The sequence below is a fragment of the Melanotaenia boesemani genome, chromosome 9 (assembly GCF_017639745.1).
Source record: "Melanotaenia boesemani isolate fMelBoe1 chromosome 9, fMelBoe1.pri, whole genome shotgun sequence".
NCBI classification, from domain to species: Eukaryota; Metazoa; Chordata; class Actinopteri; order Atheriniformes; family Melanotaeniidae; genus Melanotaenia; species Melanotaenia boesemani.
The window spans coordinates 5,100,298-5,336,064 of NC_055690.1; the positions used below are offsets into that span (position 1 = coordinate 5,100,298).

The 235,767-nt window shown below is 38.2% G+C and overlaps 7 protein-coding genes and 3 long non-coding RNA genes across 20 annotated transcripts; 7 read left to right on the top strand and 3 right to left on the bottom strand.

Annotated features, from left to right (window-relative positions):
* Positions 1-29,047: 29,047 nt before the first annotated feature.
* LOC121645464 lies at positions 29,048-31,723 on the top strand. The gene is made up of 8 exons (XM_041993943.1): positions 29,048-29,159; positions 29,268-29,473; positions 29,551-29,647; positions 29,736-29,898; positions 30,078-30,181; positions 30,263-30,407; positions 30,513-30,639; positions 31,073-31,723. Exons 1-8 carry the CDS (start codon positions 29,056-29,058, stop codon positions 31,417-31,419), a joined length of 1,293 nt encoding a protein of 430 aa, XP_041849877.1. The 5' UTR covers positions 29,048-29,055; the 3' UTR covers positions 31,420-31,723.
* Positions 31,724-32,676: 953 nt separating this feature from the next.
* Positions 32,677-33,580, bottom strand: LOC121645478. The gene is made up of 2 exons (XR_006011437.1): positions 33,476-33,580; positions 32,677-32,962 (listed from the first exon to the last, which is right to left on the bottom strand). It is a non-coding gene; the product is annotated as an uncharacterized LOC121645478 (long non-coding RNA).
* Positions 33,581-34,268: 688 nt separating this feature from the next.
* LOC121646082 lies at positions 34,269-37,952 on the bottom strand. The gene is made up of 5 exons (XM_041994962.1): positions 37,872-37,952; positions 36,525-37,186; positions 35,302-35,347; positions 34,925-35,016; positions 34,269-34,293 (listed from the first exon to the last, which is right to left on the bottom strand). Exons 1-5 carry the CDS (start codon positions 37,881-37,883, stop codon positions 34,269-34,271), a joined length of 837 nt encoding a protein of 278 aa, XP_041850896.1. The 5' UTR covers positions 37,884-37,952.
* Positions 37,953-42,448: 4,496 nt separating this feature from the next.
* On the top strand, positions 42,449-44,835 carry LOC121645480. Its single transcript, XR_006011439.1, has 2 exons — positions 42,449-42,501; positions 44,776-44,835. It is a non-coding gene; the product is annotated as an uncharacterized LOC121645480 (long non-coding RNA).
* A 3,154-nt stretch (positions 44,836-47,989) lies between these two features.
* Positions 47,990-49,480, top strand: LOC121645479. The gene is made up of 3 exons (XR_006011438.1): positions 47,990-48,031; positions 48,462-48,585; positions 48,680-49,480. It is a non-coding gene; the product is annotated as an uncharacterized LOC121645479 (long non-coding RNA).
* Positions 49,481-49,756: 276 nt separating this feature from the next.
* Positions 49,757-58,270, top strand: LOC121645455 (von Willebrand factor A domain-containing protein 5A-like). Of its 2 annotated transcripts, none has more exons than XM_041993917.1 (20): positions 49,757-49,879; positions 50,016-50,097; positions 50,497-50,699; positions 50,787-51,009; positions 51,871-52,037; positions 52,130-52,244; positions 52,737-52,909; positions 52,993-53,081; positions 53,169-53,313; positions 53,593-53,672; positions 53,770-53,884; positions 53,978-54,136; positions 54,470-54,618; positions 54,780-55,000; positions 55,188-55,262; positions 56,808-56,837; positions 57,050-57,109; positions 57,261-57,397; positions 57,536-57,659; positions 57,754-58,270. In XM_041993917.1, the coding sequence occupies exons 2-20, from the start codon at positions 50,058-50,060 to the stop codon at positions 57,831-57,833; spliced, it is 2,385 nt and encodes a 794-aa protein (XP_041849851.1). In that variant the 5' UTR covers positions 49,757-49,879; positions 50,016-50,057; the 3' UTR covers positions 57,834-58,270. The 2 variants fall into 2 exon arrangements, with proteins under 2 accessions (XP_041849851.1, XP_041849850.1); XM_041993916.1 differs by having other exon boundaries at positions 50,057-50,097; positions 50,787-51,027.
* Positions 58,271-69,711: 11,441 nt separating this feature from the next.
* Positions 69,712-175,342, top strand: rap1gap2a (RAP1 GTPase activating protein 2a). 8 transcript variants are annotated; one of them, XM_041993928.1, is made up of 24 exons: positions 69,712-69,757; positions 86,774-86,809; positions 145,490-145,574; positions 156,333-156,368; positions 157,935-157,967; positions 158,623-158,655; positions 158,889-159,110; positions 159,216-159,319; positions 161,683-161,761; positions 163,054-163,107; positions 163,822-163,905; positions 164,016-164,116; positions 164,571-164,700; positions 164,864-165,019; positions 165,212-165,283; positions 167,237-167,323; positions 167,440-167,580; positions 168,631-168,780; positions 169,099-169,211; positions 169,331-169,429; positions 169,574-169,694; positions 170,947-171,049; positions 171,171-171,244; positions 171,422-175,342. In XM_041993928.1, the coding sequence occupies exons 1-24, from the start codon at positions 69,717-69,719 to the stop codon at positions 171,428-171,430; spliced, it is 2,163 nt and encodes a 720-aa protein (XP_041849862.1). In that variant the 5' UTR covers positions 69,712-69,716; the 3' UTR covers positions 171,431-175,342. The 8 variants fall into 8 exon arrangements, with proteins under 8 accessions (XP_041849862.1, XP_041849861.1, XP_041849858.1 ...); XM_041993927.1 differs by lacking the exon at positions 69,712-69,757 and adding an exon at positions 82,152-82,461; XM_041993924.1 differs by lacking the exons at positions 69,712-69,757; positions 86,774-86,809 and adding an exon at positions 128,417-129,067.
* Positions 175,330-178,219, bottom strand: si:dkey-52l18.4 (uncharacterized protein LOC560708 homolog). 2 transcript variants are annotated; one of them, XM_041993949.1, is made up of 5 exons: positions 177,957-178,219; positions 176,407-176,685; positions 176,061-176,303; positions 175,924-175,952; positions 175,330-175,830 (listed from the first exon to the last, which is right to left on the bottom strand). In XM_041993949.1, exons 1-5 carry the CDS (start codon positions 178,006-178,008, stop codon positions 175,732-175,734), a joined length of 702 nt encoding a protein of 233 aa, XP_041849883.1. In that variant the 5' UTR covers positions 178,009-178,219; the 3' UTR covers positions 175,330-175,731. The 2 variants fall into 2 exon arrangements, with proteins under 2 accessions (XP_041849883.1, XP_041849882.1); XM_041993948.1 differs by having other exon boundaries at positions 176,407-176,751.
* Positions 178,220-185,050: 6,831 nt separating this feature from the next.
* blmh (bleomycin hydrolase) lies at positions 185,051-204,849 on the top strand. The gene is made up of 12 exons (XM_041993945.1): positions 185,051-185,177; positions 187,189-187,386; positions 188,238-188,347; positions 189,936-190,077; positions 190,285-190,373; positions 190,467-190,559; positions 197,600-197,755; positions 197,851-198,009; positions 198,100-198,167; positions 198,694-198,811; positions 199,025-199,091; positions 204,548-204,849. Exons 1-12 carry the CDS (start codon positions 185,168-185,170, stop codon positions 204,694-204,696), a joined length of 1,359 nt encoding a protein of 452 aa, XP_041849879.1. The 5' UTR covers positions 185,051-185,167; the 3' UTR covers positions 204,697-204,849.
* A 12,705-nt stretch (positions 204,850-217,554) lies between these two features.
* Positions 217,555-228,777, top strand: slc6a4a (solute carrier family 6 member 4a). 2 transcript variants are annotated; one of them, XM_041993934.1, is made up of 15 exons: positions 217,555-217,719; positions 218,162-218,178; positions 219,319-220,228; positions 221,143-221,277; positions 221,674-221,896; positions 222,810-222,948; positions 223,822-223,956; positions 224,104-224,207; positions 224,287-224,414; positions 224,566-224,678; positions 225,321-225,452; positions 225,705-225,804; positions 225,921-226,021; positions 226,121-226,288; positions 227,170-228,777. In XM_041993934.1, the coding sequence occupies exons 3-15, from the start codon at positions 219,772-219,774 to the stop codon at positions 227,242-227,244; spliced, it is 2,010 nt and encodes a 669-aa protein (XP_041849868.1). In that variant the 5' UTR covers positions 217,555-217,719; positions 218,162-218,178; positions 219,319-219,771; the 3' UTR covers positions 227,245-228,777. The 2 variants fall into 2 exon arrangements, with proteins under 2 accessions (XP_041849868.1, XP_041849867.1); XM_041993933.1 differs by lacking the exon at positions 218,162-218,178.
* Positions 228,778-235,767: the final 6,990 nt, after the last annotated feature.

A 235,767-nucleotide genomic window follows, 5' to 3' on the forward strand; every position in this document is an offset into this window, starting at 1 on the left:
TCCCAAACAGCTCTGTCTAAACTGTACAGCCGCTCTGTGGCCAGGAAAGCCACCATGATCACAGAGGACCCCTCCACCCACTTTACACCTCCTTTCAGCTGCTACCATCAGGGAGACGTTACAAAGAAAAACATCTACAAAAATCCTTCATTCCCTCTGCCATAACTATTCTGAATAATGTTAAATAGGCACAACTCATATGTTGCTCTTTCTTCACTTATCTTACCATTCTGTTGGTAATCTATCTATCTATCTATCTATCTATCTATCTATCTATCTATCTTAGATTGAGGTTGTACATTCTTCATGGTTGTAATGTGTGTGATATTGGTCATTGTCTGCACATTTTTTTCTGTCTTGTGTCTAATTGTGATTGCTTTATGTCTCTTTGTGGTTTCTTTGTGGCTCAGTTTTAGTAACTTTTCATCTCTGCTTCTTTTGTGCTACATTTTGGTTATGTGTGTCTCTTTACAGTCACGATGCATCGGCCATTATCGTTTCACATGGGTCTTGATGTCATATGCCTTGCTGAATCTGTTCTTTGATTTGATTAGATCTTTATGGTAATTAAACATGCTATGTGTATTATGTTTGTCTTCTTCTGGAACATATAGTTTTACATTTTTGGGAGAACACCACAGACCCTCTGACTTGTTAGTCTGAATTTATTCCCATGCATGTGGCATGTTAAATGATCTGTCTATACATGTGTCTGCTATTCTGAATTTATCAGTTTAAGCACATTATATTCTTATGACACTTTGACTTGTATGAATAAATACATCAACTCCTAACAACATCAGAATCCTATATTAATCCCGGAGGAAATTGTGTGCACAGTCACTCCATACCAAATAAAGAAAAGATAAGATATAGATAAAAAAAAATCACAATTAAAATAATCCATAAAATTCCAAATTAGTTACAATATCTATATAAACAGATACAGGATAAATCCTGCCAATGATTAATATGTACAGTATTATCAATATGATAAACAGTAAACATGTAAATGTACTGCAAAGTGTAAATGTATAACAGTGGATGTTGTTGCTCTATGGAGGAGTTTTACAGTTTGAAGGTAAGAAGGATTTCCTGTGTCTGTCACGGTTCAGCAGATTGGACCCACAAAATGTCAGAAACCTCAGGACCGGATGAATAAGATTTTATTGTACATAAGAAGGTGTCTCAGGGTTGTTGAATCTGGCAGTTGGCTCGTCTGTGGACGTGGGAGAAGAAAGGAGAGAACTGAGTAACTGTAGGGCAATGTTTCAGGTATATTACTGACGTAGCAGCAGGAGTGAAGTGATCCAGATCTAGAATCTCCACCGGGAGGCTGCGAGCACAGCTGAACCGGAGGCACTGAAAGATGGACTGAAGGGTTAATTGTGTCAGGTTAATATGATTCAGGCAGAGAACTCCAAGAGGTCCGGAATATCTTCCCAATCCTCCAAGAGGGAAGTAAACAGGGTCCAGAATTCAATTCCAAGCCTTTAAAACAATCCGAAAGTCAAAGTTCCAGAGAGCCGCACAGAAATTGAGCTACAGAATTTTGAGATCTGATGTAAACAGTTGAAAACCACTGGTGCCAGGTCCGAGTAAATTAGTTGCTCATCTTCCTCATTCTGGCTCATAGAGAGCTGTTCCCTGCCTGCCTCACGTTTCTCTAGAGGGAGCCACACTCTGGGCTGGGCCTCCCTCTGTTCTTCAGTATTTGCCCTAATGATTAAAATGGTTTCATAGGGATGAAATGTTATTAGGACTTCTATGTCTTTTCATTATTATCTAGTAAATTTTCTCAGATGGTTATAAGCTGAAATTATTCATTCCAAAATGAACTCAGAAAACTCAGAAATAACTTGAATCTGACAAAAGTAATTCTAAGAAATTTAACCGATGAAAGTCAGACATTGCTTTTCAACCATGCTTCAAATGAATTATTTTAAAAAATAAACTCATGAAACAGGCCTGGACAAAAATGATGGTATCCTTAACTTAATATTTTGTTGCATGACCTTTTGAGGAAATCACTGCAATCAAACAATTCCTGTAACTGTTAGTGAGACTTCTGCACCTCTCAGCAGGTATTTTGATCCACTCCTCATAAGCAAACTGCTCCAGTTGTTTCAGGTTTGAAGGGAGCCTTTTCCAGACGACATGTTTCAGCTCCTTCAAAAGATGCTCAATAGGATTTAGTTCAGGGCTCATAGAAGCCACTTTAGAATAGTCCATGTTTTCCTCTTAGCCATTCTTGGTGTTTTTAGCTGTGTTTTGGGTCATTGTTCTGTTGCAAGACCCATGACCTGCGACTAAAAACAAGCTTTCTGACACTGGCCAGCACATTTCTCTCTAGAATCCCTTGATAGTCTTGAGATTTCATTGTACCTGCACAGATTCAAGACACCCTGTACCAGATGCAGCAAAGCAGCTCCAGAACATAACAGAGCCTCCTTCATGTTCCACAGGGACGGTGTTCTTTCTTCATATGCTTCATTTTTCCATCTGTAAACATAGAGCTGATGTGCCTTGGCAAAAAGTTCCATTTTTGTCTCATCTGTCCATAGGACATTCTCCCAGAAGCTTTGTGGCTTGTCAACATGTAGTTTGGCTTTTTTATGATTTGTTTTCAACAATGGTGTCCTCCTTGGTCGTCTCCCATTAAGTCCACTTTGGTTCAAACAATGACGGATGGTGCGATCTGACACTGATGTTCCTTGAGCTTGAAGTTCACCTTTAATCTCTTTAGAAGTTTTTCTGGGCTCTTTTGTTACCGTTCGTATTATCCATCTCTTTGATTTGTCATCAGTTTTCCTCCTGCGGCCACGTCCAGGGAGGTTGGCTACAGTCCCGTGGATCTTAAATTTCTGAATAATATGTGCAACTGTAGCCACAGGAACATCAAGCTGCTTAGAGATGGTCTTATAGCCTTTACCTTTAACATGCTTGTCTATAATTTTCTTTCTAATCTCCTGAGACAACTCTTTCCTTTGCTTCCTCTGGTCCATGTTGAGTGTGGTACGCACCATGTCACCAAACAGCACAGTGACTACCTGTAGCCTATATATAGGCCCACTGACTGATTACAAGATTGTAGACACCTGTGATGCTAATTAGTGGACACATTTTCATTTATTATTATTTTTGTCAGAATCAAGTTTTTTTTGTGAACATTGCGAGTTTTTCTTTCATTAACCGAAGGGTACCAAAAATTTTGTCCATTTCTATATATATATATATATATATATACACATAATTATTATTATTTTTTTTTTTTTTTTTTTTGCATTAACGGTGGTTCTGTCTACTTCCTGGGTCCGTTCCCTTTCCTGCATCATGACAAGACGATAACACTGATTATGAAGTGAATTTACTTTATCATGCATGTTCAGAAATGTTGAAACTAAGACAGTTTATAGTCTTATAGTGTAGGTGATGTGCTTAGTAAATGATTTTGAGGCTTTAAAATGCAATTTTGTTTTGCTTACAAGTAGATGAAGATGTCGGGTGGTCAGGTCGCCACATCTGATTGACACATGACAAAGAATCTGACTTTATAAGTGTCTTTGGGCTTTGGAGGGGTCACATCAGACATATCTTTGTTTTGTTTTTGCTTGGACATGTAAAGATTCTAAAGATTGATAGAGTAGTAGGAGAAGAGATAAGAAAAGTTGTTTTTTTTAATCTTGGTTACAATATATATATATATATATATATATATATATATATATTAAACCAAGGAAGCATACCATAAAAGAGAGGTGTGAAGTTAATATGGGTGGGTTCAGATTAGCATTTTCATAGATCCATGTTCACTAAATTATGACAAAAGTGTAGTAATATCCAAGCCATTTTCAGGCATTAACATATTGTTTTTGTTCTTGTTTAGTTGGTTTGCTTACTTTCTTTTCTATGACAGGAAAAGCACAATGTTCTGTTTGAGGAGCACATAAATTCTTACGGGATCAATAGTTTTTGGAGACACTAAGATTAAAACTGATAAACTCATCCAGTCAAGGGTTTTTTTTTTTACTGAGGACATCCATTCATCCATTGTCTTATCTAGGAAAGCAACCAATGGACACCAAGACAGCTGAACTTGGCGCATCCACTGTTAGTCTACACTGAAACCAGCCTTGGTGAGTTGTGTTTCAGATGCATAAAATATCAGTAGGCAGAGGTTGGTGTTGGACATTTGGATTATTTGATCTGTTTTGATATTCCATCCTCCAAATCAAGAATCCTTTTGATTTTAAACCAAATCTTTGATTTGTTAAGATGTCTCAAGATGGCTGCTGCTGGGTGCCACTGAGAGCCTGGGCCTAAGTTCATCCATCTAAAACCAGAACAATCTTGTGAAATATCTTTTCCATTTAAACTTTTTTGGATTACTGACTTAGTATTTTTTACTATGGTGTGATTATTGTTTGTCAAAACACCTGGATATTTGATACAGAGGATATCAACATCTACAGGCCTAATTGATTATTGTTCTGGGCCAGACTTCATCTTCTGCTAAAAAACTGCAAACAAAACCCAAAGATGCCACCAAAGAACACAAGATACGAAGAAGATCTACTGACATCTTCTCAAGTGAAGGATATGCTGGATCAACAAGCAACTTTATATAAGGAACTACTGCAACAACAGGAGAGTGCATACAAAGGTTTTGTGCAAATGTTGATGGATTCTTTCAACAAAAGACTAGATGGAATTATTAGAGAGGTATGTGACCTTAAATCTAGTCTTGAATATACACAGAAAGATGTCGAAGATGTAAAATCACTATCTCACAATATGTCAACTCAATGGGATAAGATTAAAAGTGATGTCTCTGCTTTTGGCTCCACTTTCAACAATCTTACTGGCAAAATTGACCACATTGAGAATCAGTCACGGCGTAATAATTTGATTTTTGATGGAGTACCAGAGTCTACACAAGAGAAATGGTCCGAATCTGAGGACAAGGTCCGAAAAATCATCTCAGACCAACTCAAACTGGATCCTAAGCACATTGAACTGGAGCGGGCTCACCGCTCAGGAAAGCCACCAGGGCATGGAGGACACCCCAGACCAATAGTGGTAAAGTTTTTCAGATACAAGGATCGTCAGGCTGTGATGGAAAATGCTAAGAAACTTAAAGGTTCAAATATCTTTATAAATGAAGATTTCTCGGAAATGGTTCGTCAGAAACGCAAAGATCTGATTCCAGCAATGAAGGAAGCAAGACAAAGAGGGGACATTGCCTATCTAAGATATGACAAACTTATCACTTATCCCCCAACAAAACCCCCACAGGTCTGAAAATCATGTTTTATGAATAAGTAAAAAGCTATTGCAGTTACACTGTTTACAGATTTTGTTTTATAACATGACTAATCATAAAAACTGTTCAAAATGTCAGAAGCTAACTGTTAATTGCTCTATATGTAAAGGTGATTTTCATCCCAAATGTGTAAAAGATTGGGACAAAACATCAGATGCTTCCACATCATGGTTTTGTGAAAAGTGTGGGTCAATGTTACCATTTTTTGCACTAGATAATGATGAATTTCAAGTTTTTCTATCTAATAATCATGAGAATTTCACAGTAAATGATACTCTGTTATTCAACCCATTTGAGCTCAACAGAGATGAAGTTACTCATGGATTAGAAATTGACCCTGATATAAATTTTTTTTCAAACTCAAATAATGGTAATTCTTGCAAATATTATAATGAAGCTCAATTTAATCAGCTTATTCAATCTTTTTCAAATATTGATCAAACATTTTCAGTTTTACATTTAAATATTCGTAGTCTTGTTAAAAATTATGATCAATTGTTATATTTCTTATCATCCTTAAATCATGAGTTTTCTATAATAGCCCTTAGTGAAACCTGGCTGACTGAACAATCTAAAGATCTTGGACTATATGAATTACCATCTTATGTATCTATTCATTTTGTCAGACAGTCAAGGTCTGGAGGAGGAGTATCAATTTTTGTTCATAAAAACTTGGATTATAGTGTTCGCCATGATCTTGTTATGGAATCAAATGAATCAGAAATCGAACATGTTTTTATAGAAATATTGTCTAATAAAAAGACTAAAAATATCATTATAGGTTGTATTTATAGACCTCCAAATACTAATATTGCAAGCTTTAACAATTTGCTTTCAGATACATTGGAACATATAAATAAAGAAGGTAAAACTTGCCATATTCTTGGAGACTTTAATATAAATCTATTTAATAAGGAAAGCCATTCTGCTACGGATGATTTTTTAAGTCATTTGCATGAAAATTACTTTTTCCCAGTAATTACCAAACCTACAAGAGTCACAGAAAGTACTGTAACATTGATCGATAATATCTTATACAATAGTTTAAATAGTGAAACACAGTCAGGGGTTTTATTTAATGACATATCTGACCACTTCCCAATATTTCAAATAGTTCCATTAGATAATATTAATCAACCCAATAAAAAGTCTGTCACCAAGTACAGAAATTTTAATTCTTCAAATAAACTAAAATTCAAACAAATGTTGGAGCAGATTTCTTTTGAAAGGGTTTTTGGAGAAAGTGATGCTAATATAGCTTATCAGATACTCATGGAACTCCTTAATCAGGTTTTTACTAAGAGTTTTCCAATAATTATTAGTCCTAGTGGTTCATCCAGAAAACATAATAATCCTTGGTTTTCCAGTGGACTGAAAATGTCATCTAAAATAAAAAATAAGCTCTACAGGAAGTATTTATCCTCACCTTCCCCTTTAAATTTAGCTAAATATAAATCTTATAGAAATAAATACACTCATCTTCTTAGGGTGGCAAAGAAAAACTACTTTACTGAGTATTTTTCAAATTCTGTTAAAAATATTAAAGCCACATGGAAAAAAATAAATCAGCTTCTTCAGAGAAAAAAAGCATCACCAAGTTATCCATCAACTTTTTCAGATGGAAACAATACTTTCTGTGACCCTTATGATATTGCATGTAAGTTTAATGACTTCTTCTCAAATGTTGGTCCCTCTCTTGCCAAAAAAATTGACAGTTCGAACCTCAATCCATTAGATTATTTAAAAGGTTCATTTACATCATTTAGTCATTTTGTTCCGCCTGATTTGAATGAAGTAAAGGAAATTCTATTAACTTTAAAAATGTCTGCTCCTGGACACGATGAGATCAGCGCTTCTCTTATTAAAGAAGTTGCTTCAACAGTCATTGAACCATTAACTTTTATTTTTTCATTGTCCATGAAATCCGGAATAGTGCCATCAGATCTAAAGACAGCTAAAGTCTTACCATTATATAAAAGCGGGGATCAAACCAACTTTTCAAATTATCGTCCAATTTCAATATTACCATGTTTCTCAAAAATCTTAGAAAAACTAGTATACAAAAGAATGAATCAACACCTAATAAAAAATCAAATTTTATACAATTATCAATATGGTTTTCGCAAAAATCATTCTGCTTATATGGCACTTATTGAATTAACTGATAGAATACATACTGCCTTAAATAAGAATGAATTTGCCATAGGGGTATTTTTAGATCTTTCTAAAGCATTTGATACAGTAAATCATGATATTCTACTTTTAAAACTTCATAAATATGGTTTTAAAGATACTGTATACAAATGGCTTAGAAACTATTTATCAAATAGAAATCAGTATGTTTTTATCGATGATTATAAATCAAGAATGAATTTGATCAAATATGGAGTTCCACAAGGTTCAATATTGGGACCGTTGTTATTTATTATTTATATAAATGATTTTGCTGCCGTATCTAGTTCTGCATTTCCATTGCTTTTTGCAGATGATACTAATCTTTAATCTCAAACAGAAATATGGTTACTCTAATTAATCAATTAAATCACAATCTACGTAATTATTCAAACTGGTTTAAAGCAAATAAATTATCATTAAATATAAAAAAATCGAGTTTTATTTTATTTGCTGGAAATAAAACATATAGTGATCGAATTAAAATTGAAATGGATAATGAGGAAATAGTGCAAGTTCCATCAGCATGTTTTTTGGGTGTCTGGATTGATGAGAAACTTAGTTGGAAAGATCAAATTGGACATGTCTGCAAAAAGATAACTAAATCAGTTGGAATTTTAAGCATAATAAGACATTATGTTCATACTTCATGTCTTGTAACATTATACTATAGTTTAATTTATCCCTATCTTACTTATTGTAATATTGTTTGGGGAGCAACATTTACAACTCACTTAAACAGAATATTTTTCTTACAGAAAAAGTTTTTACGGATAGCTACTTTTTCCAAATCTGATACACCAAGTGCACCTTTGTTCAATAAATTACGAATCTTGAATATTTTTGATATAAACACACTTCTTACTTGTACATTTGTGTTCAGAACTCAATATGATTCCAATTGGCCTTCTTATATTAAAAGTTATTTTCAAAGCAACACTCAAATTCATAATTATCCTACTAGACAAGCTACAAATTTACACCTTCCTTTATATAAAACCTTGCGTGATCAATTCTCAATTAGATTCCATGGTGCTAAACTTTGGAATATTAATATTGATCTTGTGGAACCCTTTGTATCACTGACTATGTATAAAAGCAGACTAAAAAATAAGCTGATGGCGAGATATTAATGTTTTAAAATGTGAACTGTGAAGATTATTATGTTCTACATTGATGCTGTTTTATATTTATACACATGATTGTACTAATAATATGAATTGACTGGGCGTGGTTTTTTTTATAAGCCCATTTGGGCTTCCACCACTTCCATGCACATGAATTTGTACGTTTGACTTGTATTTTTGTATTCTTTTATTATACAGTCTTTTATTATGTGCTAAATAAATAAATAAAATAAAATAAAAAAAAATAAAATAAAAAAAAAATAAATAAATAAAATAAATAAAATCAGCATTGTTGTTACCAAAGTTTTACATCCCTGCTTCGGTGGAAAAGTTAATAACACTTAATTTAATTTCTTGAGTTAACAATTATACTATTACTGAAAAAAGAAGAAGAAGATGAAGAAAGTGACACTATCCAATGTATCACTACTACTAAGACCATAAGAGAGCAGTGGCTTTAACAGCTTTCATGATGAGCTTGCAGTGATGCACAAAGTTTGACAAATAGGATTACAGTGCACCCTGGTGGGGAAAATAGGCTTTTTTTTAATCAGTCTAATCAGCAGATGTTTAGTTGCAGTTGAGAAAATTCCTCTCGGTTTTTGAGCTAAGACATTTAGAATGATGTTATGTCTGCATAACTAATTATTGCATTGTATTTATGTATTTATAAATTTACTTTCAAGCTTTAAGTTAAAAATAGGTTCAGTGTCAGTGGCAAAATGACATAATGCATTTCAATAAGTCTAAGAAAAAAGAAGAAAAACACAGAGGAAAAACTTATTTAAATTATAGGGGTTTAAATTAGTATCTTTGATTACATGTAGAGATGTAAGACTCTTACTGCAGTGAAGATATTTAAGCTGCTCTGAACAATTTAAAAAATGGAAAATTCAGCATGTGAAGATTCAGATTTTTGGGCTCAGGTTAGAATCTTTTTGTTTTTATAATGAGTGGTGCACTTAATGGTCAGAAGTTAGTTTGGATGTTAAGATACTGCATATACTCAATAAGTCTGCTGTGGAGAGTCCAATTTCCATTGTAACTATTTGTTGGGGCAGCAGCATCACAGATAGTTATTCAAACACACTTGAACAAGCTGGAGAGCTGGCTCTGTGCTGTGGTCCTACAACCCATAGAGCTGACTGCGAGAAAGTTGCACACACTGCTGAACATAATGGACAACACTTGATATAATCTGCATAACACCAGAATGTTTTTAGCCAAAGGTTTCTTCAGCAGCAATAAGGACAAGCATATTAACTTTATTTGTTAATTGTCCTCTTATGTATCCTAATTAAAATCTTTGTCATTGTATGGGAATAACAAAATTTTCTTCCCAAGATTACCAAATTAGTATTTCGTTTTAATGTATGAATGAATTTACATATGATCATTAATAAAACACGTTACTGGAGCAGCTTTTAATATTTCTGCTCCTCCGAGAGTAATTTGTATTAGGCAAACATCAAGATGAGAGGCTATATATTGCTTTATATAATGCAAACGTTATCAGCTGACACCAAACTTTTATTGCAAATGTACAAAATAAATAACAAAAACAGGGCACTTTGTACATTTCAATATATAACTCAAAATTATTAACCAAGATAGCGTGCGTCTGTCACCAACCCAAACGTGTTGCCATGACGTCAAAAGAAGTCATGGCAACACATTCGATCAAAAGAAACGTTTACTCCTTTGTGACGTGTCCCGTGTTTTCTATAAATACTTTCGGGACTTTACAATTTCATTCAAAATGCTCAGCTTATTCAGAATAGACTTAAAGAAACACATAAAAACATTCCATCTAGCGACCAAGTCAACGCCGAAGTTTGACTACGTGGGACAAGAGTACCACTTCCACTGCACAGGGCAAAGTCACTTTCCTGAGGTCCGTTTGTTCGTTGCTGGCCTCACCACAAAAATTCTGGAAAGTTGTGGTTATTTCACAAAACCAGTGGAAGAAGAGCAACTGGTATTGGCGCACAAAATCATAATAGGAACGCTAACTGAAATCGATGAAACGTACGAAGCAGACGTGAGAAAGTTCCAGTATGTTTACGAAGGTATCGTAAAAATTCTAAAAAAAAGGTATGGCAACCTGGAAAATTTTAAATTCTACTTGCTTGAAAATGACCGAGTGCAACGGGAATTAGTCAACCTCATGATTTTACATTTCACAGCCAAGGCATATTCAGACATAGACTATGGAGACATGGAGGAATCAGTATGGGCCTGCCTCAGTTTTTTTACACTCAGTTCGGCAATAATTGTGACTAAAATAATTTTTGTGCTGTTTGGTGGCTTTATAGCCCTCTATATGCTCTTGGTGGGCATGCTGTAATTAACGTTGTGCAAATCATGACAACAAATTAAAAAACACAACAAATTAAAAAACACAACAACAAATTAAAAACAACAAATTAAAAACACAGCAACAAATTAAAAACAACAAATTAAAAACAACACATTAAAAGCACAGCAACAAATTAAAAACAACAAATTAAAAACAACACATTAAAAGCACAGCAACAAATTAAAAACAACAAATTAAAAACACAGCAACAAATTAAAAACAACAAATTAAAAACAACACATTAAAAGCACAGCAACAAATTAAAAACAACAAATTAAAAACAACACATTAAAAGCACAGCAACGAATTAAAAACAACAAATTAAAAACACAGCAACAAATTAAAAACAACAAATTAAAAACACAGCAACAAATTAAAAACAACAAATTAAAAACACAGCAACAAATTAAAAAACCCAACAAATTAAACAACACATTAAAAGCACAGCAACAAATTAAAAACAACAAATTAAAAACAGCAACAAATTAAAAACAACAAATTAAAAACACAGCAACAAATTAAAAAACCCAACAAATTAAAAACAGCAACAAATTAAAAACAACAAATTAAAAACACAGCAACAAATTAAAAAACCCAACAAATTAAACAACACATTAAAAGCACAGCAACAAATTGAAAACAACAAATTAAAAACAGCAACAAATTAAAAACAACAAATTAAAAACACAGCAACAAATTAAACAAAACATTAAAAGCACAGCAACAAATTAAAAACAACAAATTAAAAACAGCAACAAATAAAAAAAACACAACAAATTAAAAACAACACATTAAAAGCACAGCAACAAATTAAAAACAACAAATTAAAAACAACAAATTAAAACCACAGCAACAAATTAAAGAACCCAACAAATTAAAAAACACAACAACAAATTGAAAACAACAAATTAAAAGCACAGCAACAAATTAAAACACACAACAACAAATTAAAAACAACAAATTAAAAACACAGCAACAAATTAAAAAACACAACAAATTAAAAACAACACATTAAAAGCACAGCAACAAATTAAAAAACACAACAACAAATTAAAAACAACAAATTAAAAGCACAACAACAAATTAAAAAACACAACAACAAATTAAAAACAACAAATTAAAAGCACAGCAACAAATTAAAAAACACAACAAATTAAAAAACATAACAAATTAAAAACACATTAAAAGCACAGCAACAAATTAAAAAACACAACAACAAATTAAAAACAACAAATTAAAAGCACAACAACAAATTAAAAAACACAACAACAAATTAAAAACAACAAATTAAAAGCACAGCAACAAATTAAAAAACACAACAAATTAAAAAACAACAAATTACAAACACAGCAACAAATTAAAAAACACAACAAATTAAAAAACAACAAATTAAAAACACAGCAACAAATTAAAAAACATGACAAATTAAAAACAACACATTAAAAACACAGCAACAAATTAAAAAACACAACAAATTAAAAAACAACACATTAAAAACACAGCAACAAATTAAAAAACACAACAAATTAAAAAACAACAAATTAAAAACAACAAATTAAAAACACAGCAACAAATTAAAAAACAACAAATTAAAAACACAGCAACAAATTAAAAAACACAAATTAAAAACAACAAATTAAAAACACAGGAATAAATTAAAAAACACAACAAATTAAAAACAACAAATTAAAAACACAGCAACAAATTAAAAAACACAACAAATTAAAAAACAACAAATTAAAAACACAGCAACAAATTAAAAAACACAACAAATTAAAAAACACAACAACAAATTAAAAACAACAAATTAAAAGCACAGCAACAAATTAAAAAACCCAACAAATTAAAAACACCACCTTAAAAACACAGCAACAAATTAAAAAACCCAACAAATTAAACAACACATTAAAAGCACAGCAACAAATTAAAAAACACAACAACAAATTAAAAACACAGCAGGAAATTAAAAAACCCAACAAATTAAAAAAACAACAACAAATAAAAAAAACAAATTAAAAACAACAACAAATAAAAAACACGAATTAAAAAAACACAACAAATATAAAAACATGACAAATTAAAAACAAATTAAAAAACACAACAAATATAAAAACATGACAAATTAAAAACAACAAATTAAAAAACACAACAAATATAAAAACATGACAAATTAAAACCACAGCAACAAATTAAAAAACACAACAAAGTAAAAACAACAAGTTAAAAAACACAACAAATATAAAAACATGACAAATTAAAAACAAATTAAAAAACACAACAAATATAAAAACATGACAAATTAAAAACACCAAATTAAAAAACACAACAAATTAAAAATCATGACAAATTAAAAACAACAAATTAAAAAACACAACAAAGTAAAAACAACAATTAAAAAAACACAACAAATATAAAAACATGACAAATTAAAAACAAATTAAAAAACACAACAAATATAAAAACATGACAAATTAAAAACACCAAATTAAAAAACACAACAAATTAAAAATCATGACAAATTAAAAACAACAAATTAAAAAACACAACAAAGTAAAAACAACAAGTTAAAAAACACAACAAATATAAAAACATGACAAATTAAAAACAAATTAAAAAACACAACAAATATAAAAACATGACAAATTAAAAACACCAAATTAAAAAACACAACAAATTAAAAATCATGACAAATTAAAAACAACAAATTAAAAAAACACAACAATTTCAAAACACAACAAGTTAAAAAACATAATTAAAAAAACACAACAACAAATTAAAAAAACACAACAACTTAAAGGAAAACACAATAATAAATAAAAAATACTACGACAACTTAAAAGATATCAGCAGAGAAAGCTAAGCTAGGTTTGAGAAACTACTTGTTTAGTGGTGAATGTTTTGCTTCCAGCTTTAGCAATAAACACAACACAGTCCTATAAATAACTTGAATCTGACAAAAGTAATAATAAATAAAAATTCTATGGGAGGGGGCCATAGGGGTGTGGTGAAGTGTGAAGTTCCCCGCCAGAGAGGTGACATTCCACGTCTCTAGAGCTAGCTTCAACAGCCGAAGATCAGACCGCCAGGGTCCCCGCCTCTCGGGCAGCTGCCCAGCTCACACTTCACCACACCCCTATGGCCCCTCCTACAGGTGGTGAGCCCACGGGAGGGGTGTCCATGTCACCCTTTCAGGCTGAGCCCGACTGAGCCCCGTGGGCAAAGGCCCAGCCTCCAAGCGCTCACCTCCCGGCCCGACCTCTAGGCCTGGCTCCAGAGGGGGGCCCCGGTGACCCACGTCCAGGCAGGGGAAACCTGGGTCCATGATTTATCGTCATCATAGGGGTGATGTCTACAATATATTTTCATAGTACACAACGATATATGCTTTTCTTTGTCCTCTAAGGAATGGGGCTGGGACTATTGTTCTTGCAAATGAAAGTACAGGTAATAAACTATTTCATTTTTTTAAAGTATATAAGAGCTTCTTAACTGCCTTCACTTTGCTGTTAGATTATGATTCACCATTTGCCAATTACAATATTATCAGTGCATTTAATCCCATCCTCAAGTTCCATCCTATAATACAAACTTTTTCCATCAATATACTGTACATAAGCAGATAAATATAAACTTTTTTTATTTAGTAATTGTAAAGATGCAAAGAAAATGAAGTTGTAGACTTGTAGATTTGCGCTCAGCAATGATAGGAATATGAACTTTATATTATTCCTTTTAATTAGCTATTTTGATAAGAGTTCATTAATCATATCAATTCTCCTTTCATTTAGATTACATTTTTACATTGATTATAAGTACATTACATTTATTAAACATTATACATTTTACATTAAATTTCCCTTCAACCCCTTCAGTATTTTTGGCTGATATTGAAAGAAATATTTAATGATCAAATATAATTTTCATTTATCCTTATTTCGGTATTTTCTGGTTTTAGATTGGATAAAAAACAGAAACGATCCGGGCACTAGTGAACGTATTAATGTCGAGAGCTCCTGTTATAGGTGTGTTGTGTCTCGTGTAATTATTCCAGGGGGTTGGAAAAACTAATGACTCTTTTACATTTAAGTCTTTAACTCTTGACAACTCTTGACACAAATCAGATGTTCTATAAAGCTGGAACTACATGTTTATGCATTTATGTTTGATTGCATCTATACTGCTATATGTTTCACTCCGCAGAAACTACACCAACCTGTTTGAACCCATTGTGATTGATGATGATGACATTGAACATCCTGCTCTTGACAAAAAGAAAGATCTGCCTCCAGAAGAACTTGTGTTAGTAATTTAGGCATTTGTTTCAAATTAACCAGCATCTGGTTCTGTACATGATTTCATTATGCAAAGTGTGAGCAATCAGTATAGAAATATACAGTATACACAGTTTAATATTAATTTCCCTTTTTTTCTAGCAACATAAATGTGCAGGCACATGAAATCATTGCCATTAGGCACTGGCAATTGACCACAAGAAAGTCAGTAGGTTCAATATATCATGGTTGGATGTATAGGATGGAGCTGTTCGAGGATCAGCGCAGCACATACTCTGGCAACAACATGTTCATCAAGTTTAATGATGATCCTGGCAGCTTTGAAGCAGGGTTGGACACAGGTGGCCCAAGGCGTGAATTCCTTACACTTCTTATGAGCCACTTGAGAATCGCCCAATCTTTGATGCACCTCCAGAAAAGCTGTTATATTGTATATAATTCAAGAGGTCTGCCTTTTCCCTCTAAGAGAAGTGATTGTACTATTAAAATTAAAATTTTAATAAACATCTGGTTTTATATATTTTTTTCTCATTAGGGGATCTAAGTAGCAATTAACCATGATAATTCTGTGCTCTATAACAGCTGCCATGGAAGCTGAGTATTTTTTAGCAGGGGAGATGACTGCTGTATCCATTGTACATGGGGGACCAGCACCACATTTCCTCTCCAAGAACCTGGTCAACCACATGCTAGGGAATCCGAGTTTCAGCACCACTGTAGAAGATGTGAAAGATGAGGAGATAGGAAAAGTTCTGCATCAGGTAGGAAATGGCCTTGGCTCAGGGACTGGATTTGCATAGGGGGCTCCTAGAGAATATTTTAGATTCAAATCCAGATTACAGTTCCGTGGTTTATTTTATGTTTTGATAGGGCAGATTTCCACATCTTTAAACATTGTTTACTGTTGTTGAAATGTTTTTTTTTTTTTTCTAAGAACTTTGAGCGCAAATATGATCCCGTAAACACCCATGAAAAGTTGTGAAATTTGGCACACACATCAAGGCCGGCAAAAATTTTGATAATCTAAGGTCCGCATAGACTTTGATGCAAAAATGGCTCAACAGCGCCACCTAGACAAAAAAAAAAAAAACAAAAAAAATCCAAAACCAATGGGTCCCTGAACATCTACTTACGTATGAAAACAAAATTCGTCACACATGTGTAACACCTCAAGACAAGCAATAAAATCAATCAAACACCTGTTGCCATGGCATGCCCGCAGTGGCATGCCCGCCCATCTTGGAGTTTTGACACCCATTTTTTTGCCATTTTGACACTTATTCGCATTGTATTTGATGAACTAGTCTGAGGGATTCGTAGCGAGTGGACTCCAAACTCGGTGGAAGCTTCCTGACCGAGTTGGGGACCAAATGCTATTGAATCTTTCTAATAGGACCAAGCATATTACTGTGGCACCGACGGAAACAAGCGTTTTTTTGCCATGAACACGGTTTGCTCATGTCTCAATAGAAATACATGGGATCTACACCAAAGTTGAGTGTATTCATACCTGTTAGGACCTTACACTTACAACACCTGTTTAAATCAAAATTAAAAAGATTAAATGCTAAACCTTAATGTATCTATCCTTACCAGATTCAAAGATGGACTGCCGAGTCTTGCAGTTTTTTTGCAGCACTGCAGCATCATTCCATGTGTTCTGGTCCCAGTCTTATGAGCTTCTCATGACCAACAGCCCTGACTGCTTCAGATATGGAGAACATGTTCAAAACGCAGATCATCAGCCCCAGAAGGAAGCAACACAGGTGGGAGAAGGAGGGGAAAAACACTTGTCTTTTGGGCAGAAGGTTTGTATATACAGGTTTTTGTTTTTGTGTTCATAAATTGTAGTTTTTAGTTTTAATGAAAGGAAAGCAGATATAAGGAAATAATATATCATTAATAGGAGTCAAAAAAATGCACTATAATATATTGACCACCTTATTCAGAGAAAGTAGATGGGCTGTGTCCCTTGAAGATTTGTTGATGTTTGCCACAGGCCTGGCAGCACTTCTACCAGCAGGCAATAAATAAACAAATGTTAACACAAATGCTACACACTGTTTACAAAGTTTTATTCAGAATGTCAAGTGTAAAGTTTTTCCTAATAGTTTAGATTGTACAAAAGGTTCTGTGTTAATGTTTTATCCATACCTGTCACTGTATGTACTGATGAATATGATCAATATCTCTTGTTAATTTGGCAACAGGGACAGGAATTGATCACTTTTTTTCCAACCGGTTTATCTTCACAATATCAAACAGGCTAGGATCCAAAAACCAGAAACCAGAATCTCTATCTCGTCAGTTTGCACCTGAAAACTCTACACCTCCTGACTGCATTCTGCCTTCATCTGTGTTGTAGCAGCTGTCTCCTTTTGAGTGCTCTCTAGGGTACTAGCCACCACTGTTTCCGGCCCAGGATAAAGAGGTTTCGGTACCATCTGTCCAGCTGCACATCCGCCGTTGCCGTCAGGTTTGGGGGAAGGCTCTTGCACCTCTCCTTCGCTCTGGAGAATGCAGTCGGCACCTGGCTGATCATCACTCTAGTCCTCTCGTCCCTCCGTCCAGGCCCCCTCCTCCTGCCTGGCATGTGGCTTGCCATCCTGCCTACTCTGTCCGGCATCTGCTGGATGTACGGCGATGTGGCCGTGGTTTCCAGTTTCTGGTGGCTGGGAGGGTTATGGCCCAGAGGAGCGTGCCTGGGTCCCACACTTCTTCATCCTGGATGCGTCATTGGTCCGGGATTTTTGTCGACGTCACTTGGAGAAGTTTAGGTTGCCCAGTGGCTCCCGTTGAGTGGGGGTACTGTTGTGGTTCCTGCTCTGGTGTGTGGCAATGGCGGGTGTGCCTGTTTCCCTGGCAACTGGATCTTCACCTGCATCTGATTCTGCAATCAAGCTGCGTGTATGTAAGACCAGCTCAGCCTTCCAGTCATCACCAGATTGTTGATTACCCAGTGAGATCCAGATCTGCCCACAAGTCTGCCTGCTTGCCTGCCTGCCTGCCTGCCTGACTATCAACGACCCTCCACATCCTTGACATAACTCTCTCTTTATGGAAAAACAAATAAACCTATCACTCTTTTTCCCAGATCTGTGTCCGTGCCTGGATCCTTGCTTCTCACCCCGTACACACAACAGAGTTCCTGTGTTTACTTCAGGTCTGGGATTGGGAAAACTGGAAAAAAAGCAACATTCAGAGACGGGGTATTTGCTGCACATGTAAAGGGAGAGGCATTACATAAATGCATTGATGGCTTGAAGCAATATGATGTGAGGAGAAAAATCAAATGCATCTGTAAGTGGGTACCTTACACTCAAAATCCACAGTAAGCAAGTACAGAACACAATCATACAGATATTGAAAGCTGTAGCTGAGTGTCTTTTATTAACGGTAACCCACAATTATTTCACAAAGGGGTCATAGGGAGACAAAAAGGAATATGACAACTGTGGAAACTTCTTGGCTATATTGGATGTGATTGGTAACCATGACCCCATCACACCAAAAAAGAAAGTGACAGGGGCCTTGCAATGCAAAAATACACAATGTCACTAAATTCATGGTAACTCTCCTCCATCATAAAGGAGGGTCAAGGAAGCACGAGGGTTTTCCATAATGGCAGATGAAGCCAAAAGGCACATAAAAGAAGGAACAGATCTCTTTTGTGCTGAGGTACTAGTTAAGGAGGAGCTGTAAAAGAAAAGCTTCATCCACTTTGAATCTGCAGATTTAGCCTTGATGCAGCAGGATTGACAGAAAAAAATTATCCAAATACTTGACAAGATAATGGACTACGACTACAGAAGTAATCATATGACATTGCTTCTGTCATGAGCAGCAGGCATTTTGCCTTTCAAGCTCGTATTAAGGAGGAGGCAAAGCAGGACTTTTATGTCCATTGACAATGCTCATAGTCTTAATCTTGTTCTTGTTGACACAGTTAAAGGAGTCCCACAAGCTGACCATGTGGCTTGAGACACACAGAAAGTACATGGTAAATGGTCTGTACTTGATATAGTGCTCTTACCCAAAGCGCTTTACATTTACGTCACATTCACCCATTCACACACACATTCACACGCTGATGCTGGAAGCTGCCATGCAAGGTGCTCAACCACGACCCATCAGGAGCAATTAGGGGTTCGGTGCCTTGCTCAGGGACACCTCGACTTGAGCTCTCCGGGCCGGGATCAAACAGCAATCCTTGGGCTACAGGACAACCACTCTACCCAATTAGCCATGCCGCCCCATGGAGCACCCAGAGAGCTTCAAGGGCTGAGTGAGACAAGGTGGCCATGTCGGTACACGGCTTGCCGAACTGTACTTGATAGACTGCCTGCTATTATATGTTTCTTTGCAGATGAAAACAGCGGAGATAGAAGTGTTGATGTACAAGGTCTGTTTACTCAAATTGACCTGCAGTTCATTGGCCTTTCAGTGACATGCACAAAGGTTTTTGGTTATGCAACATGGCTCTCTGACATTCTACAGTCTCCCTCTCTTGATTTATGTTCAGCAGTGGATGAAGCCCTTGTGCAATGCTAGTCAAAGAAAGGTTACAGGATGAGTCCCTACTTTGAAGGACTCTGAAAAAAGTCTTGGACATTGTTAAAAAAATCCAATATGGAGACAGATCCCACTCCGTCATGTCCTAACAGTAGGTGAGCGTTCTGATCAGACCAGGGACACTTTCTGTACCATCATATTCTACCCTGTGCTTGATAACATTCTCAGGCGAGCTAAGAGGCAAATTCTCAAAACCAATCTGTGACATATGATTGGAATTCAAGCCTTAAACCTTCAAATGCTACATTTTGCCAAGAAGAGAGCTTTATGATTAATTATGCTTTGCTTCATAAATGCAACATAGCAAAGACCCTTACAAACATGAGGTGCACCAAATGAAAAAGAGTAACTAGAGAGGAAAGTAGCATCTGGCATGCAGAAGACCCCTAACATAGTCAAGCTCACTAAAACCATTGAATCTTCTGAAGAAGTATTCCACAATCTGCTTCTAGTTGTGCAAAATTGCCCATTGGCCGTATCTGTTGAGTAATGATCCTGTAGAATGCAGCTTTTCCACACTCAGGCTGGTTAAGACATACTGAGATCTACACAAGTTTTGTAAAATCCTTTTAAATACAGCTGTTGTGAAGTAAAAATAGGCTCTGATACATTAAATGGGGACTCTGGTACCTTTGAACTGATACTCTAAAAGACATTAGTGAATCGCTAACAGTTTGACAAAATATGAATACCTTGCTCTTCCCTTTTGTGGGGAATGTATCTAGGGCATACAAGCTAAAAAAGCTAAGTTACACCATTTAAGATGAGAGATGTTTATTGGTTTATGGGGGGTATTTTTCTATCTTTAATCAAGAGCGTAATTGTTTGCTTTGAGAGCAAGATGTCTGGTTTTTCACGCTCAAATATCATCTTGCTCTCTCTCAAACCTGCTCTCACACTCAGAAAGTCCCTCTTGCTTCAAATCTATTGTTCGTCCTTTCAGAACTCTGCGCTCAGCACTTTGGTCTCTTTCCCTCACACTCAGACACTTTCTCTGCGCACTCAAAACTTCTGCTCTTGGATAATTTTTTTCCTCTCTCTTGGGTTGCAGAAAAGAGCTGTCTGTCAAAACCCCCTCCAGCCAATAGAAATAACGAGCTAATTCGAGCAAATACTGTCCTCACCTTCTTCAGGGAGTGCGCTTGTTTTACTTGACACAGTGGACTCACACTCTTAGTCCACATTTTATATTGAGCATAAACGTTTTTAGTAGTGACTAATTATCATTTTATGTTTTTAATATAACAGTGTCTCATTAACAAACAATAAGTTGTTTCTGATAGTTTTCTACGTTGTGCAGTGTAATAATAATGACTTAGCAAAGAAACACTCTAACATGTTACGTTTCTGTCAGAGGGGGCGGGGATATTTTCAAACTCAACATATCCCCGACCGCAAAGGCTCATGGGATGATGCAGATTCAGCTGAAATTTAACGCTTTTTTTTATTTGCTGTGCTATAAATTTGAGTTTTCATGTTTCAATTCATGTGTCATGTTAACAAGCAGACAAGTTATAAACTATTTCTGCCCTCTTTGAATTTTAACTTTGGCACCATGAATGCAAAGGACAGTACAGAAAAAGAAACCACCACCAGAATGTAGTTTCAGTCACAGTTTAATAATAAAATAGTAAGTTTTAACTAATAACATATGCTATTTTTAAAGTTCAAGGACTGAACAGCATATGCAGCTCAAATTAGAGTCCCTCTAGAGAGAGAGGCGCCACCCGAAACTCAAAACGCTTGCCGATCACGTGGTCCATGTAGCCTCCAAAAAGTTCCAGGAAGTGCTTGGCGGCCAATACAAAATAATAAGAAAACTACGATAATCGGTAAATAATGATCAATGAAGACTTTGCTTTGCAATATTTTTCAGAGATGGGATTTATGGCTCTTTGAAGGGAGCCGGATCTTGAGGAGCCGTTCCTTTCAAAGAACCATTCAAAAGACTGGCTCGTTCTCACAATATATTAGAGAATTTCACAATATATAAGAATGACAAACAATCAAAATATGTACCTATTTAAAATCTACTATACAAGATTAAAAAATTATAGAAAAAACATAGATAAAAAAGGAGAAACCTGAGCAGTCTGTGTAAATTCTAGTTAATGTTTTGGATAGAACTCACAGTATTTGTTTCCAAACAAAACTCTCTGTCCATGGATGCTTCACATGAATGGAGCGTGTTGGACATCAGACTTCTATGTCTGATGTTTCTTACATTTTACTCAACTGTACAATTTCTTATTTACTTATTTATTCATTTATTTATTCATTCAGTCATTTTTAGCTGGAAGGTGGCGGATTGGGCTTGGTGTGTGTGTGTATATGTGTGTGCGTGTGACTGTGTGAAAGATTTCATTGTTTTTATTCTTGTTTTTAATCATGTAAAGAACTTTGTGTTGCCTATGGCATGGAAAGCGCTTTATAAATAAAGTTAGATATGATTTGATTTGATGAAAGCAGTGTCAAAAATTTGTATATAAAAAGAATGGTTCACAAATGAACGGCTCACAGCTTGAACCGGTTTCCCATCGTTCATTCTAAAAGAGTCGTTCAAAAGAATCGATTCGTTCATGAACGTCACACATCTCTAATATTTTTATAGTTGTGTTCATTGATATGAATCATGTTAAGTTAACTAAACCTGTATGACATCAACAGCAATGTAAATCGTAATATTTTCTGTTTTTTTTAACTTTATCTTTCAGACTGAGGCATACCAACAGGTGACGACAATGATTTACCAAGTGACTACACAATAAATCTAGGCTCACAGCATAATGATAACTGTTGTCTTACAGGAAATCTATATCCCAATAAATAAAATTTAGATCCCCAATTCATTCAAATAAATGGGTTATCTATTCTTACTTATTAGTATCTACTTGTGTGAATTGCTTTTAAATCTTAAGACTTATTTTGACTGAGGCAGACTGATAACTAAGTCTGGACTCACAATATAATGTGTTCTTACAGAAAATCCATGGCAAATAAATAAAATTTTGATTTCAATTCATGGAAAATACATGGCTTTCTATCACTATTTGTTAACTATCCCAAGACTTACTCCCTACAGATACATAATAAATCAGACAAACACCCTTTGTTTTCCAAATGCATTTAATACCTAAAAGAATTCCTTTACAATAGCATAAAACTCGACTAGATCCGCATGTCTAGCCATTTCTTTCTCTGCTATCCTTGAATACAGTCTTCACCATGGTATGCTGTGCTGCATGGGGATGCTCCAATCGCTCAGAGAAATGGCGTGCGTATGTATGGCTTCCCAAAGACAGGGACAGAAGGAAAATATGGATGGCCAAAGTCAGCAGGATACATTTGACCACCATCATGGGCACTGTTAAAAACAAAAAATATGTGAGGTAATCAATTAAAACAAGGCATTTACACATTTTCAAATACCATATCATTGGAAGTTAATATTTTTAAATTAAACACCGAGAACACATCACAGAGAGATTTATATGGTTGAGGTTGCAGAATGTAGAAAAAAAGACAGGAAACTAACACTTAAAAGTGGCCAAACAGGAAGGTGAAGAAGAACAGTATCCCGTTAACGTCAGGCAACCCAGAAACAGCTGAAAGTTCTCAGGACAAAGCTGCACAGAGGGAAGAGTGTTATACTTCCCTTAAGCATCTCTCTGCTTCTCTGCTCTCATCCTGCACACTGAGTGCTGAGTGCTATGCGTTTATTCGATTCCAAAAGCAGCGCGCTCGAAAACCGCACGCGCGCATTAACAAACAATGCACGCGCACGGGGATCACCGCGCGCGAGTACGTGATAAGAGCGAATGAAATTAGTACACGCGAGTTAAAAACACACGTCGCGAGGAGGCATTTCTGCATTGCGAGGGAATAACACAGTATTTGCAAGCAGAGAATCACCCTTCGTGAGAGCTCATCAATCCACTGCGTTCACATATGTTGGACCAATGTCCTCGCAGCAGCCAACCCGCTCGCTCTCAGTTCTGTCACTGCACGCTCGGCTTAAACAGTCCCTCCCTCATTCCGACTGCTGGAGTTTTGAGACTCCGGGGCGGAGACTTTGGGCTGAAGTGTCTTATCCTCTGATTGGTCAGTTTTCGGGTCTCTTTCCACTCCTTTTCTTCGCGGAGTTTGGCCAGAATCAAGATGTCGGAGAAAACAGAGGTAATTTAAGAAAGAATCTCTAGTGTTGTCAGCAGGGCCGGTTCTAGGAATGCATACATGAGGGGGCAGGCATAAATTTGAAGGGGGCATTATGAGTACATACTTCAGCATTTTCTTGTTGTTGTTTTTTAAGTGTTTCTTTAACGGAACTGTGATGTTTAGTGGAGTCCAACTCAAAGAAATGGATTGCACTTTGTCCAGGCCTCTACTCTAAGAGCCTGTCCAGCCTTGGGTGTCCCACCTGAAACCAAAGCTCCTGCTGGTATAGCTCTTAGAGTCACTGAGGCACGCAAACCCCCTGACCACAATAAGGTGGCAATCCTCAGGGGGGAACAGAAAATATCAATAACAAAAATGAAGTAAGAAAAAAGAAAAAGAATGATCCATTATCAAAGCTTTAACAACCAACAAAATAACAATTGCCTACTCATGGACAGCCATTAGATGTCTAAGCATTTTTGAATAAATTTTGAAACTAATAACAATAAACTCAACTATCTGTGTGTTTGTTTCTGTCTGTATATAGACCATAATGATTAAAGAATCATAACTATCAAGCACAACAATAACAGAGCAAAAATTAAACCCCCTACCAAAATAAGGCAGTGAACCTTCAGGGGGAAATAATGATAATAATAACTATGAAAATGAGTAAAAAACTAAATGATCCCTTCATCAAATATTTAAAAACCAACAATGCATACATGAAGCTCTGAGCTGAACTGCTGAAAGCAGCGGGAATGTAGAGTGAAACTTTCTGTTATTTTTTCTTCAAACTAGCATGCTGAACTAAAGGCTGGGCGGAGCTTGAGGGGTCTCATATGCGCAGCTCGTTTCCCTCAGTCTAGTACCGAGGAGGCAGTCACATCTATGGCCCGTGCGTGATTGATCACTGCTCCTACTAACAGGCGTAGACACGTTTAAATAGAACAGAAACAAACCCCAGTTGACAGAATAGATGCAATAAATACGTCTGTTATTATAAGTATTTATTCAGTATCGCTACAACACATTTAACAGAGCTTTACTCTATAAGTTTTACCGCTGGAGCTCAGCAGCCGCTCTCTCTACGAGGGGGAGAAATATGACACCGCAAGATCAGGCTGTATGTCAACTCATTTGCATACTAAACACTGATTGGTTGTTTTCTGTGGTGGTGGGAAGGACTTGTTGAAGACAGTACAATGGATCCTGTGAAGCTCCGACACACAGAGTTCAGTACAGAGGGGAGAGAGCGTTTGGAGAGATTTGCCCATTTCGGCGCATTTGATTGAGGGGGCAGAATGTTTGTTTGAGGGGGCACTGCCCCCTCTTGCCCCTGCGTAAAGCCGGCCTTGGTTGTCAGCACATACAAATAACGAATTACAAAAATGTTTATGTAACTGTTATATTGTGGAAACAATTGTGGCACTTACAACCTTAAAGATGTGGTAAAAAAAAAAGCTTAAGTTAAGGTCAGCGCTTAGCTAGCAAGTGCCATAGCTTTTTATCCATTAGCATTACCGTGGTATGTCAAGTGTTGGGTCTTGTGGATCTGTTATAGTTTTTGCTTTGTTTGATTTCTTAAAATAATTGTCTGGTAACAAACTAAACACTAATGTTAATTTTGTCATGTTGACCCGCTATGATAGGGAGAGTTGCAGGACGCAGCGCGGCGGGTGGTGTCCCTGCTGCAGAATGCCTTATCTGATCCATCAAACTAGAGACAGTGAGGACTGTTGTTGTCATTGTTAATTTGCCTACAAGCAGTAATTTAAAAAAGCAGGTTTACAACACGACATGTTATGTATTTATTATGCAAATCTAGCCTTTGTGAGAGTTTTTTGGGTGTGTGTGTGTGTGTGTGTTTGAATAAGGAGACTCAAACCAGGGACAGACTGGAGGACAAGGATCTCAACAGCAGAATGGTTAGCACAGTAGAACAAAACATGGCAAGGTTTGTTACATTAGAGCATAATCATTTCATGGACCTGTTTTCACTCATCTTGTGATCATATCTGGAATTTTAGTATAATCATGTGTGATATTGTCTGTCTTTTTCACAGACTGTAACACGTTTTAATCTCTGATTTTTATTCTTCTGCAGATCCCTTTCCAGGACTGTTTGGGAAAAGAAATTATGGAAAAAAGAGACCACATACTAGTGTCATTGATTTCAAAAGGAGGCTGAAACCCTGTCAAGTGTTTTCCCATACAGTTTTATCTCGTCAACAAATATATGGAGAAAACCCCAAAGATTTCTGGATGAGTTGACCCTTCTACAGGCAGGGATGGGTCGAAGAACCATCAAGTGTCACTGAGGATGCTGACCATTCATGGGTAAATATAAAGAAAATTATTGTGCAAATCAAAATAAAACAATACTCTTGTCACTGTAAACCAACTTTAAGTAATTTTATTTGCTAAAGTAATTTAGGAATTGACATTCTCCAAAATATTTTAAACAAAAGGCTTGTATTATATTACTCATATACAGTTGTCCAGAAACTTGAGGATACCTACTCAAAAATGGCCACTTTGAAAGGAGCATGGATGCTGTACAAGGCTGTTGGTAACACATGGAAATTTTTATCTTTTTTCACAGATTTAAGTTTAATACACAGAGTTAAGATTTTTTCAAATCAGCAGTTTATATCTAAAAGAAATGGACAATATAACTTCTTGTTTTTTGTAGGTGGCTCTGGACAAAGAAATTTGTGCGTGGTTGTGCCTCCTGAAGCAGAGGGCTATACCGAGCTTACCTCAGTACAGTTGCACGTGGAAAGTCAACACTTGTACCATAGTACCTGTCCAAGGAACTCTTGACACCTCACCTCTTTCCTTAATGTGTGTCCCAATGGAGTTTGAAAAAAATGCCCAAAGCAACATGTCATAACCTGTTTCTGTAAATATGCCAATCCAGTTACTGGCCTGCACATTGGCTTGTTGTGAGGCTCAGGATTTCTCAAATGACATGGAGGATCAGGCATAGGAAGACTTATCTTTAGTTAGGAGGATTGATTTATAACATGTGTTTGTTGTCGTGTGAGTGTTTTTGTTTGCCTCTGTTTCAGACTGGAGATGTACAGGAGTTGACAGATAACAGGCCGGCCTTCGTATGTTTTCCTGGAAAAAACCTCTAGACCTACTCCTAGAAGTGATATTGTCAATGACAGTAAGTCTTTTTCAGCAGTGCAACTGTAGTTAAACACACAAGCTCCCAAATGAGAATATGATAATTAATATTCACTATTGTTAATCTGTAATACATTGACATAATTTTTCCATCGGTACAGGACTCATGATCTTCCTTCATGTGCCAAGGTTCCTCTGAGCAAAGTAAGCCCAAAACTGTAAAGTAAAAGCTTTCAGCATGTTCCCTTTTATTGTGTAGTTTTTATTTAATTATCTCAAATGGAAATTGTTTGACAAGATGGCACCAGCAGTGTGCACAGCTCGCGCATCTCTCAGGTTTCCTGTCAGGTTTCCTTGTCCTTCTGCTTTATTTTTGGTACTCTCAGTTAGTGATGCTTTATACTGCTCCTGCTCGTTTTGGGTTTTTTTAAGATTGGCCAGTCTCTTCTTAACATCCAAGTGGCTTGCTAAATGGCTTCCACCGTTCAGGTTGGAGATTGGTACAGCTGGGTACTCCCCTCCCCTGTACTGCTGGGTACAGCTTACCTGTATCATGGCTCCTGCGTCATTCCCCACAGGAAGCGTATCAGGAAACGGGGAAAGTGGGGTGGTGTGTGTAGGGAGGCTCAGGGCCTGCTTCTGCTCCACCAGTGGTGGTTTCTTGGATTTTTCTCCGGATCCTGCCCCCTCTTGTTTGATCAGCTGAGTTTGGCTTATGAGGATCGGGCCTGTTGCTCTCGATCCACTACCTGCTTCGTGCCGGCCCCTTGCCTATGGCAGCTCCTCTTCCTCACTGCCACCCAAGTTCGCAAGCGACAGAGTGGATTTCTCCAACCTTCGTCCTCTGAGGATATGGTGGATTTACGGGTTAACAGCAGGATCTTGGTCTGCATCTGGCTCTTGTCAATGCCAGATCGCTGGCAAACCAATCTTTCCTGCTCAAAGACTTCTTTGAATCCCAGAAGTGGAAATTTTATGTTTATAACAGAGACTTGGCTTCATGATGGTGAGTCTGTTGCCTTTCTGAACTTCTTCCACCCCACTGCTGTATTCTCCAGCTCTCCCACAGTCCCCATTCCCATATGCTAGACTTCTGCTGAGCCTTCTCTGCTGTTGCTTCCTAAGCTGTGGAACAACTTCACATTAGAGCTGCTCAGTCTGTCGTTGGTTTTTAAGTCTTTTACTCAAAACCTACTTCTTTGCGCTGGCATTTGATCAAAACTGAGCTTGACATTTGCATGTTTTATTTGATTTTAGTTTTATTCTAGCTTTTATTCGAGTTTTGTTGTTTGTTTTTTTGTTTTTATTTTCCATTGGTTTTTATTGTTTTATTGTGTAGTGTTTTATTTTTCAACTGTGGAGTGTTTGTTCTGTTTGTTCAGCACTTTGGGCAACTTCTGTTGCGAAAATGTGCTATACTAAATAAACTTGAACTGTGACAGTATATATTTAATTATGATAAAGAAACAAATAACAAAATTCAATTTTAAGACTGGCAGTATTAGTTTGTACTTAAATCTTGGACTTATAAAAATAGACTCACATTGCTATTGAAATAAAGTCACAATTTTGAAGTCTCGCTGTGCAAAGATTAGTGACAGTACTTTTCTAAATATGATTTTTTTTTTTTTTTTTACCCTGGGCAAAATTTTGTTCCACAACATCATTAACTGAATATAATTCTGACAGTACCACAAAAACTAGCCAAACAAATAGATTAATTTTGGGGTATATGTTTTAGGAAACAGGTGTCCATCTGTGAGCACGTGTTTCCAAGTGACATGTTGGAAATCCATGCAAGCGTCTGTGGTGAAAGGTAGTATCTGTTTTCCTGTTAAAAAAAAAAAAAAGAAAAAAAAATTGTTAGAGCCAAGCTTTCAAGCATTTTAGTGTTGTCTTGCTGTGCAATTTATCTAAAGCATGTGTAATTGCAGAGCTTGTGATGAATGGACAATGGATGGCAAAAGAAGTTATGTAACAGAGATGGATCCAAAACAATTCAAGATGCACCAAGAGATGAAAAGGTACTTTATGACGATGCTTTTTCTATCAAAGCTTGTGCATTCCAGAGATATTGGTATACAGCCTTCACAAAATTAACTTTTTTTTTCTCTTTGCTGTGTTACCATAAGCATTGCTGATGTAGTAAAAAGCCTGAATGAAAGAGTGGATGAAACAAACATCTTTAACATATGCGTTACAAGGGATCAAATAGTAGAAAGGGGCATGAAACAATGGCAGCGTCAGAAGAAATCTTCTCCCCTTCACCCCCTCAGAGTTTCTTTCATTGGAGAGAATGGCATTGATAGTGGAGCTCTGAGGAAGGAATTTTTAACTGGTATGTTTTTTTCTTTTGTTGTTGTTTTTTTAATAGCACAACTATGTAAGTATCTTATTTTTCCCTGTTTCAAAAAGAAATGATGGCAGGAATAGAGGAGCGCTTCTTTGAAGGGGGACAGTGTGGCAAAAACCCCAAATATTCAATGAGTGACATGGATAAAAACAACTTCAAGTAGGTTTTCTTTTCTTCTTTTTTTGTACTTTTTAATCTAATTTTAATTTTCAATATTAATTTAATGGCATATTTCTGTGTAATTTAGGACGATTGGAGAGGTATTTGCAGTCAGTATCACACAGGGTGGACCACCACCAAATTTCTTGATGCAGTGGTGCTACAACTACATGTCTATTGGAGAAGTAGATCAGGAAGGAATAACTGAAAAGGATGTCACTGATCCTGAACTTCAGGAACTCATCAAAGAGGTAGTAAATAGAATTGGGTTGATTTCTTTATTCTTGTTTCATTGCATTCTGCAAACTGTTTGAGGAGACTTCAGTAACAACATAAAAAAGGATTAAAACCTTCCTTGTAACTCAAATGCTAAACAGATCTTTTTGTATAGTAGCTTTGACTTCAGCTGATTAAGTTTTTGGTTTGCAAGATTCAAGCAGCAGATCAAACAACACTAAAGACCTACACTAGCAGAATTTTGTCATGTGGATACACAGGACCAGTAACCATCCAAAGAAAGGAAGACATCATGTGGTAAAACATATTCGTAGTGTAGGCACTATGATATATACAGTATTGTTCATAAAGCTTATATATTTTTCTTTTTTGTTACAGCTCAGTAATCCTACATGCCACAGTGAGGTTGCTGCCTATGCTTCAGCAGATCTGCTCGGGTATGAAACTATATGGTCTCCTAAACCTGGTCCAGCAAGAAAGTGAAATTTGCAGGCAGCTGTTTGTTCCAGGATCTTTTGGCAAGGTGAAGTGTGTATATATAGTTACCACTTTCAGTCAGCATAAAAATATTAAAGCAACACTACATAAATGTAAACTTGCATGGCTCTCGTTTTTTTGCAAACTAAAGGTGGATGCTGACTTTCTTGTAAAGTCACTGTCACCTGTATTCAGCGAGAACGGGACAATGAGGCGTCAGAGAGAGTCGAGAATCATTGATTTTCTTCAGGACTTTGTACAGGACATGGAAGATGAAGGTGAGTAATTTCCAACAATAAATATCACTACCATACATAATCTCTCTGAGGAAAACGTTTGTAGACACTTTGGCTTAATAACTTGCATCTAATTGAAAAATGTCTTAATGCAACATACAACAGTTAAGAGGCACCTTTGCAATACATAGAAGGAAACAAACATTTCTGTTTGTCCTTTTAAAAGTTGTGGGGATGGATGTGTGAATGTTCAAAGTAATTTTAATGCTTGAAGGATACATTTTCCCTATCACTAATGCAATCACACTACTTACTTTTTGTCCATTAACAACAAGCAATTGTTTTCATAATTTTTCCCCTGGGATTAGTGGTACATTTATTTTTGGGTTTTAAGTGTTTCCTGGATAAGTGACAATCAGTATGGAAATTAACTTTTAAACATTTTTAAATACTGTTTCTGTGACACTTTTTTCAGAAGAGGAAACAAATGACAGAGACAAGAATCCTGAAGAGAAGAATGATGATCCAGAGAGAGCAGAGCATGCCCACAGCATGCAAATTAATGTTGGCAAGTTCTGCCAGTGGCTGACTGGACAGCGTCATATCCCACTAAGTCACACAGAACGGGACAATTTTAAAATAATAATGGAATTTGACCATGACTGCCAGGTGCGTTACGGCACACATAGCATCTGCTACCCTACAGTCAACGCTTGTTCCTGCTCAATCAATTTCCCAGTTGCACACTTAAATACATACACAGAATTCAGAGCTGTGATTACACAGGCAATTGTCCACGGCAATGAATTTGGGCTTCATTAAGAGGGAAATCCTCCAGCATATTACCACAGTTCAGGTTTTAGGCTGACCACTTGACTGGTCCACCAAAGAAGCTAAGAAGTGTTAAAAAAATGTTGAGTACAAGTTTGTTATACTGTAATTTTTTATAGTGGTGAGTGCTTCTATACATTGTCAATGCTACTTTTTCTGCTACTTTGAAAATATACATTGTTGTAAACATGTTAAGGATGGTTTTATTTTTTCCACTGAAGTGTGGGTACTAAATAAAGAGTAAAAAATTAAAGGTTTTCACATGACTTTATTCTATTCTAGTCATTTAGCAGATGCTTTTATCCAAAGCGACTTACATCTCAGAGTAAGAACACAAGCAAGAATTCAAACAAGATGGGACATCAAGTGGTAGTCGGACTGCTGTGAGTCGAGTTGGACCCAGGTGATGTCATGTAGTGCTAAAGGCAGTGCATATATATATATATATATATATATATATATATATATATATATATATATTTGTTATATACAAGATCACGATTTCATCAACTATCAACTTGGGTATAAGTGCAGCAGCTTCTTCAGTACTTGGTTGAGCCAAAGAGCTGGACAAACCTTTCTAACTCATTCTGAGTAGAAGAGTTAAGCTAAGAGCAGAAATGCTCTTTGAGAGGGAGTGTAGCTCTGGATTAAGGAGTGAAGGTAGACCGGAGCCGTTTGGGTGATTGTTTTGTAAGCCAGAAGCAGAGCTTTGAATCTGATGTGCTGCAACTGGAAGCCAGTGGAGAGCGATTAGCAGCGGAGTGACATGAGCTCTTTTGGGCTGGTTGAAGACCAGACGTGCTGCTGCATTCTGGATCATCTGCAGAGGTTTAACTGAACATGCAGGCAGGCCAGCCAGTAAGGAGTTGCAGTAGCCAATGTGTGAAATGACCAGAGCCTGGACCAGGAGCTGGGCCGTGTGTTCAGTCAGGTAGGGTCTGATCCTCCTGATGTTGTAGAGAGCAAATCGGCAAGACCGAGCAACTGAGGCAACATGAAACTTGAAACAACACCACATATCATGGAGTAATTTTATTTTCAGGAAAGATTAAGCTGCTGAGAATATACAGCAAGTTAACAGAAACAATTTAAGTAATTGGGATAACTGTAAAAAGACAACAGGGAAGGGTGTTAGGTTTTACAGAGACAGTCAGAAACACAACTGCAAAACTAAGGATCTGTTTGAATTCTAGTATGCTGAAGGTATGAAGATGCATGTGGAATATTGCCATGTATGAGCAACCAGTTTTGTGCTGTCCTACTTGAAAATGGGTCATCTTGAAAATGTGATTACATCAACAGTGAAGAGGCCCTAAGGCTGCGAGCGCAGTCGTCTCACATGCTCATGGCAGAAAACATAGAGCTGTTCATCAGTAATATTTAGATCGGTAGGATCTACTAAAGTCTGGAGTTCACCCATCTCGTCTTCTGTAAGAGGGCACTCATATTCAGGCACTACAATGCCCGTTTCTGCGTCAAAGCCATCATAGTCGACAGCAGCCTCCCAGTCAATGTCTGGTTCTTGTAGGTCCTGTAAATGTATATACAAAACAAAAACATACCCTTAGTTATATTCAAGAGTTTCTTCCACATTACAATAGTATTATCACTTAAAAAATTGATCTTTGATCATGCAAAACAAATTTCACACTTGGACTTTCATATTGATATTAGAACACATCTATCCAAGTGTTTAACCCTTGCTGACTGGTTTGGTCTAGCTGACAGTACACACCCTTACAAAGGATGTGTACTGGCTGCCCCATTCCATTTTATTTGTCCTGTGATGTTGTCATGACTTTGTTTATGACAGTGTGTCCTCACTACTGTCAAATTTATATTTTCTGATCCTGTGATCAGATGTTGGAGAGAAACATCTGTCTTAAATAATTACCTGGCAGCACAGACTAACGGACTCAAGTGACATCTTATGAAAATGACAGCTTTGTAGACAGCTAGGATTCTCTCATCTCTTGACCTGCCAAGCTTGTTATTTATTTATGGAAATTATATTTTTGTGGAAATCAACAAAAAATTAACATACTTCAAGGTTTTCAAGGTGGGCATTGGTATGAAGCATCTGGGCAATATCCCAGATCTGCACTGGACTCCGATTTCCCTCAGTACGGATTGGATGGTGGTTCCAGCCCTCCACAAATATTTGTAAATCTCGTTTGAGTCTTGGAAGAATTGTATAATGCACACAGAAAATGTCCTTTGTGCAAGAGATGTCCAGCAGGCCTTCCTCTTCAAGAGTGTGTAAGAGGTTGTAGTACTTTGATGTCACTGACATCCACACATCACGCCATAACCGTTCTATCCTAGAGGGTTAGAGAACAGAACAAATACAGTAAAAAAAATAATTAAAAGACAGGACCGTACCTAAACATATAACTTTTATAATGGCATTATGATTTTCTAACACCTTTTACCATGTAAGGTCAACATGTCACTACCTAGTTTGTTATTTAAAGCAGCTGTTACACCTTTAGGTTTACATAAATGAATGATAAAGAAGTGCATAGAAAAGTCTATTTTTTTTTCAGTCCATATGAGGAATAGAAAGTTTGACAGCTGAAGATTTATTTAGTGTAAAAAAACAAACAAACAAATATACACAAAAGGACAACATGAGTGCTGGCATTTTTACAACTCCAACTGCTGTCCAATAAATTTAAATAACATGAATGCAAAAAAATTGATGTGAATTTCAAGTAATGCATTGTCCATGGAGAACGGTATAAATATACCTTTGGTTATGCACACTTTTACCAGAGATGAAGCTTCCTCTGTCAGTACCGCGAGCACTAAACATGAACCGGGCGATGTCCACGTTCTCAACGCCCCTGGTCTGCTCTTACCCTGGAAACACAATATTACAGTGAAAGTGGAGCATTATTACATGTTTATTTTTTGGTTATGACTGGTTAAAACTTCATACTGGGTAAAAGGTTGTATACGGAAAACAAAAACCTGAAAAAAAAAATTTATTTTATAAAGCTTTATTAATCCCAAGATGAGAAATTTTTTCTCTGCATTTAAACCATCCCATTGCTGACTGGTTTGGTATAACTGACAGTACACACCCTTAAAAAAGGATGTACACTGGCTGCCCCATTCCATTTTATTTTTCCTGTGATGTTTTTAAGACTTTGTTTATGACGGTGTGTCAACAGATGCCATTTAGCTTTTGTAGCTAATTCTGGCATATGTACTGTGAAGCTTTTATGTTGATCACTATGCATTTTCCTAAATAAATACATTAAAAATATAAAATAAAAATCCTAATTGCTAGGAGCAGTAGGCTGCTAGATTCCAGAGTCCAGGGAGTAGTTGGGGGCAAAGGGCCTTCCTCAGGGACCAACACTGGTTTACCTTAGTTGCCAGCACAAGGACTTGAACCCAGGTTCTCCAGGCCCAAGCCCGCCTAGTGGTTACAGACCAGTCCTTTTTAGAAAAGAAAAAGAAGAAAAAAAGAAGAATAATAATCTACCTTGAGGGTAAACCATGTTGCCTAGTTGCCTCTAGAAAGAACTGAAATGCTGTTGAAGCACGGTTGTTTGTGGCTGCATTCAGGTACAAAACCTAAAAAAAAAAAAAAAATCAATTCAAAGGAATTCAATTAAAATGCATCAAAACCATTTCGACCAAGAAAATGTTGGGCAAATGTATACAATGCAGTTTGGAGTTATGTGTTATAGATTTGATAAAAAAAAAAAAAGTATAGAATGATGTAATCCATTATAAAGTCAAAATTTAAATTGTAATAAAAAGAATTTTTTTCTTACTGACCACAGAGTTTTAATAAAATTATAAAGGCAGAACAATACTGCCCATTTAGAACATTTGTTTTTAATAAAGATCAAATACCTTTCTGGAGAAGCCATCCACTCCTCCAAATATCACAATGTTGTACCTATGAAGCCAATAAATATGAAATGTTAGCATGAGGAAATAAATGGCAGTTATTTCTGATCATAGGTAATTAAGTCATGACTTGGGGGGATGTGTGTGTCATTTTAAGTTTCAAGCCTAGAGTAACACATACAGACGTAGACAAAATTGTTGGTTCCCTTCGGTTAATGAAAGAAAAACTCACAATGGTGACAGAAATAACTTGAATCTGACTAAATTAATAAATAAAAATTCTATGAAATTTAACCAATGAAAGTCAGATGTTGCTTTTCAACCATGTTTCAAAAGAATAACTTTTAAACTCATGAAACAGGCCTGGACAACAATGATGGTACCCTTAACTTAATATTTTGTTGTACAACTTTTTGAGGGAATCACTGCAATCCAACGATTCCTGTAACTGTTAGTGAGACTTCTGAACCTCTCAGCAGGTATTTTAGCCCACTCCTCATAAGCAAACTGCTCCAGTTGTCTCAGGTTTGAAGGAAGCCTTTTCCAGACGCCATGTTTCAACTCTTATGTATGAGGCATGTAGCTGTTGAAACATGGTTGAAAAGCAATGTCTGATTTTCATTGAATAAATTTCATAGAATTTTTATTTATTACTATTATGTCAGGTTCAAGTTATTTCTGTGTCCATTGTGAGTTTTTCTTTCATTAACCGAAGGGAACTGACAATTTTGTCCACGCGTGTATTGCATAATTTTCAAGACAAACTTTGATTTTTAAACAATAAAAATAAAACATCAAATTTGCTAGTAATTTAAAGATGAAAGATTAACCTCATCTGGCAGTGTGTCATGGTTTTAGTATTTTTTATAAACCACAAAATAAAGATTTGGTAATCAGTTTTAAACTGTCCAGAATACTGTTGAATAAATAAAGCTGTTTTAAAACAAATCCTTTCATCTAAAGGATTGTGAACATAAGGATTCAATATTTTGTATTAAGAACTGAATCCCTAAAATTATTTAATTTCTCTTTTATTCGAAATACAATGAAACACAGCTCTCCAAATATCTACAAGAAATGCAGTAACTATGTTTTGTAAGAAATATATCTTGTTGAAGAACAAAAACAAACAGGAAATAAATTATATCAACATGCTCCCCATTGAAAAACCATACATTCAAGGTGGAGAAAATTAATTTTCAGTTAAATGTTACTTCAGTACAAACCTGATCAACTTGTGGTTTGTGTCTACATGTACCAGAGATAAGGGCCCTGGTACAGAGTATTCTCTGCGTACAACACAGCCAAGACTTGACAGCCTGGACATAACACCAATGGAGTCAACCTTATGCATGGAGGCTGCGACTCTTCTCCACTGAACCCTGTGCCCCATAGACTCAAGTCTTCCTCTGACCATCCTGTAGCCAGCATTTGGTAAATCATTCTTGATGGAGGCAACCAAACTGTCAAGTTCATCATCCGTGAGGGAACTATACATATCTTTGACGGACATCTCATATTCTTGCATTCTTCTGAAGATTGTGCTTCTGGAAACACCCATGAGCCTGGCTATGCATGGCACAGGTAGTCGAGCATGTAGCATTTCTGCTAGGCGCTGTTCTTCAACAAAGAGTTTTGGTCGCCCGGTGGTGCCGTGGACTTCAAATGTGACAAATGAAGCTGGACATTCCAGCTTTTTCTTCACAAGGTCAAACAGCTCTTGCAAAGCCTCTGTGATGACAGCAGGTATCTGTACATAATTGGATAGAGTGTCCAGGATGTACAGCTCCTGGCGACATAAAAACTCCAGGTAATCAAGATTCAGTGGTGTTGTGCTGAATCCACTTTGTATTTTATGCAGAAGCCGTTGAAGCAGATGACATCTCAGCTATTGACAAAAGAAAGCATAGTTGAAGATATGTATTATGATGCACATATCAAACATGATATTTTTTTAGGTATAACAGCTGAATGTTTTAAATGCATTGGAAAAAAACATGCAATTAGATATAATGTGAATACTTATTCATTCTGCAAAACTAAAGCCAGGTGCTGTTTATCTGGTAAATAAAGCATGTCAAGCTACAGTTCTTTTTATTACTTTTTATTTCCCACTGGGGATTCTTTGTATTTAAATCGGCTGTTTAAACAAAATCCCTCTCCATATAAAATCTGCTAAAAAATCTGCCTTTTAAAATTATATTATCGATTTAGCATCTTACTGAAAAACTAAAATAACAATAATAATAATAATAATAATCTAACACTTTATTGTAGGATTTTTGCATTACACTTGTTTTTTTTTTTTGTTGTTGTTTTTGTTTGTTTTGTTTTTTTACCAATAACTAGTAGCAGTTTAATTTAGGTGATTAAAATTTATCACATTAGACTGAGTTTTTGTTGAGGGGCAGCTAGCTAGATTTACCAAGTGGCAATAAAGTCAAGTCTGAGTGATATACATGCATACAGTTCCAACTATGTTTGGCTGCCTCTTGGAGAGGGCTTTTACAGCGGTAAAGCATCAAAGACAGTAACTTGAAACTTTTAAATATGGTCTCTAGAAGTGTACTTACTTGGTCTGCCATAAGTTTTTGCGATTAATGAGCATTCAAAGTGCAGTCTTCTTCAATATCTTTTGTTTGTTTTCCTTCCACTGTATTTGTATCGTGCTCCTGCCACGGCGGACGAAGTCCCCGGAAGCACTAGCTTGGCTGGGCAATGTGTGAGCATTTAAACTGACCAATCAGAGGATAAGACACTTCAGCCAAAGTCTCCGCCCCCGGAGTCTCAAAACTCCAGCAGTCGAGTGAGGGAGGGACTGTTAAGCCGAGCGTGCAGTGACAGAACTGGAGAGCGAGCGGGTTGCTGCTGCCATAGATATATATAGAACGCTAGATGCCTTATGGCGGAGTCTTAAACGGCATCACAGGTCGGCCATCTTACCACAGGTTCGCTTCCTGGCAGAATCTGTTGAACCTGAGGTAAACCAAGGTAAGGTCAGTGATATGCTGAAACATTATTATTCTTATCTCGATGAAATTTTGACGGATTTACAAATGGTTGGATTTATTAGAAACAGTATTAACGTGGTTATAATCCTGGATGCTTGGACATGTTGAAATCGCAGATTTTCTCTTCAGAAAACGGTTTAGTCAACGTTGTGTATGGCTAGGCTGCTAGCTAGCACCTAGTAATTTTACGTCGAAGTCAGAGGCAGAATTGGTGTTTCTTTTCAATATAACTAAAGTTGCACATGATTTTCAATTTGGGTTTGGTTTGTTTAAAACATCTTCCATTCTTATTTCTACAGGAAATTTGTTTTTCAAAGAGAACATGCCGGACTTTTGTGCAGCTTATGGCTGCGCTAATCATCGTAGTCTTGACACAAGAAAACGAGGCATTAGCGCAATGTGGATGTTGGGTCTTCGGACACCGAGTTTCAGCTCCTAATTAAATATTTTCTAAACAATGTGTTTCAGACTGGTTTTCTATGATTTCATATATGTAAATGTAAATTATACTGTACATTGAGGACATTTGATAATGCTGAAGGTTACCGTTTTACTGTTTATACCAATATTAGTGGTATTAACCCTTTCAAGCATGAATTATAAGAAACAGTGCCACATGTTTTTTGCATACAGTATTTTACTTCCAGAGACACATACAGTGATGCTTTTTTATTTCTTGGTCATATTTTACCTTATTTTTTAAATGTATTTTGACAGTTTATTCAAAATTATTAATTAGATAAGCTTTTCATATTTATATTATCTGGCTATTCTATAAAAATATGGCTATCATTTTTATTTTCCTGTTTATCACTAAAGAAAGTTTGGTTATTACAATGTATGAATTTACATATATAAATATTCATTCTAGAGTAAGTGACAGTGTATTGCATGACTCACTGATGTCCCCTGAAGTGGCAAAATTACAAATATCCACCCAAGAATATACTAGAAAACAGCTGTCAAATAGGTGTCCACCGTAGTGGATGCTACGCATGAAAGGGGTAAATTTATATTGTGTATTCTGTGATTATGGTACATTATGAGCATGCATTATATTGAGAGGCGGATGAAGTATTGTCAGAGGTGGGTAAAATGTTCAGTTAAGTTTATCCCCTACATGTATGGTCTCAAGGCCTCAATTATTCAAGTATGCAGTGTCTACAGTATATACATCTGTGTACAGGGTGGGGATTTCAACATAGAGCCTTTCTTATAGCCTATTTGTAATAGGAAATATTAATCTACCTGTTTCATAACATTATTTTTAGGACATAATCATTAATAACAATTGAGTATAATTATTACATCCACCCATGTTTATAACAAACCAAACCGTTTGAAAATCTGTTGAAATTTGATCAAGTTATGGTCCTCTGAAAAGTACTTTTACACTACCAACAGCGTTATGGGTGAGAGAGCTACCTGTGGTAAGATGGCCGCCAGGCACGGACGTTCGACTTTGTTGGCTGGCAACGCGGACGAGGCATCTAGCGTTCTATATATATCTATGGCTGCTGCGAGGACATTGGTCCACATATGTGAACGCAGTGGATTGATGAGCTCTCACGAGGGTGATTCTCTGCTTGCAAATACTGTGTTATTCCCTCGCAATGCAGAAATGCCTCCTCGCGACGTGTGTTTTAACTCGCGGGTACTAATTTACTCGCTCTTATCACGTACTCGCGCGCGGTGATCCCCGTGCGCGTGCATTGTTTTTATGCGCGCGTGCGGTTTTCAAGCGCGCTGCTTTTGGAATCGAATAAACGCCATAGAGTGCTTTCTAGTGCAGCAAATGCACTCAACTACAATCAGCCACTTATTTTGTATTTGTATATTTTGTTAAGTTCTTAAGGTTAACATGTTTGTTACATTTAACAGCTTAGGTTTTATAGTTGCAAAGATTGTAAACATATATACTAAGAGTATTGTGCTATCTAATACTGTGTATTCATCTTCATATCTTTGTCCATAATTCCACAGCCTTATAAATACATTAAAATTAAATAAAAATGTAACTACAATCGCTCTCCCTACACATTAACCTCGCTATCAACGGCGTTGGATCAATTTATATTGACGAACAGAATTTACATTCATCAGCCTGTGGCATCTGTTGCTATCAGTGTGCTAGCATAAACTTTTATCGGTTTATAATCTCTAAATATATTAATCTAGACGGGGACAATCCGTCAACATATTTATTTACTCCTGTCAAGTTGATTTCGATGCACAACTGATATGGAAATATGACTATTAAAACATCTTACCTTGAAGAAGTGTAGCTCCGACAATCTGCTCAATTGAAATACATTGACCGTCGCTTAGCTTTTGCTAACTTCCGGGAACTTTTGAGGGGCTCCATACGCCGCCATTGCTGTGAAAAAACTGAACCATTGCAGTGAACGGAGATGGCGCCACTCTCTCTCTAGAGGCACTCTAGATCTAATGTAAGAAAAGTCAGATAAAACTACTAGGGGCTTTGAAGAAATTTAGGTAAGTGAAGTAATGAGTGCCAAATTCTAATGGTTGGTCATGTTGACATAACCTGACATGTTTCAGCATTTGTAAAATCTAGAATGGTTTAAGGCAACGGGTTTTCACAAAAATTTCTTGTAAACTCAACTAATCCAGGATTAGAGTGCAAGTAAGTGAATTTCTTATTTTTTTTATTTAATCAATTTAATCTGGTAGGCTAGATATTATTGGCAGCCCTGCAGACCGCCAGTTGCTAAACAATGCTTTATCTGCTTTGACTCCATGAAAGTCAAAGCTTACTAGAAATTTTGGTGGAAACCTGTTGCCTTAAACCATTCTAGTTTTTACTAATGCTGAAACATATCAAGTTGTATCAACATGACCAACCATTAGAATTTAACACCCATTAGTTCACTTATCTAAATCCCTTTAAAGCCTCTAGTACTTTTAACTGAATTCTCTTATATTAGATTTACGCATGCTGTTCAGTATTTTCACTGACCTTTGACACACATAGAACAATGTGGAGATGTGGCGTTCATGAACGAATCGATTCTTTTGAACGATTGTTTTAAATGAACGATGGGAACCGATTCACAGCTGTGAGCAGTTCATTTGTGAACCATTCTTTTTATATACAAATTTTTGACACTGCCTTCATCAAATAAAATCAAACTTTATTTATAAAACACTTTTCATGCCATAGGCAACACAAAGTTCTTTACATGATTAAAAACATAAGAATAAAAACACTCAATGAAATCTTTCACACAGTCACACACACACAGGTATACACACACACACCAACCCCCCCCCCCAGCTCAATCAGGATGAGAAGCGTTCTATCCTGGAATCCCCTTGGAAACATGGACTCTTTTGGAAGGAATTGTGGAACAGGATGCCGGAGTGGGACCCTGAAGCGGTGGAGAAGACATGGGCACAGGATGAGGAGCAATTTTTCATTTCTTTTATATCAAATATTAATATTGTGTTAATCTAACTTTTTGACACCAAAACACCTTGGAAGAAAGTCTGTTTTGTACACATCTTTACAAGCATTCCTCTAATAAAACTATTTTTTGTTGGAGTTTTTTCTTGTTGACAAGAGTGTGGTCTCAAAACTGGTATGTCTTCTTGTCTTTAATTTTATACGTCATGTATCCACATAGTGTTCATGCGTTGAATTTAATTTCACTTATGATAATGTCATGCTACTTCATGTTGTTTGGTACGCTGTAGGATAAGTTCCCTATTCATTTCACATTTTTAGCTTTCATTTCTGTTTTTAACATAACTAATTAAGTCAATTTTTTATTTTAAACTGTTTTTATGAAATGCATTTATAACTTATATTTATGTGTTTGCAATATAAGATTGTAAAAGAGGGCTGCACGGTGGTGTGGTAGTTAGTACTCTCACCTCATAGCAAGAAGGCTCCTTTTTGGGACCTGTCTATGTGGAGTTTGTATGTTCTCCCCGTGCATGCGTGGGTTCTCTCCGGGTACTCCGGCTTCCTCCTACAATCCAAAAACATGCAAGTTAGGTTGAAATTTGCAGCAAATGTATTTTTCCTTTCTCATCATGTTTCCATTATATCGCTCGTATTGATACGTTTCAAATTAGATCTTTTATTGACACTAGAACACCTTGGAAGAAGGTCTCTCTTGTACACATCTTCCCAAGATTTCCTCCAAAATTCCAGTTTTTGATGGAGGTTTTCTTAGTTGACAAGAGGGTGGTGTCAAAACTGTTAAGTTTCCTTTTTCATTTCTTTTATTTCAAATATTAATATTGTGTTAATCTAACTTTTCTAGACACTTTGTTTTCAATACCAGATCTTACTATTCCCTTCATATCAGTGTTACCGCGCAGAGCTATTGCCAGTGGCTCTATTGTTAAGGCGAATAAAAGGGGTGACAGGGGGCAGCCCTGTCTAGTACCACGTTGTAGGTGAAAGAATTTGGAGATGTTATTATTTGTCCGGACAGCCGCCATGGGTGACAACTAGAGAATTTCAATCCATTGTATAAATTTTTGTCCAAAACCAAAGCGACTCAAAGTGTTGAAAAGGTAATCTCACTCCACCCAATCAAAGGCTTTTTCTGCATCAAAAGCTATTATTACCTCTGTTGCCTCGGATGAAGTGGGACCACAAAGGACATTGAAAAGCCTGCGTATATTTGAGGACAGCTGTCTGTTCCTAATGAATCCCGTCTGATCATCAGAGATCAGTATGGGTAGCGCAGTTTCAAGTCGCTTAGCAATCATCTTAGATAGTATTTTGCTATCCACATTTAGTAGCGAAATAGGTCGATAGGAACCACACTGCAATGGGTTCTTCTCCTTTTTAAGGATAAGAGAAATAGTGGTCTGACGCATTGTTGGAGGTAACGTGCTAGAAACAAAGGATTTGTGGTATACAGAAAGTAATACAGGGGTTAACTCAGTAGTGAATGTTTTAAAGAATTCACTCTGGAACCCATCAGGGCCAGGGCTTTTAACATTTTGCATAGATTTGACAGCAGATTGAAGTTCTAACTCTGTAAACGGCTCTTCTAGGTCGGCTGCCATTTGCTCACTAACAGAAGAAATGTTTAACTTATCAAAAAAAGACTCAAATAATCTTTCAGTGACTCTGATGTATATAGTGTGGAATAAAACTTATGAAAAATCTGGTTAATTTGAGAATGATTTATGCACTTATTATGAGATTCATCTATTATTTCAGGAATACACTGAGCTGCGTTTTTCTGACGTAATTGCTGTGCAAGAATTCTCCCTGTCTTTTCACCATGCTCATAGGTTTTATGGCGGGTTTTATTAATGAGATTGACAGTGTGTTTGGTTGAAAGAAGGTTAAATTCAGTCTGAAGCATCATTCATTGTTTTAATAGATCCGGTGAGGGGGTCCTGGCCAACAGTCTATCTATATTTAATATATCATCTGTCAGTTTCCTGAGGCGTTCATGTTGAATTCTGTTTTTTTGGGCGCAGTATGAAATAATTTGTCCCCTTAAATATGCTTTCAGCAACTCCCATATTGTTGAGAATGGCATTCCCGGTGTCTTATTATGTTCTAAGAATGTAAATATTTCAGATGAGATAAATTCAACAAAGCCACTGAATATTCAAACGCCATGGATGATAAGCAACTTGTGAAACAGGCATCTGTAACACCAGGGACAGTGGAGCATGGCCAGAAAATACTATTGCGTTATAGTCACATTGGGTAACAAGAGGGATAAGATTTTTATCAATAAAAAAGTAATCTATTCTGGAGTACGTTTTATGGACCTGTGAGAAAAATGAATACGATCTAGAAGTGGGATTTAGAAAGCGCCAAACATCTGATACGCCATACGCATGAAGAAACAACTCAACAGTCTGGGCAGCCTTAGACAAAGGCATAGTGTTGGATGAACTACGGTCCAGAGCGGAAAAACAGCAATTAAAATCCCCTGCCAGTATAAGTGAATGTGTGTCCATAGCTGGCAAACGAGAAAAGAAATTGGTATAAAATGCCTGGTCATCCCAATTAGGTGCATATACGTTTGCTAAAATGACTGGGGTTTCATATAATCTTCCCGTAACAATGATAAACCTGCCTAAGGAGTCTGCCTCCATTTTAGACATCGTGAATGGGACATTTTTGTTGACTAGGCTAGCTGTTCCCCTCGACTTGCTGTTAAAATTGGAGTGATATGACTGGCCCACCCAGCCCCCTCTCAGTCTGAAATGATCAAGTGTGTGCAAATGCGTTCCATTAAGAAAAGCGATACCCACGTTGAGCTGGTTAAGGTGTGCAAGCACCTTTTTCCTTTTTACAGGGTGATTTAAAGATTTAATGTTCCAGCTCACCAAATTTATCTGGCAACCTGCAGCTCCCTTAAGTGTATGAGCTGTATTCATCAATCTCTATCTTAAAATAAATTCTCCAACATACAAATCGACTCTCTCAAACAAAACAAAATTCCAGTTTTTGATGGAGGTTTTCTTAGTTGACAAGAGGGTGGTGTCAAAACTGTTAAGTTTCCTTTTTCATTTCTTTTATTTCAAATATTAATATTGTGTTAATCTACCTTTTTGACACCAAAACACCTTGGAAGAAAGTCTGTTTTGTACACATCTTTACAAGCATTCCTCTAATAAAACTATTTTTTGTTGGAGTTTTTTCTTGTTGACAAGAGTGTGGTCTCAAAACTGGTATGTCTTCTTAGTCTTTAATTTTATACGTCATGTATCCACATAGTGTTCATGCGTTGAATTTAATTATCACTTATGATAATGTCATGCTACTTCATGTTGTTTGGTACGCTGTAGGATAAGTTCCCTATTCCCGAGTCATTATTATTAGTTCTGAAGTTAACACTAACGTTGTATTATAACGTTTTAACATAAATTCTTCCAATGCCATTATTTTTAATGGCATTTTATTGGTCAGCTTCCATTGCACTGAAGTCCTGTAATATTCTAATTTAATTATAGGCCATGGTAGGGAGACACTGTGTGCACAATTATTAGGCAAGTTGTATTTATGAGCCTTTTAATGGTCAGTCTCTGTGATGGCCTGCTGTGCGTCTCACCAGCTTCTCTTTAAAATTAAGTTATATTTTGATATTTTTGTCTTAATTCTCATTTAATATATTCTTTTACTTTGTCAGGGATGCCAATTGTCTGTAAAAATTTCAATGTCTTTATGAAAACAGAGTACATCTACATTTACCACTTTTAATATATTTTTTGAGTAATTTGATTTAACTAAAATTACTTGAATATCAGTTGCAGTGTAATAAAATAAATGGCAATGGCAACAAAATGAAAATGTCTGAATATCAATAGATATAATATCAACCTTGCAGCCCCAGAAACCAGCATTTTATTTTTTAATGTCCTGTACTAATGTCTTTGTGCTTATTTTTATGTATTTTACTTTTCAGGACGAATACGGTCTTCAGCTGGTAAGTGGAACCGTATACCATATGGGATTTGTTTTCTATCCTTTCAGTAAATAAAAGCGAAGTTAAAGTCAACATATAAAAGTGTTTTAAATATGAGAGTTGATATAAGCCAGAATATAACACTTCAATAGCAGCAGTGATTTGTGAGTAAGGAAAGGTAACGTCTTACCAGTCAAGCCCATCGAACATCGCCTCCTGTTAAAAGTTCAGAGTGGCCTTGAAGTAAGATCAGTGTTTACCACTACATTACCCATAATTAACATTTAATAATCACAAAACACTCATACCAAACACCTGAGTGGATTTTACTTGTAATCTTGATTTTTAACCTGACTTTTTGTTTGGTTTTTATTCTGAATGCCTCTTATACGGTGGCCCAGAGGTGTCACAGCAAATAAAAGCCGCAACACAACAAAATAAGTCACAACACTACAACATAAACCGCAACACAACACAATAAACCACAACACTACAAAATAAACCGCAACACAACACAATTAGGCACAACACTACAAAATAAACCGCAACACAACACAATAAGGCACAACACTACAAAATAAACCGCAACACAACACAATAAGGCACAACACTACAAAATAAACCGCAACACAACACAATAAGGCACAACACTACAAAATAAACCGCAACACAACACAATAAGGCACAACACTACAAAATAAACCGCAACACAACACAATAAGCCACAACGGAAGTTGTCTTTTTTTTTTTTTTTTTTTTTAAGATTTTACGACCGGAAGTTAGCTACACCAAGTTTCAGTCCAAACAGATGGGAAGTTGGAGATTTTAGGAAGCAGTCGGAGAAGTAAGTAAAATACTGTTTGTTAATAACGTTTATTAATTTCGGCATGCACCTTTATGAATGCTTTTAACTTTTTATGTGTAGATTAAGATCAGTCTGCATAAATACATATTTCTCTCTCTCTCTCTTTTTGGTGTGTTTTTGTTTTAAATATTTTTTTCACGTTAACGTGCTTTATAAATAGACAAACACCAAACGGAAAGGCCTTACTTATCTTAAGAGGGAGAGAAACAGAGGTTTAAGTTACTAACAATTACATTTAATAAAGCACTGTCTTGCAGCTTTGCTTTGTCGCAACGGACTGTACCTCGTCCGTGTGCATACATCGAACATGCAATGACTCTTAATCTACACATAAAAAGTTAAAAGCATTCATAAAGGTGCATGCCGAAATTAATAAACGTTATTAACAAACAGTATTTTACTTACTTCTCCGGCTGCCTCCTAAAATCTCCAACTTCCCATCTGTTTGTACTGAAACTTGGTGTAGCTAACTTCCGGTGGTAAAATCTTAAAAAAAAAAAAAAAAAGACAACTTCCGTTGTGGCTTATTGTGTTGTGTTGCGGTTTATTTTGTAGTGTTGTGCCTAATTGTGTTGTGTTGCGGTTTATTTTGTAGTGTTGTGACTTATTTTGTTGTGTTGCGGCTTTTATTTGTAGTGTTGTGACTTATTTTGTTGTGTTGCGGCTTTTATTTGCTGTGACACCTCTGGGCCACCGTACTCTTAATGCCCAGCTTATCACAAGATCAAATGCAAGGTTGCATCACTGAAACATAAGTGAAGCACCAGATGAGACGGAAGCAAACATCTGTGCTTTCTATACCTGCAGTAAATAGAATAGAATCAACTCAGCAGTGGAGCAAACTTGCATGTGGTCAATGCAACACTTTTAAACAGATTCATTACTTTCTTTTTGGAAAATAGTATAATACTGGAGTAGATTTTCATGTTTTAGAGCGCCAAACCCACACGATGCATCCTGAGACCGGTTTGACTGAACCCAATAACCTAGATGTCATTTTTCTTTTTACTTTTTTCATAATTTTTAAATTCAGTATTTTCATGTCACATTTTTATTATTTTCTTGTTTGTAAATGTGCATTTTAATAATATATAAACAATCACCAGGAAATAGTAGAGCATTTCTCTCTGTCTGTATGTCTCAATGTGCTTTTAAGTCTGTCAAAGACTTTCCATCATTTCTGATTTTCTCATGTTCCAACATCGTTCTAGCTTTTGGGTTTAAGATCAAAGCTTAAGTTAACATCAGCAGTTAACATTACAGCCTCTGACATGTTTGTCTAAAAAGCAAGCAAGCGAAATAAAGATGGCGTCCTGCAGTGTGCACCGTTTGTTACTGACAATTTGTTCTAACCAAATTATAACATGTCTTTCATTTTTATGCTTTTCTTAATGCTTAAGGGACAAGGTTCCTTGGTAAGGCAGGAAAAGCATCTGGAAAGGGTAGGTTAAGATATGAATAACAGAATACACACATTTTTATAACTTTCACTTACATCTTTATACAAACACACTTCTATAGGGTTTGCCTCATTCTGATATTTCACAGAATTTATTTATTTCAGTGTTATACAGTAAATTCAGTCCAAACGATGCCTATGGACCAGTACGTGGAAACTATGAATTCAATAGGCATTTGTAGTAAATAGATCATTTAATTTTTATTTGAGTTTTACCATCAAACACTAGTTTGCTTAATCATACATACTAAAACTCCTGAAAGCTCTCACTGATCTGAACCAAAGTTTGATTTTATACAAGAACCACAGAGAGATGGAGAAAGTAAGATCAGAACCATTTTACTCTGAGGTGTTCTGTTGTATTTTTATTTTCTTGTTTTGTGTTTCTTTGTTTGTTTGTTTTTTTTTATTAGGTTAACAAGGAGGTGTGGGCCACCATTTTGGCTCTGATCTGGCTTCATGGTTTCAAGATGGATGCTAAGGAAGAGTGGGAGCTTCTGACCATGAAGGCTGCATCATGGCTCCGTGCTCAGAATGGTAATATATACAATAAATAAAGATGTTTGTCTTTACATGCTGGTTAAAATGAGCTGTTTTGTTTGCTTCATTTTATTTTATTTTTTGTTTTTAGCAGCATGTGGGACAGAATGTGTGAAAGCTGGAATTCTGCTGCTGGGATGCAGCGTGCAGAAATCTGCTCTGGGGATCTGAGGTCTTCACTGAGTGGCATCACTTTCAGAATCATTACACAGAACATTTACTCCATTGTACAACTTTCTGAATGCATATTACTCTTTATAAACTCCCCATTTATAATGAGCCTTGCTATGTTATTGAGCACCTACCCAGAACAGGTCTAACAACTCAAATAAAATCTTTTGTTTGATGTCTTTGTTTATTTTCAGTGATTTGGAAAAGCTGGTCCTTGCGTTTTTCTTCATTAGACTTGATTACTGTGACAGTGTATTTATTGGTCTGCCAAAAATATCTATCAGGCAGCTGTGACTAATTCAGTATACTGCTGTCTAAAATAGATAAATAAAAAAAATAGACTGGAATACCAGAATCTAATTCCAGTCCTGATGTCTCTTCTCTGGTTTCTTGTCTATGAAAAAGTTGATGTTGGTTAATAAAGCTTTGAAAGATCTAGAGCCCAAATAAAGCTGCTTTCACCAAACTAAGGTATTTTCATGTACTTGCACCATAAACTCAGTAAATAAATACAACACACTTGACTGATAAGTTTTAAAGCCTTGTGTGTGGGATTTCACTGTGACCTTCAGAAACTCCAGGATACACACGGATGTTCTTTGACCCTGTCCTGACTGGTCAGAGCTCTTTTGCATAGAGGACCTGTTGAACATTACTCATAATATGTAAAAGTTAAATCCAAAGTATCCTGTAGCTTAAAGCTTTTCATGTTGAAATATTCATTATTCAGGGATATGGTGGGTGCAATGATAAGAATAAACAATATTTTTAAAATTAAAAAAAAAAAAAAAAAAAAAAGAAACGTCAGGATATTTTTTAGGAGATGTATGGAACAAGCACACACTGGTGAACTCTACTACTGAAATAGTATTTTGTATTAAAATAAAGCGGTAAAGCAGTTCATCCGAGAATACAAACAAGAGAAAACAAAAGAAGCTCCGCCTCCACCGGCGCTGTTGTGCCTCAAAACGAGCGCTCCTGAGAGGCGTGACTGCGAGTGTGTTTCCCATCAGTGACGGAACAACAGATGACTGTTACCGGTGTTTGCTGCACAGCCTTATTTCCTAACGACACAGCGGAGAGGACGGAGCCCTGAACGCACCAGGACTTTAAATCAGAGGTGGGCGTTTGTGTATTTGCTGACGTAGCGTAACTAAGTTTATAATGTTAAATAGATGAGAATGCTTTAAGTTAGAATATCTATCTGTCAATGAAAACAAACGTTATTTTTAAAACATTTTTTTTTATTGCTACAGCACAAACTCTTCATCTATTCTATCTACTGTGGCACAGATAGGATGGAAAACTGTGGTCTGCTTACACCTGAAAGAGAACAAGGTACAGAGCTGACATCCTCATCACCCCCACTGTTGCTCTCATCCAATCCAAACGAAGCAATTCTTTTCTTGCATGACGTTGCACTGTTTTCAATGTAAAATTAAATCATATATATGTTATTTTTTTTCATGTGTAATAATTAGTGTAATAAGGGTATGTTTACTTAGGTTATACTTAGAAATAGTTAAAAACTCTGTACAATTATGGCTGCTGTAATACATGATGAGTCTTAGTCCAAACACATGCATGGACAATAGTTTTGTTTTTTTACATAAAAACTTCTTCTGAGGTATCTTGAACTCATATTTGTTTATAAGGACTTCTATTTATAATAGAAAAACATAGAAAGGAGCTTTTTGAACACTTAACTGGGTATAAAACATCAACTGTTCCTCTCAGTTCCTCTAAAGAGCATCGAGGTGGAGCTGCAGGTGAGGGACCATGTAGCTACAGTGGTTTCCACTCTGAACTATGAGAACAAGGAGGACAAACCAGTAGAAGCTGTTTTTGTCTTCCCTCTGCCTGGAGATGCAGCTGTGTGTCATTCCAGTGCAAAGGTTGGACAGACACATATTGTAGCTGAAGTGAAGGAGAAACAGCAGGTGAGTCGAACAGAAAGATTTAGCGACTATAAAGGAGCTGAAACACAGTGAAGTTAATGTTACTGACATGTTTCATGTGTTTTGCAGGCTCGAGAGGAGTATGATGATGCTTTGAGCTCTGGTCTACAGACCTTCCTGTTGGAGGAGAGTGATCAGAGTCCAGATATATTCTCTCTGAGTGTGGGCAGACTTCCTCCAGGAGAGAGCGCCTCCATCAGGCTGGAGTATGTCACTGAGCTAACTGTGCAGGCTGATGATGGGCTGAGGTTCTGTCTGCCTGCTGTCCTCAATCCTCGTTACCAACCTCAGGGTAGGAGAACCAGCAAAGGTGTTACAACTCAGTGCTTAATAACCAAACTCATACAACGGTTTCTAAGATACTGTTGAACATCTTTTACCAAAGGCAACATAATTTTTTAGGTGAAGGTCAGAGACAGTATATATTAACATTTTTAGCAGACAAAAGACTCATGTGGAGCCGATTATGATGGGCTGAGGTTCTGTCTGCCTGCTGTGCTCAGTCCTCGCTACCAACCTCGGGTGTAGAAGAACCAGTTAATACGAAGTATGGGAAAGTCTGAAATCCACTATTGCAACACAGATGGGCTAACACACACAAAAAGCATGCAGCTATTGCCACATCCAAAAAAAGACAGTCACTAAAAGAAATAGACTATTGAGATCAAGTTTCAGCTTGACTCTCCTGTAGAAACACTGATCTCTTCTCATCGCATTGTGTTTGTCATATACACTCTAAGATGATTACCTTAAACATTTATAAGAAGTCTATGATGGATGACTTTCAGTGGTTAGTTTTATACAAACTTTCCTGCGGTTGTGAATGAAAGGAGAAAGAACTAACAATATTTTGGGATTTCTTTATTTTGCTAACATTTATGACTCATGCAATGTTGGGCTTGTTTTGTATTTAACTAAAATGATGCATTTCCTGTTGCTGCTGATTGTGCCTTTTAAGCCTCATAGCATGCTGTGAAATGTATAGATTAAAATGTTAAATTCAAAAGATAAAAAGTTACAATAGAAATTTTATTTTTTTATCAGTCTTGTATCACCCTGATTATCATCTATTCTAGACATTATAACAGCTGAAGTGACCCCAGTGTGAAAAGATTCAGTGATGTCAGTTTCCCTAATCTGATGTTGTTTACAGGTAGTGAAGACGTCAGTGTCCAGATGACCTCAGTTCCAGCCTCTCTGGTTCCCTACAGTCTGTCCTTTTCTGCCAGAGTCTCCTCTCCTCGTCCAGTCTCTAAAGTAGAGTCCAGCTGTTCCCTGGAGCCTCTTCAGTACCTCAACACTGCTCAGACACAGGCCGTGGTAGGTAGAGTGGTGACGTGTCTGCTGTGTGTGGTTGTTACATAGAAGATAAATAACTTTATTAACTGTGTATTTGTGCTTTTGAACTTCAGGTTAAGTTGGCTGCAGGACATAAATTTAACAGAGACATTGAACTTCTAATTTATTACAAAGATGCCCACCAGCCCACTGCTGTGGTGGAGGCAGGACAGGCCTCTGCAGAGCCTGGTGAGTGCAAGTTAGTCAAAAGATCAGTTTTCTGTCAAATTCTGTGTATATTGACCTATTATGAGCCTCTTCAGCCTCATCATCTAACTGACTGTAGTTGTGTTAAAGAGGAAATTATCATTTTAAACACATTTGAACACGTAAATCAGATCATCTTTGAGACAATGATAAGACCAAACAAAACATTTTTAACTTTGTTGTTATTTTATCATTCAGATAATTAAAAAGTAACATGGTATCATTATGTACATCTCTATATTTATCTCTTTAAAACATATTGTATCTGAATAATTGTGCATAAAAGAGTGGTCCAAAGTTTCAGCTGTCAGTCAGAGACCAGTGGATAACTATGCAAAAATGTAGTTTTTCTGTTAAAAGAAGCCGAGGTTTACATTAGGCAATATATAATGCTTTTTTTTCTTCTTCTTCTTAAACACCCTACATCTCTTAGATTGAATAGCAAATATTTTCTTGCTTTTTCCTGTGAGCCAGGTACTCTGATGGGTGATCCAGTGGTGATGGTTAGTTTGTACCCTGAGCTCCCCCAGCCTGTGATGTCTTCATTCACCTCATGTGGAGAGTTTGTGTTTCTACTGGACCGATCGGAAAGTATGAAACATCCTATAGGTGACAGCAGTAAACAGAGTCGCATCAGCTGTGCCAGGGTAATCAGTTTTAGTAAAATACTTTATTTTATCTCCCATGGTGTCCAAATCAAATAACATTTTTTTATCGATCTTCCCTCAAGGATACGCTGCTCCTCCTGCTGAAGAGCTTAACCATGGACTGCTATTTCAACATTTACAGCTTTGGAGACACTTATGAGCATATTTTCCCGTAAGCTGGTGTATGCATATCTGTTCACTTGTCCATGCTAAAATCATCTGCATGCAATGACGAGTTCTTTTTTCTTTTTACTGACAGTGAGAGTTTAAAGTACAGCCAGAAGACCATGAAACATGCTCTGAAAAAAGTTGCACAGATGGATGCTAATCTGGGAGGAACAGAGATACTGGAGCCACTCCAACATATTTACAGACAACGCTACATTCCCAAACAGCCTCGTCAAGTAATATCGGAAGTTTCAGTACATCAGGATAAATATAATGCCGCCTCATGTTTAGTGTACATTGTGCTTAGTGTCTGTTTTAATTATTTACTCAAGTATAAACTGTATATGGCTGAACAATAGCTAAACTTTATCAGAAAAGCTAAAAATCAGTTTGCCCACACGTATGTCACAATTGTGCAGAAACTCCCACAACATACTAAGTGGGATAGGCTCAGTTGATTGATTTCAGTTCGTTCTTTAGTTCATACTGTTAAATGAATCTGTTTTTATCCCTAGCTGTTTGTCTTCACTGATGCTGAGGTGTGGAACACTAAAGAAATTCTAGATCTGGTGAAGAAAAACTCAGACTCACACAGGTGAGGCCGCAGTAACACAAAACACAGCTGGAATGCACATGTAGCTCTTTCAGGTGTCTCTTATGAAGGTAAGAAAAACGGCCATGCTGTGTTGCAGGTGTTTCTCTTTTGGGATTGGTCAAGGAGCCAGCTCAGCCCTCATTAGTGGGATGGCCCTGGAGGGAGGCGGTCATGCTCAGTTCATCACAGGGACTGACAGGATGCAGCCAAAAGTAAGATGTTATAGTTAGAAATGTACATTTTTTTTAATGAAAAAAATTAAAGAACAAGCTTGTTTACTTTTGATCATTTGTTTTCTCCATCAGGTGATGCAGTCACTGAAATTAGCTTTACAGCCTGCTGTGGAAGACATATCGGTCACATGGGCGTTACCAAAGGGAGTGTCAGCCAGTGTCCTCTCTCCACCAATCAAAGGGTTTTTCCAAGGACATCGGTCATTGATTTATGCCCAGCTCACTGGACAAGTAGGAGCTTCTGAGTCTTTATTTTTCATTTATTAAATTGTCCAAAGACATGCATGTTAGGTTAACTGATTACTCTAAATTCTCCCTAGGAGTGTGTGCGAGTGTGAATGGTTGTTTGTCCCCTATGTGTTGGCCCTGCGATGGACTGGTGACCTGTCCAGGGTGTACCTGCCTCTCACCTGTTAATGCTGGGATAGGCTCCAGTTACCTGCGACCCTTAATGGACCAAGCGGTTCAGAGAATGAATGAATGAATATTAAATTGAGTGACTGGCTTTATAATAGCTTTTTAGTCTAACACACAAAACCAAACATGGTTCGTCTGCTTCATCAGGGTTCAGAGGCAGAAGAGGGATATGTGATGGTGAAGTACAGCATTGCGGGTCATCCCTGTCAGGAAAAACAGCTCTTCAGTCTCCAGCCTGCCAGGAACTCTGGGCCAGAAACAGATTCGTATCAGCCAGAGGAGGTGCCGTGCTCTGGGTACTGAATTTATAATTGAAGATGTTGTTTTTATGGCAATATTCTGTGATAAATGATTTGTTAGAAAAAGAAAAAAAAAGATTAAAAATAGTTAACATTTGTATCTGTGGCTAATATGACAGGCTAGTCACAGGTGCTTTGCATCTCGCTTCTGTCTGCAGATTAACCATCCACAGGTTGGCTGCACGCACTCTGATTCGCTCCCTGGAGTTGGAGGACAGGGAAGACAAAGCAGAGCCTGATGAAGAAGTAAAAAAGAAAGTGGTGGAGCTCAGTGTCCAATCAGGAGTGAGCAGTGCCTTAACCGCCTTCATCGCTGTCAACCAAAGCAGCGGTGAGGTGATACATGGACCGCTGGTCCGCAGAGACCTTCTAAACGCCAGTAAGCGCTCGACAGAAATGCGGCTGAATTTGTTCTTTTTTTATCCTTTTTGCTTTTAATGACTACTTTAACACGGAGGAATGTTTCAAATGTTTCTACGTGTGTTAACTTACATATTTTAATGATAGAAATTGAGAGTTTATGTTTACTGGCTATAATGCTAATGCTATGGATTTAATGTTTTCAGGTTTATGTGAAGACCTTTTGCTTCGTGGTTCGCTGTTTGATTACTGTCTCAAAGACTCATACAGTAACAACAGCTGTACGTATATTTTTACCTTTTCTTTACTTTCTTTTTCTGTTCATTATTCATAATGTGCTTTCAGCATAAACACTTCACAAAACAGTTTATTTCTTAGGTAAATGTGAAGCAGAAAAATTGACAGGTTGCTTCAAAGAGCAGTGGTCACGAAGCTGTTTAGATCAGCAATATATCAGCAAAACACCTCCACCTCATCACACCTCATGGATTCATCAGAGCAAATTATGGATTCCACTTAATGTTTTTCTGGGCACAATAATTTAACTGTCAAAGCCTGATTCTCATTTAGATATGTCTGCCAGCTGAACTCTGTGAGGTTTTCTCATAATCAGAGGTGCTGTTAATTTGCTATCTAGCTAGTAATGCTAACTCTGGGATGGTCCAATCACATCAGGGCATTTGATGTTCTGTGCTGTTCAGATTAATTTGTGCTGTTGAAGATGACTAAGAAAATACCAAGAGATGATGATAAGGCAGCTTTGGAATAAAGAGAAAAACAGGTAAAATTGAAGAAAAAAGTGTAAATATATTAAAAAACTTTTGCATGAGTGTTCAAACTTTTAGTAAGATATGTAAAATCTTTTTTAAAATGACAAAACCAAGTGTCCATGAGGAAGAGGCTGGTGGAGAGAGCAGCAGCAGCAGATGTGATGTGATGTGAGATGGTCAAAGTGTACATTTTCATCCATCCATCAACTGAATCCATCGGTGGAAATGAGGAGTCGTAAACGACAAGATCAGCATTCAACAAACTTCTTATTTCCCAAACTCAGAGATATTGCTGTGTGTGGAATCTCTTGCATTCGCATTTAGATTTTCATTTCCACCACAGAGCCTGATTCATGGAGGGATGTTAGATGTCTGTCCATTAAAGTATTCCCAGATAGACATATAGTTAGATAGTCACTTTTAAATCAAAGAAGTTGATTATTATTTGTGCTGTCTATCTCTAAGCGCTTGAATTGAAGGCATCTGGACTGGGGAAAAAAAAGAAGTCCAGTTGCCTTTGATTAGGATCAATATGACCTGGATGATTATTGTATTATTTTTTTTCTGTCTTTACAGGTTGACTAATAGCCATGCTCTGGCTGATTTTGGCTGTGTGTATGTTGTATATATATATATTTTTTTTTTTTTCATAATGCTGCTTTATCATAAATACAGCAGCAAAGCAGCAGTTCAGCTCAGCTTTATCTGTGTGACTCTTTTCAAGCATTCAAGCAAACCCAAAGTTCACAGCAGAATAAAATATTTACAGATGTAAACCTCAGCTTCTTTGAACAAAACAGCTTCGTTCTTTAGGAAATATGGATGTCTGCTGGCTGTAAGTCTAGGCAGGATTAATTTTTCTTTTTCCCCTCCTTTTGGTAGAAACTGCATTCTTGTAGGACCTGACTTTGGCCTGCAGGGTGCGCTGTAGGATTAGCAGAGCAAACTACGGCACTGCTTGATTTGTTTCAACAAGTCTTCTCTAAAATGTTTAAATGCATATTTGAAGTTAAATCAGTGCCGATTATTATTATTTTTTTATTGGGTTCTCTTCAGGGACATCTGTAAAGAAGAAACTAATATCAGGTAAACTGATTTTCATTCTCGATTAATATAAAATTATCAAATCTAATTTCCTCACATATACTTTTATTTCTGCTTTGAGAGCAGTCTCCTCAAATGCTGTAGTGATCTGTTTTTTCAGTTTACTTTCAAGTACCTCACCATAGATAAATTTAATCAAAAGTAAAGTGTGAGATAATAATTATTTGCTAAAATTATATTTTATTCCTGTACAGCTTTCAGAAAAACTGGCTTTAGCTTTAAAAAACGTCAGACCAACTCACCTCAGAGCAAAGGTAAGCTAACAAGAGTTCAGCTGAACATAACCCACTGCATGCATCTCACTGCTGGGCTCTTCTTACTTTTAATTTCAATTTTCACCTACTTTTGGATATTTTGTGTTTAAAGGTTTGATTTTCATTAAAAACATCTTTGTTTTTGATGCAGACACTGGCTTTGCGAAGGAGCCACTGCTGCAGCTTGTTTCCCTGCAGGAGGCCTCTGGCTGCTGGAGGCTTGATCCAGATCTGGCCGCTGCTCTGGGGAAAACCAAAGTAGAGGTGGAAAAAAACAAGCCTGAATCGGTATGTTGTTGTCACATAGATATAGAAGTGTTAGATTATACAATTAGCAGAATTTGTTTAATCTAATTGTGTATTAACAAGGACAATATTATCTAGATCTCCATTCAGCTTCTACATGTATTTATTTTGATGAATTAGGCCACCAAGGAAGTGTGGGCCACCCTTCTGGCTCTAATCTGGCTTCATGGTTTTAAGGTGAATACAAAGGAGGAATGGGAGCTTCTGGCTTTGAAGGCTGTGTCATGGCTCCGTGTTCAGAGAGGTAATAAGAAATAAATGCTGTAGCCATGTGTACTGCTCCTTGTCTTTACTCAGTCTTGTTTGATGTGTGTTTTGTGTGTGCTTCCTTTCTCCAGGAGCATGCATGAGCGAGTGTGTAGAAGCTGGAAATGCATTGCTGGGTTGTTGTGTGCAGAAAGATGCTCTTGGATTCTAGGGTTCTCACTGAAGTGACCTCTGCTTCACGATTTGTGCATAGATGCTTTACCCCACTTTTGTATTACACTTCACCATCACTTCTATACTTCATCCATAAACTTCTCCTGTTTTTTAAATATTGCTTTATATTTATAACATATTTATTCAAATTTTAACCTGAATAAATATTTCATATGACTATATCAACATTTCATGTCTCTCCTCTGTTAACAAACCTAAAACTGAATGTAAGATTAGTAGTTAAATGAACTTTTTCACTGAAGTGCGGCTTTGTGGTTGTCACATGTCCTGCGAGCTTTTTGTGTAAAGATTGACTGCACTGATAAGCAGGCAACTTGTTCTTTTTTTAACTTATCTTTCTTTTAATCATTTTAATGTAATTTATTATTTTATTGTGATTATGTGTTGATGCCTTTTACTATTTCTAAATATCTGTAATGCCTTTGTTTTATGTAAAGCACTTTGAATAGTTCTGTACATGAAATGTGCTATACAAATAAACTGCCTTGCCTAACGTTGTCAAATGGATGTGATTTGAAAGCAGCCTGTTATAGTAGAGCATTAAACACTAAAAAGAATGAAAAGATAATGGTAAACAAATGCAATTTATTAGATTGCTGAATAAAAAGAAATAATTTAATACTGGAAACCTTTAGTTGGCCTTCATGTTACGTACCAGGATTACGCTTAAATTAATTTCTTAAATGTTAAAACTGCTGGTCAATAATTCAGTGGTTCATTATGGTACAAATGAACCATTGCTACATTTATAAAGTGTAGAATAACAATGTCCAATTGATTAAAGAATAAACGTTTGAAATAGATTACTCATAGTTCAACTTTTAATCTTTAGTGAGATAAACACTACCAAGCAAAAATTTTAACTTACCCATTAGATTTATGTCTTTTCAAAACTTTTGCCTTGTCGTGTATGTCCTAACATGTGTTTGCATAAAAAAATAAAATGTTGATCCACACTTTCAAGTTTCAGGCTCTCTGACGGATGATACAGTGGTGATGATGAGCCTTTATACTGAGTTCCTCCAGTCTGTAATGTCCTGTGGAGTTTGTTTTCTAAATGCATTGATCAGGAAGTTTGGATTCATAAAGAAACAGACGACATTCTGTTTAATTTTGTTTCTGTTTCTGGAGTAGACCATGGCCATTAACAGAAACAGTTGCAGCTGTATTTGGCATAACATTCTACCACGCATTTATTTGAGCCAGTTGGTAGATGTCACACCATTGCCAACAACACTTACTGCCTGGTGGTAACGGTGTGTGCCAGAGAAAAATCTCACAACATGTAGACATGCATTTGAGATGCTGCATGAAGCAACACCAACTTCTAAAACTCAGCAGTCACTAAATGCCAGAACACTAAATTAAAAGTCACTGAGATTGCTGAGGTCGATCAGCTGTGTAAATCTGAAAAAGGATGATATGGAGAGCTCTTTTGTGCTTAGGAACCTAAATCAATCCGGTAATAAGGTGTTATTTCTCTGATTTAATGCCCTGGATATCAATCCACAGCCATCTGCCCGCAGAGTTGAGGAAAAGGCAAGTTTAGTGTTTCCAAGCAGTCATGGAAAACTGAGGCCTTAATGCCTGTTGATCTAAAAATGTTAAAAGAATCAGTGCATTTTCCTTTTTCTTTTTTTTAATAATTTGACCTAATTTCCACAATATTAGAAATGATTTGGGATTTGCTGTTGGTGCATAATGTAAGCTCAGCATGTGTGGTGATTCAGTATGTGGCGACATTAACATCTGGGACTGGAAAGTGCCAAAGTCTACAGTTCCTTTCAAAAGGCTGTTTGAGGGAAGGTCCAATACCTAATAAACTGCTTTAAATCTGATCCTTACAATGCCCAGTTTCACATCAGAGATAGAAACAGTTAGCTTGTTTACAGGTCTTTTGGTCTCTTGAAGAAATCTTCCCCATTATGACAGAGTTCAGTTTTATATGATTTATAATTTATTTGCAAACTCAGACTACTTTAGTTATGTGTCACTTTGGATGGGGCCTCTTGGATCTACATACACTACAGGTCATAAGTTTGGGAAGACTTACTCACTGGATTTAATGCAAAAGTGTTCCCAACCAGTAAAATTTGTCAAATTTCTGCAACCTCTTTGCCCTGTAATATGATTTGCTGCTGGCTGATAAACTTTATCACTACTTGCCTGACCTTTGTCCTACATTTCAATTTTTCCCCACTTCATTTAATAATGATGGACAAATTATTGGGCATAAGAAACTTTGAACTCTCTCTCCTGACACTTTAATATGGTTTTTATAAGCTATAATGCAGTAATGCATTGGCTAAACACTGGCTGCTTAACAACAAAAGAAGCAAAACAAGCCTAAATAACTGCTAAATGCTAAAATAATTCACCCCCAAGTGGTGAGGGTTGTCTAGGTCTTTGTGTAGCTATTAACAGTGTTAGAATAAATCACATGGTATTAGTTTACAGCACACTGGTTTTAAAATAGTATGTCACTGTTAAAAAATAAAGCCAAGGACTAAGAAAAATGTTTATGCACCCTTGACATTAATAAATCAAAGGATCTGCGTATGGTTTTCACTGAGGCACATCCACCGTATGTCACCTCTAAGAAAATCCATGATAGAAATAATCGAAATACTGAAGGTGAGGTTGCAACAGTACTTACACAAACCCATGGGTGATGTAACACTGACTATATTTATCTTTTATATACAATTGATAGAGTTCTTGCATTAGTTAATGTTGAAATAACTGTTTTGCAGAGAAATACTTCATTTTTTCAGCCAGACAATGTCTGTATGCCGCCATGGCAACAAAAGAGTTCATCCAGGTATTTAAAGCCCAGTCATCCAATGAAAATGTTTGTCTCATTTTGAAACTAAATATACACATGCTTTACAAGGACAGTAGATATCCTGTTTATTAAGCAAAACTGGGAAACATTTCAACGCTGAAGTAGCTGGTGTCCTCAGTTCCTAAACATGTAGTGTTTTTAACAAAAGGAGAGGTTAGAGAATGACACTATCACTACACGTCTCGTTCAACACTGCTTGTACATTTTTTTTTGGCATCCTTTAAGTGTATTTAGAATTTTTATGCTATACATTTTATGCTATCAAATTCTAAATAACGTAAAACCAATCTGTTACCCATTTGCTCCAACTTTACCACGTATTACTGCAGCTTTAGCTGCTCTGACTCTGATTCTGATGAGATGGTGATAGAGACCACGCAGAAGATGACACCACAAAGGAGTGTTGAAGAAAGGGGTGGGGCTCAGCATCCAGTTAGGACTGAGCAGCGCTTTCATTGCCCTCACTGCTGTCAACAAAGCTGATGGCAAAGCCATTCAAGGTCCTCTTCTAAACAAGAAAGTTCCAGCACTCAGTCAACATATTTAGCATTATGCAACATGATTGTATAATGCCACCCACAAAAAGAAAGGCACGCATACAGTACGTGATCAGTAAATAAAGTAAAAAACAACAAAACTATTTTCAGCTGTAAGCTGGTGTGAGAAGCAGGGAAGTTCTTTAACTTTTCTAATTTTTAAAGGACAATGGTGTGTGGTTATTGTGCAGGAGGAGGTTAGGTTGTGTACACTCCCCAGTACTGGTAATAAAGTATGTATGACTGACTGATCAATGTAAGTTCTCATGGGGTTCAGCACTGTATGTCTTCTTTTCCTCTTAATAAATAATTTTTTTTTTTTTTTTTTTTTATGGTTGAATTATTGACTACAAGGTTTTCTGGTCCTGATGCTGCAAAACATGCCCAAATCACCATCTAAACATACAAATGTAGATTCAAAGGCAATATTTATTTTTCTGGGCTGTATATGTAAAGAAAAAAAATAAAAAGAAAACACACAAACACACACTCTCACTTACTTTCACAGTCTAATGCCTAAAAACCCAACTAATTTGCCTGATTTAGCACAATCACATAATGATCTGATCTGGAGGCTGTTCAGCGCAATCACTCCTCTCCATGTCTCACCGTCATTGCCCAGCGGTGAAGTCCTCCAGCAGAATGAGGGAGTCCCCAGAAGGAGTGCTCTCCAACACTGATGAGCACCATGTTCAAGAATACAAGTGTCCACGTGTGCACTTGGCACCAGTGCACTCAAGGCTGCAGTCCAATAATCAACTTTATAGTAGTATTGGCAGATTTGTGACCGCATGTCTTGGACACTCGGGTGAAGAGAGGGACAGAGCTGTCAACTAATGACAGCCTTGTGGTGGGTGGGCTCAGATGGTCGGGGAGGATGCCAGTCATGATGCCAGCCTGTGAGGGTCTGACTGAGTACCCTGTCACAAGGAGCTTCAACTCCTACCTCCAGCAGAGCTACTACAATGTCCTGAGTGAGGCGGAGGACAGAGTCCAAGTAGATCATGTTCCATGCCTATTATCAAGGGGGCTAACTGGAGCTGTGGCCATAAGGTCATTAGTATAGTTGCGACGGTAATCCCCAAACTCAGTGGTGGACACCAGCAGTGAGGGATGCTATCAAGCTGAAGACGGAGTCCTATCAGCCTTATTGGCCTGTGGGATTCTGGAAGCAGCTGAAAAGTATCGTCTGACTAAGCAGATCGCAGCTTCGGCAGTCACTGAGGCAAAAACTCCGGCATGGGAGGAACGCAGACATTGCAGGGACATCAGGGAGACTACCTTTAGAATGGCAGCCTGAGGTGGTGGTCCTCTGCTTCAAAAGTGGGGACTGAAGAGTGTGCTCCAACTACAGGGGGATCACACTGCTCAGACTCCCCGGTAGTATTCAGTGTATTTAGGAGTCCTGGAGAGGAGGGTCAGTTGGATAGTCGAACTTCTGATTGAGGAGGAGCAGTGTAGTTTTCGTCTCCACTGCGTAATGGTGGACCAGCTCTACACTCTCTTAGAGGTCTTGGAGGGGGCATGGGAGTTTTCCCAACCAGTCTACATATGCTTCATGGACTTGAAGAAGGTGTTTGACCGTGTCCCCCAGGGACTCCCAAGGGTGGTGCTCCAGGTGTATGGGGTACCAGGGTCATCCGGTTGCTGAATGACCAGTGCTAGAACTTGGTTTCCAGTAAGTTGGATTCATTTCCACTGAGGGCTGGACTTCACTAAGGCTGACCTTTGTCACCAATCCTGTTCATAACTTTTATGGACAAAATTTCCAGGTACAGCCAAGGTGCTGAGGGGATCCGGTTTGGTGGCCTCAGGATTGCATCTCTGCTTCTTGCAGATGATGTGGTTCTGTTGGCTTCATCGGGCCGTGATCTTACTCACTGGAATGATTTGCACCCGAGTGTGAAACAGTAGGGATGAAAATCAGAAAAGCAGAAAAGGCGCATCAAACTTATAGATTTATTCCCAAGAAGACCTGAGGCTGCCACCGCTGTCAAAGTGTTCTTGTAGATTCTCATTCATTCAGGTTAAGAGTAATCCTTAAATAAACTGTGTGAATAAAGGAAACTAGACTTCTTTTTCTTGGTCCAGATCAGAACTGAAGAAGCCTTTTAAATGAAAGACGAAACATTTTAAGAACAAAGAAAAAGAACAAAGAGAAATAAGTCCGGTTGTCTTTGTCTGCCAAATATGAAAGGAATAAATGGTCCATATACATCTGTAAAATTAATATTTAAAAATCTATTTTTATCATAAAGACTGCAAAAACATGTTTTAACTTTTTTCAGTGAATAATAATGTGTAGATTGGATGAAAAAAAAACCCAAAACATTGCTTTGGTGTTAAGATGAGACTGATAAAGGCACAATGCAGAAAACTTGAAAGTGTTTCAAAACCGTCTGCATGCAAATTTTAAGGTCATAATATTCTTTACTGTTAAAAGTCAGATGTTACTTTTGGATAAAAGGCTGTGGCCAAATAACCACCAAATGTTGCCAAAATTAAATGTAAATGCAGTAAATGATGTACAGAGCCTTAGTTTTATTTTAGAGGGCTTACATTCTTTTTTAAAAATTAATATTAGTAGGAAGAAGTGATGCAACAGTGGTGGACATGCCTCTGTCCCACTTTTATAACAACAACAACAAAAATATTGAATTTTGGCTGAACATTGTATTTCTGCCCCACTTCACTTCCCTTTCTCTGCATTTGGCAAGAATATTATGCTTTCTTTTGTGGTTCCGTGACCTTTAATGTTAATATGCTCTTTCATGCAGCAGACCTTTGTCCTGTCCTGCCATGACACATGCTCCCGCCATCTACATGACTCTGACCAGGGCGTTAACCTGTTTAGATGGTACACTGTAGATGTGAAAGAGGTCTAATTGGGATTCAAAACGCATACTGTCAAAGAAATAGATGATACCCTGATTAGTGTTGTTTTCTGGGATGAAAAAATGTTTACTTTTATTTATTATTTTTTTATATTATTAAAACACTCCTAGTGATAGGAATAAGCAAACACTGATCTGTGTCTTTGAAATTCTTTGTTTGTAAAAAGCTCAAATCCTTGTTGGAAATGCCAGGACTTGCATTGCTGTTTTAAAGCCAAGTTTTTTCCTGTTTTATACCAGACAAAATAACAGTTTTAGTATACAGTATTCTAAAGGAACATGATGAAGGACAAACATGTTAAACGTGCATGTGTTAAAATTAGATATTTTAGAACAGACATAAAGTCTGATTCTCTCTTGAGTATTTAACACAATGGTGCTTTTTGCAATTGACCAATGTCCAATAAAACTGTAAGAAAAACATGTTTCTCAAATTCTTGTCCTAGCAGATGGTACAGTTCTGCTGATGAAATATGCTGACTGCGTCTTAATCCCTTTTTACTTCTTGTTTTTCAGTGAACGGTGGAAGTCATCAGATGGGCAGCGGCCGCAGTCTGCTCAGCTTGGCGGACGCAACCGAGCCTCCTGAAGTCGGCTTTTGCCAACAGAAAGTCATCGCAGCAGAATCTACAGCAGTAAACAACACAGTACAACACAATACAGACAGAATACTTTAGCCTAAATACAAATTAGATTGTTCTAAGTTTTATTGCTTCATTCTAAAATCATGTCATATTTTATACATTATTTTATAATTGTACAAAAATATCAAATAAACTAATAAATTAAATGTGAGATCAACACATTTTTTAAAAAATAATAAGCAGACTCATGTAATGGCGTGTAATCATGGAAGCAGAAAGATCTTGATTGATTGAGGATGATTTTATTGATACCAATGCTATTATTGATACAATGCTTTATGGAGTCCCTTATTAAGCATTGGCCTAGTTTTCCTTGAGGGAATAAAATATACTTCATTAGATTTTCTGCATTACTACAGGTGCTTACTGTCTGAAATCCCAAGCTGAACAAACATTGGCTTCAGTGTTTTTAGACTCCATGTAGATAATATAATAAAAACTAGACTGATTTAATAGAATATCAACACACAACTTGACAATTCTAAATGATGCTTGCCCACCCTTAAAAAACAATACATATAAAAAACGTATATCGCTCTTAAATTCCCTGCATGTGCAGCACATTTTTAAGTGTCCAGCTGTAAAGACTCTGTATCTCAAGGTGAAAAACCAACAACACAATGCATCTATGCAGCATTGCTCTTTAAGGGATGTAAATGGCCATGTTGTCAACATTTGTGGTGTTTTTGTCATCTTTTTTGAAGCAATATCATAATTTTTTGCGTTGATTTTTCCTGCATGAGAAAATGGACAAATGCATCCAGTGTGACAGATTTAATTTAGGGTTTTAAACTCAGCTGCTGTGGAGCTTCAGAGCCCTGTCTTCATGTTGTTTACAAGCCAGCCCTTGAAGAAAATATTGCTATATCAGTAGGTCCAAAGGTGAACAATTCCAATACTTTGTAAAATATTAGATTGGTGATGGGAACACTTATGATGTGTGTCTGTCACAAAAACATTATTTGTTTTGTAAAGTCAGGACAAGAAAAGATGCACTTCTCAAAACAAAAAAAAAAAGAAAAAAAGATGCTGTTCTTTCATTTAAAGCACATCAGCCATTAGTCACCAGCATATATATCTGTTATACATTACCTGTGGTACATGATATATATTTATATCTAGTCATTAAGTCGAGGAAATTTCATGACTGACTGAAAAGGTTCCTGCATATAATTGGACACATAGGCTCTTGCAGTCACCATCAACTCATCCTGACCCACACTCTGACACGTCACTTGTTAGTGAGACAGATTTAGGTCCATGGAGGGATTTATTACTATGGCAGACGGCATGCAACACTGTTACCCGCTGTCACAAAGCAACGCCTGCCAAGACTCCTCTAGTTTAGCTTTTACAAAGTCTTCTCTTATGTTCACAAGCAATAGATGATTTTGATTTCAGTCATCCTTTCACACAATGCTGGCATTCATATCTGTGACTGACATAAAACAGAAAACTGTCAATCGCCTTGCGGCTTTTGGTGTGTTAACTTCCTTCTGTTTGCATGAAATTTTTAGTGTTGGTTGCAGGTCATTACAGCTAATCTTATCAGAACCTCCAACCAGGACTTTCTAAACTGGTTTCCAAGGCAACACCAACCACCAGGACCAATTAGAGCTGACAAAGAAAGGATACCCAGGCATTAAACTGCCTGGAGATCAGAAGAAAACAAGAGGCATCCTCAAAATAGATAAAAAAGAGCGATGAAGAAAGTGTGTATTGATCTGTGGGCGACGGTGGATGTGTGGGTGGGGCACAGGGACAACATCTCTGCATAAGCATGCACCTGTGGGCTTACTCATGTCTTCTTCAGTCTATTCATTAGAGAGGAAAGATTTAATTAAACCTGCAATCCCCACCCTCCACACCCCCACACTGCCCGCCTTCTGCTCTCAGTTGGGTTTGGGTTTGTCCGCGTGTGTCGTTAGAGCTGCAGGCAGAAAGCCAGATCAATAAGAATTAGTTTGAAGAGGCTGATGTTTCATTCTGTTGAAAACCATGAGTGGAAAACTCTGGCCTCTGAGCTTCACATCAGTCACATGCCTTACTGTGTGTATGCGTTTGTATGTGCATGTCGAGTTGGTAGCTTTTGTACTTCAGGGGGATCTGCCGTATTGAATATCTGATACCCATTATCCCATGGTGTGAGGTTGTTGTTTGTCTGATATCAGAATCACTGACCTTTAGTATAATCCCTTTTAGCTTACTCCTCCGGGGTGAGAGTAGGTTTTATTCAACTTAACCGTTTCTAACAAAACAATCTTATATTCAATGAAAAACTAGAAAAAATGTTTTGATGACTATTTTATCATGTAAAATTTTAGGTATTTTTTTAGGTTAACATTCTTACTTTGCATTGATTATTTGCCAAAGCATCTTAATTTGAATGCCAGGAAATAAAACACACCAGCAGTCAAAAGGTTTTCCTGTTAGATTTAATGGGTTAGCATGTCCAAACATTTGACAGGTACTCTAAATTGACATATTTTTTAAGTTTCACCAGTAATATAAAGGTGGAGGACAAATCAAAATACAGTGTTGAATCCGAGGACGATGCAGCTTTAGGTTTTTAACTTAGAAAAACTAACCAAGACTATCAGGCTCAGACAGGTTGAGTGCAGAGTGCAGAGCTACATGCTGAACTGGGGAAAAACAGCTGTTTTTATTTAGAAGAAGATTCTGATTTCAGATTTCCGAACTCAAAGTCGAGGAACTGACAAACACTGGACCGATGACAAACGGACAGGATGATCTGGCACACAAGCAACTTAAATAGCTGGGAGGGAAGCGAGACAATCGGACGCAGATGAGGACAATTAGGCAGGGAGGAAATCACAGAGATGGGAATCTAAACGGGAAGTAGGGATGACAGGCAATTTAAAATAAACCACAGCCTTATAAAGACTAAAAGTTACTGGATACTGACACTACATAATAAAATGGTGTTGGTGTGTTGGTAACAAAAACAAGGTTAGAACAAAAAGGGGAAAAAAATCACAGTGAAATTAAAGTTACGGACCCTGGTGATATTGAAATATGATATATTAATGAATTGCTAGTAGGTAGAAAAGATTAATAACTCTCTGCCATGTGTTAGTTAAGCATATGATTTTAAGGCTATAGTATGCATGTAATATAAATTATTCATTTAATTAGATTTTTTTTTAATGTTGGGAAGAATTATATAAAGACATAACTGAGCTCTCATGGCTCTTAAATGGTTATTTATTTATTATCACTCTGAGGTTTTATTGTAGTCTAATTTAGCAATTAATGGTTTGTGTTTTTTGTGAGAATTATTTTTATTCAGTGCTTTCATAAAGCCTTATGTTTATGCTTTTGCTGTGTCACAAAAACAAGTTATTGTTTAACATTTAAATACAGATCTATAGCAAACTAATCAAATAAATTAGCTTTTTCCCAACATGTTTGCTTTTTAAATTACTCAACTTTCTGTCGCTTTTTGCATCTAGCTCAGGAGTGTCCAGCTCTGGTCCTCGAGGGCCCCAGTCCAGCAGGTTTTAGATGTCTCCCTGATCATGCTCATTTGTGAATGACACATAACTTTTAAATAGGTAAATAAAGTGTGGAAGAGTAGATTTCTAACTTGAAGTCTGGTCTCTCAGGTGTCTCTGGTGTTGAAAGTTGTGTATGTTGCTGTTCTCCATGCTGGCCATTCTCACCCTTCTTCACTCATTTTGAAGGTAAAGAGCACCCCCGCAGCATTATTTTTGAACACAATTGCTTTTTTTTAGTGGCTCTAAGAAATTAAAGTCAGAAATTTTGATTTATTCAATCAGAATTTATTCTTTCAATATTGCACTCAGGTTTTTGGATAAATGCAGATTAGTTCAACTGCACCCACCATCCACAAGCAAACAGTGTTTGGGTAATAAAACTTTTATTACACTTTTATTAACTTTTACTGGCTAGTGGAAAAAATACTGAGACTTTGGTTTGTGATTTCAGATTATGTGCTGTCATCTATTAGGTTTAATATCACAAATATGCTCAGATCTTTCCCTTGTTTATGTTGCAATAGCAAACCTAGCTAAGATAGCGCTGGTGCTTACCCTGCTAAAAAGGTTTTTACATTGGAGAATTCCTAACACCCTCTACACAACACTGTAAAGCAACAACATAGTGTGTTCAGTCAGAGGCCTCTTCAAGTATGCAGCAAGACATAAAGGTACAGATCCTTCCTGCTAGCAGCCGTTTTAATCTTTTTTTAATTCATGCTTGCTGCTTGCACATAAATGTGAAGAAAGATGAAATACATATTTGCTTGTGGATAACACATTCTTAAAGCCTAGTTTAAAGCTGGAGGTTTTATAAGGGTTTTTTCTCATGACTACAGCTTACAACTTTTGCAAATCTATTTAGATTTTTTACTTGTTAGTGGCAAGTAAAATCAAGGTATATGTGCTAAAGATTATGTGGTGTTGGTGATGCTGCCACTAATAACGAGTCAAACGCTTGCCTCGGCTCAGGTCATGGTGTTTTAACTTTTTTAGTGCCCTGACCTTTCCTTCCCTCTTCACCCTCATTAATTTCCTTTATGTAGCAACTCTCTACTTTGCTCTCTACACGTGTCCTTATTTGCCTCTACCAAAAACCAAACCCTACCAACATCTTTCTTTTGTAGCCTGACTTTCTCATGCATTTCTCTATATCTGGTCTTTAAAAGCTTTGAAGGAGTTTAGGTGTATCCTTCTCCATGGTAACACTGCCTCCCATTCTTACACACACACACATTTTCTCACTGCTTCTCATCTCATAATTCTGCTCTTCTCTTCAGTGCTGTACCCTCCCCCTATATGTGCTGCCGCTCCCCTTACCCTCTCTCTTTCTCAGCCTCTTACACATATACACAAAACACTCGCGCTCTGTCCCTCTAACTGCTCGTCTGCTGCTGATGCTGCACCATTCACTGACTGCGAGATGTTCACCCCAGCTTCTAAAGGATCTGCAGGGGAGTCAAGGTAAGGCTTTCACACTTGTTCCCTCTGGAGCAGAAACACAGCAGAGATGTTACAGCTGCTGCTGTTGGCTGCTGACAACAGCTAACTGGAAAGCCAAGTGACTGATGGGAAGCATGCATGTGTGTATTTGAAGATTTGTGTGACAACTCTCCCAGTTGTAGTGGACAGCTTTTGTCAGTTGGAGGTTATCTGTGACATGTTTTATCGGCATACTCTCAGAGTAGTGAAATTCTTCTTCCAGTTTTTTTTCTTGCGTCTTCTGTTTTTTTTTTTTTTAACTTAAGAGTAAAATTTACTGCCTGGTTGATTATTTCTGTGTTGTGTGTAGAGGAAGCATGTGTATGCATAAGCATGTATGTATGCATTCTGGCAAAGAGCCTTTCGAAGCCTGGTGTCATGCAAATTTTCATGCCTGTTGTGCTGCAACAGTGCTGCAATGTCTTATTATGGTGCTACATCCCTTGATGGTTTATGACACCATGCTGTGTTAATCTCTATGAAGGTGTGTGTTGAAGGATTGTGAGTGGGGGCACGAAGTTACAGCTTTGGTTATATGTGAGTGGGTGGATTGGAGCAGTGTTTCTTCATGTGTGTGTGTGTGTGTGTGTGTCTCTGTGTGTGTGTTTATTATTTTTTGTTTTAATAAATCAATCCCAAGCAATACATCAATGCCAATAGAGAAAATCCCAAATCAGGCAAAAGACACAATAACATTCAAACACTGGAGCCAGAATGTTTGTTGTTATACTAAAAATATGTTATAAAAATATGTACAATGTCACCGTTTTAAGATGATACACAAATTTTCCAGCTGTAGTGTGTGCTCATTCATGGTAATGTGCAGCAGAGGGTGGGTGTGTTTTTGTGTGCAGGCTAAAGTCCCCCTGAAGGAAACATAATCCCTCCCATATGTAGTGGCAAGGGAGAAACTCATAAAGATGCTGTTTGAGTCACAAATATGTTTATCCTGAAGAAAATAGCTGCTAGTCTCATAATGTCAGACATTGAACATCTTTCAAGACATCTGCTGAAAGAAGAGCTAATTGTATTCATTAGGGCTGATGGTATTTTTATTTATCATTTTGTTGTCTTTTCACCTCTTTTATTTGTGTTCTCAACCAACAAATGAAAATAATAAACCTTGACTGAAAATCTCAGCGAAGTATTACAATAACATGCTCGTCTTGTTAACATATCTGTGTCATTCTAAATTAAGGATGTCTTGAGCTAAGGTTGGGAGTCTGTAACTGTAAGCATTCTGGTCTGTGATTGCTGACTTTTGGAGTTTTAATTTAGCTTTTAAAGCATCTGAAACGCCACATCATCCAAAAAGGTAGAAAAAGACTCTTGACACAGCATTTTAGACTGAAAGGACCGACAAATGACTGTTTTGCGGACCTGTGTGGACATCTCATCCTGTCGGCAGCAGCGTGTACTATCTGCTGCTGATTCCTGCTCAAAATAGACGTTGGCTAATCTGTGCCGTGCAGGTCGAGTGAATTCAGGATTTGTGGCATCTAAATATGTAAGCATGTAAACAGATTTAAGAATGCAAGTAATGTCCAAACATTCACTCTTGTGGTGACTTTTTGTGCCAATGTTTTGGGAAAACAAGGTGTTTTTGTTTTATTTGATTACTTTGAACGGTCACTCTTGTCTTCTTTCCTCTGCTTGTCATTATCCAACTTCCACTTCTCAGTTCCCTCACCTTGCCACCTTCTTATCTCCCTCTTGCACCTGTGTGTTTATTTGCCATTAAAGCTCAATTCTCTGAATGTGCTGTTCTCATCCTTCATGTAGATCACTTTCCAACCATTTTTTTCTTCCCTCCATTGTCTGTCTCCATAATTTTCCATCTTCATCAACCTTTATTATAGAATCTGAGCCTAGAAGAGTTTCCATCCCTATTCTCTCATCAACTTTTGTGATGAAATCAATGCAAACTCTGGTACAGTGACAAATGAGTCACCAGCTGCAGAGGGGATTTGTTTTAAATCGCTGCGGCATGTTTGTATTTGTGTGTTTCCATTAAGCAGAAAATGAAGTGCTGTGAGGAAATTGCCCTGTTCTCGGGGTACACCTGATTAAACTATTTTACCTCGGGCTGTGTGTTTACGCTTCCCCCGCTGTGGGTGATTCTCATAGAGTGTTTATGGGAGTTTGTGTGTGTTGCTCTCTATAGCTCACCAGAGCTGCAGTGAAGGGGAAGTGTGTAAATTAGCTGGATGTTTGACTCTGATCAATGTTGCCTGTGCAGCTTGTGTATGTGTGTGTGTAAAAGCCACAGCTTGTTCATTTTATGTACGAAAATGCACACATCAGCATGAGTGACTGCATTCTTGGGCACTTTTGTGCATGACTTTATACTTTACTGTGGTTGTCTATCACTGTGTTTATGAATATGTACTTTCATCTGTCTGTGTGTGTGTCTGTGTGTGTGTGTGAGTGGGTGATCTGAGAGAGTGGGTGTATGGGTGGGCTCGCTGTCACTTTCATTAAAATCCACCAACAGAGAGAAGAGCTATAGGTGGAAAAATAGAAAAATAAAAATAGAACGTAAGCAAAGGTTTAGAGAACAGAAACTGAGGATTATGAAAGAGGACAAGATATGAGTTTAGGAGGAAATGAAAGCAGCACATGAAAACAATGCATATAAAAATACTGTTGTGCACTTTTCTTTGAGTTCAAAAGATTAATAGTTTCTATTCTTGGGGTTAACAGAGTTCCTGATGAAGCACTCGTTTATTACATGATGATAGCTTTGTCTTGTTGAACATAGTAATCCATCTGTGCTCATAGGTTGATTCTCTTTGAAATTTTAGTACAGCGCTCTTTTATTAGTCACAGCTATCTTAGTCATGGTTGCAGATGTAACACGCAAACCTTTAAGCCATTTACCTCATTAAAAATGTTTAATGTCTGAAAAAATTTTGTTTGTCCACATCTTAAAATTACTTTTCAGATATCTAGTTTGCCACAAATCAGAGGTCTATATTTTCTGCCTCTTCCCCGACTTACCCAAAATAAATAGTAGAGTATCTTCACAACTACAAGTCCTGTATGCGAAGTCTTGGTCTTTTAAAACAAAGCTAAGACACATGAGACTACAATAAAAGTGTCAAGGATCAAGAAAGAAGTTAATGTGTCAGGGTAAATTCAACTGTTACACAGTAAAAAAAAAAACAAGAGGGAAAATCACCTTTCAATCCCAGAATAGCAGTTTAATTATTTCTATTATTAGAGAAGTAATATCTGATGTTTAACTGTGTAAAAATAGATGCTAAAAATGTCATCTGAGCAGTTTAAACATATTTTAACACAGGTTTGTAAACACCAAATTTGGACACTTGGCACTTTATTTGCCATTTAGCCTCAGGAACTAAACTGGAAAACTAGTTATATTAAACTGATTTATCACTATGTTATTTTATTATGTGCACACAAACCTTTTTGACTCATTTTGATAATGGACACCTCAATTGAGATAAAATGTATTATTATTATTTTTATTCATATAATTACATTTAGAACATTTTCAAATTAAACACGCATTTATCTAATCTCATAAAGGTATTTATTTAATTATTGGCTAGAAATCCTGCAGAAATACTCTATGACAAGGTTTGGAATAAAATATAAAGTTGTAACAGTAGTATAACAACATTTTGGATAAAAATTAATTAGAGGATTTCTTTATTTCTGAGCAACCAGTACACTTACTGTGTATGCCAACCTGTCTTAAAATATTAGCATTACATCCCTCATTTGTGAAAATAATGTGACATGAAATGCCAAGATACTTATGGAAATATTGTGCTGTAGGGATTCAGTCATCGGGTTTCTCCCTCTGTGCTGCTTTTGTGCATCCCTGTCACTGCTATAATTGATGGTGATGGATGTTGATGAGACAGGAGCCATTAAATCTGAGCATCAGCTCTGTCTCTATTTCAGCATCCCTCCTGGAAAACCTCACATGAATGAGTAACCTATTAGAAACACAGAAGGGAGTGGAGGGGGAAATAAATGAAGGAAAAGAGAAAGGTCTCCACGTCTTTATGGGCAGATGTCACCCTCTGGGAATCCATCTAATGGTTTAAGGCCTTATTACATGGTGGCAAGAGAGTCGAAAGACTGGAGAGGCAGTTAGGAGGAAACCCAAGTAATAAAGACGGCAACATCACATCTCTCCTGCAGTCTCATGGCCCGAAATGATAAAATGTTATTGAGGAAGAGATCAGTAGCTAAGACAAAATTTGATTCAAAGGAAATAGAGAGTTGAGACGGTAGAAAAGCGGGGTTGATGACAAACCAAGGACATTCATTTCACATAAAGTATTTAAGGAAGATTAAAATCAGGTAAATAAAACCTCATTTAAAGAACACATCACATATTGCACGTTTCATTATTTATGTACCAACATATAAACCAAAACGCAAAAGCACTGTGTGACAAACTACTACAGCGAATGGTTCACTATCCTGCTAAACACCAGCAACAATATTTAGACGTCATGGCTGTTGGATAATATTATCAGTCTTTCACAAAAAGAAATTTTGGTCCCCTCTTTGTTCTTTTACAATACTGCTTCAGTTCCAGACGGCTCTTTTAAGAATAGAATAGAATAGAATAGAATAGAATAGAATAGAACTTTAATGTCATTGCAACAAAAAGTGCAACAAAATTACTAAGTCCTCCAGTCAGTGCAAAACAGAATAATAAATAGAATTAAATAAAATAATTGCAACATAAACAAAACAAAATACAACGTGCTACAATCAACACGTTCAGATAATATAAGATAAAATAAGTAAGTAATAGCTGCCAGAGTTTAATGTATAATTTAAAATATATAACAGACAACATAAAACATAATTTATAACATATAACATATAAAATATGATATATAATATAGTATATAATATAGATATTGCAACGCCCTGTTATTTTAATTAAGGCACAGGTGTTTAGTGCAATAAAAAGGACATAAAACCTGAGGTAGCTTACTAATTCAAAAACATGAGCTGGAATTGCAAGTACTCTTTGTTCAGAGTTCTTACTGCTGTCGGGTAAAAACTGTCCCTGAACCGGTTTGTCCTTGCAGTGATTGATCTGTACCGCCTGCCTGATGGTAACAGATCAAACATGTGGTGACCGGGGTAAGAGGAGTCCTGGAGAAGTCTGCCGGCTTTCCAGAGGCAGTGGGAACGGTGCAGTTCTTCCATTGTGAGGAGAGGGCAGCCCATGATTTTATGGGCCATGTTTTTAACCCTTTGCAGTGATGTCCTCTGAGCCACCGTGCAGCTGGGGTTACACACACACATGCAGTACACCAAGATGCTCTCTCTCCGTAGTGCACCTGTAGAAGGACACCAGCAGCCTCTGGGTGATGTTATTCTTCCTGAGCATCCTCATTAAGTGCAGTCTCTGCTGAGCCTTCTTCAGTAGCTCGGGAGGGCGGGGGGGGTTCACAGTCCAGGTCCGGTCCTCCTCGATATGGACTCCCAAAAAGTGGAAGTCCTCCACACAGTCCCTGCTGATGAATAGTGGTGGAATGTCTGTTTTTTTTACCCCTAAGTCAATGATTAGCTCCTTGGTCTTTGATGTGTTAATAATCAGGTTGTTCTCTCTGCATCATCCAGTCGGCTGCTCCACCTGAAGCAAACCATTTCCGGTCCCACCACAGCATTTCAGTCAGGTCACAGGCTGAACCGTGACTGGATCATTGTAGTGTCTTGATCGTCTTATTCTTCGCTGCTGTGTTTGGGATCATTGCCCTGTTGCATATCACCCCTTTAGTAGAGTAGTAGAGTCTAAGATGTAGCTCTTGGTTCTTCATAATTAATCTGAGCAGAAAAAGATCTGACTTGGACTTTGTATTTGTTCCTGTGAAAATTTGTAATTGTCTTGAATATTTCCCACTTGTGACTAATATTACTCCCTGTACAAATAGTTTGGAAACAACCTCAGACAAGGCGCAACAATTCCTTCTCTAAGATGATTGTTGCTGATGTCTTTCCTCCTTTCCACTTGGATGGTCCAGACAACAAAGTGCCAAAACATTTACTTCTATAGAGGGTCATGATTTTATTTATTATTTATTATTAGAAACTTAAATTCTAGCCTGTTGTTGAGAACAAATAAATCACATTAAATACAGAATGTTTGCACAGATGCAGTGTACAGTAGAGATTTGTTTGATTCTTTTATAGAAATGAATTAGTAAATCACTGAGAAACACATCAAACATAACTTTGTATTAAGGTGGACTAATTATACTGTAATTTTAAAATATTTCAATTTCACATTACTAATCTTTAATAAAACAAAAATGGGATTTTAGTAGTTGAGTGAACTGAACCTTTTGTCTGGATCATTTTACAGGATTAATGTGGATTTAAGGGATTAATATCACAAATTATCTTGCAAGTTGGTGATTATACGTATAACAAACTTACTGTAGATGGTATAATCCAATTCAACACAAGCAGCTTGCAATGCTTTTTACTTTTACGGAGTTCAAAATATGTAAAATTTGTTCACTGCACATTTGCATACAATCTGGCACCTGAAGGGCTGTGATAACAGCATCAAATCAATGTGTTTTTCTGAAGCTGTATTTTAGCTATAGCTATATTTTTTTGGCTCATATTTTTCACACTTTTCTCTGCCACCTACATACACACACCCGTGCAAGTACAAAAATACAATCCCCCCTTTCTTATTTCACCTCCTGACACTTCGGTGCTTTCCAAAGTCAAAGACGTTTCATTTGCAACGCATCAACAGAGATGCACTGGGCAACAAGCATTTACATGTGCTAAAATATTGTTGTGACATCTGACAGTGATCACATCATTTTCTGAACAAATAAAACCGTGGCCCATTAAGCAGAATGCACCCAACGCTGACAAGACATCATGAAACTACAAAACAAAACTGCAATTACATGACAGTTTGTTGTGCTTTTCCAAGTGTATGAAAATCAAACCTCATTTGCTTCTAGCAAAGATGCTCATAACAGAGCAGGGCTGGCTTCAGTATTTACTTCTAACAGCCTGACGACAATGCAGCTGCTTCAAGAGATGACACCTTGACCCAATGACACCTTCCAAATAGTTGATGTTAGATTATATCACCCAACCCACTTACCGTCATTTGTGGTAACAGGAAATGTAGTGATGGTTTTGGTGTGATCACATGTTTCACATTTGCATTGATCAATCACATTTTTAACACTATGGTACATCTGTACTCATGTAGAACACATATGTAAGCAAACAGTTATAAAATGACTCTGTTACTGTTTGTTTTAAATCTGATTGCAAATAGTCCAATAAAGAGCCAAAGAACTGCTGTCTAACTCACTATGCAAGTGCCCCCCACAATTACCTCATCTCAAGTGTAACATGATGTACACCCTGAACAGGTCGCAAGTCGCAGGGCCCAATTAAAAATATTACCTGATATTCATCTACATTAAGAACTTTAGAATAATGCTAAGTTGATTTGTTTAAATGTTTTTCTAAATTTCCTATTTTTGAAACGCTTTGACACACAAGATATGTCACTTTTCGAGGTCTGCAGTGTTTTTTTCTTCCCTTTTAACTTTCATGATTTCTTTTAGACTGACTTAAATGAACACTGTCATCTCTAAACCACTAGAGGGAGAGTCTGGCCCACACTCAGCTGAGCTGGAAAGGTGTAGATACACACACCTGTGTATTTGCATGTGCATGCACAGAAAGTATGTCAGTGGAGCATTATGGGCTCAATATAAGGTCATAAAGATTTTGCAGCTATAAATGAATGTTTGCGAATAATTTCAGAGTTTGTCTTTGTAAATCAAGTTTTGTCATCTTGCAAAGAAAAAAAAAAAATCTGCCTGAAAAATTCAAGTTTGCAAATGTGCAGAAAAGGATTTGCATGGTTGTAATAAAGATTTGTATTTTGTGGAAAAAAAATAGAAGTTCTTTTGCAAACATCCTGTCCACAGATGCGAAGCACAACACTGGTTGCAAGACTCTGAAGTTGCGAATTTTTGTCTTTTTATTTCTATCTGATTGGATGGTGACTAATGAAACTGTCCAATCAGAGAGCAGATAGCTTCCTGTCCTTCCACTCTTAAAAGGAAGTAGATCAATTTTAAGGATCAATAGCTATAAATGGTACAGACAACGCTTGGTGTCTACAGAGAAACATAGAATTGGACAGAAAAATACCATTTATATAAGAACTAGAGAGAAATTGTGTGAATATATGAAGTTTATGTGGCTGAAGCCAGCTAGCAGCACAACTTAACAGCACAACAAATTAATACCGACATGGTTAATATACAACCTGTTGGCAGCATGACATTGTGTTCATGCTGCAAACATGTAAAGTCAGGCTCCGTGCAGCAAACATTACAGGAGAAACATTGTTTTACGCTTTCAAAGAAAGAGACAAAAAAAGTCCATGTTACGCATATTTATATTACTTTAGCTCGTTTTGATTCATTTTCCATGATTCCTCTCTTTTTACAACTGGTGCTGCTGCTCAAACGTAGATGAGGAAGGAAAGAGAAGAACAACCCAATCAAAATGGTTTGAGGGCCGAGTCAGATATAAAACCCTGCCCAATATCCAACACCGCCCCTTTCTGTGTTCTGCAGCCAGTAGTGATGTGCGATACCACTGATTTTCTTTCCAATCTAATGCCAAGTAAAATACAAGCCAGTATCGGCGATCCAATACAGGTATTTTGTACAGAAACGTGATGTTTTTGAAAAATCACTTTCATAGGGAAAGGAAGTGGTAGTTACACTTTCACAGAATACATTTTTAATCAGACTGAAATTATCAGTAAAATGCATAAATAAATATATGCAAGCCACAATATTTGCATATGTTTGTCAACACCTACATATTAAAATATTTAGTTAACAGTCAGTCTAATATTTAATCCAATTAAATATTTTCTTTTGAAAAACCCCACGATGACTATTTTACTGAATACTTTAATGACATCCAGCCTCTGCAGCATCCTTACCAACTGAATCTGGGCCTGTTGAATTGATGTAAGCTGATCTCAGGGACACACGTCACTCCAAGCTGAACTTTCTGATCTGATCTGAAATATTTATTGCAGCATTTTTTTATTTCATAACCATATTTAATACTCTACATAACAAAACAGGATGCAAAAATCTTTAGAATGAGGGGAATGCTTGTTGTTGAACATCAACACAAAAACCTAAACCTAGAAAAGAAGAAAATCGCTTTCTCAAAATTTAGCATCAGTGCTCCACAGCTCCACATTTTCCTCCTCTGAATAGTGGTTACTACCTGCCTGCAGCATCAAAAGACTTCAAGAGTGACGTGCCTCGCCCGTGCAGCACCTGTCCCTCTATTCGCCTCCTCTTCCTCATCCTAATTTAATTATATGCTGTGTTATGGTTGACTTTCAGATGTTTAAGGAGGTTTGTGGTGTTGCTCCAACGTCTCTATGTATTCCCACACACATCATACACGCGTAGTTTGCATGTGATGCTATGAACTGAGTGAGAGATGCGCTGCTGCGCCATTTCACAGATGACTTTCATGCTTATCACGAGGAAAACGCCAAATCTGGAGCTTATCGAAGTTTTCAAAGCTTAGATTTTTCTGCCATTATGTCTTCAAGTTTCTGTGACCTGCTCTATTTCCATGACTGTGGTGGTTCATGATTTCTTCTCTGGCAAACTGAATAGAGAATGGTAGCATATTAAAACTGCTTTAAAAGACAGAACAAAAGCTATTTAGCAAGAGCTTGAATGGAAAGTGATAGGTATGTTAAAGTAATACAAACTGGTGAGGAACCACCAGATATAGTTAATGTGTAAGAATCATATAATCAGTCATTCTGCATGATGATCTACTTAATCTATCTGATCTTAGCTTGCTGAGGCCTGGGGGCAGAACTCCAGTTTGCATAATGGAATAACTAGCATGCAAGAGAGGCACTGGCCTATGTTAGCTAAAAACAAACCCTGGCTTGCACGTCTCCTGGGCATCCTACTCTCTAATTGTTGCTTGCCAAAAGCCTTTTGCCGCGTTTACTGTTTCATTCATTTTCTACCTGTCCCTCAACATGATTGTAAAGAGATTTAAATAAGGAAAATATACTTTCAAGGCAATATTTGACCTTCCTGTTATGTTGGATCCCATTTGCATTTCTATGTACAAAGATGTTAGCTAGCTATTGCTAAAAGCAATAAAGTAAAGGACGTGAAGTTGACGTCAGGTCATGTTGTATTTTGGGAAGTTGAGTTTATTTATGTGATGCGTTGTGAGAATCTCACTTGCATCGCGGCTGTCTTGCACTTGCAGGGACTCTGAAAACCTTCAGGTTTTTATGTCTCTACAATCATGTCTTAGTTACTTTCTGCTCAAGATGAAACAATCATGGAAAATAAAATAAAATGAAGTCTTTATTAACAAAATGGTGACTGATACCAAACCATAAGCTGAGCACACAGCTGAATGGGTTTGAAAGTGCTACAATTGGTTTACTTTACTCATTGCAGGAATCAGTTAATTAATCACTTAACTGACAGTGTGCGGCTTCTCTCTCTGTTTAATCCCTCTTCTTCCATCTCTATCTCTCTGCTTTGCCATCAAATCTGACAACCAACTCAGCCAAAGTTAACCAGGTACCAAGAGTTCAAGGTGCAGGCAATCAGCATTCCTCACAAGATGGGTCTCACCTCCCAAAATGTAATCTTGACACACACTCACATTCTCCATTCAGGAGTCAGGATCATTATATCACCTCAGCTGTAGCCACACAGATTGTTAACCAGCTTTGTGGAATGGTTTAGATGCCTCTGAGTTGGTGCACCTGTTTGAGTTAGTATCTTGTCTTTACTTGTCTGAGCTGAGTTTGGGCAACTAGATATTGTAATTTTCCACTGCCATAGCCAAATCAAACAAACAAAAATGGTCAAAATACATATATTTTTATCATAAAATCTCATGAACATCAACAACAGCGTTGAGGCTCTTACTCATTAAGTATGAGCGAAATGCATGCATGCATTCCACCTTCATCGACCAGCTTAACCTTCCTCTGCTGCTCCTGCTTAATGATTAGAATACAAACCATGATGGCCTCTTCCTAACGTTGCAGAATTTTATATAGCTCACTAAGAGAAAAGAAAAAGTCAAACCAAACTATTTTGTTTTAATATCTGAAGGCTACAGGACTAGAAATAGATAGCAGCACATGCCTCTGACGTTTGGGGACAAAAAATAAATAAACTCTTTTGAAGGCTCGAAGCTGAGACACTGTTTCCACTAATGCAAACACTCAGCCACACACTCTAACACACACACACACAAATGTTTCCTTCTAATAAAATTTGAATTTAGATTTCAGTTCAACTCATTTTAAATCAAATTACCAGAAAAGCTGACACCATGTAGTATTACTCCAGCAGACTGGGTATATATTAAAAGTAAAATATGTGTCTGCTTGTGCATTCTGCTTGAAGGCTGCGGAGGTGACAGTATAATCACAGGGTACAGGGGTACATATCATTATAACAGTTTAATGTAATTATCAAAAAATATGGTTTAGATTTAAATGGATCAATCTCCCAGTATCAAACAACTAGATCTGAAAGCATGTCCCAAAAGATTTGCAGGATCAACGCTGTCTTTATCCATTTCACTTTTGCCAGTGTCATACACTGAAAGTGTTAATGTTCTCTGAAAGTGAGACCTGTCAACTCTGGGGTGAAGAGGAAGGGTGTGAGGAAGGACACTCCCTCTGGCCACAGTGTGGGAGGTTTCTGTGTATATGCTGCAGTCTGACTACACGGCTGTTCATCTCCATCTTTTGCCCTAAATAGAATATTATACTTACACCAGTCTATGTTCCTGCTGATCAGCTAATATGTTTTCCATTCAATACAGACTCTTACAAATTAAACTGGATGGTGCAACTTTCATCTGAGGTTACACAATTCACATCAAAATACAATATCAGGGCTGTTTCTGAAACATAAGCCAGCAGTTGATTTGATTGTAAGCGTATTAACATATTACCTCATGCTTTTAGGATCTTTATGAGTGAGTGTGAACGCAGAGTCACTCATTAACCCTGAACCACAGTGGGGGAAGTGTTAACGTTTCCTGATTGAATGCAGGAGAGCAAACCACAAGTGTGTTGTTGTGATGATGGAGATGATTAAAAAGTTCTGCCTGTGGGTGTTTGTCTGATTGTGTGGGAAACAAACCCTCAGAGTCAGATGGGAGACTGTGGCCCCTCCTCACCTTACTCCTCCCCCTTGCTGACATGTGTGTACCTGTATGTCTGTGTCAGGCGTGTGTTTCTGTGTGTTTAACAGCCTGTGGAAACCAAAGAGCAAGCAGTGTTTCAGGAAAGTAGTTGACTGGTCAAATGGTCAAGTGGAAAACAACAGCTCTGGAGAGGCAGGTGGAAGAAAAGAAGTGAGAGGAGGAGAGAAGGCAAACAGGACGAGAACTCAGAGGGAGGGAGGCAGGGAGATTGGGTCAGATAGAGACAAAGTGCAAGTGCACAAAGAATAGAGAGGGGGTGAGACTGACAGCAGAGCAAACATTCCCCAACGGAGGGAGGCTGAGAGCAAAAAAGACTGCTGAGAAGGTCAGACTGACAAAATGCTGAGGAGGAAGCGAAGTGTTTCATTTGGTGGATTTGGATGGTACGTTGATTTTACATTAGATGCTAATGTGTGACTTAGAGATTTCGTTTTGCATGTGCATACTCATGACTGCTATGGCTAAAGTTTTGCAGTAAATTTTAAATGGTGCATTTAGTTTTATAGCCTGCTACAATGTACATTTGCTGGTGTATAACGTTATGGGTGGTGCACAAATGTAAACTGTTTCATGAAAAGGAAGGATGGGTGGAGGGCTCAGACTTCTTCTCTGTGTCACACCTTTAACACTTTGTCCTGTTGTTTGTTACCCATGTGGGTGCTTGTGTGTAACTGTACAGTTTCACCCTGTGCTGTCTCCACTGAGGGAAGGATTACAATCAACAGGCTGCTTTGTCTCTGCCTGCTGTGTGTTGTTGCTGCAGCTCTTACTGGTCATGTTTTTTTTTTTGCTCTACTGGCAGAGATGTGTTCCCATCATACAGCACCTCAGAAGCTGCCAGGGAGCCCATTTAGCGCTTAATGCGCTGACATACTCGGATGGAGTGTTTTTGTGCAGGCTCCCTTGTTGGTAGTTATTCTAACACTGACGAACCTCTTCAGAGCACTTAACCTTCCCCAGCTGGGCCAAAGCAGCATATCCTTCCTGATAGGCTGCAATAACCTGCAACAGGCAGAGCTGAGGAGCATCACGTTACATGTCAGAGGGCAGATTAGTGACGATTGTCTATCAAAGTGATAAAAACAAAAGGCTTGAAATCTGACTTTTCCCTCTGCCAAGTGCCACCCCAGGAGCGGAAAGACAATTGAATACAAACAAATAATCAATATAAAGTGACATTTGCTGGGGTAAAACTCAGATGTACAAATGCAAGTGAAAGCAACAAGTAATGTCCCTCTATCTCTAGTTCAACACAAACACTTATTTTAATTCAACCTTCATTTTACCAGATAAAACATAAAAACAGATTCTTATTTACAATTTTGGTCAATAATGCGGAAGAAAGGTTGAAAAATCTTGTGATTTTATCAGTGTATTATATGAGTTAATGCAACAGTGATTAAAGCCATGCATCGTAGGATCATAATAAGTAAACAATTGATAATAGGAAGAAATATCATTGACTATTTGCTTTTACAAATGTTGCTTTACTTTGTTCTTAGATAACCACTTGATTTATAGTAATCAGTTTATTATTACTCAAAATCTAGACCCTTTTTAGAAAAAGTCTCATTCACTTGAGTCACCTTTTTCCCCGCTTGGAGCAAAGACCTCTACAGCTTTAGCCATTAATACAGTCCAAGAGAGAATTAAACCTAGAAGCAGAAAAGAAAATATGTAGTTTGTAGAATAAAGTGTATATTAAACATTCATGGCAAACTGTTCTTTATTGGAACAATCATTGCAAAAAAATTAACACACACAAGTGATATTTCTTTGTCTAAAATATGCTAGAGATTCAGGCAGAAGGTGGGCGGTTAATATCTTTACTAGCCTAGAAATAACTTCTATGAGAGCACAAACAACAGCTTCCTTACAATACATGAAAAAGATCATGTAATATGTGCTGGTGCACGATCAGATACGATTGTGGCAGTTTAATGTCACTGCAGAGGAGCAGAAAATGAAATGTGAGGAACCAATTCAGCAAGAGTTGTAGCTAAATTAACTGTTGTACAAGCTGTACACAAGTGTGCAGTTGTTTTCCTGACATTTTAATGTGTGGTAGCAATTTGGTCTTTAACATTTGTGTCTTTGTGCCGTCTTTGCATCTGTTGGTGTCTTGTAATCATTGTCTGTGATGTCTTTCAGTAATGCTAGATTCAAATTATATTTAAAGCATTTGGGTTTTTTCTGGTGCTTAAAAATAGCCTCCATTGTGTGTTTCTGTGCTAATGTGGTTCATCTGCTACATGGGTATGTGCCTCTCTATAAAACTGTTCTACATGGCTCAATCTCCAAATTAATGAGATTAAAGACTAAATGTCAGAACACCTTCCCTAGAGAGGGAACATAAGTACTGAAAATAAACCCTCTTTCAGTTCTAAACTTCTACATATTAGGATATAATTGAAAATCATCTTGTCCTTACCAGGTCTTAAGATTAAATACAATCTCAGAGGTAGAGCAAGACATGACACCATGTCAGTCTAACATTGCTTCAGTTCATTGAGATTTGAAATAATTTCTTGATGCACAGCTCTCTGAAAGTCTCCCCACAGCATTTAAATCAATGTTTTTCAGCCATTCTGTTGTAGATTTGCTGCAGTGTGTTGGATCATTGTCCTGTTGTGGCAAACATGTAGATGTCACATTTGACTCTTAAGAACTTTAACATCCAGAGGATTTTAGTGATTACTAGATACCTAAATCCGGTGGCAGCAAAACAACAATACACCACATCTCAACCCTGCATGCCAGCTGGTTTGAGGTGTTTGTACTGATTTTCATCAAACATGGTGCTGTTTGGACAAAACATTTTAACTCTGACCACATTTGTCCAAAGAACACTGGTTCTTATTGAAAATTAAAAAATAAAGTTACCCTTATTGTCTTTTCCTATTATCTTTTCCTTGACCTAATTGGAAAACATATTAGGTAAAGTGGCTAAAAGAAGCATTAAACAACAAAATGCTGCTGTCAGGGTTTTAACAAAGAGGAGAGAACACATCACGCCAGTCTTGAAATGTTTACACTGGCTTCCAGTTCACAACAAAATAGATTTTAAAGTGCTGGTACTACTAAATGGTATCACTAAATGACCTGGATCCAGAATATTTGCAAAACATGTAAACAGAGTACAATCTAAGTCGGACAAAGATCTGTTGTTTTAGGTCAACTGGAACAACTCCACTGTAAAATGGAGAAGCATCATTTAGCTGTTATGCTCCAAAAAACTGGAACAAACCTCTAATAGGGGTTAGGTCAGCCCCAAGTATAGAATTTTTATTCCAGATTAAAAACAAATTTCCTTTCCTGCTTCTTTCCCTGTGCCATTTCATGCACAGTGAATCCAGTAAGTCTCGAATTTTAAATTAGTTTTTAATACCGTATTGTAATCTGTTTTTCATTTTTCTTAAAATGTTTCTTTTATTTATGTTAAGCACATAAGAAGCTTTCTCCTCACAGCTTGTCTGACAAGTTGGAGCTCCTGCTGCTTGTGCAGTTTCTCAGAGGTTTGCATGATCTGACCTTGGGGTGAACTTGCTGTGATGTCCACACCTGGAAAGGTTGGAAGCTGTCTTCAGTGTTTTCCACCTGTGATGATCTTTCTCACTGTAGAATTATAGGCTTGACATTGTTTAGAAATGTCCTTTTAAGCCATCTCAGATTGATGGACAACAGTTAACTCACGCCTGAATGCTCCAGACCTGCAAGCTGCCAAAATGTCTGCTTTTATAGAGGTGCACACTTGCTGATGATCAGTTAGTCAGGAGCATTTGATTACCGATACTTGCTCTTTGACTTTTTATGGAAGCACGAGTCTACTTTATGCGTTTGGTCTTAGTTTTAGTATTATTAATAATGAAATGATTGAACAAGTCATGAAATGTTGTATTTACCCAATTTTATGTCTTTGCAGAGATCAGATCATTTTCTAGTTGTGTCAAGATATGTTAAAATGAAAACTGAACTGAAAGAGGGTGTGCTTTCTTTCTGCACACAAATACCAGAAAAACCATATTCGACCTGCAACACGTCTTTGAACAGCAACTGAACCGCAAAGTTGTGACAAACAAGCGCTCTGATTGTCCATGTTTACAGTATGAACACTGTGTAATGATGCATGAATATAGAAACATATAAACAAAGACCTCTCCAAACCAGTCTGAGCAAATTGCGGAGAACCAAACCTTGTTAAATGATGGCGGCTGGCATGAAGCACGCTCTACTCTCTGCCACTGCTTTATGCTGACACTCATCTGACCTGTGCATTAGCTGTGCCTCAGGCTTAGCTGCACCTTTGGAAATTAGTGCATTTATTTTTGGCCTTTGTGACCTGCTTAGCAAGGTTGTGGCATGATATCCGTAACTCATGCAAATTTATATGGCACCTTGTGCATTACACACGGGATCCATATCAAATAGGTTGAGATTTACTGTCGATAATAAACCATCACATGACCGTGTTTTAAAAATACCGGAGCACCATTGGGACTCAGATGGAGATTAAGTCATATATCTCACTCCTGACCTCTTGGTTTAAGTGCACGTTTCCCACTGTTTATGTCCTCATTACTGTGAAATAGAAGCACTTACAGAAAATAATTTAATTGCTGCTTTGAAAAAAAATCAATAATCTTTCTCTTTGTGTTTATGTGTGTATGTCTGTTTGTTCTCCTGCTTCCTCTAAAGGATTGACAAGTCTACTCTGTCTGCACTGAAAGCCCGGTAAGCTCCCTTTCATATCCTCCTTTCGAAATATATTTGCATAAGACTTGTTTGTAGGTAATCTTCAAGTGTTTGTCAGTCATGTAAAGTGTGTGTAAATAGGCTTGTGGAGAATATTTCTGGAAAGCACTGATGTGTAACTGCTCACTAAAGAAAGCTAAAATTTTAGCCACACTGTATTTACTTTCAATCTCTACACTGTACGTTATCTTCAGTTTCATAATCATTGTGACTAAAACCTCATCAGTCTATTCATTGCTGAACTATGGATCATCACCTTGAGCAGCACACAAATACTCAGAGTAAACGCTCACAGTGAAAGATGAACTAAATTATTTTCCCTCTGAAGTTTTGATGGAAAACTAAGTACCATCAGGTACAAGTAATACTGCAGGTACAGTGTAAACAGGGGTGAACATGATTTTTTTTTTTTTTGGCCAAAGCAATACTTCCTGATTCTGAGTCAGTTGATCACAGGTAAAGATCGTAGTTTCACCATGAATGTGACTTATGAGTTATGACAATGCCGAAACTCCATCCATCCATCCATCCATCCATCCATCCATCCATCCATCCATCCATCCATCCATCCATCCATTGACTATACCTGCTTATTGGTCTCTGTCAGATCTCTTTTCCAAAAACTACAGTAATGATAAATAAACTAAATAAAAACAAATCATATAGGCTCTTTGTTTGTCCACATGTTCAAACTATAGCAGTGTCATAATGATAATACAGGCTAAACCATTTTTTTTATCACAATGTGATGTAAACTTGTTATCTTATATGGATTATTTGAGCCTAACCATGTATTTTTTGTTCCTAGCCATAACCAACTGAGGCTGACAGCATAGAAAAAAGTCAATAGTTGTTGGATAATATTGTGTCAGATTCAATTTCAGGTCTGTTGCATGACAGTCCACAGCGTAACATCACAAACAAAGTCTTCCTACTTCTGAACATTTAATCACATTTGTCACATTTTTATTTAATGCAAAACATTGTAATGTTATCTGTAATAAAAAAGGACTGTGACTTTGTAAATGTATCAATTTTACCATTTTGAATTATACTCGATGGTTTGATGTGATACAGAACATGGTTTTGAAAGGCAGACAAAGACTTATAACAATTTATAACCCAGGAAGTGCATTAATTTGACATGTTGGAGTCTTTATTGTGATTCTGTTTTATGTTGTGTGGGAGTGTTGGAAGTAACACTGCAACGTGGACGAGGGTCAAGATAGATAACCTGTTCTTTGAATGTAAATTGCTTCTAAATTCATGACATTGCAAGTCTTATTCATATGGTTCTACCATAGCTGTAATATTGGGATGAACATTATGTTGTTATCTTTACTACTTTCTACTTTAAAGAACCCTATTATTCATGTATTATTTTTCTTTCACATATTTAATTAAGTATGACCTTTTTTCTTTGTCTGGATGAATAATTTGAAATTTCCTTGTGAATTTTCCTTCTTTAATAAGAAACACTGAATGCTCTGACCTTGCAAAATCCCCCTGCTGGCGCTTGTTTGGATATTTCATTTTCCACTTTGACCAGTTGTTAAAGCTTACATCTAAAGGTTGATGCTGTGATGAATAATGTTGTGCATTGTTTCCAAGTGCCCACAACCAGATTCAGTGTAAGAAGGTGACTCTCTGAAAGTCAGCCCCTCAGCCAGAAGCTCTTTGCTGGTTCAAACCATGCCGAGGTTAACTTAGGATGCTGTCAGTTTGTTTGCTTTCTCCTGATCCATCCATGTGCATCCTGCATTGGTGTTGTAACAGGATCACCCACATCGGTGGAGTTCAACCACAGGGTTAGAGAAAGTCTTGTTCAACTTGACAATATTGTATAACAACATGCTTTCCTTCAGCTGGGACCAATCACTGTTGCAGCAAAACTACTTGATTCAGATGCTTTATTTATGTTTGACTTACTGGGCTGATGGCATTATTCACTCTCAGACTGGATGTTTCATTTTTGGTGAGCAAGAAATAGACTGTTTCAACAAATTACATTGGTTTTGATTTGTGCAGCTGTATTTGTGTGATTAATGCTGCATTGGCATGGAGAGTACAAGTGATCATTTCCATTGTTGTACAGTTTCTTCTTGGGAAGCTCTTTAGGGTTATTATGTATGCACAGCTTCCCTTTGTTAAAACAAACTGCTGGCAAGCCTCGCTGAAGGAGGTTGCCGTAGTGATGAGTGGTTAGGGTTTTGCACAAATTTGTGTGTATTTATGTACATATATTTATATATAAGCCTTTCTGTTGCCACTTTCAGACTAATTAGTTAAAAGACATGTACAGTTTATACAAACAAAGTAAAATATTTTCATTTCTCTTAAAATCTTTGATGACTGTCGTCATGTCTTACCTAGAAAATTAGTCTTATGAGGAAAGAAGCTGACGTGCTTCCAGACAGTAATGCACGCCCATTAAACATTAACTGTGTACCTTTTTAGTACAAATCTTTCCATTTATTTTAGTTTTTGAGCCTTTCTTAAGGAGCATTTTGGACTGTGGACCAATCTGTCTCAACTTCTATCATGAGATTATTGATTCTTTTAGAGCAGCTTCTTTTCATTTAAAGAATATTGCTGAAAATCTTCAGTCTCAAAATGACACTGAAATACTTATTATGCTTTTATATAATCATAGCTAGATAACTGCATTGCAATTTTAGCTTTTTGTCCAAAAACCTCATCCTTCAGTTGATCCGGAAGTCTGCAGCCAGGGGACTGAGAAGCAAAGTTTGATCATATTTTTTTAGTTTGAACCTCCCTACACTGGCTCCCTGAAAAATTTAGAGTTGAATATTAAATCGACCAGAATGGGAGGCAGAGCCTTTAGTTTTCCAGCTGCTGGTTTGGATGCTGGCATTAAGATGAGCTTCATAGTTTTTCATTTGTACCATATGCCATCTTAAACTATTCTTCATCAATAACACGTACACTTAGGAAATCCCACAAGTGTTCTCTTCACTGTGATACCAAAAGTATTCAAATAGACCTTGTGTGCGCAGGGATGTAATTATTCCACAATTTTAATGCGATTTTTGAGCAAAGGCCTAAAAAATAGGCACAGATCTAAAAGAGTTGAAACTTAACTGTTTGACATTGATTGTTGTTTTGTGCTCTCTGGTACTCTGATGCCAGACTTTTAACCTTTTGTTTATTTAAAATTTTGCTTCTATCTCTGTTATTATTTATCATTGGCAACTTACATTGATTGTTGTCAGTTTTTAATCTCTGTTGCTTTTAATTTTTTGTTTTGTACTGTAATTGCTTTGGTTCACTTTTATGTGTCTAATAAAGTACTTTAAAGATAAAGCTGAGTTGAGGAAGGAGATTCAAGTTGTAAGTATGGCTAAATGAAGCAAGTTGTTTTTGTTAAACATTGACAGTTGTATTTAACTTAAATCATAGATGATGTGATTCCACACCATGCTGCTCTACATTTTAACTTCAGTGAGCTGTATGTTAGTTGATATTGTGTTAAAATCAAGATATTTTCTAGGTTTTCTTTTGAATAATAACACTATATGAAGTTATTCATTTTCAAGATTCAAGAGAGTGTCAAATGTTTTGCATTGAGTACACAGATGTGCTACTTAACACTTTGTCTGCTTGTGTTTCTATTGGTGAAAGTCACTGGTCAAAGTTAAGCTCTTTAATAAAACAGAACATGCTTTAATATAAGAAACTATTAAAGTGCTGCATGGAGGATGTGCCACATTAAACAACGCTGCACCTGTCAGGTTTGTAGCTTTGTTTTAGACATAACGCTTCAGGATAAACATGAAAAAGCTGCTTAGTGTGTCACACCAAAAGTAAGACCTCTCAGTTTTCTGGGATGTTCTCAAACATAAAAAGCAAACAAACGGGCGCCGAGTGTCTCCCCGGGTTCCTGGCCAGGTGTCATCAGAGCCTTTGCTTTGGAGTGGCTCTGAATATGAATGAGCGAGTCGTGACTCCTGCTGAAACTGCTGCTCTGCAGGGACACCGAACAGCACAGATTTGTGTGTGCATGAGGTCCAGATGTTCAATTTGGGTATTAAAAGAGTGTAGCAGCAAGGAGAACAAAGAAAGAAGAAATGGAGGAAATAAAGGAAGAAAATGAGGAGGAAAAAGAAAGAAAAGACAAGAAAAGGAAATAAGTAAAAAAGACCACAGGCTGAAAGGTGCAAAGGATGACATATTATTAATTTATGTGATGGTAAACTTGATTATACTTTTGATGAGAGTAAATCAAATGCTAATGACTAACATTTTAATAATTTAGAACACATTTTTTAAATTGACCCTCATTTCTTTCCAAATGAAAGAGAAAGAGAATTGAATCTGCTGTTTTTTGCTTAACTTCTAATGAAAAAAATGTTCAAGGAGGATTACCCAGGAGCATATAAAGCCACACTGGAGGAAGGGAGGAGGGGGGTGAAAGACGAAAATTAGGGCTAGTTGATGGGAAGGCCAAAGGAACAAAAACATCAGATGAATTGCTCACTTCAAAGTTTGTCGTCAGGACTCTGTTTTGTCCTCCACCTTCCTCTTCCGTCCTGGATGTCCTCCGCTGCTGGTGTGCTTTCTATTCCTCTCTTGCTCCAACTACGTCCTCCATCCTTCCACAGCTGTCTCCTCTCTCTTCTGTCATTAATCCCTCTGCTCTCCCCGCCTTCACCGCATGCACTACACCTCATTAATAACTGCATAATCAAAGTTGTGTGTCCATGTCATCTTAGTGTGTGTGTGTGTGTGTGTGTGTGTGTGTGTGTTAGAGCAAACACATGCATCTGTTTAGTCTTGAAGTGGAGGTGAGGATGAATATTAAAAGTGGATGAACAGGGAAAACAGAGGAGAAAGGGAACAGAGGGGGGCACAGTTGCACCAGATCAGCTTCTTAATATTGTGTGACGATGCCGCGCAAACTGTGGTGAGTAACAACTGTCTGCTTATCTTGTCTGCGTGTTATTCATTATTACATTTCAAATAATACTGATTTCTTTTGTATCCGGTCCTACTAAAAAAAAAGAAGATATTAGTAGAACTGGAGATGATGAGTCTTAAAAGGAGATTTATGCTTTGATCCCTGTGTGTATGTGTGTATTTAAGGCTTGGACTGAATGCTAGAATATTTTATGACTTTGTTGGGCATTAATTTCATTGCAACATTTGTGAGTTTTGAGGTCTAATTTGCATTGATGATCATCCAATTTAGAAAGAGATGCGTTCATACTTTTTTGTTTAAATACCTTGTAAAATGAGGTAACAGAGCATGGAATGAGAGGGGGCACACCAAATCTATACTGATTCAAAGTGGGTGAAGTCGTTTGAAGCGAGGGATAAAACACCAGTCTTCAGGATATTTGATACTCCAGTCATGAGCTTTTCATCACCGAGCTGATCAGATGATTGGTTTTGTCTGTGTGAGGTGCATGCACAAATACAAGAGTGTCAGGCTGACAAATTAATCACTCTGCTTCTATAAGGAAAACTGCTGCATGTCTGTGTCACAGTCTAATACTATAAGAGCTGCATGTTTTTAATCATCATGCATCATGTCCTTTTAGATTCTCAGGCTTAACTACAAAATATTTTCACTGGCTATTTTCTGATCATCCAGCAGCCTGCGTGGCTGCTTTGTCCTGCTTTTGTTAACATGTGTGCGGATGAGGGAGATTCTGCAGCCAGTGACGGCTAATAAGACACTGACACTTGCCATTTATTATTTCCACCCTCCTCAGACCCCTCTCCTCTTCTTCTCACCTTGTCCTTTCTCTGCTCAGTTCAAAAAGAGCAGCTGCTCACATCTAAGAGCGTCTCCCACTCAGACACCACATTCACAGGCCTGTAATGGGGATGCACAGGCACCTGTGCTTGCAACCCATTTTACTGCTGTTTTAAAACTAGGTCACTGAATTTTGCAAATATAAAAGTGGATGAAGTTAAATTATTGTCTGCCTGAGCTAGATAGAAGTGCATGCTGACCATTAAGACAAGGGAGGAATTGGGGTTATACTAAGACAGGCTCAGGAGAAATTATATTCAAAATAAAGTCAGGAACTAGGCCTTTTTAGAAGAGCAAAAAAGTACCTTCTTTCCTTTTTTTTTCTTTTTAAAGTGCCCTCCACAGGTTTGATTTTGAGGCCAGGTGTAAATGTTATCTGTCTGCCAGCATCATGGAAAAGAGCAAATGGGCTGCTGCTATTTCTGGAGCCTGGCATTTACTCTATCTCCTTGTGCACCTACTATATTGCAGGCAACTATGCTCAGTAGTGACCACCAAACAAACATGGGTCTGAATGTTTGCTGGTATCAAATTTACTTTAAGTGATGGCTTATTAAAGCTCAAGGTAGAGCTTTGCTCTACAGCACAGGGAGAAGAAGCTGTGATTACTCAGACAGAAGCTGTATAATGAGCTGTCAGCTTTATTGTGTTCTGCTTATTGGAAGTGGCTGTTCATGTACGCAGTCACACCCAGTTGCCTAACCTAATATCAGCCTACAGCCATCTGCACAGATAAAGCAGAGGAGCAGGCAGCAATGAGGGGCAGAAATACATCTAATACACAACTGCCCAGGGTGAATATGACTCTCAGCCAGGGTTAATTCTGGGAACGGTTAGTTGAATGTGACCACACACATTCAGTTGATTAGACTTGTTGAGAAAGTGCAACCTTAAGGCTTTCCTTTGAGTTTATGTTTCTGCTGCTGAGTGTGAGAAAATGGTACAGAAACCATGACCACAAGGTTGTGGACTCATTGTAGAAGCACGTGGGAAGTGGCTGAACTCCACCCATCCTCTGCAGCTCAAGGGAGGATGTCACACTTCCTTTCCTCTAACACTTCCAGCCTCAGTAAACTCATAAGACACTAGATAATAACTATTCCTTTACAGCAAGTAGCATTCTATACTCAGCCTCCACTAAAAGACATTGTAAAATTATAAGTTTAAGCTGATTACAGCACCACACCCAGCTACTAGTGTAAATTAATAAAAAAAAAAAAAAACGTTTTTGTAACTAAAATCCTGGTTTCTTGTTTTGCATGTATCTATAGCCTTCTCATGTAAAAACGAGCCCACGTGCGAGCAACAAGTCTTCTTCACTCTTGTACTAGTCATACCTGCTTTAAACCACAAGGGGGAGCAAAGTGCACATGTTTCACACTAACAAGTCCCAGACTAATAAAAAATCAGTGCACTGCAATAGCAGCAGCTCACCTGAAGCTACATGCTCACTAGAGGGAGCAATTTGTCTATAATTGCCTATGCTGAATCAGCGTCCAGAGCAGTACCACCTGTTCACATGTAACCTGTTGACGATGACCACATAACTGGGATTTACTGTGAATGCAGTTTTCACTACACTTAACATTATTTAATGAAACCAATAGAAGAGATGAAAACTGAGACAATGATATCTTACTTAACAGACAAGCAAACATTTCATTTGTAGAATTATTTTTAGAACATTCTCCCTGTTTATTTTTATTAAATCTATTCCATCCCAGCAAAATTGAATAAGGCATCTCTGCAGGGCAGCATCATCCCTCATGATTTCATCGGATGTTCAGTTCCTTATACCCTGCAGGCCTACGTCTACACTATAGGTCTTCTCTGCAAAACAACATCACTGTGTGTTCTAGGCCATACAGTAGACTGCAGACTACAGGGAGCCATGGCTGTTGCCATAGCAGCAAGAACTGATGATCACCTAAGGGATGGTCATCCAGTATGGTTCATTACCATGGTGACTGCCCCGGTTGTCTCACCTTGTGGCCAGATTTCAGTGCCAGAGCATCAAAACATAAACCAGTGGAAGGAGAATTTGATTCACATTAACAACCACAATATTTCATCACAATGGTTTCAGTGCATGTGTGTGTGTGTGTGGGTGTGTGTGTGTTCATCAAGGAACATGTGTGGGGTAAATGGGGGACAGCACTGCTAACAGTGTTCACATGCAGGGAAGTCTGATTCAAAAAGATGCTTAGAGGCTTGCAGATAGGGAGAGGAGAGACAGCTCTATTAGAGGATGGTCATGTGATTCATGCTGGCTGATGACCAAGTGGGGACAAGAGTCTCTGCTCAGACCAAGGTTAAATCTGATTTAATTGTTGGGGTGTATCAGAACAGAGGAGACTTTACTGGAGTAATACAGCAGGAGGGAAGACACAAGATAAAAGCTCTTTCTCTCTGTCTCTCTCTGTTAGTTCTAGCCCTTTCAATTGTTTTACATTTTAAAAAAAAACTTGAACAGGAGACTCTTTTGGAAATTAAGTTGTAGTAGAAGCAAAATCATCCGTTTGACAAAATATGGTAATTGCTGGAATTTGATGGCACCAAGACAGAAAGCAGGGGTCGTACTGTAAGCTGCTTTCAAAAAGGTGTACAGGCAAACATTTCAGGTCGTACAACTACAGACCAATTTTTCTCAAACCTGGCAACAACGGGCAAGATGTGTGTAAACAGCTGCTGCCTGGATGTGAAAATTATAAGAAAAGTGAGAGTGGGACAAATTAATAACATTGGTCCTGCATTAAATTAGAGTTTGGTGGTTGGTTGTTGTGTTGTTTGGATTATCTAACTAGACATGTGTCAGAACTTGCAGACAACAAACCAAAAACACTTCTATGTCAAGTCATGTCAACTTTATTTATAAGCATGTTTTTTTTTTAAAAAAAACATGTTGACCAAGGTGTTGTACAACTGATGGACTAGAAATATAAATTTGAAGTATGAGAAATACAAGACAATTTTCTTTTAATAAAATAATCTAATAATTAAAACTTGTGTGGATGACTTTTATATGTGAATTACTTTCTGTGTGAGGTTTGGGTTGTTGGCGTGACTAAGCTAACATTGTGATGTGTCACCATGAGCTCTGAGTTTGTTTATTTAATTTTTTATTCTACAAACCATATTCCTTTTTTAGGTAAATGCAGACACTTGCTGAGGCCATTTGTGCTCTCAATCAGAGGTCTAAAAACACAATTATGAGGCTCCTGAACCATATTTACTGCAAAGCAGTGAGAAAGGCCATGACACAAGGCATTTGACTGCATTAGCAACTGACCTGATCCAATATTTTCAAATGTGGAAATCATCACAGCAGTCTGTCCTTTCAGCTGATCCAATCTAACACCACTTTAAACTAAAAGAATGAGGTGTAAGAAAAGCTCTGCAAAGCTGCTACAGAAGGGTTTTCCAGTTACCTTCCTGATGATAATACACTGTTAATAAAGGAAAATATATTTCTAGCAGAAAAAAAATGTGTATCATCACTCTTATCGTGACGAAAAAGCATACACACATCATGTCTGTGTTTCACCCCCCTTAGACAATAAAACATATTGCATGTAGTGTTACTGTAAGTGTTCTCGTTAAAGCAACAGTCTTGTTACTCTAAAGTCCCCCAGACAACCAGCTGCCTCTCTGCTTCTGACAAATATTTACTTCTTCCCATTTCCCTGATTCTACACACACACACTGAGGCGTGCACAGAGTAACTGATAAGCGCACCATCTGCCCTGAGTGCTGGCTGTTAAGGGCTTATAAAACAGACCCTCACCTATTTAGAGGGAGAGGGCTTCATGTGCATGACAAATTGTGGAGGATGAGCAAACAGCATGCAAACACACACACACACACACACACACACACACACTTACTTCTGCGTACACAAATAGAGTCGCACGTAAACACTACCACCTACATGCATGTTCATATTAAAGGCGAGGGGGAGTAGGATGTAAAACCGGAGGTGAGAGGATCAGAGGATGTACCTGCTTTGTGTTTTTGGACACTACTTTTCCTAGGATGTTTGGAGCGAGGCAGATGAATAACATTTCAATTTCATTAAGAAAACTTGTTCTAAGTTGTTTCTTCAATCTCAGCTCAGGAGAAAATTGCAGGAACACCGATGGATTCCAGTCACACATTTGAGCTATCTTCTAGAAATTTGAGTTTTGATAAGATTTAAATTAATTTCTAACAAAAATAAGAGTTAAAATAATTAAAGTGTGATGGCAACACTTTTGTGCTCTTCTGATTTTGCTATAATATCATATGTGCTTTTTTCTACAACCATAAATAGAAAATCGGATTTTGTGACAGATCCAGGCTAGCAATACAAAACACCAGATATTCATGGTTGTCAAAATACACCCAAACTTGTCTTTAAAGTGTAGTAGTTGAAATTTAGTAGCTATTACAAACATTGGCACATGAGTCAACTTTCATTGGGCTGAATGGTGGCATTCCTGCTGACATCTCTCTGACGTTCTGCTAATGTTTTATTCCAATGTCTTGTGATGGATAATTACTAGTTGTTGTCAAAGTTCTACAAAAGCTTTTGGCTGCTAATGGACTGAAATAGTCTGTGGGATGATTTTTTAAGAATTGTAAAAAGCAGCCATTAAGGGTTTCTTGAATCTGATGAGGTCATGTTTTCAGTGATCAGTCAGGTGCTGGAGGCAGGAGGCTGCTCTGTAGACGCTGCTCCTTCTTTGTGATAATCTTCTTCAGTACAAATTCCCCAAGTTTTTCTTTGTTTGATGCCTTATTGTAGCTCCTCATTAGTCTGTCCATCTGTAAGTAATTCATGTGTTTTTGCCTGAAATTAACTTGTTGTTACCTAACCCTGGTCACCTGGTCAGCTCCTGGCTATTAGTCCTGCATTTGTGTCCTTCATTAAGAATTGTGAAACTACAAAGTTATGCAATGCTGTATTAGAATAGAATAGAATAGAAATACTTTATTAATCCCTTTGGAGAGTCCTCAGGGAAATTTGGGTACCAGCAGCAATACAACACCAACAGTAAAGCAGGACAAGCACAAGACACAACATATACAGGTACAAAACAAAATAGAGGCAAATAGAATGCAATAAATATAACAATAATAACAATAAGATAAGTTAAATAAAACAATATAAACAAGCATTGCACACAGTAGAGGTGGTACAGATTCCCAGTTCACTATTGCACGTATAAGTTATTACAACTGTTTGTATGGGTTATTGTGCATGTGTTGTATCAGGCGGACTGCACACCTCCTTCTCCCCCCTCCTTCTCCCCCTCCTGCCTAATGCAGAGTTGTACAGTTTGATGGCTCGGGGGACAAAGGAGTCTCTGAGCCGGTTGGTCCTACTCTTGGGGAGGAGCAGCCTGTTACTGGTCAGGCTTCTCTGTGCACTGATGACAGTGTGCAGAGGGTGACTGGCATCATTCACAATAGCCAGTAGTTTTTTTAGTGTTCTCCTCTCTGCCACTGTCACCAGGGAGTCCAGCTTCATGCCAACCACAGAGCCCGCCCGCCTGATGAGTTAGATTAGTGTCCCTTCAGACAACCCTTTCATACACTTTACCCCTTTATGCTTGTTTTTATCTGGATTAATATTGCATTTGTTATCCCTCTCAGTGAGTTTGACCATCAAGAGCACATAAAGTTAGATGTAATCATCAGATGCTATCAACATGGTCACTTCTTGTGAATTTAATTTATGCTATATAAATACAGATGGTGTATTTCTTCTGGAACTCATCAGTTCTCCAGTACTTATCATGGCTGAACAGTTGGTACAGCTTTAAGTATCGATCCTCATCCCAACTTGGGTTTATTTACCTGTCAAGGACCGTTACTCCTTTTGTCTCTTTTTTCCTTGTTTCACTTCCACCTTCTTTTTGGTTTAATTTAGGCTTTAAAAACCACCCAGTCTTGGCCCGAAGTTCACAAGTGTGTTACAGCATCACCCTAGCTAATGAATCTTGTCTTTAATTTTTAAGACCTGCAAAAGAGTTCCTTGTGTTCTCTCTTCTCCATGATGTGAAGTTCCTGCAATCTCTGTGTCTGTGGGAGTCTCTGGCAAAACGAAGTAGGTCTGGTAGTGTTGCCGTTGGAAACCAACTTAGGAGGATGTTTAAAGTCAAGCTCCGTGGTAGCTTCTGTTGCTAATTTGTACACAGACATTTGACATAAGCTAGCAGCAGATTAGAGACTTCCTTTACATCAGAGAGGGCAGAAAATAAAAAAGGGGCTGAGTGAAGAGATGTTGGTACCCCTTTGTTGGTCTTAAGGAGTGAAAGGGAGACAGAATAAAGCAGGAAAATGACAGTAAATACAGAGTGAGGAGAAAGTTTCTTTCTGTCACTGCTGTCTACTTCATGAAGCATAGATACTCTTCATATTTGAAAAGATGATGAGAACCCTGATGGGAGAGAAAAATAAAAAGTAGGGATATGAAAAGTACATGGTCTCTATTTTGAGATGAATGAGAAAAACAGCAGTAAGAAAATAGTAAGAAGATGACATAGGGGAGCAGGGGTTGTGAAGGATGTTTCTATACATCATCCCCCTCATGCAAAGTGTGACCTCTGTGGATGAAAGTGCTTATAAGAGAGTGAGTGTGTCAGTGCCTCCACTGTGACCTGGTCGTTGTCAAGCATCTATAGATCTTGACAGATGACCCAGCACTGATGTCCAAACTGTGATTCAAAAGCCTTTTAAAGCTCTTTATCAAATTGTTTTTCTCTCACTGCCACTCTCAATGTTTAAATTGCTTTTCTTATATCAGAACACCGTTTCCTGTTTAGCCCTGTTTATATGCATACACACATGAATGCGCTCACACAGACATTCACTTTCCCTCTCAGTGCATCCATTTTGTACATACATCACAGGCAAGGAACAAAGCCTCGTCTCGCTCTGACAGAGCTTATCTCAAACCCAATTTTCTTTCAAAAGAATAATTCATCTCCATATGAGCAACGGGCAGATCCCGCCTCAGTGTGTCCTTGCCAGTTGGGTCCCATACAGTGTCGCTAACAGCTAAAATGGTAATGGCTCATGTTGATGGATCCTTGCATTTTACCCCCACTACACTAGAAAATGAAATTATATACTACTACAGATAGAAATCCAAATCTGTAGTGAGCTATACATATAAGAACATCTGAGGATTTTCTGGAGTGTTGGATTTTGAGATGTTAGCAATACATCCTTAGAAGTGTGTGGGTTGATGGTCTTAGTGGATTGGGTTTACTTTCCATAAATACTATCAGATCCAGTCAGATTAGTATCTAGGGAGTCCAGATGAACGCTTCAGACTTTTTTTTTATCCCTTCCAGATAAATATTGCACTGGGTAGAGTTATGCAATTTCACCTGTCGGAGGTTTTTAAAGCTGTTTAGCTCTTGACATATCTGAATAAATACTAATACAGAGTGAGTTCTGGACAAACAAGCCAATCTCAAAGACGTTTTAATGGACACAGCTACACACAGGACTGAAAACTCAAGCTTGAATCCCAGCCACTGATGTTTTAAAGTTAATTTGAAATGTCACTTTTTGATGGTGGTACATTTACTACTTTAAAAAGTACATGTTTAGGTTTAGTTTTTATGTATTGTGATAACCTATAGTTGAAAACAGGGGTGTGGGCTGGGACAAAAGAAAAAAACCTGTCCCTGGCATTTTGTCCCAGACCAGCCCATGTGCTGTCATGCACACAACAAATCTACGGGCTCTCTTGAATGTAAATATCAACCGTGCAACTCCTTAAAACTACTAAAACCAGGCAGTGAGTTAGCAGGAATCAGTATCAGTGTCATTTGTTAATGAAATAAAAATCCATAGTCCAGCACATTGATGGATATTAGAGCAGCATTTGTCCTACTTTGCATTTGAGGAAAAGAAAACAGAAAGAACGGAAATATGTAATATGGATCAGATGAAAACTGTTCCTGAACAAAGTGTAAAAACAGTGTCTCAGTTTCTGCTGCTGCTCTTCTCTACTGGAGACATTATTTCAACCAAAAGACTGAATGGCTGCAAATGTTCTTTTTTTTGTAACCTAAGGATTCAGTCAGGTTTAGAATTATTGGATTCTCTGATAAAGAGACAAAAAACTTCATCAGTGTAACATATGGAAATAACAACAACAACAAAAAAAACAAAAAACAAAAAAAAACAAAAAAACAAAACAGATAAACAAATAATCATAAAAAGTGTTTTATTTCTGTATAATGTGTTTAGAGCTCTCTCTAAACACATTTTGACCCACAAATATGCGACTATCAGCCAGCAAACAATAACAAGTAAGCTAATGAATAAAATCAGAAAGTTACTACTCACTGTTAATGTTAATTAATAAATAATTTTCTCACTTTTAAAGGATGATTTAGTTTAGGAAGACATAAACTGCTGTTCTAACTAGTAAACACAACCAGTTAACCACTGAACACAACCAGTTAACCAGCTGTTCTCCTGCTGGAAACTCTGACATCATCAACTCATTTCATAAATTTAACAAGATAAACTAACATGGTGATAAAACGGCTGTTTTATTGACGTGTTATCATCACTTTGTAAACAGCATGTCACCGCTAGCTGGTATGGATCAGACTTACTGGGTTTACTGGGTCTCTTTACTCAAAACAGAACCTCAGTGATATTAAAACAGTGCAGCCTACCACAACTTCTGCCATCATCATCATCATCCACAGCAGCTGGTGAAGGTCCTGCTGTGGCAAACATGTCAATCATCTTTAGACATTTGGCGGCATCTTGAAAAAACAGATCAGTTTCTCTGCGCCTCCTCTGACAGGTAGCTGGATCCACTGGTACAGAACCAAGAGGGTTTAATGTATGTCATTGGTTCCGCCTGGTGTCAGTTCAGAAAAGAGCCAATGGGGTTGCAGATCAACGTGTTTCATGAGCAGGTGGTCAGGAAAGAAAGTTCTGTGCTGACTATTTGGATGATGAAATACTCAGGCACGGGTACCACAGCAAAAGGGGGTGGTGTTAAAACATTATTAAACTGTTCTAAGTTGGACCACCAATCTACAAGGAAAAGCCAGGTATGCCAGTCCATATCTGGTTGAAAACAAGAAAACAGGACCCCAAAGCTAGGTGAGCAGAACAGCAACAAAATATGGCCAAATGACACAGAACAGAGAAGGATCTGTCAATGAACAAAGGAAACCAAGGACTATTTACTATTATTGACGGAGGTGGGGGAAAATGACTAAAAGATCAAATGTGACAACCAGAAACCCGGTGTAACAAAGGAACAGCTTACAAAACAGGGAGTTACATCATCAGAGCCTACAGTACATTAAAACTGGAATACAGTAATGATAATAACAAACTTTAATAACCTGGAGGAGTGTCAACAAAACTCAGATAACAAGACACAGTGAAATGCTGAACCCAGAAAGGATAAGTCCATCTTAAACAAGACTTTTATAATGCAAAAGAAAATATTAGTCCAACCAAAATTATACCAGATAACTATTTTAACTGTTGGATTAATGAAAAAGTGCTGTGGTTTAAAGTTGAATTACCATACACAGTATTTACCTTTGGTGGGGCTCAGACTAACAGACAGTTCCTGTCCTGGGCTTTGACCTGGAATTAACCAGAAAGTTTATCACAGCATGACGCAGCTGGACATCACACTGATTTACCATTACCTTGCCAAGCAGTTGATCAAATTTCTGTTCACCAGCTGTTTTTGTTCCATGACGTTATAAAAAAAAAAAAAATGCCAAGTGCACGAAGCCAGTTACTTTCCTTTGGCAGCATACTGCACCTTTATAGAGAATTAAAAAGTCAAAATATGAAAATCAAGAAAAATATTCTATTCGCTCAACAGAAGTTACAACAGTTTATAAAGCAGAGCTGCCATGGAAACATACCGTAGGCTTTCAGTCTGTTGTATTAAGGGGCTCCAGGGCCACCTGTTCAATTTTAAAATCTTTACAATTTCTGTTCTGGAACATGAGGCGATGCCTGTAATTATGGTGCAATTTTGTGCCAAAAGACCCAGATTTCTGGGACAGCAAAGCGTACTATTAAGAGGTCAAAAGATAAACAGACTTATCAAGCCATTCTGAATCTAAGTCTGCAGACAGGATGGCCCAATTAAAAGAGCTGGTTACCTCACAGAGAAGTCAGAGGTGTGGCTCCTGTCACAGCTTAATGTCACCGCTTCTCCTTTATACTTTAGTCCCTGAGTATGAGTAAATATCTCAATTCTCAGTATGGGGCCACCATCTTGATTACTGGTTAGACAATGTCTGAGACTGTCACCTAAAACAAGTCAGTTGTTAGTATTTATTTGTGCATTTATAGTGAAACAGACTTGCATTGGGCTGATCTGAAAGCTGACAACTGCTTCTCAGTGTTAGGATATTGCAGATGATGCATAGTACATGTGTGGAATAAACTACCAAAGAGTGAAATTTCTTTTCTTCTTCATGGCCCATAAAAATCCAAAGGTGTGTATTTAAACATGCATGTGTGAGTTTCTCTACAAACGTTGGGGCAAGCAGCTGTCAGCCAGCATCAGTCAGCCAAGCACACTGAGAAAGCGGGAAATTGATTTACCTCTGTGATGTTACGCGTGACATTATAGTCCCAGAGGAAACACAGAGGGAAAACAGGAGGATGAAAGAGTAAGAGGAAGGTTGACTGAAATGAAAAGAAAAGAAAAATTTAAAACTGGAAATGAAGATTTCTTGTTGTGTCACGTGAAGAAGAATTTACTAAATAGATCTGAACAGAAGCAGATGCCTGGCAGGAATCTGTTAACAGCCACTTCAGCAGTTTTTAAACAACTTTATGTGCGTATGAGAGACATAACATTTTCCAAAGTTAACTGACTGACACTTAACAGAGAGAAGCTATGCTGTCACGCTGGAAATTGGCCCAAGCATGTTAAAATAAGTGATGACATTTCTGTCGCAGTTAAACGAAGCTTAGAGTTAAAAGCTGGTCAAAGCTGGCGAGCTCGAACTGGCTGTGATCGGACAGCATAATCAGCTCTTACAAAAGGAATAAATATATATCTTATTTTCAATTGCCCTTCATCACTCACATCCTGTTTCCCCAAATTTGCCTGTTTTCTCACGTTCATTTTTTCTTTTAGCTCTTAATGTTTTATTTTTATTTTTTTTACAGCACGTGCTGGATTTCCTTTCCCTGAAGTGAGACACACAACTCATCACAAAACTGCACATTTATTTTCAATAGTGAAAAAAGGATGAGTGTTAAAAGGGAAGAGATGATTTATTGAGATCATAAACAGTTGATTTCCTCGGCATAAACATGAGATTCATAGGTGTGCTTTGGACTTAATGAGCTGGAAGGACTTGTTGTCATGCACTTGCCCCTAGCCAAACGAGTTCTTATCCAGAACTGGCACCAACAGTTTCTAATAGCTGGGAAAACACATCCTCTTAGCCTCGTGTGAGGCTGGTGACCTGTGCGTGGTGTATTCTCCCTCTCCCCAGACGCATGCTGGGACTGGCTTCAGGCTCTGCCAGCCAAAAATGAAAGTGGTCAAGAAAACATATCCTTTCCATCGTCCCTGCAATATAGGCTCATTCCATTAACATTCCATTTTCATAGCAGAGATGGGTGACTGCACTGAAGAATTTAAGGGCCCATTCACTATGCTTTTACATTTGTTTTTCTCTTTTTAATTAAAGAATAACAAATAGATGAAAATATATCTTTTAACAAAATATTCTATATTCATTGAGCAACGAGTGAACTCTAATGTTTTGTGAGCACAGCACTCAGATTATACGATAAAAGTTGAAATAACACTTAAAATCAACATGAGTCTTTCAAAACACTGAACAATTGCCAAATAGATTTTATTGTACCTGCACAGATTCAAGACACCCTGTACCAGATGCAGCAAAGCAGCCCAGAACATAACAGAACCTCCTTCATGTTCCACAGTAGGGACGGTGTTCTTTCTTCATATGCTTCATTTTTCCATCTGTAAACATAGAGCTGATGTGTCTTGGCAAAATTTCCATTTTTGTTTCATCTGTCCATAGGACATTCTCCCAGAAGCTTTGTGGCTTGTCCACATGTAGTTTGGCTTTTTTATGATTTGTTTTCAACAATGGTGTCCTCCTTGGTCGTCTCCCATTAAGTCCACTTTGATTCAAACAATGACGGATGGTGAGATCTGACACTGATGTTCCTTGAGGCTGAAGTTCACTTTTAATCTCTTTAGAAGTTTTTCTGGGCTCTTTTGTTACCATTCGTATTATCCATCTCTTTGATTTGTCATCAGTTTTCCTCCTGCGACCACGTCCAGGGAGGTTGGCTACAGTCCCATGGATCTTAAATTTCTGAATAATATGTGCAACTGTAGTCACAGGAACATCAAGCTGCTTGGAGATGGTCTTATAGCCTTTACCTTTAACATGCTTGTCTATAATTGTCTTTCTAATCTCCTGAGACAACTCTTTCCTTTGCTTCCTCTGGTCCATGTTGAGTGTGGTACACACCATGTCACCAAACAGCACAGTGACTACCTGTAGCCTATATATAGGCCCACTGACTGGTTACAAGATTGTACACACCTGTGATGCTAATTAGTGGACACACCTTGGATTAACACGTCCCTTTGGTCACATTATTTTCAGTCTTTTCTAGGGGTACCATCATTTTTGTCCAGGCCTCTTTCATGAGTTTATTTTTTAAATAATTCTGTTGAAGCATGGTTGAAAAGCAATGTTTGACTTTCATTGGTTAAATTTCATAGAATTTTCATTTATTATTACTTTTGTCAGATTCATGTTATTTCTGTGACCATTGTGAGTTTTTCTTTCATTAACCGAAGGGTACCAACAATTTTGTCCACGTCTGTAATATTTTAGCTAATCCTTGACCTACTCAAGATGGATTTAAAAAAAAACATCCCCAACCACCAGAAATTTGTTTTATGAAAAACAACAATTTTCTGCGTGTTCTCTGTTTTCATAGGAAATGTTACTACTCTTAGTTTTGTGGAAAATTTTGTGTTATTTTCTTCGAAAAACAACCGTCACATTAAATAATCAAGCTAGTTAAAATCCCAAAATATGTGAATGTTATGTAGTTTTGAGCAGGACAGAAGTTATTTAAATGGGTTTTGCAGAAGAAAAAATCTAATATGTTAAAGATTCACAGCAGTTTTCTGGATGTGGAACCTTTTGTCCTCCATGATTACAGAGGGTAGTAAATTAAGCTGAGTTAATCCAGACTGACTTCAGTTTACAGCCCATACTTCTGCAAACAGGTTCATTAACACAGGCTGTTTGTTCTTACCATTAGATATAGCCCATTGTTTGTTTTGTTTTTTTAAGTTGTATTTTACAAAAGGTTCATGAAAATGCCAAACTGTTTACCAAAAGACATGACACATGTAGGTCAGAGAGGGAAAAGCCTACTGAGAATAAACTCATGAGTGATCAGGTGAACGCGCAGCTGTTTCTGCCTCCACAGAATAAACAAGACCACAACCTGTACACATAAATGACCATCACAATGTAGACAGCTAAAAAATAATCCTGAAAAACTCTTTCAACAAGTTCTCTTTATGTTTTTTTTCTGAGTTTTTTTCTTTTCTGTGAAATCACCAATACTGTGCAGAAAGTCACTTTGCAGCTAAATGGGATCAGACACATTTCAGAAGGTGCTCTGAAGTCTATGAGGAGGTCACCGGGTTTGTAAATGAACAAATCCCACCGCTGAAAAGGCTGATTTAAGACTAAAGTAGGGTCTTTTCTGGTTACATTACATTCTTTTGCTGTCCTTTTTTTTACTTCTACTGTTACTATCTGATTTATTTTATTCAGCAAAAATACCATTTTATTATAATAATCACAACTCTTACAACATTTACTCCATAATAAAACTTCTGGGGTGCTTGGGTGACTACTCCACCAAAGACTCCAAATGTGCTTTCCCACAGAGCTGGCAGTGTATCACTTATTTTTGAAACTGAACTATAGGTTTTAACCCATTAAAGCCCAACACATGAAAAAATGGTAAGAAAAGTAATTTTTTCTTTAATATGAGGTCTTTATTTGGCCCTTTAACAAAATGTAACAAAAAATTTACATTTTTTTTGGGTGGGATATCTAACATTTATTACTATGTGATATATTAAAAATATTAAAATGTGGTTTTCTGCTTCTGGGTATCTATTAGGGGACAGAAGACAAGTATCAGATTGTGTTCAACATGGTTTTGAGCAAAGTTTGTACCATAAATTAAAGCAAAATGTCTCAGAAACTGTATGTGACAAATATGTCACGTTGGGCTCTTATGGGTTAATAAGAGCTTTCACAAACGATCCCTGGTGTTACTTTTGTTACCAACAGTCTCTGTTGTGCAGATGCTGGCTGAGTTGTCTGTGTCACGGCCTATCTCCAGACCAGGCACCAGTAGTACTGCTGATGGATCATCCATCAGAAACCTCATTGGACTATCTGGGGAAAGAGCAGTTTGTTATAGCTGTCTGGGCTGCTGTAGCACAGTATGGATGTGTCCCAGCTTGAATGAGGTGTTACTAATGTTATGGGGACAGATAGCAAGGCTGTGATAAAAATAGATCAATCTACACACTTGTAGCTTCCATAAAATGATTGCATTTGCTGCTTTGCTGTGATCAGATCAGTTTTGTTTTTATTTTTTCAACTCTGCTTGTGGTCCAGTAAAATATGCAAATCTACCACATGGAATCACTGCAACAGAACATTGCTGAAAGGTGTATAAAATCTTATATGTGTAGTCCACTCAATATATTAGACTGGATATGTTGTCTCTCCAAAATTACTGTAAAAGCTAGAAAAAAAAAAAAAAAAATCAACATCCTGGAAGTGGTAGTTTTGCAAAGATATTTAAGAATGTCCAAAGTCCTCTGAGGTCACAGATACATAACTGTATGTGTCATCTAGCCTTTGAAAAAAACCTTCTTCTCCTCTCCATCTTTGTTCTGGTATGAATCTCACAGAACCCTCTAGTCCTGCTTCTCATTCATCTCACACACACAAAGACAGTTTTATCATTGTCTCCTCTTTAGTTTATTGCCTCTATATCCTACAGCCAGGGACACGAAGAACTCTACTTCCTAAGTTCATGTACAGTATGTGATGGAAGTCACCTTTATTGACACCAAGCTTTTTCCTCATCGAGTGCAATATGCTCAGTGTCAATATCACTGAAGGCCATCAAAGCTCCTGGAGATGAAGTAACTGTCAACAAGCAAGCTCTGTCAAAGTTGTGCTGTGCAGAAATCATTTCCACTATCTGCAGCTGTCAACACTGGTCCTGCAGTGCATTGCTCAATGCCTGTGTGTGTTTCACCAGTTTGCTGCACATGAATTTAAAATGGAGAAGAAATTAAAGCCAAATTATTGCCACAGTACAAATGAGAGTCATCAATTTTAGGTTCAGCAGTATGAATGAGTCATAGCACTTAAGCACATTCAGGCTCAAATTAAAGTAGTAACGGAACAATTTTGTACAAATTACCTTTGCTGCAGTCTATTTCCCAATGAAATAACACAGCTGTGATCAATCTCATTATCAGCTAAGGGAAGCTTTTACTGTTATTACTCCAGACATCAGGTGGCGTTTCAGAGTCACTGTTTTTTTGGCTGAATCTGCCACAAAGTGGAATTCTGAGCTTGGGTTGCACTTTGATGTTTTATAACTCAGTCAAGAGTAAAAACTCTTCATTTCTTTTCCTAATTTTGAATTTTCAGCTATCATTTTATTAAAATATGGACAATTTGCTTTGATCTTGTATTTCCAAATATCCTAAATGTTACAGTGTTGGAAACAGTAGCTCTTTTCTAAATTCTAAGCATTTTTTAAGATTGAAAGGAAGCTGCAGTGAGACTGACATGACCCCCCATTTGTGCCATTAATTGGAAGATTAAGTGTGTAATTAGATGTTTGATGTACAAGCCAACATGTCTTCTTTTCTTGATTTAGTTTATGTCTTAGATCCTCTATTTCAAGCTTCCCTGCCAGTCAGATTCTCTGTATTTTTTTTAGTTTATACTTCTTTCCATATCAATGCATATAAAATTCCTATGTCAGGGAATTAATCAGTGTTGTGTCCATATGTAACAACTAATATAGGTTAGAAACTATTTTAAATTATATCTTTTTGCACTTTGGTTCCCATTTCTTTAGTTGGATCTGAACTAATGGATATAGATGCATATGGATACAAAGATAGTCTGACAGAACATTATTTTACACAAACAGTGTGATTTTATAAACTGCTATCAGCTAACAAGCATGGCGTGATTACATTTGATTAAACCTGACAACTAGAGGACAAAATTGAAAACATATCTAAAGCATATATTTCATAGTCTTAATGCTTAAGACACTATTTCATGTCTATCAAACTGTTTTCTTTGGCATTTTTTAGTAAAAGCAGGAGCAAATTATGTCTTTCAGGCTTTTTTTCATAGTGCCTAATTATACTAGTTAAATTGGTTCTGTGTTTTCTGTGTCAAGTTGTCTGTCGTGTTTAGATACTTAACAGGCCGGTTTTATGCTTGAGTGTTTTACAGGTCAGTGTTAAAGTGGCTTAGCAAACAAAATAAAAATATTCCATACATACCTTCTACAATTTTCTGAAAACAGCACAAGGACTGGAATGATATTTGAAAGGCAGAAAATGTTAATAGAAAGACTTTGAAAAGAGTGTTTTAAGTAGTAGTAGTAGTAGAATTTCTTTATTGCGGACTCGTGGTCCATAGTAAAAAGAAACACCAAATAGACAGACAAATAACAATGTACAACATGGGCATAAAAATACCAATAAAAGGTTCCTCGATCAGAGAAATAGCGGATGGCACTGTATTTAATATTTGTTAACAATAGAATCATCATATTTTCTGATGCATTCAAATGACACATAAATTTAAACATTAGATTCCTTAGAATCGCTTGTAGTGTGTTCACTCTGTGATTCACAAACAGTTCACTAGCACTCGTCCATCTGGAGGTTTTTAACAGAAGCCTCAGGGCATCATTTTAGGCAACTTTCAGTATTTGTAGGTTAGATTTTTTAAAGTTCACCCACAGATGGGCTGTGTATAGTGGGGTACAGTCTGCTCTAAACAAGACTTTTGTTTATTTTTGATGGACCAGATTGGGTTTTAAGATTTTCTTGGGCTTGTACATTCACCCCTGTGTCTGTTTTTTGTGGGTTCAGGCAAATGAGACACAGATTTGTGCTAAGTTTTAATAGTCATATGTTCTGCCTGTCATTCTTTCAGGCCAGGCCTGAGTGTGTGTGTGTGTGTGTGTTTATTGACCGTCACACATTCTGTCCCTCTCCTCCTTCTTTCTGCCACTCTTCTCCTCCTTCTCCATCTGTCGCCTCTTAACAAACACATGGTATCTTGTACAGTCTGACTCAGCAAGGCCCCCCCACCCCCTGGCTGTGTGGGCTGCATGTATAGTCACAAAGACACATGCTTGCTCTCCGCCATCTCTCAGGCATTGTTCTGTTGGAGATCATAAGAGGAAATGCAGGGACCTTATTGCAGTTCTGCAAATAAAATGAAGACATGAATCATGGGGCACATTATTTAGAAGAAAGGCAAGCAAAGGAAGACAATCCAAAGTGGCAAACCTTAATAATGATATATTAGAGAGCAGACTGTGGTTCATTCACATGAGACTGATAGCAGGTTCATCCTGTGTGCCCTGAAACTGTGCCAGAGTATTAATATTGTCCAGTGAGACGTAAAGAGAGAAAACAAAGGAACAGAAGCTAGACCTGAAATAGAAAGCAGGAGAGAAGGTTGATGGAAAATAGCAAACTATCATAAATAAAGTTGGATGTGGGCAGAAAAGAAAATTTATCTGTCACATCTGCTGATGGACAGACACACAACCGAATGGTTTTACACAGTTAATATTTCAGGTTTAACACAGTTTAGAGAGGATTCAACACCAATCTCACAATCTAAAGGGCTCTAAAGAAAAGAATTTACCATTTTAAGTAAAAACATAAAAGGTGATTGTGCACAACAAAATGCAGATGATCTAAACCTAAAGTACAATGAAACAAGAAACTCAAAACATTAGTAATGCTATAATTTGCTTAAAGCTGATGTATAAGACAAGTACATAAAGTTTTTTTACAGTATAATTGATAATCTTCAGATTTATTTTCATTTTGGCTTTATATATAAAGTATTTATGCTTCTTTTTTGGCTTATAAATTGTGTATCCTGTAATATGCATCACATGTTAAGTGGTATTCTTAACTTTGGCTATTGAAGCTTTTCATTCATCCAAAACTTTGAGTGAAACCAGTGCAATCTGACCAGGAAACATGCAATAGAATTTTTTATTTATTTATTTATTTTTCACCACAATGTACATTTGTCCAAAACTGTTCCAGTTTGAGCATCAGTGGTTGTAAACTGCAAGATGGGAAATCATATGTAGACTGTTGTTTTTGGTCAAGCAAAAACCAAACCATGTACAATATGTCCAACCCTAATCAGTCACAGATGCTACAGCTGACTTGATTTGATGCAATGAAGGAAAAGAGAAAACTAAGTAGAGTAAAATTAAAAAGAAAAACAATCAAACAAAAAAAGGTCTGAAATTTGGGACATTTTAAAGCTCAAAAGTGAAATTATTGAAAATAACTAAACAACTACAAATGACACACATTGTTTATAGCTAAGGCTTGGTGGTTTAGCAACTTCTTAAATTTATATCAGTGTTTTTTAATTGAGATGAAAAATCCCACAATTCTATATCATATAAATAAATAAATAAATAAATAAATATCCTCAATCAATCAGTAGAATAACCACCAAAGTAATCGATTCCAAAAATAATTGAGAATTTAAGCCCATCAGCATTTAAGATCTTCCACTTTATGACCTTTTTGAACTTTTAGAGTGACAACATCCGTTAATACTCACACACAGATATGCTTACACACCCACATGCCAGATCCTGTTTGTGAACCAGTAATTACATTAGTTGCAGTACTGTGGGGCAGCGTGTAGATGTGCATGTGCTGTAACACAGTCATCACGCTGTGTCATGTACTCTAGTTCATATCACCATGGTCATTTTACATCCGAACAGCATTAGGCTGATGTCATGTGTACTGGAATCATGCTGTGCATGTGTGCACTGAGGGTCTGGTTTAGAGCTGTAAAGTAACAGCTGATTCCTGAGAAAGTTGGAGACAGAAACTGAGGAATGAGAAAACAAAGAGTACATTATACACATTTTAATTATTTTTGCCTCTATTTCTTAATAAAATGTGAACATCTTTGCCTCTTTTGGAATTCAGTTGAATACTTTAATCTGTATTTTATTCTTGTCACTCTTATCAGTTCTTATTGTTTATAAGTTTATTTAATCTTGTTTTTACTTTTTAACTCCAGTGTTTTCCTCCTGGGGATCCTCCGGTAGCTCTATCTGCCCCGTCTGCGGGGTTGTTGCCATGGTGACTGCCCTTGACTGGGTGGCTCGGAGGTCCTGCACTGCAGCCCTGTGGCTGTGGTGTGGACCCCGACCTGCCCTAACCTGGGTGGTTCATGTGGTGGCACCCTCTGTGGTCATGAGTGGGCTGGATCCAGTGTGACTGGATCTCCAAGATATTGTTTCCTCACAGCAGCGTCAAGCCAGACATTTTCATTCTATTATTATTTTTATACTTATTTTCAGTTCAGAGTAACTAGGGATGGGAGTTCATGTTCGTATAGAATGGGGTATGGGCGGGTGGGGGAGTGCAGTTTGTATGTGCAGTTTGTATGTGTGTGCGATTGTGTGTGAACTACTATAAGGTGTGCTTTAATTGTTTGTTACATTCTTTGGTGAGTGAAGGCTTTTAAATGTTGTTTTAAATATGCATAATTTGTTTTATTATGTAAAGCACTTTGTGTTGCTTTGTGCATGAAAAGTGCTCTATAAATAAATTCGATTTGATTTGATTTAGAAAAAAATCTTTATTTAACCCAGAGGGAAATTACAATGCTGTAGTATAGTTTTGTATTTGTTTTTTCTCTGACAAGACACTGAACCCCATGTTGCCTCCTGACGTGTCTATCGAGGTTTGAATGTGTGAAGGAGAAAAGCACTTAGTATATAACCATAGCAGTGCTGTATGTGAATGAGTGAATGTGACATTTATGTTTAAGTGCTTTAAATGGTCAACACATGACTAGAAAAATGCTATTAAATTACAGTCCATTCACATAAATGCTGTGTTGTCAAAACTTACACCCAAGACAAATTACGTGACTAGAATTTTAAAAAATAAAATTAGGTAAGGGTAATTTAGGTATATGCCCACCCTAACCCCAATCCCTAACACCACCACCATTATCCTGTTGTACAATACCAATACACTAACCTTAAAGAAAAGTCAGTGTTGCGAAATGCTTAATCTAGACTTAACTTCTGTTATGTCATTTATGACATTTATGCCTCTTAGTTAAGTTTGAGCATTATCTAATTTTACTTTCTTTTTCCTTTTGGTATGCTGTAGATTCAAATGTATATTAGTCACCTTCTATCTATTTGAATAACCAACGGTCTCTGAGCACTGATTGGTCAAATATTGTTGTAGCAATAAGGTATTGTAGACTTGTGGTTCCCAACCTTTTTTCCTTGAGGACCCCCTTCATTCAAATATTCAAAAGCTATGGACCCCCTACCCCACCCCGCACTGAAACTGTGCTTGGTTTTATGCCTTCAAAAGTGAGATTCTCACCATAAATAAGGTATTCTAGCTGAGTCACTTCCTTCAATAGAGCCAAAGTTAAATTAACAGCATAGGGACAATGTGTGGACATTGATTATAATTGCTCTGAACGTTGAAAGCCTCGGGGACCCTCTGTCTGCTTTAGGGGACCCCCTTGGGGATTCTGGACCCCAGGTTGGGTACCACGGTTGTAGATCACAGACTCCCAGCTCATTTCTTGCCTCTCATCTGTAACTCAATCATCCAATTTGACTTGTTATGTGAAGATATGACTGGTTATGACCTGGGGGTCTTGTTACTGTTTGCATCAGCAACATTGAGGTGAACTTATTTACACTGTATTTGTGAAAGGAAGCAGGCCCCCAGTGCATTGATTCCCTCTGCACAGCATGCATTCTGTATTGTACATTGTATTATCTTTTAAAACATTTGCACCAATCTGCTTTCCACAATCAAGTCCAGAGCAGTCCTCACCACAGAGCCAGCCTTCGTTATTGTGTGTTGTTTTGTTCAGTCACTGGCGTTAATGATGTTGCCTCAACAAATGATCACACTCTCCACCACAGGCTGATAGGAGATGTGGAACATCTTGCTGCAAATATTGGAGAAAGATTTTTATATTCTTTCATCCATGAATGTAGGGTTTCATTTCTTCCATGTCTACATCAAGAACATTTCTCAAAGCTAATCTTGGACTTGTAGGTGCTTTAATATATTCATTTTACAAGTGTAACTATCATAACATGCTTCATGTTTTCCAAAAACACAAGCAGCAAAAACTTAAAAAAGAGGGAAAGAAAGATTTTTATATAACGTGACAAGCCCCCTTCATTCCCCCGCTCTAATACCTGGGTCAGCTATAGATGGGAGAGACAAAGCAAAGCCAGGTATTAGATTTCATAACAATAAGCAAAATATAATCCTTGATTGATTTTTCAGGTTGTCTGGCAGCTTTTTTCTAAAGCAGTCATTCATTTAGCCTTTTAAGAACCATGACATTTAAAAAAGTAATTCACCCAGCAATGTCAGAAAAATACAAAACAAACTCCTCACTTTGAACTCAATGTGTTAAAGGAAATCATTCAAAAGCACCATTATTTTATAGGCTTACATGTCAAGTTTATATTATTGATGTGAATTATAGTTTTGAAGATTTAGACCATTTTAAAATTTTCTGTGCTGTAGGCAAATACCCTGTTTCATTTACTGCACAGTGTTTAAAAATATGTCAGTATTCTTACTCTGTTGTGCTGTGCAGTTAAACAACAGCACTGAGGTTGAGTTGAATATGTTGCTCTCAAATTAAAATGCATTTTTCATCCTTTCTTAGCAATTTTAACTTTGCATGATTCACCACAGAGCTTCCCATGTCACTTAACATGATTTACACTTATGGTCACATGTTTGTCTCTATCAGTGTGTCTATGTAATTCTATATATAACTCACTCTGTTCCCCTACATGAAAAGAAGAGTAAACTTATATTAAAGTAATAATTCATAACCTTTTATGGTTTGTTTTGCTGCTCTGACACTGATATGGCATAACAGTGATTCATGAAGCTGTTACATTCAAACACAGCTGTCAAGCAGGTCTGGGAAAATCCTTTATCACACAGCTGATGAGTCATTTTATGTTGCCTACTAAGGAAATGGTTATTTCGCCTGAGCAGCTCCTACCAGACACGTAGGAGCGCCACCCAGAGACACTCTAATTGTGTTAGAACCAAGACTAAAGAAACTGCTCAAGTGAGCCAAGACAAGCAAGTTTGTTTTTGTCCTTTTTGATTACTTGTGGACTTGTAATCAAATGTGCAGATTAGTGTTGTACAAAAAAAAACAACATAGTCTGAACGTTGTAGGAAAAGAAATCATTTTTTAATTCTTTGTTTGTGTGCATCCGTATCTGTTCTTCCTGAAGTTGTAAAATCTTTAAAACCAGTCGCAAAAATCTATTCAGAATTTGTCTCTTATAGTTAAAACTGGACACTGTAATTATTAGTGATAGTTAGCAGGGTAATAATAAATGCAGATTAGTCCAAAATGTGCATAATTGTGTAACAGTAACCAGGACTTGTTTTGGGAGTAACAAGCAATTAATGAGTAATATAACCCAGTATTTCCCGTTTTAGATACTGGGTTACATTACAGCCCTTTACTGTTATCTTCAGCCTGAAATTAACTGCTCATTAACATCCTTGATGACAACCAGTCGAGAAGGTCATTTTATTTGAATCAGGTGTGTTGAAGCAGGCAAAACATCTTAAACATACAGGGCTAGAGGAACATTGATAATGAGTAACTGATCTCTCTGCAAAAATGAACTCTGTGCACTAACATTACTCATTATCACTCAGCTGCTTGAGGCCAGCATTGCAGAAGTTAAGTCTCCCCTGAATTAAGTTTGCTCATCAGGTTATTTTCTGCCTCTAAATCCAGCATTTCCTCAGGAGCAGAGCACCACTTTTCACATACCTATCTGCGTTAAACCAGTCATGGCTTTAAAGCAGCAACCTACTGCACTCACTGTCGGTGAGTGAGTGAGTGTGGGCAGCTGTTTGAGAGAAAAATATTGCTTCACACTGGTAAATTACAGCCCTCTACTGTTATTAATTAACTCACATTAACTGTTCATTTGCAAGTGATTGTAAGAGATTGTCTGCAATTATTCTAAAATAAAGGAAGACAAAGTACAATAAATGTACAGTAAACTGCAGCAGCTCATTATAGTAAAGCTGTCATTTCAGATGTGAGTTGTATAATTTTATAGCAAATTTTTTTGTGACATATTTAAGTTCTGAGGAATTTGAAATTATTATTAATCTTTATTTAACCAGGAAATGATCCATTGAGATTAAAAAATCTCTTTTAGGATGTCCTGGCTGTCCAAGATGACTCAACAGTACAGACAAAATGCAGAGTACAAACAAATGTAAGACATTGAACAGTTATGCAACAAAATCACCAATATTTACAAACACTTCAAGCATAAAATCTGAAGACATTGTGATTAGTTATCGAATAGAAAAAGGATCCAACACAACTACACGATACAAGTACAGCTAGAAATCTTTTGTTTAAAACTTAAAATAGGGATGAGACCAGGGCCTGAAAAAGGAAATAATAGACACAGACAACTTTTCCTAACAAGATTAGCTAATTGTTGCCATGTTATAGTGTTTGTTGAGAATTTAGAAAAGAAATGAAAATATCAACATATTTTTTAATATGAGTTATTTCAACTCATCTCTTCGATGTTAACGTTCCTTTAAACATACAGCATATAACACTTAACACCACTGCTGCTAATTTTAGCTGAATGAGCAACTTCAAGAGGCCACTGCTGACCTGACTGCACTCACACATTTGTTTTAAGTGTTAAATTACATGTAAGCAAAAAGAGGAACTCTAGGATTACATTAATTATTGGACGTTTTTATGAATTTATGTTAACTTCAAGCAGCTTCAGAAAACCATGAACACAGCTACATCCACACTTTTACTGTTGAGTGTTGTTGTTTATGTACAACTATTCTTTTGTAGATGTGCACTTACTGGGCAGCTTATTGATTACACCAATTCAGTACCCGGCTGGACTCCAGCAGGAAATATTTCTCAGAGATTTCGCTCCATATTGACATGGACCAAATGATGAGAATCTTCCATTCTGCAACACCCCAAAGCTGCTCTATTAGATTAAGATCTGGTGACTGTGGAGAACAGAAATCCAACATGAATCAAACCAAAACCTTGAAACCATGATCATTTTTGCCTCAGTTTACCATTTTTAGCTGAGGAGTAGCAGCATGCGTGGTCTTCTGCTGCTGTAGCCAAAATGCTCAGGACATGATGTGCGTTCAGAGATGGATTTCTAGATACCGTGGTTGTAACCAGTGGTTACTCAAGTTACTGTTGCCTTTTTATCATCTCAAAGCAGTCAGCCCATTCTTCACTGACCTTTGACAAGGAATTCTGTTCCAGACACCTGCTGCTCACTTGATATTTTCTCTTTTCACTGGATATTTTCTCTTTTTCATATCATTTCATTTTTTTCTTTTTCATATCATGCACGCTGGAGATGGTTGTGCATAAAAATCCCAGTAGATCAGCAGCTTCTAACACACTGAGAGCAGGCCGCCTGGCACCAACAACCATGTTACATTCAAACTCTCTTTCTTCCCCATTCAGATGCTTGTTTGAAAGTTAAGCAAGTAGCCTTGATCGTGTCTACATGCCTAAAAGTACTGAGTTGCTACCATGTGATTGTCTGATTAAATATTTGTGTTAAGAAGCAATTAAACCTAACAAAGTACCCAGTAATTGTAGCACTTAATGCATGAATATTTAGCAGTATTTTAGTCAGGCTGTTTATTGTTCTTTAGAAAATGAGTCTAGTGTATAGTGGAAGCCTGTAATGTACAGAGCAGGAAAGCACATAGAGAGCACAGATAAAGACGGGGTGAGAAATGATGTGACACTAAGAGGCAAATAGGTGTGGATGAGAGGCATTGACTCTAAACGGATGGAGCCAATCAGTTCCAGATAACTGATTATCTAAACAGAACATTATCTGTGATGAAATATTCAGCTGTAATGATTACATTTTGATTACTTACTGCCAATATCTAATGACTACATGAATTAAAGAAGATTTTTTTTTTCATTCTGCATCCAAACAGTGCTACTAGGAGCTCCATTAAATTTTTCTTTTTCTTTTCTGAAAATACATGTCCTACCATTCAGAATTTTTTTTTTGTTGTTGTTGTTTTTCTTCTTGTTCTTCTTGTTTTGTTTTTTTTAGAAGTCATCTGTGTGGTTACTGTATTCCCAACACAACAGTTGTTGGGTGTTTTTGCAGTCTGTTATTGGCTGTGCAGTCCTGTAGATAAGAAGAATTTGGAGAGTGAGAGTGGGGGTGGGGATGGAGGAAATTGTGAAGAGAGGAAAAAAAGAGAGGTTAATGGAAAATTACAACGATGACAGAATGTGAGAGACAAGTCATATGGTGACAGATAGGGACAAGAGCCCCATGAAGAGATGAAGTGTTGTTATAAAGATGAAGAAGACAAAGAGGAAAAAGAAATGTGAGAACCAACATAAATAGAGATTTAATGTTTTACCCAATCTTTGTACATAATGTCCTTTCAGTTAAAATCCAGACTTTTACAACACTAAATCAAAAATAAACACACAATTTTAGCTTTTTTTTTTTTAGTGCATGCTACACCTTGTAGCATCATGTTTGATGAACTGATGGAATGAAAACATCTGCCCTGTGTACTAGTGCATATGTTCACTGATTTGCTACTTACTTGAGAGTAGATAATTATTCTATATATTTTGCTATTTTTCCCTCAGTTATAATATGAGCCTGAGAACATGTCTTAGATACAAGGCTTTTCATGCCACAAAATAATCACATTTGCTTCTTTGTTGGAAATAAAGTCACATTTTTCTGTTTTGACTTCCATCTACACTATACTGGTCTGTTGTTCTATACACAGACATCAGCACAGACAACATGTCATTCCAGGCTTCATTCCTATTGGTTGATTAGGAAACGTAGGCCATAGCAACAATATTGTTGCAGGATGCCATCCATCCATCCATCCATCCATCCATCTTCTTTAACTCATCTAAGTTTGGGTTGAAGGGATGTATAAGCAAGGATGCCCAGACTTCTCTTTCCCCAGCCACTTTGGCTCAGTACTCGGAGGAATGCAATGTTTGATTTTTTTGTTGTTGTTTTCTTTTTTCCCTTCCTGCATGACTAAGGAACATGAACATAGCAGGAACAGCCCCCTGTTTAAATATACTGTGACTTTTTGTTATTTAAACCTACATGCCAAGAAGAAAAAACACAAACTGGTGGATGCCCACTATTCTTCTCCTTTGTTTCTGTTGCGTTCTTTGTTTTAATTTAAGAAGGGTATTGCACCACTAAGACATCCCGCTATTATGTTGCCAACACATCTGTCACTATTCAGCTTATACCATGTCTACCGGGTAAGGGTACATGTTGGATGTGGAAACAGAGCAGAGGTCAGGGTTAATAGGGTCTTCTCCTTGTGGGAAGTTGCCTGTTCACCTCACCAGGGAGGCATCCAAGGGGTATGCGCCAACTCATCTGGCTTTTCCAAATGCAAAGAATTAGTGGCTGTACTCTGAGACCCTCCTTGGTGACCAAGCTTCTCACCCTCTCCCTAAGAGAGGAAACTCTCTTTGGCTGCTTGCAATCTTAGTCTTTTAATCACTAACTACACCTCGAGACCATATATGAGGGTAATAGCATAGGCCCTTTCCAGGACCCCATTGAGAACTGGAACCACAGGAGGAGCATCCCTTTCCAGGATCCCTTCGAAAATGGAACCAGAGGCAAAGAAGAAGCGTCATGCTCATGGCACCCCTCTCAAAGACTAGAGGCAAAGCAGGAGCGTCCCTTTCTGGGACCCCCTCCAGAGCAAGAACCAAAGGCAGAAGAACATCCCTTTCCAAAACCACTTAAAAGACAGGAGCCAGATCAGGGTTGAGACGCAGATTGTGCTGGAGAGGACCTGGGTACCGGTGTGAGACACTGAAGTGCCTAAGGGTTTCAAGTTTCAAATTGTTTATTTGTCACGTGCTGCAAGGCAGTGAAATGCAGGCATACATGTATCAGAAGCTGTGCACATCCATTTACCACTAGTAAAAAAAAAAACAAAAAACAAAAAAACATCTTAAACTAAAAAGACTAAAAAAAAAAATATAAGCGACAGTGCAGCGAATATATATTTATATATATATATATATATATATATATATATATATATAAATTATATATATATACACACACACACACATACACACAATATTTACAACATAAACAGAAGTGCAAAATATACCTTGGTAAAGTCACATGAGTACATGACTGTTTTCCAGCAGAAGATAAGACACTGTACCAGTGTCACTACAGAGCAGGTTTCACAGCCCTCATGGCCTGAGGGAAGAAGCTCCTCTTGAGTCTCTGTGTTCGCCTTAATGAGCCTTAGGCGCCGGTCAGAGCACAGCCACTCAAACAGACCGTTAGGATAATGAGGGTCTCTCTTGATCCTGTTCACTCTGGCTGTTATCCTCCAGTGTAGAACATCCTTTTGTTTTTTTCATTGAAACTCTGAACTTCCTTAGTTGTCTGAGGTGAAAAAGGTGCTGCCTCGCCTTCTTCCCCTGGCTGTCTATGTGAAGAGTCCAGGATAGATCATCGGTGATGTGCACACCCAGGTACTTGAAGCTGCACACCCTCTCCACCAGAGTTCCTCTGCTGTCTCCTCCCATAGTCAATAATTATCTCCTCAGTGTTGTCTACATTTAGAGGGAGATTGTTAGCATGGCACCACTCTGCCAGTTTCTCCACCTCCTCTGTATACGCCCGCTCATCATTCTCGTTGATGCAACCAACCACCACAGTGTTATCCACGAACTTCACTATGATGTTGGAACTGTCCATGGCCACAGTCATGAGTGTACAGGGAGAAGAGCAGAGGGTTGATGATGCTGCCCCGTGGAGATCCAGTGTTAAGGGTTTGGGGACTGGAGATGTGCCTGCACACCCACACCACCTGAGTTCTGTTTAACAGGAAGTCCAGGATCCAGGTACACAGGGTAGAGTTCAGCCTCAGGATGAGCAGCTTGGAGTGGAGCGTGGTGGGGACTATAGTGTTGAAAGCAGAACGAAAGTCAATGAACAGCATCCTTACATAGTCACCTGTACACTTCCAGGGGGGTGATCCGTGGATCCATTTGGCTTGTAAGCGAACTGAAGTGGGTCCAGAGATTAAGGGAGGGAGGCACAGATGTGAGGTACCTGGCCATGGGACGCTGCCGTATTGGAGAGGACCTGGGCGCCGCCATTGGACTCTGGACTGCTGGAGAAAACACAGGAGGGCGACTGTTGCTCAGGAGACGCCGTGTGGGGACATAGCCTTCTGACTTGATTCCTCCTGCAGCACTTGCGTGGTTGCAGAAGAATTGACTGATGCTTCGTTTGCATAGAACTGGATGTTAGGTGTCAAACCCCACTTCCTTGATAACCACAACACCAGAACCCTCAGATAAAGGAGAGCTGGGCAGTGTGGAAATGGAAGAGCCAGGCAGGATGTTATTGAGCTGGAGGTTGGTGGACCTGGAACTTGAGGTTTGGACGCTGACTTCTGGGAAATGCATGTACTTGGGGCTGGTTGACTGGCAGGCTTCAAATAGGGTATTACCCCAAACCTCAAACCAAAATAATAGAATCAAACTAAACTGAAACAGTTAACGCAATGATGACATGGCAGAGAATAAAAGAAGCCAATGGGTATTTAAACACTGAGAAGCAGAATTAACTAAAGGAGGAGCAGGTGGAGCTATTAGCAAAGCAATACCAGGTCTGTACTGAACAGGAAGTAAAGAGAACAGATTATATGTGGCTCTACAAAATAAGACAAGAAACCAAAACACAAGACTCAGCACAGCAGTGTTTCACATCCTTTTTCTCTACACAAATGTAAAGGAGCAATGGAAAGCAATGGGAAGGTTGGTTTCCTTTGCTATTTTTAATTTGCATTTAAAAGAGGGAATAAGACATGATGAATAGAAATTATAAGGTTTGAAGAAAATCTTCCCCAAAACAAATGTATTTACTCTTTTAAGGTGATTTTGAATCTTTACTCAAAAAACAAGCAGGGTAAGTCTCCTCTTGCTAACTACTCACATTGAGCCACCCAGATATATCTGTTGCAGTGTCCATCATATAACATGATCTCACTAAAAATAACCTTACCAAAATGAAACCAGCAGCAAGAAAATCAGGGAACGATTTTTTTTTCTCATCATGTAAGTACTAACAGAACAAAGAAAATCACATTAAATAAACCTGTCACAGACACACAACAAGAAAATAAATCACGTCAATATTTGACACTTCAGAGGCTCATTGCAAAGCATTATATGCTGTTCAGACAGCCCTAAGTGTAGCATTTAAATGTATTGCACACAGACTTGCTTCAAAAAAGGAACTGAAAGTCACTGCAATCAATTTCAACTTGCTCTCTCTCTCTCTCTCTCTCTCTCTCTCTCTCTCGCTCTTCTCTCTCGCTCTCTCTCTCTCTCTCTCTCTCTCTCTCTCTCTCTCTCTCTCTATATATATATATATATATATATATATATATATATATATCCAGAGGATCTGTGTGCCGTGATGAAAGATGGCATTTCTTTGTATTTTCTCTGAGGGATGATTGATTAATTTCTATGACAACTTGGCATTTCAGGGTTAATCTTGTATTTATGGCATGTTTGTCATCTCAGTTAAAACTGTGCCACTGACAGAAACTGTATGGTGGAGCTGAATTTGTGAAGATACACATCTGCAGTTTGACATCTGCAACAGAGCACACACACACATATGATACAGACTGCAAGTGGGGATTTTATGTGTGTGTGTGTGTGTGTGTGTGTGTGTGTGTGTGTGTGTGTGTGTGTGTGTGTGTGTGTGGGTGGTTGGGGATTACTCTGCGCCCCCTGTGAAGGTCAATTTTTTATTTTCCTCAGCAGGCCTGTATCTTGGTCAAGCACTTTGTTTTCCAGTGTGTGTATGTGTGCATTAGTGTGTGTGGTCATGCAGGTGAATAAAAAGCAAACCTTTAAAGAGGGGTGATATTGGTAGACTGGCATCTGCTTATTTGCAAGACACTTTAGGAGCTGTGAAGTGACAGGAAAGGCTGCTTGGCACAAGTAAGTGACACATGTGTTTGCAACAAGAAGACAGAGATATAGAGTGAGGGTGAGAGAAAGAGAGAAAGTTCATATCTGTGAATGCAGATATTGTCTGCAACACAGAACGTTCAAGCACCATATGTTTTCGAATTTTGTTTTGAAACTGCCGTGCTGTTCTGGTTCAAGCTGTGCAGTGGCTTTAATTTCAATGATGCAAAACAACAAAAATGAAAGTTTACCTTGTTTTCAGGTTATCCAAAATAACAAATGGATACAACTGTTGCTCTGGGTTGTATCTAGAGCTTAAATACCCTTGGGGGTTGTTTTAAAAGGCACTGTTCAGTCAAGACTCCCAGTAACTCATATTAACAAATATGTTTCATCATCTGCTGGAAAGATTTTCACACTGGCACCATTTGGTTTGCTTTAACTGTATCCTGGCCCGCTTCCAAGAATAGTGTGGCTTCGTTGGAGTAGTGTGAACACTCATTTGCACTCTGGCGAAGACCAAAGAAGTAAACTGGTATTGGTTCATTTGCAAGTGAACCCTACAGCAGGTCCCTTACTGTGTGAAAGCAAGTGGACCATTCAATGATCCAAAGAGAGCTAGTGATGTAGAATGTGTTGTAGAGGAACATGCTGCAAAGCTTGCTGCCTCCCCTGCTGCTCATACTGGACAGCTTCTAGTAAAAACCGCATTAGGTTTGAACACCAAATAAAAAAAAAAAAAAATACAAGATTGCATAAATTTGGTTTACTTGCTGTGAACGAGCTGTTTTCAGTCTTGGTCAATCAGTGAGCCAAGTTTTTTGTCTTCCAGTGTTTTGTTCTTCATGGTCAGTGGTGGTTTTGGGAAATTTCACCCTTAGTAATCAGTTGTAACAGCATGACGTTGTACAGGTGATTTGGTTCGCTTGAGTAAAATGCAGTGTGAAAACAAGTCAAACCAAAGAAAAGCGTGATATTTCTTTGCATTCTTCATCCAATCGAACTGAGTCCGATGGACTATCCTTGTGTGAATGTGCCCCAACTTTCATCTGATTGTTGAGTACTTTGTAGGTTCATGCAACACAAAAAAAACAACAACTGTGACACCTGTCTGTGTGTGTTTATTCTTATGGCATTAAAAGGACAAAATTATAATCCCCATAATTTAAAGTGTTTCTGAGATCTGTTTAACTATGAGAGTTAAGTTGTTTATGGTTAGGTTTGGGTAAGGTTTTCAGTTGTGATTGTAGGGCTAAGATAAGAAGCTAGAGAACGCATTGTGTCAATAGCATGTCCCTCTAAAGATACTAAGAAAAATTGTGTGTGTGTGAGAAGGAGAGAGTGAGAGAGAAAGAGGGGGGGTTGAAAGAGTGTTTGTGTATTTAGAACTGACTCGATACAGGTGTGTCATCACTCTTCATCCCAATGACGCACAATAGGACCCTGGTGGAATGGCATGTTTGTGTTAGTAGATATAAGCTACATGTATGTGCTTCATGTGTTTGTAACAGTCTGTCCCCAGAGGCTGTTTGATAGTCCAGTTGGCTGTGAGCTTATTTGTTTGGCACAACAACGTTCTTGGGAAAATATTCAGGTGGCTTCAAGCGTGGCAGTTTGCTGATTGTATCAATCAAAAAGTCCCACATGGCAGTTTTTGAAAGCAAGTTCCAGAAAAGATTATTATTATCCATAATCCACGAGGTCTTGTTTTTTTGTATGTCAAGAAGACAGAGCCTTTGGGCTTCTTCAGGCAGATCCTCTGGCAGCTGTGTGGTTGCTATGGTGCCTATCATACACAGAAAAAGCTATATATGAGGACAGAGAGCTGGCTTCCACTTAATTGCTGTGTTTATTGCTGCTGTTTTCTCAGCTTAATCTATTCCCTGGCTGCTGTCAGACAATTACCGAAGCATCTCATCAACTCAGATGTCTTTGTTCCTTGTCTGGAATGATGCACTTTTGTAATTATGTTCTGTACAATGAGCCTGAGACACTATTTTAGTTAGAGAACAACATTCACCTTTTTATTATTATGTCCATGCACTCTCACCCAGACAAGCTGCACCAGATGTGCAGTATGAATCACCATGCTTTTCTGCTGCCTCAGCCTTTCATGTAGCTTGTGTAGTTTTATGTTTGTGTCCTTGTCTGTCTGCAAACTTCTTTCAATGCTGCAACGTGACCTCTGATTCTGCACAAGCTCTTTGTTGCTGTCTGAAAATGTTTCATTGGACAATGTTTCATATTCCAGCCAAACAGGAAAATCAATTCAACATGAACTCATTAGAAAATGGGAAAGTCAATGCAAAAGAAGCCTGATGGTAAAGCTGATTAATGAGGCACATAAAAGGCAACAAATCAGAGCATCATTACAGTGATCATCTAATCAATAGCACTGAGGCCCTATATTGCATATGACATGTGGAAGATATTCACATTTCAAACAATATTTGTTCTGTTTTTAATTTTGTTTATTATGTTTTTCTATATTAACGAATACGAATACAAGATCATAATTAATCTTTCTTTATTCTTTAGATCATCATTCATATCCAGATAGTTCATCATTATGTAAAGTGTTGCATCGTCATGGTTAATGCTGCACAGAAACAAATATGTAAAGTATAAATATATCACCCCTCCCCACTAGTTCAAGTACACATGAGCTGGTGGAAAATGACAAATATATTAATTTCATGCATGTTAATTTCCCACTTTACAAAGTTATGTGTTTAAAATATTTACAGTTCTTTGAAATTTTTTTAACCCATGCTCCATTTCCTCTTATATTGTCAGGAAAACACTGTTTACAGAGTATGTGTAGACAGCTCTGGTTTATCTTTTGCATTGGGTAGTTTTGTTTAACACTTGAGTGGTTCATAGATCAGTGATGAGTGGCATAAAAGGAAAAAGGTCCTTGATGTACAAATGTACAAGGACTGAATTGATAATCAGGGAAAAATCAACAAAAGACCCTTGGAAAGTCTGGAAAATTATTTTTCAGGATTATTTTAAAATGACAAGAAACTGAATAAATGGAACTGGACACGAAAGACAGTTAACTTTATTATGCTGCAGATTTTGAAATTGCAGCATAACAACATAGTGAACTAGTAAAATATAATGGCCTTCTCATGCAGGGACTCCCAGATTTACTTTCATCAAATAGATTGTGTAATCTGGCTAAAAATTCTCCTCAAATTAAAGCAATAAAACCAGAATGAACATTGGTCCAATTTTCCAGCAATAGCAATGGGCTCAAAGCTTGCTGTATCGTGCTGAACAAATTTGCTCTGCCAAGGGGAGGCCTATGGGTAAAGCTTCTCTTGATAATCTTATTTATTTATTTACTTTTAATCACAGAATCCTTGTGATCTTGCTGGACCTGACCGAAGGGGACAGAAAAAGATGGAAAATAGCAAAATAAAGCAAAAGGGAAAGAAGAAAGAAGACAAAAAACATCACAGACAGAAGGAAATGACCCTTCAATCCACATCATCACCAGACAACAAACTGTTACACCTGTACATGAACACACCAGAAAATTTCCTACAACTTTTACAAAAAAACAGAGCTGCTAGTCATTAAGAGTTTTTAAATAATAACCAAATCAAAAAGTCATATCATGAAAGTAGCACAACAATAACCAGATACAAACTCACTGGAAAAAAAAAAATTATCTCTTAATATATAAACCCACTGGGCAACTCAGTGACTGTGTCAGAATGCAGAGCATGAGGAATAAGGAGTGATCAGTGATGAGGAGTGGTGAGTGAGGTCATACAAATGAGACCACGCCTCTACCGGGGTCAGAGTCAGACCAGGGCAGCCCAGAGACCCGGGCCCCCAGCAGCAGCCCCGGAGCACTAACTCCCCCCCCCCCCCCCCCCCCCCCCCCCCCCAACCCCCAAAGGCAGAGGGACTGCACCTTGCCCGGGAGAACCAGGCCCCCCACAGACAATCACCTGGCTTAGGCCAGCACACACCCCAATGTTCCAGCCGCTCACCCCGGGAACCAGGGCACCATCGACCCTCTCCCCCCACCCTCCACCTACTCCAATCTCCACCCCATATAGCCCCACACTCACACCCTCCCCTGTGCACACAAGCACTCACTATCACACGTCACGTCACGTCACGTCACGTCACGTCACGTCACGTCACGTCACACATAACCCACCCACCATGCCCCGTGGGGGACACCCCAGGCGGACCAGAGGAAGGCTAGCCCCGAGCCCCAAGTTTTGGTGTCTAAGTGCAATTGAAATTGAGAGGTGAGCTGCCATGGCGTGCACACCTCCCAAATCCCTACGTGTGTGTGTGTGTGTGTGTGTGTGTGTATGTGTGTGACAGAGAGAGTGGGAAAGAAGAGGGGTCTGGGGATGTATGTTCAGAGGGAAGCGAACTTCGCTCTGGATGTTGAGCCTCTAGTGGCATTAGGCACCCCTCTCCACGGAAGGTCTCCCAGGGCAAGACAGGCCAGGAGAGTCCGCCCCCCACGACCGGGCCATACAGGGACCGCAGCCAATGAGCCTCCACTGAGCCCAGAAGGTTGCAGCTATGAATTCACTCACTCACCCACAACCGGTGGGTTAGTTGGCTCAACAAAGAACAACAGGTGGCCACAGATGACGAGAGAACACTTAAGATCATTATATTCTGAGAGGATGATGTTTTCTCTCTGTTTGCTGAAGTGAAACAACAAGAAAAGGAAATGGTTTCAGGCTGGAGTTGGAGAGTAACACTAGCATAACCGTGGATATTTAGTAGAGGAATACAAGGCAAGCAGACAGCTTATTAATGGAATGAGTAAAAATAGAGATAAACTGGAGAACAGATGTAGCCAATAGAATAATAGGAGTCACATAGCAACAAAAACAATGTGATATTTGTGTGTGTGTGTAAAATTAAAATATTTTTCCTTTAATTTTGTTTGAGGCTAAATTACATTTCTGATTTCCTTGGCAACATCACAGCAGGCTGATAAGCTTGTTTGAATTAAGATTTCACACCATGGGATGTGTGTAACAGTGTGTACATGTGTGTAATTAAGGGTGGGGGATAGTAGGCTTGTGTCCAGGACTGATATCATGAATATCATAGATTGAACAAGGTCAGAAAGATTAATGTGTAATTATTAACAAAAGTAGAAACAAGGACAGGCAGAGCTGGGAGGAACCATTCTAAATAGGAGGAGCAGGAGGAGGTACCTTATTCTCTCCAGCCTATTAGATGAAGGAAGGAGGGGCTCAGATGTCAGGAAGGAGGGAGCAGAGCGGCAGCAGACACAGAGGGAGAAGAAGCACAGCATGTTAGGAGGAGGGAGAGGTGAGAAGGTAGAGGTAGGCAGACACAGAGATGCAGTGCTACAGTGAGAGTGTCCGCGAGGCTGCAGCTCTTCATCCTCTCATCAAGGACCATGATGTGCTTGGGAGCTGTGCTGTGCATATTCACCGCAGGAGCAGGGAATGCAGATAGGAGTTCACCTTGAGCCGGAGTCCAGCAGTGGCTCACTGGACCTTTTTTGGACTACAAATAACGCATACTGGTCCTGCAGGTAGAGGCAACTGAGATTTAATTAGATCCGACAATCTGAGTCTGTAACTTTTGGATTGTTGCTGACTTCCACTAGGAGGTCTGAATTGAAAAAGCTGTATATTTTGGCAGAGAACTGTCTGTTGTCTTCAAATCTAAACAGTGATATCCATCACTCACGCTGGAATCCCGCAAAGCCAAGCAGGTCCTGCAGCCCAGGAACCCTGGAGCCAGCTTGACCTTAGACCGACTGTCGCCTGAACCCCTCTTGGCACCAGCAGAAGCATCCAGCATGCCTCAGACCAGAGGACGGTACCACAACAAAAAAGCTGGCATCCGGGCTGCTGTCATCCTGATCGGACTCCTGCACAAGTCTCGCAAAGCCAAGGAAAAGGAGAAGGAGAGGGAGAGAGAGAGAGAGGAGAGCGAAGGGTGGGTAAAGTTTGTGCCAATGTGTTGATGAGAGACAAGCAGACACTCTGCAGTGCAGTGTGGAGCCTGGATTGTGAAGAAAACTTTACTAGCTTGTAACATCTTTGTTATTCAAGAAACCAGGAGCACTTTGAGTTTTTAATGGTTCAGTGACTTTGCATCTGCAGCTTTATTTTAGGTCAGTTTCATTAGAGGGAGCTTGTGTGAGTGTGTTTTGAGTGAGTGTGTCCACACTCTCTTTGACCACACTTGTGTGTATCTGGGTCAGTAGAAATGACACACAGGGAACAGAGAGAAACGCATTGAGGACTTGCAGTGAATAGAGGTGAGTCCTGAGTGCTTTTCAAGAGCCGACGAGAGAGATTGAGAGAATGAAAGAAATAAAGCTGCAGTGCAGAGAAAGTGGAACATGCCGGAAAAAAAAATATGTTTTTCAATCTTACTTCTTTCTTTGAGTCTCTATGTCCAGGCTTTAAGAGTTTAAGCTATACAAGCATTAGTGGGCACTTGTTGATGCCTGTGGTGCTAAAGTTACTGCTTATCCATTTAGCACAAGGACAGCATGAGCGCACATTTGCAGGCTGAGTTTAGTAGCAAAATGTAGTACAGAGAGAATATCCTAACATTTAACTGTTAAGGTCTGTATATGTGAATGCTTGCTGATCACATTTTTCTGATGAAAAGAAAACCAAACCTACATGATGACTTTTGATACTTGATACTTGGTACATTGATGTTATGCTTCCACAGAAACTGCCACTCCAAGCGTCAATGCAAAGGGACTTTCCTGATGTGTTGTAGCCAGATCGTCTTACCTTTAATACTACTGTAGACTGCGCAGCCAATGAAACCCCTGAGAATATCCCACCTGGTAACAAACAGTGCATGAGGCTGGCTTGATCTAAACTGCCAACACCTCCCCTCACCCTCCTCCTCCTCTTCATCCTCATCTGTAGACCTGTTTGTCAGAGCTAACATTAGCAGCTATGCATGTACAGCAAAACTGGATCCTAAGGAGGCGGCTGCTGGCTGAGTATTCAGTGTTGTCATGGTGCAGGACATACAGTGTCTGAGTTAAGTCTTCGTGTGTGTGTGTGTGTGTGTGTGTGTGTGTGTGTGTGTGTGTGTGTGTGTGTGTGTGTGTGTGTGTGTGTGTGTGTGTGTGTGTGTGTGTGTGTGTGTGTGCTTTGAACATTGCAGCTCTCAATGCACTTTGCCACTTTGTTTTAATAGCTGCAACCAAAATAGACTTCTGTGTGTGTGTAATTTGGTTTAGATGGTGTAAAATGAACTCCTGCAGGCAAAAGTGGATCATCATCCATGCAAATCAGGGGACTGACCCAGACATGTTAGGGTTGATGAAAGCTGCAGGTTTACATGGCAATTCTATTAATTTTTGCTGGAGTATGAAGACCTTTTACATTTTACAATCCAATGTCAGCGTGTCTTTGAACTACGGTCAGGTTTTTTTTTTTTTTAAGATTAGAATAAGAGGCTAGTTTCTTTTTAAGCTCTAGGCAAGATGAACTTGAAAGCAACAGGGCACATACACAGTGATTGTGAAGACAGCAAAGTCAGTGAAGGGCCAACTTCACATGGATTAATGCAGGCATGCCTGTAGGCTGTGGTTGGCTATGTATGCAACAATGCTGCATTGTTCCTCAAAATCCACAAAAACACACACACACAAACAAATTCAGCATGATTTTGAATCTATGTTTTCTTGCCTCTTGAAACAGCTAGTGAACAGTCATGTTTGGCTCAATTGTCCAGAGTACTGCCATTACAACGTTCTACTGCTGTCAATGGGATTACTGTGGCTGGGTCATGAGATGATCCAGACACAATCAGGAATAATTCCGAGGAGTCTTTTTTCAAAGTGCTGGTTATTAAATGCTTGAATGCATCCTTTCAGACATCATGTTTCTTTCCACTACTGACTGTTATCAGAGCAGTCTTTCAGGTGAAGTTGCATACAATGCTTGAAAAGAGGGATTTTTTGAGTTGTTTTGCTACTAGACTTTTTGCCTGATAAAGACTGTAAATTTGCTCTACATTAAGTTGAACATCATTAAGTTTGTTATTTTTATTCAGAAGTTCATACTACCCTCTCTGCATTAATGTCGTTAAACAGTTAATTTATCTCCAGCTGCAGACATCTTTAGTCTGCCTTTGTGTATACCCCATGGTGTGTGTTGCTACATGAGTTTTCTTTTCTATTTTTCTAAATCTGGGTCTTATAGAAGCACATGTGTGGTTATGGTAGCTATGCATGTTATTTTTTCTGGTGTGATTCCTTTGTGTATGTATTTGTGCATGACTGAAAATGAGTATCTTCTTTCCTTAATTTGTAATCACAGCATTCGGTTTCTTATTTACACACAACATTGTCCTCTCTATGATAAAAAGCTTTTAAATATAATTGAAAATATAGCATTTTGCAAAATAGCTGGAGGGACAATACATGTCTAGTATAGTGTCAGAATTGCATGCGTTTAAATTTCTATTGAGAAAAATATGTTCAGTTACTGAAATCATAAATCAACATATTCAACTTCTTACAAACCGCAGCTTGTTCAAGAACATTTTGCCTCCGTTTTGGACACAAAAGTATCCCTTTAATGTCAATTTCCACAACCCGGGGATGAATATGGGTCGGGCCATCGAAGCCATCTGCAGCATCTTGGGTGGGCCTATTGTGGCTGGACCCACTCTTTAGTTTTTATTTTCAATTATTAACATAAATGTAATATCTAAATAATAATAAAGAACTGTATGGCTGGATCGGCAGAAAGGCAGACACAGATGCAGGCGTAAATGTGCAAAACGGTTTTAATCCGGCTTCTCCAGAGTAGTAGCAACAAGACCTACAAAGATCTGAGGAGTACTAGAGGCTTAAGTGTGACTCATTAGGCTGATGAGGAGAAGAGACAGGTGAAGTCTGATGTGATGAGAACAGAGGAATCCTGGGTGATGTAGTCGTAGGACCAGTGATCAGTAGGCTGGTGAAGATGAGCGTACTGGTGGAGGAGGAACAGGCATGACAAGAACACAAAATATGTTTTCTTTATCAAAAAACATTCAGCTCATTAGGTTTTCTGCGGCAGCTCTGTCCAACCTTAGCAGGCCATTTTAAATGGGCCAGTAACTTTTGAATCTGCTAAGCACATCACAGTTCAGAGGTCACCACCAGAAAAAGCATCAGCACCATCAAATCAGTATGCCAGTAGTTAATCCTAATGAGGATTCAGTTCGTGATGAGGGCAAACAAGAAAAGACAATACAATGCCTTTCGAAAGTATTCAGCCCCTGTGGCACTTTTTTTCTTATATTTGTGCAATACAATGTCTCAAGCAGCCCTTTCTTACCTGATTTGTTATTGTGCCATCTTCTTTCTGTTTTGTGATGATTGAATCTAATGGTGCTCTATGGGATTTTGAAGTTTCAGATATTTTTTAAGGCCTGGCCCTGATTTAACTTCTCTACAAGTTTGCTCTTGATCTGTTTGGAGAACTCCTTGGTGTCATTTGCTTGGTGATGCCTCTTATTATTATTGTGGCAGACTCTCTGTGGCTTTTTAGAAGAGGTGCTGCGATCATTAGGGCTCATTCACTTACCATTCTTATGGACAAATTTGTCAGTGAGTCCTACTTAAGAACTTTTACATAGATTGTGGCACCCATGAAAATCTTTTATCCTGAATTTTTTCTTAGCTGAAAAAAAATCACTCAGAATTACTCAGTTTCTCTCAAGAAACATCCCTCCATAAATGACCAAGTCACCTGCGACTCCCAGAACCACCTGCTGAATATGGTTTTTAACAATTAAAATTTACCATAACAGTGTCTTTTTATTAAAACTGATGATTAGTTTTACTAGGAGATGCCCTGACCTGCTAGTTGATAACACCGCTGACCAACCTTCAAGAGGTTTTATTTCATCAGATGAACCAGTCCATGCTTCATCAGCGCATCACATCTTAAAACGAAGCTGGATGTGTTTGGACACAGCAGGTGTCTACAGTGTACCACTCCCTTAGTCACTGCAACATCAGGATGTGCATCCTGACACGCTCATGGGGCCAGACTGTAGGCTTGCTGTCAAAGTTCATTTTCAGGCTTTTACCACTGGAAAGTAGGGCCAGCTGTCACATCTTTTTCACTCACAGAGGAAATGTTATTCACCAGTCTAAGAGGAAAAATCAAACAGTTTTTTTGAACATGTTAATGAATCTGGGTTTTTGTAAAAAACAAAACTTTTTAGTATGACTTCAGAACAAATTTAAGAAGATTCATGAAGATATTGGTGAACCACATCCATTATTTTTTTTGTTTGTTTTTGTTTTTCTTCCCTTTAAAATTCTTCTAAAATATCCATTTAAATTACAAGTTTTAAACACAAAAATAAAACCAAGGGGTGTGGAAATAATTTGCTAGCCACCTTCTGCTGCTGGCTTCTACAATTCCTCCATTAGAAACAGCCAAATAGGTCATTTCCTCGTACCCTAACAGTGACCTACAGGTGGGTGGAAGAAAGTATAATGAAATAAGAGACATCATTCTCTAGTGTTCTGTGTAAGAAGTCTTAAATCACCAAAATGAGGTTAAAAAAGGGTGAATAGTAATGTGCAGTACTTTTGATCATTAGTGTGCTCAGGTTTGATTTAGATAATAACTTCACTCAGTCAAGGTTGTAAATCAAAAGCTCTTGATTAGGGTTAATAGATGATCATAGTCAGGGCTACAACATGCCTTCCTCTTGACAATTCATATGCAGTAGCTCTCAAACAGCTAGTAATATCTCATTCTCCAAAGGTAAATATACAGTGTTCCAGTCTACAAACACTCCAAGGTGTTGTATTTGGGAGGAGGACATTCTTAAACAAACATGACAATTATATCAATATTCTCACTTAATTCTCAATAAGAGTAAGTAGCAAATAATACTACTGTAGTTTCTGAAAAGTCAAACTTTTACTTTAATATAGAAAATATTCATCTTCAGGTTGAAATATCTTAATATAATATACAGCCTAGCCCTGAATAAAATATATACTTCTTTAATAAAGCAGACATGTAATTGACTGTGTGCTTTATTTGCTAAGTTATCAACCCACACAGACAGAACAGATTCCTGTGCTGTGGTGGAGGACATAGTGTCAGGCTGTGGAAAGTCCTTCACCCTGCTAAATCTAAGAAAGCGAAGGACATGAGTATTGATTTCAGAAAGTTTTTCCCTGTTGATATGCTTGCTTATTAAGGGTGAGGAAATGAAGCTTGTGAAACAACAATATTTGGACTCTGTTTTAGACAAAATGCTTTTTTAACTTAAAAAAAATCAATAAAGGTTCTCAAGGAGTGCAGATGTCTCACCTCAGTTTACTGCTGGCTGACATATAAACTATGTTTGTATTAATGTTTCAAACAGTGAGTAAACTATAATCAAAAGTTATATCTGTGTCTCATACACATTTCATGAAATACTATAGGGGTTGTTTGAGGTGCCAGATAGCAGAAACGTGGGACACAAACTGAGCTTCATCTTCGATAGAAGAGTTTGGCATGCTTTTGAAAAGTTGTTTTCAACAGACAAGGACCATGACGCACTGAAACACATTTACTTTGGCTCATGAAGTTGGTGTAACTATATCTGGGAGGGGTCTTGTGGCTGTTGAAATATTTGGGATTGAACAACTGACAGAAATAATTACACTTACTGCTGGTCACAGCTAAAAACCATTAGGGATAACAAGCCTGGCTTTCTCTGGCATGTACTCAGCCACTGCAGCCTGGGGGTTAGCTGTCCAGACAGACACAGCCATGTCATAGTGTGAAGCAAATCTACTTTTCTTTCGCTAGACTTTTCAGGTACTTAGTTTACTAAGCTTTGCCACCCTTAGAACCTGTTTACACCCTTTAAACTTGCAGGTTAGCAACTCCAGTGACTTAAAGTGCTATAGAGCAAGAACTTGATTTTTGAACAAAAGAGAAACTAGAATTTGTTCTAAAAGTGCTTTGCATAGTTTGATAAACATAAAGAAAAACAAAGCTTGACAGTGATGCATTAGCATTAGCAGCTATGCAAGGTCAAGTTTAATAAGAAGACATTTGTATGTACAGAAGAACTGGTCAGGTAAAAAATAAGTAAGCTAGTTAGCTTGACATGCTAACAATTTTACAGCATAGTAAAGGGCAGACTATAGCCACAATTTCCTTACTAACTTTTTTAGTGTTTGAGTTGTAGCTTTAGAAATGGTTATTGATTATTAGTGAGCTGTTGAAGAAAAAAGTATATTTTACTCCTAAAAAGCTTTTTATTTTTTTTAGTATAAAAGTGTAAAACTTATGCAAATAAACCTTTGATAATGTTTTTTTTTCACATTAGCCAATGGCAAGCAATGCAATATATAAGCAAAAAACTTTATTAGACAGATGAGCTGTGGTTGATACTTTAAAAAAAACCTTCTTGTATTTGCTTTTCTTGTCCACTTTACACAGTTTTTCCTTTGACTGTTCACTCCTCCCTCCACTTATGGCCAAACCCTACTCCTCCTGCCTTTTAACACAACCGCTTTTATTCACTCACTCATGTTTTTCCATTCCTCTTTCTCCCCCTAATTTTTCCTGTCTAGTTACTCAATCTTTTTGAATTTCTTCTTGTTTCTCTTGAGCATTCTCTCCTCCCTATAATTACAATTTTAGAAAGTGCAAATATGTCATTATACATACTATTTGTTAGAAATGTGTGCATGGATGATACACAGCCTTGTCTTGGAGTCTAATGGATGAGATGCTATTGTCTCTAACAAGTGCCCAGAGACCCACCCAAGACAGGCCTATTTACCCAGCTCTGCACAAGGGATTGAGGGTGCTATTTTTAGTTGGCAGAGATTCATTTATTCTTTCTCCCCACACCTCTCTGTAGCATTCTCTCTTCCACCAGTCTGTCTGTCGACCATTGTTTCTGTTCCTCTTGCTGTCTGTCTTCATACATCTTTTTTTCTTCACAGCCTTTCTGCTGCGGTGTAGTTATCAAGTAGCCTGGTGTGGTGAAGCTAGTTGAGAAGAGAGATATTCATTGTCATCTGACAGATGCTTGACTCTATTTTTTTTCCTTTTGACTAAAGTCAGTGAGACCGAGTGAGTTTGAGCAATGATAAAGAGGCAGGGGAGGCCAGAAATACGAATAGGATTAGGCCGGATTTATGGCATTTCCACTGATAAGACAAGAAATTGATGATGATAGGCAGCTATGATTATTTACACTGCAATGCACCACTATGACTGGTAGTGTACATTGGGTTAAGATTGGAAAACACAGTACTGTAAGTGTAATCAGAGAAGAATTATTTAGCCTCACCAATTTTATCTCCACCCACCTCAAGCTTTAAATCACACTGTATTTGCTATACCTTGAAGCTGAAAGTGAAAACCTTTTGCTCTTGCTTTAATCTTGCTTTAAACAACAATCATTAGAAATTCTATAGCTCACTTAAGACAAATTCGAGCTAGCAATGATCTTTGTTTAATGTTTTGTATCCTGACTAGGATTTCTGACTTATTGGCATTTGTTTCTTTTTTTTTCTGGTCAAAAGCTTAAAATTCTGATTTGAGATTTGTCATTGGATGTGACACTATGCCAGAACATGCCTTTATAAGAACAAACTTGTAACTGGTTCAGTTAGGCCATTTTTTTGTTAACACTTCATAACGTTAGCCTCTATAAACCTAAACAAAACACAAAGAAATAAACAGCGAACAAAGCCTAGAGTTCATGGAGCCAGTATAGGCTGGATAAAAGAGTGATCACTACCAGTTTTCCATGGCTGATCTGCAGATGATGGAAATGTAAATGTTTTAGAATAGAAGTCTGGCATTTTTTACGTATAAAGTGTGGTGAGTGGAAGTCGGAGCTCAGTTTGTTGTTTGTGTGCTAGAGTTAGCTCGTTGATAGGGTGAAGTGGAGTAAACTGTGTTAACTTATAACTTATATCTCATTTTAAGTCTGTGTAACACAAATATAAATATGTTTTCTATGTTTCTCATGCAGCAGAAAAAGTGGTCAACCACTCGGGCAAATTTAAATGATTAACAAAGACAAATGTAAAATGCACTCACTAGCTTTCATATCCTTCTAAGCAGACTAACTTCATATGTCAATGCTCTTAAATCAAACTTTCTTAAACTAAATAACAAATGTTATTAATCATATTTGCAAATGACCAAGAAATGAAATAGTCATTGAGGCATATTTCTTGGGAATTTCAGAACACCCAGAACACAGTGAAACCAGAAAATAACTGAAAAGAGTATGGACACCTTTTTATCTTTTGAACTCAGATGGACTGACATTTCTGTCAGCGAGGAGGACGTTACATTTTGTCATTTAAATTGAGCTGACCTTCAGGTGTTTACTACATGAGGAGGCTGTATGTTAATGCATCCACTAATTATAGCCACCTATCTACGGCAGTCAAAGTCAAATTGCCTGCATGAAGCAAAATCCGAGGTAAAATTCCAAAGGTGATTTAGCTGGTGGCCTTCATCCATGTCTCCTTACTGTTAGGTGGTAAATACTTGTATGTGTCTGTCAACGGTTTCTTGGCATCATTTGTGCTACAAGACAGCGAACAACATTGACATTTCAAAGGTAAGACAAAAGCTGCAGAATGTAGCCTTTCACTAGGATGTAGAGTATTTTCCTCCTAAATCTGATATCAAGACAGTGTGTGTTCATGTGTCAGAGAGGCTTCTTATTTAGCCTGTTCATCATAAAAGCCAGTTAAGTCAACAATTTTGGATAAACACAAGAGTTAAAGGTAAGGGGTCAACCTTTGGGATTTCATCCAGTACAAGTAATCTGGTTTTCCACACAGCTCGTGAAATGAAATATTTATAGTTTTCATGTGTGGGCCTGTGAGTGCTTCAGACGATGAGACTTTCAACCATGTCTAGTCAGTTTAGTGCTTGGCATAATTACAGGAATGATTAAAAGGGAAGAGGAGATGAAAACAGAAACTGTGAAGAAGATCTAGCATTGCTAGCAACTTGGCTCCATAAAGGCTCTGTATTTCGTTGTGTGGGTGGTATACACCGAAGGGCAGGGCGCTGCATGTTCTCAAAGATCAGATTGGAATTATTTTATCGTCTTTTCTGCGGAGTTGTTGTAACTTCAGGGTCCCACTTCCTTTTTTAGTCCTCTACTCTGTGATCTGTTCTTTTACTTGTGCATATTGTGGACCACATTTTGCAGGAAATAATTTAGAAATATCTGAACTTTCATATATATATAAATATATATATATATATATATATATATATATATATATATATATGGGTTATAGATATATACATATACCATATGTACCATACATTTAAAATGAATAGAGGCTATTTTGCACATTAATTAATAAATATTGTTTATGTATTTTTGTCCGCCAGGGCTCAAAAGCTTTTAGCTTAGTTCTCTGCTTGTTGACATGGGTTTCAGAACATTATATGAACAACTGAGGGTGATAATGACTGTGTTTATTCAGAGGTGTGTTGATTGGTTCCTGTGTATCTCTACCTGCAGCTTAAAACCCTTGTACTGAACACACACACAAAAACACACAAACAGAAACTCCATTTACTCTGCTTTATCAGCACAACAGCTCAATGAAAAGGCTATTTAAATCCTCCACACTCTGACGCCAGCTGTGCAGATGACCAACCTGTATTTTCTTTACCAAATTTGTAAACCTCTTCACCAGAGGCATGCAGCTCTTCATCAGCCCCTGCCTAACTGTCTGTCTTTCCCTTTCACTGATAATGAGTGTTTCAGGTTGGTTGGACCATCTAATCTCCTGCCCGCTGTCACCTCTATTCATATCACAGTAAGAGAAAAGGCCTGATGTTCTCACAGGAAACAGCTGGTGACTTTGGTCTGCAGTGGCCTTCTAATTATTGCTCCCTTGACCTTTCTTGGCTATTGTTGCATATCTAGAAAGCTTGTGTTTTTCTGTTGGACAGATACTTGTAGTCATTTTTTTTTTTTTTACTTTACATGTGGATTGGACCTTGTTTAAAAGCCTGATATAAAGTAGAGAACATAAGAGGAAGTGGAGGCAGACAAAGTGGTTGTAATTCAGTCAGGTGCTTAAAGGGTGTTATAGATTAATTGAGCGCGCTGTACTATGTATTTTTGACTGCTTTCATGACTGCAAATGTAAATTTAAAGCAACATTCATTAAATGCTTGTTATACCTTAAAGGAGGTGAGTTTCTATCCTTCGAACTGGATTTACTGTGGTTATATTAAGCAACAGGCATTACATTTCCGCCTCCTGTAACATCAGCCTCTTTGAGTGCTTACCAGAGCTGTAACTGTCAAGTCTAATATGTGATATTGGACTGGATTGTTTATCTTTATTATCAGTCTGCCCTTCACAGCAGATTTTCTTACTGTATGTCCCCTGCCCTCTACTCTCCTCACATCTGCATGACCCTCGCCTTTCTCCTTTTGTCTGTCTCCAATTACTCATGTTTTAAATCCATTAGTGAAACCATTAGTTGTGTAATTGGCCAATCAGCTTGACGATCTGACTCCTTATCAAGTTTCATAACAAATATAAAGATCAGCTGAAAATAAGGCTGTGCAATAAGCACCTTTTAACAGAGACCAGCAATTCACTCTCTCCCCAATCCTTCTGTCTCTGTGTGCTCATCTTTATTTTCTATCATCTTTCCATCATTCTGATTTCCTTTTTTTATTACCTTATCTGCTCTTTCTGTGATTGGTCAGTCATGTGTGAAGATCTTATTCCCTTTTTTTCTCTTTTTTCTCACACTCTTTCCCTACTATGTATTCCAGCTTATTCCTGTCCAAATGTGAAGCATGTGATCAGTCCATAAGCAGAAATACATATCTATCCAGCTTCCTCACAAACAAACACACATATATCATCATAAAATAAACAGGATGAGTGTGTAGATGTAATGACTATTAAATCAGCGTATTAGCGCCACCTCAATACACAACTATAAAATGCTGAATAGATTTAGTCTTCACTGTGATTTAAATGTTTGGCATCGTCTGTCATGTTTTTTTTTCTCTCTGCAAGTTTAAAACCTCTTAATCTTAGCAATAGTTGGAGTTCATACTTTATTTTCAGTCGCAAAATAAAATGAATCTGAAACAAGCGAATCAGAGGATTGATTCTTCTTTCAGAAGTGACCTCCCTGTTCAGCGACAGCTGCAATACGGTCCTCACAACCAGTATTCACTTTGTATTAAAGTAATGTCATTCTGTGGCAGCCGCTGCAGTTTGGCTCGCCGGGAATTTCCTGCTGCACGTTGTCTGTGCCAGCTTAAGGCGAGAGAACTGAATTTGACAGGGACTTGTGATTTTCTGTCACAGTTTAGGTACTCATTTCCACAAAGCCAGAAACAAAAGCATGAACAAACAAGAACTGATGAGATATTTAATTAAAATTTAATCTTATCAGAGCCTTTACAAGCAAGCAAACAGTCTAGGAGCCTTTTAGTTTTGTTTTATGTCCATGTGTGTACTTTGGCTTTTATTTGGCCAAAAGTTGTTTTTTTGCATGATTTTTATTAGATTCTTTATCTCATTAAGTCCTGGTGGTTTTAAATGGCTGTGAAGTAAATCTAATTTGTGTTCAGGGCAAATGAATATGGTTCAGGGCTAGACAGTTAATGCACAAGTGATGTTTAGAAAAGAAAAGAGTCCTTGTTGATACAAAACTGACAATCAAGATTAATTGCTCCACTTCAGTCAATAATTTAGTTGGGCTCCTGGAAGATACATACCCAGCAGTTCTTTAAAACCCCAACAGGTCATTCAACAACATCAAGCTTTTTTTGAGGAATTATTACGTTTTGGAGACTCTCCTTTAAGATATCCATCAAGAATGTTTTTAATTTAAGTCACGCACTGAAATAGATAAAAAAAAAAAGACAGAAAGTCTGTTTTTTTCTTTCTGCAAGTCATTCAGAGATCATCATTTTGTAATAATTAGTTTAAAGAAAATGCTACAAGATATGAAATCTTCCTTTGTTTGGTTTGATGCTTTGACATCACAGTCTGATCCTGACTATTCATATTCCAGTTCTCATCCTAAACACCTACTAAGAATTGCCACACTGCAAACTCTTGTTTCAGGTTTTCCCTTTGACTCATTTTCTCCATAACCTGTTCTTTCTAAATTTCTTCTGTACTTCCTTCCTCCAACTTTTCCAGTACATGCTCTCCCTTCCTTCTTCCCTTTCTACCTAGGAGGGAGTCAGATGTAATTCTTTTTCAGACTTGTGACACACAGTGGAGCATACAGTATTTAGTACAGCTTAATCCAAATGCATCTTATTATCCTTGATCTTCCATGTTGCAATGTAACGGGTATTGCTGTTGCCCCCTTTCTGGTCAAGTTGCAGGGCTCATCTACCCATCCAAATGACCCCCAATAGTTCCTTTGAAGGGGTGGGTGATCACGTGATCCCTATGAGAAGAGGAGAATCTTACTCTTACAAAATGAAGAGGTTGTTGAGGGGGTAAAAGGAGGCAGGTGAAAAGAAGGGGGTGTATGTCTGGCTTGTGATAACGCATGAAGTCGGGGATGTGTCTGACATGTCATCAGTATGTCATGTTGCTGTGGCAATCCATATTGGCCTAACAAGCACACTGTGTTTCTTAAAGACAAAACTGCTTGATGTATGTGTGTTTGTCAGAGAGAGGGGAGAGGCTGCACACTGTTGAGCACAGTTTTCTCTCTTTTAGCTCACCAACTGGTAAAAAATGCTCATGTGCATCTCATGAAGGGGAAAACTATGCAGCAGGTACCTTTAAGCAACACTTTGTGAATGTATTTCAGACTTGTGCTGAGTTGACAGCAATACATAAATGTTCCTAAACAGTTCCACAATGGTAATAGTCATGGAAAAGTTAAATTTTAAAGAAAAAAGTGAATGTGTGGGGCTTTAGTGTTAGTCGTATGGCTAATGGAGAGCAGTACTGTCCTTAGCCTGCTCTTTCACACTGGCACAAAATTCCCACTAAAACAAAAAGCATCTCTTTGTGCAGATGTGTCAAAGTGCATAAAACAGAAAACTGCATGTCATCCTTGTGCACATACCAGGCAGCTGTGGAGAAGCACAGCAGGGGCAGCCCCAGGGACAGCTGTCTGAACAACCTTTTCCTTTTCACAGATTAGTTGTAGAAAACCACTGCTGTCACCTGTAGTCTGAAGTTCTCTTCAAAGAGAAGGGACAATGAGCAATGTCCACCTAAAACCTTTTTTTCTGTCTTGTCAACTCTCTCAATTTGTCTTTTTTTTAAATAATATTTATTCAAACCCTGCCCAGCTTTGTCTATACTGTTAGGTAGCACACAGCCTTACATACACAGAGAGCACAGTGGTGCATTGCCTGTTGGAACAGGACAGTTTGGAGTCTTTTACAGCTTTGAGGAATGAAAAAGGTTGAACTGGACTAGTCCTGAAATAGCTAATAGAGCTCTTTCTATGTTTCTTTATCTTTGATTGGGTGTCTGTGAGCCTCATAAAACCTGAGAAAACAACTGTCATCCTCAAGATACTTTCAAGAAAGAAGTAGGAGTCAATTGTTGCTTTGTACTACTTGTAGCCACTTGACATGGGCAATAAAGAGCAAGCAGCATTTATGTCTCCAGCTAATGAAAGGAAAGTGGAGGCACATTAATTTCACATTTAAGCACTGTATTTAAACTTACATTTGTCCTTCCATTCACTGAATCTGAAGTGTTCAGTTACAGCTTTCCACTTAAGACGAGTCACTCCTCAACAGCAGATGGGACATAAATTTGATGTGTCCTGTCTAATGCAGCAGCAAAATGCTGGATTTGTTTTGGGGCATTTGAAAATCTGATATCTTTTCCATTTTTGGTTTTCATGTGGGGATTCAGCTCAATCTTCTGCTAACAGATTCATAAATTATACAGCAACAGATCTACTCATAACCACAAATCAATACATGACATGGTCCTTTCACAAATGGCCATTAAATTGTATTTAGCATTTTCAGAGGCTATATTGAAAAGTTTCACATTATTTCTGAAGGTAGAACTACAACAAAAGGCTTGCATGCATGTTATGGCTGACAACTAGGTTACATGGAGTGTAAGCCACAGATGTCTTGGTAGATGAAGAGAGAAACTTGGGTTTTAAGTGCACTCCAAAACGCAGGGCTAGAATGGGTTTAGCTTTTTTTGTTTTTAATTATTAAACCTTCTTGATCTTATCTTAAGTATAAGAGGTTCTTCTTTACAAAGCATCAAAGCTGGGGTTGTTACTTCAAACAGGATTTTATCGGGATAGCTAATCCTCTCGCTGTCTCTTAGTAACAGCTCCACCTTTATCATCTGGGATCATTAATGTGCGTTCATGCTTCATGAGTAGGCTATGATACAGAGAAGTGTAACAAGGAGAACAATCTTCAAGCCCTTAATGACCTCTTAAAGTCTCCCTTTCAGATCCTGGAACTCCTGTGAGTATATAAAAACAGCAGAGCCACTTAACTACATATTTCCAACTGCCTCACTGTAAACCTTCAATTAGAAGTACATTAAATGTTCAAACAAACTTGTACTGTTTAGTAACTTAATGGGGCGACTAGATAAAGGGTACTAAAAAGCATAAATCTGTGAACAAATTCAGCATTTTCTTGATGTCAGATACAAAGAGTAAAGTCTCAAGTTGAAAACAAAGTTTTAATAGAACAGGCTGAATTAGTACACAAACTATTAGCTGCCTTTCTTTTAAATACAGCTAACTTTTTCTATAGGTTGAATTTTATATTAGCAGCTGTTTTATTAACTTTTATTAAGCTGTTAGCTTCAACATAGCTAGCTAAACAAGACGCTATGTAAAGGTATCTTAACAGGTTTAACTTGGTTTGTTTAGAATCAACAGATTCAGACTTTTTTCAAGAATTAACGCTTGTACATACGTCACAACAACAGAGAAATTGGTCCTTTTCTAAAGGTGGCGAGAAACAGAACAAGGTTTGTTCTGGCCAGGACATTTTACACTTCTCAAGAAATCTCACCAGTGGCACCTCCCCGGGTAGAGGGTTGGGCAGGGTGGTGTCTGTGCTTTATATGCCTGACATGATGTGGTGTATTTTCATACTTCCTTATTGTCTCTGCCAGCTGTTGCTCAAAACTACACATTTAATCTTATTGAATGTTTCTCATGAGCACAAAAGAGGAAATTACAACTTTGTCCTTCCTGATTTTCCACATTAACCACACCCATTTCAAATTTATGATTAATAACACATGAGAAAAAATTTCTGCCCAGATTATGTGTCAAGAACAAACTGGAATAACCCCAAACCAGGCCTAAAAGAAATAAAAAGTTATTCTTTTCACACCGCCTGGGAAAGAGAACAGAGTTCTGTTCTTACGGAGTATGTACAGACATTTATACAGGACATAGTTAAATCAAAACGCATGCTTTGTGACGTGCAAGGAATTTTTATAAACTTGAAACATGTGATGGTTTTGAAGTGTTGTTTTTATTTTATTTCGATTCATCCTTTGTTTAGGTTTGGACAATAAAACTACTTTGTTATGTTTAGGAATCCAAATTATGGGACTAAGGCTGACAAAAATCATGATTTGGGATAAATTCTTTATGTGCCCTTCTGCCTTTTGTGGGTTGTACAGGTTGCACAATCACACAATATTTCGCATAGGTTAAAAATAGGGGAAATGAACTTCCAAAACCGGGTGGTGCACAGATACAATAACTGATGTTAGCCACTGCTCCCCGGATTTAGTGTGCCTACCAGACACTTCTACCTTCCTCATGACTTCACTATTGTGTTGGTTACTGAAGTATGCATTCCACCAGATGCTAATGCTAACTCTGCATTTGAACAAATGGACATGACAGCAAAAATTATCTTCATAGGAATTTTCGCATTACTGTGTGTGATTTTAACCATGCCAATTTAAAGACAGTACTCCCGAAATCTGGGCAACCTGTTAAATGTCTCAATGTCTTCAGCCTACTCTGACATCAGTAATGGCTACATAGCAGTAACAAACACATTGGTTTACAATTTTATTGTTTGAAATTGTGCACAATGACAATAAATCTTATAATAATAATAAAACACTATTTTCTGTTTAGTTTGGCAATTCAACATGGAGGCTTTAGAAGGCTGACTTGATATTAAAGCTGACTTCAAGTGGATATTTAAGAAACTGCATTTTTGTACTTCAGCGTTGAGCTAATTTTCAACCAGTGGAGGTTGCAGCTAATTAAACTGCACTGCATGCAGAAATAAGGATGTTCGACCCCATGGACACTTGATCATGAACATGCATAAATAAAATGTATTTATTCCTCTTTTTTTTTCTTCTTCTTTTTTTTCTTCTCATCAGGAAGCAGGAGCTGCTGAACATCTCCAACGTCCCTCTAGGAGAATGTCCCCCCTCACCACCCCGCACTGCCCCACCCAGCATGAAGGTATGACACACATGTCCTCTGAAATGTAAAAGCAGTTGTTCAGACTGCATTATTACTTTGGTTTCTATCATTTTCTATTCAAGGACATAAAGGTAATAAAAACTGAACTTAGTCCATCTTCTATTCTAGGAAGGTTCTCATATTATTATTGTATTATATCTAAATTTATCTAATTTTTTGCTTTTAAAGAAAGTAAATACTGACGTCAGTGTGTAAACCAAGCCTGCTCCTCCAGGCGTGAAATGTGGTAATCCCTTCTTTATATGTGTGCTTGACATTAAAACAAGGATTATCCGTGAGGCAATGAAAGTGAGAGGCTGAGATGTGAAGCTCATGCAATAAGTTGAGGCTCTCTGCATCACTGCCATCTTTTAAATCTTTGAATCTTGTCTTTCATTTTACATAGAAGTGAAAATAGCAAAAGGATGTTTTTTTTCAGTCTGCAGTTCCTTTTATATGTTTACATTCTCCGCGTACCTCTTACTCAAACAGCTACTCTTTTTCTGCTTTTGTTTCCTTCTTTGCTTTTGTGCAGACACATAATCTTTGCTCTGGTTGCCTTGACTTGCACATGAAATTCAGTGTGCAAGGTTTTAAATTGGTCATGCTTGTTTTAATTCCTGTTAACATCCACTTGTATTTACAGCTCTATGTGTTGTGCCATGAAAAAAGAAATGCAATGGGATATTTTTGGCAAGTAGACCAAATCAGCAGAACATGGCTTGAGGTGTCACGCTCAGACTGATAGTATCCCAATCACAAACTGTCAATCAAACTGTGAAGTCAAAGGGTAGCAAAAGAAAAAAAATGAGAAAAAAGAAAAGCAGAGATGAAGAGTGTGTCACACTGATTCATTTTATGATATATCATCCTACACATATCGAGAAAGCTTTTTTTTTTTTCATTGTAAGATATTGTTAGATGTGATGTTTTCCAGACATTCATTACCCACACTACACATCTCTTGTTATACAGCTTGAAAATGTACTTTATTTAATTTGTTTTCCTCCAGTATGATAAAAGACAGGATACATTTTGAAGAAGGAGATAATCAGCAGGGTGATACACAGGAAATAGAGGATTGCTCTGGCAAGGAGGGAGCCACTTTTTGTGGTGTAGTGACCTTGAAGCGAGCCACTATTCCTAAATCTGTTGAAAACACACACAAAAAAAGATAGCTTAGAGACAAGGAGTGAGATCGGATTGGCTGAGAATGTGGTCTGACAGAGAAAAGACCATAATATATGAAGGAATATGAAATAGTTGAGAAAAATATACTTTCAAGTCAGCAAACGTTTATTTAAATATTTATGTGTGGCTGATTTCTGGTAATTATCAAATGGCAACCTGCAATTCTGCTGTGAGCTCGAGTGGTCTAATGGCAAGGGAGTCCCCATCAATGTCACACAAGAGTGGAAGTTTCATGTATAAATTAAATCTAGGCATTTTCTGAAAAACAAATATTTGCCTTCCTTCTCAGACAAGCTAATGAAATAAATTTTACTAGTGCTATCAATGGTGTAGTATTATCCCTGTTCCAGCAGAAAGGGTGTCAGTACTACAGTGCATTACTGTCACCATTTCCTGTTTAGAAAGAATTTAAGTTAGAAGACCTGAGGCCTGTTCTACGAAGCAGAATTAACATACCTGGGATGTCTCTTTGTTACCTAAGTTAATTTACCCAGTCATTTGCAATGCTGATAAGGAAGAAGCTGGATATCAACTTGGTAATTTAACCCAGGTTTTTCTCAATCAGTGTGCGCTCGCATAAAAGTGGTGGTGTTTGCAGCATCTGACCAGTTGCAAACATGGAAAGACCCTGCAGAGCAGCCTACTTTACCATGGAAAAGCAGATCATTATTCTTCAATAATATGAAGAATTCAAACACATCATCCAGGCCAAAAGCATCACTGTTGCCACAGCAACGGCCAGGAAGGAATGCTGGCAGAAAATTGCCGACTGTTTTAATGAGTACATTTGTGAGATTATACAATATTAATTCATGGGCCAATAGAAACGGACAGCACTCTGATCACTCAATCTCACTTTATTACATCCCAGATGTTTCAGTCTGAGCGCTTCCTCAGTTCCTTCCTTTCCTTTATATTTTCCATTCAGTTCTTTAGAGGCTCAGCACCCCGGCATGAGGGTGGTTTGTGTGTGAATATTGATTTCTCACTATGACGGCACAAATAGTTGTGTGTTCCAAAATTTCATGGTTCTGCAGTTCTGCCATGTGTGACCATTATTATCAACCTCATTATTTCAGATGCAACCCTAGTGCAGCTAAACAGACTTGGAAAAAAGTCAAAAACAAGGGAAAAGTGACAAGGCTTTATTTCTTCATCAAAAAGATTGCATCTCTCCCTAAAACTCTTTATCTCAGAGCGCTGATCTCACGAATCCACACACCAAGGTCAACAGGACGTTCTAGGAATGGGCAGCCATTTTCCAAGAGAACTGATGGGTCAGAAGGTGGTGCTTTTGTACTTGTTTATCCCTTATCCAGAACATAACCTGCTCAGGTTAGCCATTCAGCATAAGTTACCATGGCAAAATACCCTAGTCCAACATGAACCAGCATGCAGTACAGAAAACCCTGAAGTTACCTCAATATGAGAAAATCTTACTTCTTAGTACAGGTCTCTGAAGTCTGTACAATGAAGCTACTTCAGCATATTCAGCTTATCTTCTGGCTATCTAGAAACATGAATCATTATATCCCTTTTACTGTTGTAACATACCTACATTTTATATTTGATTTCATTGTCAATGCTCCAAAAACTGTTCAAACTCACATTTCCTTTTTCAAATAGGAACATGCTAACATTTTGCATTAAGTGTCACAATTGTGAAAATGCACATATTATGTGTTCAGCTATGCCTGTAAGAAGGTAGGAAGGGGTTGATAGTGTAACTACTTTGTAGATTAGCAGGAGAGGGGAAAAAAGTCTAAGACCCATCAGTAAAATATTGGCAACGACTTTTTAATTTTTGACTTTGCTATCATTTGGTCAGGAGTAGGCATTTTATAAGTGTTGTCTCAAGGCAGGACGACTTTCCTGTGTGGAGTTTGCATGTTCTTCCAAAGCCTGAACGTGTTTTTTCCAGGTGCTACAGTTTCCTGCCACAGTTTAAAGACATTTGTGTTAATTTGTGATTTAAAAATTGAATGAGACCATGCATGGTTGTCTGTCTCCTTGTAATGGTACTGAGATGGACTGTAGGCTCATCCAGGGCATAACCTTATGTCAGCAGGGCCAAACTCCAGTAGTAGATAAAGCAGGTATAGACTGGATCAGTTTACTTTAACAAATAACTTTGTAATGTAAATGTATTCCTGCACTACTATTGCATTCCAATGTTTGGCAATGAACATATTTAGAATTAAATTTTTAGATAAGTCCTCAAAGTTTTTAAACTTTCTGTAAAATTTTAATCATTCTGTAATTTTGTACCTCATGATGAGGCAGACTGTAAAATGCTGAGTCAACAGTCTTGAAAGATATTGGGCCTTCTCCATAAAGGAGGGACAACTAAAGGCCTATTTATGCTTGACGCAGAAGACTGAGAAGCAGACAGACGGACAATTTCATCCGTCTTCTGCGTCGGTTACGCGTATAATTTGGTCCCTTTTCATGGAGTTTAGCCATCCATTGGAGCAATACCACTGGAGTGTGGATGAAAACCTTTTAAAAGTTAAAAATACTATAACATGTTGTAAATCAGAGAACAGCTGGAGCTGCTAGTTGAAGTACAACACTTTAACTGTAGGTCTGTTAAATTTTGGGCAAGGACTTGTTCTATTTATTTTTCTACTATTTTGAATTGAAATGCAATTAAATGCATTTTTCCAGACATTACTAGAGCATGAGTGTACAATATCAGTGTTTGTGTCTATTATTTGATTCAGTCGTCCACTAAAATCCATTTAAATAAAGAAAATGTTACTTTTTGAGGCAAATTTTTTAAGCAATTAATCAAGATTAATTATTACAATGCCTGTAAATAACTGTTTTTTTTTTTTAACCCACCCCTAGTATTAATTTAGCTTCTGAATCTCAGGAACCATGTTGGTACGGATGACCAACGTCTGACAGCTGCTTGAGGTGGCAGGAGACAGGTAGAAACTCAAGTTTTTTTTTTTATTATGATGAACCTGCCAGCAAGGAGGTTCATTTCATGGAGTCAGTTACCATGGTAACAGACTTGAGGTAAGATTTACCTCACTTTCTAGAATAGAAAACCAAGAGTTTCCCTCATCTCAAGGTAAACATACTCAGAGGTTCAACATAACTGGCTTACTGGAACAGGGCCAAAGTAGCTGAGACAGCAAAACAAAACTATTCTGGCTTGGCTTCTGTAATCTACCTACTGTGTGTTTGAATGTGACAAACAACATTTCAGTTAGTCGCCAGACTTGATTGTCCTGTTTTAGCTCTATGTATTGAGGCAGAAAGCATTTAAAAGTGAGTGAGGATAGGATTAAGACAAAAGGTGCACAAGATGTGTTAGCTGCTGCTGCTGCATTGGTAAGTGTGTGCTAATGCTTTTATAACATTTAATTATAATATTGTAGATCACAGTGTGCAGCTTAATGTGTAAATTAACCTGAATGTACTTTCAACAGGTAAATCTACTTTTTATATCTACCTCTAAAGAGTTGAGCAAATTACACTCAGAGCTTTGCTTTTGGTTTATGATTATTTGGACTGTGTTGGTTTGTAAACACAACATTATGATAATGCTGCTAATATGTGTAAAATTTATGGAAAGTCCACACAGCTAAATTCATAAACTGTACAGCTTATATGATACATCAGGCGCAGCAATGCAGGTAAAATAACTATAAAGAAAAAAGAAACAGTAGTTGCTGTGATTGATTTGTCGTCCCCTAAAACTTTCCACCTTTTTATGTACTATTTATAGCAGATTTACTCCCACGTGTGAAACAGTTTACAGTAATATTTCATAACCATGACCAAGCTGAAACGGTGCAAAAACACTGGAAAGACTTTTGTGTATTAAAGCACTAAGGTCATAGCTGTCGACTTCAGTTTATGTCATCATCCTGCCATCACACCGTTGATCCAGGGAGTGAGCTTCCTGAGCATTGGCATGTCGTTTTCTAAACAGAGGTAGCATGTGCTCTACTAGAAATGCCATGCAAGTGGATATAATGATGTTTGAGTTTTTACTAATGGTAAATACAAGAGAAAGAAAGTTGAAAGAGAATTTGAAGGAGGGGAAAAAAACTTCATCTTTCTTAGTCTCCATTGATCCCCTCTTGGTAATCTTTGAATTTCTGTCTGATAAAGCTAGATTCTGTGACATTCCATTAATCCTCTAGATAACATGTTGCGATATGGAGATTGCGGTCCCAGTCTGTTGCTTTTCACCATTTCTGTCAATTTGTGGCCAATTATGTTCATGACTTAACATGAATATCTGTGAATTCATGCTGCCAATGGAGCTTGTCAGTCATTCATCATGCAGGGGGGCTGCCTATTTAATCTGCTTGTGGCCCGTGGGAGCCTCTTTGTGGGTTGCCATGGGAGATAAGAGATGCAGATGTTGCTGGGCTGAAGAGAGAGATAGAGAAAGAAAAGACACAGAAGAGAACACAGGACGAATTAGCAGGATGGGACACTGAGATAAGAGAGAACAGAATCGCAAGGACAAGACACGACATGTTCAAGTGCTGTTTGATAGACTGACAGTGAAACAAACACAGAAAGAGCTTTCTTGACCTTTCTCGTGTCTGGACACCAGGGTGATATAGCTGAAGATAGAACACAATATCTGGACTAGAGGCTCTCCTTAAAACATACACTGGATGAGGTGCACTGGTGGGTCCATCTAGCAATGGTCAGTCTGGAGCATTGCTGGTTGGCCGCTTCCACCAGAACAAAAAAGAGGAGCTGAAGAGCTCAGGGGTTACAAATGAAAGCTGTCTGATGGTGACACAACTGAATTTATAAAGCTACCAGATATTTCCCACACTAAAAAATGAATTCTTAGTTGAACATAATAAAATTATAAGAATTTTTTTTCACCAAAATCAAATAGTTAGAAATAATTTTGCCTAGGCTAGGCTGACCTAGTGTATTTGGGTTATTAAACACATTATACCATGTTTAAATTCAATTCACCCATATGGGAGTCGGATGCCTTGCCGTCTGAGCTACATCACATAATGACTGTAGGACATTTTAGTGGGTGTCATCTCCATCTGATGAGGACTGTTTAAACACAGGCGAAGTTGAAGTAGCTGATTAGTTTTCTTGTACATGAAGATTAACATCCTGTGCCTTACCACCAGAAACGTAGAACATCCTCTACTGAAAAAAAAAAAACAAAAGATCCCATGTAAAAGTAAAGATTGTACAGGTTTATACATTAAGTTTTTTTTCCCTGTTATTTCACATTATTTTTTGGCATCCCAGCTTGTTAGTTTCTTTACTTTTTTCCCCCCTTTTTTAAATATACAGTTTGTACAGTCTTTGTTTCTCTCTTTTCCAAACTTGACACCAGCTGGAGGGTAAACAGGTAATTAAATTGCATTTCTGATGGATACATTTCACTTTGTTTTGTTGAATCAGCATAATTATTTAATGTTATTGTACTTTTAAAAAGTAGCTATAACTACCCTATTACAGTACCTCATACTTTTGTAACACAAGTTTAAATTGCACAAAAAATTAAGTCACATCCTTGGTTAATATGTTATATTTATTCTTATAGATCTACTTAGACTGAGCAAGGCCCGATCACCCATGCTACAAAGCTTGGTTCTGGGAACTTGGAGGGTGTTTGTGGTTGTAGAACGGAGGGTTCGTAAGGAGGGGTGAGGAGTTCCTGTAGGTAAAGTGGGGCATGTCCATGAATGCACTGGTAGGTGAGGAGGAAGTCTTAGTATTCTATTCTGAGTGGGATGGGGAGCCAGTGAAGAGTTGTCATGATGGGGGTGATATGATCTTGCTTGCACATCTTCATCAGGATCCTGGCATCGCTGTTCTGGATGTATTGCAGTCTCTGCATGCTCTTGCCAGGGATCCCGAAGCGGAGTGCATTACAGTAATCTAGCCTGGAGGAGACAAAGGCATGGATGAGCTTCTCTGCATCTGCCAGGGTGAGTTTGGATGGAGTTTGGCGATGTTCTTGAGGTGGAAGAATGAGGTCTTACAGAGGTGTTTGATGTGGGTGTCAAAAGTAAGGTGAGGGTCCATTTATAACATCCAAGTTAGAGGCAGATGTGGAAAGGGAGATGTTTTGGCCAGAGAAGGTGATGCTGGTGATGGTGGAGGAGCGGAGCTGGTGTGCAGTGCCAAAAAGAATGGCTTTTGTTTTCAAACTGTTCAGCTGGAGGAAATTTAGCTTCATCCATGCCTCTATCTCCTCCAGTCAAGTGGTCAGTGTGGATGTTAGCAGGGGAGCAGAGGAGGTGGGGGTTGTTTTGAGATAGAGCTGTGTGTCATCAGCATAACAGTGAACGGATATCCTATGTCTGCAGATGATATTGCCAAGGGGGAGCATGTAGATGGTGAAAAGGGTGGGTCGACATTATTAGTAAGAGATTTTGAATTTCCCAGAGGAACATGCTCTGTTCTATTTGTGAGATATGATTTGAACCAGTCAAGGACATTTTCATAGAGACCAATAGTGTGTTGCAGACGGTGGAGGAGGATGTTGTGGTCGACTGTATCAAATGCAGCTGTTGGGTCCAGGAGGATGAGTAGGGATGGGGAGCCATTATCCACTGCCATCAAGAGGTCATTTGTGACCCTGACTGTTTCTGTGCTATGGCCAGGGCGGAAGCCAGACTGAATCTTTTCAAACGCGTTTTTGTGTTTGAGGTGAGCAAGAAGCAGTGCTGCAACCATTTTTTCCAGAACTTTTGACAGAAATGGAAGATTAGAGATTTGCCTGTAGTTGGAAAGAACTTCTGGATCCAGGGTGGGTTTTTTCAGTAGAGGCCTGATGACTGTTTGCTTTTCTGAGTCCAAGAGGACAAAGAGGACTGAAATAGCTGCAAATAGGCAGTTAAATAAAATAAGTAGATGTCCATTTACTATTTACCATTTAGCTGCAAATAGGCTGTTTTAAAAATCGTTAAAAACTTAAATTACAATTACAAGCTAACTACAAGTGTGATGAAATCACCCCTTTATGAAATCCCTTTGCCTTCCTGCCACAAATAACCAAATCCGTTCTGATAACGACCATACTCATTGAATTTGTTGTAAGAAACCTGACTGCTGAGAGAACAGCAGGATACTATCTCAACAACAAATAGTAAGGTTATGATATGATATTTAGTAGAATGCTAGTATCCAGATGGATTTTGCTTGAAATGTTCATCAGCTTCTGATATTTCCAATGAAGGTTAAAATGAAAACAGAAATCATGTAATGATCACTGGGTAGTCAATATGCTGCTCTGCGAACTATCGCTGTAGTTTTACAAGATTCTCTATTTTCAACATTGTTCTTGCAAATATGTAAATGAAACTACAATAAAAGGACTGTGACCTTGCATGACTGATGCAAAATATCATAAAATTCCTGTAACTGTGAATAACCATGAATGATTCTCTTTTTTTTTTTTTTCTTTCTTTTAAGAGAATGTTGTTTTATTTCACTCATAATTTATTTATGAAGCAAGGAGTCAGACCGAGGTCAGTTTCATGTTGGTTTGTGCAGAAATTCATTGGAGCATTCAATTCAAATTCATATTGCTTATAAGTGATGCAAGTGGGGTTCAATTGTGTTGTATTTTGTTGTGTTTTTTAAGGTTTGCAGTTAAAGTGTTACATTTAATAAACAAGTTGAAGAACACTGACATTCAGTCAGTGTGTATGTGTGGATACAACTGTGGCTGGTTCTGTCATTTACTGTCTATTGTAAGGACTGGAAATAATATACATCACATTTAAGCAAAAGAATTAATCAATTGGTTTTACAAAAACAATAAAATATACCAAGAAAACTTTACTGGATGTGATGTCAGTTCTAGCATAACTCACTTTCTACTTTCATAACTGTCGAGCTACTTTTAAAACTTTTTCTTTCCCTTTTTTTTTTTTTTTGCTGCTTTTATATACTTTTTTTTTCTTTGTCCATCACTGATTAAAGCCATTTCATCAATAGTTCTCTTGCTCAGGAGAACATAAAGGCATTCCTGCTGCTTCTTGCTGTACTACAAAGGAAATCCTGACAATGTCCACTGACAATAAGGCAGTAATAAACAAGGCTGCAAAAGTCAACACACTAGACTGCCATGGAAAAATAGAACCTATTTAAACTTGAACAAGGCCTTCTAAAAAATTATAAGATAAGGAAAATTTGATCCATCTGGTATCCACAACAAAAATAGACGAGATTTGGTCTGTACTGAAAATCCATCCTACTCTCTAGTCTGAGCCTAAAGATTTAATAAAACTTTAAAATTATATTCATTAAAATACATCACTTTTTATTGCTCACAGACTGAATGACCTCTAGTCTTATTTGCATTGTGAGCAGAGAGACAAGCACAAGACTCCTTGTTGGTTTAGCTGTCGGCTGTGGACTCTGCAGGTCTGGCTGCAGCACCATATCAGCTAACAGCACCTTTAGAGGGTTAATATTAACTCTTTGATAAGAGATGCATTTGTAAGTGTGTGCCTGTGTGTGTGTGTGTGTGTGTGTGTGTGTATGTGTGTGTGTGTGTGTGTGTGTGTGTGTGTGTGTGTGTGTGTGTTAGCAATAGAAATGAAATGAAATGAAATGAAAAATTAGGAGTGGTGATGATAGATTTACATGATGTATATATATATATATATATATATATATATATATATAGAGAGAGAGAGAGAGAGAGAGAGAGAGAGAGAGAGAGAGAGATTTTTACCTCCACCAAAGATGTCATGTATTTTGTCTGTCTGTCTGCCTGTTAGCAACATAACTTGAAAAGTTATGGACAGATTTTGATATCATTTTTAGGAAATCTCAGAAATAGAATAAGGAAAAATTGATTAGATTTTGACTTTCAATACATGAATTTTTTAAATGGTTCTTTACTATAAAGAGATAAGGATAATTTTGCTTCTAACTGAAAAATAATGGCCCCAATCATCGGCAAAAAAGATAAATACAATAGCTTGGCAGAGGTCTGTGCCCCCTGAGTGTTTTTAGTTTATTAAAGCATTAAAGTATGAGTTCAGTAATTACATTGCAATCAACTGAATTTACGTGATTCACAATGTCACTGCATTCGTAACCTACAGTCTGCACACACACACAACCTTTACATTTCATAAGTGCTACATAATCTGACCATGTGTAGGCCACAGTTAGCTTGTGTGGCAAGGTGGAAGACTTGGGGGACAAAAACGTGCAAACGCACTGGCGCATGCTTGGTTTATGCGAGCGTGTGCTTTTGGGTGTGTTGCTGTCTGAGGAAGTGGCTCCTTATCAGTGTGTGCATGTGGGACTGATGCCCTACCCTGCCCTCTTGACACAGTAAAGCAGGAGAGCTGCACACAGAGATCTGCTGCTGTTGTCAGGACCCATGTTATCAGCGTAAGACCTTTAAAGTCAGACATTTTGGGTTTTTTTATTGAGTGTTGAAACACCCGCAGGAGATGTAAATGAGGGCCAGCCTAAGGGCGATGAGTAAGCTTATTTATTGTGTTTGGTGTCAGTAAATCTTAGTGCGTAGATGCTCAGAGATTAGCAATGTGTATTCTATTTGTAATCAATTTCTGTCTGTTTCAGTCTGCAGAGTTCTTCGATATGCTGGAAAGGATGCAGGTAGGAAATACTTATTTTCTTTCCTTTAAAAGTATTTATGTCTGCTGTAGTGCTTGTCCTCCTTGTTTACCATCCCCTTCCTTCTTCCTCCTTCTCCTCTTTGACTAACACTACTGAACAAGGTATCTTTTCACTGTTGACATGAGACGTGTTGTTTCTTTGTCTCTCTTAATTTTTTTTTTTTTTTACCCGGTACCACTGTCGGACAGAGTGAGACTTGAGTATATGCCATCCTGCTGGGTTCAGAGTGTTTTTCCTACTGGATAATGCAGGCTCTGAGGGGAAAAGTAAAAAAGCTCTGGAAAGATCTAGACAGACTATTTTCTCCTTCTCTGCAAGGAATACATTGATTTTCTATTTCCTCAGAGCACAGTCTGTCTCTCCCAGTGTGCGACCACTTTGTGCCACCAACGGGCCCCTCAGGGCACAGGCTTTGAGGACAGATGGGAGTATGAAAAGGAGGGAAGGAGAATGGCGGAAAGAAAGATACAGAGCATGTTTTGCAGGTTTACTGTTACTGTATGTTTGCAAAAATTCATTAGATGCAAAGGCAAAGAATAAATCAGGGAAACATTTCTTTTTGCAAAAAGCCATGAATGCAGCACATTAGTTTAGCTCATACACACCCTATAAACACAAACACTTACAACAAGCCTGCTGATGTTTTCTGTTTTTAATTGGCAACATATCCTGCAAAAAGATAAGTGTACTCTAATTACAGCCACTCAATTAAATGGCTGCTAAATAAAATAATAAAATTCACAAACTTAAAAAACATTTTCCTATTCAAGCATAATTTTCATCAGCTGTGCCGACATTATAACGCTAACACTGTGTATAAATTAAACCCAGATGTGTGTGGTAATTCATTTCAAACAAAATAAAGTCATAGCTTAATAAATCTGGCTTGACAGCTTAATTTTCCCATAGCAGTTTAGGATTTCAAGTACTTTTACGTGGAAAATTCAGACAAGACATTTAAGCTGAACAAAAACAACTGATAGGGAAAAAGAAGGAGTATTTTGAATAAAAATGAATCCTATAAATGTTCTCAATTGCAACATAACAGATGCTGGGCCTCGGAATCATGGTTTGGCTAAATAAAGTTAATAGAACAAAAAATAGTAATCAATAAAGTGAAGTTTGCAGGACCTGCAGGACACTGGCTGAAGAGGTTCAGAGTTGGCATCAACTGATTTAGATATTCAACATTTATCATTGGTGCAAATAGATCATTTTCAGCACTTCTGACAGAGCAACATTTCAGCCTTCATGTGAGTGCTGCTGTGCCTCAACAGCCGATGATAAACTGAGAAAAGCTTCCCTCAGTGTGTGGAGTTCTGATTCATAGAGGGTGACTAAGTGTTTGTATTACCTGTGTGTATGTATGCGTGTGAGTGTATGCAGGAGAGTGTATGTATGACTCATTCAGTTGTCATCTGGTTACAGAGAATGTAAGCTCTGAAAATGAGAATACTATGTTTCGAGAAACTTCACAAATGCACAAAACATCCCTTCTGACCCTTGTGCTTCTCCCTCCTCATGCTGCAAACGGACACTAATAAGGTCCCTAGACCTGAAGAGACCAAAAAATGGAAGGTGTGGCTGAATGCACACTTGTTCATATCTTCTCTGTGAATCTCATTAGTTGGTGTTGTTATTATCTTCACCCATCTGCATTCTGCTCTTCGTCATGGCTTCACCATGCCCCCTGCTTTGCTCTGTGATTGTTCTTCTCCCACCTGTCTTGCTTATGAGGCACTTCTGAGTTTTCTGTTAGCGTTTTCCAAATTTTGCCAAGGCTTTTTGAAATGTAAAATCACTAACCTCTTGATCTGATTGATTATAAGTTGAACGAGCCCCAGCTGTCAATTGATCCTCTCTGGCCTGCCAGCATCCTGACTCCTACCACTTCAGAATATAAATGACCGGCTGTCCGTAGTGCAGACAGGCCTCGGCAGTATTTAGGGGTCACATATTGGAGCTGCAGATTGCCCAAGGGCACGTAAGCACTACCGAATCAAAATAACTCTGACATCATCAAGTGGTGACACACCTTCAGTGATGTTTGCCAGTGACAGTGCATTTCAGGCTATTGCATCATTGCCTGACAGTCTATTTGGCATAATGAATTGCATTACCTTTCACGTGTGTTTGTGACTTTGCTTGCAACTTTTTATCATTGTGGGTAAAGTCAAAGGAGTTCAAAAGCTAAAATTTCCTTTATTAGAAATATGTGTTTTCTGTTTTACAGGACGACTATATCCCCTACCCACGGATAGAAGACGTGAGTCATTTCTCATACATTTACACCCTTTTGATGTGCAGCATTCAGCTAAAAGTGTTCCTGACAATAGAGACAGAATTTTAAGGCATTCTTCTTTTAAGAAATACCTTCCTAGGATTGCATGATATGAAGCTGCAGTGCAGATGAACTTTGCCTGTCAGAGTTGTTTTGAATCTGTTACATTTTGGCCTTTATCTTGTCACTTTATTCTTATCCAAACCCTTATGTAAAAGATCCTGGAGAAAGGTGGTCCGTATCCCCAGGTAATCCTGCCCCAGTTTGGTGGCTACTGGATTGAGGATGCTGAGGCATTCGTTGGAACCCCTTCCTCATCAGAGTCCAGTTTCTGTGAGGAAGAGGATGGAGGTGAGGGCATGAGCCCCGGTGGGGTGCATAGCTACCGCCTGGAGTGTAACAGCACAGCGCGAGCCTACCGCAAACACTTCCTAGGAAAGGTTAGTAAGTGTGTGTGTGTGTGCTAATGTCACACTGACTGTGTATTCAGCAAATCTGTTATTGTCTTTGACCTAAAATGTTTCCCTGTACTTTCATTCTCCCAGGAGCACATGAACTACTACTGCACTGGCAGCAGCATAGGCAACCTCATCATGTCTCTGAAACACGAGGAGGCTGAGGGCCAGGAGTTCCTACGCATCATGCTCAGGTGCAAAGACACAAATGCAATGTCACAAATTTTTTTTACTGCACTGACACATTAGGGATCTTTACATGTATGTCAATGTTCCTGCCATCTTATATAGTTTTATTACTTCATCTTGTCTGGATCTGTCAAAGTATGGTTGTGCCATAAAAATCCTGAAAACCGATAACTGATGTCAGCCTTAAAAAAACATTTTTAATAAAGCCTAGTAAGGCTAATAGCAATGTTATTGGTAAATCAGTTGAATGAACCTTTGGGGTCAAGGATTGGTCTTTGTTTCAAGAAGAGGAGTTATGGTAGGATGGAGTAAGAGATTTTGTCTGCAGTAATGAGGGCATTGCACAAGTTGACTGGTTGGGTGTCATAAAGAGAGCAGAGTCGATAGGCAAAGCTTTCAATTTACTGGTCCATCCTTGTTTCATCTCTTACCCATCAGTCATGATAGCTGGGTAAAGAAAATTATCCAAATATCATATATGGATAATTAAAAAGTGTTTATTTTCAGAAGAGTGGCTGGGGTCAGCCTTAGACTTGGTACACACTTAAGGATTTTCGGGCTGTTTTTGTCCCGACTTTGCCTCTTCTCGACAAAGAATGGCAAACACCTGATTATCATGAGTCTTATAGGATTTCCTTGTACACTTATCATTTGGTCTGAGGTGTGTTACAAGCAGATTTGTCCCGATAATCCGCTCCAAAACAGGTCGTAACCGACAATCGTAAATGTTGAACATGTTCAACATTTACGACTCGATATCTTCATGTGTGTGAGGAAAGCTAACGACTCATGAATTTTGACAGTGTGGATGGTGGCATGGGCCAGTATGTAGCCAAGCTGTGAGCTGGCTGGGGAACAAGGAAGGATATAAAGTCTGTGTTCACGCCGTCTATAGTCTGTTATTTTTTCAGTTCTGGCTTTTTCTATTAACAATAGTCCCAAGACCACCATCATTCCCTCGTCCTATTATACTCTTCCATGCTGTGTGTGGTGTGTTTTCTGGTTGTTGCTATGTTTCTTCTTCTTCGTTTTTTTGCCGGTTGTTGCTATGGTTCTTCTTCTACGTTTTTTTTTTTTTTTTTGCTGGTTGTTGCTATGGTTCTTCTTCTACGTTTTTTTTTTTTTTTTGCTGGTTGTTGCTATGGTTCTTCTTCTTCGTTTTTTTGCCGGTTGTTGCTATGGTTCTTCTTCTACGTTTTTTTTAGATGACGTTTGGTCACGTGAGATGTCTGGCTCAGAGGACTAGATTGTAGATCACTTACAGGACAGCACTGTTATGTGTGTTGTTCTGTGATTAGATTATTGGAGCACAGCACACACAGTACAATCAAAACTTTTTAATGCCTGATTTTTTTATCTTCACGTGTGAGGTCTCGACCAGATAAAAATCTCATAAGATTAAAAAAATCTCTATGTGTGTACCAGGCCTTAGAGAGGGTGATTAGATTGAGCATCTGGGTGGAAGCTCAGAGTAGAGCTGCTGCTCCCAAAAATCTAAGGGAATTATCTGAGGTGGTTCAAGCACCTGATTCATGCCCCCTGGTTGCCTCCCTTTTAGAGGTTTTTGTGGCACATCCAGGTGTAAGAAGCCCATGGAGCAGACCTAAAACATGGTAGACGGATTATATATATATATATATATATATATATATATATATATATATATATATATATATATATATACCCTCTGGCTTGAGACATCTTAGGTTTCCTGTAGAGCAGGTGGATATTGTTGCTGTGGAGACAGAAGTCTGAGTTTTCCTTCAGAACATGTTGCCTTTTTGACCTGACCTAAGAAAAGATATGGATGGATGGAGATATATTCACTAAACTTCATGTCAGTTTATCTAAATGTTGCTAAGGTTTACAATAACTGCACAGTGCCCCTCATTAAAACAGCTTTGGCTCTTTCTTCTCCCCTTCTTCTCTCTTATGTGGCAGGTGTTTGTAATCTATGTCACATTTAGTTCTAATTAATTTTGTGACTGTGTGGAAGCCAGCTTTTCTTGCCATCATCACAGTTGGTGACATTTTCATTAACAGCAGAGAAAAAACAATAACATAATGCTCTGTTTTTGCTTTGCCTCTGTTTGGCTGTAGCCAAGTGATTGCTAATACTTTCTGCACAACTGACAGAGATAATGCTGCTAATATCACTACTAATGTTAACATTTGATGTAAATAATATCAATGCATCTGTTTTTGTTTGTGTTGAAAGACAATTTCACCCAATGTTTTTCCTTGATTCACTTAAATAGAGGACTGCACATAAATAAAGTCCAATCTAAAACACAAAGTTAAGAAATCAAGACCAAATTGCTGAGTCTTACAAGCATTGCTTTTTGTGTTTTGTTTGTTCAACTTGCAGATCAAAGACCAAAACAGTTCATGACAGAATCTCTTTAGCTGGGCTCAACCAGCTGCCCAGTGTACCTCAAATTGCAAAGGTGAGTGTGAGTTTTTGAAATCCCTTAACTGGACATTTTGCAAAATCAAAACGTGCTGTAATTTTAGCTGTAAAAGCTTAATTTGATACATTGACTCCTCTTTTCAGCTAAAAGAGGGCGGATATATCTTTTAGCTGCTTACTCATCCTGTCAAACAGCAGCACTTAACTCTTCCTGCACATACTGATAAAAAATACCCAGGAAAAAAAAAGACAGTATCATATTCAGTCAGTAGAGTCAATGTGACAGAACAAACACTGAAGATATGCTAATAGTCAGGAAAACTCAATATTCACTTCCTGTTATATTTCTTTTGCTTTGTACATTAGAAATAAGTGAAGCCACATTTCATGAAGCTTCCTGGGGTGACTGACATATTTCCAATCATCACTAATAGACAAAAGTGCTCATGCTTCCCAGAGGAAGTACTTAAAAGTCTATTGAGAATGGTAATCAAACAAAGAGGCTTTCACACACTGAAAGCTAGTTGGGTACTCACATCAGGTAAAATGTCCCCTATGATTCTTATATTTTTTATAAAGAATATACTTAATTAAGATAAAGTTCTTTTTAATTATATTGTATCAAACAATACTCTTTTTTTAAATATGTATTTTAAATTCATTAAACTTTGTGCTTCTGACTTGTTTTGGTGGCACACTGACATTTATCATGCACATTCCTGGAGCTATCATTGTCCTGCAGTATTCTGAGTTTTTCCAGCCTGGAAAAACGTGACAGCTGCATTTTGTTTTATGGCATGGCAATACAGCAACTAAATATCAACATTATAGCTTTTTTGAACCTGCACCATGGCTGGCCATGTATGGATTATTTTGAATGAATCTGTCATGCATTTTTCTAAATATAAAGATTCATCTATTTGCCAGTAATAATCCTCACAGGTGTTAAAATCAGCTGTTAATTGATAGATAGGGCAGTCAGGACAGTCTCTAATAGACTTTAAACATGAGTCACTGTGACTCTCTACAACTACAACCCAGAATGCTTCCACTGTCATATTATGAGTGCAGGGAGGTTTCTACCTCTGTTTGGCCTTCCATCATGAATTATTCATCAGCATTTGCAGTCTGTACAGATTTATGGAAGTCTGGATATTATGTTAGTTTTAAAAAGAGAAATACTGTGAATTTTAGAAAGTAAGACATATAATTGGAGGTTCACTTTATTGATTGTAAACTCTCTGTAAAAGTACTTTTACTACTTACTATTTCCTTTCAGTAGCGAATGGAGGGATTTTCAGTCAAATCTTGTGACTCCTTTTCTTCCAGCTTCTATGCGATGATGCCACGGGGCTGAAGTTCAACCCAGTCCTGTACCCTCGGGTGAGTTTATCCTCTACTCTTTAACCCTCATCATAATAAAGTCGACCTCAACTCTTTTAACCTTCTCAACTCTTTTAAGTTGGCTTCTCTTCTCCTATCCTTGCCTCAGCAGAGAGACAGGGGGCACAATGTTGTCAAAAGACTAAGGCCTGAGTCAGTGATATTTATTAGCTTCTTAGATTACTTTTTATAATTGTGCATACCCAGTATTATTGCAAGATAAACCTGCAGCCAATTTGTTATTTCCTGTTATTATTTTAGCCAGCATCCCCCACCTGTCCTCACACTTCATTAATTTTTTGATTTCCTCTGAGTCTTAACCAGAAAAATATCACGGCGCTTTTGACATTTTGCCTGTCATAAGCTCCCTACATCCCTAGCGTCTGCCCTGTTCAGTGAGCTCATTATTCGAGAAAAAAGCGAGGGTATAATAACTTCCTAAACTGGGTGTGATGGATCTGCTCCTCCTCTTGTGTGTCTGCGCCTCAGGAAAGGAAAAAAGCAAGAGAAAGTGACAGATCCGCGGCCATCGCCGGGGGGCCATGGCAGTTTGTTGCATGTTGGCCTTTTGCAATATGGCTCTATTAAACTTGCCCTGGAGACATTTTGAAGAAGAGAAAAACTTGCTCTTATTAATAGCTACAGCAAGTGTACAAGTTCAGTAATAATCATAGTGAAAGCTACTGTAAATCTACTGTTTGTGTTTACATACAGGGATCCCACTTGATAGTGGGCTATGACGAGCATGAGGTGAACAACACATTCAAATTTGGAGTCATCTACCAGAAGTTTGGACAAGTAAGCAACTTTGTTGTGTGCTTGTGGTCGCCACACACCCACCATCGTGTTTTTATACATGAATTCACCTTCTAAGTCTTTTTCTTTCCTTCTGTCTGTTTTCTTCTCAGACATCTGAGGAAGAGCTATTTGGGAACAATGAGGAGACGCCTGCTTTCAAGGAGTTTCTCAGTATCTTAGGAGACAACATTGAACTTCAGGATTTTAAAGGGTAAAATTGGCGGGGGAAGTCCAGGGGGAAATGAGGCAGAAATCATTAATACGTAAATAAATAGAGGGGAAAAAGCAGCAGAAAGATAAAAAAGAAAGATGCACTAGGTTCACAGCAGTGGAGGGAAATAGCAGGGTTTAATTACTGTAACCTTGGAGCTATTTGTCCTGCTGTTTTGGACTCAGCATGCAACTGGGATAAACTGCTTAGTAAAACAGATCTGAGGAAAGAAAGTGCCACATGGGCATGTAATCGGAGCTTTGAAAACGCTTTTTTATTGTCATGCTGGCCTTTAGTATACTGTTACCCCTTGCCACTTTATCTTTTAAGGAAGTTAAATTGAAACCAGGCAAAATGCACTTCTTTCTTTGTTTAGGGCTAAACCTAACTAAACATAATCTTTTGATTTAATACTGGAGAAATACATTCACAATGTACTTTAAAAATGTCACAGGTTCCGTGGTGGGTTGGATGTATCTCATGGACAGACGGGGTCTGAGTCTGTCTACACTGTCTTCAGACAGAGAGAGATTATGTTCCATGTGTCAACTAAGCTTCCCTTCACTGAGGGCGACGTTCAGCAGGTACCAAGATATAATACTGCTTTAATAATATTTTTGGTGTGAAGTGTCTATAAACCGTCCAGGAATCAAACAAAGCCTTTTGCGGGATTTTGTGGCTTTTGTGTTCTCTGACCTTTTCAAAAATGAAACATCTAATGCCTAACTAATAATCTTTTCTCCTTAGCTCCAAAGGAAAAGGCACATAGGAAATGATATTGTGGCTGCAGTGTTCCAGGAAGAGCCCACACCGTTTGTTCCGGACATGATCGCCTCCAACTTCCTGCATGCTTATGTGCTGGTGCAGGCTGAGAACCCTTGTACAGAGTACACAACCTACAAGGTAGAAACCGATCTTTGTGTTGACGTAATGCCTCAGCACTATGTGCGCTAGTAAGCTATACACTGTTAATAATTTCCATGTAAATGACAAATCATATATATTCTCCATATATCTACCCAGACTTTGTTTCACACTCCCAACTTAACTCTGATCTTTTAACTGTATTTGGCTGTTATTTGTGTATGTCAACAGGTGTCTGTTACAGCAAGGGAAGACGTCCCTTCTTTTGGGCCACCTCTCCCAAACCCAGCAGTCTTCAAAAAGGTGAGGAACATGTCAGTATGTAACTCCAGTATGATTCGCACCATCTCTGTTCCGGTCATCTCTGTGTCTGCGTAGTGCTCCGCCTCCTTCTCTCGCCACCTCCCTCTCCTGTTGCGAATAATGACAACTGTCGGTGATCAGCTGATCAGCTTTTCTGTTGCTAGTACCGTCTGCCTTGTTGGGTTTGTTTATTGTTCAGCTGAGAGGGAGGAAACTAGCGGTTCATGGTTTACTCGGCACATTTTTATTGAATGTTTTTGGACACTCTAGCAAAAATAGGTAGCAATTATCAGTCTCATGTCAATCAGACCCATGTCACTGTAACATGAAGCTGAAGAATGACAATTATTTATAACAGCAGCCTATTTCAGTAAGATTTTTTTTATTTAATATTACTTTTCAGTATTAATGAGGTTTGTTAGTGACACAGCTGTAAAATCTACTAGTCATCAGACAGCCATGCACACACCTATGAAGATAGATCAGGTTCAGATGTCTAGGGAGAGTAAAACAGCAGAAGGAAGCAAGGAGACCTCTTCTCTAAATCATTGGTGCTTTGCAGATGTTGGAGACACAGGTCTATGGAGAGAAAATTACACACAAATTAGTTTACACACTTTACAACTGGTGTATTACATACACACAATATTATTGAGTCAATTTTCTTTCCATACAGGTCTGATTATTTAGGTGCCATTAATGTGGTGAGCGAAATTATGAATAGGCTCTGAAATACTAATCATAATACTAATACTAATCAATACAGAATATCAAACTATAGAAACTAAACTCTGATATTCTGTATGTCAAGTTTAATTTCTATAGTGATGTCCCATGAAAAGATCTACGAAAATATTTGCAAAAATGTGAAGGGTGTACTCACTTCTGTGAGATACTGTATATTTCAGAAAAACTAATGTGGTCTTTTATAACATATCTTGGTAGGACAATTAGTTATATTCTTGTATATTTAAAAAAGAGAAAATAGACATAGCAAACACAGTAAAGAGTCAAATTTCCATCATGTTAAAATGTTGTAACTACTTAAATAATTATTGTAAGACTATTTTTGTCACTGCTAGGAAAGTCAAAGCAGGCCTTTTGTTCAGTCCAGTACCGGAACAGACATTTAAGGTGTTGCATGCTAGAGTTTTGCAAAAGGTAGCAAACACTTCACACCATTTTCACTGCCAAATGCATCATGATCTACCTCCTCGGGCATTTATCACTGTTATAAAACACTTGTCTGTAAGATCTTGCATAGCTCTTCTCCTCCTCAGAGGAATTTGCTTTAACACCTATAAGGTGGACTGTTTTTGGACTCTCAGCTTCTTCAGTGAGCATCACTCAGCGAGCCAACACTTACAAAAGATGTGACACGGTTCATTTGAATTCATTTTAAATCGTTGTTAAAATACCATCAGATATGCAAACACCTCTCTGTTTTTTGCTTTATATATATTTTTGTATGTTTTCTAAAGCATGCTCTCTTGTGAGTACAGCTGCATCTTAACGAATATTATTTCACCAGTTCAGGAAAATTAACTAGCCAACTGGATTAAATGGAATATTTAAATTAATGTTTATTATTGTGCACCATCATTCCTTCACAACAGCAACTCGTTGCACATATAAGATCTCATAGACCAAACTTAGCTGGAGTGAGTTACTTTATTTTAGATCCTCACTAAATGGAAACAGCATTAAACAAAAACGTTAAATGACTACAAGGCACATTAACATCCTTAGATAAATAAATACAAAAAGAGAGAGCTTGAGACAGATGGGAATTTAAATCATTGATATTCCTGATTAGACACAGCATGATGCAACACTGTAATCTATAAGATGCTGATAAAGGTCACCTTTCCTCTTTAATGACCCTCTTCACCGTCCTTTCTAACTCATTATCGAACCCCCTCTCCTTTTGTCTGTCTCCCTCTCCCCTTCCAGGGTCCTGAGTTTCGTGACTTCCTGCTGACAAAGCTGATCAATGCTGAAAACGCCTGCTACAAATCTGACAAATTCGCCAAACTGGAGGTGACACACGCTACACTCAAACACTACAGCAGGTCTTCAAACACTTTTCAGTTTCCTCCAATAATCATTTTCCTGATGCTTCCTTAAATGGGTTTTGTGTGGACGCTCACGTGCAGGGGCGCACGCGAGCAGCGCTGCTGGACAACCTCCACGATGAGCTGCACCGGCAGAGTCAGGCCGCTCTGGGTCTGGGCCAGGTTGGGGAGGAGGACAAGCTGGAGAACGGTGGACACGGTGGTCTGCTGGAATCATTCAAGGTGAACATAAACCCACACAAATCTAAAGATTTTTTGCTCAGCTCTGTGACATTTATTTAATCACTACCATTATAACACAGGGTTAGGTAAATGTCATGTGTCTGTAAAATGACTTGAGATGTTAAACCATTGTTATCACGACTGCTGCTGCTTTTCTCTGTGCTCTGAGATGTAGACCTCTGACTACATCACAGTAGGTGTGCAGGTATCTGTGTTTATACCAGTGTGTGAACATGATTTCAAAACCCTGCAGTGCTCATACTCTGTGTCATTTTCTCTTCCCCTCTCTTTGGCCTTTTCTCTTTTATCACTTATTGTGCCTACACACTCTTTTTTCAGTTAATTGATTTTAAAAGGACCACTTCAATGTGTATTTTCATCTGTATGTGTGTGAGATGATGAAATGTGTTATTAATTAGACAACTTTGGTCTTTGCAGGCATTATGGACAGCTGCTTTGCACTTTCTGCAGTCAGCCCTGGGGGGCGCTGTTCTCATTGCTGTCATAGCAGTTGCTGTGTATTACCTTTCTGTATTACTGTGACTGAATGAGAAGACTACCGTGCAATAATAATAATAAAGGTTGTTTTGTGAAATCTGTTTGTGTTTATACTTTTCCAAAAGAAAAAAAAAGATAATACAAACCTTTTAATTAAAAAAAAAAATAATCAGAATTGTATTGCATTGAATATTAAGTGAAGAAATTATGAACTTTGACCCTTGCTTATTATCAGTTTACTCAACCATATAAATAAGTTGTGTAACACATTTTACACGACAAAGTCGCCGTCATGTTTTTCTTGTTTCCAGGAGAACTGCGCCCTCTGGGGGTCGCTTTGTGCAGTAACATCTTCTAATTAATTTATGAAAAAACACCTTAAAACTTTTTTTTTAATCTTATAAAAAACTAATCTTTATTTATTTTTTATTTTATTTAATTTATTTATTATTTATTCTATTTTATTTGCTTTTTAGAGCTTTCACCCTTTGCAGCCCTCTATTTGCTCTCCTCTCTGTTCCACTCATTGTTTGCCCTGTCTTCCTACTTCAGAGAGCCATGCGTGTGAGGAGCCACTCTATGGAGACCGTGGTGGGGTCTCACCGTCACCGGAGCCCTGGGGTTGGAGGTGGAGTCCCAGCCAGCCTCAGTGGTGGAGGACTTCCTCAGAGCACCAGTGAATGCACAAAGAGCACCTTTACTGTGAGTAAAACATTGAGGAGGAGTTGCCCTTGAATCAGCAAACAACTGAATTAATACTTTGCTTAATAGCTTCATTGTGAGTCATACTCAGACACTGCCGTTTCTACCAGAGTTTAGCAACCTTTTTTGCAGTTTCCATGGAGTTCAGAAGAAACTAATAAAGATGAGTTTTTGACTTTATTTAGGAAAACTGTAATATTGATTCTTGTTAACTTAGTCATGAATTTTCAATGAATGAAAATTACTTTTTTAGTGTGCAACTTATTTATAGCAAGGCTTTAAATTCCTGTAAAAAAAAAGCATAACTGTTATCTTCAGCCTCCCGGTCTGTCAGCCAAGTCTCCTCTGAAGAGCCCTGTGAAAAGGCGCTCAGGTCTCTTCCCTCGCCTCCACTCCAGCACAGAAACCCCATCAGACAAACACACGCGCAGGTCAGTGCAGGCTGTTTTTAAATCTCACTTTTTCTAAAATGGTACCTAATTATTGCTTGTTACGCTACATGCTTCTGCAACTTAAATGATGTTTTTATTTTAATGTCTCTTTTCTGCAGCGACCAAAAGCCAGCAGAGATCTGTCCACTTTCCCAGGAAGTCAGATCAGAGACATCATCCAATCCCAGCTCACCTGAGATCTGCCCCAATAAAGAGAGGTGAGCTGGGATTTATGACATTTTGTCATAAGAAAGGTTAATTTAAATAATGTTGTTTGGAGAGTAAGCATAAATATGTAGTCAAAAGCTAATGTAAATTTCTGCCTCTTTTTGTGTTTGTTTCTCTACGTTTTTCATCAACAGGCCTTTCATCAAGCTGAAGGAGTGCAGCAGCAGCAGGCCCAACATCTCTCGTTCTTCATCCAGCACCAGCAGCTTCAGCAGCACCACAGGAGAAACAGAAGCCCTGGAGGAACTGGAGACAGTCAGTATAAAATTAATTTACTTTGAATAAAGCTAGCAGTACTCAGCTAGCTTCATCTCCAGTAGAGTCAACAAAGGAAATTGAGGGAAAAATTAAAGCAGGACTTTATAGTTTAAAAACAAAGCTATACATGTTTTTCAATCTTTCCCTCTTGTGAACATAACACATTTAATGGAAGATAACAGAAGGCAGAAAATTGTTCTAACTATTGGTTGAGTGTAAGGACATGCATTAGTGAGCAGACACAGTCAGAATGAGCAGGAGTTAGCCAAACTGAGAAAATAATTGTGTGCAGGGGTCTAATCTGGAGCCCTCTGCTACTACAGGAAAAGTGGCTTTTATCATAAACTGCTTTTAGACTGTAAGAAGTTTAAGAAAGACACAAGCCTTACAGCAACAGTGTCATAATCAGCCCTCCTTTTTGCTTTTAAAGATCCATTTTGGGATCAGATAAACGAGACAGTTTTGACTACAACGGTTATACAAAAAAGTAACTGAATGAATGTAACAACAAATCTGTAAGATAAAACTTGGCAACTGCAATGGAGGGAGCCCAGATGGCTGCTTCACTGCTGTTTGTTGTATCAGCATTGATAGCAAATTGACCTTTTTGGTGGCGATGTTTCAGAGAGCAGCAGTCTGATTGGTTGCCAGTTGTTAAATATAAAGCATATTGGTTTAGAGTTGAAAACCAGTCATAAAAGTACCTAATCCTGGATTAGTTGTTCAAACCACCCCCGAAGAACTGCTGGGAAGAGCCATGGAAAAGGTCTTACAGAACTTTAATCCACTAAATCTGTGATGATTAAAAAAAGTAGGGGATAAAACCAGAATCAACATAAAAGTTAAGGCGCTCTGAACTGAGTCTAGTTTTGGTTCTGGTCTCAAATGCTGGTATATTTCCGTGACATCTGCTTGTTTTCAATGTCTAATGAGTAAACTTTAAAGGAAGATTTCAGCATTGCATGAACTATGCATATTGTTTTCCTGTGAACTGTTAAAGTAATGTGTCTAGTCTTCTCAAGTTCTCATGCTTATTTAACTAATCGGCATTTGGTTATAGTTTCATTTAAAAAAAATTCCCAGCATTTTTTAAATATTTACACTGACAATCATTTAAATAACTACAATGAGTTTTTTTTTTTTTTTTTTAAAGGACTGTAGCACATCCGTTTTAGTGAGCCTTTCACTTTCTCCCCTCTTGTACTTCTTCATATTAACTTCACTTTTCCCTGCCCTTTCCACCCTCCAGGCCGGTCATCCATCTGTAGCTTCTTCCTCTGCCTTCAGCCCTGCTCTCAGCATTGACAGCCAGGGATCTGGTACACCCATCATCATGTGCCGCAGTCCAACAGGTAACAAACAATCTGCGGAGCGTGCAGAGCTCTCTGTTAGTTGAACGGCATCCCAGGGATGGCAGTTGGTTTCCTAATGGGCACCCTCTCCATTTCTGGTTCCTTCCTCTGTATTGTGCAGATGGGAAAAGTAAGACATCACCCAGGTCAAACTTGAAGTTTCGTTTTGACAAAATGAGCCACTCATCCACAACTGTAAGTTTTAAATTTGTCTCTCATTTTTAAAGTTGAACCGAACTATTGCAGCATAGAGTGTTGACAGAAAACTCCTTGGTCTGTTTTTGATCCTCGACCTTTCTTAAAGACATTATTATCTGTGTGTCAGTACTCCTCTAGTACTCTCCTCTAACTGTTTTCTCTTCTCTCTTACAGTCTGAGTAGTTATGTGGAACTGGAAAAAAAACTGACTTGCACAATGAAGAGGCGAGACGAACGAAGGAAACTTAAAAAAAATCACAACAACAAAAACACAGCTACTTTCTATAACCACGAGCAAAGGATAATCCGGCAACCAGCTATACACCAGAGACCCCCCCACACATACTATAAACCTACTGACAAATACTGTGAGTGTAACATGAGGGGAAGCAACCGACATCTTCACTTTCTTTTCAACTGACTTAGCTGCTGAAATGACTAAAAACTTGCTGCATCATAATTGTTGATTGTTCCCTGCGTGGCTGTAATACTGTGTAGGCCGAGCTAGACTCCGCCTCTGCTTTTTCTTAAACATCCTCTTTCTTAGAGACACAAGTTTATGGCTGAACTGTTAGTCGACTGTTTAGTACTCAGTGGAAATAATTACAGACAACAGGATGTTCCTTTTTACCCTTGTCTTTGAATGGTACATTTGGTAAAAGTTTCTCTTTTACCTAAAAAAAAACAAGGCAGAGACAAAGACAAATTAAAAACATGCACAGAACTTAATGTCCAATAGACACAATGGCAAAGCCTTGAAGGTGTCAACACTGGATGTCTTTTTTTCTCGACTGTGGGATACAAACTTGTTCTTTGTGTAAATTATTGCTTTTCTAGAGGACAATTATGATTTTGGAGATGCTTTTGTAACCATGCTAGCTGCTGCATTGTGTCCACAGCACTATAAAGTTGACATGCCTCCTCCTAGCACATCATTTCTGCATCTGTAGGGGTAACCTCAAAGCCCTGGTTAGTAAAAATTAGTACACTGGGGAACAGTTGGAGACAGCTGCCAACACATTTTGCCACTAGCTTATTTTAGCCAAAGCTGCGCCTTACAATCTATCAAAAGCCCTTTTCTCCGTCTGTGTGTTCTGTCTCTATGTGCCTCTCACTATGTGAGAGGATGAGAATTTTTCGGGATCTGGTTACAGCACAGTTGTGGGTAGCTGAACAACACCCACATTTGCTGAAAATAGACGTTGCACTTAGTGAAAACATTTCACCTCCTTGAACCTCCCATTGAAGCTTGCTATCTTAGTGTAACAGTGTGTTTGTCTGGTGGTGCTTTTGAAAAGGAAAGTCTCTTCAGGTTTTTTTTTTTTTAGTTTCCCAGCAGGGGAGCTGAGGAAGATGACTTGAAAAAAGATGCTTCAGGTTGCAGTGAACCTTTGAACCTCCTTTTACTAAAACACTTGAATGCAAATGATTTTTTTTTCCAAATGTTTAGCTTTCTGCCTTATTAGTCTTTTCAAAGTCAAAAATTGCAAAGCCAGTTACTCACAAGCACAAAGGGCCATCTCTCCTCTTTAATTTTCAATTATTCGGCATTATTAGCCCAGTACAGCACAAACTGGGATTAATCAGCAAAGACTTCAAATAAATTTTATGATTTATTTTGTGGTATAATGTGAAGTACTAATGAGCAGTAATACTTGAGATTCAGTTGACCATTTTTAAAAAAAAACTGGGTGGGTTAAATCCCATTCATGATCGGAAACTCGAGGTTCAGGGTAAAAGTGGACACGTGTTCAGCTGTATCTGGAACGGAAAACTTCAGATTCTTGACACTCTGCTGCTAGGAGTGTTTTCTTTCTGTGTTGGGAAGCTCTGCTCTTTCCAGATCAAAGCACTGTGAGAGTAATGGGAAGTTTCTAATCCCATTCACTGCTGAGCACAAGCTGGTCTTCATCCCGAGCCCAGCTGGTTTCCAACTATGAATGGGGATTTCACACACCTGGATAATGAGGTTTTAACCTAGTAAGAGATATGAATCAGTCACTGAACGGTTAGGAGTGAATAAACTGAGCTGCAATGTCACTTAATGTTGTTAGTGGCATGAGTTCAGAAGAAGCAGCAGTCACAGAGGAAAACAACACCTGTGGTGGACATCTACTAGGTGAAAATACAAAGAGACATACAGTAATATCTGGACATATGGTGGTCAGTCATATGTTTGTTCTAAGCAAAAACATCTAGTGGTTCTTTTGCTAGAAGAGATGAAATTTGTAAAGCATTTTACATTTAGGTAAATTTATAAGTCTTCATTTAAACATGCAAAAACCACATAAAGCTACCACTTAATTTAAACCTTTTTGCATATCAGTGAAAGTAGGCTATCTGTTTTTTATGCTTCCGTTCAACTTTTTTCCACATGCAAATAACAAATGACAATACAAATCCAGCTGCTATCGTATGTGCAGTAGACTGCAGTCAGAGCACCATCAATTCACTGAATAACAAATTAATCCTGACGGAGAGCTAAACTAACTTTACTCAGAGCAGGACCATAGAAGAGGCCATTTTCACTTTAAAAACAACTCAAAGAGAGTCTGATTAAATTATCACTGTGGTTTATGGAATCATCATTGCTTTTGCACCACTCAGTTCTTTTAACTTTGTACTATTTTCTCAGTCAATCAACATCCACATTGCTCTTTGCCATTGCATGCAATTGGTGGCATATTATACTGTATCCTGCCAGTCTAATCACACACATGACAACTGTGAGACCATGAAGATGGATGAAAAGCTCGGAACACACACGCACTGTTGAGAAAATAAAGTAATAACTGTATGATGCAAAAGTGAAATTACAGAAAGAATCTGGTGTGACATTTTTGAAGTTTGAGTTGTTTTAGATAGTAAAAATTCAACCTTTGGCAGCTTCCCTTTGAGTACCCCTTTGCTTAGTTCCTCTATCAGAAATCCTCTCCGCTTCTCCAAACTAAGCACGCTGTTATCTACTGCAGGTAATACACTGAGACCAAAAATCTCCTTGCTTTTAATTACTCATGCACATCATTATCATGGCTGACTCGTGAGTTTTGTGTTTGTGCACATCCTCAAATATTATTTGTTTGCAAGCTGTTATATGTGAGTGACCAGTAAGGGCAGTGTAGGGACCAATCTGACTGGCTGTAAAGTAAAAGGGTCGACAGCATTAAAAATGAAAAAATGATGGAAAGTTGGAAATACACAACAGTTTGCTTGTTTTAGGGGCCTTACATATCATCTGTAATCACCCTAATCTCAAAATTAACCAAATACTAAGTTCCTCTATTGTCACCATGTTTGTCATTATGTTGACGTTCTATAAATTCAACAACTAAATCGAGTTCTCTAACATGCCCCCTAGTGGAATCCTCTAGTAACAAATGAAGTAAACAGTTATGCTCAAGGCTGAAAAAACAAGTATATTCTCAGCCTAACTGCTCAAAAGTACTTCATCCAACGCCACTGGACAGAAAAAACACTGATTAGTAAAAGAATCCCTTTAAATGCATAGACGAGTTTCCAGTGTGACCAAACAACCAAACCTAGGGGCCTTTGGAGGATTGTCTGTGTACTCTCACTGTGCTGTTATTGATGTTGACTTAGTAGTATAAAGATTTACAGGCTCAGTTTGCCCAAGTTTCAACTTTCATTTATCTTTTAAGCTATTCTAAAATAAGCTACTTCAGTAGTACCTTTCTCATATGCCTGAATAAAAAAATGCATGTGCTGACAATTACACAAAATGCTCAGATGGTGTGGACCAGTGATTACCTCGAGTAAGGGAAGCAGGGACAGAAATCTTCTGAACAAAAGCAGGATGTTCAGATGTGGTGTAGTTTGTAGCAGGTATCCTCATAAACCCCTTCAGCCTCTTTTCTCTGACATGCTTAATTTATTAAATGAGTTTTTTTCTTTTTCTTTTTTTTTTTTTGCATTGATGTCATGTACAAAATGTCACTGCAGAGTACGCTAATTGAAGTAAATGATTAAAGGAAATATATTAATTTAAGAGATGTCTGAACATGTATATGTATATTTGGTTCTGTAATGTGCCATTGAAAATTTATTCTAAAATAAAATGTTGTATTTTTTGTGTCATTTGTGTTTTTTCTTGAATGTTTTTCACACAATACAGTCTTCTTTAACTATCTACACTTTAATACACATAACTACATTAGGAAAACTGATATGGCAAAAAGCAAGTTTGTTGGATTTTTTCAAGACTGGCATGTTTTTCATCACAAATAAGTGGTAACATCAGGAAAGTTAACTCATAGAAGAATTACCTCCTTGGTATTTGCTCCCCTTAAAATGCAAGTTAATTCAGAAGCTTAAGCAAGTGTCAAAGATGTGGTCCTGCAAGTCAGACAACATCAGGCATTTTCCAAAGGCATCTATGATTTCGTAGAAATCCACAAAAAAAGCAGTTGATATGGTATTTGATCCTCTCCGGAGAGGTCCTCGTGTTCATTATGTTTGTTTTGCAGTCAAGAAAATTTGAGTGATGAGTAGACAGTAGCCTGACCAGATTCTCTCAGGGCTTCACGCTGCCCCAGGGCTTCCTGGGAAATGTCTGCATACACCACCTATAACATTGTGGAGGAAAAAGAAGGTTAATAAAACATTTATGAGTTCACACAAATTCCATATTCCAGTGATAGAATAGAACATCCACCCACCTCAGTTTTCTTCTGGGATTTTGAAAAAGCTATAAAATATAAACATAGTAAATACACTTAAAAGTTAATATCTGACACCACAGTATCTTGTAATCAAAACCACATTACTGATTATTAAAAGGAAGAAAAAGAAGCACCTTTTTGAGTGGGAATGCTTCGTTTTTGTGGTACCGGACATCGAGGTGGAGGTTGTGGAGGGTTCGGAGCCATGTGTGGCTGGTTTCTCTGTACAGCTGTGTATGTGACCTGTATCCTTGGATGTGACTGAGGCTTGATCCGTGAACTCAGGCAGCGAGCCAACCCCAGAATGACAGGAAGACAAAGGGAAGCACCAGCATAGACCAAAACCCTGTGCAAGTACTGTCTCTGGGAGGGGACAGCTGTATGATGGGAAAGATAAAAGAAGAACACACACAAATGGCATTGGATAGGACATACATGATGATGTAAATTTGGTCAGCATGTGTGACAGTCTTCATATACCTTTTGTGATATTCACTTGCATCCAATGTCCCACTCCAGTGCTACCATCACTCCAATTAACTTTGCATCTATAACTGCCTTCATCCGATTGGTCGACATGCAGAAATTTAAACTTCAGTTGAGTTTCATTGCCGCTGATTGTCACGCTGGTCAAATGGTGCCTTGCACTCTCTTCAACAATGGTGATCTCTGATTGATTTGTTGTATTTTCCCATGTCCAATTTTCTTTCCAGGTGCCTTCACAATGCACGACCACACAGGACAGAGACAAGCTGCTTCCTGCAGGCACGTAAAATGTCTCACGTCTTGCCAAAACAGACTTCACACATTCTCCAGCACAGAGACCTTAGATAGGGAAGTTTATTTTGGTCATTACAGCACACAAAATAACTGTACATGTTTTTAGATGGTAAAATGGTGACTATCCCAGTAACATTAGGGTCACATTACAGACAGTTACATAAAAATACTCTATGGTTTAACATAGAGCATCATTTTAAAAAACTATTGTTTTTTTGTTTTGTTTTGTTTTGTTTTTTTCAGTTTCTCTGAGCATTGCGCAGTTTGTTGTTTTGGTGAATCTCCTGGGACATGCACTCCTGTGCAACTTCATTTTTTATGTTTTCCACTTGGGAAAAAAGCTATTGCTTCAGTAAGATCAGTGCTTATGTCTTTTTTTCAAGCATCGTGTTGACACACTCTTTACAGGTATAGTGTGCAAACTTTGCTGACATCTGTTGCTTCTTCTAAGATAATAAAAACATAATTATTTTTGTGAATACCAAGAGAAACACATTTTTTACTGATATATTAAAATGTAACTTTTATTGTTACATAATGCACCTTTAATGCTGCTGAGCAACAAACCATGAAATAACTTCTGCTTTTAGTGGTGGTTACACTTGCTGCTGCTTTATTTGGTCAGACTTATCCTCATAATTTTTACAGAAGAAGTAAGGGGGTGTTTAGTTTTTCCACACACTGCATCTGGATTTTCACTTTTCCTTTTGTAAATAAATACTGGCAAAGTACCAGTAAATACTGGTAAAGACCCAGATGAATTGGACTTGCCCTGATAACTAAACCCTTAGAATTGAAAGAGGGTGAAACTAATAAAACTATTATACAACTAATAAGACTTTATTAAAACTGTTGTAGACATCAAGCAAAATTTCAACAAGAAAAAATCCTAGACCCACAGAAGACCATATAATCTGGAAACTAAAGAGGAGATCCTAATCTCGAAACACAATTAAGCAAACAAGGAGTAGTCAAACTATAAAACAATCATTTTAAAAACAGAGCTCATACAACACAATCATATAGCAATTACCACAGCTTATTTGTGGAAAAATAGTCCATATTAATTGAAGGAAAACTCTAATACCAATAAGTTTAATCATGCAGACTTAGAGGGTTTGTTCATTTAAGATTGTTCTACACGTTTAAACTTAATCTGTTTGTTGTTGGTTTACCATGAAAGAATAAGACATTTCTCTACTTCATAACAAAAACATTGACAAGATGTCAGATTTGAATGTGTTACTCACCAGCACAAATAATGCAGACACAACTGATCGTAGAGAGGAAGAAGTTATACATGTCTGGTCGACGTGGTGCTAATGGCTCATCTAAGGCTGGTTATACTTCCCCTATTCTGATTGAGCCTGCATGTTTTGGCTCACTGAAATAAGGCTGTTTTTCCTTTGTTGGAAAACACCTCTGATTGCTGTAATAGCAGTCCTCCCATCAAGAAGTCCTTTCTCTCACTTTCTTTTCCTATTTTCTGTGACCAAGCCAGGCTTTTGCTTTCCTGCCCTATACCAAACGGAAGTAAGGGAAGGAAGTGACCCACTCATCTGACCTCCCCCACCCCCACCATGCTTTTCCTAGCACATACATCTACATTAGAAGGCTCACATGCTAAATTACAGGAAAGCAGTGACATATTCTTTTCAACAGGAAAGGGCCGATTTTCACAAACAATCTTGTTCAGAAAGCAAAGACCACTAACATTAAATTATCTTTTTGTGTGCATAAAATGATGTCATACTTTACTCTAACACTTTTGAAGAGTATTTATGAATATAATCATTTTTATTTATGCTTGTCAGTGTCATGCTCTTGTTATAATTTTCAATTTAATTTTTTATTTATGTTATTAATTAACTCCAGACATGTCAAAATCATTCTACAAAACATGATACATGCCAAACAAACAAAAAACTATCTTTAACATTAATGTGAAACCATATATAAATTAGGGCTGGGCACGTTAACGCGTTGATTGTGGTTAATTTTTTAAATCGTGCATCGTTTTGTTTTTGTTTGTTTTTTTGCTTTGATGACAGAAACATGGCGTCCATGTCTCTCTTCCCTGCTGCAGCGGTGATGATGTAATCAGGAGAGAGCAGGTTTATTAACATGAAGAGACGTTTTCTGTCTAGTACTTAAGAAAGAAGAACTGAAATTTCCCTTTGTCTGTCTAAACCCATGCAGACGGCAGAACATCGTTATTTTTGGATGGGAAACTGCTTCCAAAAGACAATGACAAACTTTTTTATTTATTTATTTAGTTTTTAAATAAATGCAGTTTTAATTTAGGTAAGACAGCAAATTGTTTTCTGACTTTTACAAACATAAAGCATAAATCGGGCCTTCTTCTGCTTCTGGTTCGGTGAATCTTGGCCATCGTGAGAAACTTCCAGCTGTGGAATCTGAGAGATGAGAGCTTTCAGTAGAGGAGTCGTTGGTTCATGTTCATGAGGAGACATCATCTGTGTTTACATGTTTTTTGGACTTTGTTTGCCTGGTCTTTAATTATTGTTTTCTTAACTGTTTGTTGGTGATAGAAATGGTTTTGCTGAGCCCTTAGCTGAGATTCTGGACTTTCTGTGGATACCACACATGTTTACAGTTACATCTACAGACCTGACGCTACACCCGGAAACAAGATGTTAACCCCTTAACTCCCGATAGTGGAGGTTGCAGGTGCAGAGGTGAAGCTAAACAGTCAAGCTAAGAATGAAAGGTTGGAGAATTTATAGGACAGAAATCTGGATAATAAAGCACTAAAGGTGCATGGATGGAAGTTATTGTGCATATTGTGAATATTTCCCTCTCCTCACCATCAACACACCTCCTCACTCGATGCAGTCATTAGCTCTCATGGTTTCTCCTACCACTGCTATGCAGATGACACTCAGCTTTTCCTTTCTTTCCACCTGACAACACAACCGTCTCAATGCGAATATCAGCATGTTGCTGATATCTCCGCATGGATGAAGGATCGCCACCTTCAGCTAAATCTGTCCAAGACTGAGCTCATTGTTTTTCCAGCCAATCCTTCCTTATCGCCACAGATAAGCGTTCAGCTTGACTATCACACTTGTACCTACATCTTCTACCAGGAATCTTGGTGTGATGGTAGACAACCAGCTGACCTTTAAGGACCATGTTGCCTCGGTTGCTCGATCTTGCTGATTTGCTCTCTTCAAAATCAGGAGGATCAGACCCTACCTGACTGAACACACAGCACAGCTCCTGGTCCAGGCTCTGGTCAATTCACGCATTGACTACTGCAACTCCTTACTGGCTGGCCTGCCTGCATGCTCAGTTAAACCTCTACAGATGATCCAGAACGCAGCAGCACATCTGGTCTTCAACCAGCCCAAAAGAGCTCATGTCACTCTGCTGCTAATCGCTCTCCACTGGCTTCCAGTTGCAGCACACATCAAATTCAAAGCTCTGCTTCTGGTTTACAAAACAATAAGCCAAACAACTCCGGTCTACCTTCACTCCTTAAACTCCAAAGCTACACACTCCTCGACATTCACGCTCTGGCAGCAAAAAACACCTAGTGCTCCCACCACAACGTAGCTCAAAATCAGTAGCTAGACTCTTCTCCTCTGTTGTCCTTTGGTGGTGGAACGATCTACCAAACTCCATCCAATTGGCAGAGTCCTTATCCACTTTTAAAAGCAAGCTAAAGACTCAGTTGTTTAAGGAGCATTTCCACACTTAACTCTTTACTTAACAAAATTAGTTAGAAAGATTTGTCCTGCTCTCTGGCTCAACCAAGTCCTGAATAAGCTGTGTGAACTTGTGCTGTTGATATTGATATTGTATGATGAAATTGTGATCTTGTATGTAAACAAAATGACTTACAAAAACAATAAAAACTAAAAAAAAGGAAAAAAAAAATATGTGCACTGCCTCTAGAACTACATGACAGCACCTGGGTCCAAATGGACTCACAGCAGTCTGACTACCACTTCATTATGACGTCCCATCTTGTTTGAATTCTTGCTTGTGTTGTTCTTACTCTCAAATGTAAGTCGCTTTGGATAAAAGCATCTGCTAAATGACTGTAGACTAGTAGAATAGATTATATAAAACAGAAATAATTTCATTATAATTACCATTTGTATACATCGCGAGAGTGAAAAGTAACTAAAGGGATTGAATCGTGTTGATAACTGTGTTTGAAAAAAAAAAAAAACAAAGATTATGAATTAGAAAGAAATGGTCTCAAGGCTACAGCTGCTGAGATGTATGCTTGCTTGAGGTTAACTTCTCAGCTGTAAAATAAAGGGGACTGGCTTAAATTTTAGCTGTTGAATTACATTGTGAGAATTTTAAACTGTGCATCATTGTAGATATTTTTTTGTCAATTTTGCCAATTTTCCCTATAAATGGCTGTTATTTCAAACTTTAAATATTTTATCCAATCCAATAGCATTTTATGCATTAGTTGAGTAAAGATGACTAGGTGAAAAAAAGGGAGGGGCACCACAAAGTAGTTGTGCTTAGGGCACCCAAATAGCTGGCAGCAGCCCTGGTGTAGACGACATAAAACCATCTTTCCACCACTGTTTTCTCAGTTTCTGTCTCTAAGGTGGCCAATGTGGATCTCATCAAGCTGACGACCTGGAAGCTTTAAGAGACATTAAATTTAGCCCAGTGCCTCCTGTTCATCTTTTACAACAGTTTTGAAACACAATCTCCCTTCCCTCATTTCTACAAGCTTTTTTTCTCCTTTTATTTCTTCATTGCTCTCAGCAAACAGTGTTTACTCAGTTTCTGTGTAAAAAAAAAAAACTTTACAGTTCAACATGGTGCTGACTTTATCAGCAATTACTGCAGTGCCATGTGACATTATACATCCATCATAAGGCTAACAGAGGAAGAGAACGTGTGCATGTTGTTAAAAATCTGAATAATGGGCCTTAACGTCACCTTTTTGCATTGCATGGCTGCATGCTGATACTAACTTTTAATGGCTCAAAAGTGTTCTGGTTGTCAGTTATGTGAACCCTGTAGAAATGTTCTGCATCATAATGACCAAAACATCACACAAGCCTTAATTTCCAATTACACAAATATACTTAATTTATTAAGCAAATTATATTTAATATCTGTGAGCTGCAGGTGAGATTTGTGGGCATTGAGTTTTAATGAAAAAAAAAAGAAAAACCTGAACATAAAGGGTTCTCGTTCATGTTCTTGTGTCCACTATCAGGAAAACACCCTAAAAACACCTGACCACCTGGTTTGTATTTCAGAACTGCAAGGAGAGAGCCATTGTTTCCCAACAAGACTGTCCTGAGAATGTTTTGCATACATTTGAGTACAAAAATAAAGATTTGTGTTTCAAGAAAAGAAGACTTTCTGTGAAACATTGTGGGGTCGTAACATGGTTTAGACCAGGGCTACTCAATTCGGTCCTACGAGGGCCGCAATCCAGCAGGTTTTCCATGTATCCCTGCACCAACACACCTGAGTCAAATTAATGAGTCATTGTGTAGAACCTGATTGGCTGTTAGAGCCACCTAATTTGACTCAGGTGTGTTGGTGCAGGGATACATGGAAAACCTGCTGGATAGCGGCCCTCGTAGGACCGAATTGAGTAGCCCTGGTTTAGACATTCTAGGCCAGGATAGCAGCCTTCTTTGATGGAATAATGAAATTTGAATGATTGATTTTACCATTTTTACAATTAAAATGTCACTGAAACAATTCATAAGAGGACATTCAAGACATGGTTTGACAAATAAATAAATAAAAAACACAACCCAAACACAAAAGATGTCTTAAGAGGAATAATGGTACTTCCAATTCAATGCAGGAAATTGCAATATCCGAGTTCCCTGCAGTTGAACTTTACTACAGGGAACTTGAACTTGGTAGTAAAGTTCTATAGGAACACGCCCTGTGGCTGACTTGACTCAGAAAGTTGGAAGAATTTCAAAATCTCACATGGCTGCTCTGTCCATTAAAAAAGTAGCAATAGTTACTACAATAAACCATTTCAGTTTGTATCTTATTAAATCTGACAAAGTCTAATCTGTTTTTAGTTGCAAAATGCAGCATAATGAATTTTTAAGCACCTTGTATTGCCAGTAGTAAGTCTACTCAAAACTCATTCCTATATGCAAGTTCTGGGGCAAGATGAATTCACCTTTAGGTCAAAATCATGACTCTGATTCATTACAATAGCAGGATGCTTCCCATCTTCGATGGAGCAATGACTCTTTAACTATACCCTTGATTTTAAAATGAAAATGCTACAACATCTGTTCATGAAAAGGTAACTCAAGACATGGTAAAGCACTATTCCCGAAGGGGGTATTAGACTCATGATCTGTTTCTCCTGAAAAACAGGTACAAACTGAGAATATAACTGACTGAACATTGCACACTTACTGTACTTTATATACATGATGGTATGCAATGGTACATAATGTAAAAGAAATTGTATGAGGACCATAAATCAGCAGTTGTTCAGAGTAAACCCAGAAGCATGTGACATTGCACAGAGAAAGGAACCTAATTTCCTCCAAGTCATTGTGAAAGACTAATTAACGATGACCAGAAACATTTAAGCACTTTTTGCTGCACAGCGGAGTCACACCAGAGACTGAAAGCAAAAAGTTCATACTTTTGGTACTCACAGATTCACAATATTAAATAGTTTCTATAATGACTGACTGAGAACCCGGAAATTCAACCACACACAGGAGTAGGAATTCAACAAAGACAGATTTATTGAACAAAAGGGACAACAGTCCAGTGAGACCCAAATTAAGCCGTCTAGTCCTGGAGGGGGAAGGAAAGGAGCCGAAAAAAAAATCCAAAATCCAGAGGCAAGGTCAGAAGGCAGGCAATGGTCAGAACACTGAGACAGATGGGGTACTTATCTAAGACGATAGGCGAGGCTCGGGGTCCAGAAGCAAAGCATGGATCAAAATCCAGAAATTCAAAAAACCAGGCAAGAGGAATCCGACAAGGGCAAGGACAAGGCAAGAGGGGTAATCCAAGGACGTAAACAGGCAGGCAATCTGGAGACAATACCTGAATGCTGGATTTCAACTTGGTACCGTGCTGTTGCTGATAATCTGGCAGAGAAGGAGAGACTGAAGAGTGATTAAGTAGTGCAGTCACAACAGAGAAGCCGAGTAGCAATTTGGGAAACCCAGGTGGACTGAATTGGACTGATCTTGGTGGTATTAAGCTCCAAGTTCTTTTTACACCATATTGACCACTGCGCCACCTCTTCTCATTATCATATTAAAATGATCTGTTATAAACTCCTGCTCTAGCTCTGGAGTACATTCATTTTCATCATTCACTCGCCATGTTGTTTTTTTTTTTTTTGTTTTTTTTTTACAGGTTCAGTGTCTATATCAGAAGCAATCAATAGCTTTTGCAGACACAAATCCAGTGTCTGTATTTTTGCATTAAGTCAATTAAATCAACTAGCTGTGATAAAGCCACGTCAAGCTGCTTGTCCTTTGACTGTACTGACTTACTGATGGTGTTCACAGCAAACCAAATATCATACCATATCAACGTAGACATGATAACTTCAAAGCTTTGCATTTCATTAGCCAACGACTTGGCTTCACTTTCACTTGGAGCAAAGCATTGCTAATATCACTTGATTAAAAGCTTCTGCTTTTACTCTCTCTATTCTGGCAGACCCCTCCCAAAAAGGAGCAGGATTGCAGGTGTGATGCCCCCTAGTGGTGAAGCGTACACACACACACACACACACACACACACACATATATGTATAGATATATATATATATATATATATGAAAAATCTTTGAAAATCAATGGATCTGTGAGATATGAAATGCGACCCATTAGTGATTGAGGAGTTGAGGATTAGTTTCCACTCTACTCTTGCTTTCCATTTTTTCCACAGTCTGGGCAATTAAAACCACAAATAGCTGTATTTCTAACACGGTTAATCGAAATGGGTTGTGGGGGGTATTGTAGATATCTATGGTTCCATCACTCAAAGTTGCCCGAAGAAGCGCTTGTTTAATGCCACTACGCGACCCTCCCTAAATAGAGAGGCAGTGAAAGCGGCAGTGTTCTTTGGACACGTGAAGTGAAACCTAAAGCCTTACAATACTTTTCGTTTACATTTTGAAATGCCTAGAAAAGGCTCCAAACTGCTGGGTTTTTGTAAACAAAAAGGTTATTAATGTATTGTGTAATTAACCTCGTTTAGAATGAATGAATGAATTTCCCCAAATCATTTTACGTTCACTAAGGACTAGCACAATGTACAGCGTCTGTAAGTTGATAATTGCTCACAAACTCCGCCCATCCGCCACGTCAAAAATCGACAATGAGCCTATTAACGAGCGCACCTTCTGATCACACTGACTGACTCTCAGTGAATGGCATAAACAAAGAGCCGGCGACTTATCACAGCAACAGTTAACGCTCCTCAAGCTCCCGGGAACATGGAAAGTGGTAAGTTGAGTGTCAGTCTCTCTTGTTTCAGTCACAGTCGTTTGTGCCGCCACCCGGCTGAGCTCGGCGTGTCTTTTAGCAGCTATAGGATGACAGCTGAGGGAGCTAACAAGCTAAGTTAGCATTCATTTGGTTAGCATGCCACCCAGCTAGCACGATTCCACCGTTGTTTGCTGAGCTTAGTTGACAGTTCATGCCAACATATTATCAGCACTACAGCTACATCCAGACCGCAGACACAGGAAGCTAACAGCCATAAAATCGCCTGTTATACACTGCCGCTACATGTGCTAGAAATGTTACCCTACCTAGCCAGCTAGTCCAAAATGGACTTGTCAAACTCTTTAAAGTAGCCTTTATTCTTGTGAGTGGACTTTTTATTGGGATAAGATCAGTTTTTACCCGAAGAAGAAACCTTTTAATGTTTGTTTCATATGTAGATTAAAATAGGTCTAAACAGTGTGGTTTCAAGTTAACCGTGCGCCACCCATCTCAGCTGAAGACTGCTTCCTCCCTCCGCTTTTATAACTCCCTTCCTGCTGGCAGACAAAACCAGATGTTTCGGCTGTGTACTTATGTGGAACTGGTTTTAAACAAATGTCACCTAGAAAAGATACTTGGGTAGAAAAAACACCTACATTTGATATAAACTCATTAGTAAGATCCTGACAATGGAGTTATAGCATTAACCCCCTCCCTAACAACGGTGGATGTCCATTTTTGGCTTTATTCCAGCTGTAGTTCAGCGCTTTGCACATGGAGCAGTGATGAGTGTAATAAAGTGCTTATCTAATATAAAAGCAGTTGTGTAACTACTGTGTAAATGTGCAAGTCACCATACCCTAGCTGCCTGTGCTTGGCCCCTCTCCATAGAAAACCACCATGCTGCTGCCTGCCCTCAGCAGTTACTTAATAAAAGACTGACCAACTTAATTATTCAACCCTTGAGTCAGCCCTGGTGTGTCATGTTTGAGTGAACTGCTGTCAGATTGATGATTTGGGCTGTTTTTTTGTTTGTTTGTTTTTAAGTTTGTTTGTTACAAAACTGGAGTTTCATTCTTTTTTTTTTCTTTGTCAATGCTGACTAGTGTCAATCCAGCTGTTGCAGCAGAGGCGAAACAGTATTATGTTGACATGGGACCTCACGCAGGCCCGCTCTGAAAGTGTTCTCTACCTTAGCTTTGACTTCTGTTTGAAAATGCAAGCATGACAGTTAACAGAGTTTGGCGCAGCTCTAATTTGCCGGTCGATGCATTTCAGCTTTGTCAATGGAAAATAACAGAACGTAACTGAGAGATTGGTTGAACTCTAGGCAACACGCATGACTAGGCAATGTCCCTCTCAATGTTTAATTGCTCTGCACTATTATTTGACACAATTACAAACCACTCACCGGTGCCAGTTTGATTCTGTCAAAGTGTGTGTGCACCCCGTCCTCCTCCCCTCAAACCAGTAGGACCAGACAAGCTTTGCAGTGTGTTCTCCTTGCAGATGGAGCCACATGAGCTGTACCAACAAACTTATCTGTCTTCAACTGAAATTGGGCCTCTAATAGCTCTACTAGAAAGCATTCTCAAGCTCTGGTTTTCTTCCTAACTTTTTGTTATAATGTTCTTCATTTCTTATTAGAGCTTTAGTTTTTATTTTGTTTATTATCCTTAATAGGCTCTTTTCCACAATGATCTCGGTTTAGATGATGGACAAATGGAAGCATCAGGCAGCTGAAGTATTCAATAAAGTATGTGTTGTTTTAAGATTATTGATCTGGTATTTTCCAGGCATTATTGTGGGTAAGTGCTCGTATGTCAGATCTTAAGTGGGAAGTTTGTTAGCTTGAAGTGCACACATGAGCCTTGGGAATAATAAATGTAGGAAATTCCTTCTTTGAGCTGCCTCCTTTTGTCATATTGTCTAATGGATTGAAAAAAAACATGTTTCCTCTATGCACTTGTTCTGTTTTTATTCTTCTTTTCACACCCTTTATTCATTTGATGTTTTATTTTTTGGAAAGGTTTGAGTAAGGAGAAGGTTGCCACCTTTATTAAGCGGCTGAGGGCCGAGCCACGTTACCTGTTGGCCCAGAATGTGTCGACCTGCATCGACCCGCTGGAGGTTTGTCTGCACCGGCAGACTGTCCAAGACACTGTGCACATCTTCCAGCACTCCATCCCGACAGAGGGCAAACCCATCACCAACCAGAAAAACTCAGGTGGGACATCATGCTGTACAGCTTCATTCGTTGTCACACACACACACCTTCCACGGGAAACAGATATTCACTGTATATGTAATCTGTTGGGTAAATGAACACAGAAAAACTGGGAGCTCTAAATTCTCAAATTGTTGTGATTTGTTTATCTTCCACCACCATATTACATCTGTAAATTCCTGAAAAGTGTGTTGGATGCATCAGTTAGTTCAGCATGCATCAGTAAATGTCCCAGTTTATGTTTGCACCTGCAGTTTTTATCCTTACAATGTTGAAGAATGAAATGAAGCCAAGTGTTGGATTTTGTTCTTGGAAGTTCACATGTTCTGATTCAGGGTCTTGGCTCAAAAACATGTTGTGTAAAATGTGGTTGTTGCACTTTCTTATATCTATACAAGCTTCTTAGGGCTATTTGCACTTCCTGTGCTTTCTTACCGTTTGCATTTTCTCTGTGAAATTCCTGTTTTTGTACTTTTGATGTCAATGCTTCACAACAACAAAGTTGTGCAGCAGAAATAATAAAGTGTGTGCTACAAAAGGGAGCCTTGTCTCAAATACCAATCAATATTCCCAATACATGGATTCATTTTGACTGCAGCCCATGTTTCAGACTAGTATCCTCCTACTCAGGCAGCTATTGATGCCCAGCAGAGATGTGAAGCAGCTTTCAGATGGGTCCATCCATCCCTATCGTTCACTAAAGGGATCCAAGACAAGCAATTCTTGCCTGTCCGGTTTTCTGCTGCTGTTTAATATGTAAAGCACTGCTGCTGCTCATGCAGTTTCTTCTCAAGTCTGTACTAATATTCATTATTGTATACACCTTTTTGTCTTTTTTTTTTTCTTAATAGGGAGATGTTGGATCTTCTCGTGCCTCAACGTGATGCGACTTCCCTTCATGAAGAAGTTCAACATAGAAGAGTTTGAGTTTAGTCAGTCCTATCTCTTTTTCTGGGACAAGGTAATGGATACAGAAAAGTCACACTCATATTAATTAGTGTAGGTCTTATTTTATTTTCAGAGTTAAGGTGTGAGTTTTGTAGCATGTTGTTAAATGGATGTTTCTATTGTTTTTTCAGCGTGTTCACGCACATGAGCGTAGGTGCAGTGTTACTATGCAATATCCTAGTACTATACATGCATTGTTCACCTAAAACCCTCTTTTGTGTGTTGTGGTCAGAGCTCTTCCAGGACTTGCGTCACAATGCCACCTCGCTCTTCTTTCCCACACTGGTGCTGTTTCTTTCTCCCACATGTTTAAACAGATGGGGGTCCCACCATGAAAATGCATTTTCTATGTGACGAGTGCAACTTGTGGGTAGCATGTAGTTTTTTTTTTAATGTTGAAACATGAATGTTGAGCCACAGGGAAGCAGGATTTCTTGTTCTTCCTGGTAATCTTGTTATTGCGTAACATCACAGGTGAGAAGTTGGAGGTCTTTCATCAAGTTGTAAATCTATCAAAGCAAGTTTCACAAGTCTTTTCCTGAGCAAATCCAAAGTCTTTGTGGCCTCTAATTCCTGTTAAAAAAATGACTGTAATCTAATACTCACTTACATTTAGTCTTTAGTGGTAAAGGCTTAAATCGGTTTTCAGTCTCATGCCAACTGACGGGCTCCAGCACTATCTGGCAGTGACTTTGTTGTGTTACTTTAATAACGTCAGGGAAGGGAATGCACACAGCCAAAAAAGCTGAATCCACTCGTCATTGTAGTAATTTCTGAGCCGTACCATGGCTTAAGACTGATCCAATATTCTTTTATAGGTTTTATTAATGTCAGTACATTATATGAGATCTGAACTTAAAGCGTATTAAGAGTGACTCCATTGAGTAAGACAATGTTTATTCACCTCATTAGGAGTTTTTTTTGTCTTCTTTGCTATATTTCAGTCATTTAAAAAAAAAAAAAAAGTCTATGAGGTTTAAAAGCCCACAGGGCTTCACAGCTTGAGTGTAGTTGTCAAATGAGGTTTAAATAATTTTTTATATCACATTCCTGCTGTAATGAGTAGACTACCTCTTACATCAAGTTTTTTTTTTGTTGTTGTTGTTTGTTTGTGTTTGTTAGTACATGATTCAGCTGTGCACATTATTTTTACCCTTTTTTAATAAATTTATATGTAAGTTACATTTATGAAACCTGGACTGATTAATCCAAAAACACTAGATATGATGCAGGAAATATAATCTTGCTGCTGATCCTTTTAAGTGTTGGTGTTGCCCTCCTAAAACTGCATACTTGGAGGAAATACTGCATTTCCCTACCAAGTTCCTCAAATGGAGGCTGTAAAAGTGGCAGGATCACCAGCCTGCAGATGACTAGGTGCAGTGGATTCATTGTAACTGGAGGCTTGGACCACATACGCAGTCTTGCTGCAGGCCTGACTCATGTGGTCATGCTTATCAGTAATTGTGGGCCACCACATCCTTTGATAAGATTTTCTGTTCTAGTGTTACTGATGTGTTAAACAAGGAAAAAACATGAAGTATCAGTAAACTGTGTGGATAGAGTTTCTTTTTTAATTGTTCTTATTCATGTTCCTACAGATTGAGCGTTGCTACTACTTCCTCCACGCCTGTGTGGAGACGGCACAGAGGAAGGAGCCGGTGGATGGTCGTCTGGTCCAGTTCCTCCTCTCCAATCCAACCAATGACGGAGGACAATGGGACATGCTGGTTAATCTCATTGGTTAGCTCTTATCTTAAACCAAAATCACGGCAATACAAAGTTAATGTTTAGTGATTGAATAACCTTTGTATTGAAAATGTTGTTTGGCTTCATTTTGGGCCCAGGATAATGAACTGTTGTTGATTTTGTTTTACTCATCTGACCTGTTTTGAAAAGAAATATAACAATAATAATAATAATAATAATATTACACCGTTTGGTCTCTAGAAAAGTATGGTGTGATTCCCAAGAAATGTTTCCCAGAGTCACACAGCTCAGAGGCCTCGCGCAGAATGAATGACATCCTCAATCACAAGGTATATTTGTTCCTCAACAATTTTCTCTCAGTCAAGCTCATGTTAAGCCAGAATGGGATGGTGCTTACTGTTTTGTTTCATGGTTTCTTTCAGCTGAGAGAATACTGTCTAAGACTGAGGAACATGGTGGCCAGTGATGCTACTAAAGCCGAACTGTCTGATGCTATTGATACCATGATAGAGGAGGTGAGACAGAAAGACATTCTTTCTTTTTTGGCATGTTTTGGTCATCAATGCAAACTTTTTGAGGAACTTGTTTGAATAGACAGCAGACAGCTGTCTCAGTTTAGGGAATCACTTCTTCATCTGACAGTTTTGTGCTTTTCTCCACATTTTTTCAACTGCAATAACTGGAAATGATTGGCTTATGCTGTGTCTCACTGTATGTCAAACAGAGTTTTAGTCTGTTGGAAATGACAGATTTAGTCTAGCATCGGAAACAAAAGCACTTTATGGAAGAGGAACGATGTGTCTCTTTAGTTGCCTCATTTTACATATCCTACGTGACAAGTGTACTAGTGGAAGGAAGTCACAGAATCATTGGGGGGAAATGGAGGCAGCTGTACATATGTGTTTAACTAAAGTGCAGTTCACCTGGAGAAGGTGTTACTTTCCCCTTATTTCCAACCAGTGGTGCTTTATTTGTTTTAAAATGCTTTATTGTCCACTTGTCCATTCACTCCTCACGATATGGACTACTTTTTATTTTACAGTCCACTGGTTGCATCTTAACTTCTCCATGCAAGGATGTGAAGGAGATGCATTACTGTGTTACTTTGTTCTCAGCTCCTTCAGACACTTCTGTTCTCTTTTCTTACCAGCTTGACCTCAATTTAAATCAGTAAAATATGGTTCATGAGGGCAGAATTAAACAAAATCTAAATTATAAGAGGAGTTGTGATGCATGGGAACACGAGTTGGCCTATATAGAAACTGATACTGTTTGTTCTAGTGTTTAAGAGATGACTGAATGGAATGCTACTACATAATTTTGTACTATCTATTCAAAGTTCTTCACCACATCTGCACTAAATCCAAGGACTCCACAGCTCTGATCATTTTAGATAAACTGTATTTGTTAAAGGGATTGGAAAAAATTATCTAGAATTACTCCTTCTCTCTTGTTAGACTCGTGTTTGCTGCTGCTTTTGTTTAAACTGAGCTGGATTTAAAGCTTAGATTTTAGACTTGCTGCTAAAATGATGAAATGATGTAGTTGCATTTTAACCAGAAGAGGGAGCTGTCAAATAATACATAACTGAGACATGCACTGTCGAAAACGAGCCTGCGTGCATTCAGTGTTTGAGTTAATCCTGGTATAGTTAAAGCTTAAAAGTTTTAATAGATGCATCAAATTACAATGTAGGGAAACTTGGTACTTTTACAAGAAAATGATATAAGTAAATAAGATGAGTTACATTTCAAGCAGTTTTTCCCTCAAGTAATTTGACTTGTCATTGCATGCCAGCCCCATTTGGCATAATGATTTATTATAACAACGCTGTAATTCTCTAGACGATTACATCAGCGACTCAGTGGCAGCAGCTTGCATTTTTACTTGCATAGTAGTATGTGTGATTGATAAGGTGGCCTATGCTGTGGTGTGCAGGGAAAAAAAAGTTGGTTTTCTGTGTATTAAATTCTTTTAACAGTAGCACTTGTGTTTATAAGACTTGACTAATCGAGGACACGATTTTCTGCTTTTAAGTGATGTAAACAAGATAAATGCAAATATTTTCTTTTTTATCTTTCTGACAAAGAAAGCAAGCACATTAGATTTTTAATTGCTGATGATTGCCACACACTGACAGCCTAGTGTGCTCCAGACTTCCTATTTGTACGTGTACATAAATGCTTACGCTTGCAGACGTGTGTGTTTTAATGTGCATACGTCACCTGTAGACCACTGGCTGCTTCAAACCAACAAAAATAAATCTTGATGACGATTGTGATCTTGTTTATGGAACAGTCTGTCGTCTGGTGCTGCATGGCAAAGTCACGCAGTGTGTTTGTAAACTACTACATGCTCAACAAGTGGGACACGTGTCAGGTGCATGTAGGCGTTGAGTGAAGTAGTCATGTGCTTGTTAGTTTTTGTTTTTGTGGGCAGGCTGGGTTGTGTAGTGTAGGTGTGAAGCTTAATTCGTGCTTCCTGTGTGTGTGTGTGTGTGGGGCCAGTCAATCAATCTCCCATTGACACAGTTGCACACAGTACAGGGGTCTGGTTAAGCAGCTTTTGTTGTCAGCTGTTAGCTTGTATTGTGTTGCTGACTGGCTGCTTGTTTAAACAGTTGCTTGTATCTCACTGAACCTTCAGGGGTGTCCAGTCATCACAACACACACACACACACACGCTGTGCAGCAGTGAAGAATGCTTGCGCCGCACCGTACGACAGTGTAGAGGGCGGAGGATTGTTGCTGTGTTTGTCCACCTGGAATTAGTTTGTTTTGTGAAACACAACTCTGTCACGGCCGACAGAGATGGAGGATTTTCTCGTGTCAGAAGAACGGCGCTACAAAGACAAATAGTTTGGTTTGCTGTATATTTTTCCTTCAACAGGGAAAGTTAAAACATTAATGGATTTATTTGCTTTCTTAAAAATCTGTTATTTAAGTTATTAATTAAATAAATATATTTTCAGCTTATTTGTTAGCTTGTACATTTTAAAATTGTAAAATTTCAAATGTATACAGATGAGGACTAACATTTAAATTTGACCAATGTATTGGGTATTTCTTTGGAAGATTGAAGTCTTTAGGCATTTCAGTTGTTTTTTTGTCCTACTCTGTATTTTTCTCCTTTCTCCTTTATGCACTGGAATTACCTTCCCTCCCTGCCAACCTAAGAAATAAATCCAAATCACCCATGAATCCCCGATCAAAACAATAAAGAAATCAGAAATAAAATATTTATCCATCTTACACACATGCATAACTACAAGACAAAAGCAGAATTTTGAAATGATGTAATAAAATCTATTTTTAAATCTTAATGTAAATCTTTATAGTCAGTTTTAATAAGATGAAATGTTCTGAATTATCAGGAAATTGCTTGACCATCACAACAAACTGTCTTGTTTCTGAGGTTTGTTTTGATTTTCATCAACAGTTTTTCATGTTGAGTCTGTAAATTACACCTGACATGACACACTTCATTTGACGGACATCTCGTTAGATGTTAAAATCTGCCAACATCTAATGGCCATCATGCAGAAACAGATAACTTCTCAGTAAAAGCTTGTCCCCCCTCCTTTTTTTTTAAACTTTCATGAACAAATTGTTAATAAGTAGATTTTTTTTTACATCAATAAAATGGTCCAAAACCGTGTATATCCGCCTCCCATCCGTTGTCTTTGCTTGAGATTCCTGAAGCTAGTGTTTCCTCTTCATGTCCGTAAGTGTGTTACTGAGGATCAAAGAGCCGTGTCAGTCCTATTTAGCGTGTGTGAAAGTGATGCTGTCCAACCTCCCGGTGTGGCGGCTCTGATTGTGCCCTGGTGTTCATCACGCCAGCCCCATGCGCACTTCCATGACAGGCAGCCAGGGTCAGCGTCTCTGCTTCCACTTACTGTACCCGCTGTGCACTTGATTGAAACGAATCGATTTGCGTGTCAAGAAGCGATTCTTTTTGTTAATGGACAGACATGCTCGCTCAAACAAAACCCAAAACATTTATCTAAGAAGCTTGGTGAAATAATCTCTGCCGGCTTTTACCGGCACCTGTACAGAGAGTCAGCAAACCACTGCAGCTTTTTTATCTCATGTTTTATAGCCCGTCCATGTTTTTTTTATGCTTTGTTGTGGATGTGTTAAATTGCTCCCTTTCAATCACTTGTACAGACTGTTGACTGTCACTAGAATCTGTACATGTATGCAGCATTTGACACACACGAGAAATACACAGATGGTATCCCTCACGCCACGGCTCTGGCCTTTGCATGCTCCATTGCGTCATGGAATCAGAAACACCATGTGCAGCTCTGGTTTTGGCTCTGAACACACAGAGGCTGATTCTTAAGACGGGTCTAATTTATGAGGCAGCCATCACCTCACAGAGGAACCTTCTCGCTGGAGCTCAGGGGTTCGGTGCTGCGGGCCGTTGGCCTGCTTGATTTGTGGCTCGATGTGGGTGGGTTCCTGCATGTGTCAATATTTGGGGATTCAGGAATAGCCAGTTTAAAGCCGTCCAATCACATTTCTTGCATTTCACTCCACATTTGTTGGGATCTAACAATGACCACATGTGTCGAATGTTTACAAAACATGGAAGTTCAATCAAAACCTCACTCGTTTTTATCTAAACTATTTGCATGGTGTCATTTGCTTATGCTCACAAGTCCAGCTTCTAGACAACGGTTATAAATTGGCTTTAGAGTAGAAATGACGGACATTTTTAACTTCAGTTTGGCATCCAGCTGGGTGGGAAGCACTTCCAACCCCGGAATTTTTTTATGTCTTGTGTGTGTTGGCCACTAAATTTAATTATAGTGTTTTGAAATTAGCATCTAATCACTTTTCCTTTTCTGTGAAGGTTCAAGAGTTGAGTTTGTCTTATTCTGGGAGTTCAGCGAGGTTTAGAGGTTGGTCTAAACTTAGATTTTGACAAATTCCAGTACAGCTTTTTTGCAGCGCTGTTATCAGGATATTACAAGCATAATTTCCCCCTGTATTTATTTTTGTAACACACACTGACAATGAAAGGTTGAACTGTCAATGACTTTATCAAAGAAGCCTTGAGAAAGATTAAACTTTTCTTTTTGAAATCCATATAATGTCATGTTGCCAGAGAGTGTGTCTGTGTGTGTCTCACTCTCACTCCTAACTTGAAGTGATGTGTTTGCTTTAGTCATGTAAAATAAATCATTTTGAAGAGGGATGCCAGCCAGTCAACACTAAAATGTTGATGCTATCAAACACTGGTCACAGTAAACTTTAGAACCAGGCAGGCACTTCGTTGTTTATAGATGCACGCGCAACTTTCCTCCAGCTACAAATCAGTTTCCACAAAAAGTTTTGATGCTGTGTAAAATGTAAACAATTTATGATTCGCAATTTACGTATTCGTTCATCTTAAATTTGATTGCGGGTATTGATCATGTCTTTTTAAATGTACATTGCCAGTTTTATAGACTTATGAACTCCCCCACCATCAGACATGCAGGCTTTCAAACTGTGCTGATAACAAGCCTGATGGGCTCCCACGTCTTTAGTCCAGGGGGATGCAGCATTCATGATTTCCCTGGAAAGATTTCAGTTTTCTATTGTTCTTCAATACATTTTAAATAAACTTAAGCCCAGAGAAAATGTTCTATGCTCACCTATAGTTTCTTTGCTTGATAGAGCTTTTGAGCTGGTTTTGTGGATCATCAAAGTGCTCAGACACTTTTTGGAAATGTGCCTGAGCCCATGCAGTGATACCTGTAGTGGCATCCTCTCTGTTTTAAATTCAGAGATGTCTTCTGATTAGATTGCTGAAAATCAGCCCATTTTTACTTTGAAAACTATGCATCTTTCAGGTCCTCTTTTTATACCCAGTCACGTTACTGATTTGTTGCTGGTTAATCTAATCCGCTGCAACATTTTTCTGCAGTTGGTTCTTTTTAGCACCATGTAAGAGTTCCATCCTTTTATTGCTCCTGTCTCAACTTTTCTGGCTTTTTAATGCCATTAAATGTAAGCAGAGCTGATATTTTTGTGAGTAAAATGTCTAATTTATGTCGAGGTTTACAAATCATTGCACTCTCGTAACAACCATTGCATTTTAAATTGAACTAAAATATTTGATTGAGTGACTGTTGAATAATTTACATTGAGATGTCTGCAAATTCAGCCACTGAGGGAAAAAAGTCCACATGTCAAGTGTAGTGTTTCATCACCTCTTTATCTCCTTTTTGTTTTTTGGTCTCTGTCACTCATGTTTATCTGTCACTGTTCCAATATTGATCTTCTCGGATGTCACTGCCGCTGCTTTATTCCTTGACTAAGGTCTTTCTGTCAGCCCAGCCATTAGCTCACACCCTCTTATTTTACCTTATCAGGAGTGACGAATGGACACAAGGCTAAGCTGATATAAAGGGTAACGCTTGCAGTACATATTAGGGGATCTGAAAAAAAAGTTACCAGGAAGAGCCAAACATTAGTGGAAGACTAGAGAAAAGAGGGAGCATCATGGGAGAGAGAAGGGGATGGATACCTCGGCGTGCTGTCCTGCCCGTACGGCAGTCTAAATAAAGTTGTTGAACTGAGAACAAAGTAGTTCAGAAGTCCGTGTTGACTCAGCACATGTGTATTTTTGTTTGTGTCTGTTCTTTTTGTGACTTCACGCATTGCTGTAATGAAGAAGGGAGCTGTTTGTTTAAGTAAGCCATGGCTGAATTCATGCATTTTTTTCTTTCTGTCTCTTTAGTGCATTTGTGAAATCTTTACAGGGTTGAGAATCGTTCCCTCAGTGGAATTTTTCTACTTGATGAGAAATTGAATAAAAACTGGATTTCTTTAGGTCTCAATAACAACGATCCCCCGATGGTGTTTTATTCACTTTGTAAATCTAACCAGAGCAGGTCGGTTGAAAAATTCTGCGTGAAATGGAAGTCCAGCCTTTCTCATGTTTATATTCGAAGCATTAGAAGTGAGTGATGTATTTACCACACACACACTCAGTTAGAGATCCCCTGTACATCTGCTTTTTGTCAATCTGAGACATCGCTGTCTATTTGCTCTTCTTTTAATCTGCCATCACCAACAGTCCGCACTACATCTTAATCTCAGTCCCTTCTTAATTGCATTTTGATAGAAGCATGTGCTGAGTCCTGGGACAGGAGAACGGAGGATGGGAGCAGTGAAAAGCAAAAGGGGGAAATTCCACAGATAACTATATCGAAGGTTAGAAGGGCCAGATTGACAGACGGCCCAGTCTGACAACCTGATTTAGCCCACAGGAACTCAGTCTGAACTTCTGCACTGCAGGAAGAGGCACGTGGTGGGGAAAACTGTGTGTGTGTGTGTGTGTGTGTGTGTGTGTGTGTGTGTGTGGTGAAAAGAGGGATGGGAGGAAAGAATAGAGAACACGTAGAGGTGCTGGTAATGATGGGTGAATGTAAGGACAGATGTGGAGGAGCTAAATGGGAAAAATGTCAACAAAAACATAAATATCACAGCTATATGTGTCGCATTTGAGTAAAGTCTGGTGTTGGAGTTGATCTTCAGGGTGTCTGTAACCTGTACAGGTGTTCCGAGTGGCCAGTGTTTGTCTAGGCAGCCCTCCTGAGAGCATCTGTTGGGAGTACAGGGATAAGGATAAGAACTTCCATCGCATGGGACCTCTCACCCCCCAGGAGTTCTACAGAGAACATGTGAAACCCCTATACAACATTCAGGACAAAGTATGTAACACAACCATTTGCATACACCTCAGTTATAGATGTTCTAATAAGAGGCTGCTCAGTCTCTAAGCTTCTGGATTATTCCTTTTCCTCAGGTCTGCCTTGTAAATGACCCTCGACCACAAAACCCCTACGGGAAGTTGTACAGTGTAGAGTTCCTGGGTAACATGGTTGAAGGTCGCAACACTCTGTACAACAACCAGCCCATCCAGCTGCTTAAGAAGGCAGCAGCTGAGTCCATTAAGGAGGGAGAGGTGGGTGGGAACAAATGGCCATGATGGATTTTCATGTTTTTAAAGTTTAAAAAATCCCAACTACTATTTTCCTCTCTCCCTTTCTTTTAGGCTGTGTGGTTTGGATGTGACGTCGGGAAGCATTTCCACGGCAAGCTGGGTATTAATGACATGAATGTGTGAGTATCTTCAACCCTTAAAAACATCAACGAAAACCCAGCTAGTCTCCACAAAAACATCATGGATCGTCTCAGTCCTTCAAGGTGCAGCAGCATCTGTGTTTGAGTTACTGGCGCCAGCCTTACGGTTGCCCTCTGAACCAAACCAGCGTGGTGCCGGAGCTCATCTTTCAGACAGACCTGTTTTTTGCCAGTGGATCATAATTAGAATGAGGCTGAGGCTTAATGTAGCTTAATCTCCACAGTTGTGCTCAAGATGGAGATGAAAGGTGATGATGAGCGGTCTTGCAGCTCATGTAAAATCCCAAACTTATTAAGGCAGCACTTTTGGCCTTTTATGGCCTCCAGATTTCCTCCCCTCCCGTGACAAAAATAGATTTTAGGGTTGTGGGAATATAATGCAGTCGTGCATGGAATTATCAAAAGATCGCCCTTTCTTTTGGCATTAGTACATAATTGAAATCAGAGGCAGTTTAAGCTTCGCTAACCTGCTTCTGGTTATGTGTGTGTGTGTGTGTCTGCGCAGGTTCAACCATGAGCTTGTGTTTGGAGTTTCAGTGAAGAACCTCTCCAAGGCAGAGAGACTTATATACGGCGACTCCCTCATGACCCATGCTATGATCCTCACTGCTGTGACAGACAAGGTGCGTTCACACAAACCTGCTCTACAGGAATGTGACACACTCGTACAGCTCTAACTGACCACCAAGGGTACACACAGTCAGTTTCCCAGGGTTTTGCTGTGTGTTTACACTGCTCTAATCTGCTGCAGTTTTTCATAATTCTTGTAAGTAACCCCAGCTGTCAGGGCACGTTCTGTCCTCTCGCCTCTGATTCTGTCTCCCGCTGTCTCTCAGGATGGGAAAGAAGGCTATGAAAAATGGAGAGTGGAAAACTCCTGGGGTGATGACCGTGGAAACAAAGGTAAAACAAAACTGTTCCTACAGAGCACATATAGAGTTTTTGATGCTGACTGTCGACTGATGACCTCTAAAACTCGTGCTTTCCCCTGGATGTGGTCTTGAAATCATTTACATATTTTCCAACAAAGTCCTCGGCTCTGATGATGAGTCCTAATCCTCCTGTTTGTATTTATATAATAAGGAACAGGATTAGACACTGAGGTATCTTTCAAGGCAAATTTGATCCAATCTTTGGTAAAAGAAGTCTTTTTGTAAATGAAATTTTCCACTTTGTAAAACCCAAAGTGGTTCATGACACCACAGTTTTGTGTCTTGTGGATGACTTACTTAAATGATATACTTTGCAGTTAAACTGGAAAAATAGATTTCTTTTTATTTCAACACAGACTTGACATGTTGTCACACCAAATGTAAAAGGGATTTGAAGAAACCTTGAGCCTACTCAGAAGAAACAGCAAGGGATTGAGATGAGGCCTTTATGCATCAGCGACATGTACCATCTTCATTTATGGGCTGACCAAAGGGCTGTACAATAAAAATAAACATAACAAACACAGTTCAGAAGTAAAAACAAGCAACAATTAAGACAAAACTGGGATTCTTAAAATAACAAAGCCCCTTTTCTACTAGTGCCTACTCTGCTCTACTCTACCCAATCGGCTCGGTTTTACGTGGGGACCCTCGGAGACCTCCTGTAAACCTTCTCATTTCGGGTGCTCCATGCAGCTTCCTCCGAGTGAGCATCAGCCACCGAGCAGAGAAACATCTGCACCTTTCGTGGGGCCACGGTGATGGTTTCTGTGCAGCCATTTCCCAGTCAAACACTACGGACACAATAAACTCGCACCATCTTCTTCTTCTAGTGTTTAGTGGTGATTAGAAAACGATATATTGAGGTCACCGTTGCTGGGGTTTTAAAAATGACAGGGTGGTCCTAGAGGCGCTCTGATGACTCGTCCGGTGAAGCCACTCCCTCACCAATCAGTGACCTGCAGTGTCGTCACGTTTTCAGTCCGACGCTCCTCGCTTGGAACCTCAATGGAGTAGACACCACCAAAGTACTTACTCTGCCCAGAAAACTCCGACTGGGAAAGTCCAGAAACCTTGTAAAGTCGAGCAAGGTAGGGAAGAGTTTCACTACTGGAAAAGGGGCTTAATAGTAATTAAAAATATTAAAAAAATAAAGTGAATTCAGTAGAATAATGCAAACATGTTAATGTTTTTTGTGTGTGTGTGTGTGTGTGTGTGTGCGAGGTGGAAGGGATATATTTTAACACTTCTTTTAGGAAGTATGCTACTTAAATTTAAAACTTATCTGAATCTCTGTTTTGTGTAATTTTTTTCTGTTTCTCTCTCTCTCTCTCTCTCTCTCTCTATATATATATATATATATATATATATATATATATATTTAAATAAAAAGAAACGGTAGAAGGGGTAAATATTTTTCTAACTATTTTTGGAAATCTGCTTAAATTTAAAAGATTTTTTTTAAGTTATCTGAATATTTTATTTTAGTTTTTGCTTAGTCAGTCCTCTATTTTTTCATGTTTTTTATATTTGTTTTGATTTTTCCTTTTTTTTTTTTGAGAATAATATTCCCTTTTGTTTTCTAAGTTTTCCCTCTGCTGCTGCTGCTTTATGAATTTCTAATTGGCTGTGTCCTGTTTCATAAAAACACAGACACATTGGCACAGCTGATCTTATAGTGTTCCTTTTTTTTTGTTATGTCTTCTTTTAATTCTGCCTCCGGGTGTGGTTGCATAACATAGTTATTAAATGAGCTAATCCTTAAAGACCAGAAAGACATAGACAGAGATCGCATGCTGTATTGAAAAGATGGATTACTACTTTTGACTTTTGTCTTCTAACTGTGTGAGCAAATGCTCCTTTGTGTTGTAACCTCTATTTGGACCCGAGCGTCATTAATGTCAAGACTTTTGTTGCCTTTGCTGCAAATTTATGGCTGCAAGTTCACAAAAGTTAAACGGCCAATTGCAAGAGCTCCATTAAAAAGACTTGTTTGTAGTGATAATTACATGATTCAGTGGTGATCTAAGACTTATCCTTATGCATAATTCTGACTTGTTGAGGCACGTCGATTGCACAGTACATTTCATTCACAAGTGGCTTTACAAAAGAGGAGAATATTACAATGTGGCTTGAAACAGTAGAAATGTACAGGGAGTTCAGATTGGAGCCATTTAACACTGCGAGCTGCAGCTGTGGAAGGGTTTTCATGATAAAGTGGAGTTCAAGGCCAGTTTCTCAAAAGCTATTGAGAAATTTGTGCAGTTTTGAACAGTTTTTCAGTGCTGGATGACAATGAAAACTTCTGAACCTCATAGTTTATTTTTTGTTCATCACTTTTATTTTGTTAACCTCAAATTCAAACAACACGAGTCAGTCTTTAAGTTACCACTAAACCACTGTGATGCATCGGGGGGGGGAAGTAAAGTGTCATTAGATGGGTTTTCATCATCTTCCTCTGACCCTCTCCAGCTTTCATCTCCATCTCTGATCTCTACATTTCCCTGCAAATAATGGGAGGGTATTTGAGGTCAGTTGTGTATCGGTATCACACACATGTTGTGCAGAATACACACTCGGAGAGGCACACAGACTCACAATATTTGCTTGAGCCCACAAACCGTAGTGACTGTTGGGAAAACATGTGAAAACCCCTCAGTCAAATGAAATGTATTTCATGCATATCTTATTCCATAAACAGCAGCAGATGGGGGGACAGCCAGGGGGCCCTCCACCCGTTAGCAGCCAAATTAATAAAGTTTTTCAGAACAAAAGTTTTAGAAGTCAAGTTAACCTGGGAATCAGGGGTCTTTTGTTTGTTCGGTAAAAGCTGAGGAGGTGGGGGGGTAATAGGAGAGCAGAGAGAAACAGAAATGTCTTTGTAATGAAGCAGAAGTAAAAAGTGTGTAGTTTTTTTTTAAAGAAAAAATAGCTGATTAATGACAGATAAAGAGAGCAGAGAGAAAGTGGAGTGTGTTTAAAAGGTTTGTAAAGACCTAATGCCTCCCGTTAGGCCTCTTGATTTTCCTCCTAACCCTGAACGAGTCTCTCATGAGAGGTTTAACTTTCTGTTTCCTCCATCTTTAAATTCTCACACAGCTGCTATTATGGCTCCGCTCACTCCACAACTCATATTTTTACACCGTTTTAGACAAATGCTGGGCAGCACAAGAAGAGATTTATATTCTAGCTTGGAAGTATATTTGGCTAAATCCCTATAGAGGACAACTTCATTTCCTTCCTATGTGACTTTATTAAGTAAACAAGGAAAGTGATGTTGATGTGGGTGGATGCTGAAAGAGAAGCTTCATTAGCTTTTAAATATGCTTCTAATCCAGTGCCATTATTTCCACCCAGATGTGCATCACTTCACATCATTTAAAGGACCCTTTTTTCCTTTGAAGGTAGCTGTGAAGCATCAATATTATTTCACAGACTCATTTTGTGCTCTCATCACAGACCCAGCCAAGGTCTGTGGCCCGTTCAGGCCTAACAGATCAGCCTCAACACTGAGACCGAACCACCTGCTTAATATTGTGTATGTCCCCCCCGCCCCAGTTCTGCCCCATGGGGGCAAGGGCGCTGACCCTCTGGGCCTGTCCTGTGGTGTTTGGCAGCACTGAGTGGCATCCAGTCCAGCTCCATTAGTCTGGGATCCGAAGCTTAAAGCTGGGTCATATTCACCCCTTTAGAGGGAATCTGTATGTCTGTTACAGCGTTAAGCTGGGTGGCATTGTAACAAGATATTTTTATAGGTAATTCATCTGAATGATGATAATAAACCATCCAGGTTTGACCTGTAAGCTAATTTCATGTTCTTTATTTCATTAGATCAAAATCCTGGGTCCCATTAGCCTCAATGCTTTTGTTTTGGTTTTAATGCAGTTTAATTGTGCTGAAATTTTCTATAACTCTTATTTTGTTTCCATGTTTCAGTGTGGGGGGTTCTCTTAGTGATGGACAGATGCTGTGCTGGCTTTGGTTCATGCTTAAAATATTCTTGCTTCCCTTATTTTCCATATTAGAAAAGTCTTTTGTCATGAATAAAGTTGAAATGCAAATGGCTGCGTCACAGTGTTTCAGCCTAATTTAAATCATCTGTTCTGAGACAGGACAGTTAGACTAGCTAAGAAAGAAAAACCCAACACGTGTGTTCCAGGAAGCTCATATCAACACACAGGAATACCACGGTGAGTAGCAGGCACCATGCCCTCCAAGATTTACATACTTGGAAGAACATGGATACACAACACGCATGCCATCCTGATATATTGTTTTGAACTGTGACGTGTTGTTGCGGTTATCCTGACATCCTTGATAAGTCAGTTTAGACTGAGTGTTTGCTCAACTCGGAGCACGTGAGACGGGAGGAATGAAGAGCTGGATGTGTTTTGGGGTAACTTGATTTCAGTTTAAGGTCTGATTTCCAGTTTTAGTCCAGCTTTGTGTTTGAGTGGGTTTAGAGGTTGATTTAACCCGTTCTGTTAAAGGCAGTGTAATTTTACTGTCCACTTTTATGATCAGATTAGGCCATAAAAACCTGATATGATTACAGAGAGACAGAAAAAGTCAGTCAGACATTGTTTAGATTCACGGCGGTGGGTGTGAAGCACTGATAACAGAAGAATAGCCTGCAAGCCGAAGTCTTCCAGCCTGAAACAACAGTTTGGTGATAGAGAGCAGCTAGTACAATATACGTGCATTGATGGGATATGTTCTGCTTCCTCTTTACTCCTGATAATGCAAGAGAAGCTGTAATGTGTTTAATCAACGTCATTACAAATGAAAAATCGATTTGGGCCTTTCACCTTAAATCCTGTTATTTAAGTAAGGACTTAAAATGTTGGATAACTTGTGGAAAAGGGTGGCGTCAGAAAGGGGAGATCGAGTTGCACAGGTTCCCACATCCTTTCTTACTGAGCCGTGCTCTGACAAATGTATATGAAAATCCCCTCCGTTCTTCCTAAATATGACTTTTTGTCTGTTAAACTGACCCTTCATCCTTCCTTCATCCTTCCTTCATCCTTGGAATCAGGTGCATTTTAACAGGTTAAGTAACTGAGTACTTAACTTAAGGGAAAACTTTGAAAGAGATTCCAAACGCCTGGAAAACTATTGTTCATGAAAACTTTAAAAGATAACAAATAAGTGGGGTGACATGTGTCAAGACTTTTTTTCTGTTCTCTGCATTATTTATTTTTGTTTTCAGCAAAATTACTTAAAAAAAATACAGCAAAATAAATAAAGCATCTTATGTAATCCGATCTAGACCTGTGCATGTTGTCATTTTTACCTTATTTAGGAACCAAATGTGGCAGATGCTTGACATGAATTTGACTGAGATTAGTTTAATCTGTAATCTGCAGGCCGCTGCCATCACATTATTTGTCTGTGTCACACTGATTATGTTTCTACCCGTCTCTGCAGGTTACCTGATCATGACAGATGATTGGTTCTCGGAGTATGTGTACGAGGTGGTAGTAGACAAGAGGTTCCTCCCGCCTGATGTCCTGGAAGTGATGCAACAGGATCCTATCGTACTTCCTGCCTGGGATCCAATGGGAGCATTGGCATAAATCCATGAATCTAGGTTTTAGCCCCAGCCTCTGGTCTAATTGACTCCGCCCTATTCCTCGGCTGTTTTTACCTCTCCAATATTTCCCCGACATTTCCTTCCACATCAGCCTGTTCTACTAGGAAAATAATAAAGATTTTGTTTTCTTTTTTTTTTACTTGACTGCCTGTGTCTTTTGTCCATTTTTATTTCTTACTCAGTCAGACTGGAGGTTTTTGCTGTCACACAGTTTGTGTATGTTTTTCACAGCAAAAGTCTATGAACAAAGAACAACTTATTTAATCTTCCCAGAATAACAAGGAACTTCCAGGAACACACAATCTGCTCATAACTTCCTCTCTGCAGCAACACAATGTAAACCAGAACGGTTGAAGTGGCGTGTAAGAGTGTAAATATGTTCTCTCTCTGTGTGCATGTGTCAAAGTATGTATCCTTGCATGTTCCATGGAATTAGTTTCCACAACTGTAAGAACACAAAAAGGTCACCAAACACATCTACATTTTTCCTCTTCGCTCATTCTTCAATAGTGTTTCTAGTCTTCCTGCTTTAAAACACTCCTGTCAAGGTAATGAGGACTTCTGACCTCCCAGCAGTTGGTCTTCTCCCTGACTTACTGCTGCTCAAACAGGCTAGCTGTTAAAATTTCATAGTCTTAAGTCATACCTTTGCTTTCCCCAGTCACATACAGTTTCCCAGAAACAAATGGGAACACTCCTTCAGTTTTCCAGCTTCTCCTCTAGCCTGCCTTTAGCTTGGCATTATATGTCTGTATCTGCAGCTCACCTCCTTTTCAAATATGTTTCTCGGCTGTTATCACCCAGTTTACCTTCATCCATCCCATCCATGTCCGCTATGTGGATTTGCACCACTCCATGTATTCAAACTTTTTGGGAATCTTAACAGTGAAGTTATTTCTAAATATTTCTTTTTACTGTAAAAGCTTTAAAAGATGATGAGGGATTTATCTGTTGGTAGATTATATGGAAATCTTTCCATAGAGCAGTGCTATATTCATTTTTCTGGGTTTGATTTAGAAAGCTGCGTAAATCTGAACTGGCCAGTCCCCCTGGTTTAACACAAAAAGGGAAGTTACTTTAGTCTTTGTGGGGTTACATAAGCATCCTGAGGATTTGCAGGTTTAAATAGATTTTTTATTTAATGTGCAAAAAGAAATCACAATGAAACAGCTGTTCATAGGTGTGTGTGCTCTCTCTGACAAGGTGGTTTTAAATCTTTATACACAAAGTGAGTGGACAAATCTGTGTATGTACATGCTAAGGTTGCTAAACACGAAATAGAAGTTTATTTGTAAATAACATTTCCTATACTGAGAAGTAATACGAGTCCCAATAAATACCATTTTAAAGTCTGAAATGCAGACCACTTTTCCAAAGCATTAAAAGTGAATTTTAGAGTAAATTTGTTATATTAGCTACTGATATCAGGATTGTTTCTTGATTAACTGGCAATGAGAGGAGGCTTCATCACCTCCTCCAGTTCAACAGGTAGTTGGGGTATCTTAAAATCTCAGTCCCAGACTCGGAAGTAACTTTAAAACGGTAACACTCAAAGACTTTCTGAACAAAAACTCCCTCATAGTGTTTTTATACCAAATTTTAAACTGCTAAATTTACAGTATAATGTTTTCCCATTGTAACCAGGAAACACTGATCATCTTTTTAATTTTATCTTTTAATATATTTATTGTCTTATGATACAGTTAGTGAACAGACAAAGGGGGTCAGAGAAAGATGGTGAGATATACAACAAATGTGAGGCTGCATACCTTGTGGAAGAGCTGTACATTCTGTACATGTGGGTGTTGAAGCAGTTGAACTAAACGCTGCCTCACCCCTAGAATAATCAACACAGCATTTATCGCATAGAAGACAAAACATTAAATCATAAAATACTTATTATAAAGTAGTCACTGCAGTTTAAAAGTGCTTTGAAGGATGAAGTCACATGTCCTATTGTTCCTTTGTGTTGGTTTCTTGTGTGAAGACCAACAGATAGTACTGTTTATTCTGCATAAACATCTGCTTTACTTCCCTCTCTCCATCAATCATCTTCATCACAGGGCTGCAAACAGTTTTCTTCCACATCATCTTCTTACTCTGACACTTCCTCCTCCAAATCACGATCAACCTCCTCATTTTGGAAGATCAGATCAGGGGTCTGTTGCACATTGAGTCTTGTTGACATGATGCCAGCCACTGAAATGGTAGTTATGAACCTAAAACCTAAAACTACAGATTTTTTTTTTAACCGATTTGACCTAAACTGGTCATCTACTGTAAGTAGATATGGCTCAAACTTGACACAAAACAGGCTCAGTGTGCAAAAATGTGTAGCACCTAAACAAAAGTATACATTTTAAAATAATTTCATTTTTATGTCATTTTTGGTTTTTTGTTTCTTCTTCGTTAGCCACAAGAACAAGCTAGCCACTATTCTATCTAATGGTAGAAAGTGGTATTACAGGAAAATATAGGTCGTGTTTAAAGTCTCAGGTTAATATCTCAGCTACACAGTATTATGCATTTTTTAAATATAATGATGTATCTTGATAAGGAGATGTGGGAAAGTGGAACCTCAGGCAAAAATGTCTCTGGACGCTGACTTGAATAATAAAAAGAAGTTTATTACAAAAGTTCAGACATCAAAACAGATTTCTGCAGAAAAATCTGGAGGTCCCAAAATAAGCATTGTTTATTCCAAATGTGTCGATAGCTGTAGTTGTATTTTTTGATATCTTAATTTTATTTTTTCCTTCAGAGAGCGCCTTTAACACCTGCTGGGATACTTTTATTACATAGGTTTCACCAAAACGGTTGACTGCTTAGAATGAGCTTTCTTTACAAGCATTTGGTATTCGATAAAGCTGTTATAGATTAGTTGGGCAAAGAGATTAGTCAGTCAAGTTAAATAATCTCAACACAAGTCAAAAAAGTGGCTGAAATTATAACTTTGTAACTTTAACTTTATTTTACATTTTTAGAATAATTCTGTATTATTTAAAAAATCTTTATTGTTAATTATATAACTTATTTATCGCTTTGTGTGGCTTTACTTGGCTGAGGTTAGTGACCTGTAGTATCTGAGCACACCCAGATTTCTAATGTTGTATACTGACACAAAAATGCCTCACAGTTTTAAAGAAGCATAAAAAGGGTTACGGACTGTTGCCTCTCCTGAATGCAGCCCAGAAAGGCTTTTTGTTGACGCGTTTTCAGGTAGGAGACGCAGAACAAAGCAGGCCTGTGAACTTGTGAACCCGTCCACTCAGGCTTACAAGTTCTGACGTCAAAAATGAGTCTTATGACAGTTGCCATGTACAAGCTATTTGTGTATGACAGGAAGAATTAGCCCATCACCGAACCATACATGACCAGTCATCACACAACCGATCTCATAACTGCCTTCCATTTTTCCCTCTCTTCTTCCACTTCTCAGTTGTTTGTGTGTGTGAATGTTTGTGTGTTGCAATGAGGATTAACCTAGTGCTTCAGCTGATACTGACTGGAATGAAGTTCAAACACTTGAACGCAGGCAAAGAAGTTTGGATGCTTTTCAGCGGTGAGAAAAATGAGGAGCGATTTTAATGTCAGTCTGTGTTTTCTGTTTCTGCAAAGGATGGTGCCTTTTTATTTCTTACATTTCTCCTCCTCCTTACTTTTCATTCTCTCCCTCACACACACACACACAATGAAGGCTAAGTAGATGTACTACTGCATCTGGCATGCTGCCATTTGGCACAGTAGGTTGCAGGTGGCTGTAAATGGGTTAGTTAGACCAGGGCACAGACAAGCCTGAGAGTTAAATAATCACCCTGAAACTTACTTTTATTTTTGTGATGGTGAATTTTGTACATTTTTGCAACTTTACACAATCCGTTCATCCATATATGTTTTGCCCTTTTGTAAACATTCATCAAGGAGCCTTGGATTAGGGGCAAGGATCCTGTTTGGGTGAGAGTGTGTGTGAGGGAGTATGTGTGTTTGTGTCTTAAGCCAGTCAGAGCAGAATATGGCCTGCTGTAAGCCCATGCATGTGGGATTTGTGTGATTGGGTTTAGTCAGCGCTGTCTTGGGCTAGATGACCAGACACTCCGCGAATAACAAAGACTGTCCCGCTAAAACATATCAAGGTAAGACCTCATCACCAAGATCTATACGTTCTGTATGTGGAGCAGAATTGTTATAGGTGAAAGGAGTTTTTGTGTTCGTAATTTTTTGTGTGAGGGTAATTAATTATCCTGTAAGAAGCCCTAATATTAGTCACCTTTATTCATCTCTAATGAGTTTTAATTAGATTTGCTCTATTAAATCTGTTAAATTCTTGGCAAAGTGTAAAGTTTTGAAAAACACAGTTTTTCCAAATGTGTAATTTTAAAAAAAAATTGTTTTCCTCACATCAAATGAAGAACAATTTGTGGTTACAACAGTTGGTACTGGCCGAGAGGTCAGCTGCCTCTGCTTCATTGAGTTTGCAAATTGTGGGCATTAGGCTCTTTACATTTCAGGAAAATCCCTAAATAATTAACACAACACCAGCTATAACCATCAACCACCAACAGGTTGTGCCATCTGCTGCTTTTTATATAGAATCTCAGTATTGATCACTTTAAGTGTTTATTTAAAGACTTTTTGTCTAATTAGATCTGTAAATAATACACAGTTTATACTTTAATAATCTTTTCTTACATTGTTAAAGACTGTTCACAGCTTAAAGCTGCCTGGGAAATATTTCACGGGAGCATCTTAGAGATGCTGCATGCTCTGCTTCTGCTGCCTCTAAGACACGTAATGTCTGGAAAACCGTTGGGTTCTGCAGCTTAATGTGAATGTTACACAAAATAAGAGCACCATGACGTCCTCTGACCCTGCTGGGCTGTTTTTGTAATCAGAATCATAAAATCTGTAATCAAATTACTTTAAAAAAATTATATCTTGAATAAAGGAACACAAATGTTTGTGTTTTATGAGTTAGCTTGTGTAAAATCAAGAATAAAATGAAGGATATCTCACTGTGTTATGAAAGTAGAACGTTTTGGATATGTAACCTATGAATTGGTAGATTATAGTTAATTGATCAGAGTTAGAGCCTTTGCTAACTGTAATTAACTTGCTCATCACACTCAAATTTAAAGTCTGTTACGATGTCCCAGTTTTAATGGCGGTGCATCTCGTAGTGAAGAAATAAGCTGTTAAATCCTAGAAGAGATCTTATGCCATTCAATAAGGTGTAAGTGGGATGTCAAGCCTCAAACTTGTGCTATATTTGTCTGTTTTGCCAGGCAGTTAAGTGGCACATTTTGGTGGTTTTATTTGTTTCAGACATATTGTCTTCATCTGTTTAATCATACGGTGAAGAGGAGAAGAAGCGGATACACTGATAAAAACATTTAAAAATCTTCAGAGGATAAAATGTTTTCAGATAATCCTCAAGTTTCAGACTTTTGTTTTTCCTTTCTCTCTTTTTTTGTTTTTAAATAACTGATTAATAACAAAAGAGGCACAGATCACCTGTCTTCTTTTCACTGACAATAGTTTAACTACTCAACCAGTGGTTTTAAGGTGGAAATTTATAGTTTTAGTCTTTAAAATTACTCTCTAAATTAGCAGCTGTTTTTAACAAACACTTTACACAATCAGCTCAAATTTTAGGCCAAATATTGTATCAAGCATAACATGACTGCCCTTTTCACGGATGAATTTAGCCTCATCTATGCAAAGGTGATACTATTTGTGAACTTGCTGCTCGTCTTTATTAAGTCACAGACACCAAACAGAGACATCTTAGCATCCCATCAGTACACACATTAAGACAGCATTGCATAATCAGCTTAGAGGAGTTATCACTATTAGCTACAACCACAACAACCACAACGAGCTATTCACTTGACAGCCCGTGAGAAAAGTTGTCAGATCAAATCACATTTTAATTATATAGCACTTTTCATATCAAAGAGCAGCACAAAGTGTTTACATTATAAACAACAATGATTAACTATCAAATTAAAATAATTTTTAACATCAAATTAAATTTAAGCCTAACATACTCAAACATAATCTAACCAAATATAAAAACACACCTAATCATTCATTATTTATCACACACAAACAGAAAACAGACAACGGACCAACAGCTTGCCACCTCTGCTGGAAATCTGATGTTTTATACTTTTTTTTCCACATAAAACACCTTTTTCGTGATGTATTGTCAGTGATTTGCCTGGAGTCCTGTGGGGTTTTAGGTCTTTCTACATCTGACCCACTTACCCAGGTGACACAGTAGGAGTTGACCAGGTCCTGACTTGCATCCAAGCCAAAGGTCTCCCCTCTTTGACCACAGCCATTTTATGGCTCTGTCTGCAGCATTGATTGTTGGAACATATGGCTTCCCTCTTGGTGACTGTCTTCGCTCCAAGCTCTGATGGAGCTCTGCTGGAGCTCTGCTGAGAGAGTGGCCCACCACAAAGCCATGACAGCCCACCTCAACAGCATCACAGAGTGTGTACCACCCATGACTTCGCCACTCCTCCACATAATCCTGATATTTACTCATGAACCTGTTCCATCTGACCTTCATGGTACCATAAGCTCCCACAAGATGACTTGGCTGGTAGTCTGAGAAGACGACCAAGTCAGGTTGCATACAAGTAATAGCCTCTGGGAACTTCATGTGTAATGGGTTTTAGAGTTCATCGACAGGAAGTGGATTTATTCTGATGTGTCATATTATACAACTTCTAAAGATGGGGATAAGAAATGTTGACTCATTCATAAAAGGACAAGAAACACATGAACACAGCTAGTTATGCACATGAAAGCTCATCTAATAGCTGCTGAAAAATACAAATACAGAGAACACTAAAAGGCAGACCGTGGAAAAGTCCCCCACTAGCTCAACATTACAGAAAGAATTGATATCAATATTATTATCAATATATAAGTTGTGTCCACACGTCAGTATCTCACTGCATTGCTGTAAATGTGTTTGACGGTAAAAAAAAATTCAAATAAACAAATAAGTGAAAAAACTGTGAACAATGTAGTAAAGATGGCAGCAGGAGCTGAAAACTTGACAGCATGAACATTGTGATTTTTTGACGGGAAACTGCTCCTAAAAGACATTTTTTTTTTTTTTAACTAAATGTGGTTTAACCATGGTGGATAAAAGTTTTGAGGCAAGACAGCAAAGGCAAAGGTAAGATATTTTAGGACTATGTTTTACAAACGTGAAGCATAAATTGTGCTTCTTTTGCCTCTGGTTCGGTAAATCTTGGTCATAGCGAGATTAAATTTATGGTGTTGGAATCTGTGAGATTTGTACTTTAAGTAGAGGTGTGTTTGTCCGTGTTCGTGTCTTCGGTTGGACATGGGGAGCCATAATTACATATTTTTTGTGACTTTGTGTACCTGGTCTTTAATTGTTGTCTTAACTGTGTTTGGTGGTCACATAAATGGTTTTACTGAGCTGTTAGCTGAGATTCTGGGTTTACAGATCTGATTTTACTCCTGTAAAACCGGATGTTAACTCCTGGTAACGGAGGCTGCAGGTGTAGAGGTGAAGCTAAACAGTCAAGCTAAGGATGCAAAGTTAGAGAATTTATAGGCCAGAAATCTGGATAATGAACCACTAAAGGTGCATGGATGAAGTTTTTGTGCATATTATATATATATATATATACATATATATATACATGGTATTTTTAAATGTATTTAAATGAAATTGACATTAAAGTTGACATTGATGATTTTGTGTTAATTTAAACAAAATTTAGCTCCCCAGTTTGAAGGATCTAAGATTGGATGTCTAATTTTGAACAGGTCCCTTTTTGCCAATGAAACAGCCTTCACCTGTGGAGGTATGGACTCCTTTGAAGACAAGAGAAGATATAGTAGTAAAGTTCTTGCAAGTCGTGTATGAGTTAATGAAGAAAAACTACGACATAAAGAGATTTTGCACAGTTATGGTGAAGGCCTAAAGTCTAACAATGGCCTTTCCCATGTCTCCAAACTTCTCGTGCAGCTTCTCAGTAGAATTCATCTTTATTTTAAGGCACAATGCTATAAATGTCGTTTGCCAAAACCTGTTTTCACATCTGCTTATCTCAGTTTAAAACATGCAATAACCAAAAGCGTTTTTCCGTTCTCTTGGGAGCAGTTTCCTCAAAAAGTACTACATGTTCCTCTGGCTAGTTAAGAGCTGTTTGTGCAGATGTGGTGGCAATGCAGGCTTTCATGCTAACAATTAAATGGTTTTCTACTCCCATGTCTGGTTCCACTGTTTATTTTTCAATTAGCAAGAACTCAGATTGAGCTCTGAGAAAAATGAGTCTAAGCTTGTGGAGCATTGTAGAAAGCAATGATTTCATTTCATGAGACTCAGCAGATTCTGTTTGGGTTGTCTTTGTTTATTGTGTATCGGCTGTATAGAACATATTAATGACGATCAAACAGTTTGAGAGTGCCCCTAAATATTCCCTCTGTCACTGTTTATTATTTTTTTCTTGGCATTTGTATGTGACTGTGTCTTACCAGCAAAATATGACCTTGATAAACAACACATGACTTGTTGCAACTGGCAGCATCTCTATAAAAGAAAAAGATGCTTTTAGTCTGGAACATTAAGTTGTGTGTTAACACAGTGCCAAGGAGGGAAGACATTCAAAGTAATTCATATCAATCTAAGAAGGGTTGCAAGGCCATTTTCAAACTTTCTGGAGACCAGCAGTTTAAGTTCACCCCAAAGTCAGACCATAATGCTCAAATAAACTAAATCCAGAGAGCTACATTTCAGGGCCTCAGTTAACATGTTACAGATTAAACATCATGACCACACAATTAGAAAAATACTAAGCAAATATGACTTGTTTGGAGTGGATGCCAGGACAAGGTCTCTTCTCTACCAACTGTCAAGCACGGTAGTGGAGAGCTGATGATTTGGGTTTGTTTTGCAGGCACAGTGGAGCTTAGAATACGCATGAACTCCTCTGTATACCAGGATATTTTATGGTCAAATGTGAGGCTCATGTGTCTAATAGCTATAGTCTGAAATTGTGTCATGCATCTGGAAAATGATCCCAAACACAACAGAAAATATACAACAAAAGAAAGAAAAAGAAAAGAAACAAGGTGTTGCAATGACCCAGCCAAAGTCTAGAGTTCAACTTGATTGAAATGCTGTGGATGGATTTTAGGAGAGCTGTGTATAAACAAACGTCATAAACCTCAATAAATTAAAGCAGCACTGTAAAGAAGAGGGGGCCAAAATTCCTCTCCAGTGATGTGAGAGACTGATAACGTTATAAAGAAAACAATTACTGTAAGTTATTGCTGCTAAAGAGGGTTGTGAAAACTGTTGAATTAAAAAAAGGGCGTAGTGTAAAATGTTGGGTTGTTGTTCAAGACCTGAAGACTTGAAGTCTTTTAGTCTTTTCCTGAAATGTAAAACCTTAGAAGTGAAAATGGATGTCTATCTTGTTCCTGTGAGTTTTTAATGTTAGACTGATTAAGTTATTCAGTCTGACATAGGCTGATATGAGCTGATCACAGATCCATACAGATGTGGATGTAAAGTGACAGGAAATAGTAGAGTATTCAAAATATAGTTTGTGGAATAACAAATCCTCAACATTTAACTTATGTCCCAGAGAATAATTAGTTAAATTAATGGGCAAACTGGTAGATTAGACTTTCTTTTTCTTTTTATTTGTCAGTGTTATGAGCACATTAACGTCCCATAGAGATTTAGATCTAGCAGAAAAGGAAAGTTTGTTAATTGTGCTGAAAGTGTACGACTGTCAGGAGTCCAAAGTTATTCAGGAAACCCCCCGACAGTTGCCAAAACAGACTGATAAGCACATTACTTCTGACGTCTGTACTATAGGGTGTTGGTGCTTGTTTAAAAATAGCAAAGTTACTAAAGCTTTCACTGAGCCCAAAGCTTGGAGCTCTTTTTTGGTTAAAGTTACACTGAGCAGGCACCCTTTGAGATCTCTGTGGGATTTTGGAGGAAACCTGATCACGAGCTGATACATAGTTCACGAGGAGGGGAAAGCTTTCGGCTTCCATAATGAAATATGGTCCCATCACTCACTCGGCATCGCAGCAATGACAATCGCTCTAACTCAGCTGTGTGATTGCAAATATAGTTTATATACACGGGTATGCGTGAGAGCCCTGTGAACATGGACGCTTTGTTTAGTCAACTCTTGGCCTGGATTTCCTCATGCTTTTGATTCATTTGAATCGCCTTATTTGTCACTGTCTTGATGGAAAGTTGTAGCATTTATTTAGATTGAAATGAAAGGTTTTTGTTTTTTTTTCTTTAAATAAAATCAGTGGTTTTGGAGACCCGTTCACCATAAAGTAGTTGGGACCTTTCATCGTGAGTTGTTAGCCCTTCTTTAAAGATATGACCTCCATCAGATGGTTTTATTTAAAGAACTGAGGCCCAGAGAGGAGGAAAGCATTAATACTTCAGAAAATAGCACAGAAGAATATAAATTTGCTTATGTTTTATTTGCCTTCCATTAATCATCATCTCATGACCCCTCAGATTTATGACGTGAGACCTCGGGGGGGCTTGCTATTCAGCTAAAAACCTAAGAATTGCTGCTCACATGTCTCGATTTGTATTAAATATTACTCATAAGGACCATTTGAAGAAGGACGACTAACTTTTAACACATGGTTTCATATTTATGCAGAACAGGGTTCTCATCAAGGTACAGAATTTTTATTTAAGGCAAGATTCGGGATATTTCCTCTGCAACAAAATCTTCATTGAGCAACATACATGTGTTCTCACACAAAGAACATATGGACAATGAGAATATTTTACTTCTTTTTTCTCAGCATTTTCTCAAGTAGACAAAAATGCTTGAATTGCTGCAATAACCTGGAGGAGTGTAGTTACAGCGAACAAGGCTGGTTACTCACAGCCAGTCCTCCCACAGCCTTGCACCAAATGCTTTTATATTAAGCAAGAAGAGTCAAAGATTTGACTTTCTGATTCTCTTTTCCAAGATAGCAAATTAACCCTTCAGGCGCCAGAAGCTGCAGCTTGGAAGTCGTTAGAGATAAAGTTAAACTGTGAATGAGAAAAATGTTGAATTTGAACCAAAGTAGGGGTGGTATAGCTCAGTGGGTAGAGTGGTCGTCCTGTAGCCCACAGGTTGCCGGTTCAATGCTCGAAGACACCGAACCCTTAATTGTTCCTGATGGATTGGATTGCTTCAGTGTGTGAATGTGTGTGTGAATGGGTGAAATGGGGGCTGCACGGTGGTGTGATGGTTAGCAAGAAGGTTGCTGGTTTAAATCTCGGCTGGGGGGAGGTTCGAACCTTGAGGGTGGTGGCCTTTCTGTGTGGAGTTTGCATGTTCTCCCCGTGTATACGTGGGGTCTCTCCGGGTACTCTGGCTTCCTCCCACCGTCCAAAAACATGCATGTTAGGGTAATTGAAGACTCTAAATGTGAGTGTAAATGGTTGTTTGTATGTGTATGTGTCGGCCCTGCGATGGACTGGTGACCTGTCCAGGGTCCAGGGTGTACCCTGCCTCTCACCTGTTAATGCTGGGATAGGCTCCAGCTTACCCGCCACCCGTAATGGACTATACAGAGAATGAACCAGAGTTTTTGGAGTAAATTTACACATCCAACCTGAATATTGAATGAGAGTAGGCTAGCTGATAGAGGTTTAGAGCCACAGCTGCACCAATCCAGTTGTTTCAACCTCAAAGTGTTTTCTCTTTCTAGGCAAGCCTGAAACTTTTTTTGTTTGTGCTATGTGCCATTTCTATTTATTCCTCACCAGTAACACATATACTTCTAATTGCATATCTTAACAGAAATGCACTAATTTCCTTATGGGTATGCAATTTTCGAGCAGAGGTCTAAAATCATCTTGATCATATTTTTATTGCTGTTTTTTTAATCTAATGTTGTTTCTTTTTCATTTCTTTTTCATTTCTCTTTTGTTTATTATTTTAAATCATGCTTCTTATTTTCTGATGTTTCAATGTCTGTGAAGTACTTTGAATCACCCTGTCGTTGAATTGTGCTACACAAATAAATATCTTGCCTAAAAAACAGATTCAGAAGGTTTAAGTGAAGCTTTTAATGCAAGGTTATGATGTAAGTTGACCAAGTAATGGGTTTACCAAAATGTTTGTGTATGTTTTATAACAATAAAGAGTTGTTAGGCTTTGGGATCAGAACAGAAAGCAGGTAATGTGTTACTGGACTACTGGTTAGGAGACGTAGCATATTGTGCAAAAAATATGGGCAACAGGTTAAAGCAGCAAAAGTTTTATCTCCTCAAAGCAGGTGGGCATGAGTTGGTAGAGGAGGGGAAAAAAAGGAAAGAGATCAAAGAGTGTCAGGTGAGAGCAAGGAGAAGAAGAAAAATGGAAAAAGAAAAAAAAGACAGCAGGGTTGTACTGGTGACTATGTGTGTGTGTGTGTGTGTGTGTGTGCATCAACAAAAGTATCAAGTAGCACAAAGCCAAAAAGCTACTTGACGGTAGGACTTCCCCTGTCTGTATTGTGCGTGTGCTTTAATGAGAGTTCTGCCATGACCGTCCTGTGTCAGAGCTGCTGCACTTCATCATTTCTGCTTGTTATTACTGCATCAGCGCAAACTTGATGCCGTAATGTGCAGGTCTGTGCCTGCACGATGGGTTCTTCATTGTCTGCTGTCTGAGTGCATGCATCCATGCATCTATCTGTGCATATGTCTGCACGGCTCCCAGTCTCTGAAAGGGGCATGTGTGGAAGTGTGTGTGTTGTAAGTCAGTGAGAGAGGGACAACAGGGGAGGGAGAGGGAGGGAGAGAAATGAGAGGGGTTTGAGAGCAAACACGGTATCCTGATGTGTTAGTGCACGCTGTTTCTCTGACAAGTTTTTGCCGTACCTCAGGATTCTTTAAGTTTTCAGTGGAAGTTGTTGCTGCTGCTCTTTGTGCTTCTTTTAGGTACCACAAGTTCCTCTTGTCTTCATTTACCATCTCCAGGTAATATATGCATGTGAGGATTAAAAGAAAACACTACTGGTGACTAAAACTGTTCTTTTACATTTGCTGTTTAGTTAAGCGTTAGAAATCTAAATATTTAAGCAGTGATGATTTAAAAGAGGGTCTGCATTTCATTTTTGCATTTATTACTTTTCTATTAATCATTGATGCAATCTTTGGAGGACCACCTTAATGTTCCTTCTAAATTAAAGATGGCTCTGTGGAAAAGCAAGATAAGAAAATGATTAACATGGTGTAGTATACTGTGAAAAACTGATTGTTTTAAGATTTGTACACATGATTTTTAAGCTGTGTGTTTTTTGTTTTTGTTTTTTTTTTTTGTTTTGTTCTTTTTTTTGTTAGAAATCCTGGAAAAGTTGATTAAAAAAAACTTAAGTAGTTATGAGTTTTCTTCTCTTATAATTAAATTCTTTACTTGCAGGTCAAATGAAATTTTCAGTAAGTATATTTCTCAGCTTTTATTGATATTTTCTTATTAATCTGGATTGAAGTTGATATAATCCATTTATAGTCTAGAAAATAACATTTTTCATGCACTTCTTTTTCTGCTGATTAAAACAGATAAGTGTTTTACTTCAACCTCACAGCTTTATTGTGTAATATCACACAATAAGGAGCAAAAAGATGATTAAAAAATATATTAAATATCAACAACTATAAGATTGGGCTTCGTTCACGTATGATCGGGTCTTGGTTGTACTGTGATGCAGGCGAGGAGTGAATGGCGTGCCGTGGAAAACTGACAGACACTCGTTCCTCATTAAGATTATGGCATTCCATATAAATTGAGTCTTCCTACATTCTGGCATCCATTACTAATTGAGCTAACACTGGAAACAATCTGATCCAGGTTTCACTGGACCTCTCAGTTTAGAGTCACTCATGATAGAATTTTGGTGCATGTGTTTTTGTCCTGAAAACTTGATTTAATTTACACATAGCTCTTTTCATCCTTACTAAATTGAACAGACCTAAATAAGTTTGACTACGAATGGGATTAAAATTGAATTACATTTCATACTAAGGGTCAGCATATCAAATCCTTAACTTTTAACATTTAAATGGAATTACACTCTCTCCCAGTGACTCTCCCAATACACCTGAAGTTATGTGTACCAGGCTGTTATGTATTTTTCACCATCAATACAACTAAGGCTGACTGATGCTGAATCTTTTTTGCAATGTTTGTGAAGACCATTTACAACCAGCTGAACTTTTTTTTTTTTTTTTTTTTTTTTTTTTGCTGTTGTTGTTTGTATATTTCCCTAAATTATCCTCATTAAATGGCTGTAATCAGATAAGCACCTTAAAAGGTTATGCAACTGGCAACTGATAACATAAAAACACGAGGAAAACGGATGCAGTAAGTTACTCGACTTGTCCCAGCAAAATCCCCTCAATGTGTCTGATTCTTGGACTTCCAATAAAACTGTTGGAAAAAAAACGGATCCTAACAAATCTCCTAACAATTATTGTCACAATTTGAGTATTTCTGCTTCATTGAAAACTTCAAAATAGTCAATGAAAAGTAATTCAGTCCTGCAGCTGAAGTACATGTTTTTCCTCTGTGTATTGCAGCTTGCCTGGTCACTGAGGGTCTGAGAGGACGAGCTGTTTGTGGAGAAGATCCAAGATTCTTGCAGCTTTTCTGCTTCACATCCTGTTCAAACACATCTCTTTTCTCGTGTACCCTCTTCTGCCAGTCCTAGCAGCCCGCTCTTACTCCCTCTTGCTCAAGAGACCCTTTCACTTTCAACCCTCTCCCACATACACGCCTCCCCTTGTTCTGGCCTCATTCTCTTCTTTTCGCTCTGTTCTCCTGATCTCTCTCCTTCACCTGTCCAAAAAGGACAGACCTGGTTTTCCCCAGCATTGTCCCACACCGACCCCGCACCCTTACCTCGCTCCCCTACCCCTTCTCTTCCCCTCATGGGCACCATATCAGCCAGCGGCATCACATTCCCTCCATCATCGGTGAGAACCTCTCTCCACCCCTAACTGCTTTGCCAACACCAACATCAACAGAGCTCAATGGAGCCAAAAGATATGATGATGACCAGCATGCTGAAAATGGACGATGAGGGAGAGAAGGACAAAGGGAGAGAGGGCGTGGAGGGTGAGGAGGGGGACACGCAGCAGGAAAATGGTAGAAAGGTGCTGGCTGATGGTCTCGCAGACAGAGGACCCAAGAGCCTGAACTCTGGCTCTGGCCAGCAGGTGTCCAATGGCTTCACAACATCTACCCCTCAGAGCCCCAGGGAGGGTCCAGGGACTGCAGCTGGTGCTGCCGATACAGCCTCTGGGCCTGGATCTGGGTCTTTGGTGCCACCGGGAGGCTTAAGGACTCTAGTGGTCCAGCAAACCACTTTGGACAGGCCAAGAGAGACCTGGAGCAAGAAGATGGACTTCCTATTGTCTGTGATTGGCTACGCTGTGGACCTGGGAAATGTCTGGCGCTTCCCGTACATCTGCTACCAAAATGGAGGAGGTGAGAATAGGAGCTGATTTGGGTTTAAAAATATATGATAATAGCAAGTAACATTCTGAAATAAAAATGTCCAACACCAAAAAGCAATAGTACCGCTAACAAGATTGTTTGGGGATAGCATTTTGCTTTAACTCTTTTCTTGCACAGCCAATGCATAAATAGGTAAAGCTGCACTTTCACAAAGTCCCCGTGACCTCCTGTTTTCTGCTACCACACAATCCTCACCTAGTGCCAAACAGGGCCTCCCTTTTTATTGAATTTGCAATAATAAAGTCTTTGCAATTTCCTGTGTTCTGTGTGTATGTCTCACAGAGCGAGGTAGAGATGGAGACGGGGGAGACATTTGATAGAGGCAACCGTATTAATTGTGGTTTTTATGAGAGAGCCTTCAGTCTCTCTCTCTCTCTCTCTCTCCTTGCTTAATAACCTGTCTCCCTCGTAGCTGCTCAATCAACCCTTATCTTTGCTTTCATGTCACAAAGAGGCACATATGCACACCATCCTGTTGGCATACACAGGTGCACAAGTGCACAAAAAGTAAGTTTATAATCTGATAGAAAGGCAGAAAGAGCGAGCTGCATTATCAAACTTTACACATTGAACAGGAGATCTGGCAACCATCGCCCTGCTGAGCTGTGTTCGGCCCTTATTTCTCCATTTATGACTTTTATACTTTCTTTACTTGGCAATAATAAAGCCAAAATCAAAGTAGCTCAAATTTATCATAACATTAAAGGAAGAATGAAATAAAATTGGGAAAACTTGCTTTTGAATTAGATGTGTTTATGTAAATCTGCAGTCTCTTCAATGGAATTTCTTTTTTAACTTTTTCCCTATTTTTTTAACTCTATTTCTTACACCACTCTCCACTTGTACCCCTAATCTCCTCGTCTTCCCCACTCATCTCTGTCCAGGTGCCTTTTTGCTGCCCTACCTGTTGATGGCGGTGTTCGGAGGCGTACCTTTGTTCTACATGGAGCTGGCTCTGGGCCAGTTCCACCGCAGTGGCTGCATCTCCATCTGGAAACACATCTGCCCCATCTTCAAAGGTAAAAGGAGCGAACACAGCAGTGGGGGAAAGCTGCAGAGAAAAAAGCAGAAAACCCACCAGAGAGAAAACAAGAAAGACCAGTGGAGTCTGATGGACGGCTCATTTAATATTCTTTCACGATGCTCCCTTGTATATCTAATAAGATGTATTTGCTCTCTGTTATGGAAATTGTCACATTTCCTTTTCAAATGCCAGAAACTCAGAAATTTGATAGTATGTAAATTATGGTTGTTTGGAAATGTCACCTACTTTAACCAAAAGGAGCTTTAATAAGCCTGTAAGCACTGCTGCAGCATCCCAGCTGTGACTGACTAGTGTCACACACTCTCTACACATCTTTTCTTTTTCTCATTTTCATAACAATTGAGTTTTATGATGTTGATTTCAACTCTAGGGATTGGCTTCGCCATATGCATCATAGCCCTCTACATTGCCTTCTACTACAACACCATTATGGCCTGGGCTCTCTACTACCTGATATCGTCTTTTCGGCCCACCCTGCCCTGGACCACCTGCACCAACAGCTGGAACACAGTCAACTGTAATAGATACATGTCCTCCGACTACAACGTGTCCTGGTCCAACTCATCCACGTCCCCCGCCGAGGAGTTCTATGTGTAAGTGCATGTAAGTTGATTGTAGTGGTGTAGAGGGGAGAGTGGTTACCAGGTGGGTTCTGGTTGGTTCTAGGAGCCCTGACTGGTTTACCACCATCTCTACCAAACCAAGCATCACTGGTTTTGGTTTTTCAAACAGCATTTTGGTCAGTCTTTACTAAACCAGGGAATTTTTCCTCTTATAACAATGTTTTTATTGCTCCGCTCTGCTTACAGTTCCCACAGCGGACGTGCTCGGTCTTATTAGCGTCTCCAGTGAGGCAGACTCGGGGTTTATCCATAGTTGCCTTTTCCTAATGCCGGTTTAAAAGTAACAAATTCCTCGACTCAGTCTGGCGCCAGAATTTCCTGTTTTCCACATAAATCAGGCCTCTGCTTTATCATCTGAGCTGTGTGTGTTTAACCCATGACCTGATGTCAACCTTACAAGACTTTTTTTTTTACTTTGGATTGTTAACATAAATATATAAAGGCTGCCAAGGCCATCTGTGCTGTACTGTAGTCTGTTCTGTTTATTGTTGCTCATTTAATCTGTGCTCACTGAGTTTTTCTTGCATCACTACTGAATACATATTATATTTTTTGTTTTCTGTCCTGATTAGTGTTCTTTCTCACCTCTTTTTCTCTTCATTCCTACATTTTCTTTTATGTCTTGACGTTCCTTCTCTGCCACATCTCTCTTCCAAGCTCTTTTCAATCTTCCAGCATCCCTTCCTGCTCAACACCCTCTTGTTTCCTTCACTTCTATCCTCTTTCCTTGATCAGCATGACTTTTCTCAGTTTCCATCCTTTCTTCTTATGTCACCTCATGTTTGCCTTTGCAGCTGCCTCTTGTTGATTTCTTGACTCCACCTGTTGCCTCCCTTTCAGCCCTGAACTCACAAGTACCTTCACCTCTCTTATGTCCTCTCAGTCGCCAGGTGTTGCAGGTCCATCGCTCTGAAGGTCTGCACCAGCTGGGCTCCATCAGTTGGCAGCTGGCTCTCTGTCTGCTCTTCATCTTCACCATCGTCTACTTCAGCATCTGGAAAGGAGTCAAGACGTCTGGAAAGGTAACTGATGGGGCGCCAGCGTTGCTTACTGGCACTGTCATTTAGGCTGGATGGATGTATTGATGGAGGCAGAAAACTGAACAGTGGATCTCTTGTTATCTCTTTATCTTCATTATCATCCATCTTCAAGTGCAGAAATGTTGGCTGGAAAGTGTGCACTGATGTTAAACTTAAATAACACCAAAACAAAATCAGAAGCAAGCTGGATCTGTTCTTTTAAACATGATGAAATAAAGAAAAAAAAAACAGACATTACTGATGTGTTTATGTACTAAAATAAAGTCATTTTCACATCTGCTCAATAATACCTGGTTAAAATTTGCTCAGTTTTCACACATGAAGCCACAGGGGGGGAAAAAATAGAATAGAAATAAAATATGAGAAAATTTTAATATATTTCATTTCTTAAAAAAAATTAAAAATTAAAAATATATCTAAATAAAAAAAATTTAAAACATTTTTAAAAGGGGGTATTTTATGGATACATTCTCTGAGATAAATTAAGAAATAAATAAAAGAAAAATAAATAAAAAAATCAAACAAAGAGAAATAATAATATAAAAATAAATTTAATTGTCTGCATAACTGGATGTCAGTTTACCCTTGCATTGTTTGCTAAGCTCAGCCTCTGATGTAAAGTCAGTCATTTCATTTGGAAAAGGGTAACTAACATCATTTTAAAGAAGCTGTCTTTTAGAGAAATCTTCTGATGCATAACAAACAAATGGTTTGCTGACTTCAGCACCTTTAAGTATTTGCATTAATCAAAAACAATAAATAAATGGATAAATAAATAAAACTAAATAAAATAACAGGTCACTGCCCAGACGTCATAATTTAAAAAAAAAACTATTTGTCTTCTTGCTATGATAGGTGGTATGGGTGACAGCTACTTTTCCCTATCTGGTCCTCCTGATCTTGCTGATCAGAGGTGCCACACTGCCAGGGGCCTGGAGAGGCGTTATCTTCTATCTCAAACCTGACTGGGAGAAACTGTTAACCCCTTCGGTAAGTCTGATGCAGTGGAACAAACCACTCTCTGATCCCTGTTTGATGCTCATCTTCTTTTCAAGCTTTCTAATCATCTCAGATCCTCCCCTCTTTCTCATTTTCCTCAATACTTTGTAATTCTACCAATCTATAACTCCATTAAAGGTGTGGATCGATGCTGCAGCTCAGATCTTCTTCTCCCTGGGTCCGGGCTTTGGCGTGCTCCTTGCCTTTGCCAGCTACAACCCATTTCACAACAACTGCTACAAGTAAGAACACAATTAAAAAAAAAAGGACATGGTGCTTTTTTACTCTTTATATGAAGTTATCCATATCGTTCCCCTACAGAGATGCTTTGGTCACCAGCTCAGTGAACTGTCTGACCAGCTTCCTGTCGGGCTTCGTCATTTTCACCGTGCTGGGCTACATGGCAGAGATGAGGCAGCAGAATGTGGATGCTGTGGCCAAGGATATAGGTAAAACACAGTTTCTATTAGGAAATTCTGCATTTGTTGAGAGTATATTTTAAGTTTAAAACATACAGCTGTAATAGTAAATTCAATACATGGGTAATTTCTTTTTTTTAAAAAAAGCATCTGTTAACCAGCCTCTTTTCTTTCCTTCCAGGCCCCAGTCTGCTCTTCATTATTTATGCAGAAGCCATTGCAAACATGCCTGCTGCTACCTTCTTCGCCATCATCTTCTTCCTCATGATCATCATGTTGGGTCTGGATAGCACGGTTAGTCTGCTGATTGCTCTAATTTTATGTTTCTCCTCCTACTTCAGTTCTGCTTGTCCAATTCTCAACTCGTGTTTTTTGTCAGACCTAAACATAGATTTCATATTCACTTCTAATGCAGGCGAATGCCTTCTTGTCTATAACTTGTTCGCCTCTACTCATTTCTCCATTAAGGTGTTGGCTATTATTTGTTCCATTTTGAATAACATTCAGGGAGAACAATGTGACGGGAGTTCAATATCGCTGTTGTGTGGTGGTCTCGTCTCCATAAGCCTTTGTTTATCTGGTCTAAGGCAGCCAGCTGGAGACCCGTAATGCGCTTATCAGGCTCTGATAATCATTTCAGTATCAGCATCGGGGTTGTCGCGCTCTTCGATTTTATGACGGAGGATATTATTGCAAAACAAGTCAGTGTGTTTGAGTTCATGTTGGACTGACTTAGCATTTTGTCTCATTCGGTGAACGTTGATAATACACTGCTTTAGATATGTATATGCACTCATGATAAGTGACCTTTTCCAGAACTTTTGGGCGTCTAACTTCTCTTTTCTTAACTTTTCTTATCTTTCTTTCTTGCTTTCAGTCCGCCCCCTTATGAGTTTTCTTATCTCCTTATTCTTCTCATGTTTATGCTCTTCACAGTTTGCAGGTTTGGAGGGGGTAATTACAGCCATGCTGGATGAGTTCCCTCATATCCTGGTTAAGAGACGAGAGTGGTTTGTCTTTGGCCTTGTGTGTGTCTGCTACCTCGGGGCTCTGTCCACACTCACATATGTAAGTTTAATAAATTAGCCACATAAACATTGTTTACTATCAAAACAGATATTTTATAAGTAATTTTCTACTTCAGCTTTCTGGTCTGCAAGTCCAAAATAATAGCTTCAGCTTGTTTTTACTGCTGCATCTTCACAAGATGCTTTTTATCTCCAACTCTCATGGCTTTAGAAGATAAAATCGATGCAAATGAATAACTGATAGGCATTGTTTCATGAAGAATTTATGTCATATATCTGCGTTGTGTCTCAGGGAGGAGCGTTTGTGGTGAAGCTGTTTGAGGAATATGCGACGGGCCCGGCGGTCATCACCGTGGTGCTGCTGGAAGTCATCGCTGTCTCCTGGTTTTATGGTGAGTGACGATGGAGAAGACGGTACCGTGGCTCTTTGAGTGTTTGTTCTGTCTCTGTGTTGTACCCTCCTGGTATCTGACTTTGCTTGGATTGCGTGCCCGTGTGTGTGTTCTAGGTACCAACCGTTTCTGTAACGACGTCCAGGTCATGCTCGGTTTCTACCCGGGTTGTTTCTGGAGGGTCTGCTGGGTAGCCATCTGCCCCTGCTTCCTCCTGGTCAGGCTCATGCACAGAATTTGACGCAGCTGTCTTTTGTTTTGTTTTTCAAATTAATACTAATGTTTGATTTTGTTTTGTTTCTTTTCTAACATTCAGTTCATCATCTTCAGCTTCCTGATCTTCCCACCAGAGGTGAGGTTGTTTAACTATCACTTCCCGCCTTGGACCACCGTCCTGGGCTACTGCATCGGCGTGTCTTCATTCATCTGCGTGCCTGCTTACATGGTTTACCACCTGCTTAATGCCAAAGGCACATTCAAGCAGGTACATTATCATACTTAGATGCTTTTCTCTTTTGTTTCCCAAGACCCCCATTCTCCCCCATCTTGTCTTGGCTCTATCTTCCTCCTTTGTCCTGTAATCTCTCCTGATCTTAGCTGTCTGTCTGACATGTCTCCAACAACAAGGATTGCCTCTGGTCCTTTACTTTCCATGCACTGTCAGAGTCTACTCTCTGCTGTGAAAGCACATGACTGGAGATCAGGATCAAAGGAGAAAAAAGGAGGAGGCGCAAGCCAGAGATTAGCAAGGAGGGGGAAAAAAGCCATGACAACAATTACAATTGGCACATGCACCCACTCACTCAAGCGCACATCCATATTCAGATGTTTCCAGATTTAGAGAAAAGGGTTCAAAACTAGAATAAACTGTGCCTTAGCTATCAAATCAGACTCAAATTATTAGACACATATTATAAATTATTATTATTCTCACCACAGTGAGGCTCTACCTGAACTGCTGTCTCTCCTGTTTGGTGTTGCACGTTAATGTAAACAAATACTAAATCCATCACTACAGTCATCATCTCTATTTTTAATATCTCATTCAACCTTGTGTGAGGGTTGACAGAACAGAGAGGGACATCAAAGAGGCTGGTTGACAGACCCTCTCAGGCTGTTGTCCAGCGTTGACGCTGCTGCCAGGACGTACAATGGCTCTGACACAAGTCAACAAACAGGAGTCCTTGTTTTTGTGTGCATGACTTTGAGAGGAAGCAGAAGCTGTGTAACTCGGGACAGCAGGTTTAAAACCAGGCTTTCAGTCAGAAACAACTCTACTGACTTCAGTAGTAATAGTTTGTGTGGCTCTGTTGTGGTTATTTAAAAGTAAAAGTGGTGCATTTAACTCTTTCTCTGTTTCCACAGCGTCTGCTGAAAAGCATCACTCCGGAGCCGAGTAGCGAGAACCACAGAGATTACATTGTGACCAACGCAATTTAACCAAATATTGATCCAAAAGAAGGCGCCGCTCTACCCACTGGCAGGCACCATCTTCTGGACATACTGCAAAACTACAGGACAAGGGGGCTACCTTTCACTGTCTTTTTCATCTCTTCCAACAAGATCTAGAAACTGAGCTGGAGTTAGCCTGAGCTAGGAATTTTAGGATGTTTTGGTTCTTAAAGATGCTGTTGCTTAAAAGACCCACTGCTTAATTTCGCAATCCTGATCCTCAGTATCTTCAAAGTTTTTGCATCACTCAGAAGCATGATCCAAGTGGTTCACTGACTAATTAAGACTTACATAAAGTATAACAATCACATGCACTCAAACAGAGGACCCTGCACATTCAGCTCAGTTACAGAAGGCCAGATTATTACACTTTAGTCCACTTTCACTATTCGTGGTTGCATTTTCTTGTTATGCTGTTAAGTTATGCATTCAAATATGTAGCAAGATTCAGGTATCCTTTACAGCTGTCGCTGAAACCAAATACACAAGATCTGTTCTGTTCCTGAAGTTGTTTCAGTATTCTCCATGTTGTCACGTTGTGTTGACTGTGTTCATCTGGTGGCATCTTGGTCGAATGATGGATTTGCAATGAGGTCCCTACACTGTGAAGCACTGCCTGGTAGTGACATGAATCTGTGTGTGTCTGTGTTTGTGTGTGTGTGTGTGATTCTGTGTGCATGAGGAAGATAGACTGTTATAAATCCAGAGGAAAATGCATCACACACAAAAACTATCCAAGTCTTTTCATTCTATAACTGCAATATAAGATATGTGTCTTTATTTTCTAATGCATCAGTGCTGTCATCGTGTCTGTCCTCACAGTAACGGCACTGGGAGACACAGCGCAGAGGGTCTTTGATTAAACCCATTTGACAGATTTAACACTCTGCACTCTGTTGTCATACTCCATATCTGCCGGTAATAGAAGCCAAATATGGATCAGAGCTAATAATATCATCAGTATCAGTCTAGAAATCAGTGTTACTGTGTTTTACTTTTAACCAAAAAAATTGTGTGCGTGTATGTCTGTGTGTGTTTTGAGACTGCGGGTATAGGAGCAGGACTTAAAATATGGCGAGCACTGTACATCTCCATGTATTTACTAGTCAGTCTGGTATTGGTGTAATCTAACATGTGAATACCTGTCTCCTTCCTCCATGGATGTGTGAATGTGTGAGTGTTAAGTACTTGTGTGATGGTCAATTTGAGCGTGAGTGCGTACAGTGTACTTCATTTGTGTGTATGTGTGTGTGCATGTGTGTGTGTGCCAGTGATGTGATCTCCTGTTGTCTTGTTAAATGCCAAACTATCTGATGAAGAAAGTAAACTCCCTCTTGCCTCTTTCTCTCTCGTACCTCTCAAGCTTATATAAAATCTGTGTATGTCAATGAAAGACTGTACTGAGAAGCATCTGTATAGAATAAAGATATATAAATATATGGGAAATTACAGATAATAATAAAGATATATGGAAATTAATAATGTTGGTCACCTGCTAGTTGATTGTTTTGCATTTCTTTGTTCTGTCATGTGCAACTTTAAGTGTTTTTTTTTTCACTGAAAAAGGTGTGAAACATAAAAAAATACGGAAAAATAAGGATGCGTAATATTACATTTTTGTTTTCCAACTATTTTTTTAATCAATCACAGGTGCTGAAACACATCTTTACTAATAAAGTTTCATCTGTAGTGGGATTTAGAAATTATTTCCCAAAGTTAGAACAACTTCAAAGAAAAATTACAAACAAAAGCAGATCATATTGTTTTATCCCAATTTAAACATTTAGACAAGCCCAAATCTAATAGATGAATTTTATATTGAGGCAGGGTGTGACAACATTACTTGTATATTGCTTTTGTTAAAAAAATAAGAAATAAAAGGAACACAACACACATCTGCAAGCACTGTGAGACCTGAAAGTGATGTAATTACTGTAAAAAGTAACTTAATTTTAAATGGATTCAATTTAATAATTGAAAGAAAAGGTTTTACAATCCTGCAGAGTACTGCACATCAAGACCAAACCCAAGTTATGACATTATTTATGAAAACAAAAAAAAAATTATGAGGTTTAAGTTTACATAAGCACTGTAGCCCAAGGGGTCATGAAGCTAAAGAAGGGTCAGAGTCCTGCAGGTTTTCAGTGTTCCCCTGTTTCAACACACCTAACTCAAATTAAATGGATTCAGCAACCTGTGAAGTTCTGCACAATGACACTTTCATTTCAGTCAAGTGTGTTGGAGCAGAGAGACATTGAAAACTTGCAAGATTGTGGCCCTTAAAGACTGGAGCTAGACACCCCTGCTTTAGGGGGTTTCCACCAACTTATCCAAAAATTTTGTTTCAGTTTCTTTAGCAGCTCTACCAGCTTGTCGGCTTTTACACTCTGTTGTTTCGACTCAAAGTTGCACTGAATGCCATCCTGGGTAAATATGCTCATGAGAGCCTGGACCTTGTTGTCCATCCATTTCTCAGAGCTCCATGTGTTTTAAACGATCAAAACACAGAGTGAAGTTTAAAAAGTTAAAGTAAATATGTCTGAAGCTTATGAGTAGAGGTGTAGAACACTGCAAGTTTCACCGATGAGTTGTCCAGGACACATCCCCGACTCTCAAGAATTCCAGGGAATCTGAAGTGCTACCCCTATACAACATGCTTTTTTAATGGAATGTTTGGGGGGGTGAGGGAAAGTTTTTTTACCTGGTAATACCAGTGGAAATGCATAGAGGCTTTTCAAAATAAGAGCTAAATGAAAAAAGTATTGTTAGTGTCAGCAAGGGGAGGTAGACATGCAAAACGGAAGGGAGCATAAATGAAGCTGAAGAAAGGAACAAAAATAAATGTTTACAAGAACATTAACAGAAAGGCTGCAGTTGTCCTGTCATGTTATGAACAAAAGAAACCAGTAGAGTAGAGTTTTGGGGGAAAGTTATTTATTTAATTGTGAGGAAGCAAAAACAACGAGGAAAAGAACACCACTATAGTAAAGCATGGTGGAGGTATAATCATGTGATTAGTTCATGATTCCTGTGATGGATGGGACATACTTCATCACACATGACCCTGAAACAGATAAAGCATGTATGGATGGATTTATGATAATTTATATATATACTCTGTGCTTGAAAAATTATGCTGACCAACACAATACATTTCTTAATATATTCCCAGATTTAAAAAGCCGACTATGAAAAAACTTTCTCATCCTAACTGAACTGGCTTACTGTCACCATAAACCCCTCATGATGGGCTAATGAAACTCAGTTTTGGCACATTACATCTACAATCATCATGTCAAGACAATCCCAGCACACTAACAAATTAAACATCCTGTATCGTCTGTTATGATTTGGAAAATGTGCATAAAAGTTAAGTGACACAACGACGAGAGCTGACGTGATGATCAAAGGCTTCATCGGAGCGGAACTCATCTGCTTCTCTCTAAATCCTGGCTGCTTCAACCTGTCATGACAATCATTGTGGATTCTTTGCCAAATTGTGTGTCTGAGTGTACATCTGTGCACAACATGATGGTTCCTTGTCATCACTGATTAATCCTGTCATTGAAATCTGCAATCGGCAGTTCCAGCAAATAGTCTCATGTTTGCATGTGGCCTCACACGTATTCACCAAGGAGGATGATCTTCAGTTCATCATCTATAAGCTGTAATCTTATGACACATGTAGCTAGAACTAATGCACTGAATGTCCTAAAGAAGGGAAAAGAAACTTTGAAATGATATGCATTTTGTGCTTTAATTGCATGAGTTGTGTACAAGGGGCCTCCCTCATACATGTGAGTGTGTGTGCTTTATTGTGGCAATTTCCTCTGAACTCCCATCCCCCTGACTAATGGACACATCCTGTGTTCTCTGTCTTGCTTTATCGCTGCAGATCTATATTAAACAGTGCAGCACAGCCAGCGTATCCCTCCACCGCTGCTGTACCTGTCATCTCAGCATCTGCCCAGCTGCCTGTCTGCCAGCCTCTCTCCCTATCAGGTGTCTATCAGGACCTCCAGCTCATTTCATGTCTTTCCCAGCTCTCATATCTTCTTATTTTCTTCTTTCTCATATTCATCTGGGCACGTCAGCCCAGTCCTCATGTTGGTGCGTGCTTCCTTGAACCTGCTCTTCTGCTCACATGCATGTGGTGGCTGTCAGTTTGTAGCACTCCATCACTGGATCATACCGTATTTGCACCACAATAACCCTCACACTCTTCTTCTTTGACTTTTCCACTTTTGATACAGCAGCCGAGTTTGACATATCTTTCAACTCTGTTTCAGTCTGCCTCCCCTCTGTAGTCCTTATAAATATTTTTGACAGTGATCCACAGGGTCACCCTTTTCGTTCTGACAGAAAAATCCTGGCATTTACCTCTAACTTGCTCCATCTGTCCTCTCCCTCTCTTTCTATTTTGTCCCTCTACCCAGCTCCTCGGCTGATTCCCTGATACTGTCGCTTCCTCTGAAGAACAGGAAATGAAACTCTTTTTTTTTACCTCCCATCTGTCGCTCCCACCCTTTATCACACAGAAACCTTGGTTCCCTCCAATGACGGTTTCTCCCTCGCCTAATGAACTCATTTTGCACGAAGGGAGAATACCATCTTATCTCTGCAGAGTAGACCCTCCTCTCTTTCAGAGACACTCTCACTCTTTTCTCCATTGATTGCCTCTCCTATGTCTTTGCAGTTCATATAGTTGTTGCCAAGATACACTGAGAGCAGCATCATTTGTTTTCTTGACATTATAGGTGAGGACATCATGAAAACGAGAAAACAGGGTAAATGATGCTTTATCGACACTGAAACGCACTGGTTCCATTTAGTATGTACATCATTAAATAACTGAAGCTACGTAAATCTGAGACTATATGTGTGTTGCCTGTTTACGGTGAAAAACAAAGTTTCATGGCATCAGGTTTAGATCAAATATACGGTGGCTTGCAAAACTGTTTATTTATTTATTTATTTATTTATCAGACTCAGTGGAAATTAGGTTTCTCACCTACATCTGTGTCTAATAATTTCTTTTCTTTGGATCTTTGGATTTCAATGCCAGGACTCTAAAGGCACGGAAGATTTTATACATGAGCTGTGCTGTAAGATTTTTTTTTCCTCTCAATTGTTTCTTCCTAAATCAATTCAATAATTTAATGAAAACAGAAACTGATTGGTATAAATAAACAAAAAAGAAAAGATCTCTTTGCACATGAAAAGTTGTGAGTATAGTTAAGTGAGCAAACTAAAACTAATATGATCTTGTGAAAAATGACAACATGTAAGAACAACACATTTTACTGCTTAGAAAATAATATAATTATTTGTCCAATTTCCAATTAGCCCTTTATTTATCAAGAAAGATCCCCCTGAGTTATTACATTTCTTCGTCCAGGATGTCCTGGGACCATATATATATATATATGTATATATATATATATATATATATATATATATATATATATATATATATGTATATATTAATATATATGGTAGAGAACTATCTCCTAATTCATATATAACATTATAACATTGTTAATTACTGTAGATTATTATTTCCTAAGCATTTAACTGAATTGGAGGCATGTCAGTGTTGAGATGGAGTTGGATCTGCTTTAAATATGGTTTTATATACAGAGACAGGAGTTAGATGTGAAGGCTCATTACATGATTAATAGAAAATTAAACAAGATAAAACAAAGTTCTGATACCCCACCCTGTTTTTAGTTTTCTGATTTTCTTTTATTTATTTATTTTTTTACATCTTTACTTTGGTAAAATATTGGACTGAACTTTTTAGAAATGACATCATATGTATTATTGTTGGAGTTATTTTCAACTCAGACATCTGATATGTGAGCACGATTACTCTCAGCCTTTTTCTACGGTGTTATTTCTTGTGTCTAATCTGTATTTAATAAGTACCTTGTGTTTTTACACCCTTAGACTTTTCTCATGTTTTATTGCTTTACATGTTTAAATTTAAATGGATGTTTCTGGTTTGGGGTCATCATGTGATCGTGACCACTTTGAAGGTACAAAATATCTTGACTTTTTAAGAAAAGAAGTAGAAGAGTAGTAGTAGAAGAAGAGAGACCAGAGCAGAAAACTCTTGCAGTTTTGGGCTTTAACAAAAACTTTCTCAGACATTTCAGTTATTTGTTTTGTACCAGTTTAGCACAGCTTCAGCTGTGTGCTTGCAGTCAGTGTCATGCTGAAAGCTGAGTCTCCAGTCAAAGATCTTAGATTTTTTTAGCCGTTTTCAGCACCATCCATTATTCCTTTCATTCTGAGCCATTTCCCAGACCTAGCTGCTGCCACACCCGGGCTTTACTGCGATTATGGTGTTCTCGGAATAATGGGTTTGTGCTGCATGCTGTTTTCTTTGAAAGTTAAAAAGTTTATCTTTAGGTTAATCTATAGACTTTGGAGACTTCTCCAAAGCCTCAAAACATACCTTTTGTTTTCTCTTTAAGCGAGGAAAGACCATCTTTGTTGATCGCACAGCTTCACAGTTTGATCTGCTTTCCCCCTTCCTGTGTCCTCTCTGACTGATTCCTGGTCTTTGAGATGAAATATTCTACCTTTTCTTGGCAGGTCTTTGCGGGGTGCAATTCCATTTTCTAGAAATGAATTCAGTGGTCCTTCTGGGGATATATAGTATTTCATAACATCATTCTAAACAGTACTTCTCCAGAACTTTGTCCCCAACCTGTATGGAGAAATAATTAGTGGCGCCATTTACTGCATAGTGTTGCAGACTGAGATCATGTGACACCATTTGTTACACAAAGGTGGATTTTATAGAACCAATAGTAATAATTGGAGGCTCTAGATTAAAATTTAGGGATTTAAAAGTCATGAATGCACTACTTTTACATTTTTTTTTCTTTCCAACTTTTCTAATAAATTCTTTGTTTACAGTTTCATTTCTCCAACTTGGACTAATCTTCATAGGTCCATAATGTTTCCATTTAAATTATTAAAATACTTTTGCATGCACAAAAAAAATATCCTCCTGAATTGGATGGAGTGGATATATAGAAAACAGTTAGTACAAATTATCCCAATTTTTTTAATAGAAGCACTGCAATAACAAATGAAGTGATATAAACTAGTGAGATATAAAAGATTTTTTTTTTTTTTACAGTGGTGAAATAAATGTGCAAGCTGTGGATGATAACATGACTATGTAATATGAGCACACACAACTATCTTTGCCTTGACTGCTCACATCAAGCTCACATTAAGCCTACAAATTAAATTTCTATTAAATTAATCTAGAGCCATAAAACATGGAAGCAGTGCGTTGTGTGAACAGCATCATGCTGTATGTGTGATTATTCTCAGGCCAGCATTTGTTTGATTTCTTCTTTCTTTTTTTCTTTTTTCATCATATAGCTGCAATTTTGATCAACCCTCTATTCTGCTATGGTTTTCAATGTGGTCATATCCCCCCCTGTTGGTTTTAAAAGGTATCATGACTTAAGGATTGACTCGCCTGCCTTGACAAGAGCTTGCCACTGGGTGGAGGTGGACTGGAGCTCCAAAACAGGAGAAGGATGAAGAGGATTGTGGTCATCATCATTATAACATTTGTATAGTGTCTTTAATATAATCAGATAAGAACAGGGAGGGATAAATAAAAGGATGTTTATCTGCAGAATGGGTTATGTTAACTCCTTTTTGGCATTTATTTAATAATTTGATGTGACTTGTTTGTTTCTTTTACTTTTTTCCATAACCATACAGCCAACCTCTCACACACACATACATTGGCTTGTGATCCGCTCTCTTGTGAAGAGCAGAGTTTTAATTACTAGGAGGATTTTCTTTAGCTCCATTGTTTCTATCTTGACTGACTCCTTGGAGAAGAATCATCCAACACACTCACTTTTCTCTGTGCTGTGGTTACCTGTCAGCAGAGGATCTGTTTATTTGTTCTTTTCTTTGATTCTGTCTTCATTTCGTTTGTCATCACTGATAAGTTTATTTTAAATTGTGCTATAAGCCAAAAAGGCAAGTGTGTGACTTTTATCAGGGACACGATTAGTCTCCATTTTAGTGTTATATTACCATACAATCAAAAGTAAATATTCATGAGCACAGCTGGCTTTCACACACAGTGTGAAGACCTAATGGGCTACACCCACGCTGTTGGGTTTAGATATGTTGGGGGAGGATGAGAAGAAGAAGTCATCAATCATTCTGCCCCCCTTTATTTCCGTTTTTTTATATCATCTTTTTCCTATTTTCATCTCTGCTTTCTGTTTTCTCAATTTCTTGCTTCTCCATCTTTCTCTTTCCTCTGTGTGTGCAATAATCGTTGCCATCTATGCACCTCCTAAGAATCAGATTCCATTTAACGCTGTTGCATTTTCGTCTGAGAATCAATCAAAGTAGGAGGAAGGGAAGGGGCATTTGGGAGGACTGAAGAGTAGAGCTGGAAGAGGATGCAATGACCCAGTTAATGCAATGAAGAGAATGAATAAAGGAGACCTCCGTCTG

Excerpts from the sequence above, each read along its gene's own strand:
- LOC121645464 (XM_041993943.1), top strand. The coding sequence starts at position 29,056 with ATGTGTAATTGCAGAGCTTGTGATGAATGGACAATGGATGGCAAAAGA. Across the intron at positions 29,474-29,550 it reads GAGGAAGGAATTTTTAACTG|AAATGATGGCAGGAATAGAG; the intron begins GTATGTTTTTTT and ends TGTTTCAAAAAG. Across the intron at positions 30,640-31,072 it reads ACAGGACATGGAAGATGAAG|AAGAGGAAACAAATGACAGA; the intron begins GTGAGTAATTTC and ends CACTTTTTTCAG.
- LOC121646082 (XM_041994962.1), bottom strand. Across the intron at positions 35,348-36,524 it reads ACAAACCACAAGTTGATCAG|GTACAACATTGTGATATTTG; the intron begins GTTTGTACTGAA and ends TTGGCTTCATAG. Across the intron at positions 35,017-35,301 it reads TGGATGGCTTCTCCAGAAAG|GTTTTGTACCTGAATGCAGC; the intron begins GTATTTGATCTT and ends TTTTTTTTTTAG.
- LOC121645455 (XM_041993916.1), top strand. The coding sequence starts at position 50,058 with ATGGAAAACTGTGGTCTGCTTACACCTGAAAGAGAACAAG. Across the intron at positions 52,245-52,736 it reads ACAGGCCTCTGCAGAGCCTG|GTACTCTGATGGGTGATCCA; the intron begins GTGAGTGCAAGT and ends CCTGTGAGCCAG. Across the intron at positions 54,137-54,469 it reads ATGCCCAGCTCACTGGACAA|GGTTCAGAGGCAGAAGAGGG; the intron begins GTAGGAGCTTCT and ends CTGCTTCATCAG.
- rap1gap2a (XM_041993924.1), top strand. The coding sequence starts at position 128,928 with ATGCCTCAGACCAGAGGACGGTACCACAACAAAAAAGCTGGCATCCGG. Across the intron at positions 156,369-157,934 it reads ATATGCTGGAAAGGATGCAG|GTCCCTAGACCTGAAGAGAC; the intron begins GTAGGAAATACT and ends GACACTAATAAG. Across the intron at positions 169,695-170,946 it reads CCCTGGAGGAACTGGAGACA|GCCGGTCATCCATCTGTAGC; the intron begins GTCAGTATAAAA and ends TCCACCCTCCAG.
- si:dkey-52l18.4 (XM_041993948.1), bottom strand. The coding sequence starts at position 178,008 with ATGTATAACTTCTTCCTCTCTACGATCAGTTGTGTCTGCATTATTTGT. Across the intron at positions 176,752-177,956 it reads TGTCTGCATTATTTGTGCTG|GTCTCTGTGCTGGAGAATGT; the intron begins GTGAGTAACACA and ends TCCCTATCTAAG. Across the intron at positions 175,831-175,923 it reads AATCCCAGAAGAAAACTGAG|GTGGTGTATGCAGACATTTC; the intron begins GTGGGTGGATGT and ends ACAATGTTATAG.
- blmh (XM_041993945.1), top strand. Across the intron at positions 190,374-190,466 it reads ATGACATCCTCAATCACAAG|CTGAGAGAATACTGTCTAAG; the intron begins GTATATTTGTTC and ends GGTTTCTTTCAG. Across the intron at positions 198,010-198,099 it reads AGTCCATTAAGGAGGGAGAG|GCTGTGTGGTTTGGATGTGA; the intron begins GTGGGTGGGAAC and ends CCTTTCTTTTAG.
- slc6a4a (XM_041993934.1), top strand. The coding sequence starts at position 219,772 with ATGGAGCCAAAAGATATGATGATGACCAGCATGCTGAAAATGGACGAT. Across the intron at positions 224,208-224,286 it reads TTTCACAACAACTGCTACAA|AGATGCTTTGGTCACCAGCT; the intron begins GTAAGAACACAA and ends GTTCCCCTACAG. Across the intron at positions 225,453-225,704 it reads CTCTGTCCACACTCACATAT|GGAGGAGCGTTTGTGGTGAA; the intron begins GTAAGTTTAATA and ends GTTGTGTCTCAG.